The sequence below is a fragment of the Marmota flaviventris genome, chromosome 8 (genome assembly GCF_047511675.1).
Source record: "Marmota flaviventris isolate mMarFla1 chromosome 8, mMarFla1.hap1, whole genome shotgun sequence".
In the NCBI taxonomy this organism is placed as follows: Eukaryota; Metazoa; Chordata; class Mammalia; order Rodentia; family Sciuridae; genus Marmota; species Marmota flaviventris.
In genome coordinates this window covers 113,807,092-114,095,449 of record NC_092505.1, presented here as the reverse complement: position 1 = coordinate 114,095,449, position 288,358 = coordinate 113,807,092, and the positions used below count along the sequence as shown (strand labels likewise).

Genomic DNA, 288,358 nt, shown 5'->3' with positions numbered 1-288,358 from the left:
GCCCTGTCAAAAGCCTCTCCATGTGGTACAGAAACTTCCTGGTCCCTGTGTCTTCAGCTCAGTGAGGACCTTGATTGTTACATGTTGCTCCTGGAAGTCTCTCTGGCACTGATGGGTTCCTAGTGTCTGGCATCTGGTTGCAACTCCAAGATTTTGATGTGAAGATGAATGTTGACCCTCTCCTGGAGGCAAGTCCCTGTGGCAGGCAGTTTGGGGGATCCAAGGCACACAAAAATTGAACATGTCATCAAGGAGGGAACTTGGAGTCAGATGGGCTAACCTGGTGTGTGTGTGTGTGTGTGTGTGTGTGTGTGTGTGTGTATTATAATACAGAGCAGAAGGTAGGAATCACTGGATCACAGGTGGCATCCAGGGTGCAGTGTGCTGAGCAGGCTTCCCAGGCTTGTGAGGACCAGATTGATACTGGATGTGTGCAGCTCATTATCACTGCTGGTGTTTTAAGTAATTGGAAATATAAATGGACTTTGAAATACACTAATTTTTTTTTTTTTTTAGCAACATCATGATCTGTTAAAATTCTGAAGTCTCTACCTCCACTGCAGGTAGAGACTGGTTCTGCTTCAGATGTGAGCTGAGCAGAGAGAGGAATTTCAAGGAAACCATTTCTGGTCAGGTCCTGGTGTGTCTCTGCCTCCAGCTGAGTGCTTCCTGGGGCAGGCAGGCTTGGCAGCTGTCTCGGGGGCCTCTCCCCTTCCCTCCAGGCCATCTCTTGCTGTTCCCTCCTTCCTCCTCCATTGATTTCCCCCACGCACTAGAGTTTGAGCCCTAGACATAGATCTGAACAGTCACCCCTGTGTGAAGAGCTCAAGGCAGCTCCAACATGGGAACCCTGAGCTGCCCCTGTTATGTGATGCCTGGCACCCAGGCGTTCTCAGCCAGCATTCAGTGAGTCACTTTTATGAGACTTGGGGAGGTGTTTCTGAACTCAGAATGATGGTTGGTGACAATAAATTGAGAATGTCTTACCTCTTCATTGAATGTTGGAAAGATATAATTGGTGTCATAGGGGAGAAAGGAAGTTCGTGTAGTAAAATCCTTAACCATCTTTTCTACTTGAGAGCCCTGCCGTCAGCAGTCCCCCTGTCTGAATTCTTCATGAAAAACCAGACAGAGGCCAAGACCCTCATGGCACTCATAGCCCAGCTCCTGCTGTGATGATGGTGGCATCTGGAATGTGGCGATATTTGCTAGAAGCATGCATACCCAAGTTGGAAACAGCATCCCTGGGTGTCACCGTCATATTCCTGCCACTATGTGAGTGTGTGGATCTGTCTACGACTTCACCATCACTCGCCATGTGCTGCAAGATGGAGGAGAAAAAAAATAAAAGAACTAGTCCACATCGGCACGCTGGGGAGAGGACACGGTTGCTACTGTCTGGGGATCAGCCAAGAAGGGAGTGAGCCAAGTATATGTGGAGACATTCCACCAAGCTCCTGGATAGAGATGCGCCTTCCATTAGTGCTAACCAACTGGGGGAGCCACCTGCCTGGCCCTGAAACGTGACAATTCAGAAGGAGCCCCTGGCCTCCACCACTCCTTCAGGTCCCCGTGAAGTGTTGGGGCCATCTGCTCTGCAGGAAGGCGAGGTGGGGCAGCTGCTGGGCCTTCTGGGGCACAGGAAAGTTTGGAGAAGGAAGTGGCCATGCTCAGTGCAGCCCCTCCTGGCTCATCTGCTGTTTCCACACTGCTCCATAGAGCCTGCCAGGCCAGGTCCCCTGGGATGGAGCACTCGGTGGGTCAGATATGCCTGCACCTGGCAGTGGATCTGTCTAAGAAGCAAACGTTAGAGAGGCCACTGTGGCCTCGTGATTTCGGCTTGCACACCCACCAGGACCTCATCAGTCTTAGATGGCTTGGTCACTGTGTGGGCGCCTGCCCCAAGGGTGTGGGAATTAGGGAGAAAAAAGGAAGCACTTTGTGCCCTTCACCCACCTTTGTCAACACTACAGTTACCCAACTGGCCTGTTCACCTGAATAGTGTGGCAGATGCCCCTCACAGTGTCCCTTTCACGCACACATGTGCACATCTGATGCAAGGAGCACACGGAAGTCTGTACCTGTCTGCTCCCCATGCCAGCCCAGAAGTAACTGGAACCAACGGGTATGTCTTTGTTCCAAGAAAACTCGAGACCAGCTCCCAGCTCCTAGCTCACTAGATTTTTCTCCCCTTTATACTCACATGTTCATGTCATTATTAAATTTGTTTTACTAAATTTATATTTGGCTGGGCATGATCGCCTATTCCTGTAATCCTAACAACTGTGGAGGCTGAGGTAGGATCACAAGTTCAAAGCAAGTCTTAGTGAGGCCCTAAGCAACTAAAAGTAACTCTCTCTCAAAATAAAAAATAAAAAGAGATGTGGCTCCATGGTTGAGTGTCCCTGTGTTTGATCCCCAGTACCAAAAAAAAAAAAATGTTATCTTTCTAGAAACTGAAATTTTTCTTTATTAAGTCTGTTAGTGGAATTAATACAAAAGACAGTGCCCTGACCTAGAGGTCAGGATGACTACAGAAGTTTGAAAACAATAGGGTCAGTTACCAGAGACCCGAGAGGAGACTTGCCATGTGATTATGAACAGGGGACACTGCCCCAGGCCCTCAGTAGCAGAACGAGAAGCCCTGTGGCCCAAGTGCCAGCTTATGGGGAGTGTAGAACTGGTGGCCTATGTGAGAGGTGTCAGACGCTGCTCACTCCCCACACCAGGAGCTCTCCAAGCGAGTCCATGTGTCCAATAGGAGTAGCAGGCAGGTCCCATGCCACTCTAGTTATGTGGATCATTACACCATAGAGTTGCAGGGAAACAGGGAGGAACAGGAAATCAATTGAAAGGATAAAACTATTATGTGCATCCAAGAACACTTCAGGATGAACCCCACTGCTATGTATAACTAAAATGCACCAGCAAAAATATAAAAAAATGAAAGTCAATAAATTGTTGAATTGCTGTATATGAAATTGAGGAAATATCATAATTTGAGAAAAAGATATTGCTTTGTTTTAACACATGATTTACTAGTGGAAACTTCCAAGACCTGGCAGGAGTATATGGCCTTGGACAGACTGTGAAAATATCCCATGAATAATACATAAGTGAAAATTGTAGTCCTGAGCTGTGCTTCTAATGCTGTCAGTGTTTACCTGGTGATCCTGGCCGAGTGGTAATTACACAGTGTCCACTGTGTTCTTAAAAAATTATTGGTACACATTTTATTATACAGGATAGTAGGATTTATGGTGACACCTTTGAACACACACATGAAATAAATAATTCAATTTCACTCCCCAGCACCTCCCTTGCCCTCCTCTCCTCCCTCCCTGAGCTCTTTCCTCCACTCTGTCTCCCTTCTGTTTTCATGAGATTCCTGTTTCTTTGTTTGTTTTCCCCTCCAGCTTCCAAATATAAAAGAAAAAAAATACTTTTTTTTCAGTACTAAGAATTGAACTCAGGGCTTTGCACATGCTAGGAAAGTGCTCTACCACTGAGCTACCTCCCGAGCCTTTTTTCTTTTTTATTTAAGATAGAGTTTCATCAAGTTGCTGAGGCTGACCTCAAACTTGCCATCCTCCTGCCTCAGCCTCCATTGTGCTTTTTAACAGTAACAAAACATAAATATGCTTCTTGGGAAAATGTAAAAGGTTTGGGGATGATGGGAAGTGCAAAGAAAGTTAATCTGTCCTACGGGCTGGGGATGTGGCTCAAGCGCTAGTGCGTTCACCTGGTATGCGTGGGGCGCTGGGTTCGATCCTCAACAACACATAAAAATTAAATAAAGATATTGTGTCCACCTAAAAAATAAAAAAATATATTTTTTAAAAAAGAAACTTAGTCTGTCCTAAACAAGGAACCAACAGAATTTTCTTGGTTTCCAAACTTTAGTACCAGGCAACTTTCTGCCATCCTTTGTAACAGGTGAGAAAACACATGTTCCCAGTTGGGACCCGCAGGCTGGGAGGAGCCCACCGAGGCGCAAGAGCACAGCCAGAGTGGAGGCCTCAGCCCAGGAGGCTCTGGTTTCAAAGCTGAGCACACACAGCTTCCCTCCCAGGATGCCTCTAAGCCCTGGGCCCAGTGTGCTGAGCTGGACTGGGAAGGCTTCGATGGTGAACAATGATTCCTATGAAACCCCGAATGTTCTATGTGAGCTGTTTGTGTACCTCTCTGTCAAGATCAGCACTAACAACTTATCGATTAAAGCAAGCTATTAAGAAAACTATAGATGTAATTTGAGGTTGGAACTGGGATAGGCTGCACAGGTGACCAGCTGCTTTTAAATATGCAATTTGACACACAAAGACAACCTCATAAAATCATAAGAATAGAGCAGGAAAATCAAAACAACAGTTTGGTTTTAAGGTAAATATTCTAATACTGCAAAGGTGCCAAAAGATCACAGATATCAGAATCAATAGCATTGTGTGTGTGTGTGTGTGTGTGTGTTTTAAAGGACATGATAACATTCAACTTATTTTCAAGGAAACAAGGAAGTTCTAATACAGTAGCAAGGCTAATCACTTAAAAATTGTCAACAGCATTAGTTGAAAGATGTTTGAAACGCCCTGGCGGGTATCTGAGGTCCCTGAGTGTCCCATAAAAGAAATAAAAAGTATTTTCTCCAGGAATAAGATGAATCCCAAGAAGGGCATTTCACGAGTGTCTATTGTCACTCTTTTAAAACCAGATTCTGCAAATGAGAAGCTTCAAGTTTTCTTTTCTACATTTTTTCTTTTCTACTTCAGCCTCTTGCATTCGTTTTTTGAGTCTTGGAAGGCAGTGTGGGCATGTGGGAGATTGTCACTGTGTAACTGTCACCAAAGCTTCCCGGTGCTCCACAGATTCCAGCTTGCACCAAAGTCATGAGGCAGGGCATTGTCACCAGATTCCCAGGGCAGTTGGAGGCTGCTGTTCCAGTACCATGCCGAGGACGACCAGCCTCGTTTCAGGTGAGCTCACCAAGGCTCTGATGCAGATGGCGAGATTTCAACAGAGCACTGAAGTAACATCCAGATCCCACCGCAGGGAAATGGGTGCTGTCACTCATGATGGAAGACTCATTAAGCTTAACTTTGTTAAATGGCCAAATGAGATTCCAGTGCTGGTATTTCCATTTCCTACGAATCTTTTTTTCTTTTTTTCATTGCAATGTTTTTTAAAATTAAAGTCTGTGAAAGGTCCGTGTCAAAGGAGCACACAGGTCATGCAGTGGAGTCCTCAGTGGGGCGAGCAGGACAGCACTACACAAAGACTACGGTGCAAAGAGGGATGGGAAGTGTGTCCGTGCTCATTGACAATATATGAACTTGAACTTCATCAGTGTGGATTCCCAGTGATTTCCTAATGACTGGGGCTTCTAGAGAAGTCGTGATGTGCTGTCCTGTCCCAAGCAGTAGATTTAAAGGTGGCAGAAACTGTCTGGGTCTTGGAGTCGGCAGTGGAATCTTCAAGGCCAGGAGAACAGACGCTATTCATGCGTTGTGACGGTGTAGCTCAGGCACTAAACCCCTCTGTCAAAGCTTCCAGATTGCGTGGGAGGGAAGCTATGTAATGTGATGTGACTGATTCAGAAGAGGAGGAAGTAGTCCCAGTTTAACCCCAGAGGAAATGCAAACCAAACCCCAACCTTCTTGCATATGCTTAGAGTTTAATTGATCATCCAGCTGTGAGTGAGGCAGAGGGGGCTGGTGGAGAGACCAGCATGCTTCTGCTGAACTGCACAATGCTCAGGGTCCAAGCGCTCTGAGGAAACTGATTCTAGAAGAGTGAATAAGAAGACCCTAGCCTCAATTGGAAGGAATGTGTGTAATTAAATAGATAAACAGCAGTGTTGGGGAATGAAGACCATTTGGTGAGGACTTGGAAATGTACTAGGGATTTTCCCCAGAGAAATCTGTCAGGCAAGGTGGCATCTCCCAATGAACAGCATCTATACTTCCAAAGGATGTGCCAGACCTTTGCCTCATCATCTGTCAGTCCCCTGTCAGTGATACCCAGATGTTGTGATTATAAATAGGTCTGCTATGAACATCTTGATCTACACATCTTTCTGAAACTGATTATTTATTTAGGCGAAATGTGACTTAGTCTTGAGGAAAGAAGATTTTGAAGATATGCAGGGGGAAGCCCAGCATTGCCCTTTTCTCTCTATGTCAAAGGAAGGACACTCCTGAATTTCCTCATGAGGAATCTGCTCAGCTCTTTGGTTGATTGCTTTAGGAAGGAGAAAACAGACCAATTCCATTTCCTTTTCCTCTGACATTTATCCAAGTTAAATGATGAGATCATTTTAATCTCCCTAACCTTTTCTTTTCCTTTGCAACCTGATGCAATTTTCTCACAGTACGAGAAAATATTGGGGGTTCTTCTTTCACTTCTTTTTCATGTTCCTGGGCAGAATTGCTGCCCTTTGAACAAGACAATTATTCCCTAAAAGATAAAATGAGTTTACTTCCCCTGTGGTTCTGAAGTAATTTTATAAACAAAATTTTAGAATGCAAGGGAGGATAGAAAAAAGAAAGAGCTGTTGGCAGAGTTAATTGGTTGATCTTTTTATGTAGATCTAATTTGGGATGTCAATTGAATTTTTGGAAATCATTGCTTATTTCCCTTGAGAATTATTTATTGCTCTGTGTAATTTGAATATATAATCCGTGGTTTGTTCACTGCTGTATTATAGCTTGATTGAGAAAAACTATTTCTATCAAGGAAAGATTAAAAAATATTTGGAATCGGTTTTTCTATCCTTCCAGTATTGTTGTAGACAAAATACAGATGCAAAATGAGCACATAATGAATTGTTAGATTTATCATGGTTTCATTCTTTGCTGACATTGAAGAGGCAGCAGAGCCATAGTGGGAGTACTTAGGGAGGTGAGCTTGCTGTGGCTTTGGCAAGCTCAACTAGTCTCTCCAGTAATCTGTTTTAAATGCACACAATTATGTAATCAGTGGAAGTGACCTCCTTCCCTCCCTCCCTCTCTCCCTCTTGCTTCTTGTCCTTCACCTCCTCCCATTTCTTTTACTCGCCCTCCTCCTTCTGCTCCTCTTTCTCTTCCTCCTGCTCCTCCTCCTCTGCCCTTCCTCCTGTTCCTCCTCTTCCTTCTGCTTCTCCTCAGCCTCTGCTCTTCCTCCTCCTTTTCCTCCTCCTCCTCCTGCCTTTTAGGAGACAGTACCCTGGCTTCACAATGAGATAAATGTTATCTGACACCTTAATTCTGCCACGTGGTAATGCTGGCACTTTTCCTAAGCCTTCTGGCCCCCCATTTCCTCCTTGGTCATGTGGCAATGATCCTGACTTCCAAGGTGATTTTGAAGATGGAGCAGTGTTGGCAGAGCAGCTGGTGTGGCACAGGCACACATTAGGCCCTCAGGACATGGTAAGAGTAGTGATGGAACACAGGGGGGTAGCCTCACCCTGAGTGCAGACCATGAGCATTGCACATCTGTGATCTGTCCTGAGAGTGGCGGCTGGGGCCCAGGATGATGCCTAGACTTGAAGAGCGTTTGCTTCCACACCTCCATGAATGTTAGTAAGTTCATAAACTTGCTTTCTGACTGCTGCCAGGACTTGAAGAGCATTTCCACACCTCCATGAATGTTAATAAGTTTGTAAACTTGAAGTCCTGTGGGACTTCCTATTAAGAGTGGTTGTCTTAAAACAGACTTAAGCCGGAGCCTTACGTGTCAAGCTGGGAAGTATATTAGAGACAAGATCTGGACTCTGGCGGCCACCCAATGGGCCATTCTCCCTCTCTCCTTGATCTCCTTGCATAACTGGTTGCTTTGCCAGTTAGTTTTTGGTGGAAAGCTAAAGACGGATTCTTCCTATCTCACCTTAGGGCAGCCCAGCCATCCTCCTAGGGAGTGTGCTGTGCAAACCTTAGAACTCACGCCCTCACAAAGGCTCTGATCTGTATTTGCTTGCTATTGATGTCATATAAGAACTGGGTTATTAATGCTCTATACTGTTCACATTGGTTGTTGCTATTGTTCATTTTTCCCTATTCTGTGAGGTACTGAGAACCTCCAGGAACACTACAAATTCACAGGGTAGAGATTCTGCTGTAAACTCCGTAAAAAGGCAGTGCACCTTGCTCCACACACAAATTAATGATAATCTTCAGCTATGCTTTAATACAAAGAACAGGTAGACAAAACCCAAACTAACAACCAGGCTCCAAGTAGAAATAGCTTGAGGTGTACCCCCAGGTCCCACTTATGGACATCCACAGATATATCAAAAACAGAGAATTAACACAAAGTCTGTTGACACCACACTTATGAGGGAGTTTCAATCTTCACTTTGGGAAGTGAAGACTGAGCCCTAAAAGGGTCTACACATAAAAGCAGAAGAGAAATCCTTCCCAACAGATGAATACAATCCAACACAGAAACACAAGAAATGTGAAAAAAAAAAAAAACCAAGCTAACACAACACTTCTAAAGTTCATAATTCACCATCAACTGACTCCAAAGATATTGAAGTGAATGAAATATCAGATAAAGAATTCAAAAGAATTATCATAAAAATGATCAACGAATTCCAAGAGAACACAGAAAAACAACTGAATAAATTAAGGAAGTCAGTATAGGCTACGAATGAGAAATACAATGAGGAGGTGGAAATAATGAAAAAGAACCAAACAGAGATCTTGGAAATGATTGACACAATAAATCAAATAAAATGATCTGTCAAAAGTCTCTCTAATGTAGTCGAACGTGGTGAAGACAGAATGTCAGAACCGGAAGACAAAGTGTCCAGCCTTTAACATCCAGACAGCATTAAAGAAAAGAAAATAAGGAACCACAATCAGAATATACAAGAACTCTGGGACAACATTAAGAAAACAAATTTAAGAATCATCGTAATCAAGGAGGGTTTTGAGGTTCAGGCTAAGGGAATTGATAATCTCTTCAGAGAAATAACAATAGAAGACTTCCAAATCTTGAGAATAAGATGGATATCTAGATACAGGATGCATGCAGAACCCCAAATAGACAAGATCAAAAAGAACCGCTCCACCACACATTATGAATAAAATGCCTAACATACAGAATACAGTTAGAATTTTAAAAATCTTAAGAGAAAAATGTTGAGTCACATTTAGAGAGGTGCTTTGGTCAGCTTCTTTGCTGCTGTGACTAAAAGACTTATAAGAACAATTGTAAAGTTTATTTGAAGGCTCACGGTTTCAGAGGTCTCAGTCCATAGAAGGCTGGCTCCATTCTCTAGGGCTCCAGCTGAGGCAAGACATCATGGAAGAAGAGTGTGGCAGAGGGAAGCAGCTCACATGATGATGAGGAGGCAGATACAAATATGTACCCCAAATGCTCACCCCAATGGCCCTCCTCCTCCAGCCATGGTTACCACCTTCAGTTACCACTCAGTTAATCCCCTCAGGGATTAGTTCGCTGAATGGGTTAAGACTCTCATAACCCAATCATTTCTCCTCTAGACCTTCTTGCATTGTCTCACACGTGAGCTTTGGGAGACACCTCATCCAAACCATAACAAGAGGCAAGCCAATCAGAATCATTTCTTCTTTCTCAGCACAAACTAAAAACCAGAAAGTCTTGGAATAATGTGTTCCAAATCCTGAAAGAAAATAACTGCTAATCAATACTGTTATATCCACTAAAGCTATCCTTCACAATCGAATAAGAAACAAAAGTCTTCCAAGATAAACTAGAAGAATTAATAACAAGTAAACTAGCACTAAAGAACTTACTTAAAGAAATACTGCACACAGAAAAAATAAGAAACAAACACAAGAACTCACAAATGAAGAATTCTCATTTGAAGAGTAGTTAAGCAAATGAGAAACAGGACCAAAATAAACATTATAAATAAATCAAAATGACAGGAATTAATAAACATCTATGTAATAACATAGACTGTAAATGGTCTCAGCTCTCCAATTAAAAGACATAGGCTGGCAGAATTTATTATAAAACAAGACCCAACTATATGTTGTTTGCATGAGATGCACTTTACAGGCAAAGACTACCACAGGATGAAAGTGTAGGAGGAAAGTTGATATACCATGCAAATGTAACTTGAAAAAAATGCAAAAATAGCTACTGTCATATCTGACAAAGCAGACTCCAAACCAAAATTAATCAGAAGAAACAAAGGCCACATGGGGAACAATCCAACAGGAAGATAAGACCATAATAAATATTTATTCCCCAAACACAGGTGCACCTCATTTCATAAAAAAAGACATTCAAATTGAAACCTCAGATAGACCCTCATAAATAATACTGGTGATTTCAACACAACTCTCTCACCATTAGACAAACTTGAATTCAGAAAAGACCCTTTAGACCTGAAAAATATTATAAATCAAATGGACTTAACAAACATTTATACATTATTTCATCTAACAATAGCTGAATACACTTTCTTCTTAGTTGCTCAAAAATAGACCAGAATTTAGGCCACAAAACAACTCTTAGCAAATACAAAAAAAAGTTAATATAATTCCTTGCATCTTATCAGATGATAATGGAATGAACATGACCAAACACTATAGAACTTATATAAACACACTTATATAAACAATATAGTTCTGATAAATGGATGATGGAAGAAATCAAGGGAGAAACTAAAAAATTCTTAGACTCAAATGAGTGACACAACATATCAGAATCTCTAGGATACTATGAAGGCAGTTCTAAGAGAAATGTTTATAGCTGTAAATTGCCTACCTAAGAAAATGAGAAAGATCCCAAATAAACAACCTAATGTTCCATCTTAAGGCTCTTGAAAAAGAACAAACTGATCCAAAATATCAGATTACAAATTCAACATACAAAAATCGGTAGCTTTCCTATATACCAACAACAAATCTTTTGAGAAAGAAATCAGAAAAACAATTCCATTCACAATAGCCCCCCCCCAAAAAAAAAAAAATCCTAGGAATAACTCTAACCAAGAAGGTGAAAGACTTCTATAATAAAAACTGCAGAACATCGAAGAATGAAATTTAAGAAGACCTCAGAAAACAGAAAGCCCTCAATGTTCATGGTTAGGCAGAATTAATATTGCTAAAATGGCCATACTATCAAAAACAATACACAGATTCAAAGCAATTGCCATCAAAATACCAGTGCACACTTCACAGATCTGGAAAAAGACAGTCCTAAAATTTATTTGAAAGAAAAAAGACTCAGAATAGCCAATGCAACTCTAAGCCAAAAAAGGCAATGCTGGAGGCATCACAAAACCTGACTTCAAATTATACTACAGAGCTATAGGAACAAAAATTGCATGGTACTGGCATAAAACAGACATATTAACCAAGGGTACAGAATAGAAGACACAGAGACAAAATCACACATCTATAGTCATCTGATCCTAGAAAAGATGCCAAAAACTTCCATTGGAAAAAAGATAACTTTTTATGTAAATGGTGCTGAGGAAACTGGTTATACATATGTAAAAGAATGAGATTAGACCCTTATCTCTCACCCTGCACAGAAATAAATTCAAAATGGATCAAAAATCTTGGAAACTATGCAAGTCCTCAAAGAAAACGTAGGGTCAACATTCCAGCATATAGGAACAGATAATGACTTTCTCAAAAGGACACTTAAAGCTCAGAAAATAATGCCAAGAGTTAATAAATGGGACAGCATCATATTAAAGAACAAAGAAAACATTTAGCAATGTGAAAAGAGAATCTACAGAATGAGGCAAAAATCTTTGCTAGCTACTTTTAAGACAGAGAGTTAATATCTAGAATATAAAAAGAACTCAAAACACTTAACCTTAAAAAAACCCTAATAACCTAAGTAATAAATGGGCAAACAAATTAAACAGATATTTCTCGAAAGAAGAAATACAAATGACCAAAAAATACATGAAAAAAAATGTTCAGCATCATAAGCAATTAGGAAAATGCAAATCAAAACTACATTGAGATTTCATTTTACTCCAGTCAGAATGGCAGCCATCAAGAATACAAATAATAACAAATGTTGTAGAAAACATGGAGAAAAAGGAACACTGTTGGTGGGATTGTAAATTATTTCAACCACTATGGAAATCAATATGGAGATACCTCAAAAGACTAGACATGGAACCATGCTATGACCCAATTATACCACCCTCAGTATTTATCCTGAAGAATAAAATCATCATACTATGGTGATACATGCATACTCATATTTATAGCAGCTCAATCCACAATAGCCAAACTATGGAATCAGGCTAGGTGTCAATCAGTGAATGAATAGATAAAGTAAATGTGGCATATATACACAATGGAGTTTTATTCAGTCATAAAGAAAAATAAAATTATGTCCCTTGAAGGAAAATGGATGGAACTAGAGGCATTATATTAAGTGAAGTAAGTTAAACCCAAAAGGTCAAGGGCCGTATGTTTTCTCTCATATGTGGAAGATAGAGAAGAAAAAGGAAAAGAAATGTGGGGATGGATGTCTGGAAAGGAATCAGGGGGTGGGAGGTGGGAAGGAACCAGGAAGCTATACTGGCTAAGCTATATTATTACATTGTATGCATGCACAGATATGTAACAACAAATCCCATCAGTATGTACAACTATAATACACCAATAAAAAGATGCTGGGGGAGAATGAACTTCGTGTTCAAGGCCAGCCTCAGTAACAGCCTGTGTCAAAATGAAAATTAAAAAGGGATAGGGTGTTAGCTCAAGGGCAGAGCAGTTGCCTAGCATGTGAGGCCCTGGGTTCAATCCTAGTTCTTGGGGTTCGAGAACTAACAAATGCATAAATGTAGTCTCTTTGTAAAAGGTTGGATTTATATAATATCTCAGTAATATCCTCCAGACGCTTTTTATATTCAACCCCTCTGTTCTCCAGAAATAAAGAATTGAAATTTGGTGAGCATCTTTCCTATATCTTCCCTACAAAATTACCTACACAATTACCTACACATATAAACATATGCAGATGTGCAGGCTTTTAAAGCAAAATACACCTCTCTGTATTTATTCACTGTTCCTCGGAACTCCTTCTACTATCTCTATACACCTCGATCACCTTTTTAAATGGCATAGAATAATCCAAAGTATGGATCCCTTGTAGTTCACTTGATCACTGAGCTCTTGATAAGCACTTGTATTTTTCTCCGTGTTAGCCATATTGCAGTATTATGCATCAGTGTTTTTCATATGTGTGTTTCAGTAGGATATTCCCAGAGGATGGTGCTGGAAAGAGCATATGCTTCAACTGTTTCCCGAAGGTGTCCCTCGTTGTCTGTGGTATTTCCCGTGTTGCTCCAGGAAGCCCTGGGTAGGCTGTCTCACTCTAGGGAGGACAATGGGCTTCACCTCCCTCCCTAAGGGTGACCTGGTGCATGTAAGGAGTGAGGTGAGCTGCACAGAATGTCAGCTGTTTGCACCAGTCTGCCATTGAGAGTCACGTGTCTGACTCAAGTGGTCTCAGGTGGGAAGACAGGTTCATGATGTTGAAGGAACTGGACTAGCAGAGGGGAGGTCGTGAGGACATTTCACTGTTCCTCAGGACACACCAAGAGCCGCTGGTTCAAAAGAACATACTCTAAAAGTATTGCACGAGTAAACTAGAGAAAGGACAGGACTTCTGTATCACTCAATCAAGCAGCGACATGGGCTGGTGCTGTGCCTTCTGCCCCTGCACCCCAAACAGCAGCACCTGTTCCAAACATGCATCAGCTCCACTTGGGAACCCAACAATGCACGTGCTGAGAAAGGAACCGAGGGAAACTGGAGACACGGACCGCTTCTTCATCCAACCTGTGCTCCACTACCTCTGGAACGCCAGGATCAGGGGTTACGTTCTCACAGCGAGGCTAATTACTTTCATAAGGCTTGCTTTGTTTAAAAATAAATTCAAGGCAGATGTCAGAACTGAACCTGAACCCATACTTCCTCGTGAGCATTTCCCATGGCACTGCACAGTTGGTTTCCGGTCTGTGCGTTGGTGGGGCCCAGGGACAGCATAATTCTTGCCAACTGCCAGTTTTCTCCAGGCTTCTGTCCCCTCTGCACCCCTCTCCTTAGCTGCCAGTGCACCCATGCCCAGGAGAGCCACCTGCCTCTCCATCTCTGCCCTCCTCCTTCTGTGTCCCATTTTCTCTGTCACCTCCAGCCAGCACATGCTGATGCCACCCTGTGCTCCTTGTTACAGCCTTGAAGAAAGAAGAGCACAATTCTTCTTGCAGGAAGAAAGCACAATTCTTGCTCCTAGGAAACTTCAGCTTTGTGGAATTTTCTAGAGTTTATTTGAATTAAGTAAGTTAGACTTACTGTGGATCAAGTGTTGTGGAAAATAAAGGCTAATTAATTTGCCATGAATCCTATATGGTATCTGTAATTTAGCAGGGACTTTAAAGAATGAAGATGTCAGCCACAGGGTCCAGAGGTCAGTGCAGAATGACTCTTGTCCTGGAGGTGAAGGCACTTTGGTACCAGGAAGGCGACTGTACCCCGCCCTTAAGAGTCCCCTTCTAGGAAACAAAGATACTTTTCTTAGGTGGGCTCATATCACTGTCACACTGGCCTGCTTGGGACTGTAATGAACTCTTTTGTATTTACAATCTTGATTTCAAATTTATCGTCCCTTCACAGATGGGGAATTCATGACAGTACCTCTGCAAAGCAGGTCAAGCTCCTCAGAACAGGACACACATCTCAGTCAAGTATCCCCTCTTCACACCATAGGAAGAAAGCAGCACAGAAGGTGAACTGTGAGCTGTGGGGTCTCTGCCTGACATGCTCTGCCCTGCAGAATTTCTACACAGTACAGGAGAGAGCCCCAGAGGGGGACTGTGCATGACAGCTGTGTCCCTGGCCCACTCTTCAGAGTCCAGACTGTTGTGGCCTCAGTGCCAGCCACCAAGAATTGACTCCACGTCCCTCCGTCCTTGCCACTGGGATCTGTTTCACTGGGACATCAATATGTCCAGGGAAACCCTTCCTCCTCCAGACTTCTTTGCTGCTGGGATGACCATGTGGCCCAGATCTGGCCTGTGAGATGACAGTAGAAGCCACTGCCACCATCTTCCCCAGCTAGAATCTGCACAGAAGTTGTGAAGACAGCCAGGCTGAGGAACGGCGGCAGGTGGAGAGGCCCTTGTTGGGTCTGCTGAACAGTCATGGGCTGCCCACATCTTCTCCACAAACCCAGGTGTACAATCTGAGTTTCTGGTACTTGCTGCAAAAAGCAGGTCTCAGACATAACCACTTTCCAAGTAATGCCTTCTCTTGGTACCAGAAAGCATCATGTTTGAGAGTCCAAACTTCATGAGACCCCAAACCATGTAACTCCCAGAAGAAAGTACAGGGCAGAGTTCTTGCTGTTGGTCTTGGCAGTGATTTCTGGGTATGATCCCTAAAGCACAGGTATAAAGGGCAAAGACAAAAAAGGGGACTGCATCAAACTAAATGCTTCTATACATCAAGGAAACAACCCACAAAATAGAAGATCACCTGCAGGGGGAGAAGCAGGCGCTAACCAATGCGCATAGGCAACTCATGTCACTCATCCGCAGAAATCCAAATAACTGGATTCAAACTGGACAAAGGATTTGAGTAGACACATACGCAAAGAAGACATAGGAATGGCGTGAAATGGTACTCAGATCACCCATGACCAGGGGAAGGCAAAGGAATGACCAGCAGGTGTGCGGAAGGTTCTCAGACCGCCAATGACCAGGGAATTGAGTGTCAAGGCACAGGTGACAAATCACCTCTCATTCCTCAGGATGACCACTATCAAAACCCAGAAGGTCCATTTTGGTGAGAATGTGAAGAAGACACAGGTTTTGCATACTATTTGAGGGGATGTCATACAGCTGTTACAGAAGGCAGTTTGTAGTTTTTCACCAAAATGGAAAAAGGACTACCATGTGATCCCCCAATCCACTTCTGGATAGAAATCCAAAGACAGTGAAATCAGTACCTCAAAGAGACATCCATACCCCCAATTCATTGCGGCACTGCACACAATAGCCAAGATATGAAAGCCCTGAGTGTTGGCAGCAGTGGAGTGGACCAAGAACCCGTTAGTTATATACACCGTGGAACAGCCATTCCATCTTAACAGAAAAGGAGTCGTGCTGTTTGCAGCCACATGGTTGAACCTGAAGGATATTATGCTAAGTGGAATGCTAAGCCAGGCACAGAAAGACAGATGCTTTGTGATCTCACTTACATGTGGAAGCCAGAAAGCCAAATTCATGGAAATAGGAGAATGGGGATGCCAGGGACACAAGGCTTGGGAGATATGGGGAGTTGTTGATCAAAGGGCATGAGGTTTCCATGATTAGAATGGGTGAGATCTAGAGACCTAATGCAGATGAGGGGTTTGCAGCTAATAAACTAATAATTCTACATATATCCTTCAAACTTGTTGAGCAAGCATGTCTTAAGAATTCTTAGTGCACACATAAAAGTGTGGAGATATGGAAGGGTTAATCGGTAAGATCATTATGTACCTGTGTATCAAATGTCACATTGTATAGATAAATAAATATCTTTTTGATAAAATTAAAACAAATGACCAAAGTCAGGAAACCATTCATTTCCAGGTTTGTGAATGGCATCCCAGGAAGTAGTGACTGGCATGGTTTCTGCATGTTCCCTAAAGGGGTTGGGAGAGAGAGCTTATGGACCCATCTTCCAAAAGAGCACCCAAAATGTGAGGCAAAGCTGACAGCTGGTGTCCAGGGTAGCCAAGGTCCCATGGGCCTGCCCAAGTTGAGCCTCTGCCCCTGCCAAGCCCCACTGCCCACTAGGAAGTTTGCAGGTAAGGACTCCAAGTCCTGATGGGCACCACAATGCAGTTACTTGTGCTGTTTTTAGAAATGAGGAGACAGAAAAAAGCAACTTCCCAAGGTTCCAGAACTCAATGAAGAGCTGATATTCAAATAATGCACGCGAGGCCTAAGTTGCCGCACCTTCAACACCATTTCCCAGAAGTGTGTTGTTTTATTTCCACTTCATAGCAGGTCCCTGAGGGAATTATATTTGCCATTAGTCTAGGAGAAAGTGAGCACTCGGAGACATTTGCTTCGTGGCCCAGTATTTCCCAATCCATTTCTTCAGGTTCCAGTGCATGGCTCTTTCTGCCAATGCACAGGCCTTCAGAGCTTTCTGGAAGCCCCTGCCCCCATGCTTGCTAAGTGCATAAGTGCTTGCTGGGTGCCTGGTACTGTGTACTGTTCTTATTTCACAGACGAGGGAACTGAACTCAGAGGAGTAGCTGTTGCAAAGTCTCAGCCGGGTGAGCGAGTGCCCAAGATCTGACCAGCCAGCTGGCTCCTGACCCCTCTTGCTGCAGGCCTGGCAGGTGCCCTGAAGCCATCTGAGATAGTACAGGCAAAGGCTGACTACCTGGGAAGCATGGGGGAGCAGGGGAGAGAGGGTTCCCGCCAGTTCCTGGGAGTTAAAAGTTGATTTTGAGGACTCTGCTTCTTGGACCTCAGCTCAAGCACATAGGTAGTGAAGGCAGAGATGTGAAATCCCTCTGCCTGCTCCAGATATAAAGTGTCCATTTACTTTTTAAAACCAGGAGAGGAGAAGCCAACACATTGAAAGCTAAAGGTTATTGTCCTTAATAACCCAGCATGGGAATTAAGGCGCTGCAGGAACATAAGGGGTCATTTTGTCCTGATCTGGCAGAGGACGATGCAGCTCTCTCCAGTGTGCCGTGCAGCTCCATGGTGGTCCTTCCAGACAGCTAGTGGCTTTAATTCCTATGGGATCATGGCTTCAACCACTGGGCAACTCATAGAAGCTGTGATGTGGTGATATTGAAGTGGGGCTTCTCATATTTAAGAAAATAGAAACTTTTGGTGGTGGGGGGGAATGTCAATGGCATAGTGGAGTTCCCTGGAATCACACAGTGACACAGTGACATGCCCACTCAACTCTGGATTAGAAAACCTTTCTGGTGTCAACTGGTCACTGCCCTTTGTGCCACTGAGACTTTCTAGTACATTAGGAAACTCCACAAGCGTGAAAAATTCAGCTCCGCCATGATCACTCTCATGGTGGTTCCAATTACACCCACTTCCTGACATGCTGCTTTTCTTGTAGGTCAAACTCTTAACTTTTCGTCCAGTTTTACTGATGTCGTTTTGATATCCTAATTTGTTCCATTTAGGATATACTTTCAATAAAATCGTATAGATTTTGCATTGCTACTAAATGTTTGAGAAATGAAGCCAGGGTCCCCCACAAGATGAGTACATTCATGAGAAAAGAGAATCATGTACCTTCTGACCTTTGACACACAGGAGTCATAATCCTCAGCTGATTAATCAAAATGCAATATAAATATGATTATGCCTGCTCACAGGTGATGCGGCCAGCTCAGTCCTCCTAGCCTCATGTTTAAACTGAGGAGGGTGCTCTGCCTCTTTAGAACTGCCACAGTTTACATTAAGGTCTAGAAAGTTCACCTTATATGTCATTCTGTGGGCTTTCTGAGGATATTACAGATCTAATGAAAACATTGTTTTGCATTTTTAAATAATTTCACAGCAAAGTGAATCCTTATAAGGTTTCTTGATCTCTACTTTCCATACCATCATGGGGTCCCACTGTGCTCAGAAACTGGCCGAGCAGCTACCATGCGCCAGAACACCAGGAACAGAACCTCACACACATGGTACTTCAAGGTGGTCACTGATTCAGAGGTAAATACATAAATAGCAAAATGCTATCACTTCTATCATGGGTTTAATTTCTAATTAATTCTAATTCCAGGGAGCCTTGACTTGGCAAAGTGCAGGGTGTTCAAAAAGGATGTGGGCTTTCTCAGTTTTCTGGGGGATCCCAGAGGGCCTGCTGCCAGAGCTTTCCTTAGCAGGGGCACCCCGACCTCCTCACATGCTGTGGACAGGCCAGGGGATGTCTGCAGAGGTGGACACACTTTCTGGACCCTCAGATTGCTCTTACTGCTTTCTGCAGATTAAACTGAATTAGCTCTACACCTAGTTGAGAAAAGATAATCATTATGTTAGGCAATCCTTTGTCTCTGGGTTAGAAATCCCAAAAACAGCATCTTTGATGGGGGGAAAAAAAAACAGCAAAGCAATTTGAGTGTCCATGAAAGTGATTCCTAAGTTTGAATTAGTTTTGGGGAAAAAAAATCACCCCAAACAGCTGTGTGGTTAATGGCTGGAGAGAGACCAGAAGCTGTGTCAGCGATCCCCAAATTGCAGCTAAACTAATTGCTTGGGAAGCTGTTTGGAAGACAGATAAAACATTTTATGGGAGGTTGCAAGGGGTTTCAGGAGCCCAACCTGGCCCTCTGAACCAGAGCCAGGAGGTCCAGACCCAAGGCACAGAAGCTCTGGCTTCCTGGTTCTGTGCTCCCACTGCCCTGGTCCCATTGCCCTGGTCCCACTCCCTGGCCACTGCTCATTTGTTATTCAACAAAAATGTACTGTGCACCATCCGTCACTGCCAGGAATGTGATGGGGCTCCTCCCCTCATGCCTGCCCCGCCCTGTGGGTGGGCAGAGAGGACCACTGGGGCTGTGGGTACTCCCGAGTCTCTCTCCTGCCTTAAATTCTCCAGCAACTCAAAGGCAAGGGGCAGGCTGGGCATTTGGCAGTGCACATCTCTCTCTGTAATACTTAGAAGCCAGAGCGTACGTCTACCAGAAAAGCAAATTCAAAACATCGACCATTTCTATTTCTTAACAAGAAATATGTCTTTAGGTAAGCCAGTTCATATGAGGTGCATTTGCTGTCATCTTCACTGTGGATCCAGCAGGTCCTCCTGCATTATTACCTGCAGGTCAGGGTCCCCCATAAGATGAGTACATTCATGAAGCACTTTCTGCTGAGTCTCTTGGGACTTATGTTACATCTCATGGACTTGTGTTACATCTCATTTGAAGCCTTAGAATGCAGTTAGAAGGCACCTTGTCAAGGCAGCCTCAGAGTTAACCCTTGTGGGTTGGGACAGGTTTCCCCCTGCTCTGAAAGTATTCATGTGTCCTTGAAGAAGAGCTCTGGGCAGTCTGTCAGGTGGGCGCATTCTCCTATGTAGGCAGGAAAGACTCCTCCTCCACCGTGGGGCAGGTCTGAGGGAAGGGCACCCCCGCAGGTCTCCTCAGTGTCCAGCAGTGAGCAGTATGTTTTTCTTGAATAAGGAATGAGTACGTGCCAGGAAGAGGGAACAGGGCAGAGAGAAAACAGAGATGGGAAAGATGGGAGGGGGTCCACTGAGAAGGATGATCCTCACATGCATGCACCACTTCCTTGTCCCAGCACATACCTCAAGATCTGTGTTGCAAGCCAGGTGTGGTGGCCCACGACTGTAATCCCAGAAGCTCAGGAGGCTGAGGCAGGAGGATTGCAAGTTCAAAGCCAGCCTCAGCAACTTATCAAGGCTATAAGAAATCTAGTGAGACCCTGTCTCAAAATAAAATATATATTTTATAAAAGGGCTGGGGATGTGGCTTAGTGATTAAGCATCCCTGTGTTCAATCCCTAGTACTGAAAGAAGAAGATAAAGAAGATGAGAAAGAAGGAGGAGGAGGAGGAGGAGAGAGGGGAGGTGAAGGGGGAAGGAAGGAGGAGGACACTGTAGTAGCACCAAGAAGTACATCTAGTGCACAGGGGCATGTATGATCCCCACAACAGCAGCAATGGAGCAGGTGGCCCTATCTTGCACGGCTCCCCCCACCCCAGCATGCCCTGTGTATGCCTCTTCACCACACAAGCACACACCCCCTGACAAACTCCAGCTCGCTGGCTGCCACTCTGCTCTTTATGTATCCACCTCCCCATCTCCATCCTCCTTTGTTTTGCTCTGCCTGGTTTTCTGGAATTCTCTGGAGGCACTAATGAAAAGGACATATTGTGGTTTCCTGTCAAGGTTAAAAGGGAGGAAACGTTCTTTTTTTCTGATACAAAATAAACAAGTAATGTTAAGTATAGTAATTGCTGTTTTCCCAAATCACGGCATGTAGTAAAGTGCTTATAAAAGGCAAAGGCTTTGATTACGTGTGCTTTCTCCCCTCACCCTACTGTGAATGCAGAAGAGAGGCCCACTGGGTTCCACCTGTCTCCCTCAGAACTCACTGAGAGAAGGGCTGGCGGTAGGGTTGCCAGATTTAACAACTACAACAACAACAACAACAAAATACAATGAGTGCAGCTAAATTGGAATTTCTATCAGCAGCAGTTCTTGAGTATCTATAAAATACACTTATACCAACATTTTATTTGTTGTTTATTGGAAATTCCATTTGAACTTAGCATCTTAGATTTTATCTGCCAATCCTAATAAGTGAACACGCAAGAACTAGCCTGCCAGGTCACTCTGTCTCAGGCAACTCTAGAGCTTGGATCTACCCCACATCAAAGTTTTTTGTTTTTAAAGAAACAATTAGGAATGTTAAGAGACAACCTGCGGAATGAGAGAAAATCTTTGCTAACTACTCTTATGACAGAGGATTAATATCTAATATATATAAAAAACTCAAAAAAAACCCCTTCAAAAATCAAGTAACAAATGAATTAAACAGATCCTCTCAAAAGAAGAAATGCAAAGGGGCAACAAATACATGAAACAATGTTCAGCATCATTAGCAATTAGGAAAATGCAAATCAAAACTACACTGAGATTTCATCTCACACCAGTCATTAAGAAAATAAATAATGGGGCTGGGGTTGTGGCTCAGTGGTAGAGCATTCACCTAGCACATGCGAGGTGCTGGGTTCGATCCTCAGCACCACATAAAAATAAATAAATAAATAAATAAAATGTATATAAAAGAATATAAATAATAACAAATGCTGGAGAGGATGTGAAGAAAAAGGAACAATTTTACATGTTGGTGGGATTGTAAATTAGTACAACCACTATGGAAATAAATATGGAGTTTTCTCAAAAGATTAGGCATGGAAGCACCATAGGACCTGCTATCCCACTCCTCAGTATTTATCCTGAAGAACTAAAGGCATCATACTATAGTGGTGCATGCATACCTATGTTTATAGCAGCACAATCCGCAATGTCCATCAACAGATGAATGAATAAAGATAATGAGGTATATATACACCACATCCTGAATGCAAAACCATGCTGCATTGTCCCAATTGTATATGTCCCATCATGTGGAGTGACACCTGGGAAAATCAGCATGCTGAGACACACCTTTTAAATTTTGTGAACTTTATTTTATTAAACATTTTTTTCTTAATTAAAAAAGTAAGGCAAGGAAACTTGGAAAGTTTCAGAAATATATAAATGGGAACACAATGGTTATTAGTAATCTCACTGTCTAGAAATAATCACTGTTAAAACATTAACATAAAATGTTAGTCTTTATTCTCAATATTTTCTTGTTAATATCACAAGATATATAGAATTTGGCATTCTATTTTTCTACCTCAATATGATATTGTATGGGTTTCCATAAGCATTTTAAAACATTTGTAGACATCGAAACTGGGCAGGATAGTGTAACTTGTAATCCCAAGGACCCAGGAAGCTGAGGCAAGAGGATAGTGAGTTCAAAACCAGCCTCAGCAATTTAGTGAAGCTGTAGGTAACTTAGCAAGACTCTGTCTCAAAAAAATAAAATAAAATAAAATAAAAAGGATGGGGATGTTGTTCAGTGATTAAGCACCCAAATACCCAAACAAACAAAAAACACTTTTAGACATCATTTAAATATTGCAGTACCCTAGGAAAGAGAAAGAAATATTAAAAAAAAACAATAGGAAAGGAAGAAGTAAAATTGCCTATTTCCTGATGAGGTATCTTATATATAGAAAACTCTAATGACACTACTCCCCCCCCCCAAAAGTGCTAGAACTGATAAAAATTCAGTTAAGTTGCAAGATACAAAATCAACATGAAAATCAATAGTGCTTCTGCATACTAATGCCAAACTGCCCAGAAAGGAAATGAATAAAACAATCCCACCACAATAACAATGGCGAATGAAGTAAAACACCCCAGTGTGAATATAACCAAGGAGGCAAAAGGCTTGTTTACTGGAAACAATAAAACACCGATGAAAGAAATGGAAGAAGACACAAATAAATTGGAAATGCATCCCATGTTCATGGATGGGAGTAATTAACATTGTGGAAATGCCCTTACTGCCCAAAGTTATCTACAGATTTACTATCATTTCTATCAATTTCTGTCATTTTTTTACAGAAAGAGATAAAAAAATCTGAGTCTGCATGGAACTATTAAAGACCCTGAGTAGCCAAAATTATCTTGAGCACAAAGAACAAAGCTGGGAGCATCACAATCCCTGCTTTCAAAACATATTATAGAGTGATCAAAACAGCTGGCACTGGCCTGAAAACAGATATGTTGACCCATGGAAAAGGACAAAGCCCAGAAATAAATAAACCCACACATTCGTGCTGAACTCATCTTGGACAACAGTGCCAAGTACTCAAAATGGGGATGGACAGTCTTTTCAGCAATGCTGGGGAAACTGGAGATCCACATGCAGGAGAATGCTAGTGAATCTCTCACACACCATACACACAATAACTCCAAATGGACTGAAGACTAAAACAGGGGGGGAATTGCAAAACTACCAGACCTGTGCCTGAGAAATACTATGACGAATGTCAAAGAAGCTCTGTGATATTGGGCTTATTGTGGATGTGACCTGAAAGTAGGCAACAAGGACAAAACCGGACAAATGAGGTGGCATCAATAAAACATTTCTGCATACAAAGGAAGCAATCAGCAAGGTGGATCGAGTCCACAGGGTGGGAGGAAACGTTTGACGATCATGAAACAAAGAGGGATTCTAGCAAAAAGACATCTTGATTTAAAAACGGAGACCTAAGGAGACATTTCTCAGCAGAAGACATGCAAGTGGCCCACAACTCATGAAAACAAAGCCCGGCATCATTAGTCAATAGAGAACTGCCCATTAAGTTGACAAGGAAATATCACCTGGTACCTGCTAAAATGTCTTATGTCAGAAAGATGAGTGTTGGTAAGCGTGAAGAAACAGGAACTCTTCTGTGTAGTTGATGGGAATGTAATCTAGTACAGCCCTCAGGAAGAGTCATACAGAGATTCCCTTAAAGTAGGAGTAGAGATACCTTATGACCTGCAATCCTACCAGCAGGCATGTATCCACCAGCATTGCTATCAACGTGTTAAAGTGATATCTCTATACCTGTGTTCACTGAAGCCTTATTCACAACGACCAAGACATGGGATCTAAACCATATGCCAACAGAAGAATGGATAAAGGAAACAACATGGTATGCACATACAGTTGAAAACTACTCAGCCTTAGGAAGGAAAGTCTACCATTTGAGAAAATGTGCATGAACCTGGAAGACATCATGCTGAGTAAAATAAGCCAGGCATGGAAAGACAGGCACTGCGTGAGTGCGTTTATGTGTGGAGTCTAAAAAGTTGAACTCACAGAAACAGAGAGGTCATGGAATGACAGTGTTCAGAGGCTGGCTGGGGAGGGAGGAACAGGAGTGGCTGGTCAAAAGGCATAGAGTTTCAGAGATTCAGGAGAAATGCGTTTTGAGATCAGCTATTCCACAGGAAGATGATAGTCACTAAAAATATGTTGAATTCCATGATAGCGAGAGAGTAAATTTCAAATGCCTCACCATAAAAAAATGATAGCTAAGCTTGATTTAATCATCGGCATTGTATTTATCAAAGCATCAACTTATATACAATTATAGTTTGTCAATTAAAATGAATATTAGTAAAAATAAAACAAAAGATTGCTAATATCCAGCATAAAATGTATCATGATATGTATTTTTTTAAGCAGGTCTAGTTTTGTTGTCTTGTTTTGGTTTTGGGGACGTGGTCTATGCATAGTAATGCATATTGACAGCTTAAATAAAAAACCTTCAACCTGCTCCTGTAAAGCCTTGTGAGAACCACGAGTTCAAAACTTTCAATCAAAGGTAGCTGTTCCCTTCCCAACCACCAATGAAAATCCCTCTATACCAGAGACTGCAGTGTCCTGAAAACCCAGGGCTGGAGGTACAGATTAAAGGTGTCAGTGCTGAGGACAAGGAGCCGCCACGCCCCTTCTTCCAGGGGTCACTACAATGTGCAGCGTCATAGGCTAATCTAGGCAGCACAGTATGACCAGTGTTGATGGACCAGCCCCTGACTACCTTGAGATGTCTCAGAGTCTCCCTTGAGATCTCTTTCAGGAGCCTGAAAGTCACTTTGGCCCCAGATGAGCCGCCCACTGGATACGCAGCTTCTCTGTGGCCCCCATGCTGAGCTCACGCTTTCAGAGGCCTCTGCATCCACCCAAGCCCTGAATTGTGGCCACCAGGCAGAGCTCCTGCTCTCTGGGGTGCACAGCTTAGCATTTGCCTCCTGGGGACACAGCCATGCCCAGGTGCCTTCCCTCTGCACCCTCTCGTTCTCCCAACTCCTCACTGTATGACCAAGCCCAGACTCAACTCTTGGCTTACTTCCTGATTCTTTTAGCCATCCTGCTGGGTGTGGAGGGGCATCCCATTGTGGTCAAGGCTCGCTTCCTAAAGTAATGGTCACAGACATCCCTGGGTGGGCACAGGACACCCCCAGTTTGATGATGGGCATTGAAGGTCTCTGGTTCCTCCAGAGCCAGATGTGGTCAGCAGGACAGTCTTGTTTGGCCATGAATTCTCCAGCTCCTCAGGGGCCGTGGCACCCCACCCTTCCTGCTGTCCAGCCCCTGGCTGGACTCACCTCCATCTTTTCCCATCCTGCTCTCGTGGGCCTGAGTTTGTGACTCCTCCCTAAACCTTCTGTTCTGTATCTGAATATCTTTATTCCATGATTATTAAAAACAAAGACTCTAGACATAGCTTGGAAAGATTTTTGAAATGCTGAGTTTTGAGGATTAAGGCTTCTGTAATGCAAAACTTGAGTTAGCCAATTGCTGCTGGTTGAGATCTGGAACATGCCCCCACAGCTCTCTGGTTGGAAGCCAGTCTCTAGCACAACAAGGCTCAGAGTCAGGGGTTTTCAGCAGTGATTAGATCTTGAGGGCTCGGACCTTGTCATGGACTGATGCACTGATGGTGGGTGACCACTGGCAGGTGGCTCCTGTTCAGGTGCCTCTTGGCCTGCCGATGCTTCCTGGCTGCTGTGGGCCGAGCAGCTTCCCTTCCCAAGTTCTGCTCTTCAACGGTGATGTTCTACCACGCCTCAGGCCAAGAGGAATGCAGCCAGCAACCAGGGACCGAGACTGCTAAAACTCTGAGCCCACATCTTTGCTCCTCGAAGTTGTTCTTTTCGGGAATGCTGGTCACAGTGAGGAAAAGCTGTCCAACACACAGCGTCCAACTGCACTGAACGTTCTCTTGAATCAGGACCTCAACATTGCTTCTTCAATCATAGCAAATCCTGACATGTCAATCTAGGGTTGCCAAAGCAACATGTGAGCCCACAGGGATACCCTTTGTAACACATGCCATCTGCCCTAGATGCGTTGCTTTTAGAAAACTCGACATTTGCTTAAAGCCTCTGGGGTCTGACCGATTCTGTGAAATGCTCAGAAATAGGTAGAGGTGAGCTCACAGGACCAAACAACTCTGCTGGCTTTAGAAGTCCTTTACAGATGGGGGTGCTGGGCTTTGCATCTGTGGCAGCAGGACTCTGAGACACTAGACAGTGCAGAATGACAATGGCTGATAGTGCTTTCAAGGATCAATGCATACAACACAGAGAGGAGAAAGAGCCTGTTCTCAGAGTGGATCAGTGGTCCCTTAGGAGCCAGCTCTATTTAGAGGCTATTTCACCTACTGTGGAATGAGACTCCATCTATGTAAAGATTGAAAGACAATGGAAGAGGAGAGGAGGGGACCAGAGAGTCCACAAAGAAGAGGATCTTTCCAGAGTAGTTCAACAAACCACTTGGCACTTAAAACACTGGCCATTCCTGCTTCTTCTTGTTTCCACAATTTTCTTGTAGTAATTCAGTATATGCCTAAAATTAAACTATCTGCAAACCCATCGGTTTATGTAGATTCAGTGTGCCAGTGGCTTTGTGTGTTCATGTGTCTTTTTTGGGGTTTATTTATCATTCTTCCACTCTCTCTTCCCTCCTTCTGTCCTTCCTTCCTTTCATTTCTTTGTTTGTCTGCGTGTTTGGAATCCTCCAGTTGCCTTTTGTATAGAGCAGATGTTGAAGCATCGGAAACCCCTTTCTCAAATTCAATGAAAATAGGTCTCAGCACCAGACACTGCAAAGGCACATGGGGAAGCAAAATCTGCTTTTCGGAATTAATAGGATTTCCCAAAGGATGCATTTTTTCTGTTAGACCTAATCCTCATGATCAACAACTGTAGCTCCAAGTAATTCTTTCTATTCCGTTTATTCATGTTTTCTGAGCTTATTCATACATATCCTCCAGGTAACTTTTATTATAGGAATCGCTGGCTCTTCTGCCAAAAGAGAAGAAGGCTTTATATTGAGATGACAAGGTGCTTTTCTTCCCAGTGATATTTTTAAAATATGGGCAATTTCTGTAATTCTTATTTTTACTCAATGGCAGCCTAAAGCATTGACATCGTCTCTTCATTTTCAATAACTGGAGATAAATTGCAGGCATTAGTCTATACTGTTCCCATAGACTTGAATAAGCATCAGCCTATGGTTATGTAGCTATACATACAACTGCCATAGCTTTTCCTTTCCACGTGGGGTAATTTTTATTATTGAATTCATTGAAAAAAAAAGCAGAACAACATCCATTACTTATTTTTCTATAGGATGCAAAGTAATGGCTGTGTGCTGGGACTAGTAATTCGGGGTTCTTGTACCTCTGAGTTGATAGAGAGCAGCACAGGTGGATCAGAGACCAGATATTGGACTCGTGGGCATCACAGCCAGCTGAGACTGCACAGCAGGCCCTGGATCCTTCTCTGGCTCTCAGCTTCAGGGGAGGCCCAGGGAGAAGCAGAACAGCCCTCCCCTCCTGCAGCCTGAGGGCAACACACAGCCACCTCCTTTGGCATGAGCCAATGGCCCTGTTTTCTTCTTCCACACTCCCCTTCCCTCAGGCCAAGCCCTTAAATGCCTCCCACCCAGACATTTTAATATTTCATTAAGGATATTAGAGAAAGATGTGAAATATCAGCCAGGGGTAGTGTTGATACCGTCATCCTTGCTTCTCTGTTTTGGGGGTTTGCTGTGGTCATGCAGCACTGAATCCAGAGACTAGAGCCTTCCAGCACAAGGGTTGCACTGTGTGGCCCAGGGCCAGTAGCTGCTTCCACTCCTCAAATTCCTAACTGGTGAAATGAAGGTTGTGAGGTCAAGATGGCTCGGGAAGATAGCTCGCAAAAGGGTCCTGGAGCAGAGCCTGGCATGGAGTGTAAGCATTTTCTGTCAATCTTAAATAGGATGTTCTTCTTTCCTCTCTACATAGGTCTCTAAAAATGCAGTCAAGTAGGTAATTTGCACACAATTGTGTATCATGCTCGTTTCCTTTAAGATAGGAACAATTGCTTCCCATGCTGCTTTATGGTTTTTACATAAGTAAAATTGTAATGCCTGCGTACTATTCTGTGGAGTCCAAGTGTTATCATTTTGGTCCATCTCGCTTTCCCTCTGGTGCAAGTAATGATACAATCTTTATGCAAATATTATTTTCCTTTTATTTGAAATGACACAGGTAAAAAAAAATGATCAGAGATGAGGATAGTTTGATTCTTCAGAGGTGTCTTTCTGAATAAGATGCACACAATTGGACTACTAGCAAGAAGAAAAGAACTCATCGATGTATTAACAGGGTGGTATACTACAAAAGAGCTGTGTGCACTGTCCTTATTTCCATAATTTTTTTTGTTAGTGATGTGATTGCTTTGCCCAATTATCAATTGCAGAGATTTAATATTTTCTTATTAATTGTATTTCATTGTCGGGTAATGGATACATAGCTCTTTGGCTGCATTTGCTGCAAATCTTCATTGCTTTTCTTTCTCTTTCAATTTTATTTAGTGGGGAATATATTATTAGGCAGTGAACCAACTTTTATAATCTATTTATAACATTTCTAAATTTCTTAGAGACCTGGAAAATAATTTATTTTTTATGATTTTATGCTGATTATCTAATAAACATATGAAATTGATTTCATTATATGGCATTAGGAAAACCTAAATGGAAAAACTGTTCTTCACTGAGTATCTCAAGGCAGTTCCCTGAGGAAGCTTTCTTTCTGCTATTTTGAGAAGCCTCTGTGTCATGCCTTAACTACCAGGCGATTAGGTGTGGTATCCACATTTTCCATGCTGGAATTGGTCCCCCCCCCTCCTTTTGAAATACATTCCATTATTATCATGTTGGTCCAGAGCCAAGGATGCCTCTCCAGCAGAGTTCTAACCTTCCTGTTGCAGGGCCTATTGTCTGCTGTCTATTTGGATATAGTTCACACACAGCTCCCTGGTGAATCTGGGATCACGTCTAATGGTTGCTCACTTACCTCTTGGTGTTATTCATTGGTCCTGACCTCTTTCTTCTCCAGGGTATCAAACTGCTAGTTATGTCTCTTGTCCTTTATTTAACACTACTTTGGAAAATCTTGTTCATTGCAATCCCATGATCACCATGATCATTTTTCATTTGATTTTGGTGAAAATGATGCTATAGATCATAATTAAATATAATATTGACTGGTAGTTCATAATAATGCCATGTAAGTATTTTTATTACTCTTTTCCAATGATTTTTGAAATCATGGTATTAAATTTTATCCAATTAATTTTCGTGTCTCTCCATGCTTGAGTGGGTTTCTGTATTTAATGAGTTGGTGCAGTTTTATGTATAAATAGTTCATTATATTGAATTATCCTTGCATCACTAGAATAAAAGCTACCTGGTCATGTTAGGTTATTATTTGACTGCATGTTGAATTCTTTTGTCCAGTGTTTAATTTAATGTTTTAACATTTCTATTAATAAGTGGCCTCGACCCACACTGTGGTGGCTCGTCTTTGGGTGATCCAGTTACATTTGCCTCTCTGTTGGCACTGGGTAGCTTTTGTCATATGATCTGTTCCGGGATAGTGCAAGATCATGGATTCCATTCTCTCAATAAATGAAATTCATCAGGAGTTCATCCAGGGTGTTTTCTGGACTGAGTGAGGGAGAGCTCTTTGCTCCTGGTTCCTCGGGGTGCTATTTCCCCACACACTCCTTCCCCTCTGCTCAAAGCCCCCCACCCCCCATTACCCCTGATCCTGCACACTTCCATCCTGAGAAGGAAAATGGATCTCACCAAGTGAGTGTTATTGGTTGGTATTGACGACCTCTTGTTCTCACACTGCCCTGTCAGGAGGCTGTCATGGTTACTCCTACGAGACAGGGCTCTGAGAGGTTGGGAGGCTTCTTCCCCTGTGTCTGGGAATCCACTGGGCTCTGCACTAGGCCAGGCTCCAGGCCTGGCTTCAGCCATCAGCATTCATGCTGGGCTTCCCATCCCATGGCCCTTCCCACCACACCATACATAATACTTCATATTTTCACATTTTGGGTTAATTTCCAATGTCTATCCAGTAATATTGGTTCCCAGAGTTGTGAAGTTTCTAAACTGATCTTGCTCATGACGGGATAGAGCAGAGCTGTCGATAATTTTGCATTTTCTTATTATGAGTCTCAGGATCTCTGTAGTCCCTACACCTGCCTCTCTAGGCTGGAATATGGTGATGTTACTTGTTATTTCTGAGTATAAATACTACAATTGCAAGTATTCTCTTAGCCTCTCTATTACACTTCCAGGAATTTTTTTTTAAGAGAGAGAGAGAGAAGAGAGAGAATTTTTTTAAATATTTATTTTTCAGTTTTCGGTGGACACAACATCTTTGTTTTATTTTATGGTGCTGAGGATCGAACCCAGCGCCCCACGTATGCCAGGCGAGCATGTTACCACTTGAGCCACATCCCCAGTCCCACTTCCAGGAATTTTTAAGGGGATAATCAGAGGGCTAAAATGAATATACAAATGTGGTCACTATAGCACTTCGACACCTTTTTGGAGAAAGACTAGAAACAAGCAGTATGCACAATGAAGGGTTTATCGAGTTATGCTAATATCGGAAAGTAATGCACCCACTTAAACATAACGAAGCCATTCTTTGACCTGGAAAGATATTTATGTACATTGCATATTTTTTTGAGTGAATTAATGAGCTCAGATGACTGTGTGCACGTGCGTCTGTTGCAGGGCGAGACAGACAGGGAGGTGTGGAGGCACGGCCAGTGGAACACCAGTGGGAGGCTTCCTGTTAACTGGAAGGGGAGAGGCTGGGTTATCACTTTCACCATTTTATTTTTAATGTCGTTTATTTATTTAAGGTGATTTTTCATGGAGGGGGGTAAAGAAAACAGGCAAAAAAAAAAAAAAAAGAAGTTCTAACAAAGGAGACCCAGAATAAATGGTGGAACATGCTGTGAAAACTGGGCAGATTTTAGTGTGGCCACTGATGAAGGAGGAGGCCCTGAGAGCAGGGGCTGCAGGTCTCACATGCTCCGTGGCCCTGTGGGTGCTCATGGCCTCCTCCACAGCTGATGGAAGTCTACTCCCATATCCATCTTTAGTGCAAGCCCTTTCGTTTCTGGAAAGTTAAGGCAAAAGCAGTCTGCTTCACACCCAGCTCAGGGACTGTCCCTCCCAAGTCAGTGCCCCAGGGTTCACCTATCACTTAAACCATGTGTCAATCACAAAGCCACCACTGACAAAGCACTCTCAAGACAGCCCCTTTCTAGAGCATTCTAGACCTTCCATTCTTACAAAAACCCTGTGAATTCAATTTCACTGTCTGATATGAACAGATTAAGAATGTAAGTCTCAGAAAATCAGGTGAGAAATCAGTGACAGAGCTAGGACTCAACCTCATTGAGATCCCAACGCCCATATCTTCTTTCTTTTCAATTCCTGGGGATTGAATACAGGGGTGCTCTACCACTGAGATGCACCCCCAGCCCTTTTAATTTTTTTTTTTATTTTGAGACAAGGCCTCACTAAGTTGCCGAGGCTGACCTTGAATTTTCAACCCTTCTGCAGCACCCTCCGGGGTCGCTGGAGTTTCAGGTGTCTGCCACCAGCCCAGCCGGATACCATGTTCCTAACGACTGCCGTGCTTGCCTCTGATGTTATGCCCAAGCAGACTGCAATCTTCTCAAAGATTCACTTCTGTAGTGTTCCTGATCCCAAAGCAAATGACATGCAAATGTTTTACTTACTTTAGTTACTTTTCAAACAATTTTTATTTTTCTCTAAGACATGTGTTTATAAGTCACCTCTCAAGCATTGTCTAACACTGCACAGGACTTGGACATGCTTGAGGGAAGACAAGTAGCTCAATCACCAAGCAGGGCCATTTAAAACTTCTGCTAAAGTCAATTGCTCACTTTACTGAAGTCAGTAATGCCTCTTTTTTTGATGTATTTAATTTTCTGATCTTTTTATAAATGAATTATACTTACCTGCTTCTCAAAGATTCTGGCAGAGCAGGGCTTGTGCCAGCATCTACCTTTGCATCTCAATTGAACCAGCAGCGACTGTCTCCTTGCAAGTTAAGCAGGGAAGAAGCAGCCCCAGGATCAGCCTGATGATGCACTTCCTTTTTTTTTTTTTTTAGATGTTTAAAAATTTGTTCTAATTAGTTATACATGACAGCAGAATGCATTTTGATTTATTATACACAAATGGAGCACAATTTCTCACTTCTCTGATGATACACTTTCTTCTCTGGCTGTGGGTGGTGCTTGATCATGATCCATAGCCTTGATCTTACCTCCAGGCACAAAATTTCTATTCAACTCAAAGGAAGGACAGACCTTGGCTTTGTCCCATCAGCATTTTCCCCAGAGTTGGCAGATTTCATGTTTACCTGAGCAGAAGTGGAGAGATGTTTCCTGGAAGCCTGGGACACCCCAGTCCAGCTACCAACAGCCACATGCTATCCAGGGAACAATGCAGCTCCATCAAGATAGCTCACAGGGCTCACACCTCCTAAGCCCTAATTGTGTTGATGGACACACAGAAAGCATCAAGCCAGTGGTGCAGGGAGGAGCCTGGGAATGTGTGTCTCAAACACGGTTTTTCTCCTCACAACCAGTGACAAACTTTGTGGGATAAAACGTGACATTTGGTCAGTTGCATGCACTAAGAATTTGGGGGGTTGTTGTGTTTTTGTTGACATGTAATGACTCTGCCTGTTTATGGTACACTGTGATGATCTGATAAATGTGTATGGTGCATAAGCAAAGCCAAGCCATGAGAGAGAGAGTGCCATCTCTTCCAACGTTTGCCTCTGCTTTCAGCTGGGAAGTGCAGACTTCCTCGCTTCTGTGAGCCAGAGTCTTCCTACCAGGCTGTAGAGCACGACACCCTTTTCCTCCCACCTAGCAGTATCTTGGCACCTGCTCTTCAGCCTCCCCTATCCTCCCTCTATTCCCTTCCCTCTCCCCTTCCTAGCCTCCAGAGGCCATTACTCAGATCTCTACTTCTGTGAAATCAACTTTGTTAGCTACCATGTGCTACCAGGAAAGACGAATTTTTTTTAATAAATCAAATCTTTCATGTTTAATCTGTATTTCTCCCAAAATGATGGGCGAGTATCTGTAGTGGGGCAGAGATGCTGCCCCAGCAATGCATTCATGTACAGATACGTTTTCTGAGAGGATGAGAATAAAATTAAGTAGAATGTTTCCCCCCTTAAAAATGGGATTTTTATACACTTTCTTTTGTCCAGATTTCAATTTGATTTCTAACCAAAGAAACAGGTGTGTCCAGTTAGAATGACAGCCATCAAGAATACAAACAATAATAAATGCTGGAGGGATGTGGAGAAATAGAAACACTTATACATCATTGCAGGAATTGTACTTTCATACAACTATTATGGAAATCAGTATGGAGTTTCCTCAAAAGACTAGGCATAGAACCACCACATGACCCAGCTCTGTGACTGCTGAGTATGTTCCCAAAAGAATGAAGAGACAGCATACTATAGAGATACACACGAACCCATGTTTACAGCAGCACAGTTCACAATGGCCAAACTGTGGAACCAGGCTAGGTGTCCACTGATGGATGAATGGATAAGGAAAATGTGGTATATATACACACAATAGAGTTGAATTCAGCCATAAAAAAAGGGAAATTATGTTATTTGCAGGATGAAACTAGAGACTCATGTTGAGCAAAATAAGTCAAACTCAGAAGGTCAAGGGTCATATGCTTTCTCTCATATGTGGAAGGAAGAAAGGAAAAGGAAAAGAAAGGGATCTTATGGAAAGAGAAGGGGGCCAGTAGAGTGGACGGGAACCCCAGAAGGGATGGGAGATGTATGGGGAGACGAGGGGATGAAACAGACCATTATGAAAGGTGCATTATGAACACATCACAGTGCACCCTATATTATGTAAAACTGTCACACACCAATGAAATGTTTATGGAAGAAGCAGGCATGTGTTTGGAGAGCTTCTGGACAGCATGCTTTCCAGGTGGAGGAATCTGTCTGGAGGATGCTGCCCTACACCATGCCATTTGCCAGCGTCCTGGGGAGGAGGATGCCAGGCCTGGTCTGAGAGGCTGCAGGCTGTGTTTTAGGCAGTGTTGAGTATGACACAAGATCCGGGCCTCAGATCACCCATGAAGAGTGGCCTACAGTGAAAATGCTGCCACCTCTATGCCAGTGTTTAGCACGTGCCTGTTCTTGTGCCAAGCACTCAAGGGCAAGAGCAGCACCCGAGACATTCAGCTCTGCCATTCTCAAGTGTGAGCAGGATCAAAGCCAACAGACAAGTTGCATGATGAGCATCAATGCTCTTGGAAAGGCCTCTCTTGTGGCTGCAGCAGGCTTGGGTAAGAGGACTGCAGTGTGAACTGCTGCTCCTTCCCCTCCCCAGCACCTTAGTGGTCTCCCGGCTTCTGGCTTCGGGTCCCAGGAGCTTGGACTCCTGGTCCTGGGTGTCTGTGCCTCCAGCACAGTTCATAATAGAGGCACATACAATCATCTTCCATAAAATATCAAATCTATGTGTGATCTTAGGTACCAAAGTTTAGAACAACGATGAATAATACACTCCCAGAAGGAGCAGAAAGCTACGTGAGTATGCATTTTAAAAGGCTCTCATTTTGTGGGGTGCACGCTCAGGAAGCCTGCACTGCAGGGGAAAGCGCTACTCCTGGGATGTGTTTCCTCATACCCAAGCAGATTAAAAAAAAAAGTCAAGTTTTCTTTCTCAGCTTTTCAGCTCTTGGGTTAAAGACCAGTCCCCAGGCCTTTTCACTGTCTTTTATCCTGTTGAGGTGTGGCCCGCTGTTCTAAGTGTGGGAGTTCTGTGAGCAGGCATTTTCCAAGCTTTTTCAAGGGTGAGTCTGGCTTCAATCCAGGATACTGTTTCACTACCTATTACCAGGAGCTTTACTACCAGCCCATACCATTAACTTTTTAACAAAAAAGTTACAACACTGTACTGAATGTATGCTTTCTGGTGACACTGGAGCTGGGTCCAGAAGCCAGGGCACCTCACATCCTGAACACCTTCTGATGCTCAGCATGCCTGCTGGGACTGGCTCTGGGTTCAAGGCTTGACGTGGGAGAGATGTGGCTTCATGTGTTCTCCCAGGAAGGGCTTAGGGTTGGGGATCCTGGGGAAGGTGGGGGAGGTGGGGAAAGCATGTTTTTTCATAAGGATGAGGTAGCACAGGGTTGGCTTCCTGCTCCTGAGAAAGGACCACTGTTGAGGAGGACAGGAGGGCCATTACTGGGTCAGCACCAGGGAGTCACCCCAAGTGATAACCCATGAAGACTTCATGTTATCTTTTCTTTAAACTTTCTTTGGAATTATTTCTTTAGAACTCTGCATCACTTTGCAAATACATGCATGATCAGTGCTTTAAATTCCCTGCCTAGAAGATATCCTGGAAGGTTTTATTAATTGCTAAGCTGATTTTGAGGTTGGATATATTTTAAGCATTCCTGTAACAACACATATTTTCCTGTGATGTGTCCTATGTTCGTGCTGAGTCAACATCTAATACATAATGGTGATACCTGACATGTCAGATATCAATAAAGCAAAGGCTCCGCTTGGACTCTTGCCTTCCCATCATCAAGGGATCCTGCATCCAGACCTTCCATGCTCATCCTGTCCACACACAGCAGTTACTAAATATAGTCCAAAGCCATATCCGGGTTTGCACCCTTCTCCTCAGATGGAATGCATACAATAAGACCTGCCATCTTTGAGCCTCTCAGTCCCCACACTCAGAACCTCTCTGTCTTAGTATAAGAATAGATTGCATAAGAATATAATAAGGAAATAGTAGTGCCTACACACCACTTAATTTTGGGCAGATATTCTTATTTAAAACAATTCCAAATCATAATTACAGGGAGGGTTTTATTTTGCCACTCTAATTACATCAAATCAGGTCAGCACATGTGTACTGCGTGAAGACTATTATTTCCCTAAATAATCCTTCTGGGTATTCTGTTGTTAACATTCTGTTAATGTCTGCTTTCTTTGAGGTTCTCTGCTGGTTTCGGAACACACATACTTATTCAAGGATGCTGTGTGTGATTTGCTCATGCTTTGGTATGTCAGGGTCAGCCAAGATCACCAAGAGGTTTGGGATAGAAAAATGCCCTCGTGATCTTAAGGAATCATTTTATGAAGGGAAGGCCTTCCACGCGTTAAACTCCAGTCTCATTCTGAACACCTGCTAAAACTTCTCAGCCCTCTCCTGAGCTCGGTTGCCCCTCCCTCTCCAAATGACCTTGGCAACCTACTTGTTTCCCGCACAATCATGTTCATGCAGTGATGTGCGAGTGCGAGCATCATCACAGGGTCAGAAGTTGGGTTTATTTTGTTAGATTTTGTTTCCGCAGTGTGGGGAGGAAGGAAGGTGTAGATTCTTATAAGACCTCTTTCCTGTGGAGGAGGCCTTCCTGGGACACACAGCATTTATTTAGTGGGTTATGAAATTTGCTCATCTTTTCAAATCAAGGATTGAAGACTGCTAGCATCCATACAAATAAAAAGATCAATTTATCTGGTTTTCTTTAAAAAAAAAGTGCATCATTTCTGTTCCAGGTTCTCAACAGAGAGAAAAGACCTAGAAATATCTCTGTTCTTTTGCTGAACAACCTATGTACATCTCACCGCAGCAGAAACACCCGAGAGGCAGCGTCACTCAAGTCCTGTCACCAAGCCATCCAGCGGGCTCCTGCAGAGGGGGGCTGAGCAAGCTGCAGAGGGAGTGAGACCCCTCCTCCTGAACAGGGCCTGGAGCCATCTGACCAGACGGAAAAATTTCACAACGTTATTTTATTAGGCTGTCCCTGCACCTAGTGGCCATTCCAGAGAGATGATGCTGCCCAGCTGGGCTTATACCCTTAGAGTGGAATGAGCTGGGCATGCAGAGGGCCCAGGACTGCTTCTTTTAGAGTGACTCAGCCTCTACCCTGAGTCTGCCTCTCCCGCCTCCTCCATGTCTAACTCCTCACCAAACACTTGAAACATGGAGAAGACTAAGACTTCCAGCCCAAAGTGATTTCAAATTTACAGAGGTACAGAAATAAATAAAACCCCAAAGCTAACTTTTGGACCACACAAATTCTAATTTTGTCTGCCACAGGAAGCACCATGTCCACGGTGCTGGGGTCTCTCCCTTCTCCCCAGGGCCTGCTAAAGGAATAGGCTGTGGTCTCACCAAAACTGTTCCTGCTGCCTGAGACAGGGTGACCCAGTGGATCAGGCTGCCCTTTCGACCAGTCTCCCTGGGATTTGGCTTCTGGACAGATAACACGTTGCTGCTTAGGAATGGTGGTTTTTTATTGTAGATTCAGGCCAGAGCGTCCAGTGCAGGTGAGAGGAGGGTTGTCCTGTCCTCACCCCATCCCAGGTTACGACTTGGCTGGGAATAACCTTGGCTGCCTATTGGAATCACAAAGCAGCTTTGTAAAAAAACCCTGGTGCTCCAGCTCTATGCCAGACCCCAGTGGGGAAGCTGCACCCACACATGTTGTTTTATTCCAGTTTTAAATCTTTGGATAATACAGGGATTCCAACATGCAGCCAATGTTGACAATCACATCCCAACCAGAACCTTCCAAGAATGAAGTGAGGGAAGCCAGCTGGGAATTTTGAGTGTCTGAAAAACAGGAAGTTTTAGGTCCAGGCAAAGATACCTGGAATCGCCAAGTTCTGAAAATATCCTGAACAGGGGGCTCAGGGTCAGGGCAATGAAGTAGAGGGGCATGCTCCAGAAGTAATATTGGGTAGAACAGTGTTTTACTCAGCTTTTTCACTGCTGTGACTAAAAGACATGACAAGGACAATTTTAGAGGAGGAAAAGTTTATTTGGGGGCTCACGGTTTCAGAGGTCTCAGTCCATAGACAGCAGGCTCCACTCCTTGGGTAGGTGAGGCAGAACATCGTGGTGGAAGATGGTGGAAGGAAGCTGCTCACATGATGATCAGAAAGCAGCGAGGGCAGTTCCCTTCAGCCAGATACAAAATATGTACCCCAAAGGCATGCCTCCAGGGTCCACCTCCTCCAGCCACACCCTATCTGCTTTCAGTTACCACTCAGGTACTTTCCATCAGGGAGTTAATGTGCTGATTAGGTTAAGGCTCTCATAACCCAATCATTTCAACTCTAAGCCTTTCAGCACTGTCTCTCACATGAGCTTGTGGGGGACTCTCACGTCCAAACCATAACAAACTGGCACTGCAGGGTACAGTCTTTACCCTAATGTGCATCATGGCTGCCATCAGAGAGGAAAGTGAGACTTGGAGGACAAGCAGGACCCTTAGAGGCTTGAAGGTCTGAGCAGGTGACAGGCCACATCTGGTGGGTGGGTGGAAAAACAGGAGCCAGCTCTCTTTACTTGCTCTTTAGGGGTCTCTTCCGGGGGATCCCCTGCATGGGCTGATGGTACCAGGAAGAACCAGAGAGAGCTCCAGTACCCAAGAGGAGCCTGGGGGAGCCCCAAAATGGGTATATGGTACCTAGGAGGAGCCCCTGCATGGCACTATGGTATCTGTAAGGAACCTGGAGGAGACCCTGCATGGCACCAGGGTACCCAAGGGACCCTGGGGGAGCCCCTCTGGGGTCACCATGGTACCCATGGGGGCCCTGGGGGAACCTCTGCATAGGCACCATAAGACCAGGGAGAGGCTGGGGTCAGGGAGCCCCACGTGGGCATCGCGGCGTCTACAGATGCTTTACATTCATGATTTGCCCTTACATTCCTTCACCTGCTCGATCATCTTACTGAACCTCCAAGTTGGGTGTCCTGCACAATGACAGTGCCTCTTCTTGGATGAGAAACAAAGGCTCAACAGGACGACAGGACCACCTCAATCTAGCATTCTGCTCACCTCCTGTCTTGTGCTCTCATTCCCTCTTGCACTGACAGGAGAGCAAATCAGTTCTAAGAGATGCTTTGAGGTTTCCATTCCTGTATTCAGGCTTGGTTGTCATGGCTAAAGGAAGTGAGGGCGTTGGGGAAAGCTTGCTGCACACAGCTCAGGACACTTGGACCTGTGATTGACTCACTCTCTGGAACTCATCTCTGTGATCCTCTTCACTGCAAGGTTAGAGAAGCCGGATTCTTTTGTGTGTAGGGAAACATGGCAGGGTGTTTGGGTTAAAACTCGTCTCTTCAGTGTCAGCCGGGGTCCCATCTGGCCCTCAGGCTTCTGCCTCCCACTTCCATGTCTGGCCACATTCCCTGTGGGCCCTCTGAGCCCTCTCCTTAAGACTTTCTTCCTGTACATTCTGTGTGCCAGGGGGCTCGGCATGCATTACTTCGCCCTCTGGGGCAGCACCTGCCTCATGCAGCTTGGAATCATTGCCATGAACAGCAGGTGCTGCACACTTAGAAAGGAAGAGTTTGCTTTGGCTCTTGGTTCTGGAGGTTCAAGTCCAAGGTCAGGTAGCCCATGGGTTCGTGCCTCTGAGGAAAGGCAGCACACACAGGGAGCACAGCTCAGGAAACAGAACAAATGGGTTGGGGTCCCACAGCCCCTTCAGGGACACTCCCTGGGTGATTGCAGGGCCTCCCCAGCCCCACCTGCTCAGGGTCCACAGCACCTCCAACACCACCACTCAGGACACACCTTTATATGTGCACCTTGGGGGCCCCTGGTACAAACCAAGCAGTCCCCAGGACAGGCAGCCTCACTCCCCATGGCACTGGGCAGGCTGATCAGTCAAGAGGCTCAAGGTGACTAAGTGACCCAACAACTAGAAGTGAGTTCAGACGCCAGCCAGAAATTTGTAGACATGAATTTTAAGGGGAGTATTGATTGAATCTTTTCCCATGAATACAACTGGAGTGGTATAACCTAATTTTCACTGAAGGTGGGTTAGAGCAGTCAATGTTTTCCTAATTGGCTGTTTAGCAAAAGCCCACATGATAAAGAGCATCATTAGGCACTCGCGGTGGGAGCGTGCGCTCTTGAAGGGAATAGATAGAGGTTGGTGATTCCCATGTGGCCTATCCCCAGTATCCTCCTTTTATTTCAGTGGCTTTGTTGAATACTGTCCGGCACATGGATGCAATCAGACAAGAGTCCTCAGAACTGAGTGGAGTGTGCAAGGCTGAGTGAAAAAGGAATGGCCACCGTGAGAATCTATTTTTTTTTTTAATTTTTAGTTGTAGTTGGATACAACACCTTTATTTTATTTATTTATTTTCACATGGTGCTTAGGATTGAACCCAGGGCCTCACATGTGTGCTAGGCGAGCACTGTACCACTGAGCCACAACCCCAGCCCCACTGTGAGAATCTTAACATGTCCTCACGTGGAGAGTGACCTTCCTGCTGTAAACTAAGACAAAGCCCCTTATTACTGCAAGCCAAAGGTCAGTTTAAGACCTCACAACTGTTGAATGACACCGGTTGTGCAAAGTTCGGTGTCTGGTACATTTTCAAAGGAAATAATTTTATTCCAGTAAAGGCTCCAGAATTGCGATTCAGGAGGGGTTTTGCAAAAGCCTGATAGATGGGGAAAGGCTCGAGGCTTGAAGATGCACTTGTGTAGGAGGTCTGTGCCACTGTCCTGATCAAGTGTGTTTCATCATGGTGAAATCCAAAATCCACACCCGGTACAGATGTGTTACAGAGATGTCCTCCTCCACCTGGCTCCAGCCCCATACTCCCAGCTCTTTACCACACTGATGTTGGAAGAACTGGTGTGAGTGGTGCTGTGGCAGGTGGAACCTGTGCCCTTGGAGGCCTGCGGCTAGTCCTCTATCAACCTAAGCAGTGACTCTGGTTGTGCCCTGAGGGAGGGGCCCTTTTTGACATGTAGGAGCAGGCAATGGAACTCACTGATGAAATGTGTCCACTTCCGGTACCTCCTGGAGTCATTTACCTGTGGATAGTATGACTCCCTTGCTGTGATTTTACTGCCAACAAAACCCACAGCCATGGGGCACATTTTGAAGGAGGGCAGCACATTGACATGGGGTAAAGCACTTGTGTATTAAAAGCGAGTCTGCCCAGAGGCCTTAGTTCTTCCACATCCCCAGAGGCCTCTCTTCCTGCTCGTGCACTTCCCTGTCTCCTTCTTCCCCTCCCTTCCTTCCTTCCTGGCTGGAGCTCACTTCCTGGCCATCTCCATTCCACAGGCAATGATTTATTTCCCAGACCAGGAAACGGAAGCTCAACCAGTTTCTGTAAGATTAGGCCAAGAATTCCGTTTCTAGTTTTAAGCTGACGATCTGGGTGGCATTGGACAAATCATTTTGACACAGGGGAACTCTGACAGGTACCCATACCTTTAGGTTCTACACAGTTAATGAAGTATTTGACTTTAAGTTTCATTTAGTATCCCTTTGCTTATTTCTTACTTTATGATGTGGAAAGATTATGTGCATAGGGCCTTTTCTTCTTCACATAATGAAAATATCCTGTGAAGTATTATGATATACGACTGAGAAGAACTCCTACTCATGTTATTAAAAAATTTCTCTTCATTATTGTTAAGTCTTGGGGCCGGCTGAAATCCTGAGCATCATCTGCAGAGGCTCAATTAAATCAATACCAACCCCTTTTTCCATATTCCTAATGAAAGGGGGGAGGTAAGGCCATGCAGGGGCACTGCTCCTTGCTGAGGACTCCTCCCCTGCTCTGCGTCTGTTACTGTGTCTCCTCCTTGAGTTCACAGCCTGGCAAACAGGGTCTGACTCGGCTCCAGGGCTCGTATCCTAATGCAAGATGTGCTCACCATTTTAAAGATGGATCTGAGAGGCACATGAAATTAAATATTGACTTAACGGTAAATCCATCCTGCCAACACCTGGCAAAGCAGTAGGGCATGAGGCTGGCTGCAGGTGAGGACCCAAGTCCAGGCAGGGCCTGGCTGTGTGAGCCCAGGCCTCTAGCTCCAGCTAGAGATGGGTGGGAGTGGCAGGGCTGGATTCCTTCACTCTTCACACTCCCACAGGCCTTCAGGAATTTGACCTGGACAATATCTTTAAATGGGGATAGACAAGGAAGTTGGCGAGGTCCCATGGGGAGGGGAGCCCAGTCCCAATTGCTGGCTCTCCTGCGGACCAGGCAGGAACAGCTCCTTGGGGACAGCTGCCCCTCAGGACCACTTTGTGCTTAGGACACAGAGCTCAGGGGTGTGCAGGGGTGTGGGATACAGGCTGGGGAGGAGAGCTCAGCACTGGACAGCACACTCAACCTGCAAAACGGACTCTTGTGTCTTTGCTTCACTTTTGCCCCTTGACTTATTAAAGCCAAACATGGTTATGGGTAGCAGAAGTTCTACTGGTGTCCTGGACACCCTTTAAAACCCACACTATATGCAGATCTTACAATGATACAACCTAACCAGTGCACTGCTGACTCCTTTGATGCATGTCCATCCTACAACACCCCCACCCTGCACAATTCCTGTGCTCTTCCTTCCCTAGGACTGTAAGACCTTGACTTTCCAAAGGGGAGGGTGCCCTGATAGTCCCAAGACCAGAGTGTGAAGAGATATGTACTTGAAAATGAATGCAAGGGACAAGTTTGAATATGGGCAGTTGGAGATTTGAAGGCGGAACCAAGAAACTGCAGGTGTGATGCTAATCTTGGGCAAGCCTGGTCAGAGTGAATCTACTGTGGGTCAAGCTAAGCCTGGGAGCTGGGTGGGGCAGTCCACAGGAACTGATGCTCATGGATGATGTAGAGAAGGAGCTGCAGGCTCCATTCGGCCCTGCAGGTTCCATTCAGCCCTGCAGGAGCTGCTTTCTTCTGCTTGAGTGCAAGTGCCTGTCAATCTTGCTTTTCTGTGGAAGCTGGAATCCAGGGTCTGGTGGGCATTAGGCTTGGAGGCGGTTTAGTTTGGACAGCTCAGTGTTTCAGATATTCCTGAATTTGAAGATTTTATACTCCCCCCAGTCTCCACCACCCCAGTTCCTTGCTCTTAGATGCCTCATACTTCCACAGGCTCATGAAAGCATTTCAGTTGGTGATTCCAACCCACAGGCCAGGTTACTGGGTGTGGCGCTGAATCCTGCTGGGGCAGGATGAATGCCACCTTTACAGCCTTGTTTCCCATCAGCCCAGCACAGCTGCCCCGCATCCTCTATGAGTGTTCTTGACCCTTTCTGTGGAGGCTCATCACTCCCTCTTCTAAACAACCATGACACAGATAGTCCCTGACTTAGGGAGGTGCCACATAGGGTTTTCTACTTTAATATGATGCAAACACAGTGCACATTCAGTTGAAATCTTACATTGCATTTTTGTTTTGATCTTTCCCTGGGCTAGTGAGAGGCTGTAGGAAGCTCCACTGAGGCTCCCGGTGAGCCACGGATCCCAAGGTGGAGGGCCCACACTCAGTGTGTGCTGCTGAGCCAGGTGCTCAGGAATTATCCAATTCAGAGGGATCATTGTGCACACCCACAGTGGCAAGCAGCATCTCATTCACTAGCACAGTTAACCTCTGTGCTGCTCCATGCTATTTGAGAACATTCCTTTACTGGTATAATTTATACATCCCCCTCCTTCCTTCTTTCACCATCCCTTAGTGCTCCCAAATTCCCTCCTTGGGGTCTGAAGTTGGGAAACTCAAGTTAAGACAAATTCAACCCTCCCTACATCTTCTGGTGGTTTCCGAATGTTCTGGATTGGAACTGGGAAGCAGTGAAGGTAGGAGCAACTCCTACAGGGAGGACACACAGAGGTGGGATGAGGTTCTTGGGAGCCCGCAGAACGATGCGCCCGCAGGCTAAGTTCATCACAGGGGCTTTACCTAGAGATGGTAACTGTTTCAGCATTGAGAAAACTGATTGGCTATGCTGAATGACTTGAAAAAACACACCTGTTGATATTTGGGTAACAAAATAAAATAAATAAAATAGTTATCATATATTTAGGGGGTTTCAAAAACACTTGCTTGTAAGTCTGGGGATTACCAAGCTGGAAACTCAGCTGGAGATTCAATACCTGATCAGAAAGATTAATGTAATGCTCTTCGCAGTAATGACATTCTCACTGTTCAAAAAGAGCAATTTGCTTTTCCAACTTTTGTTCTTCCTATTCCAGATTGTCTGAGAAAATCACAGTCTCACACATGAAATATTTTTGAACTAAAGGGACCAGGTTTATGGGAAATTGCTCTGGAAATGTCTGGGCTCCAAACAGTCCTCCCACTCTGCTTGCTGAAGAGTGTGGCTTCCAAGCCTCAGCCCTGCTAGATTTCCCAAGTAATGGTTAATGCAAAAGCTGAGTCTTCCTGGAGAGTGTGCTGTTTTCCCACTTATAAAATCATAAGCCTTGGGGTAATCCCTCATTAGATCTATAATGTTCTCATGAAGGAGTGTGGCACTGTCCAAGTGGGGGAGGTCACCTCTGTGGCCATGAGTGCTGCTCCCACCACTGACTGAGTCCTCTCACCTCCAAGTTCACTCTAGAGGCAGCCCTTCCCACCTGGACCAGGGCAGCAGTCTCCAGCAGACCCCTGCCTTCCCCTGACCTCTCCACTACCCCTGTGCAGTCAGGGCATCCAGTGCAGAGAAAGGCCCATGGTCACCCTGCCCTGGATCCCCTGATGGCTTCTATCAGAGAATTTCCAATCCAGCTGCATCTGCTGCCCTCCCAGTGTAGCAAGTCCCCTCCTTTCTTACAACACCCTCCTGCAGCCTTTCCTCTCAGGTCTAGGGAGGGTAGAAGACCTCAGCCCAAATGGACTCTGGCTTTTTGGGTCATCAGTCACAGGGGCTGGTAAAAAGGTGGAACTTGACCCTGACAGGTGTTTCCTGGGGGACCTTTCCTGATATTCCTCTCTCCTGGCCCCTGGAGGTGCTGCTCCGAGCCCCCTGTGTACTCCCGGGAAGTTCCTTCAGCTCGACTCAGAATCTGTTTCTTCTAAGCAAGGAGCCCTGGCTGCTGCAGTTCTCCTTGGCCTTCAGGATGGGGGTCAGACTTGATTCTGCACCCTGCCCCAGGAATCCCTGTGCTGCATGGTGGACCAGAGGGCTCGTGTGGCTCCTCATGTCTGGGTCCAACCCCAGATCTCCCCTTGCTTCCCCGCTGGACAGAGGCTTGCCTTTCTGCTTCTCGCCTGAGAAGCTAAGATCACAGCATGAGGCCAAGCAGGGCCCAGAGACCTGCCCAGCTTGGGCTCAAGCAGTGCTTGTTGAAAGACAGCCACAGGCCTTGACTTCATCTAGCATCCCGATACCCAAGCAATCCACACGAGATGCACTCAGAGTCTTTAGGGACTCGGTACCTATTTCAAAGAACAAATGCGTGTGCACATGTGTGTCTGTGTTAAGGCCTCTCCTTTGGTCAAAGTTGAGGAAAACAGACCAAGGGGAGAAACTGGCTTTCTGTGACAGTCACCTGCTCTCACACAGGACCAGGAAGATGGAAGTGCCCGCCCTCACCACATGTGACCATGTTCTCCAGACTCAGTCACATAAAAGAGAAAATGACGCACACTCTCCAGTGTGTTGTGGTCAGAGAGTGGTGCTACAGGACACAGGCACATCTCTCCCACCACCTGCGCTTTCCTCCAGCTGCGTGGCTGTGCTCACCTGCTCTGAACAGCCTTCGGCCCTGTCAATCAAGTGAGTAGGGGGAGCTTACCGGTGAAGGTGAGGCTGGGCCAGTTCACAGTGCGTCTAAGGATTCAGTGAAGCAAAAATTCTGATTTAATTATAGTGTAGGCTGTCTAGCCCCAGCCTATTTGTGGACATTTTCAAATGATAGCATATTAGGAATAAAAAGTATTTTTCGTAATAAATTAAGGGTGGGAAATTCTTCAGATATTCAGCAAAAGAGTGAATTCCAGATCTAATTTTACTGAAAAGAGCAGGACAAGTCACATAGTGAAAATCACATCTGCACTAGTTGACCCCCTAGCATCAGACTCTGAGGCAGAGGTCCTAGAGTCTGTAGTCACACTGTCCCACTGGACAGAGGGTGAAGGGGTTCATCCTATCATAGAGCAAGAGTGTCAAGGGGCCACTCAGGACTGACTACACAGGGGAACATGAACCCAGTGCTGTTGAATCCATCCTGACCCTGAACCCCTGCTCAGGAAGGAGGTTCTGGAGGGAGACTGGTCTGGGGTTGAGATCAGCTGCCCGGGATCCTAGGGCATTCTTTGCTGCTTGGAGGGGACACTCACGAGGGCGGCCTTGGGCAATCTAGGCTGAGGCCCAGTCTTGGTCCTCTTTCTAGAAGGTGAGGGGCTTTCATTGTGATCAGACCTTCCCCGCCATCCTTCAAACTCTCAGGGTTCTCAGGAACTCCCTAGGAGTGATCAGGGAGGAGCTCTGGGCTTCACCCCCAGCCCCTAATCCCCAAAAGACAGCTCTGCATTTTTAAGTGTCATGCATGGACCTTTCTGGAAGGCCACAGCTAGATGTTTAGGAAGCTCTTAGTCCAAAGAGTGGTGACGAGAATGAGTACTTGTGCTTTTCTCACCACGCACAGCACAGGTCCTTTTCTAAGCACTTTTCATGTGTCCAATCCTTCGTCCCTGCAGCAACCCCTGAGGAGTATTATTGGTATCCCTCATTTCACAAGAAGAAAGTGGGCTGCTGAGCATCTCGCCTAGACTGATAGAGCCTGCAGGTGGAAAGCTGGGCCTCCAGCCATGGCCGCCTGGCCACATGGTGTTCTCAGCCTGGGCTCTGTTCTAACTTACCCATGTCTTTCCTTCCCAAAGACCTCATGGTCCCAACATTGGAAACAGTCTTATCTGAAACATAAACCTGCTGTCATAAAACCAACCTGGGCATCCACATTGGTCTCCCTGATAAGGCTTCCTCTGAGCAAGAGTTTAGGCTTATGGCCTTTCAGCCAAGGTGGGCAAGAGCAAGAGCGCAACTGGACTTCCTCAGCAGAAACCAGAGTTCCAAATGACAGAGGGGGATCAATATTCCTCCTCCATGCTTCCTCTCTTCCTTCCTCCCACCCATTCACTGACTGTCCTAGGCCAGGAACCAAATGGAGTACAGAAAAGGGTGGGCATCAGAGTCCCAAGACTCAAGCCCGCGGAGTACAGAGTGGAAGGCGTGTCTACACACACAGGACATATCCCCCGGTGGCCACAGGCAAGGGTGGCATGCTGACAAAGAAGAGCCAAAGGGCCTTGGTGGCAAGAGACAAGGATCCCAGAAGCAGAACAGGACAATTAGAGAAGAATGTCCCCAGATAGACAAGGCAGAGGGACCTTGGCACAGTACAGGTACAGGGAAAGTCAGCATAATGACTAAGCTGGAGAGGCCACTTTAGTGACAGGTGAGCATATTCAAAGGTCTATGGAGAGGGTTCAGCACAGGACTCTTATGTCATCAAGCAGCTGGTGTGGAGGGAAGCCAGGGAGTATGCGGCATCATGAAGATGGCTCAAGCGCAGAGCAAGCAGAGGCTTTGCACCCTGAGCACCCCTTAAGTTGAGGGAGAGTCTCGTGGATTACTATGTGGACCTAGCAAAGGACTGTAGGAGATAGTGTAATGGCAAAATCAGACCCGGTTGTAAAATGAAATTATAAAAATGTATGGTAAGAAACCAATGCCCAGGAAAAGGGTCAGTTTCCCTGTCAGCCTTTCTTCAGGAACCCTAATTAACCAAGGATCACTACCTTTTGGATTGAAGATAACTCCCCCAAGAGTCCGACAGGCTTTCAAGGCTAGAGATTTAACAGATGCTGTGAAAAGAGTCCTTCCTTCTTACCTGTTTCTGTGAGCATGCTTTGTGTTAGAGAACCTACACAAGGCCTTCAGACAAGTAGAATTGGAATTTTTTTAAGAGGAAAAAAGCCCCAATGATAGGATTTATCTAAGATGACACCAAATAACTTAAGAATGTGAGAAGCTGTGGATCAGGGCTCAGAATTTGGAGTTTGTTCTCCTCTGCGCCCTGTGGTAGAAAATAAAGTTTTGCATTCTCCCCCCTCACAGTGCTGCTTGCTGCTTCTCCAGTGACCTCTTTCCTGCACCAATAGAAGGGTTCATGAGTGGCATTCCAGTGACCACCAAGAGCTGCAATTGGGCACCTGTCTGTGGAGGCTGAGATGTGGGGCAGTGGGTCATCCTCCCTAGGACTTGGCATGACAGCTCCTCACACTGCCTCAAGGACAAAGGGGGCCCTCAGGGATGGACAGCTCCACCAGTGCTGATGCCTGGTACATGCCACACAGCAGGAAGCAAACACATCCAGGCAGGAAGCCTCACTCTCACCGAAGTTCACCTGCACCTGGCACGGAGGCACTGCTGCTCAGGTGGTGAACAGCCTCACCTCTCAGCAAGAATTCCCTTTGCAAATGCCAGGTGAGCTCAAATACCTCCATTCTGTATCCAGCTGACACTTACTAGCACAAGCTTGGATCCAGTCATTCTGTATTCAGATGCTACTTGCCAGGTGAGCTCCAGTTTGGCCATTCTGTATTTATTGTAATGTGGTCAGAATAGACTCGACCCCTCAAAATCAATGGAGAAACTGAGGTGCTCATCAACTTTGCTAACTATTAGTTACTATAGCCATTAGTATTTGGAAAAATAAAGCATGCCTGGCCAAGAAAACGTACCAAGCTCCCCTGGGCTGGGAGAGAAGGGACAGGAGGGGACTAGCATTAGCCACCTATCACAGAGACAGGGTTTGCTCCAGTCTCTCTGGGAGTTAGCATCCTTCCATCCTCAAAGCAACTGAGTGAAGCAGGCATTCTTCTCATTTTAGATGAACAAAACAAGGTGCAGACATGAATATCATGGAGCCAGTGCGTGCTGACAGATCCAAGACCAGCCCTGCTTCCCAGCAAAGCCTGTATTTCTATTCTCACACAGCTTGTTTTCAAAGTTATAAAAGGTTAAACTTTAACTGGCAGAGTGTGCATGGCTCTGTGGAAAACTCTGGTGTGATTATGAGATGCCAGTATTGATTAAAGCACTTCTCACATTGCAGGGCGTCCCTGGGGAGGGCTGTACCACAGAGCACTTTCATCAACTCATGGTTCTTCATCTTCCAGGTCCCATCAGGTATAACTCAGCTCTCAGGAGCTCCTTAGCACGCAAACAGGGCCAATCTGCTCCCCTCCTGTCTGGCCTGTCTGTCTCTCCTGCTGGGTGAAAGGATTCAATGCACTTGGCTCTCAGAGATGTTGAGCTGGATTTTAGCAAATTCTTGCACCCCCAAGGCTTCTCAAATGCCTCCAAGGATATGAGCCTGACAGGAGAGAAACTTGCACCTATTTGGTGTGAGGGGTCACGCTGGGTCTGGGGCATTTCCATTAGCCTAAGTAAACACAAACACACCTTCTCTCTAGACTGCTTCAAATGCTTACAAGATCGAAACTACCTTCCCATGCACAATATCTGGAAAAAGGTGCCTTCTTTGGGAATGCAGTTTGTAATGGCAGGATACCTGGAGCAGGCTCTTCACTGCCTTTCCCACTTCACACCTAGTCATTTTGAAGACACCTGAAGTCCAAGGGGACATGCCAAATCACTCACACTAACATCTGTCAGAAATAGCACTGCAGGGAACACACTTCTGCCATCCTGGGATCTGCAGAGCTGGTCCCCACAGGAGCAGCAGTACTGGGATTGTTTGGTATGTTAGGTGGCCTGGATTTGACTGTTCTGATAGAGTCCCATAAGAAGGTAACAGTAGTATCAGCTTCCCAAGAACATCCCCTTCAGCACTCTGTGAAACCGGGTAGTCTACAACTAAATGCAAAGCTCTATTTAGCCCCTAGTGAGGCTGCTCCTGAGCTGAGTGTGATCATCTCCACTCCAACGATGAGAACACTGAAGCTTGGAGAAGAAGTGTGACTTGTCAAAACCCAGGCCTCTGACTGCAGCCCCAACCTGCTGACCCCCATTCTCCCTTCTAGTGAGAGAAATGCATGCTCCATCCCCGCCCCCCAAGGGGTTACTCCAGGAAATGCAAGCTGGTAAGTTTAGGTCTTAACCACCTGCCATCTGTTTAACAGATTCTAGGAAGCCAAAGCCAAGTGAATCTTACGCTACCCCCTTCCTCCTCATCTCACAGGTGAGAACAGAGCACAAAGTCACAGGAGGTCATGAGAAGAGCAGGACATTCCAGAGTGGCACCTGCTGCTGTCTGACCCCAGAGGCCACTGCCACCACCACTCTCTGCCTGCTTCTTACCCATGCAGGTAGGGTGCTCTGTGACCCCCATCTTGCACAGTGACATATAAGGGAAGATCTAATCCAAGGAGGGGCACATGGAAGTTCCTCACACTTACTGCCCCTGGAAGAGATGATGTAGCTTTGTTAGCCCTTTGTCCACCTGAGAGGAAGCCATGGATATTCTAATACTCACCTATGACCCTGGAACCCATGAGCTGGTGAACAACCTTCAGAGCCATCTACTTCCAGACTTGTGCTACTCGGACAAATGCATCCTTAAGGTTTGAATGGCTGTGTTTTCTGATGATATCCAGACTGATTGGAGTGGACATCAGCAGCAGCATGCTTGCCTGCCTTCCATCTCTGCCAAGGTCCTGGGGGACCCAGGGTTCTGCAAACAGCTCTGCCAGATTGCTCCATGAGAGCAAGGACTGTGTCTGTCTTAGTCCTGGCTGTCTTCTTGCACCTAGTAGGTTCTTAACCCATGATTGCTGATTGATTTTTAATTAGGTAATTAATCCAACACTCTGTTCACACACACTGTGCACCCCAAGCATATACCAGGCACTGAGACAGTTGCTGCGGATATAGAGATAAACAAGGAACGCACCCCCCACGTGGTGTGTTTGCAACTGGGGGGTAAATCTCACAACTATGATGTAGTGTGAGAAGTGCTGTCATAGGGAGAACCGTGAGGTGGAGAGAGAGAGAGAGAGAGAGAGAGAGAGAGAGAGAGAGAGAGAGGTCACTAACACACAGCAGGCCCAGGTGGGATGGAAGAACACCCTCTAACAATGGACTGTGGTATGCTTTTCAGGCTTGGTGCTCAGTTCCAGTAACGTGTTTCTTCACCTACTCTGTCCACATTATTCTTGGTAATGATTAGTGATCAACATAAATAGCTAACTTGCCAGTGCTGGTGATGCATATCACAGTTCTGTGGCGTAGGTACATACGTTATGCACAACAGCTCTTGGAGGTAGGAGCTGTCATTGTCTCCACTCCACAGTTGGGAAAACTCTTTTTGCAGGTACTGGGGGTTGAACCCAGGGTCTCGCACATGCTACACTAGTGCTCGAACCCTGAACTACATCCCCAGCCTGGATCAGAAAACTGAGACAGAGAAATCTCATGCTAATTTGCTAAACTCACAGCTAGGAAGTGGCAGAGAGGGAGTAAGACCCAGATGATCTGGATGCAAAGGCCATATTGTAAACAGTCTGTGGATCCATGGTCACTGTTTTTCCCAGTCATTTGAGGAGAACAGAATCGATGCTCTCATCATGCCCTGGTTCCTGATTAGACCTGGACACAGACTTGAGCTCTATTCTTCAAGCAGTCATCCCTTTCTGTGGGGCATATGAAGAATCTCTAACATGACCATGCCGATTTCCACTTCATCTTAAATACAGTCAACCAAGGACCAAGCTCTGAGTTGGGGCAAAGAAGTCTTTTCTGCCTATGAAAAATGGATTACAGACACTTTCCACTAAATGTCATTTTTATTATATTATTTATTTATTTATTTTTTACAAAATGAGAGAAATGTGGTCTAATTACTTAGCTATGCCAGATATGCGTTTTCAGCTGCTGCTACGCTTAGCACAATCAGGCTGGGCCTACCCTACGTCAATTCCTCCTTCCTCCAAGATCACTGGAGGAAAATGATAACAGAGTGGGGAACAAATTTATTTGATTTTAGTGAACCTGTGCTAGAAGCTTCCCCTCAAATCTGGCTCTTTCCACTCTTCCAACAGCTGCCCTGCTCTGACCAGCTGAATGAGAGGGGCTTGGGACATACAGAAACTGTGAGACCAACAGCTGCTTCTCCTGGGAAATGCTCCACCAAAGAGCACTGAGATCTGCAAAGAAACAGGGACACATGAGCCATGAGCAGCCACTCTGCCTCTCCTGGGGCTTCAGCAGCACTGGCAGTCACCTAAACTACCTCGGGGTCCACTGCAGATACAGCCAGAGACGTCAGGCCCAGAATCACACCTGCTTCTAGGGTCATCTGTGCATATCAAACATCTCCAACGTCAGGCCCCAAACTTCCCATTGTTACAGCACTTTTAAAAGATGCTACAAGCTCCTTATGCTCCTCACTTGAAAAGGCAGAGGCCAGCTCCGTTGCTTCTCACAGTAGCTCTGCTCAGAGCCCTGCTTCTAACTGACACAATGCTGTGAAGGCGCCTGACTTCCAGGTCTGTACAGGTCAAGAAAGATCCCCTTTCGCACCCCTCTTCCTCTCTCTGCCTCCCTTCTCCTCCCACATCCCCCACCCAACTCTAGGGGAGCCCAACTCTAGGGGAGCAGCTGCCATGTTGGAGCACTGGGCTGCCCTTGGCAGAGTCCAGGTGGTATTCCTAAGTCCTCCTGCCACCAAGGGCGCTGACTTCTAGGTGTGTGATGGTGGGTGCAGGAGGTGGATCCCCAGCCCAGTGAAGCCGCAGCCTAGGCAACATCCTGGGAGACTCTGATCCAAAGCCACCTGGCCAGGCTGACCCTGGGCTCCTGGCCCAGCATCAGTGTGAGAGGATAAGTGCTTACTGTACTGAGCTGTGTTTCAGAATCATCTGTAAAGCAACAAGTGACAGCAGACTGCTGGGCAGAGGCAGATGACCTAAACGTTCATGACTGACACCTCATCAGCAGTGGCAATGAGGTGTCAAGGACACTGCTGAAATACCTGATGCGTTCTCCAGAGAGTCCTAGTCATGGCCGAGATGTGAGGTGTTCCCAAAAGCTCATGTGTGAGAGTTTACAGGTGAAGTGATTGGTTTCTGAGAGCCCTAACCTATCAGTGTTAACTCCCTTAGAGGGATTATCTGGGTGGTAACTGCGGACAGGTAGGTGTGGCTGGAGGAGGTGGGTCCCTGCATGTGTGCCCTTTAGGTTTATATTTTGTCCCTATTGAGTGGCACTCTCTCTCTGCTTCCTGGTTCCATGTCCTGAACTGCTTTCCTCCTCCATGCCCTTCTGCCATGATGTTCTATCTCACTTTGCTCCCCAAGAATGCATCCAGCTGTCTATAAACTGAGACCTCTGCAACTGTGAGCCTTGAAATAAACTTTTCCTCCTCTTAATTTGTTCTTGTCAGGTCTTTCAGTCAAAGTGGTGAAAAAGCTGATTGAAACGTCCTCTTGCACCTCTTGGTTTCCACTGTACCTGTTACTATCCTTTAAGACCTCTCCAGTTTCTGTGTGTGTGTGTATGTGTGTGTGTGTGTGCGCGCACACACACATGTACGCGCACATGCACCTCTTACCTTTACATTTGTAAAGATCCCTTTAATCCTCAGAGATCACCCATCAACAAATGGAACTCTCAACAAATGGAGACCTCCACAGTTTTCTTTCCCCCTCCCTTTCTCCTCCTCCTCCTCAGCTGTGCAAGACCCCAGCTGTGCATGACCTGCGGCATACCCATGCTCTCTAGCCTCTCCAGTGGCCTGGCCCCTGCCCTGCCCACCTATTGTGCTCATGGTCAGCCTTGTCTGTGCTGCCCACTCACCACTGCTGGCTCCCCTCCATCCTACTCTTCTGTCTGGTTTTGTTGCTCCTGAATTCAATGCTCTGCTTCTTGAATCTCCTAAAACCTGCTCTTTTCCGTAGGAGCCACTCCGGCCAGCTGCACACTGGGGCTGAAGTTGGACTCTAAGTGTGTGTGTGTGTGTGTGTGTGTGTGTGCATGCACGCACCTCTTACCTATACAAATGGGGCTGCAGCCCCATTTCCTGCACCAACCTGGCACTCCCTCTTGGCTCCAGGGTCTTAGTAAAACCCTTGCCTTGTAGCTAAAATTAAAGCAGACTCTATCTAAAAAACAAATCCATTTTGATAATTGTAAATATAAAATAATGGCCCTGCTCTGTGTTCCTGTGAAAGGTGCCACTGCTAGGGCCTGGCCGTGTACGTGGGGACAGGGACACAGCTGTGTCCGAGTGGCCCACTATGTCAGGAAGCTTCTTTTGGCCCATCTCTTGTGTAACCGCTTGGCTGTCTGACTCCCCCAGCAGCTGTCTATGAGTCCTGGAGGCACAGGGGCTGTGGCTTATCCTTCCATAGAGGCTTCTCTAAGGGGTTTTCCACCACAAACGGCCCAGGTGGATAGAAAGAAAGGCATCGTGACTTCTTTGTACAAACTTATCCAGCCCAACATCCACCTACGCCCTTCCTCTTGCTCTCATCAGGATCTCCTGGAGCCTCCAGTGCCCTCAATAACACAAAATCACTGGAAAAGGAGACTGCTGGGAACTCAGAACCAGAACAGAACATAGCCCCAGGAAGAACTCTCTTTCATCAGGTAAATCACCAGGTCTGATGACTTTCCTGGCTCTTGGCTTTACAAATGCAGGTTGTAGCTAAAATTAAAGCAGGTTCTATCTAAAAAACAAATCCATTTTGATAATTGTAAATATAAAATAATGGCAATTTTCCGCAGGCCTGGGCTTTCTCCCATTAAAAGTAATAGTTCAAACCAAACTAGTTTAGCAGTTACCAGCTGAGTATAGACACCCAGAACTTAGAAGAATGTCGTCATTTCCTACACCTGCAGGAGAAATTCATGACAAACGTTTCTGCTCATAGACACATGGGAGACGGGCACCTTTGCTGCCCCTGTGTCTTTACATCTGTGTGTCTTTCATCCATGCTTTCTCTTCTAAGCAAATTTTTAAAAATTCTCCTTGGATGGGAGCAGGGTACTCTGAGGAACCTCCTCGATAGCCTTTGCTCCACCCCCTGACCCTACTCCTGGAAGTGCAGTCATCTCTTCCGCCTGGCACCTACAGCGTTACCAACCTACCATGGGCTGGCTTGTCTCTGACACCCTGGAGCCCAGCCAGCCTTCCTGCCACTGTGACAGCAGCTCTCCCAATGTGTTTATACGTGGTAATTTTATTTCACAAAAGCCCCAGGTGCCATCTATTTGTTTTGCAGCCCTGGACCTCATTGAGGATGTTCTTGTGTCTATCTCTCTGCAAGCAGCTATGACATAATTTGGAGATGCCACCTGCTTCTAAGGTAGGAGGGCAGGAGGGAAGTGGAGGGTTAATTAGTTGGTATCTGTGAAGTGCTTTGCAGATGGAGCATAATATGCCAGGGTGTCTTCACTGTGGCTTTGCTCTCCATGATTCCTGCTGGAGGGGCGGGTCCAAATGACAGTGGCTTGTGATATAAGCAGGGTCCAGCTCCTCACTTAGCTGCTTTGATCCTGGAGAGTCAAGTTTGTCAGGATGATGGGGATATTTTTTTTTAAAGAGAGAGGGAGAGGGAGAGAGAGAGAGAGAGAGAGAGAGAGAGAGAGAGAGAGAGAGAGAGAGAGAATTTTTTAATATTTATTTATCTTTTTTTAGTTTTCGGCGGACACAACATCTTTGTTTGTATGTGGTGCTGAGGATCGAACCCGGGCCGCACGCATGCCAAGCGAGCGCGCTACCACTTGAGCCACATCCCCAGCCCCAATGATGGGGATATTACTCCTCATCCCATTCTCCTGTGAGAAAGATGAAGAATTAGGATTCTTGGTGGCATCAGAGGCAGGTTACACAGGGGAAGCTCTGTGGTCCCCTGGGGACCTGGGTTCTGCTGCACCCACATTCTCTGTCCCTCTGTGCATACGTGTGTTTTCCTTTCGGGAGAGCCGTGAGTTCACTCCACTCCTGGGTGTGCATCAACAGTTGCCCCAACATTCCCACCATACCTCCATGCTCTGGAACATTCTAGCAGTGTTGTTCACAATCAGAAGGTGTTCCGATGCCTGTCGAGAATTGAAAAGGAGGGTGTGGCAGTCACACAGCACTATGTGGGGGCGGGAATGGATCTACAACCAAGTCCATAGCAAAGGGCATGCCTCTCAGATAAAAACGGAAGGAGGGTGTGCACCGTGTGACCCAATCATACCAAGAACAAAAAGGCCTAGGGACTAATCTGTTATTCCAGGAGGGTGGCTGGGTCACAAGGCTGCAAGGTGGCTGAGTCACGGTCCAGGTTCTGGGTGGCTACACAGGTGTACTTGGGCTGTGGATCTTCACAGGTCATTTACAGCTTTTCAAATAGCAAATGCCAAAAAAAGATTTGAGAAAAACAGCAGCACTGATATTCCCCAGCACTGGCTTAGCTCAGTCCAAGTGCCACATGCCCCTTATTTCTGGTCTATAACTTAAAGCATAGTGAAGCACTTGCTAGATAGAGCCGCCAGAAATGATATCTGAATTGGGGCATTTTAGGTGAGATTCAGAGTCTTTCAAAGAACTTTGAGTCAGGATGAGGAGGTCACATGCCCCACATGTCCTTTGCTCCCTTGCAGCTTGGTGGTAAAACATGAGTCTTCAGGTTCCTGCAGGATGTGTTACCACACTCAGGCCCCACGGAGAGCCAAATGGACAAGACAAGGTCCTTTCTCTTGTGGAAGAAATGCCAAGTGGCCCTTAGAGACTGAATCTAGCAACTAAGTACCAAAATGTAACAGAACTCTCACTCAGATTGGGCATTCACTCTCAGAAGGTAACACTGGAAAATCTTGTCTGTCTTTCCCAGGCCTCTGTCTGAGTGTTCTGGTACTGAAAAAAATTGCACCATGATTTAGCAGTGCCCTTGAGGGCTTGGGAGAGAGGGTGGGCCCATGAGAGTGCAGGGACCAGGTGGGTGATAGGGATGCAGAACTCCTATGGAAGCTCAGTCAGTACCTGAACTGTGTATCCAACCTGCTGGAATTACAGCCCCAGTCCCAACTCCAGTGGTGAAGCACAATGGCCAAGTCATTATCTGGCAAATCAGAGACACAGAAATACTCTCGTTTGACTGCTGGTGTGACCTTCAGAGCAGAGTCACCAATCACCGCCAGCATAGAAACATTTCAGTAAAGCTTTTTGGGAACTGAACAAATCTACTTGCTTCCTGGGGTTATCAAATGGAACCAATTACATTTATGGAACATCTGCCAAAAATAATGCTCATTTGAAGGGGTCGGTAATTATGCCATCATTTCCAACGACAATCAGAGAGCGGGACAGACTGTCTTGGAGGCCTCTTCTAGTTCTGAGCAGCCCATCAAGCCATCCATGCAGAAAGCTCCCTCCTGTTCTCAGTGGCCTAGAGGACAATCATCCGTGAGCATCCAGTGCTCAGCTACAAATTATAAATAAAGAGGGACATGCGTGCCACTCAGAGGTCACACTGTGGCCTGCACCTGCCTCTTCTGCCCTGCTCACCACCTTTACCAGGTGGCCTGTGGTGCCAGTCTACAGAGGGTACTCATGGCTCTCAGTGCCTGCTAACTGCCTTCCTGTTGCCCCTTGTTGTGTGACCCCATCCCCAAAAGGTGGTCCTTTCTTCTAAGTCCGTCTCCCTCCAGAGCATCGCCCAGTTCTTACTCTCGTGTGCATGAGGTCCCCTCCCAGCTGCCACTCTTTCCTCTGCCTCCTGCTTTCCTGGAAGCAGCCACAGACAGCTCTGTACGACTGTCCTACTCCTCTGCCCCACTTCCTTGGGGCTGGGGCAAGGCCTGAGCTTTGCATTTCTGGGTCTCAGCCCAGACACTATCACCTCAGAGCTCAACTGACAATAAATAAATGGCCATCGAGGAAAGAGCCAGTTTCAGACAACGAGCTGGAGTCACTGCTGTAAGTGGCCCTCTGATGGTCTGAGCATGGAGACCTTGGGAGGCCCGCTGTCCCTCAAGCATAGGCTGTGACCTGGAGCTGTGGCTGCAGCCTGGCTAACGTGACTACAAGATGCACAATATCCCAGTGTAGGCCACCACCAGGCCTGGAGCCAGGTGCTTTCACATGTGACTGCAATCTCCTCCCACCTGTTTCTGAGAGGCAGAGCACAGGGGACCAACTGGCCCTATGCAAAGTCCTGGGCCAGCAGGAGGCTTGGAGCTCGATGTTCAGGGCTGGGGCCTCAGCCCTCTTCAGCACCTTTGGGCTGGGTGTGCCTTGCCTCTGGCTGCCTCTGATTTTTGTTTGTTCACAAATGGCGACAGCGTTGGGAAGTGAACTGTATTTCAGCAGGTGATGAATAGCAAGGCAATCACCGCTCCTACAGGTGGGAAACTGAGGCCCCTGGATGTAAGGAGCACACCCAGGTTCACACAGTATGCTAGGGCACAAGGCTGGTCACCTGACCTCCAGGAGCTCGAAAGCTTCCAGTGCTGGAGGCCATAGAGCTCCACCCACACCCCTGAGCTCAAATGAGCACTCGATCTAAAATTGAAACTGAGGTTCCTGGACCTTCCGGTTTGCCAGGAACCTGCTGAGCAAGTGTGATCCATAACTTCATGTTTTTAAAAACAAACAACAATAAATGCAAAGCCAACAAATACAGGGCTCTGTGTATCAAAGAATAAGCAATGATGGCTATGGTCAGTATTTTGTACAACTTGAAGGAAAAACCTAATATAGTGCATACAATTTAGAACTCAGTGACTATCAAGTTCCTGCACACTGTCTCAAGAAGGGCATAGTCCTAGGTCCTGGAAGAGCAAAAGGGCTTCTTGTCCTTGAAGTTATAGCCAGTACAAACTCCTTAGGACAGAGTTTCTGTGAAGTTACCAGCAGGTCTGAAATGCATGTGTCCCTCTGCCTGGCAACTCTGCCTCAGGAGTTTATGCTTTGTGTCAATGTGCCAAGTATGAACGCACAGTTCTCAGACCCCAGAAACTTTGGTGTTATTAGAAGTTTGACAACATTGCATAATCTCCAGCCTCACTCACTACTGGTTTGTGATCTGCATTTCAGAGACTCCAGGTGATTCTCAACTTTTGTGCCAGTTTAAGTTTGAGAATCAGTACCCCAAGGATCCGTTAATTGTGTTACTGTGATGTGGAAGTAGTGCTACTCGGGGCTCCTACAGGGTAATTATGGTGCCACAGAAAGAAAATAAAATGTGGCTTTAAGTGCTCAGCTGAACTCATTCTGTCATACATACTCCTTTCTTGAGCACCCTGTGCACCAAGCACAGTCTGGGCCCTTGGGATTCATCAGTGAACAAAGTCCCTTCCCCTGTTCCGTTCCTGCAGGGGGGAAGAGATGATGAAGACAAGGTACAATGAATAAATATGTGACATTGTATGACGCTAGAGGATAAGAATTACAGAATAAAGGGTGAATAGAGCAAGCAAAGAAAGATCAGTAAGCAATGTACTGAGGAGGGACTGGAATCACACTCTCAAATAGTGGGGTCTCCATGAAGCCACAGAAAGGACAGATTTGTGCAGAGCCTTGAAGTCATGATGGAGCTGTGAGAGAGGAGCCAGGGAGAAGAACATTCCAGGCAGAGAGGGGCCGCACGCTGCTTTGGGGCTACAGAAGGCTGGAGGGCACTGCTGGGGCCACCTATAGTGGCAAAGCCATGCAGCTGGAGTAGGTGGTGTCAGGTGGGCACTGGGCTAGGAGGCTGGGAGGGAACAGCTCTCTGGGCTTTTCTATGGCTTCCTTGTACTTTCCGCTCTTGTTTGAATAACCTCCGTGTGTCTGAGTTATAGGTGGTCCATCTGACCATCTGTGGGGCATTTCCACCTGGTGCCCTAAGGCACTCCACCTAAGGATGAGCACAAGCACAACATACTCCCCTCCAAACCTGCCCATTCCTTCTATCCTGATGCTACATCTACCTGGCCAACCAAGCCAGAAGCCTGGGAGTCGCCCAAGTCTCCTGATCTCATGCCTCTGCACCATGTCAATCATCAAGCCCAGGACAGTTGACTCCAAAGCCCCTCCCAAGCCCTGCCACTTTTCTGCATTTCCTGGGCCTCAGCTCCAGTGGCCTCCAGAGTCTCCAGCTCCACAGCCTCTGCCCACCCCCTCTTCACCTCCAGTCTTGCTTTCCTGCCACCACCCCACTGTCACAAAGACTCTTCCAGAATTATTTTCTGAAAGAGTCAATCAGATGATTTTTATTCCCAAGTGAATACTGCCTTTCCACCACCCCTCACCTGCCAGAGCCTTCCCTGTGGCTCTCAAGCCTTCACTCATGAGGACTCCTCAGGAAGAGCCTGCCAGGGTGGATCTGGAATCCCTGCATTGGCACCCTGCCCTGGGGCAGTGCCTCGGGCTTTGGGCTCAATGTGAAGCGAGGATGCTGAGTGGAAGGCTCATGTATGCCATGATGGGCAGCCAAGCAGGCATTGGAAGGGTCTGGAATGCTTCCAGGGTCACGGAGAGCTAAGAAGAAGAGCTCTTTGGAGACCTCTTCGTTCCCACTATGGGCAGAAGACAAGCCCTGGACAGGTGGCCTTTCCTGACTCAGGGAGACCCCCAAAGGCCTCCCAGCAAAGTAGCAACACTGAGTTTGCAACAGGAAGGCCTGACCCTGCCCTCTGCCTCACACTGTCACCTTGTAGCTGCCTCAGCACCACGGCCTCAGGTGCTCTGTCCCTGAAATGTAGCCATTGGCTTTGGTGGCTCTGAAGGTCCAAATGTTATTCCATACATGTATTTGGGGGTGATCAGGGAAAATAAAGGAACTTTTGAGGGAATGGAGAGGGAATAGACAGGGGGTGACATTTCTAATGCCACTCATTCAAGAGAAACTCACTGTGCTTCTGTCATGAGCCAGGTCTGTGGCTTTGACTTCAACTCAGGAACCTGACCTGAGCAAGAGGACACCACACTGCAGACGACACACGGCTTCACTGCCTTAGACTGAGCCCTGACGTCAGACGGTTCTCCGTCCAGAAGGCGTCCCACGTCTGTGCTATCCATGTCATCAGCATGGCTCATGAACGCCTGGCCGTGAAGCAAAAGTGGTCCTGGCTGCTGCCCTGAAGTCCCATCTCTGGAAGAAACCGTCTCAACTCACGAACGTATCGGAGTGCTTCCAACGTGACTGAGGCAGCAGGATGGTCCCAGGGCAGCCCCGAAGGATAATGCTCTGTTGGCAGCAGAAACACGTCCACCATAATGGGACAATCTAAATGCGTAACTGTTACAGCACTCTCCTTAAACCGTTCCCTGCATGTGCCAACATCCATCACATTGACTACCAAGCCATCTATTTTTCATAAAATGCTCTATATCTGAGAGGGAGGCATTTAAAGGGGAGAATAAAATGGAACTTGCTGTTTCAGCTGAGGTTATGATGATTCCAGGGTTTCCTGAGGGGCTGACCGATGGTGGGGAAGGGGGCCGTGTGCCTTGCCATCCCATGCAGGCGGAACCCACCCTGGCCATGTCCCCGTTATGTGCCTGGCCTCCCTCGAGGAGACAGCACTTCAGGGAAAGAAGCTGATGGTGGTTGACCGTCTACACTGCTGGGCCTGCTTCTGCCTCAGGGACTAACCCACGTGGCGGCCCGTCTGTGCTGAGGGACTTTAGCTGGCACAACGGTCTGAAGTGAAACGCCTGGGGCAGACCACTTCTTGGCCAATGGGACAGAGGTGAATAGTTCAGGGAATAGTTCTAATATGCTACATTGGAGCTGAAGGGGTTGTTTCATTTTTTAAACTTACTTCACTAATTTAATGGTGCCTCAGATTTTTGGTGTTGGTGATCCCTTCTCCAATAGTGCAGATGTCATCTTAAGTCTGTGTAGGAAGGCCTTTAGAGGGTGGCACCTCCATCCTACTTGTCCCCATGTGCCCCAGACATTATCTGTCCCCTAAGACAGCACAGTGAAACTCACTAAAGAAACTCGGGCCCTGGGCAGCCACAGTAAAGCTCATTTTGATTTTAATAAAACAAATGATTGAAGCTCTCAACCAGGCAATAAACACTTCTTGTGTCCTAAAAAGCCTCCACTTTAATCCTGTGCTGATGCATAATTTTCAAAACAGCACAATCCTGACTCTCGGACAAATATAAAATGACCATATCAAAGTGTTCTCAATTCATAAATTAATGAGGGAATCAGCAACACTTTAAGAACAAGTTGAAGTAGGACTAGAAAATAGACATTATAAATATAGACATTCAGGAACAGCACAACGGATTTGTTAAGATGAAAATTGGCTAATAATCTGTGGGGCACCAAATGTAATATCAGAGGTTCTTTTTTCTATTAGGTGGAAGTCAGTGGGACATAATTCATTTGCTTTCTTACAGACAAGAGTCATTTGCATTAATATTCATTTTCTACAACTTAACTTCTTCCCTTTCAGTGTTATGAAAGAGAAGAAATAGAAATCCAAAGGTGCATGTCACACACCTTAAGAAATAAGATGATCCAGACTCTGCAACATTGAAAGAGCCACTCAGTAATCTCTTGGCTGTTCGCAACTCTGGGGAAGATTTTCAGAACACTCTGAGATGGAGAGGCTTCATTTCCCTCTCATGCACTGGTAAGTAACCTTTAGACTGCTTCCCAGGAGGAGAAATGCACACTGAGCATCCCCTTGTATATATTCTCAGATGTCTGTGTGGTACACACAACAGTTTCCTGCAAGTGGGGTTGCTGTCAAAGGCATGGCCACTCCAAAGAGGGACCAGCCAGCCCAGCTACCTCCAAACATGCTGTGCTAGTTTTATCACCAGTAAAACACAGTGGGGGGGACCCTTTCCCCAGACCCAGTTGACACTCAAGTTATAAATATTTGACAATTTCATTGATCACATGGAGGAAAATGGTTGTCTTAACATGGCCTTTCCATGATTGTACTGGAAGAATATCAATATCTTTGTCTATATCATAAAATTATTATAAGGATTACATAAATAGAGCTCTTAAAAATAGTCCTTGTCATGTAAACTCAATATGTGTAGTTTTGTTCATTTTCCTTTAAAATCATTTTAAAATTTTAGTTAATTTGAGCAACACTTTCTATATTAGGGATAGTAAACCTTTGTCCAAAATATGTAGTGCCACATGTAACATGTATGTAAAATGCAGCACAGCACACACATACACACATATACACCTACACATACCCACACATACAGGTCAAAGAGCTCAATATTTTCCTTCTTAAGTCCAGGGTTTTATGGTATCTTATGCAAGGTTATTTCTTAACTGAAGCTTATGAGAATACTTTAATGCTCTTAGGGCACCTGGAATTTATTTCGGCATGATGTGAGAAAGATAACGAGCCACGTCTGTGTGGTTTGGGATGGATGAGCCAAATGACCGAGCGGTTGGTCTGCTCACACTAATCTGCAATGCCAGCTCGGCTGCCCTGGTGTGCCCGACCTTACCCTTGAAGGTCCTTTCTGCCTAGAATTGCACCACTGGCCCGGTGTCTTTCTTGCTCCCACAGAACACTGTTCAATTACCCTGGCTTTGTGGGAGTTCTGATATTTGGAGAGGCAAGTGCCCCCTAGTGTTCTTTTCCTCGTTGCCTTAATTCACCTTCCCATTGTACCCTCAGCTGACATTAACAGTGCTTGCCTGGTTCTTGCAAGCCCTGCAGGGACTTTGCTTGTGCTCGCAAGGAATCCGTAAACCTACTTGGGGAGGGTCGTACTTTAGGCTCGCAGAGCTTCACTAGAAGCTCGACTGCCCTTCATTGCTGGGATGTTACTTTCCTCCCTTTAGAAAAGCTGTGTGCCAGGCACTTCTCCAACCCTCCAGGTGATCAGTGAAGCGGGTGGCAGTTCAAATCTCATTCAGGCTGCATGCTAGCAGGAGAGGTCACCAGTGTGCGCAGTGTAGGAAGGGTGCAGGCCAATAGGGTAGGTTGCAATATTCATTGAGAAAGAGCATTCCTGAGAAGGTGATGTCCAGCCAAGGCTTTGGAGAGATGTGGTCATTGGTGAGGCCGGCTCGGAGAAGAGTCTTCCAGCAGAAGGAGCAACCAGTGCAAAGGTCCTGGGGTGCAGGTGAATGGGGCACTCAAAGAAAAGCAAGGGCTGGTGACTGAGACAGGAGAAGGTGGAGGAGAGAAGGTCAGAGAGGAGAGGGGGAGGGCTGTAGGTTTGCACTGGGAGGGCCGGGAGCCAGTGGATGTTCTGAGCAGGGGAGTGACTAGCTGACGGCTTGAAGGATCAATCTGGCTGCTGTGCTAAGGCTAGACCATGGAATGGAGGAGTGGGGAGATCAGTTCAGAGGCTGCCACAGGAACCCAGAGTGAACAAGGGAGGCAGAGAGTCCAGATTATAGCTGCAGAGGTGGGGAGAAGTGTCCAGAACCCCATGTGCCAGGGCCTCTGGGTGGGTCAGGTACAGGTACAGACAAGGGCCAGAAGTTCAAGGCCAACTCAACACTGACCACTGTCAACCTCATGCCAGCGCAGTTTGCTTGAAATTCCAATTTGTATTCTATTAATCTACTCCCTGTGTAACTCTGAAAATAAACCGCCCTGAGCGATCCCCTTCACACAAGAGCACTCATGAACAAACTAGTAAATTAAGCACCTCCTTGTAAATCTGGTTCACGAGGTCGTTAAAATCCACCCACGTGAAAGCTACATCATCTGGCATATTTATAGCATTAAGAGAGACTAAAGTAGCGAGCGCTCTTTAGGCTCCCTCACAGGCTGCTGCAGACTCTCTCTCCCCGGCTCAGCAGGCCTTCAGCGCAACCACTGCTCAGGAAAGGTGCAGGGAAAACTGCTTGGGTTTTGGATTCAGACCAGACTGCACTTGAGCCCGAGTCTTGCTAATTGGCACTGAAGAGTTGCTAAGCCTCTCTGAGCCTTGCTCACTGTCTGTGTCTATAACCTTGGGACAACAATCTCCATGCTGCTTGTCTGTGGTGAAGATTTAAGCAATGGGCATAAAGCCCGTCACTTGGCAGGTGCAAGCGAGTAGAGATACCTTGATAGCACATAGAATGCTCATGCTAATGACAGCTCCATGCATTCCTGCTGTCCTATTTCAACACTGGCATTGGCATATAAACGCATTCTACATGCTACTATGATCATAATGGTGACAATATGAAATGGCAAAGGCAGATCAGGGCAGAATTGATCATATTTATTAGAATAACTCTGACCAGCCATGCTAGTTCTGTAGTCTCTCCCCGGCTGCCGTCTTGGTACAAAGGAGGCACGAGCTGAAGGCACATCAGCCCTGAACATGTCAACAATGGGTGACTGCCCTGGCATGGGTGACACAGCAGGAGTCAGGACAGGAGGGTTCCTGTCCTGAGGCCACTTGAAGGAGGGATTCCCAGGGTGCCTGTATTTAGGGAAGCCACGCCATTTTCAGGAGAGAGCGTCACAAATATTCCCAGGAAATCCTGAGGCTGAGTGCTGTCCCTCGGCATTTCCAACCAGAAAGTGTTCCTTTCTGCCATGGCTTCTCTAAAGTCGACTGCCAGACTGGGATCTCAGTTGAAGTTATACCCACGTCCCAGGGCTCTGAAATGCAAAATTTTATCTGTGACTCCCCGCTGGAAGCCAAAGGAAGACTTTTGAGGTGAAAGGGCCCCGGTGCTCCTGGTCTTGTCTCACATTCTCTTGAGGAGATCAGGACAAGACTGCGCCTGCCAGGCTGCGGTATGCACAGAAGGGTCTGGACTCTCAGACCAGGAGCTGCACACAGCATTGTCCAGAGACCGTCCCATCCATCTAAACAAGGTGGTGTCACATTCCACAAATGGGGAAACGGAGGCAGGGCAGGATCAGCACAAGCCTGAGGCCACACGCGGGGCACACAGTGGAGCTGTGTGCTTCTACAGAAGCACACTGGGACCTTCAGGATCATGGGAAAGCCCTGCTGGGTGAATTAAAACTAGCCATTTCCAGTAATTACAAATTATATCACCCCATTTTATGCATGGACGGTTAAAAAGCCGCCACGGGCTATAAAATCACTGGCTAATGAAAGAACATCCCAAGGTTTGATTTATGGTCCTGCTATCAGAGGCGGCTGCAGCCACGCTGCCAACCTGTAAACAACCCCAGTGACGGCTTCATGTGCTCATCACAGGCCACCACCGTCTGCTGCCCTCGAGGTGGGGCTCTCTGCTCCTGGGCCTCGTGTAATTAAAATCCTTTCACTCCAAAGAGAAGCAGAGACAGTCATCAACTAATTTATGAAAGAGACAGAAGATTCTTGTACTACCAGTGAGTTGAGCTGGGAATTCTGAGGTGGGTATAGATGTGATTAATTGTCACCGTGACTTCAGAGGCAGCCTTCACAGAGGCAAAGCTTTTACCACAGCTGTGTCTGGTCGGGAGATGGCACCTGGGCGTGGACAGATCCAGCCAGCAGGGTGCCTCCGTGGATCCAGCAGCTTGGAGAGTGTGGTAGAGTCCCACAGGAACATGGGGCCATGAGCCATGACCTGGACCAACCTGGCAGGCACAGGACAGAGGGCTGCAGATTGCAACCTCTTTTTCCTCAAACAGTACCTGTCCCTGCAGGTCTGAGAGATGAGAGGTAACAGCTCCCAGGGGCTTTGAAAGTTTAAAATAAACTACACAAGAACTAGTAACATCCCAAGAATCAAGGATCCGTTTGATGTTTTACCTCCAGGAAAGATGCTTGAAAGTCAACAGCCCAAGAGCACATCGTTCCTTTTGCAGACAGCTGTGTGTGTGTGCTGCCTTGTTACGGCCAGAGCTGACGGCAAGGCTGCAAACCTGAGTCTCTGCACAGCGAGCTGCCATGCCTATGGACACCAGTCGACCGCAGCTCTGCCTGGGCCACCCCTCCTCTGAGAGGCAGGCAACAAGACCAGGTGGAGGGAGGCTCCAGGAGACAGCTTTCAGCTAAGAAAGTGCTTCTGCATTTGAAGGGTCTTCCTCATTAAGGACCGCTCCTGCTTTCAAGGGTGTCAGTGACGCTGGCTGCTCTGGATCCTTCCCAAGCCCTGTCCTTCTTGCAGGGTGTCCTGCAAGTCCATGGCCAGAGGCCATGCTGCCATCCTCCATCAGTCCCTCTTGTGCTCAGGTCCCACAGCCCTTCCCTTGGTCTTTAAACTCTAAACCAGTTTGGTTTCGCTTAGGAGGCAGGCTTGCTAATACCATGACATTTTTTTTTTAAAGTATTTAAATAGCACAGGAAGATGAAAGGCTAGCATACCAGATTAAGTTTGCATTGTTTAGTTATCAATGGAAGAGGAAAGTCACTCAACGTAGATTCATGATCCCCAGGAGAGCTACTTCTTCCCATTACCAAAACCAGTCACTTCCTGAGCCAGTCAGGAAGCAGCTCAAATGACTATCATCTAGAGATACTGCCTGGACAAGGCAGGGGGTTCACAGGTCTGAGATTCCACCAGGGCAATGTAGAAGGGAAGCCGACCCAGCCTTTGCCTGCAATGAGCGTGGGCAACCCACGCCACAGCAGGAAGAAGGCTGTGGAGAATAGACCCCTGGTAAGGCTTTGCTCTGTGACTGAGGAACAGGACTGGACACTAACTCTTTGGTGGCAGGATAATATTGTCCAGCATGTTCCCATGGAAACCAGACCAGTAACCAGTGTGCATAGATGGGCTGTCTATGTCTCACAGATGCTTGGCTTTCAGAATCATGCACGGTACTTTCACAGTCCAGCTCAGCAGTTAGTTAATGTACCTGCAACCTCCAGCAATCAAGGCCACATTCTAGTTCAAAAGAATTAAGGAATTGAAAATGACCAAAGTGGGACTTGAGGAGTTAGGCACTTGGAAGGTTCAGCTCCAGTGTCTAATGGTGGAGTTGTTAGCCTGTGAGGAGACCACCTGATGCCACTTCTACCTGATAGTGAGTGCCAATGGAGGGTAGGTGCCCCCAAGTCCAACAGGGTACTCTTCTCAGCACGCATCTTCAGCACAGAGTCTAAAATAGTTCTGGATGCAGGGTGGCAGGTAACCAAGTCCTTGGACTATGCCACAGGACCAGGGGTGGTACAAGTTCCAGAATCGGGACATGCTCACTGTAGGGCAGGCTGCAGAGGTGCGGCATGAAGGGCAGCCAGGAAGGTGGCCTGCAGCCTCAGATGGGTGGGGAGAATGGCAGGTGCCTTCAGAGACATGGGGTCAGGACAGGTTTTGTCAGGGCCTAGCTGCCAAACCCAGAGTCCATGGAAAGAACAAAAGTGAAGTGGTGTGTGGCATGCAGTCAATAGGAGAGTGTCCTTACTTGGGAGTCAGCTGGCCCAGGCGCAGGGTGAAGCTGAGGTTTGGCTGGAATTAGGTGCTGTGGGTGGCACCTGTATAGGCCAATTGCTGACCTCATTTCTCTGCAGAGTCATCTCCCTAGGGTCTTTTGTCTTCTCAGGAAGGGGGTAGAGCTTGCAGAGCTGTGCTGGGTACGGGAGCACCATGCCTATTCTGCAGAGAATCAGAACCTGGGGCCTCCACCCCAGAGGCTTTTGCCTCCTCTAGCCACGATGGCCATGTTAACTCCCAGGCCCTTTGGCTCTTCAGTGCCCTCCTAGGCAGGATTTGTCATCTACATGTTAGACAGCAATACCATTGACTGTCTCGTGGTCGACTCGCCCTGAGTTGCTATTCACGGAAGGATGCCGAGGGACAGCCAGGATGGTTTCTAGAACTCTCACTAGGCCAGGCCATCCTGGAGAAGTTTCACTCCAAAGTTTGTAGATGCTTCCTCTACACTATTGGAAGACTGTGTGTCTTCAGATGGGAGAACAAGCTTAACATCCGACCGAGTTTCAAAGCTCTTCATCATTGGTCCCTGTTTGCCGCTAGCTTATTTTCCCCTTTCACATAAACCCAAAAGTTTGCATAGACTGAACTGTGACTGACTGGAATACCACTGTCAAGCCACTGTGCATGTGACATCCTCTCCCTAGCACATGCTCTGCCTGAGGGAAGGTGGTCTCCTGCTTGTCCTCACAGACTCAGCCGGGGCATCTGCTCCCACCCAGCCTCCTCTGATCCCCCAGGCCCTCTGAGGGTCTTGCCTGGACACTACCAGAAGCAGCCCACGTTTGTGGCCGCTATCTGCCCTTGCTAGCGTACTTACAGGTCTGTCTGAAACCTGAGGTCCCCGAAGATACTTTTTCTCCCTTAGACTCCATTGCTGCCCAGTTGGAAATTCAATAGCAGTCATCATATGTATGTTTTGAATTTTTTCAGTGAAAAATTATGAAAGGCAAAAAGAAACTTTAATAACATTTATAAAACCCATTGTAGTATAATTAAAATATTATTTTTTGACATATAAACAATGCAAAAATCTTATAGTTTATAATTTTAAGAAATCTGCATTCTTTATTCTTTTCAAAGAAGTCTTGAAATCTAGTGTGTATTTTAAACTTAGAACACATGTCTGTTCAGACCAGCCACAGTTGAAGTGCTCGGCAGCCACAGGTGCCCTAGGGCCACCTGATTGGGCTATGCAGTGCTGTTCCCCAATCTGTAGTCCTGACTCACATGGAACCACATAGGTGTTCATTTAATGCTGCACCGAGTCTCAAGCATAAGCAGGATCTAGCAATTCAACTCTAATGCCATAGACTGAAAGTTCTTTGTGAGTTCATGATAGATAATTGTGAAATTAAACCTTGATTCTAGATTCCTAATAATTCTTGGGTGTGTGGATTGATTTGGTCATATCTCGCTAACGGGCAAGAGTATGACTGGTACTCCTACTGCGCTTGAACACGTGGAAGACAAAGCTTTTCCTAGAGCTCATCCACTTCTCAGGGCCTGTCCCCTGCCACAGGGCAGAGAGACACACATGCCTCTCTCACTCCAATCTCCCCATTTCTCTGCTTTTTAAATTTCTTCTGTTAAACGGTTGATGGTCCCTTAGTCTGCTCTCCCCTACCCCTACTCTTGCTGCTCTTTTCTGTGTGCTCTTTCACAACCCCCCCAATGTGGCAGAGCCCTGGGCATGAGTCAAAGGGAGCCCCTCCCACCGTGTGTCAAGATACTTGACTTGGTAAAAGAAGCCAGGTGCTGTGGTGCATGCCTGTAATTCTAGATGATCAAGAGGCTGAGGCAGGAGGCTCATAAGTTCAAGATCAGCCTCAGCAATTTAAAGACCCCTCAGGAATATAGTTAGACCCTGTCTCAAAAAATAAAAAGAGCTGTGGATGTGTCTCAGTGGTTAAGCACCCCTAGGTTCAATCCCTGGTACCAATATATACATACACATATACATAAATAAATAGTTATAAATCAAGTCACTGTTGAATAAAACATGCTTATTTCTCTCCCACTGACACAGACTCAAAGTTGTAAAAAAAAGCTTTTTAAAATGCTCAAAGCTATGATTTTAAATGTTCTGTTAATAGGTTAGTGATATGTAGAAGAATAATGAAATTTAAAAATATTTCGGTGGGCATGTATATTCGCATAGCCATTATGGAAATTATATATGGATTCCTTTAAACTAAAAATAGAATTACCACATGATCCCCCCAATCCCACCCAAAAGATGTGAAATTGACAAGTCAGAGACTGCTGCCCTCCCTGGATCCCAGCATTGCCAATCACAGTAGCCACAGTGTGAGGTCCCCACAGTGTCCTTGATGGACAAGGGCATGAAGACAATGTGTGATGCACATGGAGGACGTACTGGGTCTTCCAAAGGAAACTGCAATGTGGTGGAAGTCTCAGATGTCGTGCTGAATGAAGGAGCCAGTAGCAGGCGGGAGCTCATACTGTCAATCACAGGAGTCCAACAGTCACAGGAGCAGGGAGTAGAAGCGGAGAGGCGGGGCAGCAAGGTACAGGCTCCTGAGGGCCAAGGGCAGGAGCAGTGGACAGGAGCAAGCTCCTCCCAGTGAAATGCTCGGCCCAGGTGATAAATGACAACACACCACACTTGTCAAGATCCCCAGGAGGGACATTTCAAAGTCCTTGCAGCTGTACAGACACACATTTGAGGTGATGGATGTGTGAAATAGCTTGTTTAATTATTCCACATTATATTAATGAATCACAACATCACCTTGTGCCCTACAAATATATGCAATTACAACACGCCAACCTCAGTTTAAAACATTCAAAATTTAAAGAGACACAGAGAGGCTACTTAGAGAATTTCAGCCATTTTATCTTTAGTACAGAAGAACCCAAATATGTGCACAGCTTTAAATTTTCCTTTTATTTCAAAATAACATGCTTCTAAGCCTTGTATTTTTCTATTTCAAGGGTAAATAAACTGTACCAAGCTTTTTTTTCCCCAAAAAATATGTTTGGCATTTGTAAAAAATCAAATTATGTATATACTTGATAAATTATCATGTATTTATAATGCAAATAAGTTATTTTCTTTCAGATATGCTATGTTAGTGTGAGCTACATTTTTTTTTTTATAATTTGTGTCCAGTTGACAGTAATAATCTAAAGTGGAGGCCAGCAAACTCTTTCTGTTAAGAGACAAGCAGGTGGGGCTGCAGCTGGGGCTCCGTGGTAGAGCACTTGCCTAGCACACATGAGGCACTGGGTTCAATCCTCAGCACCACATAAAAATAAATCAATAAAATAAAGGTATTCTGTCCATCTATAACTAAAAAAGAAAGAAATAAATAAAAAACAAGAGACAGCAGTTAATATTCTCAGTCTTGTGGGCTATAAGATTTCTGTTGCTGCTACCCAGCCCTGCTGTTGTAACCTGAAAGAATTTTTAATGCATTATTAAAAAAAAATCAAAGTAAAATCAAAATGCAAAAATAATATTTTAAAAAATAATTTCATTCTAATAGTCAAAATTTCCTACCAAAATAAAAAGTGATTAAAATACCCATTTCAATCAATAAATATAAAGAAGTTAAAGTTATTTAAATATTTCAGAAATTCTCCACTTGCAGTTTAACCCCCATAATTCTGAGCTCCTCATTAATATGCTAATGCAAAACATGGTCCATTTTCACTTTTGATTTGAAACTGAAGGTCTTTATTTTAAGAACCCTTCTGTTCACTTCCCAATTCTAATTAACAATTTGTACACTTGAGAAATATAGCATGGCTTATTTTAAGACTAATTTTTTTCGGTGTCCTATTTAATTTGCACTCAGCCTGAGAAATTAAAGACAACAGCTTTTAATTACTGCAAAACAGGTTTAAGAGATGCTTAGGCATGCTAAATATTTCATAGAGTTATGACACATATATTCATTGACAAAAATGAATACATCAATTTTGATCATCTGTCCCAATAGAACTTAAATGCATTTTTGCCATAAAGTGGCGTTGTGGAATTTCTTTTTAGAAGAGGCCAGGAAGGAGTTGATACAGGTAAGGATGCTGCAGGTACTGCTTTACTTCATGAAGCAGCCATGTGCACTGTCTTGACTTTTGAAATTCCAAGGTGTAGAAAGTGCCCACTCACAACCTTTTCCTCTACATGGTGCCTCTGCCTCACACAACCAAGGAAGTTGACCACAGCTCAGCCCTGCATCCCCTCCTCTAAGCGAGTCCCCCCCTTGACCAACATACCTTGCAGCTGCCTGTCTTGTTAGTCTGATGCTGCTTTGGTGAGGCTGGCTGATCCCTGCAGACTGGCCTCCCCAGGATTCAGAACTGTGATTTTATACACCCCTGGACATTCAGCGGCGGTAGGCCACATGACAGGCCACATGGGCAAGAGATGTGTGGCCCACTCACTCACCCAGTGAACACTTGTACAGTGCCTTTCATGTTTCTGGTGTGGTTCTAGTGCTGGGATGAATAGTGACCAACCCAGATAAGAATCCATGCCCTGCAGAGCTCTCGTTCTGCCCAGAGGAGACAGCCAGTAATCAAAATAAGTCAGTAGGTCAGTGAGGGGAGCCACAGAAAGAGGACCACCAGAACACACAGAGGTGGGAAGGAGGAGACATGTTATGAGGTCTGACCCAGGTGGTTGTGAAAGTGGAGTAGGCCTATCACCTCCACCTGAAACTGGAGACCCAGGAACCGGGTGGTGTGTTTAGTCCACAGGACCCAGGACTGAGCAGCCAGTGATGAAACGGACACCTGGGGAGGTGGCAGAGCGGAGTGCTCTGGTTTAAGGCCCAAGAACCAGATGCTCCAAGGTCAGAAGCAGGAGGAGGTGGGAGTCCTGGCTCACGGATAAAGAGTTCACTACCCCTTGTTGTGTGCTCTACCTGGGCCCAGGTGGATTGGATACTGTGTGTCCACACTGGTGAGGGGACTCTGTCTACTGGTAAGAAGGCCTTCCTCCAGAAGCAGCCTCACAGATACCCAGAAATTGCATTTCACAGGTTCTCGGGGCATCCTTTAGGTCATGGGCTGACATGAAATCCTCCATCACAGCCAGCAGAAGGTGTGGCATGTTTGATGATAATGAGTGGCAGAGAGACACTGAGCAAGGGAGGCTAAGCGTGTAACCAGGGTTCACCTGATGCTTTGACTCTATCTTCCTTGTGGCTTTAAATCTTACATGTCTTTTTCTGTTTCCCAACCTTCTCCCTGAACTTCTCCTCCCTGATCTTCTTTTCCCTAACCTTCTCCTTCCTGAACTTCTCCTCCCTCATCTTCTTTTCTCTAAACTTCTCCCTGATCTTATCCTCTCTGATCTTCTTTTCCCTAACCTTCTCCTACCTGATCTTCTTCCCCTGCCCCCCATCTTCTCCTTGCTCTCCCCTCCTCGATCTCATTTTCTTTAAATCACCTCTTTAAAAATCCCTTGTTCCTACTGATGGGCAGAATCCCAGCCTTTGGGAGCTCCCAGTGTTTCTCCTTTGCCAGCAAAGCAATAAACTTTCCTTTTCCTTTTTCTCAAAACTGTGTCCTTGTTATTATATTGGCACTGGGGACAAGGACTGAGCTTTGGGCAACAAGAGCAGTGTTAGGTCAGGGGTGGTTCGTTGAGTATGTGGCAGGATGGAAGTGGGCCTCGCCTGCATTGCTAGGAGGGGGAATGTGCGGGCTGGATCGGAGACCAGTGTGGCGTCTGAAGATGAAGAAGCTGAGGCAGGAAGAGGAAGGTGCTCATGAAGTCATCCAGCATGCAGGTGGCAAAGTGCCACTTTCCCATGTAGGCTGGACCCTCTGACATCACTCACCCAGAAACAGGGCTCTCGAGACACATGTTTTGAAAAGAATGATTCAGTTTACTTATAAATTACTCATAGATTATATCGAAAGTCAGTTGATTCCTTCAAGAAAAATCCAAAGAAATTGATGGATCCTGATATTTTAACTGGGCAGCCCTAACATTGTCCATACATTGCACATTGAGAACACGCATGCCGATCACTGAGTGAAACTTAGTGGGGGGAGGCTACAATGTTCTCTGGCTGCTGTTGGAGTATTTATGGACCAAAATGTTTCTTCGACTTTATTTATATTTATAATTATCACTTGAGATAGTCACTCATGAATTTGAAAGCTTCCTTTCTTTCAGAATAAAATACCCCAACAAATCTTTGCATTTAAGTAAATAGCAAACAAACCTGCTTCATCTCCAGACTAGAACCCTTTAGCTACAGATGTCAACATGGTGTTGAAGTTAAATAGATACAACATCCATCACTTATCTCTGAAACATCATATTCTCTTTTAGAATTTGTTCTAATCAGTTATACATGACAGTAGAATGCATTTTGAGACATTGTATACAAATGGAACACAACTTCTCATTCCTCTGGCTGTACATGGTGCAGAGTCACACCGTCATACAATTATACACATACATAAGGTAATAATGTCCATCTCATTCACTGTCCTTCCCACCCCTACAGCCCCTCCTCTCACTCCCCTCTGCCCAATCCAAAATTCCTCCATTCTCCCCCCCACCCCCATTATGGATCAGTATCAGCTTATCAGAGAAAACATTTGTCCTTTGGTTTGTTGGGATTGGCTTATTTCACTTAGCATGATATTCTCCAACTCTATCCATTTACCTGCAAATGTCATAATTTCATTCTTCTTTAAGGCTGAATAATATTCCATTGTATATATATACCACATTGAAACATTATATTCTTGAATGAGAGTGAATGTCTACTGGAACAGCTGACAGTGCCCAGCACCCCAGGTTTCACCAGCAGGCAACATTGCCAAAAGGCCATTGTAGAATACAACTCTTGAGCAGCACAGGTGTATCCATTACCATTTCATTGACAAAAAGATATAAAGAAAAATGGTTAAACAAGTGATGTAAACAAATAAAAGTAAAGCCAGACCAGGGATCTGAACAGAGGCAGAGCTGTGGGTGTTCAGCAAGCCCCCTGAAGACCCTGGACCACAACAACTGAAAACTAGTGGTCCTTGACATCACAGAGCTTTTGAAACCAGAGTAAAGGCTTCAATTTCTTCAAGTGAAAGTACAAAACCCCAGGGAGACAAAGCCTTCAGTGGCCAGGGTTAGGTCATGACTTCTCCATCTGCAGACACCCTCTGGTCTGGCCATACTGGGTACCTGAAGGGAACGTCAGCAGGGTCATGAGCTGTGCACAGTGCTGTGCTGGCTGATGTGGGCAACCCACAGTCTGCAGAGTGCAGCTGCACACAGCGGCTCATTGTGGATGTCTGGGTTTGGTGACACTCCGGTGGCTTCCTGATGACCATGCTTTCCCGTGCTCTTCAGGCCGCCCCCATAGGTGCTCCTGGATTGAAAGTTCAGCCTCCTCTGGTGAAAGCCACATCACAGTCGCCCACCGGGCTCTGCCATTCTGGTGCCCAGCCAGGACTGGTGGGACGTGGGCTGGCACAGGGAGCAGCGCTTGCAGAGGCAGGTGCTGCTGGGCAGGGCTGCTCCACGGGCTCCAGCTTTAACTTCACCAAGTAACCGGCTTCCTTTAAGCACCCACCATTCTCTCTGTGGTCACCACTGGGTCCGTGGACTGTGCCAAGGTGGACCACGGGACTCTTCAGCACTTATCCCTGCCCTTCGGACATAGTGCTAAGAATCCAAGGTGAGCGCTCAAAAATCATGGGGCAGTTAACTAAGAGTGAGCATGATGAGGTAAGAGAAAGGAGGGAAGGAGGGTGGGACAGGTGGGGAGACAGGGAAAAGCTGAGAGATGAGGCCTGGTTGGCCAAGAAGTGTCAGCCAGGGGAAGAGGAAGGCCAACTGCAGAGGAAGCACAGAGCCGCAAGAAAGGGGCTCCCCGGGAGCCTGGAGCCTAAGAAGGAGGCACTAAGGAATTCGTGACCTTGGTGCATGAGAGAAGCACAGAGGTGTGGTTGGGGGCTCCAGAAGAAGAAAGGGCTCAGCACAGGAGCAAAGGGAGACGCTAGAGGTGGTTGGGGAATCTCCTGCTACGTCAGGAATAAGACAAGAATTGGAAGGCTGGGATAGAAACAGGGAGCAGGGTGAGAGACGAGTAGGAGTCACAGTGAACAAGGACCCAGGCCACCCTGGTGCTCCCTCTGGACCGCCGACGTCTACACCATCAATGCCATTAATTTGGCAATTAATCATACACTGTCCTCGACATTCTTTATATTGTTCTTTGAACAGTGACTCTCGCTTGCATTATTTAACTTTTTATCCCATTAGGCCTTATCCCAGTGGGAGTAAAGTTTTATGAGACCTCTGGTGTGTGGATGTTATCTGGAATTTCCAGGAGGGCCTGCGTGTCCCTGTTCTGTAGATTATATAAGCACAGTGTCTGATTCGCAGGCATCTGACTGGAGGTGAGGAGAGATGATGGCCTATTAGAACAAGTCACCAGCTACGACGTCTATGTCCTGTGATCTCACGTGGGCTGAAATTTCTGACAGTAGGACTGACCATGAGGACGACTGTTCACAGGAGCTGCAGACTCTGCCCTGCATGAGGCAGTGGAGGACAGTGGAGGGGGTTTCAAAGCCACCTGAGCATCAGTTCTGTGCTATTCGCACAGCCCTAATGAGGCGAGCCAAGCCCAGGCAGCGCAGCAGAGACAGGCGTGGTGGATCTGCTGCCGCAGCTGCTCAAAGACAGCTTCTTGGTGCTCTATCCTGAGCTGTTCGTTCTGCATTGGGAATGGAAACCTTTTCTAATTTGAGGGCGTTAAACTATGTTTAATGAAATCATGGTGATAGTAAAAACTACTATTTTAAAAATGTTAGTTTTTAAATAAAGTTAGCATCCCTGGGATGTAAACATCTCGCTGTTGGAACCGCTGCAGACTCCCTGGGCTGGTGGGCATGGGGAAGGGGTGTCAGGACAGACTGTGGCTCACTCTCACTTGGTGACTCCTTGGGGGAGGCCATCATGTCATGTGACCAGCATTTTCCTCTCATGATCAGCTGAAGCACTGTTGGTCACTTCCCATGATCTGGCCACTTTTAAGTAGCGGAAGATGGTAGCCCCGATCTGGAGGGTAGTAAAAATGCAACCAAATGTGTCTTCATGCATAGGTGTACCTTCCTACAACCCCATAGGTCGAGCTACACTCACCTGTTCCTTTGTGATATTACCCCTTTGCCCTGTTTGGGATAGAATGTTCCATGGAAATGCCCTTTATGTGTCCCCTTCTCTTGCCCTGCCTTTGGGTGTGGCCTTCCTAGCGGTCAGTCAACCTGCTGACAGCAGACATCAGGAAGCTAGACTCAGCCTCCTGAAACCTGACCTCTTGCCTCATTTGAATGGCTTCTCCTCAATATAAGGGGTTAGCACATGCTTGCTCTCTTTCTTTTCTCCTCCCTCCCCCTCTCTCTCTCTTTCTGCAGACCCTTAAGGTCAGAGGAGCTGTCACAGCACCCCCAAAGAAAAAGGTATTTCTGTCTCTTGTGTTATTATTTCACACAGACCAGTTCCCCTGGAGTGACCATGAGTTTTAGTCGCGTGGAACGTGGCAACTCCTAACTTTAAATCCAGTGGAGACTGACAGGCAGGTCTGGGGAGGTGGCCGGGTGGACCCTGGAGAGACGTGGCAAGACGAAGACCTGTTAGTCATGTTTTAATGAGCAATGTGTGGCATGAGCACAGGTTGAACTCAGGTTTGCTTGAAGTCAACCTTCCTGTTCTCACTGCGCCTTCTGGGCTGTCACTCACGTGGAAGCTCTGAGTGTAGAAAGCCTGCTGAGAGGACCAGGGTGGGAGGCCAGACTAACAGCCAAGAGAGGGGAGCCTTGGCCAAGACCAGGTGACAGCAAGATGTGCCATTATTTCCCCATCCAAGGTGAAAGGCAGCCGAGGCGCAGGAGCTGTTGCTTTTGGCCACGGCGAGGCTGTGGGAAGTGAGGGGGGCTGAGCTCTTCATGGAGTCGTTGGGCCAGAAGCAAGAGAGGGCTGCTGATGCAACCCTGGCCACAGGTGACCCCAGATCAGAGCAGCCAACCTACCAACTGGAAGTGGAGCACAGAGAAAGGCCTAGTGCTTACAGTGTTACACAGTCCAGACACCAGGGGGCGTCAGTGGGCTGACCAGCTTGGACCTCACAGTCCAGCGTGGGAAGGGATGACAAACCTTGTCCATGCACACATGGGTAAGATGGAAGATATGCGATGTCACATGACACAAAAAACAATAATGTGTTTCCGCTGTGTTATACAAGATGTAATATATAAAATGACATGTACTACGCTGGGCACTGTGGAGTTGGCTCCCGGCCCTCAGTTGCTCCTTACTCCCTTTCAACATGTCTCTGTTTTCTTGCTGGTGAAGCTCTTTCTTGACTCAGTTCTCCCAGGGACCTGCTCTGACCTTGCACAGATGTGTACTCAGGAGTGGATCTGAAGTCAGGGTACTTGCCTTTTAGCCCCGAATGGTCAGGTTTGGGGCAATTTCAGTCATGTTGTTCAATGGCTGGTGAGGCCTTTTAAGAAGGAAGCATTTTTGTCAACAATCTCTGGCCTCCCTAGAAAACTTGAAAAGTCTAAAGTGGTCCCCATTGGCTCAGGCTGGTCAGTGAAGGCTTCTTGGAGGAACTGAGTAGTCAAGGATGACAGTGAGCACCAGGAAGCTGGGTGGGGAGGGACAATGTGGCCAGTGGCCAGCTGCTGCTCCTTTCTCTGCTTCCTTGGCAGTGAAAGTCCCTGGGAGTAGTCAGTGCGCACATCTCTAGGCCCCCCTTCCATTCTCTCTCAACCCACCCCAGGGTGTGCTTGCCTCCATCCCTCCTGCAAAACTGCCTTTTCAAATCTCTTCAGTCTTCTTTCTCTATCTCACTTGATGAAAATCCCAGCATTTTAGTTCCTTGGGAAAAAAGTAAACAAAGTATTTTTGGGGGTGGAGGGTTGTAGACAGGGTCTCACTATGTTGCCTGGGCTGATCTCAGACCTATGGACTCAAGTGAACCTCCCACCTTGGCCTTTGGAGTAGCTGGGACCACAGACACATAGCACCAAGCTCAACTCCAAAGAAAGCTATTTTTGAATACTTTTTTCTGATCACAATCCACATCCAAACTCTTACAGAATCAGGTTATATCTACCTTAAAAAATACACCCAGAATCCAAGTCTCTTCCCCTCCCCAACGATCACCATGGTCTGTCCCACCAGTATCTCTGTCCTGGATTACTACAGGGAACACCTGCATCTCCACAGCCCCCAGAACCTTATCCAGACCCATGCTGGGAGCCTTCTGGAGTCTAGGGCAGGTCAAACAGTCTCTCTGTAACCTTGCAGCGCTCCCTTTGGCACACATCCCAGGTTCTTTACGTGGTCCCACATGACCTTAACCCCAGTTACGTGTCCAATCTTCACTACTTTTTGGCTTTTTGCTACAGCCACATTCTCCATGGCTCCCACCTCAGGATCTCAGCACTGGCAGGACCCCTGCCTAAAAGGCCCTCTCCCCAGAGGAGATTCATGCCTGCCTCCTCACTCCTGTTACTTTACTGAAATGACCCTTTCCCAGGATGCACCTGTCAATCACTCAGAACAGCAACCTTGTTCTTCATCACATCCACACTCAATGCTTGTTTAGCATGTCATCCTGCACTTGCTAACATACAGTGTATGTTAACATACACTTATTTATTACAGTTATGGTATACCATTTGTCTCCACCAACCAGACTGTTGATGCTGTGAAGATAGGGATTTGGGTTGCTTTGTTCCCTGGGTTACCACAGACATCAAGAATGGTGCCTGTAGCCAGGTCCAGTGGCTCTCACCTATAATCCCAACAACTTGGGAAACTAAGGCAGGAGGATCACAAGTTTGAGGCCAGCCTCAGCAACTTATCAAGTCCCTGAGCAGTTTAGTGAGACCCTGTCTCAAAAAATAAAAAGATCTGGGGATAATGGTGAAGTGCCCAAGTTCAACCCTGCTGCCAAAACAAAAGACAAAGAAAGAAAGAAAAGACAAAGAATGGCACCCAGCTTGTCATACATGCTCACATATTGAGTAAATAAGTAAATAAAGGTGAACACACTAGGTGTGTGAGGAGAGTTAAGAACTCCGTAGGTGCCACTGGCACTGTGAGTGGCTGATTAAGGTCTTGTCTCTCTCGAGAGAGAAGAGATAAGGGCCTTTTGCCTCCACATCACCAGCATTTGCACCACATCCTAACTCAGCTGCAGCCATCAGTAACTGACCAGGGAATAAAGCTTGGCTTCATCCATGATAGAAGCTGCTGGTGCTCTTGATAAGACAGGTCCTGGGCAAATGCTGGGAGGACAGGATCCTGCCAACTCGGGTGGCAGAGCCCTAAGGACACACGGAGCTCCCCAAGCTGGTGCTGTCCCACCTGAGCCCAGCCCAGGAGCACTTCTACTATGACTTACAGCTCAAAACCCAGACCACACACGACTCTGCATCCTGTCCTGATAGGGCTCCAAGACAGAGAGCAGGGTGTGAGGCAGGGGTCAGAGGTGAGAGAGTCCAAGGGCTGCGGGTCAGTCAGAGACTTCCTTGGGTGTTACAACTGCTCCTGTCCACAGTGGTGGCTGAAGAATCAGTGCATGCATTGGAACCCTCAGAGCTGTGCCAGAGAAAAGTGAACACCACCGTGGGCAGATTTGTTGAACCAACACCCCATTCACAAGGCTCTGTTGGTGCTCTGCTCAAATCTAAGCTCTAAGCCCTAAGCTCCTAAATTTGGAATCTGAATAGTCCCTGGGCCCCAAGCGATGTCTGTACCAAGCAGCTCTAGACTGCCGAGGGGACTCCTCTGGGTCCTGATATTTACACCTTGTCCAGTCACGCACTATTTGGCAGTGAAGTCCTGTGTGCATGTTGCTCTAGGTGTCATTTGTCAACCTGTCCTGCCCGTCACCTCTGTGTCTGTGCTGTCTGCTAACATGTTAGGGAGGTGCTCAGGAGTCCTACTAGGGATCTGGCCTTTCATAGGAGGCCTGCCATCAGCTCCGCCTTCCCTCAAGGCTTGCCTTCACCTGATGAATCCACTGTCCTCCCCCAGGAGGGTGCTTTCCTGAAGCAGTGCTCAGTTCCTTGGTGACTGGTCCTTTCCCAGGAGGGTGCTGTTCTAGAGTGGTGCTTGGTTCCTTAGTGACTGGTGCTTTCCCAGGAGGGTGCTGTCCTGTTGTGATGCTTGGTTCCTTGGTGACTGGTACTTTCCCAGGGGGGTGCTGTCCTGCAGTGGTGCTCAATTCCTTGGTGACTGGTCCTTTCCCAGGAGGGTGCTGTTCTTGAGTGGTGCTTGGTTCCTTAGTGACTGGTGCATTCCCAGGGGGGCGCTGTCCTGCGTAGCACTCAGTTCCTTGGTCACTGGTCTAAAGCACAGATTCCTTAGAAGTAGGCCATTTTGTCCTACTCTAATTCCTGGTTCATACAATGTATGACTCATTTTCAAATAAACTCCATCTAAGACATTTTAAAGTTATAATGTTAACTACTTTGATAGTTCCTAGTTTTTAATAATTATCTTACATTCTACCCACCTCTTTTATCTGTGTGGCATCTCTAATTCTCACAATAAACAATTAGGTTGACATGCAGGTAGTGTCATTTCCATTGACAAATAAAGACTCAGAGATCCAAAGTGGTTAAGTAATTTTCCCAAGGTCACATGATCCATCAGACAGGTAGGGCAAGGACTAGATCCTGTTGATGTAACAGATCCGATACCTTCACATTCTTCATGAGAAATGAACCCTCACGCCATTCCACCTGCTCTGAAACCCGTCAGCATAAAATCAGGCTCTTCTCTGCCTCGTGTTTTAAAAAACTGGAGAACACTGAGTGACACAGACACTGGGCTCAAATGCCACCTGAAATGCCTTGTGCACTCCAACTCAAAACGCACACTTGCTCTTTCATCCTCACTACCCAGGGCCTCCCCACAGCAGGCGGCGCTCACCTGTCTCGCCTCCTCCACAGGCTGCCTGCTGGGGCTTCTGTATGACATGAAGCTCCTTGACACATAGGCTGCAGGTCAGAACATGGATAGACACCTGGCTTGGCACATGCCTTGGACACTTTGCAGTCTTTGCTTAGGAAATGTAGAAGCTAACCAAGTTCTGCTTGAATGGGCTCAGTGATGATGGGGTGGCTCTTTGGGGGAAGTGCAGACACTGAGTAAGGGTCCCTGCTGTACAGAGAAAACAATCCACGTGGGAAGCGGGGCCTCCCACAGGAAAGGTGTGCACCTCATGCCTGCACCACCCTCAAGCCACTTCCCAACTGTATGCACAGTACAGCCTTTGCTTAGGCTGCTCCTCTGCCTGAAGGTCTGGCCCTGCCCTGGTCTTGAGGCCTTTGGTAAAAACTGCCCAGGTTCCAGGGATGTGAAGAGCAGCCAGCAACTGGAGTTCCTGACCTGACCTCCCCCTCCGACTTCCCATTTGCTCGGCCTCATGTGCCCACAACAATCCCAGCTGGCTCTCCTGGCTTTACAAAGGCTCAGGCCCCTCCTGACTGCCACATGGCTGCTGTGCATGTGCCCTCAGTTCCCAGGTGCAGAGCCTCATCCACAGAGTTTGAGTCAGCTGTCTCTTAACCCTGGCTCTGTGACCTTTGACCCCCCATCCATTCTGGCTGCTGGGATGTGGGACCTTGTAGCCTACTGGGCAATGGGACTCCCAGGGCAGTGTTGTTGAGCTGTTGGGTGCACCTGCTACCATCAGGATCTTACCTGCTACTCAAGAAATCCCCAAGGAATGCTTCTTGCTTCAAAAATAAATAAGTGCTATTTTCTCCTTTTATGAGATATTTATATATATTGTTGGTGGAGGAAACACTCCACTGAAGCAAATATGCTGAATCCCAAAACAGGATGAAGAAATTAATCTTGCTCTCCAGCACACATGGCCCCTGCAAGATAGAAAGGGGCCCCGGGGCATGTGTCTGCCATCACGAAGCCTCTGCTCTGCTCTGTCTGTCCACCTCCACGTGAATTGCTCCATCAGACAGAAAGTTAAAAACTGTAATAAGCCCAAATATTCCCCTGGCCTACACCAGTTCTAAGGAGCAAATTAGACATCTTTCCAAGCTTTACTCTTTCAGACCCTAAAACACAGTTTTAAAAGTTGCTCGTAATCAAGTTTTCAACTGTCAAAGTTGTCTAATTAGCTAATGAGGAACAGTTAATCTCAGGTTCTCCCTAGACTGTTTTGTCATTGTTAGTTTTTTCCTTACTAAAATGCCTAATTCAGATGCTAAAAATAAAGTCAAATTTTTGCCAGGGACTTGCTAAATAGCCTACTTCTACCCTCCAAAACAAAACCAAAGTTCTCACCAAAACCTGAACATGATCTACCCACTGAGGGCAAAATCCCCTTTCAGCACTGAGGGAAGAAAGCAACTGGACACCAGCAAGAGCTGCCTGGGGCTGCAGGAGCAAATTCCAGGTTGAGTATGGGGTTGAACCACACCACTCACCCTAAGACAACAGAATAGACCTTTGGGACACAGTTTTGAATTAAATCACTCCTCCCAAATTCTAATATAAAGTCATTAAAAAATAAAAAATAAAAAAAAGCCTTCCTGAAGCAGTAGTCAAAAGAGCATAATCCCCCAGAATAAATTCTAATTTAAATGTGCAGGTCAAATTCATCCACATCGGGGAAAACATATAAAGGTGGGATACACAGAGGTCTGTAACTATGGGACAAGGGACAGAAGGGTGGGTGGAGAGATGCAGAGAGGAGCGGATGGAGCAGGGAGGAGACAAAGGGAAGAAGCTCTCACACCAGGATCTGGAAGCAAGCTGAAACTCAGGGTGAATACTGAGCACCAGAAACAGTAGATGCTTATCAAGTTTCTATTCTATGCACCGAGGATATTGTCCTCAGATCTCTGGGTTCACAGCTATCTGATCTGCTACAGCATCACCTTCTTGTGCTCTAGTGACTAAGATAAATGTGCTCAGCCTGGCTGCTCTGATCCACCCTTGCCTCCTGTGTTTGTTCTGCCATGGTCACGGTGTTGGGACACTGTGTTCAGAAGGGCATTGCTGACGTGTATCCCTTGCTGGCTTCCAGGGGATTACTGTCTCCTCTTCATGCTCCTGAGGACTTGTCCTGTCTCCTCACCCTCTTCCCAGCATCTTGGGTGGTGGTGGGTGCACCTGTGAATGAGTGTGTGAGCATGTGTGTGAGCATACCTGCGGGTGAGAAGCATGGGGCTGTGTAGACTATCCAACTTGGGTAGCTGCTAGCACAAAAGGACTGGGTGGGACGCAAACCTCATGGACCTCAAGTTTTTATTCAGGAATGAAGTTTCACCCACTCGGATGACACCTCTGATGGACTCACTCTCCTAGTGGAAAAGGAGCCACTGATCATGTTGTAGGACAGACAAAGCTGGACACCAAGGAGTTACCAGGAAACAGGTTTATTGGCTACAGCCAGGTCCAGAGGGGGCTTTCACCTCTACCAATACATCCCTCAGAACCCTAAATTCAGAAAGTTCCAGAACTTTATGCCCAGTGTGTAGGGGAAGGGGCTCAGAGGCTCACAGTCTGCAGAAGTCCACATAACAGTGGGAGTTTTTCCTACTCTTCTGGGCACCCAATTCAGGCCGAGGACACATTCTGAAAATCAGCACCCAGGAAAGGGAGAATTCCCCTCCCCTTTCTTTTTAAAACTGGCTCCACAGATCCTGACTATTGTCTTTTGAAATGTAAACGCCTCTGTGAAGCCCAAGTTGGTCTTTCTTATCACACTCTGCTTCTGCAAGCATACCCCTAGGTGAAAATTCTTTTGCAGAAATTTTTGCTGAGAGGCTAAGAACAATTATGATGAGGGTTTCTGGAGAAGCTTAATTAAGATTTTCTGTGGAGGTGGGGATGCCACTATAGTCAAAGAAAGTGTTTGGGCTTATATAGGTTATACTGAGACATGATTTAGTGAGCGTGTCAGTTTGGGCACTCAGGAATTTGGAGTTTTGGGTTAAGGGCCTATGGCCAGCACCTAGAGAAGATTTGTCTTGGAAGAGATGAAAGTTTCTCAGAGACTATTATTCTAGGTTTGATGAAACACTTTCTCCCCACCTGTGGCCAGCTTCTGAAAAGGATTTATCTTGAAAGAGATTAAAACTATCAATGTATGGCTTTCTTTTTCACTCTCTTTTCCTGGGCCGCACTATCTCGGGGTTTTTCATTTTCCATATCTAACAGAAACACACCAGGGAACTGCTGCCCTGACTTGGCATCTCTCCTTCCTGCAATCTGGGCACAGGGCTGGCACATCTTCTAGCAGCCCTGGCAGATCCTCTGTCCATTACCACAGAGTTCACCCGCCCTTGGGAGGCAGTGGATTCACCTCGTCACTCCCAGAGCAAATCAGCAGGACAGGGTAGGCAAGAAATCCTTCCAGTAAGACCCATTTCTGTTTGAGTTTCCTTTCTTTTAACACTGCCATGAAAAGTTAAATTAGAATACTATTTGTATTTTCCCGCCTGACAGTGCCAGTTCTTGATGTGGAAACAAATGCTACAAGTTTGTTTCTTATGCATATCTGTTCTACTTATCACGCAAAGGTTTTTTTTTAGGAATGCTAACCCTGTAGTTCTCTGTATGTACTTCTCCTTCCATACGCTGGCCAGATTTAGAAGTAGGACTTACTCTGGTATCACCAGTCCCTCTTCATTGAGATAATTTTATTTATTAAATTAGATTATCTCTTTGTTGAGATAATTGCCAAGGGGCTATTTTTACTCCTATTCTTTCTTTTCTTTTCTTTTCTTTTTTTTTTTTTTACTGGGGATGGAACCCAGGGGCTCTCATCCACACTGAGCCACATCCCCAGCCCTTTTTATTCTTGATTTTGAAACAGAGTCTGGCTAAATTGCTTAGGGCTTTGATAGTTGCTGAGGCTCCTGAGGCTGCCTTTGTACTCACCATCCCCCTGCCTCCCCTAGGTCCCTTATCAGCTCTGAGTTGCTGGGATGACAGGCTGTGCCACCGCATCTGGCTTTGCTCTTAGTCTTTCAAAATTTCGAAAGACTATCAAATAAGAGTGGCTTATAAAATGTAGAACATGAAATGGAGATTTCTTCTGTCCCATAACAACAGTTGAGAAGCTCCAGCTACATCCTTCTGAAAGAATTTGCCGGGGCTGCCACCCTGCACGGGGGACTCCTGTGAGTTAACGCAGTGACCATCCCTGCGGCTACTGCCCTCTGCGTGGAGCAGCCTGGTACTTCCAACTGGGGCGCAGCCAGAGTCTCAGGCATAAGGGCTCCTTTACATTGGGATAAGAACAGCTGTGTTAAAGACGCCACCTGCAGCCCAGCCCCTCCCACTGGGCATTTTTGGTGACCACATCTACTTTTGAGAAGGAAATTAAATCATGGAGTGCATCAAGTGGAAAGGACAAATTTGTTTTCAGTGTTGCAAGTCAGCGTAACAAAAGTTTTCATTCTGTTTTGCTGTTTTCTGTTTAGGATTTCCTGGGACAAGTAGGAAAACACAAGTAGAAGTTTAAAACAACTCCTGTGAGGACAGTTCATTTTTGTAAAATGCAATTTACTTCTCCCTGGGAAAGAAAACTGTGACATCCAGGTTCACTGGCGAACCAGCCAAGGTCACCCTACACTAGATGAAGAAGCAGCCCCCACAGAGCTGCGGCATCTCAAAGGGACACAGGGCTGCAGAGGTGAAGTTCGGTGGCCATGCTACTGCCCTTCACCTGGATGGAGACTGCCCCTAGGTCCCTTATGGGGATCTCGGTTTGCCACTTAGAAAAAATGCATTTGCTATGGAACTCTTGTTACCAAAGGCTGCCCTAATGAGGACAATTGTAAAACACCTGTACTTAAGCTCTTTTTTTAAAAAGACATATTTCCTTTCTTCTGACCACATCTAGGAAAAGAATGAGTAGTAGTAGTACTTTAGCCTGAAGGGTTATTTTTTTTAGACCCAATTCTTCCTCTTTTTTTTTTAGACAGGAAGGTCTGCGTGAGTTTTGTAGACCTGTGCAAACTCCTCAGAAACAAGCAGTTTCTTTTCCTCCTTCCATGTGAGATAAGTTAAAATCTACTGAGGCATTATAATTTCTGTCTTATTTTCCTCTTTAATTTAATAATAGTAAAGGATGAATTCGAAGAGGAAAAGCAAAATTAATTCCAATGAGAACTTTAGAAGTTCAGGCTGTTTCACCAGCTAACTCTCCCCTCCAGCCGCTCAGCGGGGAACAGAAGAGCCCCTGTGCTCAGCCCAGGGTTGCTCAGAGGTGTGAGCAGAACAGACGATTGCGCCTCAAGAGCCAACTAGAAATTGGCTCAAGCTACCAGTCACCCGCATGGCAGCTTGGCATGTCCAAGACAGGCTAGGGTAGGAAGGGGCCATCGACTTGCCTCTCAAACGCATCGTCTTCCACGTTTACAATTTTGGTAAAACCTGTGCACCACACAAACTATAGTTTACTTTTATTTTTCTTTAAATTGACTCAAATAGCCAAGTTACCTTGATCATGGTCCTAAATAACTATTTTTTTTTTCTAGTATATGTTAAAGTCAAAACACAGTCATTCCTGGGCTGGGGATGTGACTCAAGCGGTAGCGCGCTTGCCTGACATGCGTGCGGCCCGGGTTCAATCCTCAGTACCACATACAGACAAAGATGTTGTGTCTGCTGAGAACTGAAAAATAAATATTAAAAAATTCTCTCTCTCTTTCTCTCTCTTTAACAACATAAAAAAATAAAAAATAAAAATAAAAACAAACACAGTTATTCCAAATGTTCATCAGGAACAGGAAATGGAGAGGCAGATCATGAGGCAGCCATGTGACAGAGCTGTCCTGCATCTCAGCTGTGGTGCTAACAGATTTGCATGTGGGAAAACTGCATCAACTACACACACACACACACACACACACACAGTGTATAAGTCTGGTGAAACTTCAGAAAGTGGGGACAGTAGGTCTTTGCTTTTCCTGGCTGAGATACCACTGTCCTTTATTTATAGACGATGTTTTCATTGCAGGTAACTAGGTAAAAAGCATGCAGGATTTCTGTATTATATTTTACAATTACTTGTGAACCTACAATTATGTCAAAATAAAAAGTATAAAAGGAAAGGGTTCCCAGAAAAATTTGAATTTAAGATAAGAAATGAGCAGCTTTTTAGTATAAGTATGTTCCATGCAATATTTGGAATATGCTTATTCCAAAGAGGTATCTGTTTACCTAGATTCAAGTTTGGCTGAACATCGAACATTATGGGACAATTGTACATTTAACCTAAGACCTCAATTAGGAGAAGAATCTAGCTATGTAAGAGCATTGCAGGCAGAGAAAATCACATGTGCGTGCATAGGACCTGGGGTAGGAGGAGCACTTGGTATATTGAGGACCTGGGTGCAGCCTTGCAAGCACATTGGAGAGCAGCAAGTAGGAGCGGTGGGTACTTGCGACTCCTTTGGCATGTCCAAGACAGGCTAGGGATCCAATCTCTAACATGTCTACTAGGGCTCCAGTCCTGGAACAGAGAGTCCCTCAATGACTCTCAAGGCAAGAGAGCTGCTTAGACTCAGATGAGGCACCACTTGGCCAACAACCCAAAACCACCTATGATTCTTCCATGTCTTTCCCAAAAGCAAGTATAAAAACAAATATCCCAGGAAATTTAAAAAATATTCTCATTGCAATAGCACCAAATTACCCAGGTTAGTAGTGGTCTGCATGCCCACACTGTTGGGGACAACCAGGATCCCTTGTTTCACTGTGTCCTAGGCATGTTGCATTTCCTGGGCCCTTCCCTTCATATCTGAGGTTGGTCGCCCTTTTGTAAAGCAAAGGATTCAATAGACTCTAAAGTTCTTTCCAACTCTGGTGGACTATGGCTTCTCTACCCACCCTACTCTGCACTCAATGTACAATTTGCCATAGACCGGAGCTAAGCCACTTGGAGGTATTAGAGCACAACAGTCCAATAAATTATCTTGCAATTCCACGTCCCAGTCACCACAGGAATGCAACAGCTCCTACAGCAGCAGCAGGCCCTGCAGTTACTCTGGTAACCAGAGCTCTCAAGCACACGCAATGATGGCCATTTCCCTCCCCGTCTCTGGAGATGCAAGACGTAAGTAATGTTGGGTCACAGCAAGAGTAGGAGGCATGTGTGGGGAAAGACTGGAATTGGATCCAAAAGATCTGGATCTGATTCTGGCCCCGTCAACTTACCGCCCCGAGAGTTCAGTGCTCACTGACTCCTTGTGACACTGCCTTCCTCGCCTGTAAAATGGGCGTGTTCACCCCTCAGCGCTGATTTGCTGAGAAGCCACAGCGCTGCTCGGGAAATCACATCAAACAGGACACTAGCCACCACACACCCAGCGTCCCCAGCTCTGTAGGACCAGAACAGGAGGCACGGCAACCACAAACCCAAGGTCCTCAGCTGAGGACCAGAACAGAAGGTGTGAACACCACACACCCAGTGCCCCCAGCTCTGCTCGACCAGACTAGGAGGAGGGGCCTCTGCATACACAATGTCCACAGCTCTGGGACCAGACCAGGAAGGCCTGAAGAGCTGTCCAGGGCAGAAACTGGCATTCCATTTCTTCTGGTGGCCTCTGAGGGTCCCTGTCAGGTCTCCAAGTAGCTGAAACATGGCTGCACTCACCTGGAGAACTAAGTTTGGAATAACCAACAAGTGTGTTTTTAAGTTGCTTATATCTTTTTTAAAAAATATTTTTTAGTTGTTAGTGGACCTTTTTATTTTATTTATTTACTTATATGGGGTGCTGAGGATCGAACCCTGGGCCTCAAGCACGCCAGGCAAGCGCTCTACCACTGAGCCACAACTCCAGCCCCAAGTTGCTTATATCTTTATATTAGGTAATTTTGCCTAATCACTATTAACAGCAATACAATTTATAAAGTTTATTTTTTAAAATATGAAAAGCAGCTTGAAAGTATTTGTCTATATTCCCCAAAACTCCAGATAAAAACTTGGGGAAATCTTATGATTACTCTTTAAAAATAAATATTAAACATACTATGTTTGGCCAGGTGCAGTGGCACACACCTGTAAACCCTCAGCTCGGGAGGCTGGGGCAGGAGGATCACAAGTTCAAGGCCAGCATCAGCAAGCCCTTAAGCAATTTAGCAAGACCCTGTCTCAAAATAAAAAATAAAAAGGACTGGGATGTGGCTCAGTTTGCCTGGGTTCAATCTTGGTGACAAAACAAAACAAAACAAACAACAACAAAATAAAACCCACTATGTTCATTGAAAACACTTATTTTCTCCAATTCCTATTTTAACCACTTCTAATTAAAAGTGAGAAAACAATCAAAATATTGTCTAATGATTTTCAGACTATCAAGTTTAATAGCTCTATTTTTCACATTTTAGGATAAATATTTACAAATAACCCCTTTTAACTGTATAATCATCTCTAATTTTTCACAAAAGAGTTCTACTTGTTGGTCATAAAATGGATTAATGGCATTTGCAGAGTTTTGAATATTGTTAAATAATAATAGCGTATAACCCACAGCTCCTCTGAGCTCTATGTACAGCGACAGCAACAGTAGGTGATCATTAAATGATAGCAGTGTACTTGCAGTGGGGTCAGATCTCCTTGACTCACAAAATGGTAAAACTGACCCAGCAAACTGCAAATAATCAGTGAGGAAGAGGGTAACATGGTCTCACCCATGTGCGTGTAGGCTACAGCCTGAGGTCCATCACCAGGGGATCTAAAACAATAAGGGTGGTAACAGGTGAATAAAAGCAGATCCAACTCTCTCCCTAGGACACAGGGAAGTGTCTTACAGGGGGATATGTGAGCTTTAGATGGCAGTGACCCTTCACAGCCGGTGCCCGTACAGGTTGGCTGAGCTCAGAAACGGCTCCTTGGTCCAGGCTGCCAGGGTCTGGGGCAGCAGCTGCTGTCAAGGAGAGTTGACACCATTCCATTTTTGATGCGAGAGCTTGTGTGTCTCTGCCCTCCAGAAAGCTAGCTTCTCTCAGCATCTGGGTGACACTAAAGTCCCTGCTTTCCAAGCACCTCTCCTGAGTGCTGAGTGCCATTTTCTGGGATCAGTCACACCTGACCAGGGGGCCAGGGGAAGTACCAGAGCTCCTCATGTCCAGAGGCTGTTGTCCTAACACTCAGTGGGAACAGGAAAGGTTGGGCTCACCTGGGAGGAGCTGGCTCCAGGGAGTTAGAACTAGATGGAGTGTCTTGCATCTCAGGCCTGGCCTTGCTTTAATTGTGAGGACGAGGTTCAGCCACATGAATCCCCACCCAGAGACCAGAGGCTGATGGATCTGGACAGAACCCAGGCCCTGACTCCAGGTGTCCCTTTCTCTATTAAATCACATGCAATGTTGTTCGGGAGAAGTTGGTTAGTGGAGTTTAGGTGGATGAGCCACAACAGGAGGGTTTAGTAGTCACATCCTATTTGCTGGACCTTTGCCCATGATGGCCCAGGGCGACACTTGATGTATATCATCTCCCTTAATTCACAGAAGAACCCGGTGACTGGTACTCTTGCTGCTACTCATAAGGTGAGCAAAAGGATAAAAAGCTTTTGAGGAATTGGCCCAAGGTCACAGAATTTATGAGACAGAGCCAAATGCAAAGCCCCTTCTGTCTGGCTTTGAGTGATGCATAGCCACCTGAACGTGTAGGACGCTTGCAGAGTATGAATGCTTCCTAAAGCAGTTCACGGAGTCCTCTCTCCTCTCCATCCTCACCCTCACCTGTAACTGCAAACCTCCATCCAGAGCTCGGAGAAAAAGTGCCTCCCTCCCTCCTTCATCCCTGGAAGCTTGGTGAGCACACCAGCCATCACCAACCTTGGAAACCCAGCTCTGAGGAGGAAGGCTGTCTTTGCACTAAAAAAGAGAGCATCCACTTAGTGAAACAGAAGGTTCTCGCTTCATACAATCGCCATCCGAGACAGTCTCTGTCATTGACTCATTCCTTCAGGCCAGGTAAAAAGCTGGGAAAGGCAGCCACCACCCTTGAGAATTCACCCTATAGAAAGCGGAGCTCATTGTTTCAACTGCTCATTCCCCAGGACAGCGAGCTGAGTGAAATACGTCTGGAGGACAAGCGATTTCCCCAGGACACTTGGAGACAGGAGAGAGCACTATAGTAATTTCCTTGCAATTGCACAGTTCCCTTGCTTATTAAATTTTGAAGAGGTTATCAATTTGGAATATAACCTAAAGAGTTTATGCTTCATAATTTTACTTTATTGCTGAAATATTTATGCAAATATTCAGTGTGGGAAGATGCTGCCAGATGGGAATGCAATAGTTGTGGAATCCTTCCTGGCATTTCCGACAGAATGTATAATATCAAATCGCTTTATGCTAATGTTTTGCAATGGAATACATATTTTACAGCTACTTTGAAATGCAAATTTGAAAGATCTGAACACTTTAGAAATCATGCCAATGCAAATAAACTAATATAAAAAGTAGGAGTCAGATAGATAAATTACTGCAGAGCCATATCACCATATCAACTGCATTTGAGCCAAGTCTTTATAACCTTTGTGTAAATACACTTTAATATTTAGAAGTAAAGCGGTGTTGGCAAGATTAACATTAACTAACCTCAAGATGGATATGACATCTGGCAAGTAGCTAACTCTCTTACTCTACTTCCTTAACCTAATTTTCAGCGTTGATAAATTCTTTGATATAAGGCGAGTGGTATTTTTGTTGCATCCAAATCTGAATGAAAAATCTGAGGTGTGTGTCACAAATGAGCTTGAGCTACGAGAGGATTAAAATTGTACTATTATAAAAGATCATCGGGTCTGAAATTCGCTTTTACATCTTATCAAGTCAACTTTATTTCCATGTGTTAAAATAACCTATGTATACCACACCCCAACCCTGTCATTCCTTAAACCTATGGTCAGAAGCTCAGCATTTGAACACTAAAACATTCTTTAATGACACTAGAAAGCACAACCTTTTCACAGAGCTCACTGAGCTATTTCCTCTTTCTAAATTGGGATATATTTCATCCCAGGGTTTTGAATGAAATGGCACTGTGCTTTGAAAGGCATGATTGCTCTTGACAGTGCTTTCCATTTATATTCACCTTTTTAGAGCTATTTTAATACCAATTATGACTCAGGGATCGAGTCTGGGCATGAGCAAGAAAACTATAGGTTTCTGGTGAATGGCTGGAAGTGTAACCCTGAAGCTTGAAATAACTATTTTGGTTTTTTAAAGGCTCTAAAAGGATCCGGAGCACCTTCCCCTTGCCACATTCCTCCCCAGGCTCAAAGAAGATGTTAAAGAGAAGCAGAAACAACAAACACCATCAAAGCCACTGGGTGTTTTGCAGACAATAGAAGATTGGAAAGCAGTAGAACTGATTGAAAACAGTATTGCTGAATTCTCTATTAACAAAATACATTGCCCACTAACAACAAGCATTGCATTTCAACCATTGCTCCAGCAGCTGCCACAGCAGGCAGGTGTTGTCCTCTCCTCCCTGGGGACAGACAATAGGTGCAGGGAGGCCAGGCCTTACCCCAGTCCACATCCAGGGGTGCTGGTTTCCCAGTGGTACTTAAGCCTGGACATTAAGGTCTGGCGTAGGTGCATGTCAGGGCTGTGACTAGAAGTCCCAGTCTCCGTGTCATCCTCTGGCCTCTCTTTCTCTGTGGTCCAGACACATAGGACCATACCCGAGAAGTGTGCATGACAGTGCCTCCTTCCATGGCCTGCAGCTATAGAGAGCTGAGGCAGAGCCACTGTGCAGGGCAGAGTTTGTGAAGAATTAAGGCTTGGTCATGAGGCCCATGGGGTGTGCAGCTGTGGCAAAAGCAAGGCAGGGCAACACAACACCTTGTCAGAGGCCCTGACCTCCACTATGAGTGGGTCCAGTCCAGCAGGCCCTGTCCACCCGGCCCCTCCAGCAGCTACCACCCAGCAGGCTTCACCTCATTGGCCCCCTTCAGCAGACCCCTCCAGCAGCACTCTCCAGCAGGATTCCCCAACCTCACCCTGCAGCAGGCCTCATCCAACAAGTCCCCTCCAACAGGTCCCTCTAGCAGCACCCCCAGCAGGCCCTGTCCAGATGCCCCCTCGAGCAGGCCCCTCCAGCAGTTCCCCTGCCTAGGTCCAGCCCTCAATGAAGTGCTGCACTGTGAACCTGAGCCAAGCCTCTGAGGTTGTATTTATTGACCCAGATGCACAAGCCCCTTTTCTCTAAGAGGTCTGCACTGGAGTCCTATATGAAGACCTCCTTCGGGCTTCAAGCATCACAGGAGAATATCCCTGAGTTTCACCCTCTCGTGCCGAGGACCCCCACCCCATTAGAGGGGTGCTGTGGGTGACAATTCCTCAAGATAAAGTCACCACTCTCTGCAATGCACAACCCCAGGCTCACCCAAAATGTATCCTGTGGCTCCCACACATTCGAGGCAAATTAGGAACCTCCATCTGGCAGCGCGCTTCTCTTCTTAAAATTGCTCTCTCCTTTTTTAATTAAAACGTGTTTTAATTAAAAATAGACATGTCAAGAAGCTCTGTAAATCAATTACATGACTGACAATATGCTTTCTTTTTTTTTTCTAAAGCATATGAACCAGAAATGGATGTCATGATTTCTTTCAAGAAAAACAGTGAAATATAGAGCAGAGAAGGGGAGGGTTGCTGCTCGGAGCCGTCTCAGCTTCGTCAAAACCCAACCAGATCTTTTCACTAATGTTTCAGGGCTTTAAAAAACTTGAAAGGCTGTTTACTCCTCATTTTTCAATGCAGCTAATGGGACTTTCATTCATACCCTTCTTTCAACAGTTAAGGAAATTTCTCCAATGTTCCCAGCCAGTTTCCTCCTAGGACTGAGGTCTCCAAGCCCTGCCCTCCATGCCAGGCCCTCCTGAGAACCCCTTCCTGTCCATGCTCCTGTCTCAGAAGCAACAGGGAGAACAGGGCAGGGTAAGGATGGGCAGAACCCACAACAGGAGGAAACAAGAAGCCAGAGTAAGGATGGGTGGCACCCCACTCAATGTGGTGACAGAGAGGGAGGGAAGAAGAGAGAAAGAGGAGAGATTGCTGTGGAGTCTCCCTTCTCTCAGGACTACATCTGAGCCTTCCAAGTACTGTCCCGTGCAGTCCCAGCCCAATTTCGCCAGGACCCCACCCAGTTCTGAACATGTAAAGGCCAAACAATGAACAGGATCAGACACATTTAGCAAGTCACAGAGTTTCTGATTTGGTTTTCTCAGCTGCCACAAACATTTAATATAAACATAATTTTCTTTCCTTAAAGCTTCTTTCCAGGCATGGTGGTGCACACCCACAGTCCTGGCTACTAGGGAGGGGTGGCATGGGCCCAGGAGGTCAGAGCCAGCCTGGGCAACATAAAGACCTAGTGTGAAAAAAATCCCTAGCATTTCCTTTTGTCTCTTAGTGTGTTGGAATCATGCCTCTTTGCATTATCTCACTGCAACAGAACATTTTCTGTTAAGTCTGGAAGTTATATTATCTATTGAGAATGTAGCACTAAGTTCTCATGGAGCCACAGACTCAGTATTACATGCTGTTAATGTCTCCCCTCCCTGTGACATGTTTGTCATAGTCAATCAACCAAAATGGATGTATGCTTCTTAGCTCTGTCTGCATTTACCCAGGCCTTCCTAGTCTGGGCTCTGTCCAGGACGCAGTTCAACACTTCCTTCTCAGCTCCTCTTGGCTGTGCCAGTTTTCTCAGGCTTCTCTTACTTTTGATGACCTTGAAAGTTCTGAGTGCTGGTTTGATGTATTGCCATGCTCCCTCAGGGGTGATGTGCCAAGGCTACAGTTTGGGGAGGACGTCATAGACATAAAGTGCCCCTTCCTCACATGGTGACATTGGTGGCTTGTCCCTGAGCTCAATCATGACTCCCAGAAAATGCTGAAGACACTTATATTCCCTTTCACATGTTAGAGAGTATCTAAATATTTCTAGCATAAATTTAAACAGTTCTGAAGGATATAATTCTTGGCATAGAGTATATATTAATTTTAACAATCAAGTTGAAGCATCATTTTTATGTAGAACCAATGAATATAAATACCAAATTATCTGATGTCCACAACCATTGATTTTAAAACAGATTTGAACAGGAGTTTTGGTCTGGGTATAGAGAGTCACAGAAAATGGAACAACCCTCACCTTTTTTTTTTTCAGTACCAGGGATTGAACCCAGGGGTGCCTAGTGAGCACATCCCCTGCCCTTTTTATATTTTATTTCCATACACGGTCTCACTGAGTTGCTCAGGGCCTCACTAAATTGCTGAGGATGGCTCTGAACTCGTGATCCTCCTGCTTCAGCCTCCTGAGCCACTGGGATTACAGGCATCTGCCACGGTGCCTGGCCACCACCATCCTCACTCTTAAAAGCAAAACTTCATTTGAATAAATAAGCAAGCTTCCAAAATAGAATCCAGGTAGAATGTAAAGATACTCAAATAAACTAAGCTCAGAAAGTGGCAAGCCCTTCACAGGAAAGAAGAGATCCATGGCTGGTCCCATGAAGGGATGCAAAGCCAGCATGGCCCTGGGCACACACTAACCAGCTGCATCAGTGCTCACAGGATGCATCCATCCTGAGGCTCTCCACCAACCTGTGATAGGCTTTCTCCTGGGCATGTCTACTCCCCAGTCTTGACTGAGTACAGAGGATAATTTTCCCAAAACAAGGGGCCAGAGAAGGAAAGCTGAGACATATTTCCATTTAAGTTGCACAGAGATTCTCCCAAGGGCAAAACTCCTTGGGAAGGTGGAGGGTGTTGGGGGAAACAGAAGGAAAGTTGGGAGAAATCCACCCAGAGCTTCTAGGTCTCCATAGCACAAGCTGGGAGCTACTTCCTATGGTTCCAGAATTTGGCAGCTGAACCTTAAAGCTCAGGAAGGTTTCTGGAATTTTTCCAGTGCCTTGGTATGAGGCCCAATGGAGAGGAATGTCTGGGTCATGCCCTTAAAGCATTTGAAGCCAATGATGAACAAAAATCCTACAGGTGCAAAAGGAACCCCAGGTCACACATGGTTCAGACTGTCTGGGTCCTACCTGGGAAGCTAGATGGAAACCAGGTGTTCTCCTCAGCATATATTACTTTCTCTAAGCTACTGATCTCTTAAAAACGGCCATCCTTTAAAAGGTTGCAGTGCATGAAAAAGAACAAGAAAATGTGACTCATGATCAAGAGAGCAAATAGTCAACAGAAATAGACTCCAGGACGCCCAGCTGATGGACTTTCCAAAAGAGGTAGAAATAACTGTGATGGAAATGCTGAGAGCTCTGGAGTGAAGGTGGGCACAGAGTGAAAGGATGAGGGATCTGACACCCAACCTCACCTGTAAAGCGCAATGTGAATTTTATGCAAATGCTGTGTTTGGAAGTCCTTTATTAATTCCTCAGTCACATTTCTCTGCATAAAATGTGTATATATTTTGAAAGTTTATTTCTTATGATCGTAAAACTTTTGGGATTTTAAACTTTTTCTCATTTTTGCCATTTTAATTATCAACATAATTATTGGTAGTATGTAACTGATTAAAACAACATAAATATACTACAAATTTTGATGGATGTTATTAAAGTTTAAATGACTTTATTGGAATTGCATCATTTAATGAGATAAATTGAGTCATTTCTTTCCCATTAGTTCATATATCCTTAAGTAAATGTTTCCTCTTAACAGAATGAGAGAGGGTTTTTCCATTGATTCTACTCCTGTTAGCTGTTATGGGCCAGGCTATATGGGCAATGACCAAACAAACTCCATTTTACCCTGAGACTGCATGTCTTATAAGAAATGCTTTTCCCATGGGAACACTGTATCTATCAATAGTTTCTTAGCATAGCATGTTTAGCAACACAAAATGGCAATTCTTATACAATGTAATATTGTTCTCTCTTTGGTTCCCATTTTTTCTTGAGCAATGTATCCTGTCAGAGATTGATTGTCTAGGGGTTAATAACCATTCTCTAACTCAACTGGGGTCATTTTGACCTGCTTCCCTTCTGCTTGCTTGCTGCTATGCCAACCTGGAAAGACACATGGGAAATACTAATGTACCCAATGCATTGTTTTGCTAACTGCTCAATTCAGCTTCTGTACCCCTGCTTGCTTGCAGCTATGTCAACTGTGGTTTTTGTGGTTTTTGCCTTTAAAGACCCTGAAATGCTCAGGCTGGAGGCTATTTCCTGCAGAGACAACTTGGTCCTGTAGGAAGCAGTCCTAGTCGGACAATAAAGACTCTTCAATTTGGACAAAACTGGGACTTGGTGTGTTTTCTGAGCAACCTGCCCCACAACATTTACCTTTTTAAATAAACCTGAGAAAACTTAACATATAAATACACATATGAGAGTGCATACGACTTTAGTTGCTTCTCAAGTCTCTAAACTCCAGTTATGCCCTTGAAATTACAGTGTCCATGATCAAGCATTGTTTTGACTGATCTTTTGGCTGACAGTTGGATTGGGTCCTCTTCAATTTCATTGAAAACAAAGAACCAGAAACTCTATGATGTGCAGAACTATACTGGTTGCTGAGAGATGAGAATCTGTTCCTTTCTCAAAATCAGCATCTGCATTTCATGTCTTGGAGGTTTTTTTCAGATTGGCAAATACAGCATACTAAGTTTGGGCAGATGAGGAAATGACACTATTTTTCTAAGTAAGAGGGTGGTTGTGAAAGAGGACGTGGAAAAGGAGAAACAGCAGGAAGTGTGTTTTCAAGCCCATGGAATTGGAATTCTGTGAACTTTTGTCCATAAATTCCATCCAGACCCTCAGACTCCATGGAAAGCCTTTGTGTGCCCCCAGTTTGAATGCCACAGGCTGGAAGCACCCACACAGGAGGCAGAACACGGAGGCATGCCTCTGGGCGTTTGTGGAATGCAAGGTTGCTAGACAGGAAGCGACCATACCTCTGCTTCCTCACCAGTGATAACGAAGGTAACACCCAAGGAAATGTGATGTCTACTGAGAGCTTTTGACAGTTTTCAATCTAAACACATCAGCCAGACACAATGGAAACCATGATCAGTGCCACATGGTAATAACAGGGTGTGCCCAACAGCTAGCCCTGAGTACTCAGCATGTCACGGAAGGGAGATGATGTGATTTTACAGGCTTCATGGTATTTGGACAGGTCTTGTGCCACCAGATGCTATTCTGCATTGAAACAAGGCTTATATTATAAATCAGAGGGTGGATCCCAAGAATTCTTCGCAGAATGATTTGTGCAGAAAGCTGAACTGGTGGCCTCCATTGGTACAAAGAACAGCAATGTGGTAATTTGAAGGTGGGACATCTTCCATTATGGCTAAAGTGAAATCGACTCACTGTACCAAGGTCAACAAGGATGTGGGAGGGCATGAAATAGTGTAACCTCTCTGTAAAATCACTGGGCAATTTCTTATACCACTTAGCACAGCAATCCCACTCGTATTATGTTAGAGTCTGTAAACAAGTCAAGATGGTGCCTGGCATTTTGCAGAGGGAGTGGTTTGTGAAGTAATGCCAGCGAGCCATTAAGTGTGGAGATTCCTTATTGGTTGACTGCTGTATCTAGTTTATGTTAATTAAGATAAGCTGTGTGGAATGTATAAATACCTCTGTTGTCCTACAATAAAGGGCCCCCACTCCTGCTGTATCAATGTACACAAGTTGTTCGTCACCCCCTGGTTATTTTGCTGCAGATGGACTGTGGCAGATGGTGGCCCATTACGGGGAGCCCCGGGACACTTGGGGGTAAGTGATGATAAAAAAAAAAGCTGCCCGTCCCTAGATAGGGCTAGAGGAAAAATGGCCATTTTGAGAAAATGGAGAGGATTGATGCAGTATGTTTGTGTCTTGTTTTGTCTCAGTGTATTGTATTGTCTTTGTGATGAAAATATGGAAGGGGCATTAAGTAAATTGATAAGGGAAAGAGGCACCCCAGTGGAACCAAGAATAGTTAGGGCATGTGTTGATGGAAGCCCAGGAACTCTAGTCAGAAAGAAAAAGAAAGTTCAGAAGAAGAAGGATTATCAGGAAAAAAGTTGTAGCAAAAGGCTATTACTGAATACTTTTCGTTACCGGAGAGTGCATGAATCAAAATCAGCATGGCGGCTGCCACATGCACGAGCCGGTCATGGCACAGCAAGGACTTTCCAAGAGGCGGCTGCCGGCTCTTCCCCGCCCCCCTCCCGGGGAGCGGGACACCACTGCGTGAGCCCAAATCTAGACCTGACCTGGAGGCACAGTCTCGCAGGTTCTTGCTCCCTGTGTCCAGAAGCAGTTTGAGTCCCGGACTCTCCCCAGGGCCATCTGGGGCTTCCCGGGAAGCTGCAGGTGGAAGACGGCCAGCGTCCCTGAAGCTTGATCATTTCCAAGGCCAGTAACTACAACCATTAAGGCCTGTTTCAAATGTAAAAAACCTTGAGATAATGTACTAAATTGTTCAGAAGGTTGTTTTCTTAGTGCCTGCTGGAATACTACAGGATTTTCTTTAGCCATCCAGAGTTCCTGCCTTTGTCCCAGTGCCAGTGAAGACGAAGGTGGAAGAATTTCCAGTGTTACTGAAAACTGGACAAGACTTCAGATCAAGCTAGCTGCCTGCAAAACTTACCTGGACTGTGATTTAAGCTAGCTGCCTGCAGAACTTACCTGGACTGTGAGTTAATCTATTGAGACACTGCTTTACCTGGACTGAGACAACAAACTGTAATCTACAACAAATTGTAACTCGGTATCTTTGCAAATGGTGTCATTGCTGGTATAATTTTCCCAAGGGCTTCTTGCATGGAGCCATCAATTAGCTTGGTATTGTGGCATTTTGTATCCTCCCATTCTGCTTGTAGCAGATTATTTATGGTGTTTGTGTAAAAACCACTATGGTTGTTATTTAAATTAAACAAAAGGGGGAAATGTTAGGGTCTGTAAACAAGTCAGGATGGCGCCTGGCATTTTGCCAGAGGGAGTGGTTTGTGAAGCCAGCGAGCCATTAAGTGTGGAGATTCCTTATTGGTTGACTGCTGTATCTAGTTTATGTTAATTAAGATAAGCTGTGTGGAATGTATAAATACCTCTGTTGTCCTACAATAAAGGGCTCCCACTCCTGCTGTATCAATGTACACAAGTTGTTCGTCACCCCCTGGTTATTTTGCTGCAGCCGGACTGCGGTAGAACGATTTGTGCAGAAAGCTGAACTGGTGGCCTCCATTGGTACAAAGAACAGCAACATGGTAATTTGAAGGTGGGACATCTTCCATAATGGCTAAAGTGAAATCAACTCACTGTACCAAGGTCAACAAGGATGTGGGAGGGCATGAAATAGTATAACCTCTCTGTAAAATCACTGGGCAATTTCTTATACCACTTAGCACAGCAATCCCACTCATATTATTTACCCAAGGGAAATGAAAACTTGCATTCATACAACAACCTGTACAGGGATGTTTAGAGCAGTGTTATACATAAATTGGAAACAACTCAAACATTCTTCCATAGGAGGATGGAAAAATGAACAGAGGCACAACCATGCCCTGATGCTACTCAGCCACGGAAAGTTGCTGATATTCACAACAAGGAGAATGACTCTGAAAAGCCCGCATAAGTGAAAGAAGCTGGGCTTGCACACTAAGTAAGTCTGTGTGTGTCCTAGCAGGAAGGCACTGGATGGAGAACAGATGAGCTATTGCCATGGCCTGGGGCTGGAGGATGATCTGACTATAAAGAATCACCCTGAGAAAACATGGGTGAGCCTGCAGGATTCTTTACATACTTATTGTGATGGCAGCTACCTGGATCTGTGCATATGCCAAGACTCATAGAAGTTTATAGAAAACAGAAAAACCTTTAACTTTAAAAACTCTTAGCATTAAAAGGAAGAAAGGGCAGGATTTGCTAGCATGGCTGGTGGGGAGAGCCTGAGGACTAGGATGTGCCAATCAAAGCAACGTACAGTTGCCCCTGCAGGTCCATATGCTAACCAGGCGTCCTTTCTTCTATCCCTCTCCCTGCACTGTGTGCAAAATCAACTGGTGAGAGAGAGTCTCACTCACAAGGTTTCATCATGTCCTATGGTCCAAAAGAACAGTTTAGGAAGAGCAACCACTACCAACCAGTATTTCCACACAATGAAGTTCATTCTTCAATGAAACCTCTCTAGGACCTTACAAGTTCAAGGGTATGTAACCTAGTTTTAGTTCCTCTCCTTAGAACAATATCCTTGTGATATATTTGACTAAGCTGTGTTTCAAAACTGGTATATGTATGTGTAATTCCTGCTTTCTTTTTCTATTATCTTTTTTTTTTCTCAACAGGGAAGAGATATTGTTCATTCCTAGAATTCAAAATTAAGTACTTGGACCATGGATTCATCCCCTCGGGACTAAAGACCAATTAAGCGGGGGACCCAACATGGCGGCCGGCGAGGAAGCAGCACTTTCAATACCTCCACAGTAACGGGATCAGAGAGACACCTACATGCTACCTGGTGAGAAACCTCTAGCAAAATTCCGCTGAAAGGAGACCTGCCGGGAATTAGTAAGTCTATTGGAAGTATCAGTTTGTCTCAGCCACGAGGTGCAGGGGCCCAGTCCCGCCAGTGGCCGCCTAAAGGCCACTGCCAGCCCGGCGGCTAACGTTCAAACAGCCACTGCCTGCCCGGGCCCCTGCCGGCCTGGCTCTGTAAACTGCCCCCGGCGGTTCAGCGCTGCAAATGACACTCCCTCCCCCTGCTCGGGTGAACAGCTCCCGACCTCCGGCTCTGCGAACAGCCCCACCCACCCCGCACTGTGAACAGCCCCGCAAACACCACGCGAACGGGATACCACCTTGGCAGACAGCTGACTTCACAGGCGGAGGAGATAACTTCATTGAAACCAGCGCGACAGGTGTGTAATCCCCTAGCCATCTCTCTCCACACAGCGGGGAACCTTAAGAGCCCCTCCCAGCTCTCCTGTGAGCTCCATAGCCAGACCCAGGGAATCAGGAGTGGCGCGGGACTCACGGTGCGGAACTCCCGGCTACGGCTCCCACCAGTGCTGACAACTGAGGCCTCTTGCACCAGCTACCGGGGGCGTGGCTACTGGAGGGCAAGCAAATTCGCTGGGGGTTCTCACCCCCAAGCTCTACAAACTTAGGGTCTGAGGGAGGCAAACAGGGAGAGTGTGCCCAGGCGTTCATGAAAACAGGGCTCCCAGGAGCAGCAGACCTGGCGTGTAACCAGTATTGTGGTAAGCATCACAGGTGAGCAGGGCCTGGCTTGAGGAAACACAAGAGAAGGCCCTAGGCACTCAGGATTGGAGACCCGCCCAGTCTGGGACGAAGAACTGCTGCACAGTGAATGGTTCCCAGCTATTGAGAGGAGAAGCTTGGCCCAGTGGGCACAGCTCCACCTACTGGAAGAGAAGTTAATCGAACTCTATGACTGCATTTATTATTATTATTATTTTTTCTTTTTCTTTCATTTTCATTTTTTTGTTGGTGTTGTTGTTCTTTAACTTTTTGAATGTTTTTAATTTTTTTTTATTTTTCTATTTTATTATTAGTAGTATTATTTCTTTAAATTTTAATTTTCATTTTTTTATTATCTTTATTATTTAAAAAAATTTTTTTTCTTTCTTTCTTTATTTTCTATTTTTTTCTTTTGTCTTTTCATTTCTTTTCAATTTTCTTATTCCCCCTTCCTTGAATTCTACCTGCCTACTCTCATTCTCTTTAGTGACTTCTTCCCTTCCCTTCTATTATACTTCCTCCCAAGCATCAAATAAATTTATAAGAATAAACAGTAACACAGCAGTCAAACAGAACAAGAAGTAACATGAGCAGCATAAAAAAGCAAGGAAGAAAAGGAGTACAAACAATGAAGGACAACCTAAATATTCAGGAGGATCTAGAGTCATTAGAAAAATGGTCATATAAAGATCTCAAGGAATACCTTAGACAGATGGAATGGAACCTTAAAGAGGATACGAGACACCAAATCCAAACAGTGAAAGAACACATTGAAAGTGAATTACATAAACAGATAAAAGAAGAAGTTAAGCATCTTTATCAAGAGATAGAGATTATAAAAAAAATCAAACAATAATTCTAGAAATGAAGGAAACGATAAACCAAATTAAAAACTCAATTGAGAGTATCTCTAGCAGAATGGAGCAACTAGAAGCCAGAACGGCAGATAATGAAGACAAAATATATCATCTTGAAAAGAGTCTAGCCAACTCAGAAAGGCTGGTAAAAAATCACGAGAAAAACATCCAAGAGATATGGGATAATATAAAAAAACCAAACTTACGAGTCATCAGGATAGAGGAAGGTACAGAGATTCAAACCAAGGGAATGAGTAGCCTGCTGAATGAAATAATTACAGAAAACTTTCCAGAAATAAAAAAGGAAACGGATATACAAATTTTAGATGCATACAGGACACTGAGCACACAAAATCACAGTATACCAACGCCAAGACACATTGTTATGAAGATATCCAATATACAGAACAAAGAGAAAATATTAAAAGCTACAAGAGAAAGGAGGCAGATTACATTCAGGGGTAAACCAATAAGGTTAACAACAGATTTTTCATCACAGACGCTGAAAGCGAGAAGATCCTGGAACAACGTATTTCAAACACTGAAAGACAATGGTTGCCAACCAAGAATTCTGTATCCAGCAAAATTAAGCTTCAGGTATGACAACAAAATAAAAATCTTTCATGATAAACAAAAGCTAAAAGAATTTGCAGCCAGAAAACCAGCATTGCAAAGCATCTTGAGCAAAACACTACACGAGGAAGAAATGAAAAACAATAACCAAAACCATCAGTGGGAAGTGCCTCTGTAAAGACAGAGGGCAGGGGGGAAAGCTAATCATGGAGAAACAAACTAATTTTTAAAAAAAGAAGAAGATAAATAATCAAACATGGCTGGAAGTACAAACCATATATCAATAGTAACTCTAAACGTGAATGGCTTAAACTCTCCAATAAAGCGACATAGGCTGGTAACATGGATTAAAAAAACAAATCCAACAATATGCTGCCTCCAGGAGACACATCTGATTGGAAAAGACATACACAGGCTGAAGGTGAAAGGTTGGGAAAAAATATACCACGCACATGGTCCTCGTAAGCAAGCAGGGGTGGCCATCCTCATATCGAATAAAATCGACTTCAAGACTAAGTTAATCAAAAGTGATAAGGAAGGACATTATATACTGTTAAAAGGAACCATTCACCAGCAAGACATAACAATTATCAATATTTATGCACCAAATAATGGTGCTGCGACATTCATAAAACAAATTCTCCTCAAGTTCAAGAATCAAATAGACCACAACACAATAATCATGGGTGACTTCAACACACCTCTCTCACCATTGGACAGATCCTCCAAACAAAAGTTGAATAAAGAAACTATAGAACTCAATAACACAATCAATAACCTTGACTTAACTGACATATATAGAATATATCAACCATCATCAAGTGGATATACTTTTTTCTCAGCAGTACATGGATCCTTCTCAAAAATAGACCATATATTATGCCATAGGGCAACTCTCAGTAAATATAAAGGGGTGGAGATAATACCATGCATTTTATCTGATCATAATGGAATGAAACTGGAAATCAATGATAAAAGAAGGAAGGAAAAATCCTACATCACATGGAAAATGAACAATATGTTACTGAATGATCAATGGGTTACAGAAGACATAAAGGAGGAAATCAAAAAATTCTTAGAGATAAATGAAAATACAGACACAACATATCGGAATCTATGGGACACAATGAAAGCAGTTTTAAGAGGGAAATTCATCGCCTGGAGGTCATTCCTCAAAAAAAGGAAAAACCAACAAATAAATAAGCTCACACTTCATCTCAAAGCCCTACAAAAGGAAGAGCAAAACAACAGCAAATGTAGCAGAAGGCAAGAAATGATTAAAATCAGAGCGGAAATCAACGAAATTGAAACAAAAGAAACTATTGAAAAAATTAACAAAACTAAAAGTTGGTTCTTTGAAAAAATAAATAAGATCGACAGAACCTTAGCCATGCTAACGAAGAGAAGAAGAGAGAGAACTCAAATTACTAACATACGGGATGAAAAAGGCAATATCACAACAGATGCTACAGAAATACAGAAGACAATTAGAAATTATTTTGAAAACCTATATTCCAATAAAATAGAAGATAGTGAAGACATCGATAAATTTCTTAAGTCATATGATTTGCCCAGACTGAGTCAGGAGGATACTCACAACTTAAATAGACCTATAACAATGGATGAAATAGAAGAAGCAATCAAAAGACTACCAACCAAGAAAAGCCCAGGACCAGATGGGTATACAGTGGAGTTTTACAAAACCTTTAAAGAAGAATTATTACCAATACTTTTCAAGTTATTTCAGGAAATAGAAAAAGAGGGAGCTCTGCCAAATTCATTCTATGAGGCCAACATCACCCTGATTCCGAAACCAGACAAAGACACCTCAAAGAAAGAAAACTACAGACCAATATCTCTGATGAACCTAGATGCAAAAATCCTCAATAAAATTCTGGTGAATCGGATACAAAGGCACATCAAAAAAATTGTGCACCATGATCAAGTAGGATTCATACCTGGGATGCAAGGATGGTTCAATATACGGAAATCAATAAATGTTATACACCACATCAATAGACTTAAAGATAAGAACCATATGATCATCTCGATAGACGCAGAAAAACCATTTGACAAAGTACAGCATCCCTTTATGTTCAAAACATTAGAAAAACTAGGGATAACAGGAACTTACCTCGACATAGTAAAAGCTATATATGCTAAGCCTCAGGCTAGCATCATTCTGAATGGAGAAAAATTGAAGGCATTCCCTCTAAAATCTGGAACAAGACAGGGATGCCCTCTATCACCACTTCTATTCAATATAGTTCTCGAAACACTGGCCAGAGCAATTAGACAGACGAAAGAAATTAAAGGCATAAAAATAGGAAAAGAAGAACTTAAATTATCACTATTTGCGGATGATATGATTCTATACCTAGAAGACCCAAAAGGGTCTACAAAAAAACTACTAGAACTAATAAATGAATTCAGCAAAGTGGCAGGATATAAAATCAACACGCATAAATCAAAGGCATTTCTGTATATCAGCGACAAAACTTCTGAAACAGAAATGAGGAAAAACACTCCATTCACAATATCCTCAAAAAAAATAAAATACTTGGGAATCAACCTAACAAAAGAGGTGAAAGATCTATACAATGAAAACTAAAGAACCCTAAAAAGAGAAGTAGAAGAAGATCTTAGAAGATGGAAAAATATACCCTGTTCATGGATAGGCAGAACTAACATCACCAAAATGGCGATATTACCAAAAGTTCTCTATAGGTTTAATGCAATGCCAATCAAAATCCCAACGGCATTTCTTGTAGAAATAGATAAAGCAATCATGAAATTCATATGGAAAAATAAAAGACCCAGAATAGCAAAAGCAATTCTAAGCAGGAAGTGTGAATCGGGCGGTATAGCGATACCTGATTTCAAACTATATTACAGAGCAATAGTAACAAAAAACAGCATGGTACTGGTACCAAAACAGGCGGGTGGACCAATGGTACAGAATAGAGGACACAGAGACTAATCCACAAAGCTACAACTATCTTATATTTGATAAAGGAGCTAAAAGCATGCAATGGAAGAAGGATAGCATCTTCAACAAATGGTGCTGGGAAAACTGGAAATTCATATGCAACAAAATGAAACTGAATCCCCTCCTCTCGCCATGCACAAAAGTTAACTCAAAGTGGATCAAGGAGCTAGATATCAAATCAGAGACTCTGCGTCTGATAGAAGAAAAAGTTGGCTCCGATCTACATATTGTGGGGTCGGGCTCCAAATTCCTTAATAGGACACCCATAGCACAAGAGTTAATAACAAGAATCAACAAATGGGACTTACTTAAACTGAAAAGTTTTTTCTCAGCAAGAGAAACAATAAGAGAGGTAAATAGGGAGCCTACATCATGGGAACAAATTTTTACTCCTCACACTTCAGATAGAGCCCTAATATCCAGAGTATACAAAGAACTCAAAAAATTAGACAATAAGACAACAAATAACCCAATCAACAAATGGGCCAAGGACCTGAACAGACACTTCTCAGAGGAGGACATACAATCAATCAACAAGTACATGAAAAAAATGCTCACCATCTCTAGCAGTCAGAGAAATGCAAATCAAAACCACCCTAAGATACCATCTCACTCCAGTAAGATTGGCAGCCATTATGAAGTCAAACAACAACAAGTGCTGGTGAGGATGTGGCGAAAAGGGTAGTCTTGTACATTGCTGGTGGGACTGCAATCTGGTGCGGCCAATTTGGAAAGCAGTATGGAGATTTCTGGGAAAGCTGGGAATGGAACCACCATTTGACCCAGCTATTGCCCTTCTCGGACTATTCCCTGAAGACCTTAAAAGAGCGCACTACAGGGATACTGCCACATCGATGTTCATAGCAGCACAATTCACAATTGCTAGACTGTGGAACCAACCCAGATGCCCTTCAATAGATGAATGGATAAAAAAAATGTGGCATTTATACACCATGGAGCATTATGCAGCACTAAAAAATGACAAAATCGTGGAATTAGCAGGGAAATGGATGGCACTAGAGCAGATTATGCTTAGTGAAGCTAGCCAATCCCTAAAAAACAAATACCAAATGTCTTCTTTGATATAATGAAAGCAACTAAGAACAGAGCAGGGAGGAAGAGCAGGAAGAAAAGATTAACATTAAACAGAGACATGAGGTGGGAGGCAAAGGGAGAGAAAAGGGAAATTGCATGGTAATGGAGGGAGACCCTCATTGTTATACAAAATTACATATAAGAGGTTGTGAGGGGAATGGGAAAATAAACAAGGAGAGAAATGAATTACAGTAGATGGGGTAGAGAGAGAAGATGGGAGGGGAGGGGAGGGGGGATAGTTGAGGATAGGAAAGGTAGCAGAATACAACAGTTACTAACAGGGCATTATGTAAAAATGTGGATGTGTAACCGATGTGATTCTGCAATCTGTATTTGGGGTAAAATTGGGAGTTCATAACCAACTTGAATCTAATGCATGAAATATGATATGTCAAGAGCTTTGTAATGTTTTGAACAACTAATAAAAAATAAATAAAATTAAAAAAATTTTTAAAAAAAGACCAATTAAGCACCCCCTAAATCCTGATGTTTACTTGGAAAAAAATCACATGAATATTATTATCTCCTACTTCAAGTTTAATATGAAATTTTTTCACAGAGTTGGAGGAAAAGGGATCCTATCATATTTTGATGATATCAGAACTCACATAAAGGTGACTTCAAACAAGCACCTTTGAAACAGGGATTGCAAGAAGGCCAATATAGGAAGTAATAGGCTTTTATATCTTCTCTTTGATGGAATTGTGAGCATCTGATAAATTTGGAGTTTTAACTTCATTCTCATAGTCAATGTGTATGTGGTGGGAGATTGCCAATAGCTGAATATAAATTAATTTCAACATGGAAGAAAAAATCTGATTCAGGAACACTATTTTCTTTTAAAATATTAATGACAATCATAGAAAACATTTCTTGACTGTTTATTATATTCCAGGTACTATTTTGATTTACATTCATTTTTCTCATCTATTCCTCTGCTAAATTCTTACCCAGTACTTGGATTTCCCACCCTACATTTTGCATCGGGGATTCAACTGTCCCACACCTTAAATGAGTGTTTAAAAAAAAAATGCTTTGCCACTTTGGATTTATAGGCAATTTATGAATCTTTGTACACAAGCAAACTGATATTTTCTTTAGGTTCCACTGCATAAAAAGTAAAAGTAAATGCAACTACTTTGAGGCTAATGTAATTTTATCTTGGGAAGTTGTCTCCTTATGGCTCCTGAGGGACGTGCTCTATCTCAGGAGTGGCACTTTTCAGGGCTCTATGTTCTGTCTTCAGCACAAGCTGAGTGGACAGGCACATCAAGCAAGGACTGCACCTGAGCGACTGGCAGAAGATGCTCACGTCCCTACGGTGGCCTCCCCTGATGGGTCCACAGTCGGGGGCGTGTGCAGGCATTTCTTCACCTCAGGGCTGCATATGAACCCTCTCGGACACTCTGGTGGCTGTTATTTAAACTCCAGGAGCTCAGTCTCATTGCATCCTTCTGTGGACAGTCTCCCCACACCAGTGAAGTCCCTCTGCATGGGCGGTCCCTGCACCAGCAAGCCTTGGCCATCCTCATAGGCACGACTCCTGCACTCTGCTCCACCTTCCAGGAGAAGCTACCTGTGAACAAGGGAACGTGCCTATCTAAAACAGCATGAAGATTGGGCCATTTTCTTTAATTCCAGAAAGAATGAACCCTTCAGTGTTTTACAAGATAAAAAAAAACCTCACAGACTGAAGGGGAAGAACATGGCTGTGGAGACAGACTGGAGGTCAGACCTTGACTGGATTGTTGATTAGCTTTGTGATCTTGAGCTTCCTTGACCTCAACATTTTTGACCATAAAGATAAGAATACTTACAGAACTGCTCTAAGGACAATAATGTATACCAAAAAAAGAGCAGCCTTTTAATGAGCAGCTGCTATGAGCAGGAACAGGCTAGGAGCTAGAGGTCCAGACAGAGTCTCTGACTTTGGACACTTACAGCTGAGTTGTGATGAACAAATAAGGAGGTGACTTCACTAGAATATGCTGAGTGGTGTGGACGGGGCAGCACAGCCAGGGCAGTGGCCGTCTTGGGAGGGGATAGCTTGAAGAGGTGGAGCCTGAGCAACAGTCCCACGGAGGACTGGGACCAGCAGAACATGTGCAAAGACCCTGGACCTATGCTACTGTGCAATAGACAGTGGCACAGGGCTCCATGTGCAAGCACTTTGTGGCTCTGGGTGATTTAAACAGAAAAGATCATGACCAGGTCTGTGCGCTGGAACACCCACTCTGCAGGAGGCAGGTGAGGAGGTGGATATGGGAAAGTGCGGGGACAATAGAGTTTGAGTGATGTGGTGCCCATGGTACCCATGGAGAGAGAAGAGCGGGTAGAGTCACTGAGCAGGCAAAAGGGGCAAGACTTGGTCTTGTGATGTGGGAGCTTCTGGATCAATGTGTCCACTGTAGCATTCTCCTGAGGATGTGGAGGGATAGCAAGCTAAGAAGCCAGGTTTGGACATGCAGACCTAGAAAAATCTATGTGATGTTGAGTGGATGCTGTGGATGCCTTCACCTGCTCTGTGCACACACCTGACTCACTGGCTCAGTGCATGCACCTGGGACTCACCCCCTGAAGGCATATCCCTGTGTATGCATATTCTGCTTAGCACATACACCTTGGACTCATCTGCTCAGTGCACACACCTGTGACTTTTAACCTGCTCAGTGTGCTCACCTGTGACTTGCCCCTTATTGCTTGAATGGTGCATACACCTGGGACTTTTCCACCTGCTCAGTGTGCACACTTAGACTTTTCTACCTGTGGACTTTTGCTCCTCTTCTCGAGGGACATCCAAATGAAAGTGAAGGTGCATTAACACCCTCAGAAGCACTTGGGCAGTAGTGGGTAGAGTTAAGGACAAATATTCCAGTTTTTGTCCTTCTGGTGGGCTCCTGAGAGGAAGGACATATCTAAAGTGTCTTCTTACTGTGCCCAGCAGAAGCGAGCCCCAGTGCCCACAGTGGGACTGTGCTTCACGACACAAGCCCGCTTCCTACGTGGCCTCCTGAGGGCCCTGCTGGAGCCTGCTGAGACACCTAAAGCAGCTCCTTCCACTGCAGCCCTTGCCTCGGAGTCTGCCTCGGGGACTCGCCCCTGGACACTCCCAGGAGGCTTTGCAGCACAGAGGCCTGGGTCTTGGAAGAGAGGTCTGAGGGGGAGAAGTCAGTGCAGAAACTCCTGGAACAAGAGGTAGTTGAGACAGAGGAGGGGAAAAAAAACCCCTGGAGAGGGGATGGGTGGGGAGCCCTTGGGATGAAGTTAAAAGAAAAATAACTCAAGCATAGTATGGATACCAGGTTCCAGATCCCTTTCACATGACAGTCTATGGCAGGAAAGTTACAAAAGTTGTCTAATTATCTTGTAGTTATATAATCAATTTAATTTATAGTTTTTCTGCAGTACCTTGAAAACGGAGTATTTACTGGTTCTTTATGAGCTGTAACACTTTATGGCCTGTCAGGGCGTTGATTGATAACAGTGCACTGAAAAATAATCATGTAAGATTACCTTAAAACACGTATCGGTATCTGTCATTTTGACAGTGGAATTGCAATACTATAAATCTACAAAGATTAAAAATTTTAAGTGGAATGTTCTAAGTCAAATATTTATTAAAATACCTCAGCTGCACCAAAGGAGGAAACAGAAACAAAATATTAATTCGGTTGAGGACATTTAGCACTGGGATTCTGGGACCATAGTAAGGCCTTACATTTTTCCAGACCTTGATCTGCCATTATCATGACAGATAATTCCCACACTAGTGTGCAGTCTTACAAGATGCCACCTCTCCAGTGACAGGGCCAGGCAACATATAGAAAAGGAGTCGCTGACAGGCACACTAGCAGCAGCCCACCATGTGCACCTGAGGTTGCCCCTGGCACCCGAGCGCTGGCTTTTCACTGCCACACACCACTGAGGCACTGGCTCTGTTGCCTCTTCCTCCTGTGTCTCCTGCACTCCCTTCTGTAGACCAGGGCTGTTGGAAGATTCTGAGCCTAGACCACACAGATTGATCATTAGTGTTCCAATGTTTCACCAACTGGAGATCGACAGATGCTACTCAGAGTCTGGATGAACACGACATAACCGGGCGGCCACTCCGGCTCCAAGACGGCTCTAGCCAGTTGAGTACTGAGGCCACACATACCTCTCTTTCATTTCTGTTTTCAGCAGGAAACTCTCCAACAGATTCAGTGAGCACTGGAGTTCTAAAACGCTACCGTCATGCTACCCGATGCACCGCTCCATCGTGAAAAGGAAACAGGTCGCGCTGGGAACTGGAAGCAGAGGAGAGCTCCTGGCCACGGGTGGGCGTGGCACGACTCTCAACACAGAGGCTTCTACAGGAGCACCCAGGAACCTAAGTCTGGGGCCAGGTCCTTCCCCTGCAGCAGAGCAGGAAGGCAGGAGGGAACAGCTAGGGCAGGGGATGTGCTGGCTGATTTCCCCATGGAATGCTATCTCTCCTGTCCCTACAAGGGCACACAATTTTATTTTACAGATGAGATCACACAAGTGAAAACTTTGGCCAAGGACATGCAGCCTCTGAAGCCACACACCCTGCCCCCAACAGCAAAGGCCAACTCCCAGTCCATGTAGACCCGATGAGGGACTCAGCCTCCTGCCTAATATCCTTCACTGATTCCCCCACTCCCGGAAGCAGAGCCTGGCCCCCATTGTGTGCCCAAGCCTTCTGATCGGGCCGCAGTTACCTGCCTGGGTCAGCTGGGGGCGCATTCTAGTCACAGGTGCCAGGGCACATTGGACAGGCCATGGCACTGCACCACCGGGGCTCCACTGCTCCTCCTTCTGTCTGAAGTTGGCCCCCTGGAAAAACCGCTCACATCTCAGATCATGTCCCCAGTGTCCGAGTAGCGTTTTCTGGAAAGCTGGCCTTCCTTATTCTTGTAACTGAGCACCTTCTCTCGGGAGCTGCCTTGCCCTGTCCCAATGCCCATGTCAGTGTGTTGACACCTTTCTTCACAGCCACAGTAACTAATTTACGCTTTTCATATTCCTCTGTCTTCCAAGACTTCAAATTCCTCAGGGATGAGAGTCCCATCCTGCACCCATATACCTCTCGGGCACCAATGTGTAGTAGCATGCACTGTAATGGAGGAAATGCTGCCCTTGCTGTCCAGTACATAACCACTAGCCATACATTTTTGTGGCTTGAGACATTGAGCTGTGATTTCATGCAACCGAGGAACTGGAGTTTTCAACTGCATTTAATTTTAAGTGATTTGGATCAGAACAGGGACAGGTGACTAGTGGCTGCATGTTGGCTGGTGGAGCTCCAGGGCCCGGGAAGGGTCTGGGGCACACTAGGTGCAGAGCTTGCTAAGTTTGGACTCCATCCCAGCACCCGAGGCTCCCCCTTACCAGCGAGTCTTTGCGGGGCCCTTCACTGCGCCAGCTGCCTCACTGCCAGACCCTCTGGTCATCTTTCCTTGTAGGCCCTCCAGGCTTGCTGGTGGAGCATCCCTCTCTGACTTGGAACCCTTCTGGCCACCAATTTGATTTTTTTCTGCTTCTCCTTTCTACAGAGGCTATAAAACAGGCTCATATTTCCACCAGAGTCTCATTCTACAACGTGTAACCGTAAAACATAGAAGCAGAGTTATTAAAGCCTCAAGGGAAAATGGATGAACAAAATATCAGCCTGATTCATTACGAACAGTTATTATAAACAGCAGGCTTGCCAGCAAATGACAGCAAAACACATTTGCATTTGCAATGAAATTATGCCACACACACCCACTGTGGCTCCCACTGCACTACCATACCACTAGGAATGTTTATAAGAAATCCCGCAGACACAGATTGTGGGGTTTGGGACTTGTGTTCAGGAGGGCTTGACTTGGAATCCTTGCTGGTAATCTCAGTCAGGCCCAGACTTTCTAGGTGGACAGGAAGTCCTCCAGACACCCAGAGGAGGAACTGAGACACAGCCTGGGCACTGACAACACTCAGATTCCAGGAGCACCCGAGATTTCCCAGTAGTTCTGATATTTCCATCTGCCCAAGGAGCAAGAGGAGACAGAGCAAAGCCACTGCTTCCCACAGGCAGGAGCTGCTGACCTGGGGATATGGCGCAGCTGCTCTCTCCAAAGCCACATCCTCCAGCTCTGCCCGAGGTCTCCAGCCACCAGCCTCACAGTCAGTTGACTCCAAAGCAGGTGGTTTTCTTTACTAGCAAAATTTTAAGTGCAGTCATTTTCCCTCCCTATAAAACCCTTGGTCACCATAAGTTTTGTTTCTAAAGCTGTCCTTTGGGTTCTTTGTGTGCACATTAAACAATCTTAATTCCTCTCACTTCTCTTCAAGCCTCTTGCTTTGTGGACTTCTCCAGAACCCCACACCACCTCAGGGATGGTGCTTCACGGGAGAATGTGATCAGGTCTGCTAGGTACACATGGCCACCCAACCTGCAGTTCTATTGCTGCCAAGCACTTGGGGGAGGAACCAGCCTCACACTCAGGCGCTCCCAGACTGCCATGCATACTGATGGATTATCAAGGTTTACTTCCAAAGTGCAAGTGTGCCATTGAATTATCAAACTTGGAAATGTTAAAACAAGTACTTTCTGGAAAGAACACTTCCAGAGTGATCAAAGCACAGTTTTGGGAGAAGGAATAGACCCTGCTGGAGAATATTGCTAACATATGATTCGACAATTAAGGTGACTGGGAAAGATGGTGGTTTCATTCCCCTATGAAGTCTGGCTCAGTGATCGGCATGTTCCACATCACATGGACACACTGAATCCACCGGTACCTGGCAACTCTCAAACCCAGAGAATCTTAATCAGGAAGCACCATTTGCTCCAAGTCTGCCCATGATCTTGTGAAGATAGAAGCTTTTCTAAACACACACGCATGTGATCAGGAGTAGCTGAGCTCAGAGGATGAGTTATAATTCCAACTTTAAACTCTGCCTCCATCACCGATCCCTTTCCCCTTGGCATCCGTTCTCTGTAGGAGGCTGGTGCAGTAGGAGAAATCTGGTAAAATACATAAATATTAAATGGCATTTTCTAGACCCGTGCTGTTAGGAGACATCTGAGGGAAGTTCTTTGGTTTCACTAATAATCATGCTCTCCAGTGTTTCAGACATGCCCCACCTGATTCTAGGTGGAGTTCTTAAGATAATTCAGAGACTTACTCCCTGGGGAGTATGTACACTGCCTGGGAGCACTTAAAAATGTACTAATATCCAGAGCTTGAGCAGACAAGCCACAAGAAGAAAGACGTGGTTTCACACACATACATCTCTCAACCACAAATGCAAACTAAAGTACACTGAGATGCTCTTTTCTTACCTTACGGATGGGCAAAGTAAAAATGTTTGGTAATATGCCCTGCTATATCCCACAGGCCACGGGGACCCTAAATTCATCAAAATTTGTGGAAAGAAATCTAGTAAAATACATAAATACTAAATGGCATATACCTTTGACTCAGCAATTCCTCTTTGAGAAATTTATCATACAAATATATTCACATATGTGTGTTGAGAGACTAGAAATATAAGTGAGCAGCGCTTGGAGCACATATAAAAACAGACCTACCCCATGGCCTGCAGCCACCAGTCTGGGAGGCCAACTCCTCCTTTCCATGTGACCAGTAAGCCAAGAACCAGGCTCACAGGAGCCGGATGGCTGCCTCAGGAAGTTGAGCAATGACTTCTGTCGCATCGTCCCCAAAGGGCCAGGTATGATAAACTGAAAGCTTCCCTAGTTTTTGTCCCCTTTCAACTTAGGACCAGAGAAAGCAAAATGTATTCTCCTGAGCACTCCCATGGGTGCCCCACTGCATATGTTTAGAAACCAAATCTAAAAGAGACACATAGTAGTGTGAAAAGCATGCAACCATATCTGCCCAAACATCTCTAAATCAACTCACAGAAAATTTTAAGAATGTTTTCCATGGGAGACAAACTGAAAGACTGAAGAGTAAAGGTGGGATGCAAAAGTACTATGCCCAATGGCCTTTTGTTTCTTTATAATTTTGTATTATGCATATAGTTATCTAGTAAAAAAAATCTGTGAAACTAATTTTTAAAATAAAATCTAACTTTTGCAATAGCTGAGATAATAGGAGAGCAGCCATTTTCCCCAGTAAGATATTCACTCAAGTCAGTATATAAGTTTTTGCCTTAAAAACATAGCAATGTTACAAAAATAATTTCAACACCAATCCTTTCAGCAGGGAAACCAAGCTAATCAAATCCAGCACATCTTCTAGCACTGAACCATCAGGAATGTGGCCCTTGTAACACAGTCCTAAGCTGGAGCCATGGGAAGCAAGGAAAGTGTTGCCCAAATTGTCTCTATGGTCACTGAATGAGTGCATGGATCACAGACAGAAACCTCAGGTATTCCCCAATCTTACATTCAGAACAGAGACCCTGGGCCTCACCTCTGCTCAGTAGCAATCACAGGATCATAAGAACTTGGTCACCCCCCAGCCTCTTCCCATCTCACAGCCAAACTCACAGTTGGGTGTCTGCACCCTGCATCACTGGGGCTGGGGAAGGATGCACAGGGCATTAGAAGCTCAGGTTCCTGCCCCTGAATCTGCATGAGTAACAATCCTTACACTCGTGGACAGGATCCCCATGTACACCCTGCAGCCTGAGTTACCTGTTCCGCTGTGTGGCCTGGAGCATGTGTTCCTGAGCACACTGGCTCAACCCGCCTTTGTGACTGTGGCAGCAGTGACATTCAGCACTCAGGATGATTCCCTGGGCTCGTACCAGAGCAGCACCCTGGACCAGTCTGCTGTTTCCAGTACGTTCTAAAAATCCAGAAACTGACATTATCAAGATGTCAAGGCCTGCTTCTACTGAATTCTGGTTTTATGCTCACGGTAAGTGTAAGTTACAGCCTCCGCTACAGAATGCAGGCTCTGCAGAAGAGGGTTCGGGTCCATTGTGTCGACTGGTATTGCTGAAACACTGAATAGTGTCTGCCACACTATGGGCGCTCAACAGCAGTTAGACAAGCCAGGAGCCAGCGCCTCACACTCCAGCTTAGGAAGTTGCATGTAGGTTGTAGTAACTAGTCGCCCAAATCTAGTCCTTTTATTTTGTCCTAAGTGCTGCCCAACTTTAGTGCATCCTGCCTGGGCAAAGTTGTATGGACTGCTGGTCAACAGGTAGCCCAGAAAAATCCTTTCTACATAGATAAAATTGATTTAAAGCAAAAGATGCTGATGTATTCTCTGACCACAATGCTGCTCAGGAAAAAAAAAAAAAACCTCAACAACTACACATCCCAACTGTCAGAGTTCCCGGATATAATGTTGACGTCACAGCTCTGTGAATCAAGAGGATTATTACAAGAAATTCCACAATCTCCATTATTTGATAACAATGTTTAGGATGCATGCCATTGTCTAGAAAACCTCAAAGATGTCCCTTTTATTTTATCTGAGTAGATGATGACTTAAATATTACTTGGCAGACACATAAAGAGCACCTGATGGTCACAGAAGAGGGAGAGGCTTTCGCCTTGGGCATACATGGAGACCGGAGCCCAACAGCAGATAAGTGTTTCCAGAAAAGAGAGCCACAGATATTCAAAGCAAATAGAAAAAGAAGGTTCATGTCACAGAAAATATTTGCTTATTCAACTAGACTTTAAATATTGACATAGCACCCAGAAAACATTGTGCCCGTTGACATTTGATAGGACTTTAACTTGCTCAGTGGTTCCAGCCAGAATCTGTGGTCTTAACAGCTGACCCTATATAAACCTGCAGATCACATGGAGGTTTGTAGTAGGCGTTGGTCACCTGCATGAGGAAATGCTCTGCTGGGAGCTCTTAGGCCCTACAGCTGCTCATCTCGTGGCTAGCGCTCTCTTCTCAAACCAAGAACTTGATCCTCCTGTGCCTCCACCTGCGACTGCTGGCCTCCTTCAGCACGATGGGACAGTAGCCTTTCCTCCAGAAAGATACCTGCCTCTCACACCACCTGGCCACATTCAGATGTTGACCACGTCCTGCCTCAGGGCACCTGTACTCCAGGGGTCATGGGCAAGGACTACAGGCTCAGAGCCTCCTTGACTCATCTCAGGGTGTCGTGGGTGTGACAGCAGCAGTTGCCTTGAAAGACCATGAGAAAATGTTGGGAATAACTAAAGAATCCCACTGAGTTCCCCGCTTCACAGAGAAGTCCAGAGAGCACGGGGCTCCTGAAGACCTCCCTTCTTTCCCCTGTTCCTTTCACGTCCATCCGGTTGGCAGCGTTTTGTGCCTCCTGTGTGGTGAGCTGGAGCAGTTTCTGCCTTCTGCTCTATCTTGCTGCTCTGCTTCCCAAAGCCATTGCTCTCCTTAAAAACCTGGTCCACAGCTTCCCCGTGGGAGAGCACACTTGGGCTCAGTATCCCTCCCTTCTCCCTATTGCTTTCAACTGCAGCATAAAGGTCTTCCATTTGCAGAAATATCCACTGTCCTCTGGTGGTTTTCCAACAGTTTCCATCTAGGCTGTGATTCTAAAATGATAGGAACACATAGAGATTGACCAAGAATGGCTGTGAACAGGAAGATGAGTATGTGTGCAAAGCCCCCGAGTCACAGTGTGGTCCACTCTGCACACACACACACACACACACACACACACATACCAGAGGCCTAAACAGAAAGCCTTGCGATGCCAAGTGTTGGCAAGGATGTGGAGCAACGTGACTCTCACACATTTCTGGTGAGAGTAGAAAGTGATAGAACCTCATTAGGAAAGTGATAGAACCTCATTTGGTCATGTCTATCAAAGCTGAATATGAACACAGCTTATAACTTAGCAATTTCACTCTTGGATTTACACACAAAAGAAGTGTGGGCATAATCCCCCAGACATATATTAGAATCTTCACAGCAACTCTGTTCCCCAAACCTAAACCTGGAAACAACTCAAATGCCATCAACAACAGGATGATAAACAGATGGTAATAGATCTGCACAAAAATCTCACTTCCTTTAAAGTGGGTATCATCCGTTATAAACCAGTGGATCCAAGTAATTGAAGCACCAGACTCAAACTGGTTTAAACCATAAAGAAATTTTGCTATTGCACATAACAGAAAGCTGCAGGCAGGCTCAGCTCCAGAGCTGGCCAAACTGCAGCTCAGCAGTGCTGCCAGCCATCAGGGTTTTTCCAGGTCTTCTGTCTCCTAGCATTTGGCTTCATCTCATGTTGGAGACTACAGTGGAAGTAGATCAGATGGTGTGTCCAAGTATGGCAAGGTCCCAAGAGAGAAGGAAGTACTCTGACTTACTTACTTTCCCTCATTAGGGGAAAAGAACTTTCTCTTGGGAGGATAACATCACACAATGTTCTATCTCATTGACCAAAAGTCAGTCACGCCCCCCCCCCATCCCCATTCCAAAGCCTATCACTGGTGGGGGAAGCAGGATGCTGGCATCCAACCAAAGAGCAACCTTCTGAATGGGGTGAGACTCCCTACAGCTAGCATGAGGAACACTTACTAAAACCCAAATACTGGATCTCTTGTTCCCATAGAGACGGGGGACAATGCTATTCCATATAATGAAATGACTAGTCAGATAGCAAGTTCACACATCTTCTCTTACTCATCAATATGCTGTGCTGGGAGCACGACCAACTCCCAGAACTTAGGGAAACCAGGTTCTTTCTGCTGGAAGCCAAGATGCCATCACTGACCCAAGAATATCTGCCCCAGACATCTCTGCATTACAAAGACCTCCACGCAGAGAAATGGCAGGTGCTGCCTTGGCCCCGTGAGGACAGGAAACACCAGAGGGCTGCTGGGTGCTCCTGTGGGAGGCAGGAGGGGAGACACCACCCCTCTGGTGATTCTTTCCAGAACTGCAAGCCCAGTCTCGCCCTGGGACATTCCAGGCACACCAGAACTGGGAGTGCTCCACTAAATGCTCAGCAGCATTCATGTGAGAAGTCACAATGTAGAAGATGAAGGAATGTCAGGAAGCAGTATGGATCAGAGCAGAGGGCAAGCATGACTACCAATGCAATGTGAGAGCCCGGCTCAGGAGCTGGGACCCAGAGAGGACGCCAGTGGAAAACATGACCAGAGCAGAAGCTGTGGTCCAGGATAATCAACAACACCGCTGATCGGCTTGGCCCATTGTTCCACACTGGGCGTGCCATTAGGAGATGCTGGGGACAGACATACAGGAGCTCTGAGGTTGTGACCAACCATGTCGAATCATTCTAGATTCAAGATTTTAACATGCAACTGCCAAGTATTGCAGGATTTGAAATCTCCAAGCTTTTATGTATTTTCCTGTTTTTCTACAGCAGTGGTCTTTGTGCCAATGAAATGAAGTGAAAGTCATTATGACTCCCAGACTCTAACTTTAAAACAGGCAAAGGCTGCCATCCATGAACTGTGGGTGAACTAAAACAATGCTGAAGCCATTAGGCAGAAAAGTCTGGTATCAGGAACTCCCAGCAACAACTCTGCTGGTTTGAGAATGCCTGGTTCATGTGGCTTTCTAACTAACTCCATCACCAGTTCAGCACAACATCAGAAATGGGGTGAACTGCTGGAGCCACACAGCCTTTCAGAGATGGGTGTGGCTTGCCAAGATGCCAATCAACCTGCTTACTGTGAGACCCCTGCCACAAGGAAAAGCAAGACTCCTCCCGATGAAACCTTATCCCTGCCTTTGACTTACTCCTCCTTAAATAAGGAATCAGGGCCATTTTTCAGTGGTTCAGTTCCAGCTTCTATCAGGACTGGAAGACCTATCAGGCGATCCACTTTATATTACTAATTTCTGGCTCTGGCTCTATTTCTTACTAATTATCTTAGACTTTTTATTTCCCGGGCAGCTCATACCTCCTGAGCAGGAACCCTGGAGGGGTGCTGGTTACCCTGCAATAAAATGCAAGGCTCCCAAGTTCAGGAAGCCAGAGGCAGGCGCCAATGGAAAATCAAATAACTATGCTCACATTGCTTCCCTCAGTCCTGTATGTCTCGCTTCAGAAATAATTTTCTCGACTCTGAGACTCATAAGTTGTCTTCCATAATCCTTATAATCACTGATAAAGAAGCTCCTTTTTTGTTAACTCCATTATGTGCTTTAAATAATAAGGGCTGTAGAGGATTTTACTAAGTGGCTTTAAGGTTGCTAATCTGAGCTACAAGACAGCAAACAGACTTAATAGGTTCTTAATATGATACAAATACTTTGGCAATTTCTCAAGAGAAATAACAGCCAAAAGGAGAGACGACATTTGTGATTGAAGGTAAAGTATAGTGCAAGTTTCTGCAAAAACCAAGGCAAGAAAAAAGCTTCCTAGTTCACTGCTGATCCTCTGTTTTTCCCTGCAGAAAATGTCACCCATAGTGTTCATCCCTGTTCAGCCACAGCATGCTGAACATGTGGAGGAGGTTGCAGGGTTGCTAATCCACCTCCTAGCTCAGCAGATCATGAGGAGCCACCTCTGGGCTGTGGTGGCTAGCACCTCCCAGAGGTCCTAGACTTTGAGGATCATGCAGGGACTCAGATTTCTTTATTTTATGAGTGGGAGTGAGAATGCAGCGAGCACTAGGTGACCACAATGGAGGCGAGTGACAGATGGCCATGTGTGCATCAAACCTCACTTCTACGTCCTCTTAAGTGGACGGCCAGTGCCCTGTCTGCCTCGGGTTAGGAGACACCATGGAGCTAACTTTTGGCCTTGGAATATGCAAGGAAGCAATGCGTTCACTTGCAGAGTTAGCACATGACCAACATTCTGCAGTCTCCCACAGCCTTTCTCCTCCGTCTCCCACCTGGGTGTTCCACTGCAGGCTGCCTTGCTTGTCCCAAGTTCAGGAGAAGGGTGCTTGGTCTGCCAAGGCATCCAAGTCACAGCCCATCAGTCAGCACTCCCTGACTACCCGGGATGAACGTGATGGGTGAGAAGCAAACACCTGTTGTTTCAGGCCACTGAGGATTAGGATTCACTGACACCGTGCTAGCTAACCCTCACTAGTACTGTGTCCTTATGGTATAGGACATAGCGAGAAAGGAGGTTCTCACCTCTCAATCTGTTGAGTGACTCTGTCACTCATGAGTGCTGCAACTAAATAGGTCAAAGCCAGAGACACGTGCCAGTATGCTTGTCTCCTACCCCTTCCTTCTTCGTCCTTCTGCCTCATATTGTTTAAGCTCTGGCTTCATTGCATTTGGGCTTTGGTAAGTGGAGTGACTGGATATTCCAGCCTTCCTGGGTCAGTGCTAGTTGCCCACATATGAGGATTAATACTACCTTTCACTCCCAAAAGTTTGGATATTAAATTATATGGTTACCCGAATAACAGGCCACTTATATCCTAGGGAGATATTTAAAAAGAATGACTAAAATAGATCTGCCACGAAGCAACACACCTTATGAGCATTTGATGTTGCCATTTTTCTCCCATTTTTTTAGACAGCCCCAAATGGTACTTCTTTCTAGAGTATTGTACACATATCATTTCTTCACAAGTATATCAATCACAATGATTAGAAAAAGATTAAATAGGACACCTGTTTAAAATATAATGTTGAAAGTCTTTCAATGATTTAGAACAAATTGTTTTGATCTATGTTATATGACATTCTTCCAATATACAGAGTTATAAACCTCTTTATTAAATGCTATAGTTAAAAAATGTGACCATAATAGTTTTGGGGAAAAGAAACTCTATATATAAACTTGGGATTCTCATGAGAAACATAACTAGAAAAGAGATACACATCACATATCACACCTGGGTAGCTGGAACTTAAATGTACATTAGAGATTATGCATAAAAATTAATTCCAAAAACACAGTTCTCGAAAACTGGCCAGAGCAATTAGACAGACGAAAGAACTTAAAGGCATAAAAATAGGAAAAGAAGAACTTAAATTATCACTATTTGCAGGTGACATGATTCTATACCTAGCAGACCCAAAAGGGTCTACAAAGAAACTATTAGAGCTAATAAATGAATTCAACAAAGTGGCAGGATATAAAATCAACACGCATAAATCAAAGGCATTCCTGTATATCAGTGACAAATCTTCTGAAACGGAAATGAGGACAACCACTCTATTGACAATATCCTCAAAAAAAAATAAAATACTTGGGAATCAACCTAACAAAAGAGGTGAAAGACTTATACAATGAAAACTACAGAACCCTAAAGAGAGAAATAGAAGAAGATCTTAGAAGATGGAAAAATATACCCTGTTCATGGATAGGCAGAACTAACATCATCAAAATGGCGATATTACCAAAAGTTCTCTATAGGTTTAATGCAATGCCAATCAAAATCCCAACTGCATTTCTTGTAGAAATAGAGAAAGCAATCATGAAATTCATATGGAAAAATAAAAGACCCAGAATAGCAAAAACAATTCTAAGCAGGAAGTGTGAATCAGGCGGTATAGCGATACCAGACTTCAAACTATACTACAGAGCAATAGTAACAAAAACAGAATGGTACTGGTACCAAAATAGGCGGGTGGACCAATGGTACAGAATAGAGGAGACAGAGACCAATCCACAAAATTACAACTATCTTATATTTGATAAAGGGGCTAAAAGCATGCAATGGAGGAAGGATAGCATCTTCAACAAATGGTGCTGGGAAAACTGGAAATCCATATGCAACAAAATGAAACTGAATCCCTTTCTCTCGCCATGCACAAAAGTTAACTCAAAATGGATCAAGGAGCTTGATATCAAATTAGAGACACTGCGTCTGATAGAAGAAAAAGTTGGCTCCAATCTACATATTGTGGGGTCGGGCTCCAAATTCCTTAATAGGACACCCATAGCACAAGAGTTAAAAACAAGAATCAACAAATGGGACTTACTCAAACTAAAAAGTTTTTTCTCAGCAAGAGAAACAATAAGAGAGGTAAATAGGGAGCCTACATCCTGGGAACAAATTTTTACTCCTCACACTTCAGATAGAGCCCTAATATCCAGAGTATACAAAGAACTCAAAAAAATTAAACAATAAGAAAACAAATAACCCAATCAACAAATGGGCCAAGGACCTGAACAGACACTTCTCAGAGGAGGACATACAATCAATCAACAAGTACATGAAAAAATGCTCACCATCTCTAGCAGTCAGAGAAATGCAAATCAAAACCACCCTAAGATACCATCTCACTCCAGTAAGATTGGCAGCCATTATGAAGGCAAACAACAAGTGCTGGCAAGGATGTGGGGAAAAGGGTACACTTGTACATTGCTGGTGGGACTGCAAATTGGTGTGGCCAATTTGGAAAGCAGTATGGAGATTCCTGGGAAAGCTGGGAATGGAACTACCATTTGACCCAGCTATTCCCCTTCTCGGTCTATTCCATAAAGACCTAAAAAGAGCATACTACAGGGACACTGCTACATCGATGTTCACAGCAGCACAATTCACAATAGCAAGACTGTGGAACCAACCTAGATGCCCTTCAATAGATGAATGGATAAAAAAAATGTGGCATTTATACACAATGGAGTATTACTCTGCATTAAAAAATGACAAAATCATGGAATTTGCAGGGAAATGGATGGCATTAGAGCAGATTATGCTAAGTGAAGCTAGCCAATCCCTAAAAAACAAATGCCAAATGTCTTCTTTGATATAAGGAGAGTAACTAAGAACAGAGTAGGGAGGAAGAGCATGAGAAGAAGATTAACATTAAACAGGGACGAGAGGTGGGAGGGAAAGGGAGAGAGAAAGGTAATTGCATGGAAATGGAAGGAGAACCTCATTGTTATACAAAATTACATACAAGAGGAAGTGAGGGGAAAGGGAAAAAAAACAAGGGGGAGAAATGAATGACAGTAGAGGGGGTAGAGAGAGAAGATGGGAGGGGAGGGGAGGGGGATAGTAGAGGATGGGAAAGGCAGCAGAATACAACAGACACTAGTATGGCAATACGTAAAACAGTGGATGTGTAACTGATGTGATTCTGCAATCTATATACGGGGTAAAAATGGGAGTTCATAACCCACTTGAATCAAATGTGTGAAATATGATATGTCAAGAACTATGTAATGTTTTGAACAACCAACAATAAAAATTTTAAAAAAATTAAAAAATAAAAAAAATTAATTCCAAAGTGAATCTGGTGAATTAAAAAGAATTTCAGATGATAAAAATATACATTATTGGCAAACTAAGGCATTCTTGATTTTCTGAATTATTAATTGCAAACAGACATTTCTTCACACTCCCTAGACAGTTTTAGGAAATCACTTTAGTTTAGATTATTTTTCCACCCACAACAGGATTAAAAAAAAAAAAAGAAACAAAAGAAAGGAAGCACTAATGATTATGGTGAACTGGACATTGTCCTTAAAACAACTTCTTTTAAATGATTACAGTGAAGAAATTCCCTCTTGGGAAGAGACCATGGAAATGGGGAAACAAGAGTCAGTGCCTGTGTATCTTAAAGTCACAGAGCCTCCTGAAGCACAGAGGGACCCTGCACATGTCCATGAGTGAGTCCTCTGCTGTCTGCCATGAGCTTCCATTCTGAAGACAGATCACAACTCTACTTTAGTTCTAGTATGCAATTCAGTTTACCCCCTCAATCTGCATTTGGGAATCTTCTTCACCTTAGGTCTAATTTATTGTAAAAGACATCATCAACCATTCACGAGAATCAATCTTAAAAAATGCTGAAATTCATGTCACAGTTTGTATCTGCAAACCTGTTTGAAAGGTGCCCTACACACATTGAGTTTCTGTCTGAAATAGCTGATTTAAGCCCTTGATAGAGTAGAGCCGGTCCCCATCCATTGTGTTATCATTTTATACACTCTGTCCATAAAAACCCAAGAGAAGAATGCACTGTCTGTCCATGAAAAATAACCCACCATCTGTGGCTTATGGAAACCACGGTAGAATATTAAATACCTTGAAAGCCAGACATAGTCATCTGCATGACTTTTGCCGGTGAGTCCCTGGTCAAATGGCAACACGCAAATACCATGAACAAAGGAAATGATTCAATATGCACTCTAATAGAGGAATGGAGACGTGAGGGTTGTGTCATTTTTCAAAACCAAAAGCTTCGAAAATTTAAAATAATGAAGCAGCATGGCTACTGGAAGTGAGGGATGCGTTAGAGACACAGCAGTAAACGTCAACTGTGATATACTACCACAATATTCGCCAGTGTGACTACGGCTCTTTTATTTCTCTTTTCCATGTATCTCTTGCTGTTAACTGTTCATCTCCCACCAATTTTATTCTCATCAGCAGTTGCCCTGGTCAGGCAGGACGACTATTTGGTTCATTAAATGCCCCACTAATGAGAGAACGCAAGTGGACAAGGCCTGCCCAGAGAGACCTGTCACATCCAAACAGGTGGTGACAGGCCTTGGGCTTCCACTGAACTCTGAGTTTTACATTTGCTTGAGCTAAAGACCCAGGAAACCATTCTTCTAAAAATTTCTCCAAGTCTTGAGAAGGAAAATAATTTACACCAAGATAATTATTATTGATTCTCACCACATGGAGCTGTATCGGACTGACTTCAGCTATATTAAGTACCCAGTGGTTTTGCTTTCAGTTAAATTTTGATCCCAAGATTGCACTGTGGATCTCACCAAATGTTCATCTGAATGACATTTATAAGAAGGAAGGGACCGTGACGTGGGTGCTTCTCACTCATCCTTAGCAATCTGTCTAATAAAGGGAAGCTGACCAAGGGGAAGATAGTCAGCAGTGTGTGGTTTGATGACCAGGAGAGTTAAAGGGTGCTTTCCACACATGAGCTGAGATCAAAGGACCAGGCAAGATCACTACCACCTGGCGCAGGCAGGACCCCAGGCACCTCATCCATAAAAACATGATGACAGGTCTAACTCTGCACCCTCTTTGGAGACAGGGGAGCCTGTGGGTGGTGGTGGAGTTCAAGGATCCTTGGGCCAAAGGAAGCAGAAGACTGGGACCATCCTCAGGAACCTTGGTGCCCTAATGGTGCCCTCCCTGCAGTGGGCTGGGGAAGGTGATTCAGCTCTAACCTAATCTGTTAGTGATTTTCTCCTCCCACTGTTTATTATTTACTTCAAGTGCACTGTATGAGACCTTTTTGAAAATTAACCCACAAATCCCTCTACTCAGAGGTGTCCATTATTTTGTCTTTTGCATGTTCCTGCCCAGCCTCACCCTGTGCATGCAACAGATTGATGTGGCAGTTTGGCCTTCTGATGGAGTCATTCCTAGCATGTAGTCCAATGCTATCCTGGTCCCTGCTGGTTTAATCCCCACCATGACTCTCAGAGTATCCTGCCGGGTTGAAGGGGAGACTGAGGTAGGAAAGTTAAGCAGCCTGCCTTAGGTTGCAAGACCAATCAAAAGATCCCAAATTGAGCTCTGATTGGTTCATACCCAAAGTCTTCTCTCCTGGTGGCTCTGTATCTCGGCCCCTGTCTTACACAGTCAAGTCATGCATGGATGTCTATGTCCTACTTTTACTTTTTCATCTTGCTAAACAAACTTCTTATCTTTCTTATTGGCTGCTCAAGATTAATTTGAAGGGATGTGTGTGATGTAACTGTTCCACTGCTTTGGGAGGTGTACTTACATCCCAAGTCTAGGCTTCATAGTTAACCCTAAATTGAGTGTATTCTTGCACGATCCTTTGGTCATTTGTCTTTAGAATTAGTTTCTAAGGATAAATTCCCAGAACTGGTGTTATTTTGTCAAGGAACATAAACATAAAATATTTAATGAATTTGAACACTTATGCAGATCTTACAGAGGTTCCAGGGACTTTTAATGAAGGGCTGAGAATTACTATATCACATTCTTTAAGTGTTCCTAAGAGCTCCTGCTATGAGCTGGGCACTGAGCTACACACTGAGTGTGCGAGCACACCAGAAGAGCAGATGTCTGCTTCCCTAGCACTCAGTTCCACTAAGGCAGGAGATTACTTATTTAAGTGTACATTTTCAGATCTGCCAAGCAATTTGTCTTTCAGTTATATTCCATTGATTCTGTCCCTGGATATTTGTACTAAAACCAAAAGTCAAAAATCATGTTATTTAACTGAAAATTGTTCTGATGTATGCTGTTAACAGGAATTGTGAACTGTGTACAATGGCACAGGCTGTGATCCCAGCTACTGGGGAGGCTGAGGCAGGAGGATGGCAAGTTTAAGGCCACTTAGTGCCTGGACAACTTAGCAAGATCTTGTCTCAAAATTAAAAAATAAAAACAGCTGGAAGTGTAGCTAAGTGGTAGAGCACCCCCTAGGATACCCCCCAAAATGGGGAAATTAAAAATCTTATTTCCAAATTGGTGATGCCACATAACTTCAGACAAATGTGAGTCCAGGGTATTGTGACACTCTCTATGGTCATACTTCACTATATGTTTGCTCCAACAGGCTTCGTGTCCAGGTTTGCACACCCAGATGACAGGAGGAGGGGTCGGGATCATGTGATTTACCTGAGCAGAGTGGAGACCCAGGAGAGACTGAGAGTGATTCCACATGGCCTGCAGATCCAGCCACCATGCTGCAAAACAGCCGGCAAGCTTTGGGGAGAATGGTTGCAACCATGTCCAAATAACCAGCAGCTGGTTGAGGGGTAGTGTCTACAAGACCCACATCCCCACATTTCCTGCGACTCATGGCTGTGATGATAGTTGTTTTTGTGACTATAGCAGTATTGGTCAACTTGCAAGTCATGACTCTCAGGGGCCAATTATTCAAACCAATTAGAGAATTTGACCCGCAAGGACAAAATGTTTAGTTGATCCACATTTTCTTCCTAAGCAATATGATGACAAAATTCAAGCCAGATTCTTCCCAATGACTAAAAATGGAAAGTGACGTGTGCATGTATTTCTCTAGAAGGAAGGTAGCATTTTCCGAGGCCTAGGGCAGTCCCAACTTCCATGTTTTGGGCACATCCTTGGGCAATTTACCTAACCATTGTCCCTGGTCTGTGAAATAGAGGAGCATGTGTTACAGGCCGAGATGACAATTTTTAGCACTCAGGAGGGCAACCAGCACCTGGCAAGGGCTCCATGACTGTTAGCTGATCCAATGGGGGAGCTGGAGGCAGCTCAGAAAGACTGTGACTTCCGAATTTCCAGGGACTCTTCAAAAGAGCCACTGGACTTTCTCACCCTGAGATTTTTCACACCACACAACCAGGCACATGGCTAATGGAGGATCTGGTTCAGATGTGGTTCACCAGCCTGCTCCCACCCATCATCTCTCCTGCATTATTCCCGCCAATCCCATGGAAGACGTCCCTGCAGAGCCCAGACCCAATGTCTGGTAGAGGTTGCGGAACAGGGGCCACTGGGTCCCCTGCATGGCTGGCAGCCTGCCTGGCAACCCAGTGTGCTCTGGTAGCACGGAGGCTGCTGCCTGCTTCACCACAATCCCCACACAGGCAGCTGCCAATTAGCCAGGCTGACACAGAATTTCAGCAATTTGTTACTTGATTAAGAAACATGACTGTGGAGGGGAAGAGAAGGGACTTGGAGGGGGCCTTGCAGTACAGACTAGGTTGTGCCACTAGACCAAGCCAGTCTCAGTCATGGCTCTGCTACATTCTAACTTAAGACTTTAGTCCACTGAGCTTCTCTTCATTTTGGGTTTCTTACCTGAAAATGATGGCATTATAACACCTGACTCCTAAGACAGTTATGAAGAGTAAATAAGATAAAGTGTTCTCAAGCCATCAACACCAAAAGGCACTCGATACATCCTGTTTTGCTTTCCCTCTTGAGATAAGAGAATCTAAGTTGTGTCATAAGTTGTGGAAAAATGAACAGGAAACTCATTAGTGATGGACGTGGTTCAGGGGTCTCTGGATGGGCCTGTGTCAGGGCAAAGTGGGAAGGTTAGCTTTGAATGTGAAGAAGAACAATGTCTCCTCTGAGGAAAGCAAGGAAGAAGTAAGGCATGATTGAAATAAACTTACAGATATGGAATGGGAAGTTCACGTTGGCACGTGACAGCCTCTGCTTCCCCATGATGCAATCACAGAGTTGTCTTGTAAGAATCAAGAGTCAGGGAGGAAGGTGGACATGGCATGTGGGAGACTGGGGCCCCTGGAGAGAAGGACTATGAGCAGTCCAGAGGACACAGCTAGCTGGGGGATGTTTAGAGGGGACTGTGGAGCTCCCACAGTAGAGACCACTTTTCATGAAGGTGTAGCCACCTTTGGACTGTGGAGCTCCCAAGGTAGTAACTACCCTGACCTTTGCCTTCTATAACGATTCAGTCACCTTTAGGGAGATATAAACTTTAAAAAAAAAAATCTGACCAAATCCTGAATTCTAAACTCACAGATACCATCATAAGTGCCAGATTTCCTTCCAACCTTTGAAAAGGCCTAGATTTTAATTATCTCTGTAGTATGAGTTATTTCTGAGCATTGAAAGCTGGTGCCTTCTGGTTGCTTGGAGCTGAGGATTCCTTCTCCTGGAAGAGCCCTAGCCCAGGGAACGTGAGGTTGAATTGGCTCCTCATCTCACACCAAGCATCCTCCCTGTTCCTAGCAACCCGCAGGAGGCCTAGCAACACAGCCGGTGCACCGAATGGCATTGTTTAAAATAAATACTTCCCAGTTGGCATTTGCAAGTGATCTTTTCATTTCCACCATTTAAAATAAAAGTGTGAACATATTTTAAGAAAATGCAAAACAAATGAAAATGAAAGCTACTTAGAAAGGTGTGTGAGGGAGTAGCAGCTGTGCGCAGAGCCGGCTTCCTGGGGCCCACACTATATCTTCACCAGCATAACTTCACTCTCCACAGACAGACATTTCCTCCCAGTGGTTGGGATCCTGTGATCCCTGGGACAAGGCCCCCCATACCTCCATCCTCAGTGCTTGGGGACACCTGCCCTGTGCTAGCATCCACAAGCATGCCACAGCAGGAGAAAACGGCACAAAAAAAAAAGGACATCGATAGCTAAAAAAATATGTGGTACCTAGAGAAGGCATATGTTATCTCCAGACATGGACATGTGCCAGAGGATTCCTTGCACATGTGTCTTGGCCACTGGTGGTGGTGTGAGTTAGCAAGCCCTTCTGACTTTTACGTTCTCCTCTGTGATATGGGGGTGACAGCAGCACCCCTTCCACAGGTGCTGTGAGGCCCAGTGACTAATTCACATGAAGAGCTTCAGACAGGGCCTTGCACGCAGCAAGGGCTACACATGTGTGTCCTGTTGTCAACTAAAGGAGTGTGACAGGAGACAGAGGCAAGTTAGAAGACATTCAATGGCTATTAGGGAAGAGGGCTCATTTCAGGAAGTCGGGGGAAAGCCCAGCAGGAGGTGAGGATGACAAGGACAGCTGGGGACAGAGTCCCAGGACAGAGGCACCCTCAGGACAGAGAGGAACCCTGTGGCCTGAAGAGAAGCCAGAGGGCCTGGAGCAGTGGAGGCCCTAGGACTTCGGGCAAAGGGCTCTCTCTGTGCCAGCAGGACTGGCCACTGCGGCCAGTGCAAAGCTCTGGAGTTGGACACAGCTCTGTGTGCCTGAGAAAACTGTAGGGCTGCAGCGTTGCCAGATGGTGTCTCTACTGGCTGAGTGGCATGGAGGTGAGGGAGAGCAGAGGAGGAAGCCGGGCTGGCTACCTGGAAGGTCTGCGCTCCACCCCAGGAACCTGGCTTTGCTGTAGGGGCCAGTACTGCGCCCAGTCCCTCACCATAGTGCACCACCTTCTCAGGTCTCTGCTTGGACCTTCCAAGGTGTGGTTTAAAATGTCCATTTCTTAGGTGGGCAGGATCTAGAGATTAAAGTGAGAGGATTACCCAAACAGGTGGCAAAGAGAGCACCTAGGAGCTGCCCTCTGCAGGCCCCGCTTCCACCTCCACCTCCCCTTCTCTGCACAGGACAAGGGGATGGCACAGCCAGGTCAGGCACCCTGCAGCTCCCTGCCCTCCTCTCCCCATGTGCAAGCTCACGCCCAGCAGGCAGTGAGGCTCAGGAAAGGAGTCAGCCTGTGGCCATCCACAAGCTTCAGTAACTCAGTGCAGAAGGCTCCGAGTGGCCTGCAGATGCACAGGACCCTTGTGAATCCCCCCACCCCTCATAGAGGGCCAGCCCCACAGCCATAAAGGAGCATGTTAGACAGGCCACGCTGCAATGTAAACAACTGGTGCCCCAGCAAAGACCTCAGCAGCCAGACGCAGGGGTACCAGCAGCACACATCTGGGCTCCAGCGACTGGTCCACAGAACCTCTCTTCATGGCACAGTGTGTGCCCACAAGGAGCCGCTACCATGCTCTCATGAGTATTCCTCAAGTCCTACTCTTTGTTTTGTTTAAGGCCATCTGGACCTTTCCCTTAATTTGATAGAATGGAGGCTGGGTCCCTTAAGAATTTCTTTACTCAAATCAGTACCTGCAGGGACTCCCTGTCCACAGGCAGGCCGGTAATGATGTAGACTGTGGGGCTAAGACATGGTCACACGACCGCAGCACTGGGCATTCCCGGCCAGGCTGGCCTGATGGTTAGTGACACTGTTTTGTTTGCCTGAATCTGATGGGACAGTTAAGGTGTCCTGGTGACTCGGATACATGAGATGGTCCCTGTGCTCGGTAGCAAAGGTTTGGGTTAATTTTTCTGTGGTGATTGACAGGCAATGGATGCTTATCAAGGCCCCATGTGGCACAGTTTGGAGACTTTAATTAAAATACTCTCTTGACAGGTTCTGGAGAGGAAAGCAAATCATAGAGCAAATTCTGTAACATGGAGGATAGATATTCTCAGTTCTATTGTTTGTGTTGATATGTGAAATAATTTTGGCTCAAATAGTTTCAAAGATTTTTTTACCTTAGGGAAAAGAAAAAGAAAAAAGCGCATCAAGAACATTGGCTGCCTCCAGGGTCTGGTTTCTCCTCCCTCCTGTCTCAGGAAAGGCATCAGCTATTGAAGCTGGATTTGGGCAACAAAAGGCAAACACCAGTGACCGCTAGGTTTCTGCCCATGGTACCTCTTCACGGGTAACTTCACTTAACTTTTCCTGGGATTGACACACAGACACATCATTATTACACATGAGGAAAGACTAAACATGAGTGAATTCCATTTGAAACATATGCAATACCCACCCCCAGTGTGTTTGGTTTTTGTGAGGTGAGTACAAGTGTCAACACCTCTGTGTTGAGATTACAGTCCTACAGGAGGCCAAAGCATGTGCAGTTCTGACCCAGGGCGCGGATGTGAACTCCATCTTTACAGGAGATGCCACCTGGAGGCCAGGCCGAAGGCTCTCTCAGATTCTGAGAGACGGAACTGGAAGGGGCCATGCTTTGAAGGGAGGCTTGTGAGTGGATATGTCAGCAGAGGTGAGAGGGTCCCTGCAGGAGGCAGAAACAAATCCAGAGCAGCCCGAGGAAGGATTTGAAGGAGGAGGGAGGAGCGAGGTTGCTGAGGAGGGTATCATGAGTTTCCGTTCCTCTGCTAAAGTCAAAGCCTTCCAGCTATTTTGAAATCAGAGACTGAATGGGAAGAGAAGAGTGGTTCTGGATGAGGTGGAGGTACCCTCGATGGACTCTGCACGTCGAGGAATTTGAGTTCGCCTTGATTGACTCCTTTAAGGTGACGAGCTATGGAGTACATGCCAATTCTCTCTGTGGCATCTCTGTCTTCATAACCTGAACTCAGATCAGCTGACAAAAGTCAAACTTTATAAACCAAGGACCCAGGAGAAAACTCTCTCCCTCTGCTAATGGTCTGGTTTCTGACCCATTCTAAGGGGCTCAGAAAGAGCATCCTGATTGCTATGGGCCAGACACAGGGCATGAAGAGCTCTGAATAAATATGTGTTGCCAGCCCAGCCTCCATGCAGCCTGAGACCCCAAGGTCTCCTTCCCATTTCTCTAGGGAAGAGGAAAACTCAGCCTCTTTCATTCACTTTCACCCTTCCCTGAAAAGTCGAGTCTTGATTCTGGCTGGAGACCTAACTGTTTTGAGGAAGGAATCTAAAAAACAACTGTAAACGCAGTTGGCAGGATTTGAATATTTTTTTCAACTTTCTGCAGCATGTGCAGACAGCCGCCACATAAAATCATAAATCCTGGTGTGACACTCGAGAGTTGCGTGGAAAAAAAAAATGTCACTCCACATCTCAGCCGGAAGGTGGGCTGTGAATGAGTGCCCGGGGAATTCTCAAGTGGCAGTTTCTGAAATGTTCTCAGCATAGAAAGGGGAACGTGTTTAAAGCACCTTGTTAGCAGCTCCAGCTGTGATCACTCACTGAAGACCCCCAATTAGCCCAGCGAGGTGAGTGTCACTTAGTGTCTATGCAGAGATGGAACCACACAGACACATACTAATACGAACACACGATACTAATGAGATGAAGGGTTTCCGTGTTTTCCTTCCTCTGCTAAAGCAAAGGTTTGAGTGTTTGGAAGCAAGCCACCTGCTGTCAGAGATCCTAAGGAGGAACTAATCCAAACTCCTCACAAATGGAAGTGGAATCGGAATCCTGAGGGGTTAGGGAGCTGTCCACACTTCAGCAGCAGGCGAGCCTCACAGCCCAGAAGACAGAGCGCTGGTGGAATGTCAGCTCAGGGGAGAGGCCGGGCCCACCTCTCCTGTAGTCTGAGGCCTGGTTGCTAAGCGTGCATCTGCTACCAATCACTGGATCTCTTGGTTCTTGGGAATCCCCAGTGCTACTTTCATTTTCCTCTAGAGAAAATACGTATCTGAAAAAGAATAATTATCTCGATTTCTTATATACTTTCCTCACTTCCTCCCTCTTAACTCCCTCAGAGAGAGAAAGAGGGAGAGAGAGATTAGCTAGTGTGAAGGGCATCCTGAGAATCATGGGCTTTCAAGCCCCAGCAGCTAATTTGATACCAGGACAATAAACAGAGGCACAGGGTAATGGGGAGTGTGGCTCCCACTTGCCTGAGGGGACTACAGCACTGACCACCTGTTCTTTGTCTCACTTGGGATCCTCCCAGAGAGACAGCTCCCTGACATTTCCATGAGAGCCCAGCAGAACCACAGCCCTGCTCCAGACCAGAACAGAGGAGGACAAAGGAACAAAGCTGTGGCTTCCCTGCCACCTTCTCGCTGCTCAAATGTTGCTCCTCAAGATGAAGGAACGGAGCAGGCCTGGCTGCCAGAGGAGCTCACCAAGGCCGTGGGGACTCCCATCAGCCTCTTGGGAGAACGACGCTCTGAGCCCTACCCCCACCCCCAGGAACATGGCTGGACAGTGACCCAAGGTCACTCTCTGCAATAAACTATGTGTAGCAAATGCTCAAACAAGGGACTTCAAAGGTGATGCTAGAGTCTGTTCCAGCCTATGGGGACATCCACAAAATAAACCAATTGATCAGAAGAAGTCATTATCATCACTGACCATCCTGTGGTCCTGGGAGAGGCTGCCTAGTCACCATGGTTTCGGCCTTCATCAAAGGGTCTGTGACCTACACTATCATCTCGTGGCGTTGAGATGACCATCGAATTGGCCGTCATCCCTAGAAAAAAATACAAGGGGGAAGCTCTGGATGAACCAAGAAGTCAGCACAACCTAGGAAGACCCTCACGCACCCATGATTCCCCAGACAAACTGGATTGGAACCCCGTGCCCATGCCCTATGCACGGTCCAGTGATATACACGCCACTGAACAAAATTAAGGATAAGCAAAATCATAAGTATGTGTACTACAGTAGAGTGGTTGGAGACACTGGAAAATGGTTTGGCCCTCCATCACTCACCCAGCCTTGCTCATGCCCAATGGGTGCTGTATGCCTAGTCCTGTACATGCCCTTAGGCATCCGGCTCAATGAAGGCTGAGCACTGCCCTCCGCCCCTCCCTGGACCTCAGCAAAGTAATTCTTCCCTTTCTGGGGTGCTATTTCACTCTCTTTTTAAAGCACCATAATCCTGATGTCTCTGTAGCAGGTGGCTGGAAAACACAAGGGGCCATCTATCACTTGTAATAAGGAATAAAATATCTGTATCGTTGATGAATCTGCTAGCCCAGTTGAGCTCACCAGGTTATAAACGCCACACTTTTACTTTTCTAAAAAAATGTCAGACACACAAAATCAGGGAGAATATCACAACAAGTCCCCATATATCCATTACCCTGATTTAAATACCATCTACATTTTCACACAGTTCACATCTCTTTTCTACCACCACCCCTTCTCTCATCCCTGCTTGTCTCCCTCTCTCCCTCCTCCCCCACCAGATTATTTTATGGTCAATCCCAGACATCAGGTCATTTCTTTCTTAAAACTTTAATATGCATAGAATTTTAATATGTATCTCTAAAATAATATGGAAATTTTTAACCAATAATTATGGCCTAACCATGATGTTATCATCACACTAAGAAAAGTACTAATAATATTTTAGTATTATCTAATACCTGTTTATAGGCAAATATTCCTGATTGCCTCAATCGGTTTATCTGGGTCTGCAGTCAAACGAGGCCCACAAGTGGTATTTGATTGTTCTGTTCTTTGAATCCCATTTAATGTAAAGTAGATCCTTCGTGTTTTAACTAATATCTTTTCTATGCATTAATTTAGACAAAGCTTGGTCTGTTGTCTCACTGAATGTCACACACTTGCAGTTTTTCTGTTGGTGACTCTATTGAGGTCATTTAACTCAGTCCTTCACCTACCCTATGAATTAGATCTGGACTTCACTCCTCCACAAGGACAAGCCGTGGGTCGCACTGTGTAGTCAGGTTGAACGAAATCGGTAGAGATTGACTGATCTGCCCCACAAGGTGGCCAGAGGTGATGTCTGGTGCCTCCTTGGATGGCTTCCTGTTGGCTTCTCACTGTGGCTTCACCCAAACGCCATCATATTAATTCATCATCTATTTCACTGAAGTTGCAAACTGTGGTTTTTCTAATTCTATCCTTCTTCCCACACGTTGCTCAGAATTTTGTAAAGAAATTTCCATTAATAGCTAGATGTATTTGATTGCCCCAAATGTGGCACATATTGGAAAAAAACAGACTACTTGCTTAATTCTTTCATATTAATTACCCAGTTTTAGAATACTAAATTGTTCCTCTACTTAGTGGTATCCCATGATTTTTTTTTCTTTCTACTGCTTTATTGTCAACTTAGAGGTCTATATATACTTGTTCTATTTCTATAATTTCATTCATTATCTTTTAATACCCAAATTTTCTCATGTTTGGCCAGAGAGAGTTTGTGTCTTCAACCTGAATCTGATGGTCTGGGCATCTTACTTGTGTATTTTGCATTTTTTCTGCCCAGACCTGGGCTGGCCACTCTCTCCTAAGTGACCTAATCTTCTGAGAGTGGCTTGGCGTCTGGAAACCACCATTTATTTATACTCCTTTGTACTAGGTTATTTATAATATGTATTTTCACTGACTAGGACTAGGAAATACACATTTTTAAATAAAAATAAATTTTTAAGTTATATTGGTACTTTCACTTACACTTAATGATGCAAGAGTTCATCTCACCCACTTGGCTTCATACTGAATCCATTTTACCATATCTGAAATTCCCAATTCCTTACACCAAGAGGATAATGGCCTGCAAACTATGAATAACTATGAATCAAGAGACTGTGACATGCCTCCAGTGTAATAATGACAGTATCACAGATGGTGAGCTCAGTCCTTCTCTGGATCTCTGTATGTCTTTAGATGTTCTTTTAAAGAAAGATAAATGTTAGATCCTAAAGTCACTTGAAATGATTATCTTCTCTTTGTGATTATGGCACATATATCTAGATTTTTTTCCATTAACTTTCCAGTTTGGGGGATTGTGTTATTTTCTCTTTTATTTGAATTTATTCTCTGAACATATTTACATTATTCCAAGTTCAAGTCTTTAGAACAGAGTGTGCTCGTGGAGGCTGATTTCATCACTGCCCACTCTGCTAACCTATGGAACCAGACTAGGTGTCCATCAACAGATGAATGGATAAAGAAAATTTGGTCTATATACACAATAGAGTTTTATTCAGCAATAAAAAATGAAATTATGGCATTTGCAAGAAAATGGATGAAACTAGAGACCATCATGTTAAGTGAAATTAGTCAAACTCAGAAGGTGAAGGGTTGTATGATTTCTCTCATATGGGTAAGTTAGAGAGGAAAATGAAACTGAATTAATAATTATTTGTTAATATAGTTATTATAATGAGTTCTTTAAAAAGACAAAGGTATTTTGGTTTATAATAAAATTCAGTCACATACTGATTATTTTTAATAAATATTTTTTAGTTGTAGATGGACACATTTTACTTATTTATTTTTATGTGGTGCTGAGGATACAACCCAGTGCCTCACATGTGCTAAGCAAGTGTCCAGCCCACACACTGATTATTCAGTGATCACTTAAAACGAACAATTCAAATGTTGTGAATAGATTTTATAACTTATAAAAATGCAAAAGTAAAGTAGGAGCAAATGTACGAAGCAATCACTAAATAGTAAATCTTTGTACTCTAAAAATAAAGGGTACACAACTTCGTTTTAAGTACTCATAGAATATTGACAGAAATAAAAAACATTTACGTATGATACCAAAAAATCACCCTGAGCGAATACCCCAAAGCAAAAACTAGATTTTATACTTTATGGCCTCAATTTAACAAAGAAATTGTTAACACGTTTAGAATTCTCACTACCTAAAATCATTCAGGGGTTAGAGGTGGAGAGTGTGTGTTTAGCACTCAAGGCATTGGGTTCAACCCCAGCATCAAAAGGCTATACTTCTAATAACAACAGTAACTTAATAATAATTGAATCCAGGAAAAATATATACCATTACAAAATCTTTAGAAGAAAATGAGGTTACTGCTTGGCATGCTGAGGATAAAGCAGAACTAGAAGCAGATTCCAGAGACTAATCTTATTGTTAATGAACTAGTTTATTAACATAAGCAAATTTAGCTATCTATTAAATTGAAGAAATAATAAGTGGAACAATAAAATACAGATGAACTTAACAACAGGCAAAGCAAATTTCAAATATAAATATTATGTTATTAGAGAATACAGCAGAATTGGTTAATATGGTAGATGTTATAAAAGAAAAAAGTTAAACAAAATTATAGAATTAAAAGCAATGAAGGAACATATGTAGAGGAAATTTTAGAATAAGAAATTTTAGAATAAAATACTGATATGTTTGTTAACCTCAATGTATTTCCTGATACATCTTAGAAAAAAGTACCAGAATTAACTTATGATAATGTACGAAACACAGTATCAAGTAATTCTGGAAGAAATGAAATCGTATTTTAAATACCTGTAAGACTTTGTGGTTGAACAGTTTTATTTAAAAGCATTTCAGGTTTTCAAGAAGCATGGAATTAGTGTGCCATGGACAAAGCTTGTGAAGCTGGCCTGATCCTGATGCAGAGCTTGAGAAAAATGGCACAAACTGAGACTCGTCTCAAGAGTCACTTGGTTTTACAAGCAGAGATGTGAAAACTCAAATACATAAAATACAAGTAGTAAAAAACATACTAAGAAACTTAAAGCCAGGGAGCAAGTTACCACCCTGCAAGAATGTTGAGTGGATGGGAGGTGACGCACCCAGGTGGGGACAGCAGGGCAGCCACACTGTCCAGGCTGGATGTCCCAGCAATGTAGCGGGACAGTTGGAAAGAGTAGGCACCAGTATTGCTATCCGCACTTGAAGAAATTTACGAGTCTAGAAACCCAAAGTCAACTAAAAAGCCTTAGGTGGTCTGAAGAGATTTGGTAAGGTGAAAAGGTACAAATCAACATGACACAGAGTCACTGCTTGCTGTATCCTAATGACAGGCAGAGGAAGAAGAGAGAAATGAAAAGATACACACATGCACACGCACACATGCACAAAATAAAGTTCAAAATATTTCCTGATGTCTATATCCACATCTATGCTTGTGACTGTATCTATCTGCCCATACCATGTCATAGATGGGAAGAAAAAATATTATAAAAATATCAATTCTGCTTCGTTTATGGATCTGGTACAATTCCAATTAAAGTCTCCAAAGTGTTTCTTTTAAGTTTATTGAAAATGAGTGAATAATCTACATGAAAATAAATGAAATGAGAGTTTCCCTACAAGATATTAAAATCTATCATAAAATGTGGACCTCAAGACTGTGAGATCCAGGGATTGACAAGCAGCACCAGAGTGTGGCTCAGAGGATGTTCTAGTGGACTTTTGACATGTGACGAGCACCACTCACAAACTAAAGACAACAGAGTACTGGGCGACAGCTGCCCAGGATGAAGTAAGACTGCTGCTTCTCTTCATGCCAGCCATCAAAATTCCAAACGCATTTGAGACAAATGTTAAAAAGAAAGCCATTCAAAAGCCCCAAAAAACACCATTTGACCCAGCTATCCCCTCTCCTCGGTCTATACTCAAAGGACTTAAAAACAACATACTACAGGGACTCAGCCACATCAATGTTTATAGCAGCACAATTAACAATAGCTAAACTGTAGAACCAACCTAGATGCCCGTCAGTAGATGAATGGATAAAAAAAATGTGGTATTTATACACAGTGGAATATTACTCAGCAATAAAAGAGAATAAAATCATGTCATTTGCAGGTAAATGGATGGTGTTGGAGAATATAATGCTAAGTGAAGTTAGCCAATCCCAAAAAAACAAATGGCGAATGTTTTCTGATATAAGGTGACTGACTCATAGTTGGGTAGGGAGAGGGAGCATGGGAGGAATAGACGAACTCTAGATAGGGCAGAGGAGTGGGAGGGGAAGAGGGGGCAGCGGATTAGCAATGATGGTAGAATGTAATGGTCATCATTATCCAAAATACATGTATGAAGATGTGAATTGGTGTGAACATACTTTATATACAAACAAAGATATGAAAAATTGTGTTCTATATGTGTAATAAGAATTGTAATGCATTCCACTGTAATGTATTTTTTTAAAAAAGCAATTAAAAAATAAATAAAAATAAATAAATAAAATAAAAAAGTAAAATTATAAATCAGTAAAAAAAAAAAAAGCCCACAAAAATAGAGGACATACTAAGGACATTTTAGAAATATGATGATATAAAATTCTATAGATCTGGGGCTGGGGTTGTGGCTTAGCAGTAGAGCACTTGCCTTGCACATGTGTTGCCCTGGGTTTGATCCTCAGCACCACATAAAAATAAATAAACAAAACAAAAGTATAAAAAAATTTAAAAAATAATAATAAAATAAAATTGTATAGATCGTTGAATTACTATAACGTACCTCATAGAGATATACAAATATTACATCTCAAAAAATAAAATAAAATTCTACAATTTGATATAGCAAAAATGTAAATAAACATACAATCTAGGAAAATAATACCCACAAATGTGAAGCAAAAGCTTAATATACATAATATTTAAAGAACTTATACGAATAATTGATAAAAACAACAAAACGGGAGACAATGTGGTCAAACAACTCACAAAATAAATTAAAATAGCCATAAAATTGATAAAATAGTTATATTTCAATAATTAAAAAAAGATTCATATTCAAAAATAGGCTTTCATTAATTTGACAAATTAATGGTACTGGTAGAATAATTCCAGAGATACAGCCACATGTACCAATATCCTTACAAAATTCATAAAAATATTAATCTATTTACAGTGGTCTCTTGTAAGGAAACAGAAATGTAAAAATACATAAAAACCCCATGATGTTGGCATTGATAACAGCAGTGGCGTAGTTCACTGGATTGTATCATAAGTATCTGTGCAATTCATATTATGCAACGTTCATATTAAACTATAGGACTGAGAATCTGAACAACAGAAATTTAAAAATTGAGTTTTATGTTTTATATTTTTTTACTCCTTTTTTAAATTAATTTTTAAACTGATACATCAAAACATAAAAATTATCCATATTAATGGGGTACCATGTAACATCTGGACACTTGCATACATTGTGTAATATTTAAACACTGAGGGTATGTGTGTGGGGGGGGGTACTGTGTGCTACAGCCCAGAGCCTCACACATGCCTGGGCTCCATCTCTGAGCCACATCCTCAGCTATTTTTCCCTTTTATTTTGAGAAAAGTTCTCCCTAAGCTGACCTTGAAATTGTGATCCTCCTGCCTCAGCCTCCTGAGTAGCTGGGATTATAGGAGTACACCAGTGCAATCCAGCCTTAAATACTAAGATTTTAAAAGCAATGTTAAAAATATTGAAAATATTTCTTAAGGGCCATGTGTGTGTACATACATACTTTTTCCTAATATTTGTGTGTTTCCAAAGAAATTCCCCAAAATATTAACTGTGGTTTCTGTTGGATTGAGGGTGAGATGATACTTTTAAACTTTGTCCGTATTTTCTAAAATGAATAAAGGTACATATTATAATTAGGAATAAATAAGCATTGTGTTTCAGTGACAGGAATTTAATAATCTAATTTTGAAATGATATTCGATGAAAGTTTTGCAAGTAGTTTTTATAAAGTAGAATCATGCCTCAGTTTTAAGGTTATGCACACTAAATTAATTTGTATAAACATAAGTTAATTTGTACAGACAGAAATTAATTTGTACAAACAGAACTCTATAGGAAATCCTGTGCCTTCCCCTGTGAGCACAATGTTGCTTGAGCAACAGTTAGCTATAAGAAACATCCAGATTAACCTCCATTAACATCTATATTTACTTTGTGTTTAAAAATTAACTGGTAGTTCTGAAGCACTGTAGAATAAGTAAAAATTGTTTTGTGGTTATAACTCTTTGTTGAACTGGAGTATTCTTACAGCATTCCTTGTCATCAGAAACATGGTTAAAGTTTAAAACTAGAAGTGGCAGAAAACGAGCTTGTACAATTTATCCAAGTAGCGTGTTTGGCTGTCTTGGGAAAATAAACATTAAAACTCAAAGCAAAAAAAAAAAAAATTGGCATTAGAAATGTGTTGACGGTGGCCTGCCATTACCCAGGGCTCTTAACTATGCAGAAGCCTCATTTCTCAGCGCTGGTAGATACATCTGTGATCACTGGACTTTGCTATAGGGTGTTAATGGCTCTTTCTCTGTTGACACAGTTCAGATTTGTGAGTCTTCAAGTTGGTGCAAAATGCACTGGTGTTGGAGCAAGTAGCTCAAGACTGCATTGGCTCCTGATGCTGAACAATGCTGACCAAGCCCTTGGCCCTGACAGCCAGCACAGCTACCATCTTCTAATTGTGTGAATGTGGGTGTTTTAGGGCAAGAATGAATGCCCACATTCCTGAAAATGAACCTCATCCAGGTGACATCAGGAGGAACAGGGAGACTGGGAGGATAGGGAGACTGGCCCTGGGTCACTTTCTGGGCAGTAGAGCACAAAGAGCACTGCAGACATTTGCTAAGAAACTTACAAAAAGGTCATTTTAAAGTCAGGACACACATGACTGGGGTCCATGCCTCTCCAAAGGAGGAAAAATGCCTGATTGATATTTTGATAGGACTGAAGGCTGCATGAACACCTCGTGGACCTGAATGCCTTCCCTAGGGTTGGGAGGGGGCTGATTTCCTTAAACCTCTAAATCTATATAAACCCCCAGACAACAGCCACCCTTCGGCATCCCTCTCTTGGGACCCTCCCTCTCTTGGGACCCTTCCCTCTTTGGGAGCTCTGACTTCTTTCTATGACTGTAGTAAATCCTTTTGCTTTGCTCTCACCTTTCTATCTGTGGATTTTATTCTTCAAATTCACAAGACAAAGAACCCAACCCCAAGCTCCATGCTACACAGGTGGAGGAAGCCATCAGGCCACTAGAAGAAGAAACACTCCCTGGTACCAGAACACCATGTTCCTCTCTCCTTCTTTCTAAATGGTCATGATGGAGTTTCCAAAGGGCGTGTGTCTCTTTCTTCTGCCTTCCAGTTAGCCCACTCTTCAGTTTTGTCAGAAAAGGTGACATTTGAACAATCTGAAAGGTCCTGTGACCACTGCTAGGGTCCATCTGCCCACTCAGAAGCCACCCATGCACCAACACCCGCGCGGCACTACCAGAGCCAGGAACATGGATCCCGGCTTCCCGTACACATCAGGGTGCCGCGGACTACATGGGGAGAGGCGAGCAGAGGCCCCAGAAGTCTCATTTGTCTGTGGGTGCCGTGGGTACTGGGAGACAGCTCGCATGGTGCAGCCCTCACAGGGGTTAATGCCATCTCCAGAGACAGGAGAACCAAGAGCCAGAGAAACAAGGCTTTTAGCTGCACAGTGGTGAAATTCTCAGGCAAAATTCCAAAAGCCCTCAACGGTGATGTCAAATTGACAAAGTGCCAAAGTCTCTCTGGCATTAAATTTCTACTCTTTATTTCCCCCTTTGGGTTAACAGCTGTGAAAATAATAATGTGCTAATGCCACCCCTTGCCCCTGGTATCTCCAACCTCCGTCCTGCAAGGCACGTGTCCTCTGAGACCAACACCAGCAGCCTGACACTCTCATTGCACAGAGGAGCAAACCCCAGGAGATGGGCCCAACGTCTGGGCCACGTCAAGTCAACCTGGCACCAAGGTCCCAGGTCTGAATCAGGTTTTCCAGCAAGGCAAGTGTGTAGGTAAGGGCCAGAGTGAGACTCCCAGGACGCAGGGTGGACTAGGATGAGAAGTAGTGAGAGTAGCCACACAGCTCAGGAGGGGAAGGCTCAGAGCAGCATGACAGCAAGACCAGGCTGGGCATGTGGCCCCTGGAGTCAGTGAGGGCCAGCACGGTACGTGTGGTGTGTGTGGTTGTGTGGTGTGTGTGGTTGTGTGGGGTGTGTGGTTGTATGTGGGATGTTGGGTGTGTGGGGGGGTGTTGGGTGTGTGGAGGGAATATGGGGGTGGGGGATGTTTTAGGGGTGTGTGTGTGTGCTCCTGAGCCTCTCCCCATGTCACCCAGCCCAGGCCTAAGGCAGTACCTAGGAGGAACAGGATTCTAGACACTGACCAGGAACAGCCTCCCCTCCCTGACCCTAGTAGTTCCACAAGCCGTCCAGTCAGTAGGATGGTGGAGCTCAGATCCTTTCTTCTGGAGGAAGTGTCTCAGAGAAGCAAGGGCCATTTCAGAATTGTGGCCACTGCATGCAATGTCCAGTGAGGCCAGTACAGTCCATCAATGTTGTCCCTTGCCTGGGGTTCAGGCTAACCAGTTTCTTAGTTCTTCCTTGATTTCTGAGTTTGATTCCTAGATTCTGTCCATTTACTATGCTACCTAGTATGTTGCTAATAAGTTATTTTTTATCTAGAATTAACTAGGGTCAGATTCTGCAGTTTGCAACCTAGAAGATTGAATCAAGCCATGGCAAAGGCTGCCAAGAAGCCAACATCAGGCAGAACCTAGCATTTATGCCAGGTTGGCTGAGATGAACCCCCTCCAGATGACCAGAGCCCAGGGCATGGCAGAAACCACTGGTGCTCTAGAATCCACGTCTCCAGTTTTCCTTGCAGTTAGAGCAAAAGAAAGCGAACTGAGTGGCGTGTGCCTCTCAGACCTGGCCCTGAGAGACACTGTTCCATGCCTCTCTCTCCTTTGGGTTTGCTGGAGGGGAGATGACACTCTTGTGGCTTTGGAAGCCATGTGTTGAAGACGGCATAACCCCACCACCTGAGTTCTCTGGACAGTTATATAAAGAAGGACCCCCCCACATACACTGAACTGCTCACCTGTCCAATACTGACACCTAAGGAAGAATGAACTTTTTCTGCTGGTTTCAGCTATACATTTTGGGTGTCTGTTGGAGCACAGCCACATGTGGTTAAATCTAGTTGATGAGCAAAGATTCAGAGCCCTTGAGGTGGTGGATGGTCCACCCCTCGGAATCCCTCCCATCGGGAAAGGAACAACTGGGAGGTTCACTAAGGTGTGCTGGTGAGCCGCAGCCACAGAGCTTGGAAGGATCAGGCCCAGAAACAAACAGGCTCACTGCAGAGTCACATCCCTGAGTAGCACCTTGGAACTTCTTAGGAATCAATAAATTCTGCCCTTGCACTTCCTTTCCATGCATCCCGTATCCTCATGCTACAGATAATGATGAGATAACTGGTCTGCTTTCCCCTTCAATCTGTCTTTCCTCCAAAACAGCTCCAACTGAAGCATCTCACTCACACTCCTGGGTTTTCCACCTCCTAGGGTGTAATCTACAACCTTTCTTTCTCTTTCTCAGGGGAGTGTTTTCCTGTGGGGCTCAGGAGGGACAGGGCAACCATGTCCCATGTTAGATACACATGGGGCTAGGGGCATGTGCACGGTAGAGTTCAGCAAACGAAGGTTTGTTTTCTCTTTCTAATGCACTGCACTGACGCCTCCTCTCCCTGTTCAAGTTGGAGGAGACCTCAGGAATGACTCTGTGGTGTATGCCAATGCACACACGCATATGCCCACACCCTAGGGCTCTCCCTCTGCAGGCCAACCCTTTGGGCTCTCATGCTCCTGGGTATGGGAAGCTCTGCTTTCTGAGGAAGACTATCTCATTGACAGGAAGTTCCAAGGGTTAAAAAGCTGTACTTAGGTTTTAAATTTCCATACATCTTGATGTTGGGGTCCCTTGGAGGTCACACCTCCCAGTAGAAACTCCCTTGCCTGGGAGTCAGTAAATGCTCCTAGCTCCATTTCAAGGTGACCTCTGCCCTAAAGGAAGTCACTTCTCTTCTGCAACTAGGATGTGAGAGGTCAGAGGAAGATTATATTTAATATTTGATAAAGGTGTCTATAATGAAGCCCTTGCACACCTTGAGAGACTTTGCTCCAAGCTAACTCAGATTCATTAGTTCACATTATCTTGCTGAGACTATCTAGCCATCCAAAAATGCATTCATTTGTATTATTATTGCATTCACAAAGGCATCAGGAGAAGCCATCATCATGCTGACGTGCAGATACAATGCCTACATTTGTATTCCTAGTGATCCCAACAGCAATCAAACATGGATACACTTGTATTACTTGTCAAGCGTGTGTGACATGATGAGTCAAGCTCAGAAGAGCAGACAAGAGGAACCCTGCAGAACTCCAAGTGAGGAGAGATTTCAAATGGCAACAGACCGTGTCCCCCACCCTGTGGCTGGCTGCCTGGGCACATGTCTGGGCATCCAGCCTCTGCTGTGAGTTTATTTATAGGAGGAAACCAGATTAACCTAGAGGCCCTAGGGTTGCAAAGATGAATGAAAATGCAAAGAATAGGGTATCCAGAATCGTTTCTCCTGGAGGCTGCTTCTGGTCTTTCAGCTGTGTGGATGCTGTCTATGCCAAGTCTCTAGGCTCTTCCAAGTTCCTTCTCCTAGACAGTCTAGACTTCTCTACTACTTCTAATAGCATTTAATACAAGCCCCAAATGGATCCAGTCATGTTTGCCCAGGTTCATCATGCACCATCTAGCAGGGACACCTCGAGAGCACAACTGAGACAGGGAGGGACAGCCAGCAGTAAAGATGTTAATCAAGGATGAAAAACTTGATACAGCTTGAGCATCCACAATTCAAAACTCCAAAGTCCAAAATGCCCCACATAGGAAACTTTTCCAGTGCTGATTCCATTCCACAAGTAGAAAACTGTATACCATGAAACTTTGTTTCAAGCACAAAATTGTTAAATATATTATAAAAAATTACCTTCAGGCTATGTGTATTTGTATATATGAAACAAATTTTGTGTTTCAAATTGGATCCCATCCCCAGGATATCTCATTACGTAGATGCAAATATTCCAAAATTCACAACAATGCTGGTCCCAAACATTTAAGGTAATTGATTCTCAACTTGTAAAAAGTGAGGTGGAATCATCAGTGCAGGGGTGATTCTCTGGGAAACTGGAATACTGTATTCTAAGCCCAATAAATCCTGTTGGACACATTCTGAAACAAGCCTTGAACCCATTTAGAACCAGTGGCGTCCTGTGTGCTGAAACAACACCATGAACCCATGTCCCTTGAAAAAGGCACCTTCTGGGAGCTTCTTGCAACCCCAGCTGCTCTCAGTCTCTCCCTGCAGCTGTCTCCAGGAGGACTATAGCTGGAGGAGCTGCCTCTGAAAAAAACTGTGATGGAGACCCATGCAACAGAGTCACCTGACAGCAGTGTGGACATAAAGGCCATGTCCAAGGTCAGCTTCTCTGGGTGCTGAAAAGGGCTCAGATCTGCAGCAGGAACCACACCTACCATCTCACTCTATGTTCACCCACTCTGCAATGCCTGCAAACTCGGTAGATCTCACCAAGCAAACACACCCTAAACCCTTTGTGCCAGTGGTGACAAAGCCATGCGAGGGAGGGTGACCACAAGATCTGTGAGCATATTTTTACACTGGCAAGGAAACCAAAATGTCAGTCAACTAAATTTAAGATTGTTCTCACACATCTGCCACCACCAGAATGTTGCAAAAGAAAAAAAGAAAGAAAAAGAAATGTGAGCAGCTCATATAGTCTAATTAGCTTGGGAGGTTTTCCTATTATTCAGGTGACTTGCACTCTGTCAATAATGATTGAAAGGCTATCAAAGCAGAAGCCAGCATGTTCATGGCTCATAATAGAGCAGCAGTTTCTGGTTAAATAAATACATAGACAACTATATTTCAATTACCAAGTGTATATGGTCATAAATATATCACTAAAACATTTGGAAAAAAACAACTATGAAATGCTACACTTCTGACACTATGGGGTGACTCACATCCTAAAGACAGAGACAAAGGCTGATAAAGAATAGCTTCCTGGTTCTTGAACAGTCTCCTCCACCCCTCTTACAGCACAGAGCAGATCCCATGTCCTGACCCATCTTGAGTCCTCTGTAACAGACTGAAGGATCCAGCCAGCTGGAATGGCTAGTCCAGGTTCACTGCCAGGGAGGACATGGCTCATAGTAAGGAACCATCTGAGTCTATACCACCAAGGCACACTCATAGGAGAAACTACTTACCCGGAAAACCCAAGCAGAATTATCAAATTCAGGGAAATGAAACTTAAAGAACTGGAATTATAAATCTACTTTCTCCTCTTTTCAAAAAGCTGAGTTATTTGAAATGTTGACAGCAACCAAGGAAATCATCAGAGGATCTAGGAAGCAAAGCTGATAGGATGCATAACAACATCTCTTTAATGTAAAACCAAATCACAGCTTTCAAATTGTGCACACTGTTGAATGTAACTTCTATTTATCCAAATATCAAATGCCAAGTGACAGAAGAGTTAAGAAGCAACAGGGATTCATGTGAAAATCACCCACAACAGAAAGAATTGGTTACATCTGAATTAGGGGTTTAGCTAAGTAAATTGCACTTACTACTAGTTTATAAATCTGAAAACTCTCAAAGGAAATAATTTTATACTTTAAAAGTATAAAAATATAGCTTTATTAGACCTTAAGATAAAAGTTTGAGCATAAAATAATGTCACAAACTACACTTAATCACTCTGAGAAAAGGAGTGTTATTTGTTAAATTACTTTTTTTATGGCCATCATGTTCTCTTAGACAAATTTGAAGAGTTAACGAGCATATCCATTAGGGTCATTCTTGGCTGGAATTCAAAGAATCATTTCTTCATGGGTTGTATAATATCACAATGTCATAGTATCACACTTGGATGGTTTTAAGATAGTTGAAAGTGCTTTTAAAAACACTTTTTTATTTTATTTGAACAGTTAAATTGGACTACTTTCAAAGTAATTAAGTAATTTTTAACCTGTCTAAAATACTACTTCAAGGGCTCAAATCTACTTGTTTTATAAAAAGATCTGCCCTTTTCATTTATATAATACATTTTCACCATATATATTTGATTCTTGTAAATTTAAAATTCTATATAAATTATCAAACATCCATGCATCTCAACATTAGGATGCCTAGATTTTTTTTTTTTTTTGCAATTGAAATTGTACTCTACAATCATAAGTTTAACTGTTCTTCCAAGCCAGTATAATCCAGAAAGAACTTCACACAGGACAACAAATTACATTTGGAACAATTTCTATGTGTGTATAACATGCTATTTCTAAAGCAACTGGTTTGACCAATTGCAACAAAATTAGTTTGCAGTGGATTTTTAAAAAGCAAAGATTCTCAAAATATAAAACACAGAACAAATACCAACTAATAAAACAATAAAGTTACTTTAAGTTGACACATTAACAATTTCTAAAATGACATTTAAACGGTTTATCCTTAATTTAAAATGCACCACTTTTTACAGTTTACATTTCAGTTTCCTCCCTCCATATGTCCAGACTAAGATGGATCTAAAATAGATGACAGGTGTTTGGAAAACTTACAGTGTCAGAATGCTTGTCCTGGTCACCATCCCACAGTGTGGCAGGCTGCTTGTAGCTGTCCATGGTTCTGAAGAGCGTCTCTTGCCCATTTGAAAGGAAACAGTCATTTATGCAAACTGGCTTGGAGAGAAATCCATGGAGGGCAGCCTGTGTCAGCAGGTGAAGGTACCTGGAGCACTTCTGCAGTGTGACTCCAGCAGGGGCTTCCCCCTCAGTGGCCAGTCATGCGCAAGCCACTCAGAACTTATTTGGGACCAGAAATCTTCAAGTACTGACCAAATAGGCAGAGCTCTCTGGGAGGAAAAGTTCACAGATTTTTGCCTGTGTTGTTCAAATTGAAAAGAAGTCTGCACAGACAAGGTATTCAGACAGCAGAGGAGAGGCTCTAGGGAAGTTCTTGATCTTCATGCAGAAAGCACACTCCCAAGTCCAAGGCGGCCAGCTCACTTCATCCCATCAGTGCATCTGTGCTTTTAGTAATAAAGCAAAGCTGAGAATCCTGCCAGGGGCTGCATACATTGAGGAAACCAATGTATGCAATGTATGCCTCCCTCCAGCCCCAGCCTCTGTCAGCTGAAGACCATCACAGCAGAAATCGCGCTGTGCCTTCCACAGAGTGTCTCTTCTGAGGCTGAGACGTGTGAAGAGCCACATGACACCAGATGATGTCATTTCAAGGCAGGTCACAGTCACTTCTCTGTGCAGATGAAGTCCTTCTTCCAAGCACTTAGCATGGTGATGCTCTTGAAAAATCCATCTGCATTAAACAGCATGGCCTAAGACCAATACGCTTAACCCTGGACGTGCAGCCAGGGAGGGCAGCTGCTGTGCAAGGTTGGGGTCGAAGTCTGCTGCTGCTTTAGGAAACCAACGCTTGTGATCAACTCTAGAGAATGTGTCCAGAAACAGTCTCCTCTGGAAGTCACTGCCAAAGGTAGGGGAATCTACCTCTGAAATCCTCAGAATTGTTAGCATATTTAAAAAGTGAGTGTTTAGAGGATCAGCCCATGGTGGATGCAAAATAAAAATCAAGGCACATGTCTTTAACTCCCCAAAATATTTATTTCATGGAATAAAAATATTTTGAAAATAAAAAGAAATATTACTAACACTGTCTCTGAAAGGATTTTAATGTTTTAAAATTTATTATTTTAGATTTATACTGCTCTGAATAAAGTAGCAATCAGGATTTCAGCTATAGCATAATGAATGCACATACCTAACTGGGAATGAACAGGCATCATTGTATAAAGCACATGGAGAGATGCCCACCGCCACTGCTCCAGGTTTCTCTCCTCTGTGTGTCCACGTGCCCTAGCTTAGGGTTTTCAGCCATAACTGACCTTCTTGCCAGCTAGTGGCTAAATTGTTTCTTCTCCTTCATGGAGACTAAGCAATTCTCATAGCTGAAGCCCAGAGTAGTCTGAAATTAATCTGTGCTTAGTGCAGTCCCTCTTTTAATAAAATCACAATAACTCAAACACCAGAAACTTCTCTTGAAGAGCAAGGCACTCTGTCGTACCTTGAGGAATAGCCATGAGACCAAGGGAACAGGGACCTGTAGGACGGGAGCCCCTGGGCAGAACTCGACTACACATGGGGACTGTGAGTATCAGCTCAGGAGTGACCAGCCCAGCACATTTCAGGGATGTCACACACATCAAAAAGCCAAAGAAAATCAAGAAAAAAAAAACAAGCACCTAGATGGTTTTGTCCTGCCCATTTCCTAAATAAAATTGATTTATTTTTTGATTTGTACAACTCAATATTTTCTATACTTTAACAATGATGAAGATTACTTGGGACATTTTTAAAATACAAAATCCCAAACCCTTTCTCTTAGATACTCTAACAGAATAGATCTACTGAGGTTCTGGAAACTCTATTTTTTAAAAAAAGTACTGATTAATTCTTATTTCAAAAAAGTGCAATAGTTAGAATACTTACAAGCATGCAATCATGTAAAAAACAACACAAGTAAAATCTTGATCTGAATCGGAAGCCCCATCCTTTACCTCCCCCAGGCTGCAGAACAAGGACACAGTCCACCTGGAGACAAAGGCCAAGCCCCAAGCCAGGTTAACCACAAAAAATGAGTTTTTCACAACGGTGTGTATCAAGGTGGGTACTTGACTCCGAGGCTCTGCTCTGATGTGTAGTTCTGCAAGTTTTGACCTTGCAAAACAGGGTTTGTTACATTACCAAGGGCGAGTGGGTTGGGGATCAAGGAATCGTCCACTTTGCTGTCAGGCAGCCAATGTTCAGTGTTAGCAGTCCGTGAAACATTTAATCCTCAACCCCAAACCACACGATCACTTTAAAACCTATCAAGAAAAAGCACCCTCAAAGCGTGAATGAAAAGATCATCTAAGGAAGGGACCCGTCAACCTATAGATCTAATCAACCAATACTCAAAGACATGAAGAGGAAGATGTGAGTGTATTATTTTCACACAAAAATACATGCTGCACACTGTTACCCATAAAATTTTTAAAATTTGGGAAAAGAAGACACATATTTTCTAAGGTTTGGGTTTGAAGAAAAGAGACATTGGCTGCTGTGTAAATATAGTCTTTTTCATATGTGATCACCATATTCTCTGATCTGAGTTTGGGGACATACAGACAGACAAAGAATTTGTTCCCTTGGGGGGCCTGGGGGGCCTGAGAGGAAGGTTGGAAGACAGTCTGGATGCGGAAACAGCAGAACTCGGGGGACCTAGATTGAGAACAGCTGGGCTAAGATGGCAACTTGCTCCTGACCTGGAAAATCTAGGCCATTCAATTATTAAGTAGCATGAGGCTTACAGATGCCATAATTCACAGCTTTCAGGCTCACATTGGAAAGGGCCTGGAAATCCCCTTTTAGGGCCCAGTTCCCCCCAAGTGGGTATGATGTGACAAGGCTTCCTCTCACCAGATCCCCTGCTGTATTTAAAGCCCTGAGACTGAAGATCTAAAAGGGCCATGCATCTTGAAAGCAAGGTGCACGCCTCTGGCTGCAGGGGCAGCACCAACTGAGCTGGAGCTCTTGATAAATGCCAGGACCACTCACTCATAGACCCCACCAGTCTAGGGGCTCCCAGTCTCTCTCCAGGACAAGTGAGGGCCCAGATCCCCAACCCTCCCAGACCCCTGCTCTTGAACTGCTCAGAACTGTAACTCCTCCTACTGCAGGGGGTGGGACCAGCTGGGTGGGGCTGGGCCTGTTTCCCAGGATGCAGGGGGTCCTCCCATTCCTCATTCCTGGGGTCTAGAAGGAAGTAGAATGAGTTAGCCTTGCTTTCACGACCCTGAGGCTGGGCCCTCTGAGGAGACCCCCCCCACTCATTCAGAAGCAAAGGACTTAACCCTGGTTTCATCTTCAGAACTTGAAAACTCATTTTTAATTAGAGCAACACTAAAGCAAATGATAGATGTCTTACTTTGCAGTGTATAGCTCCAGTCTCAGCTTAGGAATACAAATTCTGGGACACACATCAGTTCCCAGGGATTCACAGGGAGAACGGGCACTGTGCCCCACAATCCGTACCAAGTTAACATGTCCATCTCTCATCTCCACAGCATTTTGAGTTTACATTGGATAAGATCAAGAGCAGATTCAACTAACACCTGCTGAGAATTTTCTGGGTCCCAGGCTCTGTGAGGTTTTATACTTGTAAAGTAGAGTAGCCATGAGGAGGCCCAGATCCCAGACCCCACCCAAGCCAATGAGACAGAACCTCTGCAGGCCATCACAAAGATCTTTCTGGATCTATTTGCAAAGTCAGACAATACTGACTTGGAAAAGTTATCAGTCTCAGCTGGGGTTGTAGCTCAGTTCATAGAGAGTTTACCTTGAATGTACAAGGCCCTGGGTTCAATCCCCAGCACCACAAAAAAAAAAAAAAAAAAGGAAAAGAAAAAGAAAATTATAAGTCTCAGAGTTTATGATACATGTTTCATGGTTTCTTTTTGTTATATCCTGTTAGATAAATTACAGGTGTCTCAGAGCTGAGAACTGATTGTAAGCATCTTAGCATGTAAAATTGACTAATAAAAATTCAGGGAGCATTTTTCTATTGTCCTCTATGCAATGACTGATATTTTAAAATAAGAACTCTTTTCTTTGATGGGGGAGGCATGGGAAATTGAACTCAGGGGCACTCAACCACTGAGCCACATCCCCAGCCCTATTTTATTTAGAGATAGGGTCTCACTGAGTTGCTTAGCACCTTGCCATTGCTGAGGCTGGCTTTGAACTCGCCATCCTCCTGTCTCAGCCTCCTGAGCCACTGGGATTACAGGGGTGCACCATTGAGCCCAGAGATAAGAAGTCATCTCTTGCTTTTCCATTGTGACACCCACAATTTCCACTCCCCAGTAACGGTAGCCATGCAGAATTCCTATTTCTAAAACAACTTTTTTATTACCATATGATACATTGTGGGGTGAGAGCACTTACTGTTCAGATAGCTAACATAACTTAGTATCGTCTTTCCTTAACATTGGCTTCCCTCCTGTTGATCTTTAACTTAGTATTGAATAGTTGAGGTGTGAGATTTGAACCAAAGAGCATGGATCAAGGCAATTTATAAAATCACATGTAATTTTTCTAGTGTCTTACTCACTGTTTATAGCTGTCAAATTGTAAAACAGTCTTAGAAATGCAGCAGCTGATTGCTACCGCTACCGCTTGACCAGGCCTAAATCCAGCAAGAAGGACACTAGCCAGCTCCACCCAACATGCAGCCCAAGGCAGGTTAGCTATCTCTCCAAGTCTCATTTTCATCGTCTGTAAATTGGAGATAATAACAGAGCTACCCTCATATAGCCATTGAGAGGATTAAATAAGATAATCCACAAGAAGTGTCAGCAGAGAGCCCAGCACCCAACAAGGGCTCAGCTCTTGTTAAGATGAAGAATCTGAAGCTCAGACTTAGACGGTGCTGTCATTACATATTTTAGAGCAGAAATATCCTGAGAGCTGCCTTAACCACTATGTTTAGCTGCAAGGATCCGAGCAGAAGCACACAGAAGCAGCATTCTTAGTGCAGCACAGGGACTCAGTCAGATCAAGGAGTTGGTTTCCCATGTGGCCTGTGTCTGGGGCAGACAGGGGAGACAGGCAGTGGTTACAGTGACTGCAGACCTGGGGATGGTGGCACTGACCAGGCTCGGGGAGCAGGCAAAGAAGGCCTGCCTCTGGTGGAGGCTGTGTTGGAGGCTAGCTGAGGGAAGGCTGGAACTCTAGACAAAACAGCAGTTGATCAGATTTGAGAAGACTGACTGTGGTCTGGAGGCATCTGCAACAGCTGACCCAGAGAAAGGGGGCTGAGAGTCCATGAGCTAGCAGAGATCAAGCCAGAGTCAGGCCAGGGGGCTCCCCAGGGAGAGCTTCCCTGGCAGATGGCCTTCAACTTACACAGGGGACTTTAAATTTACAGATAACAAAGTGTGATTCCATCATGGCTTGGTCAGTGCGGGCCAGGGTGATTCTATTCCCTCCATAAATGAGGTCCATCCACTGGCGGGTGGAAAAAGTGCATCTTCCTGCCTGCAGCTCCTATGGGCTGGGCAGGATCACCTTCCCACCTCATCTCCAGGAAGGTTAGAAGCCCCAGAGGAGATAAGAGTGAGTCCCCCGCAGGGGCCCAGGGCAAGTGACAACCGTGGGAGAAAAGGGTTCAGAGATGTGTCCATCCACACAACTAGGTGTGCGGTTTTTAAAAATTACATCTTGGATATTTCACCTGCCTGACAAACAAGACTGGAAATATCCTGACATCTTAAGCTTTTATTTTACTTTGTATGTTGAGTGGCACCTCATGGCCATCGCTGACATCAAAGTCACCCTGATAATCAGCAGCCTCTATTAGAATTCCAGGCTGGGTCTCTGATTGCTCTCTGATAACTGGTTCCAATAATGAGTTTTGCTTTGTTTTGTTTTTAAATCCGCCCGACTCTTCATTTTTTTGTAGGCACTAGGGGTTGAGGCAAATTTCCACACACTGACACCATCATCATCCCTGTCCCATGACCTCAGAACTAAAGGAAGATGATACAGGGGTCAGCTGGATGTCACGCCCACCACCCACCGTCTGACACACATTATGCAAACCCAGGTGCTGGGGACATTTGAGAGAGAAAATCTCCTCTACCGAAAACAGCAGGGGCTGAGAAGCCAGGATGAATTAGAGAAGGTGTGGCTGCTGGCAATGGTGTGTGGAGGCTGGATCATGGTGGCCAGGTGGGGGAAGGGCATGCTGTTAGCCCCTGAGCTGCTGGCATGAGTGGGTTGCCCCTTGAGGAGGTCAGGTGTTCTCTTCCAGGGTCTCAATCCACCAAAGGATTAAGCGCCCAAGGTGCTCACACCAACTCCCCACCCCGGCCTAGCAACCATGGTCGTCAGTCACCCTGAAGTGTGGCCACGAGAAGTCACAAAAGCAGGAAATCTAAACCTCAGACCTGAGGGATCAACTTCTGACACTGCATCTCCATCGTGGAAGTTCAATCGTCTAAGACCCTGGATTTGCACTTCCTGTGGCATTTCAGCCACGGCCTGCAAAACACTCACTTTGCACCCTATTTTTTACTCACAAATCATGCACCGTCTGCAACCTTAGGCCTGGTATCTCCCACTGTGGTCTACCTGCACCCTCTAGTGACAGCGCGCTCAGATACAAGCCACCCCACAAGACACTCTCCCAAGAAATTCACCAAATATTCCATTGCTGCTCTCAGTTAAAAGTGGACCTTCTGTCCCATTTATTTCACAGCTATGAAAGCAACACATTCCCTCCCTTGAAAAGTCCATCTCTAGATAAAACCAGTTACCAAAGAATGTGCAAATCGGTCATCAGAACACCTCTCAGATAAAGTAACTTTGGCTTGATCCCAATGTGAATACACCATTCTGCATCTTGAGAAAACTTTTTCACAACTGAATGAACATTAGAGCAAAGTAGCAAAGGAATATTTTTTTTTACTCCATTTCTCTTTCTTACTTTTCAGCATTACAGTGGCTGAATCCATAACACCCTGGTTTCTAGGCACCCGACAGACACATATGTCATTCTCTTTAACACACAGACATCAACAGTTCCTTCATTCCTTAGCCTACTTCTGAGTTGTGTGCTGGTGGCCTGTAGCCCCACTATAGTCTCCAGCTTACCTTCCACGTCTTCTCCGTGGATTTCTGGCATCTCCTGAAGAAGGAGCCACATTTGACAATATCTGACCTGCATCCCTACATGGCAACACCTTTCCAGGTGGCTGCCCCTCAGGTGGGGTCTGTGGCCCCATCTGGCCATGGTGACTTGCACACACCAGCCAAGAGTGGCCTACCTGGGCTCTGAGCTTACCTACTATTTCCAGTTCCCTCTGGGAAAGTTCTCTTTCTTGTACTAACCTTCTGACACATTAGTATCACACAAGGCTTCTAGAGGCACGAACTGAGATGCACGTCCACAGAGAAAAGGGGATGAAGTGAGAGCCTCGGAGGCTGATTTCAAACACGACCCTTTCTCCAGACTCAGTAAAGCTAACTTCAAGTTGCGAATTGGTCTGTTCTGAAAGGACAAAGCCCCTACCCTAGCTTCCAGGTAGCACCTGAGCTACATGGCGCCTCACTGTCGCAAACCACCTGCTCACACCCCACAACTTCCATCCTAGAACCAGAGTCCAGGCGACGTATAAGCGGCGGTAAGTCAATCAGGAGAACGGAAGGTGCACTCACAGGTGTGCTGCTGTCGGAGAAGGTGTTCACGCTGCTGGAGTTGCTCAGCCTGCCGGAGGACACTGAAGGTGGCGACGGGCTCCTCTTCTCCAGGGGCTCCTGCCGCTGCAGATGCTCGCGCCACGCCCGCTGGATGCTGTGAGGAAAAAAATCACACTGTCACTACTAGGCTACCACCAGCAGGCCCAGAAAATCCCAGCCATTGGTTACAGGGACAGAGAAGTTTATCACATGGAACGTGCCCAAGGAACAAACCCTTGGGGTCCCAGGCCAATTTCTGATGCCATGAATCTTAAGCCTCAGGGTTTTTACCTGGACCCAGGTGCCTCTGCTGAGACCTATGGGCCTTGTCCATAGTTTGCATGGAATTGCACAGGTAAGATTCATAAGGGCCTAAGTCACATTGCTCATGTCCTGGGAAAGAAGATTCTGGCTCTGCTTGGAATTGCATGTGGGCTGTTTTATTATATAGTGCTTGATTATTGCTCTTTGACATAAAAATTTTAAACAGAATCTCAAATAAGACTTTGCAAGATTACCTGCCTGGGGATAGGACCCACACTGTTTTGCAGGACCTGTTTGTCAGAGAGTAGCACTACTTTGGCATCTGTGGGTGTCACCACATGCCTGAGGCTTTGGGGGTTCTCCAGGTTTTAGCTGAGGGGTCCTGCCCTTCAGGATACTCCAAGTTAGTGGACATTCCCACCAAGGGCACAAAGTAAGTAACATTCTAAATGTTGTAAAAATTAGAAAATTTTGGCTACCCATATAAAATACACAAGTTTATAATATTTCAAAATAGTCTGTAGTATCATTTTTTTTCTTTTCTTTTCTTTTCCTTTTTTTTTTTTTTAATGTCACTTTGATTGTTCTGAAAATAAGTACAATTGTAAGGGGCTATTTGAGTCAGTATTGCATTTTAGCAAGTTGAACACCAGGGGGCGGTGTGGTGCCTTGGAGAGCCCAAAGGTCCTGCAAACTGCAAGGACAGATTTACAAGGGTGAACTTGCTCAAGCAGCCCGTTTCCTGGCTAGCGTCCTGGAATCTGGAAAGTGACAATTTTCCTTAGTTCAGAAATAACAATCCTTAGCCAAGAAAATAACATTCATTTTCCCTAAGTGAATAGATAGCTTATTTTAGTGATAAGAGAAGAAAACATTTAATGCTTTTTAAAATAAAAGTGTATTAAAGCCAGGTGTGGTGGTGCATGCCTGTAATCCCAGTGGCTCTGGAGGCTGAGGCAAGAGGATCGAGAGTTCAAAGCCAGCTTCAGCAATGGTGAGGTGCTAAGCAACTCAGTGAGACCCTGTCTCTAAATAAAATACAAAATAGGGCTGGGGATGTGGCTAAATGGTTGAATGCCCCTGAGTTCAATCCCTGGTACCAAAAAACAAAACAAAACAAAAGTGTATTAAAAACATTTTATGCCCACTGACTTCCTTAATGCAAGAGTTCTTTGAGTTTTGGATATTTAATTTATGGTCATTGCCAACAGATTATGGAACAATTTAACTTAATTTAAAGCATGTTAAACTATCTCATTCCTTTTTAAACTTCATATGATAATATTTCCCTCTTACCTCTTGCCAGTCATAATTAGAGTTTCAAAGGCTGCAGGACAGGCTGGACAATGTCTTTAAACTACCAGCAGAAGCTAAAAGCGCCAGGCCATTCGCTTCCTGTTAAACTAGCACCCTAAATTGTTACATTGTTTTTTAATGGTTTCAGCCATGGTATTAAGTCTCTGTATCCTAGGAAAGTTGATATCACACATTGTGACTTCCCTTGGGTCACACCTCCAGCATGACTTTCAAATGACTTCCAGTGGTGACCAGGACTACCTGTGGTGAGTTGTCCCCACTGGGTCATGAGCCTGAGGAGCCACTTGCACTGCAAAACAGACAGCAATGTGTAGAGAAAGGGTGGAGTGGGCGATGCCATCTACTGTGAGAAATAGGAAGTCCAGTGGTCCTTTTCAGAATAGAGCATTTAGGCTGCAATGTAAAATTGGATTGTAGGAAAGGCAGCTAGAGGGGACCTAGAGCAGAATGGAAAGTTACAGGCAGTTAACTCACACAATAGCACCATAACCTATGGATATGGCAGATCCAAAGTCCAGGCACCTGAATAGCCCTTAACAAACAGGAGATGGGGGAAGAGCTCAGCCTGACCAACAGTGATATAGCCTCTTGGTTAAGAAAGAATAACTTAGGTAAAGAAGTAAGAGCTGCCTATGTGTCAGAATGTGTTCACCCCAAGAAGTCTTTCCCACCACAGAAGAACAAGAGGAATGGGGACAATTCAAGGTCATTTCTTTAAATAACCCAATAGGAGACAGGAAAACACAGGGGACATTCAGGAAGTCCTACTCAGCCAATGAGGAATCACGAAAGGGCCCTTGCACCCTAATGCATAAAATACTGACTGTACCATCTCTGGGTGTCTGACCACAAGACACCTGATCTTGCGAGACCATCATTTAGGTCTCTCTTCTGCGGAGCCTGAGGTCTCCCAGTTGATTCTTTGGGTTTGGGCAGGTGAGCGTGTTTCTCACAATACGAACTGGCCCAGCCACACAATTATTGAAAAGGATATTTGGCATCCATTTAGAAGTAAACCCTATGCTTCCTTGATAATTCAAAATGTAGGAATAAACAAAATATGTTCACTAACTTCAACTGGCCTTTGAAAAATGGTATCGATGGTGTTAATTTAATGGTAGTAATGTCAACACCACCTGTCATCGTAATAGTGAGCTCTCTCTGTGCTATTTTACTGTAAAAGAGAACCCCACCTCATGGAAATCACTTTCCAGCCTTCTCCTCCTGGCTCCACCTTGACTGCAGACTAAATCACTGGTGCTTTTAGCTTCTGCTGGTAGATCTCCTACTGGATCCCTCCTTGGCTGCAGACTAAACCACAAGTTGCTAGTTAGCTCTTTTGCTGTTGTGACTAAAGGGCGCTATCAGAACAACTGTAGAGGAAGAAAAGTCTATTTGAGGGCTCAAGGTTTCAGAGGTCTTAGTCCATAGAAGGCTGGCTCCATTCCTCAGGCTTGAGGTGAGGCTGAACATCATGGAGGAAGAGTGTGGCAGAGGGAAGCAGCTCATATGATGATCAGGAAGCAGAGAGAGACTCCATCTCCAGATACAAAATATATACCCCATAGCCACGCTCCCAATGAACCACTTCCTCCAGCTACACCCCGTCTGCCTCCAGTTACCACTCGGTTAGATTCACTGATTAGGTCAAGGCCATAACCCAGTTACTTCTCCTCCAAACCTTCTTGCATTTCACACCTGAGCTTTAGGGGCACACCACATCTAAACCGTAACAACTGCCTTGACACTGTTATTTTTAGATTAAGCAATGCTGAGGATGTCATCCTTTGAAGACTAGATGAAGTAAGGGAACACATTTTGTTGGTTCCTACATAAAGGAAGCCTAGGTTTCTAGACAGATGCTAAATATCTTTTTTCATAACTTTTTGACTAGGCCTGTTGCTCGTTCCCTTCTCTCATATTGGAGATGGCACTGTCACCTGCCCCTGCCCTTTCTCTACATGTCCCTGTTTTGCAGGGTGAGCGGCTCCTCAAGCTCATGACTACCTGGGGGCTCACCATATGTGGTCCTGGTCATCCCCAGGTGTCCTGACCCAGAGGACAGAAGAGAGGGCACCCTGAGAGCCAGGTGCTTGGAGAAAGCTCCAGAGAGTCTTAGTTCTTTAGTTGGGCCTGGCAGGGTGGAGGGAGGGAGAAAAAAAGCCTTGGGGCAAAGACATGGACCTGAGGGCACAGGCAGGAGGTGGGAGGTCTGCAGAAGACAGAAGGGGGACCTCAGGAGCTGCTCCAGGCCAGCAGGGCAGACTGGCCAGAGAGGGCACCCTGTCCCAGATTTCCCACTGCTCCTGAGTGGCCAGGAAGCTGGGTTTTCATATGAAAGTTACTAGTTCTTTTATGTTACTAAATAACTTTAAAATTTTCAAAATACATTATAATCCTGTATGATGAATTCTGAACCAGCCAAAAGAGGGTGCCACCCTAAGTGGCCTGCCGCGTACTGACTTAGGGCAGATGAGGAGAAACCCTGTTGTTCAAGTCTTTGTTGAGTTCTCCATGTGAAGCTGTGAGTTCTCCTAGCAGGTCTGGTGTCCACCCAATCCCTCATCCTGACATGCATGTGCCCAGTGATGTGAAGGGCCACGCAGGCCAGTGGAAGTCTTCCCATAGCCATCCGTGTCTCAGCCCATCTCCTCCCTGCCTGTCCCTGACTTCACTCCACCTAGGATTGGTGGGACTTCCAGCACATCCTGAGATCTTGCTCTTCCAGATCTTTCTTAAGGTTTCACCAATGCTAAGACCACCTTGATGGCAGCAACCCCGGCTCCCTCCCAGGTGAGCATTTGGGCATGGTCCTGCATCTGTGACACTCTGTGAAGATGACAAGACACTTGAGAAACAGGACACAGAGGGGTGACTGAGCATGAGAAAGAGAAGAGCGGCTGGGATGGTGTGGACCATTCAAAGACAAGAGCATCCATCAAGGCCAGCCGCCGAGAAGCCGTACAGCCTTGAGGCAGTGCCTAGCGGCCAGCAGTGCCCTCTGCAAGTCAGAGGACCTGGTCAGTAGCTGATGAACAAACCTATTCTTCATACGCTTGTCCAGAAAGTAGCTTGAGAGCACGTTTCTTCTCACAAGGAAGTGGCCAGGGAACTTCTCATTAGCCGTGGCCTGAGGCTGACACCAGCCACACTGGCTTGTGTGGTGCTCACCCACAGAAGCTCAGCCTCAACTTCCCCAAGGCATGCAGAAGTCAAAGGTCACTGTGTGCAAGTCCCTCAGGCCCAAAGTCCACATGTAGAGGTCCTGGATAGACTATGAAAAAGATATAAAAACAGACATGTCTAGTACTTCTGAATATTTTGAGGTAATGTGAAAAACACATACACTGGAACTCTGGATTCCTGAATGTCCCCACTGGCTGTATTTTGTTACCCAAGTTCACAGAAGTATGTTGGGAAGATACATTTGGATGGAAAAGACCTAAGAGGCTTAGTGATTTTCTGGGCTTTACTCACTGAAAGCTCATTATAATCCAGTTACTGTTCTCATTTTAAGTAGTGCAATCAAGGAGGCCCAGAGAGGTCAACCAGGCTGCTCAAGGTCACACAGTAGGTAAGGAGCAGAGCTGGGATTTGAACCTACATGGCTCGAATTGCAAAGTCTGCACTTTCTCAACTCTTCTCACATCTCTTAATTAAACTTTTGGCTAAAGCAGGTAGACATTGTACTCAATCAAATGCAATCTAACAAGGTTTTATTGAGAAAAATTTCAAAATTCTTTTCAGGATTATCTCTTTCACCCTTCATAGAAAATCTAAATGCTGTTTCATCACAAAACCAAATACACCAATAAAAAACAAGAGAGGAATTGAAATAGTTATGGAGTGGATGTTAAAAGCTGATTATATTCAATGCATCTGTGTGTTGCTTCATCACTACATAAATACGTTGCTAGAATCCAAGGGAAAGGGTGGCACTCAGTAACAAAGACGTCCAGTGACAGTTTGTATTGGAAGACCTGCTGAGATCTTGATGCTGCTAGCAGAGCGTGGCCGGGACCTGCGAGACCACTGTTGAGTCGGGGTGGAGTCGCCTTGCAGGCTACCTTCTGGCTCCTTGTTCCTGCCCTCCCTCCCGGCTGCTCCCTAGCTTCCCAGTGTACACACTTCTCTAGGCTTCATGGAGCCCTGGCTGGTGCTGTCTCTGTTCTTACTTTCTGACTTGTGAAGCTTTCCTTCACCTGTTCGCCAGAGACCCTGCCTTCCACCTCCCAGAGGGCCTTTCCCGACTGGCTATGTGCTCTCAATGGCTTTTACCCTTCCATGTGGCCTTTTGGTCCTGGGGGGTTTAATGCTCACAACTGCCTCTTATCACTCACGTCTACGAGGTGGGCAACATGCCCTTCTCGACCCTGCCTCTAGATCACAGCTCCTGCACACTCACACCCCCTCACAAAGCCACTTCCTGAGGCCTCTGGTTCTTTGCACCTCATACAAGTGTACAGTTTGGGTGCTCAGGATGGAAACCAGGGCCTCGAGCATGCTAGGCTGGCACTCTACCCAGTTGTTTTATTCTATTTTGCGACAGGGTCTTGCAAGGTTGCTGAGTCTAGTTCTAGGGGAAGCAGAACGTACAGTCCTCCTGCCCCAGCCTCCCGAGCTGCTGGGATGGCCCGTGTGTGCACTGGCCCAGTTCAGGGTAACTTACCAGATTCTTCCCTTTTCATGTTGTCCTGCTGATGAAGAGCCGACTGAAGCTCCCCTGTTACCTACCCCCATCCTCATTTCCACTCGTGCAGGTGTGTAGCAGAGGCTGTTTGCCCCTGATAGTTACCATCTTGCCTTTTCTACCAGGAGAATGCCTGCCCATGTGCCCACCATCCCCCACAGGCTGGCAGGGACTGGGCTGCATAGAAGTCCTGCTGGGACCCCACTGCTCTGGCCTGTCAGCGGTGGCCAGGGTGGTTTTCAGGAGAGCAGATTCCATGGTGCAGTGACCTCTTTTCTCTGCCCCTCCAGAGAAGGTAGGCACTCATCTTGTCCCACCAACAGAGGTCACAGGCCCAAGGAGAAAGCTGTGGTGTTGGAGAGGAACCTGAGACCAGGGTCAGCTTCACAACGAGGCTCTGTGGGTCTGGAGAGCTCCCCGGGGGAGCAGGGTTGGAGTACCCTCCCCTCTGAGGACTCCCAGGTTGGCCAAGGCTCTGCCAGTGGTCACAGGAGGCAGCCCAGCAGAGCAAGGAGTTCAAGCCCATGAGGGGTGCAGCCAACACCTCTGGGGGCTTGAGGGAGACCCAGGGACCCCTTCCTCCAGGCCTCGGCCATTTTAAGGTAATACGCCTGGAGGCCCAGGTGTGCAGCAGAGAAGGGAGGACAGAGGAGAGGCACAGGCAGGGGCAGGCCACACAGCTGCGGGCATGGGCTTGCTCCACCCGCTTCAGGAGTTCAGAATTTAATAACCAGATTAGACAAAAGTCACTGAACAGCAGTAAATTCTCCAATGGGACTCGAATTCCATTATTGGGCAAGATTAAGTTTTCTCTGCCTTGCCCCCTCCAGTGAGGGAAATGGGGTCCAGAGTTATTAGAGGAGATAAACCTATTCATCTGCACCTCAATGAGCTGAGACTCCGCCATCAAACCAGCAGACATAAATCACAGCATTCGGGCTCTGCGCTCGCTGGACCCCAGGCAACTTCTCTGCCTGCTTCTGCAGCTGGTGCCCACCCTTGGCTTCCACATGCTGGGGAAGGGGTGGGGCTAAGAGACCAGCAAGGGTCCCAACTTGATCCAGCACTCAAATTGGATGCTCTGGCTTTTCATGCTGCAACCTCCCCCCAGAGCCTTTTCACTGGGCAGGACCAAATGAATGAGGAAAGTCCTGCCACAGATAGCCAGTGCTTGCAGACCATGTCTCAAGTCACTTCTGTTCTAATTCCTCAATCCAGCCATGGTTTGTTCTTCCAGGTTGCACCCCAAGGGTAACTTCTACAAGGTTCCTCTTTTCTCCCCCAAATGATCAGAAGCTCTGGCCAAGCTCAAACGTGTGTAAATTGTCCTGTGTCTTCTTACGTGTAGAGCTGAGTGTGAGAGAAGCAGAGACAGCACACACCGCCCACTGCTGGCGATGCTTACAGGCACCTGAAAGAATCCCAGAAGGCAGCCCTGGTTGGCAATCACTGCCAAGGAGATCCCGATAGGCCCCTTCTCCATTTAGAAGTAGCTTTAAAATCTGATATATTGTTCTATAATCGATTCTATCTCAGTCTGGATCTTACTATTTCTTACTGTGTGTTAATATCGAGGCACTGTTAGTACTATCTTAATATAATAGTCGATTCTATAGAGTAGGGAAAATGGGCTCAATTTTGGCATTATTAAAATAGGATAGGAAGTGAGAAAGAGATAGAAGAGATGTGGTTTTTTTTTTCCAAAATATAATTGGAGGGGGCCAGAACAGAAATAGGAAGAAGGAAGAAGGTCTTAAATAAAAAGGTGTGTGTGGCCCCAGGTGGGGGTGAGATGAGTAGCGGGTAGTGCTGCTGAACTCTGGAGAACTGCGCTCCCCATGAAGGGGAAGGGGTGAGGGGAGCTGGCACCACTGCCCAGAGCAGGGAGGAGGCACAGGGCACCAGTGTAGGATGGTTCAGACGTCCCCCCAGCCAGCACTGCACACAGCCTGCCCAATGTGGACCATGTTGCAACGGACACTTCATCCTTGATTCCAAGGGCTGCAGATTTAGGGATATTTTTCAACATTATTCTGCACATCCATGGCCAGCCGACAGCTGGAAACAGAAACCACGCCTCCCTGCCGCCCAGGACATTAGCACTCAGCAACAGTGCAGCTCAGTCACCAGCTTCTGATAAGGCTGATGAGGATTCAAGGCCTTTCACTTGACTCTATTAACAGAGTCCTGAGGGAGGGCCGCAGAAAGTGACCACACCCCAGAAGACACGGCTCCACCTCCCGGGCTCAACCCTACACTCAAAGCCAAAGCAGAAAAGTGGAACATTGGACCATTCTGGGGGCAGATGGAATACAAAGAATGTCACAATGCGTGATCCTGCTGACCAGTGGCTGTAGGAGGCCCCATCCCCGCCCAGTGGTGTGCTGTCCCAGCTTCCTCCGCTCCCCACACTGTCTAAGCCTGGCAATGTGACTCACGAATGGTGGGCACTGCCTCAGGGTGCTGCAGGTCTCACTGAGGGCTCAGCCCCTGCAAAAGTGGCCCTGGGCTGGGTTTCACAGGACCTGAAGGAAGTCTGCAGTTGAGAGTGTCAGGTCGTGTGTGTAAGGAAGGCCTGCAATAGAGGAGCAGAGGCCAGAAAACACACAGGCTGGTTTTAGAAAACAAACAGGGATCTCCACAAGAGAAGGCACACGGGTGGATAGAAGGAAATGAGCCTGGTACACAGATGGTCATGGGTCACACGTGTGTACAGCCCCTGTCACAGATGTTGTGCATTTATGATCTTTAATTCTGTAAATTACACCCTGTATCAGCTGAGAACCCCAAAGCGGATGTAGCTCAGTTCGCCATTTGGGAGAAACACAGTAAAACTTGTGTCTTAAGAATCCGGCTTATGTGCTTCATCCCCCTAAGAGCCTAGTCCTCTCTTCCTCCCAGAGCACAGACCCTGGCAAGGGTGTGTGTGTCAGGCATCAGGAACGTCAGCTTCCACGTGCATGATGTGTGCTTTGACCCCTCTCTCTGGAGCTGTAAAAGGCCAGTGCTGACACCCAAATCCACCCAGTAGGCCCTCAGTGACTTTAAGGTCCAGCGCCATCACCCTGCCCCTGGGAAACAGGATCTGGAGCCAGGGAACAGGAGGAGTGGCTTGCAGCAGGAGGGAGCAGGGAGAGAGGAAGAAAGCTCATTAGAAGGCTGTAGGAGCTGTCAGCCATGAGAACAGGAGTGTGGTGGCATCAAAGAAAAGGATACAAAGCCTGCTGAATGTCCCGGTGCAGTGCCATAAGCCACAGTGCATCTCCTCCTCCTTAGGGAGGAGTGGCTAAGCACTGAGGGCACACATGGCGGCTCACAGGCACTCATGTGGCCACTAGGTGGTGCCGCAAGCCCAGGAGAGCAGAGCGTGGCGGAGCTCCTTCTGCCTGGCTGGGTGAGGAAGAGGCTGTGTTCTGTGGGTACCCAGGGCTCCTCTTAGTTCTCCTCATTCACCATCTACACACATGCTCCAATCATCGGGTGCTGGAACGGCATGGAGCGGGGGGGATACGACGCAAGGCTGCCAGGCAGGGCCCATGCTCAGGATTCCACCAGGCAGGAAACTGCTGGAAACCTGTAAGACGCTTGATGGGGGACAGAGGGACCCAGACCAGGGTGGTGGACAGTAAAGTCTCACCTCTGTAATCCTGCAGCTTGCAGGGACAGCAGCCTGTAGCAAGGACACTGCAGGGTCCACTGAGCATCCCATTAAGGACAGGTAGAGACACAAGAGAGCATGCAGGGAGACCTGTCGCCATGCAGCGACTGCAGCAAGGTGGCATCTTCATAAAGAGAACCTCTCCCAGCAATTTCACTAATCCAAGGGTAGAATTCATATTTCCTCAATGATCTGCGAATGCCTATTGGTTTAATTGGCCAGCATTTGTCTATGCCATCAATAGCCTCCATTGGTTAATCAAGTGACCGCATACTAACAAAACATGTGGCCTGCTATCACACGCCACCCACCAGAGATCCAGCCCATTCAACAGTTACAAAAATGGCAGTGAGCCTGCTGTCTTGTGCCAATGAACGATCGTTGCGAACAACAGCTATAAGCAGCCTCCAATTCATGAGTTGACAGAGCTCTTCTCTGATCCTGGGCCCTTGCCAAGCTCTGTGGGTCTGTGTGTGCATGTATGAGTGTGTGTGTGTGTGCCCATGTGTTGGTGTGCATGTGAGTATGCAAGTGTGTGCATATGTGTGAGTGTTCACGCACCCTGTGCTGCCCTCCACATGGTGAGCAAAGCTCTCCCTGTGCACTGATGGAGATTTAGAAAAAGGGGAATGTTCCAAGGGGCCACCAGTCCAGGCACTTAACTTCTGGTGGGCGTGCCTGGCTGGGTTGATTTGCACAGTGCCAGGACAGCTGCAGCTCACCCAAGTGCACCCATTTTTTAATCAAATCCGACAGCTTTCAAGGACACACAGTCTTGCCCCGAGCAGGTCAGGAAACTCCCCAGAAATCCACAGAATGGTTGCAGCTGTCGGGCAGATGGCCAGAGCTTGTTTTCTCAGTGTCCTGGACAAGCATGAAAGGGAGGGTCACCCCAGGGCCAGTGTGTTCTGAGGGGAGACAGTTCCCGAACTGGGGCTCCTCAGTCATGGCTGGAACAACACGTGTACAAAACCCCAAGAAGCTCGGGCTTGCCCAGGCCTGCGATAGCACAGGAAGAGTGGGTGCAGGAGGTGGAGCACATGCACCTCCCCCTGGGGCAGAGGGCGGAGCAATATGGTGGTGGTGGTGGTGGTGGTGGTGGTAGTGGTGGCCAGCAGCTCAGTATACACTTGCTGTCAATTAGCAAGGGAAAAAGAAACACTTCTGGGGTTCATTTCCTACATTAAAATCAGTCATGACATAGCCAGGTTCAGTAAATAAATGGGCTGAACATCACAGGGTGTCCTGAGACCTCGGAGGGTGATGCCACAGGAGGAGATGGATGAACTGGAAGAAGCTGAACAGTGCCTGTCCACTGTCTTCAGTCCCTTTCCTCCCCTGAATCACCAGGACGCTCTCAAGAAAATCAGGCGGCCCTAGGGGGATTCAGGTCCAGCCTACCTGGACTGAGCACAACCTCCCTGGAGACTCCAATGCAGCAGGATGAAAAGCCACCAGCCCTCTGTCATTACAGCAGGGTCACATGGGAGAAGCTTCTCTCTAAGGTCAGCTGGAGGCTCTGGTCATTGTTCACACATTGGTGACGGCAGCAAGAAGATGGGGGAGACAGAGATGTTCTCTTGTGTTTTAAGTTGAATTTATTTTTAACTCATATATAAAAACAAAAGTGGTGCATAACAAGGGGAAACACCATGTTTTGAAACTCATATGCACCGTGTAATGTTTAAACCAGGTTAAACTTTAATCTCCTCAAGCACTCATTGTTTCTTTATGGGGAAAACGTTCAATGTACTTTCTTCTAGCTTTTCAACATGGACCGTTCATTATTGTTATCTGCAGTCACCCTACTGTGCCAGACAGACCAGAGCTTCCTACTCCTGTGTGATGTAGTGCCCACAGATCAACCTGCCCCAGCCTCCCCTCTCTCCCTGCCTCCCCACTCTCCTGGCCTCCCTGACTCTCCCAGCTTCTGGAAACCACCACTCTGGTCTCCATTCCTGTGAGAGCAACTGCTTCATGTTCCACATGACTGCAGTGTGCGGTGCTTGTCTTTCTGTGCCTCTCTTATTTCACTTAACGTCCTCCACTTCCATCCACTTGCTGCAAACGACAAGACTTGGTTCTTTTTGTGGCCAAGTAACAAACATTCCATTGTGTGCACCACATTGTCCACACCCTTCACGAACACCTGGGCTGTCCCCGTGTCTTGGTTGCTGTGACTAGGACTGCAGTGAAACGGAGGCACTGGCTGGCTTCGTTTCCCTCAGGTGTGCACCCAGGGGTGGGACTGCTGGGTCATAAGGCAGCCCATTCACAGTCTTTTGAGGAATTTCCAGAGCTTGGTCCATAATGGCTAAACTGCTTTTTTCTAAGTCATTCACATTACCTGAAAACAGCCACAGTGAGGATAAATAAAATCCATGGCTAACCCAGGCAGCTCATTTGCTGGAAGGTCTGATGCTGCCCTTCTAAGGGCATCTGCCCAGCAGATCCACAGAGTACTGGCTGGACCATGCCTGGGCCACCTCCCATGGGGTCAGGTCCTCATCGATGCCTGTGAGGACTGACACTCTGTCCTTCCTCCTTGAAGCTGAGGGTCCTGGGCTCAGGTGGTGAGGCCATTTGCCTGACTCACAGAGCTGGGGAAAGGCAGAAAGAGGAACCAGACCCACCCCAAGCTTTTCCGTTTTCAGGAATGTTCTTAATGTTTTCATTTACACCCTTCCTGGGATGAGTCAGTTCACTTCTTGACAACATCCTTTCCGTTGTGGGCAGCCTGAAAACTGTAAAAGTCATGTTTTCTTGATCCCAAGGCTGCTTCTCCTCATCTCCTGTTGGTAGGTCTCGCACCACTCTCTGGAGACAAAGATGCAATTTGGCTCCCAGATGGTCCTCCTCTCCTCTCCTCCATGGGGCACCTCCTTGGTTCCCTGCAGTGGTGTCACAGGGTCCCCTGGCCTCGCAGCTTTCCCTGCTCTGTCCTCTGGGGATGTCAAGGTACTTTGTAAATGCATTGACCAAGCCAAGCAGGACCCACTGAGGCAGAGATCACTAAGACCCAGCCAGGCTGGAGCAACAGCTCCGTGGGCATCCAAACCTGGGTTGGCTCCCATCCTCACTGTTCTCTGGCAGAGCACGCAGAAGCCTCTCTGAGCTTCTTTCCTCTCTGTAAGATGGAAACCATAAGGCTCCTACAGAAAGGCCACAGCCAGGACTTGAGAGAAAGTTGGCGGGCATTCACAGTACAGAGCACAGCGCAGATCCTTCATAACCGGGAGTTATTTTTAATTCCCGTATCCTGACAATGACTGTCAATCAATTTGATATTATGCTAATATTTTTAGAAGTCTTATAAAATCACAAGCTACGTTAATGTAAAAAAAATAAAAAACCTCAAAGCTTTTACCCCTAACTTGAAATCAGGATACATATCTCACATGCCTAACTGGACAGTTTTTAAAAACTTAAGAGGTAGACACTATTTTTGTCTTTATTCATTGCTTTTCTATCTCCCCACCCCTGCCTTTCCTTTTGCTCAGTCTTATATAGTTTTGCAGTGTTATTTTGAATGTTCATGCTATTATTCTATTAATTTTGGGTTAGCCTTATACTTCTTGCACATTTAATGCCTTCTATGAATATCCCTGACTAAAGTTAAAGATGGAAGTATTAAGTCTCAATCCATGGAGTACACACCATGGACATCTGAGTACCATGTGATCCTAATTTTTATTTTGAGACAGGGTCTCAAAAAGTTGCTTAGAGTCTCACAAATTGCTGAGGTTGGCCTTGACCTTGTGATCCTCCTGCCTCAGCCTCCCAAGCTGCTGGGATTACAGATGTGCACCACCACATCCAACTGAGTTTTTTTTCATGAAAGCCTTTTAACCTAGACAATGATTTAGATCCCTTTTAAGTTTCTTTACTTACTTTTCAAGCAAATACTTCCCATCATTGACTTGTTCTAAAGGGTTCTGCAATCTTTTCAGCTCTTCCTGTAAAAAAGGAAAAAAAAAACGTGTATCACAAACTAGTGTCAGGAACTTATGGCAACAATACTCAGGGCAGTTATTAGTCAAATTGAGACAATACCCCATTCAAGTTCCAGACATTGTTATGAATGTGAACACACAAGGCAGTTTCATCCTTGACTTAACTGGATACAATACTGTCACTCAGACGGATTTTCCATCTCTGAAGATGCTGCTCCAGTTGCTTTCCAGGGTGGGGATACAACCCCACCTCCACTCTTCTATTTTTGGTACTGGGGATTGAACCCAGGGAAGCTTATCCACTGAGCAATATCCCCAGCCCTTTTTCTTTTTTATTTGAAGACAAGGGTTCACTAAGTTATTTAGGGCTCACTGAGTTGCTGAGGCTGGCTTTGAACTTGCAATCCCCTGCCTCAGCCTCGGGAATCACTGGTATCACTGTGCTGGGCTCCGACCTCCATTCTTTCCACCTGGCTCCGTCCACAGTGCTGGCTCCTGGCTGCTGGGAAGAGACTGCAGAAGCCTGGGGTCTCCAACTCTGGAGGCTGCTTCTCCCTCTTAGAAACCTCTTCCCTGAGCCAGGTGCTCAAACATGCATAGACCTCCCCTGCACTTCAGGCACCCATAGTGCTACAGGGTATGAAGGACACAGCTCCACTTCCTGGCGAAGCCCCTGTCCTCAGCCCTAGCAACACTGAGGATTTGAAGACCTCACAGATCTTCATTCCATTCCCTGAGACCACAACCCTTCCTGGACACCCTAGCAGCCTGCCCCAAGAGGCAGCCCCTGTGGGACGGCAGCCATCCCTTGCTCTCTGCAGGGCAGAGGTCACAAGGTCCACTGACCTTTGACATGGTGAGGCAGCCCTACAACCTACTCCGTATGTTTCAAGTCAACCCTGAGTCCTCACAATGAAGACTCTGGGCCAAGAGTGGTGACACTGTGCTGTTGAGGGAGAGGGACAAGAGGAAATTCATGCAGGCTCCATACTGACACGTTTTCCTGAATGATCTCCATCTGCAGGTATTTGATTGTGCAGACAGAGGGCTGACTGATCCCTGTTTCAGGGCCTCCACTGTGAATCACGTGCCACACATGCAGGTTGAGCTCCTCCCCAACTTTCCCCTTATTCAACAGGTTTTCCCAACCGAGAGGAGGGCAGGGCACTCACCCTGCTTCCTCAGTGGCCTGTGGTGATCCCAATGTTACTAGCCCCTCTCCACTGCCTGCTCTGCCAAGCTTGGAGCTCAGCATTGCCAACACCTCCACCTGATTGCCCATTCCCAGAAAGAAGCACTTGTGCATGCTGAAGGCGTGTCTGCCTCGGTAGCCTAGTGCTGAAACATCCTCTCGCCTCTCTCCTCTGTGCCCTGGAAACTCATAGCCTTGGGCTTCATTAACTAGGACACTTTGTTTGTGGCTTTAGCGGTGGGAGGCACTGGAGAGAGAGGGGGTGGGAAAGGAGCTGGAGTCCCAGGACTCTGTCCCTTGGCAGGGTGGCTCCACACAGGGTGGCCTTGCCCCTCCTTCCCTCCCTGCCTCCCCTACTTCCTTTGCTCTCTCTCCTCCTCCTCCTTCCCTGCCCTTGTCCCACAACCATTCAGGCCCAGATGCTTCCCAACCCTGCGGTTCCCCTGCACCCAGGCCCACCAGTGTGGAGTTGCTCTGTGAAAGTGTCCATGCCCTCACAAGTCACTGTCTTATCCCTGGATCTTGGCTCATGCACCCCAAGACCCTGAGTTGTCCTTGTTTTCTACTGTCAAAAGTTCAATTAACTATTGACTAATCATATTAATTGACTGAAGAACGGCACTATGACTGACCCATTGGAGGAGAAGCTGTCCTCAAGCCAATTTTCTGGCTCCATTTCACTGACCAAATAATAGGATGATTTCTACCATGCTCTAAATAGCTTCTGTCTTTTTTTTTTCTTTTTTTTGGTACCAGGGATTGAACTCAGGGGTATTAAACCACTGAGCCACATCTCCGGCCCTATTTTGTGTTTCACTGAGTTGCTTAGCACCTTGCTAAGTTGCTAAGGCTGGCTTTGGACTTGCAATCCTCCTGCCTCAGTTTCCAGAACTTCTGGGATTACAGGTGTGCACCACAGCATCCAGCTAGCTTCTGTCTTTAAGATGTAGGTTAAACCTCTCTGCTAGGTACAAGTTGAGTTATTCAGATACAACTTCAACACACTGAGTTCCAAATTCCCCTTGTGAAACCCAGGGGGAGCCTTGCTGAGTGGCAAGGCGTGAGCACTGGCTGCCATGCTAACGATTGGTTGACGACTGGTCCTGCTGCCCACTGGACTAAGGGGCCTTCTGAAGTAACCTGGGCGTGAACCATCATAGTGGACAGTAGCTCATGGCTCTTTCTTGGTGCCTGGCCTCCCTTCCTGCATCACTCCTGTAGGTGTCTTCCTGGTGCCAGCAGTGGACATGGCTGGGGGTGGATGTGCTCACCTCTGCAGCCACATGGTCAGCCCCTAGGCCTACCCAGTAAGGAAGCACTTTTCCTGCTTTTTGCTGGCCCTTCCATTTCCACAGTCTAAACAAGCAGGGTGTGTCTGGATAGGCTTAACATCAGAAATTTTCTCAGAATTGCTTTCTCTCTGAAGTGCACTCCTGTCCAGACGCAGCCTCTTAACTTTCCTGGCATGTCCACGGTGTCGAAGGCCACACAGCCTGTGAGCACTCTGCAGTATGCTCCACTGTGCAGCCACAGCTGACACACCCGTGACACTCACTAAGTCAGCTTTCTGTGCTGGAACAGCTCCATGTTAGCCTGAGGGTGACTATTTAAAAGAAGTGAAAAGCCAACATTACTTCTGATGCTTTCAAAGGTTCAATTGTTCAATTAAATATTACTAGAATTCCCCACCCCCACATGCCCCTTTTTTAAATGAAAGTGTGAAAAGGGCACTGGAAAGGGGTTACTGGTATTTGCATAATTTGGAAAAGTAGAAGACATAAAGTCTATACTAATTTTGGCTCTGCATGATTAAACATGAAATATTGATTATTGCTCTCCGTAACAGAATTTATGAAGCCAGCAGGCTGCAGTGTCTACACAAAGTGATTCTGATGCTTTGCCCTGGACCTCAGTGGCTGTAAATGACGCTGCTTGGTGACAGCTGGAGGAGGGCATTCTGATGCACAGCCTCAGAGCCACATTTCCCAGATTAGGCCAGCAATGACCCAGCTGCACAGCCCGACTTCAGGAAATTAAATTGGAGGGCGTCCAAACCTCTGTTGAAATAACCGTGTGCGTTACAATGCTTCTGTGGGCCTTGTTATAATGTAAATGTGCTTTACAATTTACTGCCATTTCCCTTCTCCCCTACTGTGAATTCAGGCATTAATAGTCATCTCATATATTTAAGGCAAAAAGGCGTCAAACTGAAAATGCAAGGTTCATGCTTTTTCCCTTTAGAAAGCAAGGACTGAATTCCATTCTTTCTTTTTGGCCGCCCCCCCTCTTTTTTTTTTTGCAAAAAGAGCATAGGTTTTGTTTATGTATTATGCATTAATGTTTTTTTTATGGCTGGCAGACCTGTAAATTTCACACAAGGAGGTTACCTAGCAGCTAAACACAAATTTCTTTGGGAGGAAAACAGGGGCTAATAGGACATCAACAGCGCGTTTAAAGGATCATTCTGGAAAGTTATAGGCACATGTGAGGCAGTATACTTGAGAGACTTGCCTGCTTCTAGCACCTCGAGGACATTCTGGATGTCTGATGCATGCAGAGGCTGTGACTGCTCTGGCAGTGACTACCACCACTGTATGAGGTGCCAGGTGAGCACTGGCCTTGCCATGCTGGGGCCTCACGGTCAGCCAACTTGCAAACTTAGGAACATAAGGTATGGCAACGGGAACTGCTGCAAGAGCAGGTTCTTTACTCCTGGGTGAACCAGGCTCTGTTCCAAGGTGGCAGGACACAAGGTCTCAACTCCACATGTGAGAGGGCAGAGCAGCCGAGCTCACCTGAGCAGATGCCAAGGAGGTAAGAGCCCAGTTCTGACTAAGTTATTGTCTGTGAGCCAGATGGTCTCAGACCTCAAATTCTCCTGGTGTAGATGACATAAGGGTGCTTCAGGAAAGAAGCACCTACAACCAGCCACCAGATGGCCCTTTGCCCTAATCTGCCTGAGCTCCTGCACACTACAATCCAAGCAGAGGATCCAGGACCACCTGACTGTGGCCAGCCCAAAGTAACGATGAGAAATACCCTTTGGGATTAAGGGTCCTCCTCTCCTTCCTTGAGGATAGAGCATTGTCTCAAGAACTCATCCCAAAGCTATGGCCACAGAGTGAATCCTTAGCTCATTTCAGTCTAACCCCTTCCGTAAAATCTAGGATACAAGAAATTATGACTATCAGTAATGATGTTAAGGGGATCGCTGTATTCAAAATTAGTCCACTTAACAGCAGGACAACCAGCTGAGATTGAAATGCTGGGCACAGGTATTTTTGCATCTTATATATTTCTGCATTCTGAAAAAGAAAGAAAAATCCCAAGACCATGCTTTGAACTGAGAACTCAAATACTAACAAGCACATGAACCTGCAAATGAACACTCTCAGAATGCAGACAGAACAGCAAACATGACAAGTAACTCCATCCAACTCCAGATTCTCTGGCCAAGGACAGCAATTGAGCGCAGGTAATCAGAACTCCATGCGACCCTCAGGGTGCTTGCACCTGACTGGAGTGTATTTCCTCCTGGTGTAGATCACCTGGATTCGATTTTTTGCTTAGTCCAGTTGGAACATGAATTTGCAATTCCTATGTATTCACCCAGCCGTGCTGAGGAAGCAGCCTAGGGGCATCCTGGGAAGGGCCTCCAGTGGGACCTGCAGCCTGGCTCTCCCTCCTCTCCCCTTCCCTGCCCTCTACTCTCCCTCAGGACTCTTACCTTCGGCTGCCTAATTGCCTTTCTTTAAGTACATTTCCAATAATTCAATTCTTCTGTATAAACCCTACTGCTAGCCTACATGAGAACGCTCTTCTGGATTAAGAATACTCCCGAGTGCCCACCCCTAGTTCTGCTCCTCTTGTCCTTCAGAACTCATCTCGGCCTGTGATCTGCTCTACTTCTGCATTTCCTCCTGCAGGTCATTTCTTTGAGCTACTGCCATCACTACTGACATCCATTGAATTTAGTAGGTGCCAGGCACGTTGCATAAATTACCTTCGAAAAAGTATGTTTCTAGCCCCATAAATGCAGCCAAAGATGCAGTTGATATTCCCACTTCATGGATGAGAAAACAGGCACCCAGAGTGAGGCAACTTGTCCACTGACTCACAGCAGGAACCGGGTGCGGACTGGAGTGGTCTCCACTTCTGCTCTCTGGGGCTGTGGGGGTCCCCCAACAGCTCCTGTGAGGCAGCCCTGTGGTGTCTGCAAAGTGCTCAGACTTGCCATTGACCTGGAAGTGTTACCTTGGCTGTGCGATCCTACACATCTGGTCAGCTCTCTCCAGGTCTGTTTTCTTGTTGGTAAGGTGATGATGTCAGAGCCCCATGCACTGCCATGAGGGGTAACCAGAATCATATTTTAAAGTGCCTAGGTGACCTTAGGTGCTGCCACCCTAGGGAAACTCCTTAGTGTCCTACTCAAGATAGCAGTGAGCTCTCTCCCTTGTCTTATCCCAGGGGTGCCTGGCTCTGCTCTCTCCTGGATGTGGGACCCTGGCAGTGGGGCCTCTCTGAGCCCCAGTTTCATCTTCTGTAAAACGTAGACACTAACTATACCAGACTCCAGGGTTGTAGTGAAATTAAAAATTCAGGCAATCAGTGCTGAGCCAGGCAGCAGGTGCTCACCAGTGCTATTTTCGTGGTTGTTTATGTTCATATTACATCTCTCCATCCTCTTCTACACCTGGCATGTACCTAGTCACCTGTGCCTGGCTCTCTCTGAAACCAGTGCTGAGGATCCTGTTTCCCAGCTGTCCCTGGAATGTGTCCTCTGCTTCCATGGTCCTTATAGGATTTGCTGCTACCAGAATGAGCAGCCCAACATGACAGCCTCATCAGAACATCACTGCATGGAACGCCCCCCTGACCTCACCTAGCAGAGCCCACTCCCCTGGGCCTGCGGGACCTCAGGAGAGGAGGTGAGACCTGCTCCATCTGTTCCTCCACCCCACTGCTCTTAACCCTCTTAGACATCAAAATCCCAAGCTAATAATGCCATGCTAGGAAAATGGAATAGACAGGCATGAGTTTAAATAAACAATGATAAAGAGAGTCTTTAAAAAGAACAATAAACATTGATGTGGCCATGTCCCTGTAGTATGCTGTTTTTAAGTCCTTTGGGTATAGACCGAGGAGAGGGATAGCTGGGTCAAATGGTGGTTCCATTCCCTGTTTTCCAAGTAATCTTCATATTGCTTTCCATATTGGCTGCACCAATTTGCAGTCCCACCATCAGTGTATGAGTGTGCCTTTTCCCCCACATCCTCACCAATACTTATTGTTGTTTGTATTCTTAATAGCTGCCATTCTGACTGAAGTGAGATGAAATCTTAGAGTAGTTTTGATTTGTATTTCTCTAATAGCTAGAGATGTTGAACATTTTTTCATAAATTTGTTATTGATTGTATATCACTTCTGAGAAGAGTCTGTTCAGTTCCTTGGCCCATTTATTGATTGGGTTATATGTTGTTTTTGTGTTAAGATTTTTGAGTTCTTTATATACCCTAGAGATTAGTGCTCTTTATAGCAGAACAATTCACAATAGCTAAACTGTGGAACCAACCTAGATTCCCATCAGTAGATGAATGGATAAAGAAAATGTGGTATTTATACACAATGGAATATTATTCAGCAATAAAAGAGAATGAAATCATGACATTTGCAGGTAAATGGATGGAGTTGGAGAAGATAATGCTAAGTGAAGTTAGCCAATTCCAAATAACCAAATGCTGAATGTTTTCTCTGATATAAGGAGGCTGATTTTTAGTGGGGTTGGGAAGGGAAGCATGTGAAGACTGGACAAACTCTAGATACAGTAAAGAGGAAGGAGAGGATGGGTGGGGGTGAGGGGTATAAAAAATATGGTGGAATGAGATGGACATCATTTCCCTGAGTACATGTATGAAGACATGAATATTATGAATATACTTTGCATATAATCAGAGATATGAAAAAATGTGCTCTACATGTGTAATATGTATTGTAATATATTCTGCTGCCATATAACAAATTAGAATAAAAAAAAATTTAAAAAAAGAGCAGAAGTAGTCACAGGGTGTAGCTTGTCATCCAGTAGCCTGGCAGCCCTCAGTTCCAGGGGCACTGGGAAAGCGCAGCTCCCCAGGGGCCCTCTCCATCCCCTGATGCCAAGACTCTCAACCAGTGCCAGTCTGGAGCCACCTTTAGAAAGAAGTTCTTAAGCAAGCTTAGCTTGATTTCCTAACTTGCAACAAACAAAAGACTTCCTACAAGTGAATTTATGGGGAAATAGGAGGTTGGGTGATCATAGACCAGATGTGGAGGATGAAACAGAGAAGCATCGAGTGCCGCAGGTGCTGCCACAAGCTGCACAGGGACCTCCTCCTGTGGCCCGAGTGTTGGAGCAGAATCTCATCCTCCCCTTCATCCTACGTGTTCAAACTCAAGCACCCTACCTCTGACGGACCAGGTGCGTCAGCCACCATAGCCCAAGCATGATTTTAAAATGGAGTGCAAAGTTTGTGTTAATTTTACAGCAAAAACAGAAGTCCCCAAATAAAGTTTAGGTTTATATATGTCTATCCCACTCCAGTGTAAATAAGCTCCCCAGAAAATACTGAAAAATATGCACACACACACCCCCACACATACCCAGCAATAACACACACACTCAGTATTTTTTGCCTTTGAGATTTCTGGAAGAAGAGTTTGATAAGCACTACCCTAGTTAGGCTGGAAAGTGAAAATCTATTTCAAAATTAAGATATGGTGAGCAGTGTGTGATAGTGCAATTTCTATCTACAGTGGACAAAGTTTAAAAATCGTTTGTGTAATGGTGACATTTTCTGTGAAGTGTCGCAGGCTGTTATTGCATTTCCTCGTGGTGCTCCCTGGGTGGTGCTCCCTTGTGGGAGGTGCATGTGCCCGAGGCCCTCGGTGTGCACGGTGTGAAGCAGGTGTCACTGTTGCACCCAGTTGCTCTCCAGGCCCAGCAGACCCTGAGCATTCCGAGCTCCGTGTATCACGGACACACCAAGAATTGTGAATTTTAATTTCCAGCATAATTATGGGCACGCAGTGACAACTCTGTTAAGAGGAATATTCAAGAACTATTACTTAAAAGAAGGAACAGCCACCTTGGTGGAATGGAGCCAGGACACAGAACTCAGGAAAGAATGAGAGAGGGAGCAGGAGTGCCTCGGGTTGCTCACTTTCCTCCAGCCACGCAATCAGAGCTCCACTCCTCACCTACCAAACACAGCATTCCGTGTTGACAGCTCCTAGGTGAGGTCCTCAGGGGGCAGCAGAGGCACACAGACACAGCCTCTCCTGTCCGGCTGCAGCCGGAAGAGCCCAACACAGCCAGAGGGCAAGAGCTCTGGGGAGTCCAGGACTATGGAAGGCTGCTGTTCACAGCTGGTGTAGACATTTTGAGGTTCCAGGTGGTGCAGATCCATCTGATAAGCCTGGCTCTTGTGTGCTGATGGGAGTGAAAGGTGTGGGTGGGGAAGGCCAGCCTGAGCTGGGGCAGCTGCTCCTTCCTGGTTGACCAGGGTGGTAGGTCAGCACGCAGAGAGCAAAGACGACCATGGAGCTGTCACCGAAGTTCAGCCATTGCATCGCAAGCTGTGGACTGGGGGCTTATTCAGTAAGATGACATCCATCAGAGCCAGAGACTGCAGGCAGACTTGAAGACAAAAGCAGCATACATCTGCTAACATCCACTGAGCCTCACACGGTGGGTGTCCAGAGACATCAAGGTAGATGGTGGAGAATAAGTCTTTCTTCCATAGCTCCATCCCTTCCAAACTGCATGCTAATCCTCTCGAGTAGACAGGCCACACAAGGGAAAGTGATACTGTGTTTATAGAGAGAGAACATTGCTTTTCAAAACCAACCAGAACTTCCCAGTGAGGTGACATGTGACACTCCCACTATCACACTATTATATTTGACCATGTTAGTGACTGCACCAAATTGCTCCATAACACAGAGACAAGCTACTTAGATAAGGGGTACTTTATTCTGAACCAAGATATGTTGGAATTGGTATTTCCCTTCAAACAGCTATAGCAAATGTGCAGAGAGAGTGTCCTGATCCCAAGGAGGACATGAAACCTCCGTTGAGATCTCTGCTGTCACAAGTCCCCCCACATCTTCTAGATATGTGATCTGCATATGCTCAAGATATTGACACAAGTGTCATCATAAAGCCAAGTGGGGATAGGCATGGGTGGGGTGAGAGATCTTCCAAAGCTGGAGATTGAGGAAGGAGAAAGGAATTGGGACAGGAAATTTTTAGAACAGAAGTTGGAAGGCAGCGCTGCCCATGTCCAGGAGCAGCACCACACCCAGTGCAGAGCCACCCTCTGACTCCCTCCCCAGCCTGGCGACCACCATTCTGTCTTCTCCCTGTTCATGTGGAATAGCTTTGCTGTTTCCGTTAGTGTGAAACCATCCTACTCGGTGGCTAAAAGTCAGCATCGCCTCCCAAGTCCTTGGACCCCTCACACCTGCTCCGAAGCACCCACATCTCACTTGTAAGGCTCTTCTGGAAAGGCGCTCCTTCTCTGGGGAAAAGCTCCCTCCACAGTCTCAGGGCAGAGCATTCTCCTTCGGAACATGGAAGACTGTCAAAGTCCTCTGAGGACAATTCCAGCCAGAATCACCAAGAACACATGCGCCCCAGGCTCCAGCCAGGTAGTCTGCTGTGGACCAGGACCTGGCCGTGGACAGCTTGGTGTCCATGATGTCACTCTTGGATCCAAGACATTGGGTCCAGCATTGTCTCAGGTGTAAAGTGAGCATTGCCTTAAGGAAGAGGGTCTTGGTGTTTTAACCCACCATCCTACAATGGAATAATAGAGATGTGTACTCTAGGTAAGAGGGTCTCAGAAATGTCAATATAAGTGGCTATAAACTTTAATAGACTTTAGAATTCAATTAGCTACCATCTCATGGTGGCTAAATAATTTATGGTAATTGCCAACTCATTAGACTATAATTCACCACAGCCAACCCCTGGATTTCCTGATACCTTTTTAAAACATGCATTCTCAAGATGATGACTGGCATTTTTCACGTTTATCGATACCAAAATTGTCTAATTGTAAGAATTTAGAATGCATCCCACTATCTGACCCAGTCTGGAGATTTTTCCTGCAAACCCTGAGCCACGCACGTGTCATCTCCTTAGGCCTCCAGCTCCTGCCTTGGAGGCAATCTACGGTGTGTGCCTAAATGCTCCCATTCACCCTGTTCCACAAACAAAAGCAAATGCAGCACACCTGCCCTGGACACGCACAGGGCACGCCTACGGCTCTCACCCAGGATCCCCAGGACATAAGGCAATTCCTCTAACCATTGGCGGGGGAGAACAGAGCTTGACCTACACACCAGAAGCCCCTTACGTGCTCCTGTCTGGTACAGTTCCTTCTTCCTCAGAACAGGCCAGCACAGGGTACAGAGTAAGGACTTCCTTACACTTCTCTGTGGAGCTTTCTCACCCAATTGTATGTCCTGAAATACTTGGCTTCATCTCCCCTGCTTCTAAAATTCATTATTTGGAAATAGTTATAAACACACAGAAAGTTCCAAGAACCACGGAGAATGGTCCCCACATGCTTCAAAAGCACAATTGCACACAGTAAGAACGCTCTTATTGTGAGCTCCTAATCTTTATGATTCCCTGAATTGTAGGGGTGAAGGAGCATCTTCTCCCATGCTGGCTCCTGATGCAAGGGCCTGGAAGACCCCTGGATTGTCCTTTTATATGTTCATAAGATGTCCTATGCCTGGGCTCCAACAGCTTCAGGATTGGGGCTGGTCCTTTGTTATTATTGCTGATGTTCCCCGCTGGTTAGTGGATAATCATGGAATATGTAATGGAATCTCCATAAAACCCTGAACAACAGGGTTGGGAGATCTGTGCAGGGAGAGCATTGTGCCTGGAGAGGGCACAGAAGTGGAAGTGTCCCCACACACACACCTTGTCCTGAGGTGCCTCCTACTTGGCTGCTCCTGTGTTGCGGCATTCATAATAAACCAACGGTAGAAAACGCAGTGTTTCCAGAGCTTTGTGGATGAATTTTCCCACACCAGGAGGGACTTTGGGGATCCTGATTCACAGCCAGTCGGGCAGGAGTGTAGGTGGCAGCCAGGACTCAGGATCCTGAAGAACTCTGCCAGACCCAGTGCTTAGCATGAGGAGCTTCAATGAAATATCTGGATGAAATCAATAATTACAGTATGGGGCATGCAGGACTCTTGACACCCCATGGCAGCTGGAGGTGGGGTCCAGAAGTGCCCCCAAGAGGGGTCATGTCTTCACTTGGTCCTAAGTGCCTGTTAGCGGTTGTATAGGAGCTTTCACTCCAGGTATTGAGCATTAACTCATGTCATCTTCACCACAGCCCCACAGGGCTAGATGACAAGACCCAGGCAGATCTGCCTAGGATCACAGGGGAGTAAGTGATGGGACGTGACCCAGGTACTCTGCTTCCCAAGTCCTTGCTTAAAGCCGCTATGCGACACTGACTCTTAACAGACATCCATGTGACCCGTGGATGAAGGGGGTGGTGCTGCTCGTCCAGAGAGAGCATGCAGAGGACCAGGAATCATCCAAGAATGTGGCACAGTGATGGGGGTATCTGCTGTCTAACTCATTGTGCTTTTTATTTTAAATTCGGGTGATGGGTTGTTCTTCCAGCAGCCGCTGTTCTGAATTCCAGTGACTTCTTCCCACAGTCCACAACTGTCCACCACTGTCCACTGCATGAACCTGCCTCCCTCACCCCTCCCTTGGTCTTCCTTTTCACTCCCCCTGGCTTGACACAGGCTTTGGTAGTTTTCAAATTCTACTCATAGCCTCTCTTCCGTCTAGACATGGATCGACACTGTCATTCCTTCCAAAACTGCCGAGCAAAGCAGCGGAAACTTGGCAGCCCACAAAGCGCTTGCCTTCTCAATGCTGGTCTGCAGGTCCAGCCGACGAAAGTGTGCCACTGGTGACCGTGAGCAGACACATGATCCCCTCACTGCAGCTGTTGCCCAAGGTCCACAACTCACAGAGGCAGGAGAAGTCAGCCACCATTCTTACCATGAAAGATCCTCAGTGTCCACGGAGTCAGAACTAAAAGTAAAGTTCCAGATTCTAAGTTTTGTTCTCTATAGATACAGCTTGCCCACCATCTAACTGCAACCAGTGGGAACACTTTTGAGAGTGAAAGAAAGTTCTATGGACCACAATGTGGGCATCCTAGGTAAACCAGGATGTGGTCCTCATTTGCTGTGAAAATTTTTCTCAAGATAATGTTCACATTGACCAGGATGATCTTAAGAGGCAGACTTAAATTTGGAGGTAGGTATGGACGACCTGCCTCTCCTCACTCCTATGTCCTGCTCCTCTCTATCTACAGAGGTGCGCCTCGCATTCTTAACCCCAGAGGGAACTGGTGCTAACTCCTCCCCCATGACAATAAGATGATTTTTAGAAATAAGTGTCTGATAATATTTTCTTGATTTGTTTTTCAACTTTCAAACAGTAACTTAAAAATAATTCCGTTAATTCTAAAGACATTCAAGTTCAAGTTCAGTAAAATATGTATGAAATGATATTTGCACAAAATGAAAACTAAAATAGCATACCTTGCAATCTACATTATATTCCATTAAATAAAATTAAATCTCAGTCACAAACAAAAACTCAAGGGGTTTATAGAGAGACAGAAGTGAAGCTACTTGTTGCTGTGTCTAGAAATCCCACACCTCATTACTTTGATAAGTCTGTTATTTGCACTCAGGAATATGAGCTCAATATAAGTAGGGGTCATGAGTACCACCCAAAGCAGCCTTCAACAGCTTTGGCCACAACACACGTCCTCTTGTGTTCTGGTCCGCTTTTTCACTGCTGTGACTGAAAAACCTGATGAGAGCAATTTTAGAGGAGAAAAAGGTTATCTGGGGCTCATGGTTTCAGAGGTTTCAGTCCATAGACAGCAAGCTCCATTCCTCGGGGCCTGAGATAAGGCAGAACATCATGGCAGAAGAGAGTGGCAGAAGAAAGTGGCTCAGGGCATTGCAGTCTCAAGAATCAGAGAGAGACTCCACACACCAGATACAAAGTATATATCCTAAAGGCACACCCCCAGTGCTCCCCTCCTCCAGCCACACCTTACCTGCCTACAGTTACCACTCAGTTAATCTCTGTCAGAAGATTAATTCACTAATGGGGTTAAGGGTCTCATAACCCAATTATTCCACCTCTAAACCTTGCATTGCCACACACATGAGCTTTGGGAGGTCACCTACTATTCAAAACCATAACATCTCAGAACAGGCACGTGTGGCTGAGGCTGTAGTGGGATGGCCCATGCTGGATCTCCATCAGCCTCTAGGAGAAAACAGAGCCTTAACGGTTAAGGAATAAAAGCCTGCTGATCTGTGATTTGCATATACAGTATCAACACTCAGCTATATTGCCGCAGAGGTTTAAAGCTTTCGTCAAGGAAGATCTTGCTGGGGAAAATATCACTTATCTGCTCAGGTCCATTCTTGTCTGGGCTCTGTTTAACCTAGGCCATGTGTCACCTCCAGCCACCAAACTGCTGCTTCCTCTTGACAGTGGCCTGGCTTTGCCTTAGCTTTCTCAGTCTACTTGGGATGCTTGTGTCTGTCCTTACAGTTAATTCATGCAATAACATGACATTTAAAATGCATTCAGGAAAGGCAGTGGAATGAATTGGACATAACTTTCCTGTGTTCATATTTGAATTCACAATCAGTGTAACTCCCCATCATGTACAACTACAACCACAACCTCTGTGGAAAGCAGTATGGAGATTTCTCAGAAAATTGAGAATGGAACTACCATTTGACTCAGCTATCCCACTCCGTGGTTTATACTCAAAAGATTTAAAATCGATGTACTATAGTGATGCAGCCATATCAATGTTTATAACAGTTCAATTCACAATAGCTAGACTATTCAACCAACTAGGTGTCCCTCAATAGATTAAAGGATAAAGAAAATGTGGTGTATATATACTCAATGGAATATTACTCCATTTTAAAGAAGAGTAAAATTATGGCATTTTCCAGTAAATGGATGGAGTTGGAGAATATCATATCCCATCTATGTAAAATAAGGCAATCCCACAAAACCAAAGGCTGAATGTTTTCTCTAATATGTGGATGCTAATTCACAATAAGATGGGGGCACTAGGGAAGAATAGCATTATCTTAGATTAGGTAGAGGGAAGTGGTGGGAGAGGAGAGGAGGGGATATGGGGATAGGAAAGATAGTAGAATGAAACATACATTATTATTGTATGTATATATGTGATTACATGACCAATATGATTCTGCAACATGTACACTCAGAAAAATGAGAAATTATATCCCATCTATGAATGATATATCAAAATAGATAAATGTATTCTACTGTCATGTATAGCTAAGTAAAACAAATTTAAATTTTTTAAAAAGAATGGAAAGTAATACTCCATGTATGTATAACATCTCAAAATATACTCTACTATCATGTATATCTAAAAAGAATGATAAATAAATAAATATAAAATGTATTCAGGACTGTCCACTGGAACACAACCTCCTCTCCAACTCAGAGTACATCAGCTGTCACATCCATGGGAGGGTCCTCCCTTGCCTTCCCCAGGGCTGCAGGGGCTCTTGGACCCAGTACCAGTCCTCCTCCCCTTCTATGGCCCCTCTGTCTCTCATTATAGGGAAACCTGTCATTAAATGCAGGGAACACCTAATCCAGAATGATCTCAAGAGACCTCCAGACCCTAATCATGGCTGCAAAGATTCTGCTTCTAAAGGAGGTCCAGGTCATGGGTCCCTGGGGTCAAGACACAGACACGCCATTCTAGCACCTTCAGCCCACTACAGATATGCCTCACACAAAGGGGGCTTTGGAGAACAGCTAATTCCTCTTTGCAAAATGAAGACTGTTAGGAGTGAATGGGTCCCAGGCCATGGTCTCAGAGTTGGCATGAGGATAAGTGCTCTGGAAGGATACTGAAAACCTCAGGATGCCAAGATGTGAGAAAGAGGGGCCCATATTGGCACCCCCCTCCCCTGGTGGGACAAGAGCACTGCAGGGCACACACCAGGGTGGAGGGTGCACAGGAAAGCTGTGGGCCCTGCAGTGCGTGCCCTGGTGGATGACAGCCGACCTTGTCCCACTCATGTTGGAGGAAGCCTAGCACAGTTCTGTTGAGGGTAGCTTTCCCTGAGGAAGGGCCTGGGCCTTCTCTCTCAGCTGTCAGGAGCCGCAGAAGCACTGACAAAGGGTGTCTTCACGCTGCAAGGCCTCGTGCCTGATGGCCCATGAAGGCTTGATGAGCTCATTCTCTTCCCCCTAAGTCGCTCCACTCCCACACCAGGAAACACACCTTCATTATCTTGTCAAAGCTGCTAAGGACAAATTTTAAAATAATGGTGCTCTGCACTACAGCCCTAATTGCCTACAAAAACTATGTGTATTTGCTTTCTTTGCATGGGTACAAAGAAAGACAGAAGATATGACCACATTTGTTTTTCAGCTTGCTGGGCTGTTGATGCTTCCTGAAAAAAAAACGCATGCAACTCCCAGGTGCCTGCAGGGTCCAAATGGAGTTAGTTTTCACCCTCCAACCGCAGAGCTGGAGTCCTCATGGCTACTGTGAGTTCCCCCCAAAAGATAGAGATCTTCAAAATCAGCTTCCTAGCCTTATTTTGTTCTATTCCCCAAGCACAAAAACTTATCAGCTTTTGATGAATGATCAGAAACCTTTTTTACAACTTCCATGAGTGAGAGGTCCACACACCCCCAGCACCAGGCAGCAAGGGCTTTATATCTTAGCTTTTTTCCCCTTGTTTTTCAAAATAGTATGATAGACATTTATTTTTCTCTTTGATCATTTTATGGTATCCTGTATTTCCCCATAGCTCTTCATTCGGAAATGCCATAGCTTTTAACTTTCATATTTTATTAATAAGAAAAAAATTGATGGAAAAATAAAACAATAAAGACTTTGTCTACAGTTTTTCTTGACTCCACACAGCTAGGATGCTGAAACCACAAGGGTTTTGAAGTAGAGTTCTGAAGCAAGGAAAGATGCACAGAATATTAACTATGGAGTTTGCCCATTTAGCTCTGCAGCATGAGAGAAATAAGAAGTTACAAAACAGGACTATAGATGGACACTCTGTAATGCCTTCTTCTCCTATCAGATGGATCCCTGGCTGCTGGGCTCCGAGGCGCTGTGCAGCAGGTCAGGACCTAGGGGAAGGCTAATGTGATACTGGTCTAATGTGAAATTAGAGGACAGCAAGACACAGAAACCAAACTGTTAGGGTTCAAAGACTGAGAGGTGGCAGATAATGGAGTCAGCAAAAACAGAGGCCTTAGAAATTTGGAAGTGATGAAACCAAGACACCTCTGAACATTCATAACTGTACTTAGATTAGCTAAATGAGAAAATTTGCTTATAAATATTAGGTTTTCCCCTCCACCATCTTTGTAAGATTATGGGAGAATCAAATAGAAGATGCTGTTGGTTGCTAGCAACAGAAGCTGGCTGGCTGAGACAGCAGAGTGCATGAAAAGCAGGTGGCAGCCCACAAAATCAAAGCCAAGCTAAAGAGCTGGGTCTCCAGAAAGACCTGGGCCCAGGAAGGTCAGAGGATGTGTGTGGCTGAACCCAATGGACACCCCTCCCCTGTTAGGATCACAGGGATGAGCAAAGCAGCCTCTCCCAATCCTGTGTTCCTCAGAAGGACCCTGTTCCAGGGGGAAGTGCTGACCCACCAGCCAGGGTCACACAGCAACCTCTCTGTGAATGCAGAGTGGCTGTCTTGTTGATGGGCTGGCAAAGTCATCAGCCCCAAGTGGGAAGATCATTATGCAAAATCTGTATTATGCTGTTTCCTACCTAAGAAATGAAAAAGGGGTACTAGGTGGACAAGGGTGCACCTGGCCCACATAGCTTTTGGAAACAACCAGCACCACAGGAGTATCAGCAGGCACCAGTACTCTTCTGTGAGTAGGGGGAGAGAGAAAGGAAGAGGAGGAGACGGGCTAGTGTGAGAAGGGAAGGTAGAGAAATGCAGAAAATGGCAGCTGGACGAGTTCAGTGGGTTTGAGTGTGTTCCACTGAAGGGAGAACAAAACTGGAAACAAACTGAAGGTGAGGAATAGAGAGGAAGTGTGGGAAGAACTTCAACATCAACACGCCCATCTCTGCGTCAGGAGGCAGAGGAGGGAGCTGATAAAGGAAAGAAGGAAAATCTGTGCCAGCAAGAAGCTGAGGCACTGCCCACCAGGCTCATTCTCTTAGTATCTCTGACAAACAAGAGGTGGTCCCAGGGTGGGGAGGGGGCTACAAATGACGTGGAGGAGTAGGAGAAGGAGAAGGGGGAACAGGAGCAGAAGGAGAAGAAGGAGGAAGAGGAGAAGAAGGAGGAGGTGGGGGAGGAATAGGAGGAGGAGGTGGGGGAGGAAGAGGAGGAGGAGGAGGAGGAGGAGGGGGAGGAGGAGGGGAGGAGGAGGAGGGGGAGGAGGGGGAGGAGGAGGGGGAGGAGGGGGAGGAGGAGGGGAGGAGGAGGAGAAGGAGGAGGGAGAGGAGGAGGAGAAAGAGGAGGGAGAGGAGGAGGAGAAAGAGGAGGGAGAGGAGGAGGAGAAAGAGGAGGGAGAGGAGGAGAAGGGGAGGAGGGGAAGGGGGACGAGGGGGAGGGGGAGGAACAGGTCCAATTTGTCACAATCTTATTGTCTTTTGGGGGGGGGGATCACACAGTGAGTTGGCCTGAAGACTGAGGAAATCACAGGATAACTAACCAATTGTGCCAACATTACAGAGTCCCAATAAGACTGAACCTTGAGGCTTAGTTTGCATGCACGTCCCTGTGTGTGCTGTCACACACGGATGCTGGATGCTGGGCGGCAGCAGCCCCCGACTCTGCCACAGGGAGTGGCCCATCCTGACCCTGCTCCATGCTCTTCCTCTTGGCTGATTTTGATCTGTGCCTTTTTCCTGTGATTAACCACAGCGCTGCATGTAGCAGTCACCAGTGAGTTCTGTGGTTCCTTCCCTAGTTTTGGGAAATCTCTGAGCTTGCGGTTGGTGGGAGGAGCTTAGGCGGTTGGGGAACTGTTCCTTCTGTCTCTGCAGAAAAAGACCATGTGGTGCAGAACATCTCACAGCTTCTCAATCGAGACACAAACATGAGGGATGAGTAGCCTGAACCCAGAGAGGAAGCCAAGGGAGGCCAGCCACTGATGGTGCTCAGCCCCAGACCCACAGCAGGACACCCCGGCCTGCTGCCCCTCCAGAGCACCCGCTGGCTGCTCAAAGACATGGGAGACACAGAACATGAGGACACTAAGACATGTTCACTCAGTGCTATTTAGAAACCCTCTGCTGTCAATCCTCACCCCTTATCTCACACATCCATAGGGGTCCTGGAGTCCACAGCACAGCTACAGGAGGGAGTAAGGGGGTCTCACCCTCATAGGCCCTGCCTCTCAAGGACCTGAGGACCAGCTCTGCATGTGCACACAGCCTCAGCGACGGTTAGGCAGAGTGAAGATGGCCAGATTCTCTGACCCTCCACCTGTTGAAAGATGGGCTCTATGAATGTTGCCCCAATCTGGGAAGGTTCTGTGGCTGTTTTAACAGTCACTGGTCCCAGGCCTGATGAAACTGACAGCTTCCACCTCTTGCTTCTCAGAGCACCAGCTCTGGGAGCAGCCACCTGCTTGGAAAGGTGACTGGTAGACTTCAGCTATGGCTACCATCCGAGTCCTGGCACCAGCATAGGCTGGAGCTTCCCAAACATCCCACCCTCTGCAGAAGCAACTCAATAAAAACCAAAGGTAGCAACAACAAGGCCAAGGTGCACCCTCCCCACATCTGAGCATCTAAACCCCTCAGCTGAGGCTGCAGAAGGGGCTGCCATCTGTCCCTCCCTGTCCTGCTGCACAGTGGAGGTGGCAGCAATCCAGTCTCAAGCCAGTGGGATGCAGCCTGGGCCACAAGGAACTGCTTTCACGTGCAATCACACCTTCCCTGGCTGTCCGGAGACTGGCCTGTGGGGATGCGTAGACCAACCCCCTGGCTCCAGGGCCATCATCCTCCAGAGTCATCCCTGGGCAGCTGAAACTATGCTTCAGCATTTCCATGGCTCTGCCCTCCTCTTCCCAGCCCTGTTGTGTGGCTCCCTCACAGACTACTCCTGAGAACGAGCCAAGTGCATTCTCTGCATGAGAATCCCCACCTCAGGATCATTCCAGGGAATCTGACCCCAAGACCACTGATGTAGACACAACCCAACCAAGGGGGCTCTTAAATGGGATGGTGCAGAGGGGTGTCTCAGGCTGCAAACAAAATGCTACTCGTGGACAGGGGAGAATGAACCATCTGGCAAATTTCATCAGCACATGATAGAGGGGAACACGCTGGCAGATGCACTTGACGGGTGTTCAAGGATTCTGGAAAAAGAATCAGTAGTTAGTAAGAACCATGGATTTTATAAGTAATGAATGCATTGGAGAGAGGGAGACTGGCCTCTAATCCAAGAAGTGTAAATTCAGAAGTTCTCCTTGGCAGGGGAAGGGAAGGAGGAAGGAAGTCAGAAAAAGCAGACCATCGGACTGGAGCTCCACAGAAGGTTGGACACACTACCCCTGCAAGTCTGCCATGAAAGACTAGGGCCCTGTTTGGGAAGGAAATGAGACCTGAGATTAGAGATAGGTACATCTACCTTGAAAATCTCAAAACCCCAAATTCCACTGAATCACTGGACCCACAGGAGAGGGCCTTTCTCCCTGTCAAAGGACTGATGATAACATTACAGAAAACTTTGTCAAGAGAGGTAACCTGCCTCCATCAGGGTGTTCTCCATGTCCTCTCTGGACCACCAGAATAAAAACCAGGGTCAAGCCACAAAGCAACCAGTTGATGGTCTTCCAGGAGAAGAGCACAAGACCTAGCAATGGCAACCATCAGGGTCAGGAGAGCATGGGTGCCTGGAACCTAGGGGCCAGGAGGGGCATGGGAACCTGGAACATAGGGGTCAAGAGAACACGGGGACCTGGAACATAGGGGTCAGGAGAGCATGGGGACCTGGAACCTAGGGGCCAGGGGAGCATGGGGACCTGGAACATAAGGACCAGGAGAGCATGGGGACCTGGATTCTAGGGGCCAGGAGAGCATGGGGACTTGGGTAAAGGGACATAAAATGAGATTAGCTAATGCAGAGTCTTCAGCCATACAGGATTTAGAGTCCTTTCAAGGAGGCAGTGCTAGCATACTGGTAGCATGAGTCCTGGAAGCTTGAGTGAATCGTAGTGCATCATCACGGCCATAATTTCCATGACAGAAAATGAAGAAAAATATCAGAGCTGAGAAAAGCAGAATACTAATGTGAGCATGCTATGGAAGTCAAGTGCTGCCTTCAGTGAAATCAGGAGACTCAGGGGACACTCAGAGTGACCAAAAGATAAGAATGTGCTGCCAGTAGGTGTGTGAGCAGTCACCAGGAAGCTCAACAGTGGTGAGCCTTGTCACCTAGGGCAGATGGCAGGAGACTCTTTGTAGGACTGGCTCCTTACAGCAAGGATCTGACAAGATGCCAACACAGCAGATACCACAAGGTGACACAGAACCATCAGAAACAAGGTGGGGACATTTATCACAGCAAATGTCAAAGCCAGAGTGGTCCTTGGGGCACTAGCATAGGAAGAGCTACAGAGGTGGTTATAGGACACATTTCCAGGAACAGGATTCATGGGCAGCCACCAGGGAACTGCTTATTCCACATATTAAATTAAGGATGGACTACTAGGAGACATAGGGTGATTCTTTATGAAAAATGAAAATGCCTTGCATAATTTTTATTTCTGAGAAAGGTCTTAGGCCTGGAGCCCCCAACTGAAGGAGAGGCTGAGCCCCTAGGATCCTGAAGCATCATGTGTGCAACAATTTCCTAGTCTTCCCCCAGCCTTCCCTCAGGCCCTGCACTGGATAGCCTCCAAGGAAAGGGAATGCCGGGCAGTTAGAGGCCCTTGGAGTCAATCTCCTTGATGAACAAACAGACGGATGCCTGGGCTCAGCCAGCCTGTTGGTGGCTGTTGCAGTTTCAGCAACAGCCGAGCAGCAAAGCAGCCCAGTGCAGAGGTGGCATGGACATGGGGCCACAGCTGGGCCCTGGCACCAAGGCTCATTGAGCTTGGTTCCAACAATGTCTGTCTACCAGTGAAAAGAGACCAATGGCCCTCACAGGGCACCTTCCCTCAAGCAGCCCAGAGTGGCCAGTTTATCACGTTGACCCCTTTCCAATTGAGAGAGAGCGGTTCATCATGATTGGAACTGACATGAATTCTGGGTAGGTTTGCTTTCTCCACAGTCATAGGTAAAGCTTACAGAACATTTGACTCCTTCCAACGTGGAAGCAAATGCAGCTTCACATTGAACAGGGGAACCCACTTCAGAACAAGATGGTGCAGCAGGGCCTGTGAGCAGGGAGCTGGGGGCGCCATGCTCCATCCTGGCCTTTCCCCCTTGTCTAGTACAGGCACAGGTGGTGCTTGTTCCCAGTGCTGCTCCAAGCCATCGCCCAGCCCAGAGTGGTGTCCCTCACTGCAGTGCCTGCAGGTGGGGCTGTGGGCCTCTTCTCACAGATGTGCTCTTCAGGGCGTGTGCCAAGGTTCAGGAGTTGTCTGCAAACACCCCCACCCCCGCTTCCACCTGCTGACCAAATGCCAAAATCTCCGGGGTTCCAGGGGATGATAAGTCACTTTCCTCTTCCCTATTCCTCTGTCGCCTTCTCCCTCCCCAGCTACAGCCTCTCCAGATTGTGCACTGTGTGACTAGCTACTGTCAGAAGACTGTCAAATCCCACAAGCTGTGGCCTGTGCTTGCAGGCAGTCCAGTCCTGCCCATTCAGGATCAGCCTTCTCCAGGTCCATGCCTTCCCTCACTGGCTATTTCAGTCAGCTTTTTCACTGCTGTGACTTAAAGACTGACCAGAACAACTGTAGAGGAGGAAATGTTTATTTAAAGGTTCAGGGTTTCAGAGGTCTCCGTCCATCTATAACCAGTTGCATTGCCCATGGGCTCGAGGTGAGGCTGAACGTCATGGCGCAAGAGTGTGACAAAGGGAAGCAGCTCACACCATCATGATCAGGAAGCAGAGAGGGATTCCACTCTCCAGATACAAAAGATATACCCCATAGCCACACCCTACCTGCCTCCAATTATCACTCAATCTCATTAGGGATTCATTCACTGATTAGGTTGAGGCTATGACCCAATTATTTTTCCTCCAAACCTTCTTGCATTGTCTCACACGTCAGCATTTGAGGGACACCTCACATCCAAACCATAACACTGTCTTTTCACTCCCAGAGAAGAACACGTTCCCTAGCATTCCCTACTGGACCTCTCAGATAAGACTGGAAGTCTGGGAGGACAGGTCCTTTGTCCGGCAAGGCTTCCCTTGTCACCTGCAGAGCAGGTGCTCAGGAGACATGTGCTGGATCAAGTGCGTGCACACACAATGTCTTCCTTAGTGTTTCCCTTTTCTTAGCCAGGAAACACAGGACCCACCCTGGATCAAGCCATGCACAGACCAGAGTCCTCACTGGGCCTCATAAGAGCTTTCCTCATTCAGAGCAGTTAAGCAGGTGCCAGTCCTAAATTCAGATCCATCCCTAATCACGCAGGGTGGAAACTGGGCAGTAGTGCAGACTCATTTCAGGAGCACTGGGGTGGAGGAGGCCCTAAGACTGCATCTGCCACTGGCCACAGTCCTCTGATGCTGAAGCCCTACATTCGGGCTGCCTCCTGGATGAGAGGCGAGCATCCTCTGGTGCTTGTGTCCCTTTGGAGTGTGATTTGGAGGGAGGGAACGAGCCTGAGGACTGGCATGAAGGCCTGTGCCTGGGGAGGGTGGTATCAGAGCTCAGATAAGACTGAACAGTTGCCAGAGCAGTTCTGGCCTCAGGTAGCATGGGGCCCGCAGCTGGAGCTGTTGGCCTGTGAAGGCCTCAGCCCTGGTGCACTCATCACAGGGAACGGCTGGCTTTCCCTCCTCAGAGGCTGTGAAGAAGAGAAACAGAAACGCTGCTCCTCAGGACCCACCCCAACCTCTCTCCACATCCACCTTCCCTCTGACAGGATACAGCGAGGTCCCTGAAACAGTACTATCCTCTGAAACCATCCCCTGTCCTGTTGGAGCTCTGCCCCAGGACAGGGGACCTTACGAGGGCCTGTCTCCCTGGCTGAATCCAGAAGACTCCTTCCTCTGCCCATACTATGGCCTCCCCAGCAGTCCCAGAAGTCTGAGCTTTCACTCAGGTTGCAGACTAAGGTGCAAAACCCCTGGAGGCACAGCCCACCACTAAATGAACTAGGATATGAGGTCAGTTTTTAAATCCAGCTATCCCACAAATAATGCCTCAATCCCCACTGCAACTGGATGCATTAATTTGCTGGAGGTGACCTTGACTTAAGTCAGGGGAGGCGGCCAAGGAGGGGAAGGAGCTGCTAGAGCCAGGAGACTGGAGACAGTACTGAAGGTATCGCATGCAGAGAGGGATTGGGACAGAAAGGACATCATAGATCAATTAGGTGATCCAAACAGAGCATGGGCCTTACTGAGGAGCAGGAGCTCAACATTGGTTCATTGGTGGTGACAAAGTTGTTACATGATGTAAGAGGGTAATAACAGGGAAAACCCAGCCCATGGCTCACAGGAACACCCTGAACTCCTTACCAAGTTTTCTGTGCATCCAAAACAGTTACAAACATGAAGCCTGTTTTCAAAAAAGAAAGAAAGGAGGCATGAAGTCTGGTTCAGCCCCTTTCCTAACAGCATCGAAGGCCCTCAGGTGATCTCCCTGCTTAGCCTCCATGGGCTCTGGCCGGGAGTTCTCGTGATGAAGCCTCGGCATCTGGCCCATGCTGGCCACAGCATTGGTTCACATCAGCACAGGGTCCAGCAGCTGCAGCTGAGGCTGGCACAGAGCACTTCTGCTCTGAACTGTGTGTGAAGGCCAGGATGCAGCTGCTGGCCTGCATTGTCACAGGTGAGCAGCATCAGAGGACACAGGGCTTGCCCAGAGAGGGAGAAAATCTGCCATCTGGGCACTGTCCCCACAGTGACTGCCCCAAGGGCAGGGTGGCTGCTGGTTCCTGAACTTGCAGCCAAGAAGGCTCTGACTGAACTGAGGGGTGCAGGCAGTTGCCAGACTGGCCAAAGTGGAGAGAGAGAAGCCACTAAGCCAGAGCCACAGGCAGGGGCAGAGCTGAGCTCTGTGATGGGGATGCAGGACACACAGCTCCCGTGAGCCTCCTCTTGATTGAGCGCAGAACAACAGGGGAGTGAAGCATGCTGAGCCCCAGTCCTCTGCTTCCCCTCCAGACAGTGCCTGCAAAGCACTTGTCAATGTCAAGGCCTTAGTGGACTCTACATTGAGTGTCCAGAGCTGGACATTAACTCCAGGAAGGCAGGAAACGTTTCTCTTGGTTCTCCTTGTATCCGGGACTTTGCACACAGCAAGTGTTTTATAAGAGCTCAGTAGGTACACGATGAAAAAAATTAATGCTACCTTTATCCATAGAATAAGTTACCTAAATTTTTTTTTTTTTAATTTCAGTTATAACAGCATGTCTAACTTAAGTCTAATTGCAAAACAGAAGCTGGGAAGCAAATCACCAGCCTGGATGCCTGCCTTTAGCATTTTAAAGGGGAGCTCAATGGATTCCTCAGAATCCACCTGTGTGACAAAACACTCTCACCCGTAGGTTGGCTTCTCACTCTTCAGAAACCTCCTTGTGCATGGAGAAACTCTGAGGCCTTCTCACCAGCAACATGTGCTGAGTGCTCCGCGAGTCCAGGTGGATGAGAGAGTTTGCTGCCTTCATTAAGGAAGCAGCTTTTCAAAAATAGCCAGTGATTCAGGCTATTGAAAAGAGGTGAGATGAAAGGGTGACAGCTCCGTCCCCCCTCTTGAACTTGCTGAGAAGAAGGGGTGACACATTCCCTACCCCTCTCCTCAATGACATCTGTGGCTCTGGCTGTTGCCCTTCTCTTGACCACAGCTTCCATTTGCTGATTGCAAACACTCATCTAAAAACGCTTAGGGCTCACCGGCACCTACCACGCTCAGGTTTGTGAGCTGCTTTGAAATACGTCATCTTGTTGTAACTCACAGACCCCAATGCAGCCAGACTGACCACATGGAACACTGTACTTGAGGGTTCCTTTAATGATGTTTTGGGATCCCAGACATTGGGATTGTTTTTCCAGAAATTCTCCCATCCTCCACTCCCCACTCCCGTTCAACTGGTCCTTCCTTCCTTGCACTCAGATGCACTCGGTATCCACATCATCTACCGCATGCCCCAGCACTTACATCACACAGCATCTACTGTGCTACTAGCACTTACATCACACAACCTCTACCAAGCATCCCAGCACTTGTGTCACACAGCATCTACTAGGAATCCTAGTACTTATATTATGGGCAGCCACCATGTGTCCCAGCACTTGCCTCACAGGTGCCTAGCTTGTGTCCCAGCAATATGCAGGTGCTGAGGAAGGGCCAGGCTCAGGCTGACCCAGATCCCTGGGATCTAACCTTAACCCAGGAGCTCAGCCCCCTGAGCCAGCCTCAACTAAGATGACCATGCAGGCCTTCTCCCTGTCTGTCAACCCATGGGTAAGGTGGCCATGGTGGTTTTAAAGCATGTGAACTGGTTCTGTGATATTCTTTCCTTCAAAATGCAGCATATATTTCTCTCCCCTTGAGAGCTGACTGGACCTGGTGCTCTCTCAAACAGTAAATCATGGCAGAAGGAACAGGGAACAGCTTCTGAGATGAGTGCTTGAATATCCATGGGCTCCCGGATTACCTCCCTGGGAACACCTGCTCAGGGGACTCCAATTGAGGAAAGCTGGGCAGCTCCATGCAGAGGCCTGCAGGCATGGGCAGGGCCCAGGGAGGTTAGCCTCCTGTGAGTGGCTAGGAGCACCATTTGGACATGATCCCTCCAGCCTCGGCCAAGCCTTTGGATCACAGCAGCCTCTACCAGCTCTTGACCACAGACTCCCCAGGGACACTGGGCACAAGCTGGCCTGGGAAGCTTCCTGCCTCAGCCACGGGGCCCTGATTTTGAAACCAGCAGCTAAAGCAGAAGCTTCTAGACTTCCTGTTTTAAGGAAAAGCAGTGATTCCTTTGGGGATGAGGTTCAAGAGTAGGACTTGGGAGATGTTCTTGAAAAAATCTTAAACAAAGGAAAGTTAAAGCTTAGCATAACACATACCCACCTAGCCTCCACTTAGACCACTATTTACTGGGTATTAATATGTTACCTATTCATCTCCTCTCTCCCCATCCTTTCCTCATTGTCTCCATTCATTGTCCATTGATCTGTCCATCTAAGAGCAGTTGTGTGTGGTGTCTGATACACACAGACTCACACTCTCTCTTTCTCTGCTGGATCACTGTTAAATGCTGACACCATTGTACTGTACCTTAAGTACTTCTAAGAACAGGATGCTCTGTGAGGGGTAACTTCAAAAACCATCACCATACTGTGTGTGTATGTGTGTGTGTGTGTGTGTGTGTGCGCGCAATATCTTCACCAGGGTGTGTGTGGGGGAGGGATGCTCTGTGCTTTGACCCTTGAGTAAATGATTTCAAACCGACTACCAGAGACAGAATTTGCATGTGCTGCTTTCTGCCATTAATGTGATATCTGTGTTTCTACATAAGCGTTTCTACAGGCTGCAAATGAACTGCTCTATCTAGCTCAATAACCCCCCTTTCCTTCGAGCCCACCTGATGCCACAGCTCCTGCCTCAGCCCCTTCCACCAGGGAGGTCTAGGCTGCATTTCCCACCTCCAAGCTCATCCACACAGCCTCCTCCAAGTGCCCACCACACCTGCCAAGAACTGCTATTCCTTCTCTTGCTTCATCTGTTCTCAGACTTCCTTGTACGTTGTATTCCACTTGAGAAAAGGGGCTATGCCTTGGTCATAATGTCACAAAGCAGATCTGTATTTGAATCAGCTCTTCCACTTTTTAGCAAAATATGTTATTTAACCTTTAAGCCTCAGTTTCTCAATAAAAATTTCCTCATGATATTTTTGGAAGTAAAAAAAAAGCAATGTTTTTAAGGTTTATTTTTACTAAGTGTTTCATAAATGGCAATTCTATTCATGGCTATTATGGTAGTGTCATTCACTGAAGTGCACTAAGTACTTACTTAGTCAATACCAGATGGCACCCAGGCCCACATTTGCCAGGACTCTGTTGGTGTGTGGTCACTGTTTCAGTATTAGAGGGCAATGCATGCCCAGGTGTGTCACAAATGCACTGTTGTTATGTTGTTCAGAATGAGTCAGGAGAGTACCTACAAAGCGTAGTCTATCCCAACAGGCCTCTCTCCCTGGGGCCAGGGTAGGCCCGGATGCCTCATCCATAGTTACCATCCTATGATCAGGCACTGCAGGCAGAATCACTGTGGACAGACCAGCCCAGGGTCTTATGTCATGCCCACTGCCACCAATGCCACCAAGCTGTGTCACAGGCTGCACCCATAGTCCACCAAGACCAGCACAGCACTGGGCTGGGATTGAGGTCCACACTGTCACGCACTGCCTATTGCTGAGGTGGCTCATTGCCCAAGAGCCCTGCAGCCAACTGCAGGTGATGCCGGCTGTGGTGGAAATGCCATAGCCTGAAACTGCCGTGTTGGATCTGCTCCAGAGGCTATGTCCTCAGGCAGGCCTGGGGATGGGGCCCTTAGGATATGTCCAGTGTCATGTTTCACCAGCACAATAAAAAGTCCCAAGGCACTTCCTGTGCTTACTACCCTGTTCTGCCACAGTGAATGGGGCCTTACGCCATGCTGTGCTTCCCAAGGTTGGGGCGGTGCTGGTGAAGGCAGACCCTTGGGTACCATGCTACGCTGGGCTGTCCCTGAGTCTCCTGGCCACAAGGACCTGCATGGTCTCAGGGGTGTACAGAGGCCCACCGTGCAGCAGAGGGTGAGGCAGGCCAAAATGGAATAGCCACTCTTATTCATGTTGCCCCCTCCCACTGAATTCTCTCTGAGAGGAAAGAGGAATAGAGAAATCATCAATCCTGCCACCACCTAGGGTCCTTCTTAACGACTCTTGCATGTGTTTTGACACACCAAATGTGTTCAGAATGGCTTTTGCTTATCTTGGCAGGAGAGTGAAGGTGCTCATCCTGTCCCTGCCTGAGCCCACAGAGAAACCTGCTCCTGAGGTCAGCAGCTGTGACTTAGTCACCACCTGCCCTGGACCAAGTGCAGTGTCTGACTCGTGGGAGGCGCCCAGCTGCATTTATGGAGCTGACTTAAATCAGGGTGATACCGAGTTCCAGGTCACTCACTCCCAGGAGTTGTGTAGGCTGGGGCTGCATTTGTCTTTGTACTTCCTCACCTACTTTGTTTTAGCATTTAACAGTTACCAGTGCATTTTTTGCTTTTGCAAAGTTGAATAACATCTCCATGTCCCCCTTTTAGTGTACAGACCTATGAGTCCTGGCAGATGCCCGTGACCAGATAACCACCAATGCTGCTAAAATCGTCCCCCTGTGTCCTCAGGGTCAGGCCCCTCCCTAGTCCATGGCAATTGCTCATCTGCCATTGATGGTGTCTATTCATCTCCACAACATCCTGGCGTGGGATCACTTTCTTCATTAGAAAGTGTCAAGCTTCTCCAGATTGGCTGTGCCATTTCTTCCCACCAGCCATGAGAGTGCCTGTTCCTGTCACCAGCACTTGGCATCTCTGTCTTGCCAGCCATGAGACAGGCATGCCAAGCCCCAGTGCACATTTTCATGTGGACTGCTGATTAGGGGAGGGAAGGAGGGCACACATACACCCTTCAGCTGCAATAGAACTTGATGACCATGACCCTAATGGAAGCCACTGGCAGGGCCAACAGCTTTGCTGAGCCCCCTACTGTTCTGCCCTAGGGGAGGGGACTCCCTGTGCACTTGCCACCTGAGCCTCCCCTCTGCCTTCTGGGCAGTGCTCCAGCAGCATCTCATGAGACCAGCCTCCACTTCCAAAGGTGTCAAGTGACAGAGCTTCAGTGAACAGCCCAGTAATGTTCCCAGGGAGCCTGAGAAGCTGCCATTGCTTTCTGACATGTCCAGGCCACAGTTAGACCTTGTGCACTTCATCATGGCTCTGTATGGTCCTGCGGTGTAGCCCTGGAACCTGCTCAGTGGGGGTCAGTTTACCTCCCCTGAGAGCCACTGGGTCACCTCCAGCCACACATGGCCTCTGAGCACCAGAATGCTGGAGAATGTTAAACTGAAGCAACATAGGAAAGAATGGGAAATAGCTCAAGGACTTTCATGAAGCCATGTTGAAATGATAGTTTTTTCTTGTGTATTGGGTTGGATATAACATTTGAAAACATAAAATAACTAAAACCGATTTCAGCTGTTTCCTTTTAATTTTTAAATGTAGCTACTAGGAAATTTAAGATTACATATGTAATTACATATGCAGCTTGTATTACATTTCTATTAGAAAACACTGCTATTATTGTAGAGTTAAATGGTAGTTACACTTTTAAGATCCATGGGCATTTCAAAATATAATGTTCCTCTTAAATAAATAAATAAATACACACACACACACACATCATTCCTAAGTGTAGTAGATAACTAAGATATTTTATAATGAATTATTGGATTTTTAAAAACCCACTCATTTTATATCAGTTTCTGAAATGGATACATCAATTGTTAAAGGAAAAGATGTTTTAAAAAATAATATTTATAATCAGAGCTAAAAATACAAATAATAAAAGTTAAACATAGAAAAATTAAAAACTAAGAACAACTTTAGCTCTTTCAAAGGCACTGTGAAGAAATGAAAAGACGAAACAGACGCTGGGGGAAAATATGTTACTCACTGAAGACTTTTATTCAGAAGATGTAAAGAGCTCCTATAACTCAGTATTAAGAAATATGCAATGTGGTTCAGAATTGGCAAAAGAGTTGAAGAGAAATTTCACCAAAGAACCTACATGTGTGAAAAATAAGATGTCCAACATCATCACTAGCTAGGGAAATTCATGCACCAGCTGAAATTGCCAAAACCAAGTTGGCTGACCATGTGGAGTGGCAGGAATTCCCACAGGGCCATGGGGGGACGGCAGTGGCCAAGCCCTGCAGCTGGGAGCCTGGAGTCTCTTGCACACTGAGCACATGCTTCCTCACCTGCCTCACTGTTTACCTGTCCAAACCAAGACTTGCCTGTGGGTAGAGCTGTATTCATGGTAGCTCAAAGCGGCAGCCCACCTGCACCTCCCTCAATGTGGGAAGATAAGTACATGCACAACATCTACATGGGCTCCTACTCAACCATGAGCAGCAGGCGCTACTGACATGCAAGCCCCTAGCCAGCCAAGAGCAGCACGCTGAGCAGAGTTCCAGGAAAGGGGCTCCGGCTGCTTGAGCAGACCAGAGCTTGCTGCAGCCTAGGAGTAGGATGGTGTTGAACAATGGGGCATGAGGTGGCTCTCGGGATGAACCAGTGTCCTCTCGCCTAGCTGTGGCAGTGGCTATCTGACGGCACACATCTGTTAAACCTTGTGGAATCATACACTGAAATTAGCAAGCTTCATCATAGGCAAATTATACCTCAATAAGGTCGATTTTTAAAAAGCAGAATAAGTAATGCAAATATTGATGACCTTGTGGAACAGGGGCTGTGATGCTCTTGGTAGGAGTGTGAACTGGAACCAACTCTTGGGTCACAACTCAGCAAGATCTAGTAGAGCCAAAAGTGTCCACAGTTGTGACTTCACCATTCTTCTCACAAGCGTAGCTCTGATCAGAAGAGATGCGGACAATATGCAGTCATCAAAAAGTCTCTGTGCATCTTGAGGATTATCAGAAGATAACAGATGATACCATGGGTACATTCCACGGTAATAAATGTGCACAAATAGGGAAAATTTTGGACAAGGAATGTAAGCTGCAACTTGAGGATATAGGTCAGTCCTTATAAGGAAGGAGAACAAAGGCAAGGATAAGGGAAACAGTGTATTTTAGGCCTGTCTACAACAATCCATTTCTCTCAAATGATTTGGCATGCATATGCATTATTTCTAGCAGGTTGTTAGTAGGCAAGTGTTTGTATTCATCTTTGTGCTGATGCATACATTGGACATATTTCTTTTTTAAATAAAGAATGATTTTTAAAGCTATATTTAGCCACAAAATATAAATATAGGTAAATTTATAATCAAAAGGAGATTTTACATTCAAGGGGAAAGCAGTATTTGAGTAATCAGAAAATTATTTTTTAATCTTTAAAGAAATCAAGAAGATAGTACTCATAAAACAAGAATAGAAGCTTACAAAAAAAAAAACAAGAGAATGTAAAATTGGAACTGGTAGATATTTTTTAAAAATAGTATAAGTCTTAAAACTAAAAAGATCACTGACATTTCAAAACAAATTCCCAGGAGATGAGTTGATTGAGAATAAATGCAATGAAAGAAATGATTTAAAATCTAAGATGACTGTCCAAAAATTAAGTCATTATGGAATCAAAGACCTGAAACTCTGAAAATTCTAGAGGGAAAAAAAAAAGAGGAAAAACTTTGAGACATTGGTGTAGCAATGATTTTCTCAATAGAACCTTAAAAGTACAAGAAACAAAAAAAGTGACACATTGGATTATATCAAACTAAAAATCTCTTGCACAAAAAAGGAAACAATCTACAGAGTGAAGAACAACCTACAGAAACTTACCAACTTTTCATTTGACAGAGGATTAATATTTAGAATGTACCAAGAACTCAATGAACTTAACAAAATATGTGTTCTAATTTAAAAATATGTAAATGATCTGAATTGGCAGTTCTCTAAAGAAGAAATACAAATGGCTAACTAATAGATAAAAAATATTCAGTCTCATTAGCCATTGGGGAAAATGCAAGTCAAAACTACAATAATATGCCATCTCACCCCAGTTAGAAGAGCTGTTATCAAAAAATGTGTGAAATAACAAATGATGGTAAGAATGTGAGAAAAAGGAATTTATACACTGTTGTTGAGAATGTAAACTAGTACAACCACTGTGAAAAATTGTATGGAAATTCCTCAAAAAACTAAAACTAGAACTGCCTTGTGATCCAGCTATCCCATACCTGGGTATGTATCTTAAGGAAATAAAAGAGATACCTGCATACTCATGTTTATTGCAACACTGTTTATAATAGCTAAAGTATGGATGAAATTAGCCTAGGTGCCCATCAATACATAAATGAATAAAAAAAAAACATATAGTATATACACAAAATGGAGTACTTTTCAGGCTTAAAGAATGAAATCCTGTCTTTTGCAAGAAAATGGATGGAACTGGAGGACATTATGTTAAGTGAAATAAGCCAGGCCCATAATTATTAGAACCAAATATTCTCTCATATGTAAAAACTTAAGAAATAAAGAATTAATCTGAAAGTAGAATAGTGATTATTAGGTATTGAAAAGAGTGCTGGGAGTGGGGAGGGTGGACAAAGGGGTAGTTGGATTTGATGGATGTACCTTCTATGCATGTAAGGAAATATCACACTGAACCCCATTAATATGCACGTGTTAATACATGGTAATAAAATATTTCCTGTATCCCATAAAAAATTACTACTCTACTAAGAGGCAGAACAGCCTGAGCCATAGGGAAAGTGGGCGAATCAGTGAATGTAAACAAAATCAGGATTGACAGAATGATAGCATTTGTGGCTAAGAATTTTAAAATAGCTATTAAATATGTTCAGGTGTTTAAATGAAAATGTGAAATATTGAAGAGAGAAAAAATTTATGTCTTTTATAAATTTATTTTATAATATATTTTAACTTTATTTCAAAATAAATTATTTAGGATTTAAAAAAAAGCCTAAGATGAAAAAAATATCCCAAATTACAGAGCAGATGCTATAATTTGGATCATAAATGTTCCCCGGAGTTTCGTGCTAAATGCCTGGCCCTAGCCCAAGGTGCTGCTGAGAGGTGCTGGGAGGTGGAGCCTACCTGGAGGAAGTAGGTGGTGGCTCTGAAAAGCTGATTAACAAGCAGAGAAATATAAAGGGTGAAAACTTTGGAAGAGAATGACGATACATGTAGGAATTATGGAGATGTTTCCAGTTGTGTCTAGAGCAAGATGAATAATGGCTTAGAATTTTCCAGAATTAGAGAAAAATGCAAGTCTTCAGATGGAATAAGCCATGACACAACAAGCAGAATGGATCAACTTTAATATGCTTTCATGCATTCTGTAGTAAAGTTGTTGAATATCAGGGAAAATGAATGACAGAAAGAAAAGAAATCTCACCCATAGGAGAGGCAAGTGGGCGAGGGTGAGCTCAGCAGCACCAGGAGACCTGAGGCAGTGGAGAGCATCTCCGAGGACAGAGGGAAGCAGCTGGAATGCTTCACCTGTCAGTCGGGAGGGCAGGAATAATGATGTATCTGGATGCATAAGAGAGAATTGTCACGCACGGATCTCTGAAAGAGCTACATCAAAACCAGAAATCCTCCTGGAAGATAAGAGTGACAAAAGAAATAGCAAAGAGATGGGTAATACTTGTTTATAAATCTAAATGATTTTTCTATAAGTAATAGTAGAAAAAAATGCCCTTCAAAAATACAGAGGACATTTTGGCTAAAGACACAAAAGCCACTCCGAGTTCCTAGGGCAACACATTTCTGAACACAATATTCATATCCACAGCTTAGAAAATAAGCTGTACAATGGCTGGCACAGTTGAAAAGAACCTGGCTTTCAGGATGCTTCATGGCCACCGCAGAAGCATGCACACCTTTGTCCTGAGGTGTCCAAGGGCTGCCCAGTTGCAATCTGAGCACATGTTACAGCAGGTAGTTCAGTTAAAGGGGGTCTGTGGAGCAAGCCCAGGTCACCTAAGTCTTGCATCTATTTTAATGACAATGAGCAAGATCCTGAAATGATATTCCCAGGTGCAGAATTTGGGCTGCTGTAAGTTGTCCTGCACAACAGTGACGTGGAAAAGTGACTCTCAGCTCCCCTGTGCACCAGCACAGGACAGAGTACAGTGGTTCCCTGTGAATCCCTTAGACATGGCCAGCATGGTGAGCGGAGATGAGCTCTCCTATTTCACACAAAGCGACATCAATAGGCCCTACCTTCCTGGGCTTGCTTCCTGCACAAATGTGGAATGTTAGAAATTTTACCCCAGACTAAAGGAAAGCCACATTATCATGAAGAAAAACAGTAACTTGTAATTTGATGCCACATACATATGTATATATGTATTTATATGTGCATCCATATATAGTGTAGATATATAGCTATGACTACAGTTATACAAGTGATAAATAGTCAAATTTGGAAAGAAAGAATAAACAACCTCATCATGGTACTATGATGCTTACTGTTTTGCTTTGCCTCCTCCTTTCTATGTAGACTTGCTTCTGGTTTCAATTGTAGCATTTGTGCCTCTTATTCAGATTTAAATCACACACCCCCGATACCCACCTCCATAGCCCTCATTTCCAGGGGCTATTCTGCTAAGGCTGTGCCATGATTTATTAAACCAATCACGTTCTCGTGACATTTTTAGCTATGGAGCGTTTTGACCATTATAAAAATCAGTTCCATGAACATCAGGCTTATAGCCTTTTTCCACACCTACGTTATTTTCTTCAGACAAATTTCCCTAAATGGAATTACTAAATCAACAGGCATGAAGGTGTTTATGGCTCCTAATATGTATATTGCTACAATATTTTCCCAAAATGTGGCAATTGGCAGTGACACTGTGGTGGTGCTATGATTCTGTCTGCCATCACACACATGAGGGTCTAAATTGTGATGCAGGATCTCAGGAAGAGCCACTCCTACACCAGAAGCCCCCCAGTCCCAGGGGTGGGCCAAGATTCCCTGCTGAGCAAGCTAAAGGTTCTGATGCACAGCCACTTCTGAGAGCCACTGGTCTAGCAGCAGTGGCTTGCCACCTCGGCTGTCACCTGTGGAGCTTCTCAAACCCCTGGAGAGAACGACAACAGGGGACACTCCATACATGCTCAGAACTTCAGCCACCTAGAGGCTCTGAAGTAATAGTCTGGGAGGAAGACCATGGGGTTTTTTTAAGGTCCCTTTAAAAGGTTCCTTAGAGGGTTTCAGTGTGCAGTTGGCGCGAGGAACTGCTGGTCTTGAGCAGGGCTGACGGCACCCATGCCTTGATCTGCAGTGTCAGTGGCACCAGGGAGCTCCTTAGAGACAGGAATGCTCAGGCCCCATCCCAGAATCCCTAGGGGCATCCAGAAACCTAGAACAAGCTGATAGATGCTAAGGCTTGAGAACCACACATCTAATTGCTGTTTGCACAAGGACAGTACCTCTGGTGCACAATGTCTGTATCACTGCAATCCGCTGTATCTATCTTTCCCTCCCTCCTTTCTTTCTTTCTTTCTTTCTTTCTTTCTTTCTTTCTTTCTTTCTTTCTTTCTTTCTTTCTTTCTTTCTTTCTTTTCTTCCTTCCTTCCTTTCTTTCTTTGTATATTCCTCCCTTGGTATCCACAAGGGACAGGTTCCAGGACTCCCAAGAAACCAAAATCCACAGATATTCAAGTCTCTTGTTCAAAATGGTATAATACTTGCAAATGACCTTCCTACATCTTCCTTTAGGTTTTCAATCATCTCTAAGTCACCTACAGCACCAAATACCATGTAACTGCCATGCAAATATTTGTTGTCATCTACATTTTAGGGAATAATGATAGGGGAAACTCCATACGTGCTCAGAACATGTGCAATTTTTTTCAAATACTTTTCAGCTGCATTTGGTTGAATGCAGATAGAGGCCCATTGGGGCAGGGGGTTGTGTATGTGTGTATGAGAGAAAGAGAGAGAGAGAGAGAGAGAGAGAGAGATCCAGGTATAGAAACAGAAGTGTGTGGATACAACTACAGACGGATTAAGACTTTTGTTTCTGGGTATGCTCCTCCAGGCCTGGCTTTCCAGAGGTCACTGTGTGTGAGCCCTCTCTGGAGCCCGTGTCCCATCATGTGCACATGCTAGGGAATCTGGAAGCTCAGCTCCCTCCATGTGCCACACTCTGCAAGAATGTGGGCTCATTTCTTGGGGGAGTGGTTAAGGGTACCTCATGGCTGGTTTCATTTTATTTCTTTAGTTTCTAGAGCAACTAAACATTGTCCACATTTGTTCACTTACTGATTTCCAAGAACCATGACTGTAAATAAAAAGTGTGGATGTTTTGACCTATAGAAATTTACTTTAAAGAGTTGGCTGATTACTAAATGACTAGCTCATAAAGAACACAGGAGGCTAGCCTTCCCACAAACATGAGGAGAGCAGAGAGCGATTTAAACACAGAGACTCTAGGAGGAGGTCAGCAGCACTAGCCAACCATCAGTGGAAGCTCTGTGTCTTAAGGGGCCTGGAGGGAGGAGCAGCTCAGTTCATATTGACTGACTACTGAGTTAACTCAAGAGCTCTGTCTGAAAACACCTTCTTTCATCTTCAAAACAGTCCTGATGCCTGAAATTCCCACTTACTGGCTTCTTCTAAATGTGCTATTGTATCCCAGGATTGGGGGCAGGTTACCTACAGAGGACAGCACTAGAACCTGGGAAGGCCCAAAGGGAACTTTCTTCAGTTTGTTTTAACATGCAGATGTTCTCTGGGTGACGATGGTTCAGCCTATAAACTTTTTACTTTATGGTGGTGCAAAAAATACTAGGATCCAGGGTAAACTGCACTTCTACTTGAACTTTGAGCTACTATCCGGCCCTGAGCTGGGCTGCTCCCAGTCAGCCACGCAGTGTTGAGAAGACAACCCACAATCCAGGCTGCGAGTGTGGCCATGGTGTTCAGTGTTGGGTGTCCTGGATGCTTGAAGTGACATATTGGGACAGAACCCCATCTTAAGCCAAGGAGCATTTGCCTCATTTAACCAATCACTTAGCAGGGCCCACGGGAAAGATGCAGAACAGAAACCATAGAGTGCAATACTGTGAGACAGCCTGACCTGAAAGTCAGAAGTCTGGGTCCCGACATCAGCCCCCCCGGTATGGGTGACCCCTCTTCCTTATGGAAAAACATGGACTGACTCTTCTGCCTCACCCTGGTGATGGGGCAGCCAAAGCTGTAAGGAAGGTGAAGCCACCTGGCACCAGGCTAGAGAAACATCTGTGTTCAGATGGCAAGAGACCCCGTGCCAGGGCTCCGGGTAACCAGAGTATCAGGAGACACCTGAGAAGGGGCAGCAGAAAAGCAAATAGGGGTCAGAGGCCAACTTCATGGAGTCCCAGTTTGACCATGACAGCCTTGAAGGTGCAGGACCATCAGGCAGACAAGGAAGTTCCTTGCAGAGTGTGGCACACAGGAGGGAGCTGAGGTTCTAGGTTCCCTAGCATGTGCACATGATGGGACACAGGCTCCAGAGAGGGCTCACACCCATGACCTCTGGGAAGCCAGGCCTGGAAGACCACACCTGGGATACAAAAGATTTCTCAGCCTTCCTGCTAGGAGAAATTCTGAGCCTCTTGGGGTCTTGGGGACAGCCACTGATCTGAGGGGTCGACTGTCCCTCTGTAATCCCAGGAACCCACTGCCCAGCTTTCCTACCTTGGCAGATCTGTTGTGTATTTCAATGCCCCATTATACACTGTTGCATGTGATGCTCTGAAGGCTAAGTTTCCAAATTCTTGAGCTGATTCTCTCACCTCAAGTCTCTTGACTATTTTAGGGAGTGAAGAACTTAAAGTTTCCTAACAGTCCAGTGCCCAAAAAGAACCCACTTTTCTCAAGCCTCCAAGACTTCTACCAACCAAAATGTAACTCCAAGGACATCACAAACAGATGCCAAGAGTCTTCATGATGGTGGATCTCAGGCCTACAAGCCCACGGTTGAGAGTGGAGAAGGGATGGCAGCTATACTCGCTATATCCTGCCATCACTTAACAAAGATGCACATCTGCACCTTGAAGATCCTGCCACTGTTGAAGTTTACAGCAGAGCAGGTGATGAAAAAGGACAATGTGGTCTTGTACACTGTGAGCTCGTCTAAGGCCAGATAAAGAGTTGGCTAACTTTTCAGATGCTGCTGAGACTTGGAAGGAAAGGTGGTTTGGTTTTCTTTTAGCACTGAAATGGTTGCTTAGCAACCCTTCTTGCGTCACAAGATTCTGTTACAGTTCCACCTGGTAGATAATAACATCAATAAAATTATTCCTTTGCAACTCAGAAAAGTAGGGAACTGAGCCAATGACTCAAATGGACCCATAATGCCCTTGAAAGATTCCAGACTTCCAGAAACAGATATGCATTTACTTTAAAAAAAATTAATATTTTACAAAAGTTACCTTAACAAAATTTGACAATAACCCAGACTTCCCAAAAAGAGGCTGCTTTCACAGTAATTTCTGTTGCACTGCCAATACACAAAACAGCTTTGTGCTGGAAAAAGAACATGCAGCTGCCTGCATGACATGACCTGAGATTAAAGTCCTACACTCCATGGCTCCTCTGAGACACACAGCCCAGGGTCCCCACTTCAAGCCATCTCCAAGCTGAGTGTGCTCAAAGGATGCTGCAAGAGTCAACTGCCATCTTTGGGACAAAAGCCAGCACACATGATATGTGCTGTCATCGTGTTCCTACTGGGTTTGCAGGTACAATGGTTCGATGCTTCTTGGCCTCCCCAGGGAGCAGAGCTTAGGTATGCCTCCAGTGGAGCCTCAGTCATAATTAGGGAGTCTGAGCAGTTTGTGCAGCTAAGGCTGCCAGTCCTAGGTCTGCATTCATTGTGCCCTTCCTCTCTAGCATTCCAGCCCAGATTTTTAGTTTGGTCCCAATTTTCAGTCTCCCTTGCTGGATGTGGTCATGTGCCTAATTTTGGCCAAAAAGATGTAGATACAAGTATTGTGTTGCAATGAGACTTCTTTGAAAACATTGCTGGACTCCACCCTTGGTTTTCTTCTTTCTTTCTCCACCCATACACTAGATATAAGGGTGCAATTGGGGAGCTGTGGCAGCCACATTAAATCCTAAGGTCAAGGACCAAATGTAAGGAGAGTGGAACTGAGATCTGAAAGTTGCCTAATTGTGACTTATCTTGCACAGCAGCTCTGGCACACCCAGAGAAAAATAAGTCTCTATGGTCCTTAATGCTCTGTTTTGAGTTTTCCTTCACATGCAGCTGAACCTAACCCTATTTTGTTTTAGTAGGCTCACAATGAAGCGAAGTTTGACTGCGAGGTTAGTGAACACATTTTTCTTCATACTCTTAAAAGCAGCAGTACAAGGTCTGGGCTGGGGCTTAGTGGCAGAGGCTAGCCTGGCACATGTGGGGTGCTGGGTTCGATCCTTAGCACTGCATAAAAATAAACAGATGAAATAAAGGCAGGCTGTCCATCTACAACTAAAAAACAATTTTTTTTAAAAAAGCAGTAATATAAAGTGACACATCAGAACTTCAGCAGTGTTATGGGTTGGATGCAACATGTCCCCCAAAGCTTGTTAGTGCAGGAAAGTGCAGAGGTGAAATCACTGACCTGTGAAAGCTGTAAGCTCCTCAGTCCTCCTGGTTTGAATGGACTGACTGGCTGGTAACTGCAGCCAGGTGGGTGTGGCTGGAGGAGGGGAGTCACTGGGGGCTACCCTGGAAGGGTGCCTCTGCCCTGCATCCCCTATCTGGGTCTGTCTCTGCTTCCTGGCTGCCATGAGCTGAGCAGCTGTCCTCCAGTGGGCCTTCCCCCATGATGTCTCTGCCTCACCCAGGGCCCAGAGCAATGCAATTGGCCATCTGTGGACTGAGACCCCTGAAACCATGAGCCCAAATAAACTTCCTCTTCCAAGTAGTTCTTGTTGGGCATTTTGGTCACCATGATGCAAAGCTGAGTAAAACACATGGCAAGGAAAACATGGCCATCTCTATTTTATGACCATCCAGCTCAAGTCCAGTGCTGTTAAGGCAGGCAAGTGGTAAGCAGGAACCCCTTCCTGAGACTAGGCTCCTTCTAATGTAGCAGAGTGACCTTGGCCCTGGCAGAGTGCCCAGGGACAGGCTCTGGATAGCACTGTTACCATTGGGATTTGTGGTCCAGAGCCTGTCCCTTGGTGCTCTGCCAGGGCCAAGGTCACCCTGAGTTCTTTGCTATAGTAAGAAGGTATCTCAGGAAGGGCTTCCTGCTCCCCACTCACCTGCCTTAACAGCACTGGACCTGCGGGAGCTGGACTGTCATAAAATAGAGGTGACCGTGTTCTGAAGCATAACCACGATGATGTGCTGTCTGTGCCTGTTCACCAGCACACTAAATGACTAACACACTAGTGACATTCTGGCGTATTGACTGTCCTGTCCTATTTTCTGTATTCTTGGTTCTCTGGCTTTTGCAGCATTCATCCTGGAGAGACTGGCCCTCCCAAGACTAGCGTATTCCTTAGACAGCAAATGGATCCCCAAAATAAGCCTTTGATGTACAAACCAGTTATTATGGTTTAGATGTGGTGTTCCCCAAAAGCTCACATGTGAGACAATGCCAGAAGGTTTGGAAGAAAAGTATTGAGTTATAACTTTTTAGCCAAGAAGACATAGATTGGGTACATCTCTCAGTGAACCACTCCCTGATGGGATTAACTGAGTGGTAACTGGAGGCAGGTGGGATGTGGCTGGAGGAGGTGGTTCACTGGGGACATGGCTAGGGAGTATGTATTTGTATCTGGAGAGTGAAGTGTCTCTGTGTTTTCTGATCATCATGTGAGCCTCTGCCACACTCTTCTGCCATGATGTTCTGCCTTACCTTGAGCCCCAAGGAATGGAGCCTATTGTCTGTGGATTGAGACCTCTGAAACTATGAGCCCCAAACTAAACTTTACCTCTTCTACAGTTCTGCTGGTTGGGTTAGTCACAGAGGTGGAAAAAACTGAGTAAAACACCAGTGGACCCAGGGCCATACCTGGCCCAACTCGTTTATCAAGTTCCCACCAAACCAACGTTCTGTCTCCCCTGAGGCACTCCCACCAGGCGCTGGACAACCAGGGACCTCCAGAAGTACCCAGACCACCCGGTCCCAGCTACTGGCACCTCACTCCACCTCTCCTGTTCCTTTCCACAAAAACCCCGCAGCGGCCCTGACTGTCCCTATCACTTCCTCGACTGCCTCTCAACCAGCCCTGTGCCTGGATAGTGCACCCCACCCACCCCCACCCCCACCCCATCTGCAGAGATGTCCCTCATGAGCACCATTTCCATGTCTGCAGCTCTCACTGTCCAATTACAGCAACCCACACACACACTCCAGAGCCCAGCCCTAGGACTCACAGTTGCTTTGCTTTGACATAATGAGAAACATAAATGATTGGAGCACTTGCAGCATCTACAGCCATGTTGGTGATCATAATTACCTGTTGGGGGTGGGGGGTTGTCTTCAGAGCAAAGGACGTGCGACAGACTCACAGCTTGAGCCTGCTTCCCTGACAACCCTTCTCCTTGCCCATACTGTGCTCAGGGAAGGCAAACTGATTTCAACATTCCACTAAGCAAAGCAGAGTCAGGAAGGTAAGTCGGCTGGAGGAGACCGAGCAGCAGCACACAGCCGACACACTAGCTGGAGCATCGGGGCCACAAGAAGACAGCAGGAGCGGCAGAGACCCGGAGCCCGGGAGGCTTCCTTGTGCCTTGTGCCGCACCTGATGGAAGCGAATCTTTGACATTGCTCATCCCTGATGGGCTCAGGAACCTTCAATGTCTTCTTCAAGACTCTGGCTCTGGTTTTCCTACTTTGATTTTAGCACTGGAACACTTCTTCAAGAAACAGTAAGCACGAATTGAAGAGCTATGTGCAGCAGAAGTGGGACCCCCAGAGCTCCACCCGCACAGCCTCCACCTGCGCCGCCTCCCCACCCAATGACCAAACCACCTCCAGAGAAGCCCCCGGATCCAAGAAGCTCTTAGGAAAACACTGGTCGAGTTCAAGATGCTCAGGCTGACACTGGAGACAGCAGAAGCAGGTCACCTCTCCTATCTCAGCCTCCACCCCTCTCCTCTCCAGGAACCCCTCAACTCCAGCAAAACTGGCCTGCCTATTACTCCTAAAAACCCTTCCTTCTGCTCTGCTGTCCTGCCCAGGAGCCTGCACAAGTCACTCTGGGCCTTCTAAACCCAGCAGGGCCCCTCTGGGCCCTCCTGCAGCAAGTCTTACTGCTGGACTCTTGCTTCTCCTCAGCCCCCACACTCAGCCTTCACAACACAATTAGAAACTCCTCCAAAACAGGACCCAGTTTTGCTAAGACTTGCCTGTTCCCCAAGATCTACCACATTGCAGGACTTATGAAATAGTTCATGAAAAGATGCAGGGAATTAGCTAACTTTGGCGGAGCCTACTAAAATGCGAGGTGCCCTGTGCCTGTGTAGAAGGTGTGATCACTCAATGTTCTCTTCAGGTACGTGCGCTAGAACTGCAAGTCCACTTTTAAAATAGGTTGGTTAATTTTAACACTAGCCAGAAAAGCCAAATTCCACTGTCCCAGAAATCTGGGGCAATCTGGTCTGTGACCATTGCATGCGTGTCCTCTGAGGCCATCTGGTGTGGGCACCGTGCTGGCCTGGGTGCATGGGGAGGTCATATATTTTTTAAAAAGTCACAAGTTCAGAACTGTTCCTTTTTTTTTTTTTTTTGTAAAATCTTAGCTATTTTTTAGCATTTTGAGTTATTTTTATATTTTTTTCAGCATTATGATATTCAGCTTCTACAATAATCTTTTTTTAAAGCCAATTAAAATTGCCATATTAAAACCATCCCGAGTGACTGGGTATTTGTTTTCTCATGTCGGAAGTTGAGGTGGAAATTATCTCATTTTAAAAATCCCTGCCACCAGATGTTCCTGTCTGGCACTTCAAAAGCATACAGGAAGGTGGCAGTGACATTTAGAAGCTGTGTGGGCACCTTCTGAGGCCTTTCCCGGGTTGCAGAAGTGACAGAGGTATCCGTGGGCCCAGTGCTTGGCAAGGATTCACCAAGAACAGGCAGAAGCAGCCCTCAGCCAAGAGCACAGAAGAATCTGGCCCCTGCGCACAAGGAAGGGGATTTCTACTTCATTCCTCACCAAAGCCTCAGCCATCCCCATGGGGGTGCTGCAAGAGGAGGGGTGGAGGCATGCAGGGCGGAGGTGGGGTACAGACAAAGGAGAGCAGAGAGGAAGGACAGAGGGAGAGGGCAGGGAATGACAGAACGGGGTCATGAATAGTGAATGGGCCTGGCAGAGAGCAGTGCTGACACTGGCCACTGGCCACACTGTAACACCAGGCAATTGGGGCTACAGTGCTGGAGGACACCCTGACCAGAGAGACCAGGATTCACAGTCTCTTCAGAGAGATCTGCAACCCGAGGCTTCTTCTGAGGCACCTCTGGGCTGAGGAAGTCCTGCTGCAAGAGGCAGGTGGATCCAGCCTCCAGAGCTGCCTGAGGCAGGAGCCCAGGGCAGGAAGGACTGCAAGCATGGGTGCCTCCCAGAACCTCCAAGGTCTCCCCACCCAGGAAAGGCTGGCCAATCAGAGGAAAGCTCCCAGGGTAGTGTGGTTCATGGGCCATTTACATTTTATCCTCAGTAAGGCATCAACTCTTGGGTCTGATTGGGGTCCCTCATTCCATGCGCCCTCCCACAAGGCCATGTGTTCCAGCTAATATAAGTTCCAGCTTAGATTTCTTTCTCTTTGTCCTCCTCCTCCTTCTTGTTTTTCCCCTCCTCTTGCTGCTCCTCCTCCCCCACCCTCCTTTTCCTTCTTTTTCTTTTTTTTTGTTGTTGTTGTTTTGTTTTTGTTTGTTTGTTTTCCAGTATTGGGGATTGAACCCAAGGGGCTCTACCTCTGAGCTACATCCCCAACCCCTTTTACTTTTACTTTGGGACAGGGTCTCCCTAAGTTGCCCAGGCTGGCCTTGGAATTCGCCATCCTCTTGTCTCAGCCTCCTGGGTGGCTGGGATTATAGGTTATGCATTCTTATGCCTGACCAGGGGCAGGATTCTGATTTTATTTTCCCTTAAATTTTATTTACAATTCAGCATGATTTTCATAACTCTATCCAATATAAAAAATATTTTGAATTTTTAAAAATGTGATCTTTTGAGATAGAAACTTTAATATATTCTATACTTCCCTGACTCTTAACATTGTTTAACCTTTTCATAATGACTTGAGATTGTCAACAGGACTATAATTATAGGATTCAGGACAACTTCATGTGTGAGGCGAGAGTACATTCGCCTCTGTGCGGTGGCCCTGGAGGCTCTTCAGAGGTGGGAGCCTTATAACACTTGGCCTGATCTCACTCATTTGCAATAGAGTCTTTCCTCCTTAGGAAGGAGAAGGAAATATATTTCATTGAAACTTGTCTAGGCTGGTTCCATGCAAAATATTAATTCTCTTAAATTGATTGTTACATTTGTCAGCCACATGGTAATGATTTGTTTCTGTCTTCCTTCCTGGAATATGAATCGGTGATGGAGCAAAGTGTGTCTAGTTTTCCTTTGTGCCCCATCTCCACAAACCTAACACAGTAATTGTTTCATAGTAAGTACTCAACAATTATTTATGGAGGGCTCCGTCTCCCTGCTCCAAGAGCCTCCTCCAAGACCCTTATTTGCTCCTGGAGGCTGAGAACACAGACTCATTGCCTGGTGTCAAATGGGGAATAAGAACAATAGGATCAGCAGAGTAAATCCTGAAAATCTAATGGGCTTATGTTCAGGTTGCAACAAATGGAAATATGTGTTCACTCTCGTCACCTAAATGATGCTTATGCCAGGAGCCCGCTGAGGTTTTTCCAAAGCTAAGTCAAAATAAACTCATTGTAAGTCTTCCTTCTCCTCCCTTTTACCAGAAGTCTTACTTAGCATTAACCCCCAAACAGCCTCTTAATGTTTAATGTTCTGCTAATGCAACCCCCCAAAACTACCCAAGAGCAATCTGGAACAGGAAAAAAAAAAAGTTCTATTTTTGAAACACCAGCACAAAAAGAGGCTGTCTGTGAAATGAAACAGCAGAGCTGCTCATATCCAGCATCTGAGAGAGCAACCACCGGCATGAATAATTCAGAACAGCTCCAGACAAATGATCCTGAGATGATATGGAAATAGAAAGAACCTCCGGAGTCTACGCTCCTCTTATTAGAGCCTGGTTCCCATGGAGCTATTTCTGGTACAGACAAGCAGTCAAGAAGGCAGAATGTGCCCACCACAGTGAGATTCCATGTGAGCGCCAGAAGAGGAGCCGTCTTGATCTTCTATTCATTTCTATCTTGTAAATTATTAACTATTGTAAAAATTAAAAGTTAGCAAATCAGTATTCATTTGTTTCTTTTACTTGTCTAGTGGGCTCACAAGCCTCATTACAACACACAGGAAGGTGACGCTCCCCTACACATGTGGACAGGCTGCCCAGGTGACATAATTATGAACAACTACAGGTGCAACTATAAGATAATAAGGGCCTGTGCTGTGGTTGGTACCAAGCTCTGCCTGACATTCATAGTGACGGCATCCCTGCCACACAGTCCAGACCACCCTGAGGAGTGGGTGCCCGGCAATGCAGATTTCCCTGGAAGCAGAGCTGGAGATAATAAGTGACATTATCCATCTTAAGAAACAGCACTTGTAAGAGAAGTTCATCCTTTACAGTCACATCTCGCAGTGTGTTAATAAAGACATTAGGGAGCAGTGATATCACTATGTCAGCAGGAGAGGCTTCGACAGCAAGGGAACCCCTGATGGGAAACCTCTCTGCCCTCCAGAAAGAAGATCACCTGTGAGAGGGGAGGGCTTTCTTTATCAGGTATCCAAGTCCGTTCAGCCTCTGTCCTGGAAGGCCACAGCAGAAGGGAGCTTCAAGACATAGTGACCTCACGTGGTTAAGCCCGGCTCTCACAGACTCTCTGGAGGGTCTCTCAAATGAAGTTTTCACTTTGTACATAAAATAAACAAATTGAGAATGACGCTGGAGAGTCCCAGAGACATCCATTTGTCACTCATGTTGGCTTAATACATCAGCCTTCAAAACAGTCACACGATGATGACATTGTGTGGGAGAAACTGGGACAAAGGGAAAATAAGACTGGGAAAGAAACAGAGACCCAGCAAGATGTCCAGAGAATCCTGTGCAAAAAAGAGACCAGGCAAGATGTCCGGAGAATCCTGGGCAGGCCTCAAATTTGACTGTGAGATTCTTAGCAGCCAAAAACAAAGAGAAAAGCATGATCAGTTGGAAAAAAAAAAAAAAAGGAACCGGAAATGAAAGTAAAAAGCAGCAATATGGCCATGGCCAGGTGGCCTCTGTCTCCACCCTCCTCCCCTTTGGTCTGTCCCTTCTCTGTCCTCCTCTTCAACTGCGCTCTTTTGTGCTCCTTTTCCTTCTTAGTTTTCTGTCTCTGTGGGTAGGGAGTCTCCATAGCAACAATCTGAAATAAATCAACTCAGCTCCTATTTTCTGGATGTTACAGCCTTGTTCTGGGGTCAGATTTCAAAGGAAGCAGAAGACTGACGCTCCTGACAGATAAAGGAGGCAGAGTGTCCTGCTCACCTGAGGAGCAGGATGAAAGGAAGCGGGAGGTGATCTCATCCTCCAAGCTCAGAGTGCAGTGGCAGGAAAAAAGTAGAAAAGAATATATGATCACTCAGACGCTGTCCTTCTAGGACAAGTTTAACCATCTGTGAGCAGAGCCGGAAGAAAGAGTGGAACCAGTATAAGCGAATTAAAAGAGAATGATATTTCCTTTATTTGAAATGAGGCTGTTTCCTCATAATTAATTCTTTAAAGAAATCTCCTTTAATAACAAGTCACTGAGCTATTTTCTCCTGGAAGTACTGAGGTTATCTTTTCTACCCAAAGAACAGACCAAGATCTTTGGACATCCTACCCACTTTACAGAGACAGAGAGAGGGAAATAGACAGATGGCAGAGACCAGATTAGCTGCAGTTCAGTCATTTACCCAGCAATGTGACAGGACACAGGTCCCTTAGTATCTCTGACCCTCACAATTTTCACCAGGGGAGTGGGCTAATCCTTACAGGGTTATTGTGAGAAACTTTGTTGTCAACCCTAATTCTGTCCTACCTGTGGTCACTAGCTGAGATCTTGTGTCTCCTCAATCATGTTTGAAACTGGCTGGCCATTCTCTGCTTGCGCACACCAAACCCAGTCTAGTGTGCCTGCCCCAGGCTGAAGACACTTCAGACAACAGAGGCAGAGAGGATGGTGGGCCCAGGGCCCAGAGGCTCAAGGCCAGCTTTGATCAGCTGGTGGACGATGGGCAAGTTCACATGCATCTTCTGTGTGACAGCATTGAGCACCCCTGATTTCTGTGAATGCCTTGATATGTCAATATCTGTGTATCCTCTGGTGTTCTTGTGGAAACCAGGGCCCCAGTGGACTGGGAATCAGAGGCAGACCCTGGAAGGTGACAAGGAGTGAATTAGCACCTTGTGAAAGGGCTCCAGGACCCACAGATGTCCTCTCACCTATCAGTCCCTTTCACCCTGTGACAACATAGAGTCCTCCCTTGCAGGACCCAGTGTTCATGGCACCATTTAGAACAGAGAGCAGCCCACATGAGAGCTCAGACACCTGAGAAGCCCTTGGTCTCCTCAGGTGGGAGAAATACTAATGAAGGGTTTAGTTAGGCCCTGATCTTGCACCAAGGCCTACTTTGGAGCTCCTGGGTCATGGCTTCATGAGCGCTGCAAACCCAAGTGTGAGTGACTGCCTCACCCAGTACCACATGACACTGAAATGGAGACTTCAGGGCTTAGTTCCAAAACCCTAAGTTCCCTTTCTCAAGAAAAGTTACATGAGCATGACGGTACAAGTCAGATGATTAACAGCCACAACAACAGCCAAAACAGGTGTCCAAACGCGATTGAATCCAGTGTGTGCACAGAAACAATTTTGTGTATGATGATAAACAAAGGTCCACCTGAACCATCAAGACCCACTGTGCACAAGGCACAAACATGCTCTCAAACATCCAGGACCCACTGTGTGCTATGTACAAGGCATTTCAAAGGCTCAATCCCTTGAACCTGCAAGACCCACTGTGTGCCAGGTATGAGAGCACACAGCAAAGGCTTAAATATACCAACTGTAGGATTCTCTCAGGTTCTGGCTCTCTGAAACTTAAAATTATAATTTTAACATCAAATGATTATGACCATAAAAAGACTCAGTAGGATGTGAGAAAGAAAAGAATACATATTTAGGGACAGTATTTGGCAATACATTCCAAATATGAAATAAAATAAAATAAAAGCCCTGTCTAGGCTTCTAGGTGGCAGCCACAGCTCCAGCAGTGGCCATCATCAGTACCTAGACCACACAGCTTCAACAATGGCCCCGTGGTCACCGGTCCCCAGCTCTCTAGGGACACACAACCCGCAGTGTTCACCTCCAATGAGCCCTGAGAGCATGGGGAGTAGATGGACCCAGGATCCATTCAACAGCAGGTCACTGGTTTTAATGGTGGCTGAGAACTGAGAAGGCGCGCTGCATTAGGTGCTCACCCTCCACTCAGGACCAGCTGTTCAAAGGGAGGAAACCAGCCTCAACAGACGCCACAGGAGGACGCCGCCCTGCTCCCTTCAGGGCAGAGGCAGGGCGATCACAGCGCAAAGGCCGAGTGGAAGTAGTCCAAAGCAAGGCCTGAGCGCTGCTCCTAGGGGTAGGTGAGCTCCAGACTCAAACAGACCCATGTGAGGGGCGTCTGCAAGTGGCTCTTGCAGGATCTCTCAGTGGCCCGCAGGCAAGCAGCGCTCCACTGACTTGGCAGGAAAGCGGCTCTGGTTAGCACTACAATCTCCGCTTGGAGCCACATGTAATCCCATGTAATCTCGCTCCTCCGCCAACCTTTCCTTCACACTGCATTTGCTCATAGGTGCCTGGGTGGAAGTAGCCTAATGATCTGGCAGAAACTTAAGCGTGGCAGCTCACACCTGGTGCTGCTGAAAGTCAGCAGATGGCAGAGGCTTGCCCCACGCCCAGAGTAGCCTCAAAACTGTGCCTGCATCTGCTGCTACTCCAGGGCTTCTTGACCTTCCTCTGTCTGTCCCAGCAGCCACAGGCACATGGGTGTTCCTAGACTTGGAATCAAAAGGCCCTTTTCACTGCAATCTTAAAGACCATGTCATGGTACATTTACATAAGCACATAGCCTGGGAAATACCAAGCCGAACCCTAATGCTACCAGGACTGTGGGTGCTGATGGTGTTCCCATGTAGGTTAGTGAGGGTAACAGAACACACAGTTGAGATGCAGGATATTGACCTGGGAGAGGGGAGCTACATGGGTGGGGAGCAAACTCAGAACTTTCTGCTCAATTTAACTGTGTCCCTAAAACAGCTCCAAAATATACTGTATTTAAATGAATTGCTTTTCATTTTCAATAACATAGGGGTGTTCAGTCAGAGGACCTGGGGTGGCCCTGGCCTGCCATCTAAAGCCCCTGCTTTAGGCCACATATTTCTGCTGTGGTGTCTTCCTTAGGAGAACAGTCCTAATGCTAGATGCCACGTGCTATACTTCAGTGCAGCCACAGGGAAGCCCAGAGCACTGGGCCCGGCAGAGACCCTAGACCCTCAGCAAACACTTTCCCCACTGCTGCAGGAAGGAAGAGGTGGGAACCTTGAGGCCCAAGGAGCACACAAGCATCGCTCAGAGCAACTAGCAAGTTCACGGGCCCATCCTGGGAGTCTTCTGCAGGAACCCAACAGCTGGCATGCTGTCCTCAGGCCTGGCTACAGAGCTGGTCACCCAGCCAACAGGACTTTGCAAGCAGACCATAGCCCAGGAAAAGTGCATGAGCCTGATGGCATCCAAGAGCACTGTTTGGCCACTAGACCTGGGGGCATACACAACACAAGCAAGACCATGTGACCCAGGGGAGGGAAGCTAGAACGCATACATTCAATTGGCCACAGCAAGAGGACTTAACGTTGTGCCAGCACATAAGATGTGTTCTCTTCAGGTAACCTGTTTTCAGATATAGTTCTGTAAAAAGGAAATCAACAAAGCATTCCATTTCTTTTGTTTGTTACTTCAGGCCCAGTATGTTTACAGAACTGATTTAGGATTCACTTTTCCTTCAATATGTTGGTGTGCTGAGGAAAATAAATACCAACATCCTTACCAAGCAGACCCCCAGGAAGAGTGCCCCCTGCAGTCTATATCCGTTCTCCCTAGGGAGACCTTGTAAGTGCATGAACCGAACTGTAGATATACTTAATGTCTGCTTTGGCTTCTTAAGGAAATGAAAGCATCTGTCTCAAGGCATCAGAGAAAAGATAATCACTACATTCTGGGCCAGCTGATCAACAGACGGCAGGTCCTGTCCGTGAGTCTTGTTGGAGGCAAGTAATTAGATTTCATATAAAAGTCAAATTGTGGCAAATTCCTCAAATTAATTCTCATCAAAGAGCACTGCCTATAAATGAGTGCACAAAATGCCATGTGACATATCAGGTCTAGATTCTCAGCCCCCTGTGCAAAAGGGAACAGTCCCCATTTGAAAGCATTGGGATAGTCCCACTAGGGATGAAGGGATACAGCAGACCACACTCATACTATGACCCAGCCACATGGGAACCACTTGCTCTACACTGGATCCCTGGCCCATCCCAGAACACATACACCTGAGACCCACTGTCTATCTCCACCTAGGCAAGTCCATGCACATAGAGTGTTTAGAACAAAAGTTTTATTTCATCTGGGGCACATGTCTGTAATACCAGTGCCCCAGGAGGCTGAAGATGGAGGAGCGCAAGTTCAAGGCCAGCCTGAGCAACTAAGTGAGCAAATCCATCTCAAAATAAAAAAAAATAAAAGGAGTTGGGTATATGGCTCGGTGGTTGAGCACCCCTGAGTTCAATCCTCAGTACCAAAAAATAAATAAATAAAGTATTATTTTGGAAGAAATATAGGAAAGGCACAGACATTTGATTGAGAGGAACACAGGCTTAAATTCCAATCTTACTAACCATGAAGGGTTTGGATAAATCTCATTTTCTCTACAAATGTCTTGTTTTTTCACCTACAGAAAGAAGAATAATTACAAGGACGCCAGGATTATTGTGAGATGGATTCTCTGGAGAAGCCATGTACCCAGCAGATTCTGGAGTCAGCCAGAGGCCCTCTCTTCATTCACAGACTTGGACTACCTCAGTGGAAATATTTGTGGGAACTTGGGTTGGCAGGAAGAGGCAGCAGCATTCAGCCCTGGACCCTCCTGAAGAGGGTGGGGCCTCACGCTGCCAGACACTGGCCAGGGGATGAGAACAGAGCACTGAGCACACTTAGGTGCAGCGGAGGTTGGAAATCACAGTGAGGAACATCTTTCATGACAACATGATTAGGAAATTCATCTCTACATCCTCAGTACTCCAAAAATGGGATTGCTAGCATATATAAAGACCAAAGGGAAGTATACAGAAACATAAAGAGTTATGCTAGGAAGATAAAATCCTATGCCCAATTGTTTGCTTTTAAATTTTTCTTTTAACAACTTTATAAGTTTACAAATACCTCATTCTTTTTTTAACACATTTATTATACTTTTCTATATTAAGAGCATTAGAGAAGAAAAAATAGATATCTTAAGGCAGAGTCATTTGTTACTGATCATTCATAAACCAGGAACCAACAAGCTCATGACTTAATCCAAAGAAACCAAGTTGATGCTCAGGGACTTAAACAAGAGGGTCAGCAAGCAAGCACAGAGAAGAGCCGACATTGTAAAATCGTTTGTAAAGGCAATTGAAGTGCTAATGCAGAGACATTTTTCCAATTTTTTTTGCTCCATGTTTTTGGTGATGTGTTTTACTGTGATGAGTCTGATTAAAAACCTGGAAGTTGAAGGTAAGAGTCTGAAGGACAGATCTTTGGGTGCTCTTCCTGGAGGGATGCAGGGAGCACAAAGACCAGAACATGTCCTCACTACCTCTTTCCTGATGCACAACTCTCCACGTTGTTCTGACGGGGAGGAAGCTGGCTGTGTGCGGGATTTCCTTGGGCTGACTACGTCTCCTCATCCAGAGGTCATGGGCCTCACCACGGCCAGTTCTTGCCGTGCCTGAGACCCCTTAAGCCTGTAGCTCACCACCCGACATCAATGCCAGTCTTGTATTCCCTTCTGGGATTAAATGAGTTGCTGTCATCTGAATGTTTGCACTTCCCAAGAATCTACCTATTAAAGCACCAGCCACCCAGGCTATGGTGTTGGAGGTAAGTATTCGGGGTGACCAGATCAAGAAGTTGGAGCTTCCTGGATGGGTTAGTACCCTTAGAAACAGGTCCAGAGGGCTCCTACCCTTCCTTCCACCTAGTGAGCACAGGAGGACACAGAGTCAAGGAAGCTGGCAAAAATCCCATTCCTACTGGAACTTTGAAGAACCGATTTCTGTTTTTATAAGCCCCCTGGTCTGTGGTACTTGGCATAACAGCCCAAATGGACTAAGGCACAAGTCTTCCTCCTCGGGGTTATTGAAACAAGTAACACTCATGGTCTCTATGGGACACAGCAACGAACTGATCCTGGCTGTGTGACTTGGGTGCTCAAAGTGTCTGCAGACAGCTCTACATTGTCTGTAAAATAGGAATGATGCCATCCTTCCTCAGGCGCTGTGCCAAGACATGTGATTTCCTGACCCATAGAAACACACTGTTCTGATGAGCCACAGTACCGAGGAAGCTGGAGGCAGCATTTGTGGGGGCCAAGCCTGGCCCTGGAGTAGGAATACTGGGTTCAAGTCTTCAATCCTGCTGTTTACTGGTGCTGTTGTCTTGAGCAATCCACTTGACCTCTCTGTGCTGGTCTTCCTGTCTGCAGAAAGGATAATAACAGTGCCTACTATATGCAGTTGTACAGGGATAACTGAGCTATTGTTTTTAAAGCACTTAGAGCAGCATCTGGAACACACCAAGTTCTATGTACCTATTTGACGAAGAAATTATCTGTGGTCATATGCCTTGTCCTCAGAGGTGCTGTTGTGAGGTTGCCTGCCAAGCATGTGAGCATAGCTTCATGGCCACCAAAACATCCTGTGTGCAAGAAATGCCAGCTAAGCCTCTTCCTCCTGGCAGAATAGACTACACTTCCCAGGCCCCCTTGCAGGTGGACTTGCCTGTGCCAGGAAGAAGTAATGGCATCACTTCCAACTGAGCTCATGAAACCTTCTACACAGTCTTCCATGACCTTTCTCTCCATGGCTTGACATAGATGACAGGGACATAAGAAGCCATGTGCTAAAGATGCCACTGTCGGAGGAGTCTGCACCTGAGCATCACCATCTGTGGGAGCTTACCAGGAAAGGTGGCACTGTCCCTTCTGGCCACCAGAGATAATAGCACCTGAGATTTCATGCTAGCATCCAGCCTGCTATCGCCTGCATGGGCTGCACACTGTGGTAAGTAACTACTGCCTGCAGGATGTAGAGGGTACAGCTGGGTCAAAACTGGGGTTAGGCTGCAGTTAGATGCCATGATATCCTGGCCTACATTTCTTCAACCAGAGAGGAAATCACAGCTGAGTAATACCAGCAAGCCTCACCAAAAGCAGCAAGGCTAAGGATAAGCACCATTGTCCTGGGAAAGTGCAAGTTGGAGGATGCCACAGTACCTGAACCAGCAGCAGCTCGGCAGCTCATTGCAGACTAGACAGCCCCCTCTCTCTTAGCCAGTTCCCTTCCCATCAGCACACACTCCTGATGGCTAGTTCCTAGGTCTACAACACCTTCCCAGATGGCCTGCCTTGGAGACTATAGTCTCTACGTGTTCTACAACCACAAGCTGGAGTGGTACACGATTCACACAGAAGCATAATCTGTGTTGGATAGCAAATGCATGCAAATCCTGAGTTTGTAATGCCTCTTAAGAGCACACCCCAGTTGCTTCTGAATACACAGAAAGGGAATGTTGTGTGCATGATTTTTGATGATGGAGAGGTACTAGTCTTCTGAATTTCATGACTTTGAGAATGGCATTTGGGTATGTTGCATTTTGGAGAAATGCTAGCCCCCTGAATTCTACCAAACCATCTACTTAGAGTTCCAGCAGGGCAGAAAGGCCACTAAAAGGAATACATTCGGGTTTGCTCCAGGACCCCCACAAGTAGTGCTGCAATGGATGCTTAGCCAAGAGAGCTGACCTGCTGTATGTAAGTGGGTGGGCCCCTAGGGTTCTCTGAGTGTTGTACGGACCTAAAGGTGGCTCACAGTGATCTCACTTCTCCATGTAACATCTCCCTCCAGTGTGGGAGAGACTGGCAACTTGCTTTGAACTCACAGGAAGTGGCATGGCAAAGGGAAACCACTCCTGAGCTTAGGCCTTGGTACAGACTAGAACCTTCAGACCTAGAACCTTCCTTGCTGGCTGGCTAAAAGAACGGCCATACAGGAACTCCAGCATGGCCAGGCACTGCAGGCCAGCTCCGAAAGCACCTACAAAGAAGTTAGTTCTGCAGACAACCTAGGGATCCCCTGAAGGGATTTCCCCCACCAGGGCCTCCAGATGAGACCACAGCCTGGCAGGCCTCACCAAGGACACTTCTTCACACAGCCGCTTGGCTCTTGACTCACATGAAGTATGGGGTGAGCCAATTGCTGTTTAAAGCTGCTAAGTGTGTGGTGATCTGCATAGCAATAGATAGCTATGCAGTCTGTTGACAAAATCTGTGATTCCTGCGTTCCATTCCTTTAAGATCACTCTTGTAAGGGACTCTTAAAATATTAGTGGGGTGCTGGTGCAGGACCCCATTGTCACAATCTGTGAACCACTTGCTCTGTTCACTACTTGCTCTGTTCTCCAGGGTGTGTGTGTGTGTGTGTGTGTGTGTGTGTGTGTGGTTTCCTATCTATTCATTTGTTTACTGGTGCTGGGGATTTAACCCAGGGCCTGCACATCCTCTATCACTGAGGTCCACACCAAGCCCAGCCCTGGACAGGTTGGAAGCCTCTCAAAGGCCCTATATATTTTTATCCTGGAGGCCTCAGCTCACATCACAAAAATAATCTCATTAGCACCCACATTGCACATTAAATATAATTTTCTCTGCAGGAAAATTAAAATGAAAAGTTTTTATTTACAACTTTGCCTTGAAAATTAGTTGACTTGAAAACTCATTTAACTTGGAATGTCAATGCTTTCTTGGTAATTATCATACATCCTTGAGAATTTGTGATATGAGAACATCTCACCTTGAAATGTTTTCCAAGATAATAAAATTTTCATGAATACTAAATTGAACAATTAATGAAGCTAACATAATGTGAGTTTAGGAAATATTTAATTAAATATTTATTAATTTCATTTTGAAGGGTTCTGTGAGAATTTTGGAGCCAATTATTTCTTCTTCAGGTCTCAATATGGTCGTTTTCTCCTGAGAACCTTGTATGTCCTGGGCTCTGTGCCAATACCTGGTGAATGAAAGGGCACAGCTTTGTTTTTGTTTTTTAAATACTTCTCATCTTTTTCTATTAAACGTGTAATTTTTCATGTAAGCAAATGTCACGTATAGGTCAAAGAGCATTATTAAGGAAAAAAAGAATTAAAACAAAGAATGCACATGTGTAAATGCAGGGAAAGACAAAGAAAGCTTCTCTGTTAGTTAAAAACAAGGCCAAATAAACCAAATACATAAGTACCCACACATGCATACACACACACACACACAAACACGCACGCACACGCGCCCGCACACGCACACACAGGCACACCCAGGCCCAAGCTTTTCTTCTTAATTTTAAACAGAGGATCATGTGACCATTACTCTTAAGCTTCTGTGCTTCTTTTATATATATATATATATATATATATATATATATATATATATATATATATATTAGTTGTAGTTGGACACAATACCTTTATTTCATTTATTTATTTATATGTGGTGCTGACGCTCGAACCCAGGGCCTCACACATGCTAGGCGAATGCTCTACCACTGAGCCACAACCCCAGCCCTTCTGTGCTTCTTTCTGAAAGAGTCAGTGAAGTAGTAACATTTCTCTGCTCAGTGCCCTGAGGTCAATAGCAAAACTTAGATTATGCTTTTGAATTAATTACCTCTAAAAACTAGAAATGATATACTTCCAAATGAGCTTATTTGTTCCCAACTCTGATCCTTGTGCAGTTGTCTTGCATGTGAGTAAGAGAGATTGATGATTAGGAAGCCTCTTTCCATCTCTAAAACCCCAAGAGCCCAAGGGTCTAAAGGCAGGAAATGGACTTGAATTAGACTCTGAAACTGAAAATTGCATCATTTTTTTCTGGTCATAGAACTCCATTATTTGCAATCTTGCAAATATAATATAATAATATTATTATATAATTTTAAAAATATATAATAAAAATCATTTGTGATTATCACAGAAGATGTCAAATTAATTGTACTTATTAGGAAGAAGAAAAATACTCTAACCAGGAAGGTCTTCTAATGGCAGCATCTTGATCTGGGCTGTTATCATGGCAAGGAGGTTGGATTTCCCTGCTTTTTTTTCTCCAAATAATATTGCTTAATTACCTAGAGTTTGAAAGAGCTAGATTATATATAGAAGGGAAGATGGAAGACATGATTCAAAGGTGATTTTCAATACTGAGCCTAAATCTTGAAAACAACAGAATTTTCCCAACTGTTAGACACGCTATAAAAATTCCAGGAAAGCTCTGCTAATTAGCATGCAGTGGTCTGCATTGTGTGTGTGTATGTGTGTGTGTGTGTGTGTGTGTGTGTGTGTGGTTTACAACAGAGGCGTCCCCCAGTGTTTCATGAGTTGAAGGCTTGTCCCCAATGCAGCAATGTTCCCAGGAGTGGGGCTCTTGGGAAGTAATTGGATCATGAAGGCTCTGACCTCATCAGTGGATTAATTCATCAAGGGGTACACAGCTGAATGGACCACTGGGTGGTGGTAGAAATTGTAGGAGGTGAAACCTAGCTGGAGTGAGTGGGTTCTTAGGGGTGGGCTTCTGGGGACCACAACCTGTACCTAGCCCCTTCTTTCCTCGCTGTGTGCTTCCCAGCTGCCATGGGCTGAGCAGCTTTCCTCCACTACACTCTTCTGCAATACTATTCTGCCTCACCTAAGACCGAAAGCCATGGAGCCAGCTGACCACTGCCTGAAGTCTCTGACACTGTGGGCCAAAGTAAATATTTCCTCCTCTAAGTTATTTATGTCAGACATTTTGGTCACAGTGACAAAAGGCTAACTAATACAAAAAAAAAAAACAAAAACAAAAAAACAACTGGTACACAGAATATGGAGAGGTTACTGTGACTATACCTGACAATGCAGTTCAGAGGTCTCTGGAACTCGTTTGCAGGAGGGTTTGGAGATGCAGGCTGGAGAAGCCTTAGAATGTTGTAAGTGGAGCCTTAATGGATGATTTTGGTGTGATCTCAGAAGACCAGGATGATGATAGGAATGTGGATAGTAAAGACTGTGCTCATGAGGTTTCAGTTGGGAATGGGGACTTAATTGGGAACTGGACTAGAGGCCATTCATGTTACATGCTAATGAAAAGCTTGTCTACATTTTGTCCATGTCCTGAGACTCTGTAAGGTTGAATTTAAAGCTGATGGACTAATTCACCTGATGGAGAAAATTTCAAGGCAGCACAGCATTCAGACAGTGATATGGGTATTGCTGGTGAATTTTAGACAGGTTTACTATGAGAATTTGGAGCAGAAAGAAGAACAGAAATATTTGAAAAATGTGTAGTTTATCTAGAAAAGCATGATTAAATTTGGGGCCAAGAAGGCTGTGATTGCTGAAGAGATTGCTAGCACTAAGAAGAAATTAAGTTGTTTTGCACAGAAACCACAGGAAAGATGTTTGGAGAGCATCTCAGGAATCAGAAAGACCACACCCATCTCAGACTCAAGCATATGAAAAGTGAAAACTCAGTTGAAAGACTGCTTTGAGAAAAGCACCCCAGGCTGCCCTGGTCACACAGAGACATCTAGAGAATGCTCTCTTCATGTTTCCTTTCACTATATTCAGCTATCCAGCCACTCAGAGGCCACTAAAGCTTGGTCCAACAGGGCCCAGCTACTGTTCTCACTGACAGCAGAGCTTGGCAGCATTCACGCAGTGCTGGCTTTTCAGGCATGAAGAATGCAAGTTACAGGGTCACAGAGACTTCCACCCAGATTTCAAAGGAAGGTCTGTGAGGCCAGGCCGTGTGTATCGGGGTCAGAATCCCTGCAGGAAGCTCCTGATAGGGCCATGTGTGATGACACGAGAGTCAAGCAGAAGCTGCCAAGGAGACCACAGGAAGTTAGAGATGCCAGGAACAGGGGATGCCTGCCAAGGAAAGCTACAGGCAGCAAGCAGATCCATCCCAAGAGAGGGGCCATGTGGACTGCCACCATCAAGGCCACAGGGGCAGGGCTGACCATGTCCTTTGGAGCTCACATCTCATCTCCACATGCCCCAGATGCTGGACATGGAGCTACAAGACTTAATGTTTGCCCTGCTGAATTTCATTCTTGCTTTGGTCTGATCCTTCCTTTTACCCTCTTTGTATTAGTTAGCTTTTTGTTACTGTGACCAAAATACCTGACAGAGACAACCTAAAGGAGGGAAGATCTATTGTGGCTCAGTTTCAGAGGTCTCAGTCCATGGTCTGCTGCTGCATTGCTCTAGGCCTGAGGGGAAGCAGAACTTCATGGCAGAAGAATGTGGTGGAGGAAAGCTGCTCAGCTCATGGCAGCTAAAAAGCAGACAAAGATGAAGGGACCAGGTACAAGATACAGTCCCCATGGGCCTGTCCCCAAAGACCCACTCCCTTCTACTAGTTCCCACCTTCTACATTTTCCACCACCTTCCAATGGTACATTCAAACTATAAATCCTTCAATGGATTAATCCACTGATGAAGTTATGAGCACAGTCTTTACTATCCACATTCCTATCATCATCCTGGTCTTTATGACAATCACTTCCCAGAAGCCCCACCTTTAAACACTGCTGCATTGAGGTCTGAGCCTTCAACACATGGGAATTTCAGGGCATTTCAGATCCAAACCTTTTCAGGGCAAGGGCCTGTATGTTAGCTGGGAGGGCTGGCAGAGGAGATTCCATGCAGTGTGACCTCTGTGTGGGTTTAGGTTTTCTTTATTTTGTGCATGTGCTTGGTATAAAAAGAGCAGATCTGATACAAGGCCTGAGAATGAAGGAAAGTTACTCTCTGCACACAAAAAAAGAAAAGAAACAAAGCCATGTAGACAAACCAGAGCCTGAGAATCCCTATTTATTACGATGTGGTAGGTCTGTGGCCAAATAATGTTCATTTATATTTGAATTTAATCCATTCCCCCCTGTACCAGTTGGGATCTCTGTAGGAATGATAATCATAGCTGGTTCAGAGGAACAGACTGTAATGAGGAGCGTGCAGAGGTGGAGATGGGGCTGAGGGAACTGATAAGGATGCGGAGGACACAAAGACTGGTGATACTAGGGAGCTATGAGCAACCCTAGGAAGACAGTGTCTCTGGAGCCAATGAGAAATGCTTCTATCGAGGGGAAGGGCTTTCCAGGAGGCTGAGTTCAAGGAGGGGCATGCTGACCACCAAGGCACAGGGAGGGCAAAGTGCCCAGCTTCCTTTTCCCCTCTTCCTTCTGATGTTCCAGTGCCTCCCACTGACCAGACAATCTTAACAGGGAGCCACCTGGGCAGGTACTGGGTCAGACACATCGGGATCCAACACTCAGAGCACAGAGACAGGCAGAAAGGGACTGGGCCAGCCAGAGAGGGGCAATGGAGAACACCCAGAGCAACCTTGGGAGAGGTGGGCAATGGATACTTAGTTTAAGTGGCCCTTCCAGGTCACAGAAGCAGCCTGACCTGAAATGTGAACCCAGAACTTAGACCCCAAGCATGTGCTCAGTTCTCCCTGAACACACACGGCACTGCACCCCCCATGGGCAAGTCCTTTGCTCTCTGCCAATCCTTTCACATACTCTACCTAGTCTGTTCCCTATAATAACTCCAAGGGGTAAGAAAGTTGGATTTTAGTTCTACTTTAGAAATGAAGGAGTTTAGGATCAAAAAAGCAATTAACACTTTTCTTCTAAGAGGTAGGTGATAATTAATGGCTTTGAACATATAGCAGAAAGGAACAGATGATAAAGTATAGAGCCTGCGGGTACACAAATTAGTAAAAATAGAAGAGATTAAGTAAGATTTGATGATATTTAAAATTTAAAATGAGAAAGGCACTAACAGGTATTTATTATGCTAATCCTTATTAAGTTTGAAAATATCTTTCATCATCCGTTTAAATTCTATTCTTTCATAAGAGTTTATAAACAAGACCAGAATTAGCAGCTAGCTAATTAGATGTTGCTGTTTGAATGCATAGCCTCTCAAGATCACCCACTACACCTGTAGATTGGACCCTAAAGGTGTGAGGCAAAACCAGCCCTCCTTCTCTAGCACTCTAAAAACATGGGCATGCAGGGTTTTCTGTTTGACAAAGTGGAAAGGATTGCTAAATTGGAACAAGGGTATAAATTTAATTTTAAGAGAAGAACTTAAAAGTATGATCCCTTTAGATCTAATTGGAAGAGAAGTAAATTAGGTGGGGTTTACTGCTCCTTACCCATATGTTATCTGCAATCACACCCCACTAGCTGGAAGATAATATTTCTTAGAGATTGATCTGTGCTTTCTCACCCTTTGTATCTGACCCTGGAACTCCCTGGCATATAGGAGATACTCTGTAAACATTTGTGAGTTAAATCTACACCTGAGGAACGACCATGTTGCGAACTCTTGTACCAGGCAAGGTTCACACTGTGTATTATTTCCTCCTTGCCTCAACCCTACAAGGTTTACGTCTTATTGTTCCCATTTCACAAATAAGAAAGCTGAACCTATAAAGCTATCAGGTGGTGTAGCCAGGACACACCCACATCTCCAGTTCCTCTGTGCCAAACCTCATCTAATGCAATGTCAATGTTTGCCCCTTGGAGATCTAGGTATTGTGGGCTCAAAGTTCCATCAGGCCCAAGGTCTTTGAAGGTCAGAGCTCTCCCTGAAACTCCTGTCAATTTCCAGGAGCCTGTATCCCATTACATTCTGCCTGCACAGGCAGCAGCAGGCATTGGAGACTGTCCTGAAGGTGACCTTGGGAGGAAGGGTAAATTACAAAGCTTCCTGCAGCCTATGTCCATCCCTGTTTGGCTTCTGTTTAGCATGCAATTCCATCTGCATAATATCTTGGAATAATAATTGCAGAGCTGGAGAACAGGTCAGTGTTCCTAGGGTCTCGAGGGGAAGCAGGGGCTGGCTGTGGAGGGACTGCCCTAGGGGCTCTGAGCTGCAGCCATCTGTACCCCCACTGTGGTATATCTTGCCAGCTACATGTGAGATGGTTGCACAGATCTGAGCACATGCTTGTGCATGCACACACACAGGGGGTGAGTGTAGATCTGGTGACCTCGAATGAGGTCAGTGGATTGAGCTGATGTCCATTTTCTGGTGTAATGTTGAGCTGCACTTAGCTAAGACACCATCCCTGCGGGAGAGTGGGTGGGAGGTAGATGGGGTCTCTGTACTGCTTCTTACAATTTCATGTGAATCTGCAGTCATCTCAAGGGTGGAAAAGACTTTTAGCTGTTTCTGCACGCCAAATCCCTGCTTCTCTCACACCATACCCTCTACACAGGGTACCTTGGGCTCACCTCCCCTCTCTTCTCCTCTCCTGTCCTCAGATTTTCTTCTGAGACTTCACATCCTGTGCTTGTGTCCTGCCTTTTCTACTCTCACCACCCAGGGAGCACAGCCAGCTTGTGATGGTGTCAAGCAAACATGAACTGCCCTAGGTGACCTGTGCCCAACCCCAGGAAGGCAGTGGCCCTGTAGCCTTGCAAGGCACTTCCAGGTGCAGCTGGGTTTGCAGGTGACTGGAAAAGGCCAGCTCTGCAGGACTTGCTCTGGACCTCTCAACCTTTGAGCAGAGGCAAGAGACAAACAGAAAAGGAATATGTCTTATCTCACAAACCAGCACAGTTTGGGTGTGCTTGCTGCTCCTTCCAAGACATGGGACCTCAGGCAGGCTCACCTCTTAGAAACCCTCTCCCTCAGCTAGAGTGGAAATGTCAATCATTACACCAGAGGCTCGTGATTTCTCTCCTTTTGCCCCGATGACTGGTAAAGACAGCACAGTGATTTTTTTTTTTTTTTTTTTTAGCTAAAGCCAAACACGTTGCTGAACGTGACGTGTTGGTCCCTGGGTGTTTTCAGCAATGGACAGGGTTTTAGCAGATGAAGACAGGCACAAGAAAGAGCAGGTGTCCAGGCTGCAGAAACTAGCTGATTAGAGTGCAGAGGCAGAGAGCAAAGGATGTGGGCGTTGAGGAAAAGGGACACCCCACCTGTTACGACCGACGTGCAGGAGTGTGCAGGAACGGAGCGAGATGAAGGCAGAAAAGAAATTGACACAGGCTGTGTCAGGAGGGAGAATACACTTGCTCCTAAAATGTCCTAGGAAGGAAAGGTGTTTCATGAGTGGAGAAGGAACTGACATGCTCAGAGCAGATCCCCCGAAAGGCTGGGCTGGCACCTGGCGGGACAGGGACATGTTAATGAGCTGGAAGATGAGAAAGGCTGCCCTGTAAGAGGCCTCCCCCAGCATCCAGGCAAGATGTGGCAGGGACTGGAAGGTAAGTCCCGAAACAAGGAGCTGTGTGTGACCACACTCTGATGAGTCTGCAGATGAGACTTGAGAAGGGACTTCCAGTAGACATTCCTGGAAAACATGTGTGAACCCTGCTGGTATATTCTCAAGTGAGAGAGAGAGAGGAGAAGTACCTTTCTCACTTTCATTCCATTACCAGGTAGGTGGGTGAGAATATTCTTGTCCCTACTAAGTGTAATGACAGCCAATCTTAAATCCAGGCTTGATTCTGGATTTCTATCCACTTCTCAGGCTCATAAACAGGCATATCCACACCAATCCTAACCTCAGTTACTGCTGATTCTCAGCCTTAATATATACCTCAAATTCACAACCTCTCAAATTTCTCCTATAAATGCATTCTGGTGATCTCACCCATTGTCCAAGATATTTTAACTTGTGCTGTTTCCTGATAATAAGACAGAATTATCTCTCTCTGGAATGTGTTTTTATTTAGCCAAAGTGAAATGAAAAAAAAATTCAGAGTTGAATCATAGGCTTATGAAAATGGGAAGCTGAGTGAAGATGTCAGATATTTCTCTCCGCAGCCTTTCCAACACGGTATGATAAAAGTGACCGAGGTCTCTTTTTAAATAGACAGCAGCAATAACTTATGAGAGATCAATGATGACTGTGAGGCTACAGAAGCCCAGATTAAATGAGAAGCATTTATTATGTGTCTGCATTGCAGCAAAGTCTTTGGTACACTTTGTGCAGAGAACCCAGAAGCACCCCCACTGGTCTTTAATTAAGTGTCATTCCCACTGAGTTAATAAGCATGCTATCAAAAACCTGACTTTCCTTTAAAGCTTTGGTAATGGTTCAAGCTACATCTTGTAATTACTGATAATAGATTTGATAAAATTTTCTAATTCCCACCCTCCTCTCAAGTAACATGACTTCAATGTACTGTGCCTCCTTGGGCCCGGGAACAATCCGTCTTTCCATTTCTAGAGCTTTAATGAGCACGAGTTGTGTGAAATTGATGTTCACCCTGAGAATACACAGCTGGGAAGTTCAATCTTGAAACACAAACAGATTGCTGTACGGCTAAAGGAATAAGCACTGCCAAGACTGGAAACCACCGGCTTCCTGAGCGCTTGTTCTGAACCAGGGACTGCACTGGGTGCCTTTAAGAGCGCTCTGAGAGTGCTCACTACAGACAAGATCTGCACAGCACGCAGAGGCAGAGGGAGGCTGGGAGCCTAGCCAGATGCCCACTGCCGGCCTGTGGAGTCAGATGCCCAAGCCTGTACCCTTCCACAGCCTGCCTGCTTCCATCTGGCAGAAACATGCCGATGCTATGGGTAAAGGAAGGAAGTGGAAGAACTCCGAGCAAGCTCTGGCCAGGTGACACCACTCCCTTGGCTGTGATGATGCTCTGCCCACAACACATTTGGTGCATGCTTGTCCTCAGTGGGCTCTCCTTGGTAGATAGAGCGCCCCACTGCCTCGCTCTGCGCCCTGGACTCTGCCACAGGAGCCAGCAGCACAGCACTAGTCCCCACCTAGCATACCACCAACAAGGGCATGCTAACCACTGGCCAGCCCTGTGTCCATCATCACCAGGGTTCAGGTTGCCCCATTTCTTACCCTCCAGCAGGGTCCACGCAGGCTGCAGACAGGTGCATTGCAGCCGTGTGACAGGGACGTGCTCTTGCTGTTAGTCTGGAAGCATCGCACAATCAGAGTCCTGGGAAGATCACTCCACCTAGGTCCACAGAAAGCCCATCCATGCCTCTCTAATCCCCTAACAAGGATCATTTAAGAGCCACCAGCCTTTCAGATCACTTTAACTGATTCAGGTAACTGGTGATTTATTCAGAACCTACTGTGTTATTTCAGGCACTGGAGACACAAAGATGAATTGAACATGGTCTGCCCCCGAGGCATGTGTGGTCCTGTGGGGACACAGCCCTGTGTAGCACTAACAGAGAGGCAAAGCCAGCTTTCTAAGGGCACCAGCAGTGCATTGCAACTCCATCAGGGAAGGAAGGAGGCGGGCAGAGCTCACTCGTCAGCACATGCTGACCCAAGCTGCCCTGTGCACCTGCCTTGTTCCTCTTCACATCAACGCCAGCAGGTCTAGATGTGATTAGGCTCTGGGTCTTATGTTTGCCATCCCCAGCTCTGTGATGGGCTTTTTCCTTTTAAAATAAACTCCAGCTTGTGAATAGTTTTAGGTAGAGTTCCCAGCACCCCACTCCAGATCCTCTTGTCAGCAACTGGTGCCATGATGGTCCCTCTGCTGTGATTAATAAGCCATCAAAGTCTGTCCTTCTCAGATTTCCCATCTTTACCTGACGTCCTTTCTCTCCCAGGACCCCACCCAGGGCACCCAGCTCAGGCTCCTCTTAGCTGTGATTTCTCAGACCGACTCCTTTGGGATGGGCTTGGTCATTTTGAGGAGTACTGGCCAGAGGTCTGCAGGATGCCCCTCAGCTGATCTGCCTAGTATTTCCTCAATATTGGACTCGAGTTTAGGGAAGCCAAGTGCCCTCTCAGCACCTCTCATCAAGGGTCCCACCATCAGCACCACTCACTATGGATGCTGACGTTGACCGCCTGGCTGAGGTCATGTTTGTCAGTGTTACCTATGTAAAGCCCCCCTTTCTCCCTTCATCCTGGAAAACTTTGGAAGATGTCATTAAGTGCAGCCCACAGTAATAGAGAAGGTGCCTGGCCTTTGTGGGCCTTAGTGTCCTCATTTGCAAAGTTGGAGCTGATTAAAATGAACTTTGTGGATAGGTTGTGCTTAACAAGCTAATTAAAGCAAAGCATCAGCACAGCACCTGTCACAGAGAGAACAATGTCAATGGCTCCTGCCGCCATTCCCACTGCACGCCATCTCCTCTGTACGGAGGCACACTGAGGCGGCCATTCATACACCACCTCCGACATCCATTCCTCTAGTGTGTCCAAGCACCTACTCTGTGGGGCCAAGTGCTAGCTCCTGGGTTGTGACAGGGAGCAAGGCTGACTGCCCTGGCCTGTGGAACATGTACAGTCCAACAGGAAAGAGGGTGGGGCATCCACACGGGGACATGTGCTCTCAACAAGGGAAGGGACACTGCATGGTGCCGTGAGGGCATCTCAGAAGAGCCTCTTCCTTCTCTGAAGCAGTGACAGTTGAGATGGTGAGACAGGACAAAGGACAGGTGGCTAATTATCAAAGAAAAGGAAATGGGTAGGTATCACTTTCCCATGGAACCAGTTGCTAACAGCCTCTGGGGGAGGGGAAGGATCACACTTTCCAACACTGAGCCAAAGACAGGGAGCACCCCACTCATCACCCCCACCAGCGATGCCAGGGGATTAAAATGTAGAATCCTAGGACTTGATGGAGTTTGGTAATTAAAGGTGTGGGGAAAGCCAGCTCCAAGGGCTAGTCCCCAGACCCTGGCTACTGGCCCTTCTCTCCCCACCCTGGACCCTACACCAGGAGGGGCCCCAATGGAATACATGGACCCCCCAACCCACCAACCAAGCTTCAAATCACCCCTGCCACCACCCAGGAAAAGCAGCTACCCCTCCCCACCCCACCCAGGTCCTAGAGGCCAAGTAGGCTGGCACGTCTGGGTGTGCATCTTCACAGTGAGGTCAGCAAGGGGGACCTGCCTTCCCAGGACAATGTGCAGCCGTCCCCATGGGAGGACCACAGAGGACCAAGCAGGCTCTCCAGAACAGGGGCCCAGGAAGACCCCCTTCCTGGGTCTGAGGGCCAGATTGACACTTGATGACTGTTCTGAATAGAGATGCGGATCAACAGGGATATCAATTCAAATATTCAGCGACTGATCAGAAGAAAACCTTCACAGAATACAGAAGTGCCCTGCCCAGCGTTAGTTTTACTCCACCCCACAACACCATTATCGTGTTCCTTTAGCATAACTTACCTGCTAACTATCACATTTAAAATTTGCTTTTTTTAAAAAAGAAGGGGCAGAGCTAGGGCCCCCATCTTTCCAAATGCCTGACTGAGATAAACATTGCTTCCCTCCAAAAGTTCAAATAAAAGAAGAACTATGTAAATAATAAATATCATCGCCATTTATCCTGGTTAATTAGCCGTCCGCGCCAACCCCTCTAGAGGTTAAACTCTAGTTAAAATGCAGAGAGAGGAGCAGATTGGAAAATGAAGCTAATTTACTTACTTCCAAAGTGAAGGTGCCATTCTGTCACCCAGAGCCCTTAAGACAAACCTCACAGCCTGAACTTCCCCCTTCCAAAAAAAAAAAAAAAGATACCAGAAACATTTTGGAGGAAAAAAATGAATTAATTTTATCAAGCATCTGAAACAAGAGAAATAAGATGTTGTTCTGAGCACTAAGCTGGATCTGAGTTTCCTAGCAGCTAAGGTAAGAAAGAAAGAAAAAAAAAGGGGGGGGGGGGGTCATTCAACCTGAAATCTTGCTGAGGGGCATGTCCCTTAAGAGGCACTTTGCCTTGTCAGACTATGTCAAAGGGAAGTTCTGAGTAGCAAAATTCAGAGTTACAAAAACTGTCTCATTATCAGTTCTGCACATAACCTGTTAACCAAATGTTCTTCCCCTCCCAATTTTCAGGCTGCTCCCTAATCCCCAGTATAAAGGCACTAGGAAGTGGGGCTTCAGGGACAATAGGGTCATGAGGGTGGAGCCCTCAGAAGCCAGATTATGCCTTTGGAAAGGGACTCTACTAAGCCTGCTGTCCCTCTTTTCACCAAAGTGAGGACGGGTCACAAAGTTGGAAGTCTGCTTTCCACCAGAATCTGACCCTGTGGACCTCACCCTGAACTTCCAGCCTCCAAAACTGGGAAAAGCTGATTTCTGTTGTTTACAAGCCACTAGATCTCTGTCACTTGTCATAGCAGCCTGAACCCACCACAAAATAATCTCACCCTAAGGAGAAGACTTTTTGTGGAGAATAACCAATGCTGAGAACAATCCTTCTATGGAGCCAGGCTGCTGCAGGGCTCGGTACCAGGAATCCAGCAACAGAGAGCCCCTGTGTCCCTTCTGCTCTGCCCCATGCCAGTTCCCCAGGAGCATGGTGACCAGCACCAAAATGGACTTTAAATGCCAGCTCTCTTCTTAACTCAGAAAATGGGTTCCGGAAGGCTTCTTGTCATGGTTAGTTAAGAGAAAATGCACATGCAAGTCATTTCAGTCTCTAAGAACCATGGCTGAAGTTACAAGGCCAGTTTTAAGAGAGCCCAGCAGCCACCCTGAGCCCAGACTCAACATGGGACAAGATGCAGCTCAACCTTCCTCACCAGGATCCTGCAGATGAGTTTTGTGAATCAGCAAATGGCTGCAGACAGTCATCTTCTCCCCATTTCTTAGTAACAGAACCTCTCTTTTGTTCAGGCTGGCAATAGGTCCACCTTAAAGCCACCAGGTTCCCAGACCCTTGTGACAGTTCTGGGGCCTTGCTCTTGGGACACACTGGCTGAGGAGGCAGGAGCCGGTCCACCAGCAGCAGCTTGAAGTACTCATCAGGTGGAACAGACTTAGCTTCATCTCTGCTTTGTGCTTCACCCCGGTCTCCCAAGAAGAAGATTGGGTGTTTGAAAGAGCAGTCTGAGGACAATGAGTTAGGAGCCAGGGACAGAACTTGAGAAGGGAGCTCGGAGGAGCCTGAGCCTGATGCCTCAGGCAGCTCCACCAGCCCAAGCCAACTACCTGCCCACCTGTGACCCAGAAAACGCCCTTTTGCCATGGTCGGTCAGGGAACATATCCCTAATGGAAACAGTCATATCCCCATGAGTGCAGCAGGGCGGGGTGGCGGGGGAGCCTCTCCTGTGTGGCTGTGCAGAAATGGTGCTGTGTGCCTTTTCTCCAACCTGGGCGCACAACTCACCATGCCTGTCAGCTGTGACTTTCTCGGATGTGACTCTGTGACAGAGTACTAGGTAGCAAAGCATAGAAAGAAATGATGCCTGCAATGTGTAGGTTTGGTGGGGCACCCAGAGGCCCCACCCAGAGGCCCTACCCAGACAGAGGCCTGGCCCAGAGGCCCCAAGCTGGCTTTCCCCCACCTTCTGGCTGAATGTGAAGGAGAAGCTCTGGGGAAGAGCCCCAGCCAGAAAAAGGAAAGGTCCTATGTCCATGCAGTGTGAAGCTGCCTCAGCACCTGCTGGAACCAGAGGAAACATGCAAGGAAAATGCTTCATTGTGTTAAGTCACCAGGATTGGGGCAAGCTGGCACAGTAGGCAGCCTTCCGTGAACAGAATTCTAGGAACAGTCTCCAAAGTGAAGGGCAAGCACCCTAGGGTTTACAAGATGATCCAATAGGATACAGGGGGGAATAGTAACCGCTTCTATTTAGTCACATTTTAAATCAATTTAGCTGGCTTTTGACCATTTTATAGTGCACACATTATGTTAATGCAGGGACACATGTATATAATAATGGAATATTCTTGTGTTGAAAGAATGCACATTTTTTACCAGTTGGAAGCACAGTTTTAAGAAACCATGGGTGCCATTGTTCCAGAGCTGTGGTTTTTTAAGCCATAAAACTGATTCTTCCAGTGAAAACTTCCATATGAGGCCAACACAGACAGCAGGTGCAGCCACGGTCCCTGGTTAGTAAGGGTGGGTACCTAAGGATCAGAGTTACCTGGGCAAGAGATGAGGTTCGATATTAAACCTTTGCATAAGATTTGATTTAAAAGGGATCCATAGCACTTAATTTTTAAACACCACGTGCTGCAGAATCCACAGGGCAGAGCAACATGGATGACATGCTGAAGACCCCAACAGCTATGTGTCATTTCTTGGCTTTGGTTTTTCCAAATTTCTCTTTCCACGTACTTTCACTTTTTCATGGAATGTGCCTTCTATGGTAAACTTTTCCAAATCTTGTTGGAAAAGATAAGAAGTTTTATAGTTTTTAAAATTATCCTAAAGAAGGCATGGACATAATATCATGTTCACTCTCCACAGACCATTAAACCAAGATTTATTCGGCATCTTTGATTTTACGCTTCAGTGGTCTGACCTGTGTTCAGAGACCAGAGAAATTGGTTGGTTTTTGCCATCACCAACATGAGTTTGAGCAGGTGATTTCTTACAGAATCTCTAAATGCAGCTGATAGTAGGAGACAAGTGTGGGTTACAGGGAAGAGGGATTCAGGAAGACCTAGAGAAGACAAAGACATTGCTGTGTTGACCAGCAAGGGATAGCACAGTGTTTTCAGGACCAAGTCAGATGCTCCTAATGCCCCTGGTGAAGATTTAACCCTTTCCTGGCAGAAAGATGCTGCATGTCCACTATGACTTGCCCCTTGCTGGGTGCATAGCAAGATGGCAACTCTCGGGGCAGATAGGAGAGATGCCAAGACAGGTGTTCTCCGTGGAATTGGCCACAATTGATATGTCCCACTCCCAGGACCTGCCTCTAAACCCACCCACACAGTCCTCCACACTCCGTCTTTACCATCCCTGTGTAACCAGAAGGATAAGACCCAGGAGAGCCACATGAGAAGAAAGCCTTGTCCTGGACACACATGGGAAGAAAACTTCACCCTAACCAGCCCCAAAGTGCACAGTAGGCCCAAAGTGGATTATTACCTGAAACCACTGAGACTCAGAGGCTAGTGAACCAGCAGCTCACCTGCTCTAACCGACCCATAGTGGCAGGAAGATGACTGGAAAGCACCTTTTATCCAGGAGTAGGGTACACCACAGGATGTGCTTTCTAGCAAAGGCAGGGGCTGTGGGAAATCTCAAAGGCACCACGTCAAGCTGGGATCCTAGGCTGGGTCTGCAGTTTTAAAGCATGGATTATACCCAGCCTCCCTTCAGGACGTGGCCAGAAGATCTGACCTCTTACCTCTGCTTGATTTCATTGCCAAATCTTTATCTAAGCCTGGGGAACAGATCTGGAGGAGAGGAAGGGAAGGGATGAAGGAGCAGTTTCTTGAGCAGGTTAGAGACCAGAACAACTTTGAAGCCTCTGGCTTCTGCTCATGGCACATGAAGAGCTCCTACCAGAGCCTGCAGCTTCCACTAGCCTCCAGCTCCTGTCACTAGGATGGGACACAAAGGAGCTCAGAACATAGCCAAAGACACACCTAAAACCATTTAGAAACAAGAAGTCTTGCGTGAAATTAAACCCATGTTGCTGATAAGTGTGAATACAAAAGAATTATTCATACAGCAAAGAACCTCAGAAAATACAGCACCCTGCTTCTAGGGAATGACGGCAAGAGACCTGAGCCACTTCCAACACTCCCAACTCAGAAAAATGAGCTCAGCCAATTAGCAAGTGTCAGCTTTACACAGGCCTCTGACTAATTTCTTGTGTTTTTTTTTATTGTTGTTGTTATTATTGTTTGTTTGTTTGTTTGTTTCTGGGGTGGAGAGAGGGAGAAGAAAATAATAACAGAATCAATTTGGTGGCCCAAAGCAGAGCTGTGAAACCAGGCTTAGATAAAGATTTGGCAATGAAATCAAGCAGAGCTAAGAGGTCAGACTTCCTGGCCACATCCTGGAGGGAGTCGATTCCACTGGAACTGTGGCTTGACTTGGTGACTTCCTGCAGGCTGTGCTGCCAGCATTTGTATTTGGTCTTAAAACGATCACTGCCTCTGGATCTTTCCACGTATGAGGAGCATGTCGGTGCCGTCTCCCGACAGCTCCGCCATCAGTCTTACTCAGTGCTCAGGCCCCACACAGTCAGCACAGTCCACATGGTCAGCGGTCCCAGGTAAGCCTAGTTAATGGACCTGCAGTGTGCCTCACTCAGTGCTTCCAGCCTGCCCCTGACAGATGCAATGATGTCATTGCTTTCAGCCACTTACTCCAGGTGCCAGAAATGCGGCTTCCTACTGTGACTGCTGCTGGGGCAGAGCCACCTTTGAACTCAGCATTGCTTATTAAATGAGCATAAAGCCACTCAAAGGACATTAAAGTCGATTCTTTAAATGGAATGTCCCTGCAAGAATGTCCATTTGCCTCTCTGTGACAGAGGCCTCAAAGGCTGTCGTGTAACTTCTCTTTCTTTCCCTCCCCTGGATACGGTTGCTGTCCTGATGATAAATCTACAGTCTATGCAGCACACAAGACAAACAGCCCGGGCTGCTCCGTATGCCAAGGCTGAAGTCACATCTGTCGTCCTTTCGTCTCCATGTTCCTTGTAATTATTTCACTTCAGTCAGAAACTCGACTTCAGATCACAAGACTGAGGAGAAACTGGATTTTAATTTACAGAAGCACAGCTAAGTATTTTTGTTCTGAGACTATATTTCATAATGAAGACGGAGCCTTGGGCCTCCTTCGATGGGATGGCAAGCATGAACATTTTTCTTCGTGGCGTGGTTCTCTGCTTCAAATCAAACCTGAGTTCACCTACAGCCCATCAACCACGAAGTTATTACAAGATTACAACTCCCTTTTCCCATCGGCCACCTGGCACTCTGGCAACCTGGATTAATCACACATTGGAGGGTTTTCTCAAGCTCCCATGTCTTTGGGACCTTGTGGATTTGGCTTAGGCCTCTCACTGGGGCCGTCTGACCATTTCAGAGGCCACAATCTCCTCTCCACTACAAAGTTCGTCCTCCTTATTTTCCTTCCAGTTCTGCAGAGAAACTAGAAGCTGATGACCTGGGGCCAGGTGAGGTGGCTCAAACACTGCCCACTCACTGGGCAGGAGGCTGAGAGCCAGGCCTGTGCCAACTGCTGCACTGCCCGCCCATGCCCAGGCCTGGTCCCTCACACCACCTGAGAGACAGGGAGGCCAGCAGCACTCCTCAGCCTCTGTCAGGGCCTTTGCAGAGATGTGGAAGTTCTCTCCAGAGGCATCCGTTAGTCCCACAGACCCACAGCTTCACGGTAAGTGCTTTCCTTCTAGTTCTTCTCTTTCAAGGGAGAAAGAAAGGATGTTACAACTTCCAACAGAGTGTGGTAGGACAGGACAGGCCCCTGCTCACCCCAGGGCACTAAGTGCTGACCTTGCACCTACAATACAGTGTCAAGGGCTCTCGAGTCACTGACAGACTCTTCCAGAAAAAGCAGCATCTGGAGTTGGACCGTTACAGCATTTCTCACAATGAACTCATTACATTTCAGATAATTGGAACAGGAAAAAAAATACAATGTACATTATATTAAAGAGTTAAATGTTATTTAAATGTACATGCATATAAAACAAATACCCTTATTGTTCTCTGTAGCAACTACCAAACCAAAACAAATTTTCAAATTAAATGCAAATAAGACTACAAAACCGATAAAATACGATTAATAGTGTTACTTCAATGTGACAAATTTAGGGGCTTTTGTTGAAACTGAATGGCTTCTGGGAAAGTGAATGTGGTGCTGGCGGCTGAGGCATGATTTCTTCGGGGTTGAACAGGCCCATTCTACTGCATGAGGGTGGGGGATGCAACCAGTGTCTGGTCTGGCTCCGCAGACTAGGAAGATGGGTCACTTGGCACCAACAGGAGCCCAGTGCAAGCCCCATGCTGAGAGGATGGTCCAGAAGGGCTCAAACTCGTCTTCAAACTATCAAAACAAAATCCCTAAGTTTTAAGATGCTCAGTGAATACACATGGAGCCCCAAGAATATACCTCAAGACAAGCTTGAAAGATACTGGTCCATGTAGTACTTAAAGTTTTCAAGATTGTTTTCTACTAAATGTCATAAAACCAAAAACCAGAATTCAGGTCCAAACAAAAATGTGTTCAACATGATCTGGTGAAGACAAGAGGAAAATGGGAGGAATTGTTGAATTCTAGATAGGGCAGAGGGGTGGGAGTGATTAGCAAAGATGGTGAAATGTGATAGACATCATCATCCAAAGTACATGTATGAAGACACGAATTGGTGTCAACATACTTTATATACAACCAGAGATATGAAAAATTGTTCTGTATACATGTAATAAGAATTGTAATGCATTCTGCTGTCATTTATTTTTTTAAAAATCAATTAAAAAAGAGAGAGAGAGAGAGACAGTCTCCTTTCAAATTAGAGCATTATCACAGTACCAAACTCCATTCCCCTCCACAAATGCCAGTCTGTTTACTGGCAGGAGATCAGAGAACAGGCCCTCTGTGCCTATAAAGGCTTTGTTCTAGAGCAGCAAGTATTGAAATCATAAATGGTAAATGTAAATCCAAACAGCAGGGGTTCACATAAGATTCCCAGCAGGGGACCTGGATTTGGAGGTAGGGAATCAGCATCAGGGGGCTGCAGGGAGAGCCCCACAGCCTATCCATCTGGGATGGCTCACTGTCAGCTTCTTGAAGGACACATTCATTTTCTTATGTAGTTCATCTTCTGTTAAGCTCCATTGTGTAGGAGTTCCCCCCAAAATTCCTTTAATCGACATTTTGGATTTTTAATTTTTTTTTCTAATTTCTGGAGGGTACACACCAGATCTCAACTTGATGCTGATGGTGGAGAGAAGGGAGTGGGGCTGCTGAAGTCCCAGGCCTCAGATTCACAGTCCTGGGCCTTTCACACCAGGTGCAGCTCAGCCCTGGTGTCCACAGCACTCCTCTGCCAGGCACCGTGTCGGGGCTGGGGAAACCTTGATGGAAGGAAAGGACAGCTCCAAACTGAGAGTCTGCCTGAGAAGACCTGCCCGGCAACCCTGCCCTTGAGGGGGGGGGCCTGAAGAGTGCCCCAAAGAGCAGGGGGAATACACAGTGTGGGTTGGGAGAGGGAGGCTTCCTGCAGGAAGCGACACTGAAAACATGGAAAGGCGTTTTCCAGAAAGAAGTCTGCATGGGAGAAGATGCAGAGGAAACAGATGCCAAGGCACCTCGTGCCCAGAGCATGGTGGGGCGACTTTGCGTGCCAGGAACCAGGCTAAGCACCCGGGCGCATGGTTGGATCTAATCTTCGCGGCAGATTCACTGATGAAAACTGTGAGCTTAGGGGAGGAACCTGCCCAAGACCATCCAGCCCAGAAACGGCTCAGCTCAGGTCAAACCAGAGCCAGACCTCTGAGGACTCGTTCCCACCTCTCCACTCTGTTCAGGGGGCCATGAGCAGCCCACTGCTGCTGAGGCAGGAAGCCTCTTCAACAGCAAAAGCCACTCAGATGTCTCAGCGGCCACATGTCCTGGATCACAGAGCTAAGTCTCCCACCCCATGAGCTTTCTTAGCCTGTGACAGATCTTATTGCTGTCTTTGAACTTTGGCTATTTGAGTCAAGTCAGTGGTCTCCCATGTGGAGAGAATGTCACTATTGCCTTAGTGAGGAAGAGTGTCTTGTGGGCTGTGTGAACTTTGATTATACATTCTCAAGGGAGGGACAGAAAGGGTGGACCCATGTGTCCAAATCACCCCTGCTGGAGAAAGGTCTGACAAGGACTAATCCCTTTTTGCCCCAAAAGGAAAAGCTGTAACAAAAACAGCAGCAGTGTTTACACGGGCACCAGCAGGTGTAGGTGCAAGATTCACTGGCACCAATGGTCCTCTCCACCCAAAGCTGGGTGATCCTGGAGACCCTGTGTCTAAGCTTCCTATAGGGCAGATGCTCGGAACCATCGATCACCATCGATCACCAGTTCCCAGAGCATCCCAGACAGATGGAAGGCAGACGATCCCAGAGGATCAGGCCCTGCGCTCACTAGGCTGATTTGCCAACCTTCTGCTGATTTGCCAACCTTCCCCATACCCGCCTCAAACAAACGGGCGGGGGCTTCCTGGCCAGCAGCTGGCCCCACGCTCTCCTTCCTTCACTTCCACCCTTGGTGCCTGTTGCTCCTGGCTGGCTTCTGAGCATCCAGCCCTCCCCTCCTCCTTATCTCCCTTTGCTCCAGGGATGATCTCCAGGGCAGCCAGCTCCTGTGCACAAAGGCTCTCCATTTATACCCCAGGGTCCATAATAGCCCTGAGCTATTACCCAGGTGAGGCAGCCCCTGGGTGTCTAACACCTATCAGCTGGGCCTTGAGCCAAGCACACTGAGACACAGCTCCCGGCCTGCCATGGGAATCTGCTCCATCCCCATCTTCCCGTCTCAGTCAATGGCTGGCAGTCCCCATGGTCAATGCTCAGGTCTCACCTCTGGGTCCTACCACCCTGCATCCTCCACAGGCCACTCAAGGACTCAGCAGGTCTCCTTTGCTCCACTGGGGAACTATCTAGATCTGACCATGGCACACCACCCCTGTGGCTACAGCCTGGGGCTCGGCCACACTCTCCTGACTGGTCACTGTCCTAATAGCTACCATTTTATCTCCTTTAATTAACCAAATGGCACAAATCAAGTCAACTCACACAAATTCCTGGCTTAAAACCTCCCAGGATTTCCTGCCATGTTCACAATGATGTCCAAGGTCCTCATACCCCAAAAGGCTATGTGAGCGGTCACCCACCTACCCATCTATGGTATCTCCACTGCTTCTCCACCAAGCTGCCACCCTAGGGTCATCTTGGTTGTCCCTGAGCTGCAGCCTTGTTCCCCCACTCCACCCCAGCCTTTGGCCTGGACACTCCTGCCTTGACCCGTCTCTGACCAGCTCCTTCTGGGTCATGACTTTATTCGAATATCTTCCCTTGACAACCAACTTAAACTCTCCAGTACCACTACAGGTCACTTGCCAGCCCCTCACTACCACCTGAAATCACACCTTGACTGGTTCATCATGCCTCCCACGAGAATGTCAGCTCCATTAGGACAGAGATTTTGCCTGCTGCCTCCAACACTGTGTTCTGAGACCTACGACCAGTGTCCCTAAGTACCAGGTGCTCAATGCAGAAGTCCCAATGAGTTATTGTCACCCTCCCCTTTAGCCTGTGGCTCCTGAAACAGGCCAAGGATGACAAGTGTCAGCAGCCAAGCAAGTGCTGACAAAGTCATCAGAGAGAAGACACACCCGAGTCCCAGAGTTCAAGGACCACATATTCACATCTCGGGCACATAACTCCCCTGTGTGTGGCGTTCACTGCTTGGTTTATCTTTCTGAGCTTCAGCTTTCACCCCAGGAAGACAGGGTGCTATCCCTGCCTGGCTGTGTCATTGGGTATGTAAGGACCTGGACACGCAGTCAGTCTTGACTTCATCCACACCTGGGTTCCTCCAGCCAGCAACACCTCTTTGTTGAACACCTACCACGTTGCAGACCTCAGAAAAATTACAGGGCAGCCAGCCCTTCAGAGTGAGCACAGCAGACATGAGCAGGCCTTGAAAGCTCTATGGCTGGAAGAGTGTGATAGTTAAGCTTGGTCTCAGCTCAACAGGGAGTGAGGGGTCCAATGCACACAGAACAGGGGGCCAAGCCTACCTTGGAGGAAGATGAGGAAAGGCACCACAACTTTGATTATATTAAGGAGAACTCTGAAGGAGGTGTCAAAGGGTGCTGTTTAGGGGGTGAGCATGGGGCCAAAGGCAGGTGCCGAGACCTCTGCTATGCTAGAGGAACGTGAAGATGTCAGTGTGGCTGGGCTCTGGAGATGGAGAACTGCGCCCAGGTGGCCACGGAGGGGGGCGGGGGAGCAGGTGGAGTTGCAGACAGCCCTGCAGCAGCAGAAGCGTGAAGCAGCTCACACGTGGGTATTTTAAAAGGTAAAAAGAAAAACTAGAACGCATTGGAACATGTTCCCTGCCTGCTTGCTTTATGAAGAACCAAACATCAGCACAATGACAGCACCCGTGACGGCATGGGAGGGGAAGTGCACAAGAGGAAAGCAACTCATAAAGCAACCAAGAGGGGGATAGAGGGACTTTACATGAACTACTGACCAGTCTCCAGGGAGCGGTAGCAGGTGGGCTCACTCCTGGGTGCAACACACCTGAGCAGGGTGGGAGGGCCAGACCAGGGACAGGCTAAAGGACAGGGTTCTGCAGAAAGAATAGCTGAGCTGGATACAGTGGCATATGCCTGTAAACCCAGAAGCTCAAGAGGTTGAGGCAGGAGGATTATGAGTTCAAGGCCAGCCTCAGCAACTTAGCAAGACCCTATCTCAAAATTTTTAAAAAAATGTTTTGTAAACAAAAGGGTTGGGGATATGGCTCAGTTGTTAAGTGCCCCTTAAGAAAAGAACACTTAAGGCACACTCAGGGAGGAGAAAGCTGGCAGGAGCCACACACTTCCCATGTGAACAAGTGTGATTTTATAGTTTAAACTAAATCAATGCAGGATTTCTGTTTGGAAAAGCATTAGTCCTCAAAAAGAAAAAACTACCCAGCATTAGTTCTCAAAAAGAATACCTACTCCAGACTTGAGGCCTGGCAGCCACTAGTGATTTAACATGCTCCTCCTAATACAAAGAGAAGCCAGCGCTGAATCCATCCAGAAAAACAACAGCTCAGATGTCAAATGCCAAGAGAGGTGGGTAGGTAAAAGTTAGCACTGGCTTCCAGACAAATCTCTATGAGAAACAGTGGCACTATGCAATTTTAGATGTAGCCCATTAAAAACAAAATGCAAAACTTCTTTCATAAATATTTTAGATTTTTTTTTTTTGGTCTTAAATTGCCCTATGTGACACGTTCATTCTTTAGTCAAGGAGAACATAGGTCTTAAAAACCCTTAAATTAAGCCAAAAGCTATTTCAACTCCATTTTGTGTTTAATTTGGTTGTCAAATGCCTCAAGAGTGGCATTCCAGGAAGCTTTATAAGTGTCTATCAAATCCTAGGACAATGCCTGCAAGTGTGTCGACTTTCCCACACAAGAACAATTCTCCAGGTATGAAAACAAACTGGCAGAGCACTGATTGTGATGCGTTTTGCAATGGAGAAGACATTTAACCATTTCAAACATTATTAAGTCTATGCTAATTGGCAAGTAACTTTCAGAATATTCTGAGTCAAAGTAGATACTTTCTCAATGGTGTGAACCACAGGTGTGCCTGGAATAAAGCACTGATTCGCAATAGTCTGACCTCAGGTATAAAAATGAAGAGCTTAGGGCCCCAGGCTGCTGCAATATATAGAGAGGCTTGGAAATATACTTCACCCATGCAGGAGAAAGCCTGGGGAAAGGGAGAACCATTTTGTTCAGCTAGATCAATATGGAATGATCATGTCTGAAACAGGGAACTAAACTTCATTTCTGTTGATTCTGGGGGGTCCCTTCACTCAAGACAAAGACAGCAGAAGTCATCAGCAATTGTAATTGCTCCTATGCAAAATGAAGAGAAGAAGCACCGTGTCTGTACCAACCGCAAGAGGAACAGCTGATGATCCCAGAGGAGTCGGTTCCCTCAGGTGGCTCTGCTTTCACATCCCCTCTGTCGAAGCCAGTCGTTGGGTTATTTTTTAGTAGCGCAACTTCCATTTCAAAGCCATTTGTGCTAACCAAGGATGATGCACTAGAAAGGCCGCAGGTGAGCTGGCCTGGTTCCCTGACATGGATGTTACTTGCTCTTCACCCTTGAGCGTTCACCCTTCCTGCTCCATTTCTGCAACCATTCTTTCCTGAAATTTTAAGTGGGATTTTCTTCTATCACTCTTCTCCCGGGTACCGAAAAGGATAAATACTATTGGCAAGGTATGCCAAGAAAGTGAGTACACCCTGATGGGATTACCTTATGGAGTCCACGGGAGGCTTCCGTTCTAAGATTGTAGACTTCAAAGTGAAAAGTGGGCTATCTCCTTAGCTTGGCAACCAAGAGTCAACACCCAGAGTCAGGTTCCTGATGGGGACAGGGTGGCACGTGTTTGACTGGATACTGGCAGGGATCTCTGAACAGCATGATAGCCAGAGGAAATTTAAGACACACCCTGCACATCTCACCCCAGCTGGGATTACTTGTCTCTGAGTGAAATACAAAAAATCCCCTCAGTAGCCAAGTGCATGCAGCCGCCTTGTGTTAGTGCATAAATGAGATTTACACAGAAGCAAGCTGTCATGGAGAGGTGGACAGAAACATTCTCACTTCTACCGTAGATCACTCCACCAACTTTAGCCTTTTCTGTGCTCTGGGAAAACTGTCTAATTGGACACAAGATGCAGACAAGGGGTCTTGGAGTTAAGAAAAGGTTGGTTCTGGAAAGATTTGGGCTGTACCTGGTAAAACCTAAAGACACAGGAGATCAGAGTTTAGAAGACAGTTAAGGGGCTTGGGTCCAGGGTCAAGAGGGAGCCCCAGAGGGATGGCCAAGGCCAGCCTCAAGAGCTCACTGCATAGAGCCCTGTTGGCAAAAATGAAGTCCAGAGAAGAAGCAGAGACCAGAGAAGCTTCCCTAAGAGCAAAGCACGCAAGAGCCTAGCCAGAGCCCACTCCTCCGTGAAAAGCACCCTCACCCCCAGCTGGACAGACCATTGAAGCACACAGAGCCCTCAGGAGGCCAGCCCCCACTGCCCTCCAGACCCTCAAGCTTTCCCTCGAAGAACGTCCTCTATGCTACAAAAGGAAGCACTTCTTTTAGCAAGCTTCAGGAAGAATGCTAACTTCACACCCACTTCTACTACTTTATTTTTTTATTTTATGTAATATAATTTTATTTATATAAAATGTACACAATTTTAAATTTTAAAATTGCATAATGAAAAGTCTTTTTATTTTTTCTCTTATCTTTCCTTTTTTCATTATTTTAATTTTAATTTGTTATATATGACAGTAGAATGCATTATAATTCACATTACACATACAGAGAACAAATTTTTTCATATCTGTGGTTGTACCCAAAGTACAGTCACACCATTCATGTCTTTATACATGTACTTAGAATAATGATGTCCATCGCATTCCACCATCTTTTCTACCCCCTATCCCTTCCCTTCCCCTCCCTCCCCTTTGCCCTATCCAGAGTTCATCTATTCCTCCCATGCCTCCCTACCACATTATGAATCAGACTCCTTAAGTCAGAGAAAACATTTGGCATTTGTTTTTTTGGGATTGGCTAATTTCTCTTAGCATTATATCCTCCAACTTCATTCATTTACCTGCAAATGCCATGATTTTATTCTCTTTATTGCTGAATAATATCCCACTGTGTATCTATACCACAATTTCTTTACCCATTCACTACTTTAAATTTTAAAAATCAGGATTGTGGGTTTTCACTGGATATCTGGTTTTGGAATGTAGCTCAAACATCAGTTTGCCAAGGTCTAAGGTATTGACTAGCAAGAAAGCAGAAACTCTAACAAAACGGGGGAGTTCACAAACTCGAAATTTGTAAGTTTCCTCACTTGTGACTGCTGGACTTGGGGAGTGGCCCTGGGTGGCAGTTCTAGAGCTGGGAGGTAGCAGGGAGGCTCTCCTGGGGCAGGGCAAGGGGGCAGCCTCAATCCTACGCTATGGGTACAAGTGCATATGAGGCCAGCATCAATTTGCCTCTGATGACAATCCATAGCGGATAGCAGATGCCTTCAAATGTCCTTCATGATTCTGTCTATCCAAGGACTGATTCTGCTTCCCAAAGTGAACTCCATGAGGTTAAGATCTGGCAGAGATCAAGGTCTTTAGCAGCTCTGATCTCCTCTTCCTGCTGTCTGGGCTTAAAGGATTCACAGGGTCCCGTCCCTCTCGGGTCCTCAGAGGGCCCAATCAGGGCTGACACAGGGGACCTTTCCAAGATGGAGACATGCAAAGACAGAGCAGAGCAAAGGAGGGCAGTAAGTCTGAGCTACCCCTGGACTCCTCTCCAGGCCTGTGCCTGACCAGAATGAAATCAGCAGGGCTGCATGTTTACTAAGATTCTCAAGGGCAAACAGAAACATGTCTTAGCAAAGAGACTGCCTCTGGAAACCTCTAGAGAAATAAGAACAGGACCCTGAAGATGGCAGAGGGGCCTCGGAGCAACTCCCCAGGCTCCTTTCCCACATCTTGTCATAGAGATCTGCCCCAGTCTCTAATTCCAAAACACCTGTCAAGTCGGATGCCTCATTCTCTTGCTGTAGGATAAGCACCAGTGTTTGCCATAGGATAAGCACCAGAGGCCAGTGTTTGTCCCCTGGAAAAGTCACAGCATTTTCTCAGTGGAGGACTGTTCTGCAGTGCCACTGCCAAGAGTAGAGTCTCAACACTGGCAGGAGGAAAGGTGTGAAGCAGAAAGCCCACCAGGAGGCTCACCCTGCTCCTGCCACTCACCCCTAATCACTTGCCACTCGTGCTCCTCCACCCACCTCTCTTCAGGGTGAGCAGGGGAGTGGCCACTGTCCCGCCAGCCTCCCAGCCTGTGGTGAAGGTCAGATTGGAGGACAGAACACAATACAGCTGACTCTGGCCACCACTCAGAGGTGAGGCATCTTATGGAAAATGGATCCATAAGATGGATCTGAATGTCAATGAAGAGATGGAGAATCTTCACATACTCCATTGATTATCAAAGGTGTTGGAAGTGGTAACAAAAGCCCTGACTTCCCTCCTCTCTGAGTGATATCTCTAAGAAACTAATAAGCTAGATTTGTTTTCAGAGTGAAGCTAGCCAGAAACAGGAAAAAAAGCTAAACACCCTTGCAAAGTTGTCCTGAGAGTTGAATGAAATGGTGAGGATCCCAGGAGCGGACCCCAGCTCACACCAGCAGCCGGGACACAAGCAGGGGGTGCTGAAGGATACGGGAGGCATTGAAGGACACAAATCTGGGCTTTTCTGCATCATTGCTGAAAAGGTGCAAAGGAATCAGACACAAATAAAAACAGGAGACAAAGTTTGACTGCTGCAGAGAGTCCAAGTGAAGTACTGAATCCTTGAGAAATAAAGAAGTCCATGTAAATAAGGTCAAAATCAACTGTATCAGATCATAAGCCCACTGAAAATTAAGGTATCTGAAGATAATTTGTGGAGGTCACGATATATAACCCCTAAGTCCTGGGGCATGTGTCTCCTAAGAATAAGGGATTCTCAGTTTATTCCACATCACCTTTCCCTAGCACATTCACTGTGCATACTCAATGTCCCATGTGCACCTAAATGTGCTCTTGTCTCTGAAGTGTCTCCTGCTCTCTGCCTCAGTGTGAAGAGAAAGGAACCCACCCACAGGGCTGGGTCTGATGGACACTGCATTCCTCCTCAGCTTCTTGGCAGCTGGAACAGTGGCTGCCTCCCATCTCCTTGTTCTTCATGCCATTGACTGTCATAAAGAAAGCAGCCACTTGTCTCATTAATGCTGACGTTCTGGATTCTTCTCCTTGCTGACTCAGGAGGTCCTTATGACTTACGATTTGTGGAGAGCACTAGCAGGTGGCTCTGTGCTATGCACCCTGGTACACACCAGGAGCAGGGGGGCCAGGTGTCCCTGCTAGTGGTACTAGCTAGTGGTACTAGCTCCCCAGACCTTTCGCTCAGAGCTAGTGCCTCATGCTTTGAGAGCATGCAGTGTTCTGAGTCTCTCATGTGATTTTAGCCTCCATTGATAATCTTTGTGTATTTTAATGGAAACTTCAAAATGGTGATTGTCTGGGTCAATCATTCTCCCTGTATTAGCTGACGTTCTATAAAGAATAGCTTTCTGCAACTCTTTTTCTTCTTACTTCTTAGTAATACTATGGACTTTGAAATTCTTTATTTAATGAGTTATCATCTTCCAGTATTGTGTTTGATGTTCAAATTGTCCCAAATTCAATGTGTGTGTGTGTGTGTGTGTACGCACGTGTACACATGCATACGTGCATGTGTGTGCTTGATGACCCTTTCAGGGTTGAGAGCTGCTTGGTCTTCAGCATTGCACACTCCCTGCTGTGGTCTGAACATCAGTGCCCCACCTCCCCACACTCAAGCACTGGGATCCCAACCCCTAATATGATGGTATTAGGAGGCAGGGCTTTGGCAGGAAGTCACAGGATGGACCCGCACTAATGGGATTAGTGTCCTTCTAAAAGGACCCCAAAGAGCTGCCTCATAGCTCTGCCACAAGAGGGGACAGGGAAATTCAGCAATCCCCCACCTGGGAGAGGCCCTTGCCGAGCCTGGCCATGCTGGCCCTGGTCTCAGGCTTCCCAGCCCCCGGGAGCTTTGCTGGCAAGCCACCCAGTGTGATATTTTGTGATGGAGCCCAGTCACACTAAGTCAGTCAGCCTGGTATCTCCCCATCAGCTGTAATCACCACCTACTCCAGGGGCACTTGCACTAATCAGAGTCATTACAAAGAAACCAATGAACACAGGGATTGTGGAGACAGCCTTGCTTGGCTGCTCACTGCTCAGAGGACACACAAAGGCCCGGGCCTGTATCTCTGTGGGTCAGCACCAATTATTAGTACAGTCTTTAAAAAAAAAAATTTAGTTGTTGATGGACACAATACCTTTATTTTATTTGTCTGCGGTGCTGAGGATTGAACTCAGGGCCTCATAAATGCTAGGCAACTTCTGAGCTACAACCCAAGCCCCATTAGTCTTGAAGGTCCTCAGTTGGTGCTTTCCACAGCACTTCAGATGAACTGGGGAAATCAGAGCACTAAAGAAAGAAAAAGCTCTGTGAACAACACATCCCACCTTTTATTCCTTGCTCCTGGGCTGGGTGAGGCATTTTGCTATATGCACATGAACCCAGACAACTGTTCGGGTTGATTAATTGTTTACAGTTCATCAATGCAGCAGAAAGGAAAGGTGAGAATTCCAGGACAATCAATGGCGGGCAGCGGAGTCCAGCTCTACCCCTCCAGGGTGGCCCTGGCTGGCCCGGCCCCTCAGAGCTAACTCCACTCCATCCATCCCCTGCTCCTCCACATGACACCTCCATCTCACGTCTCAGTTAACAAGCCAGCTAACAATGGGATAGTAAGCAAGTCCCCCTCGAATGGACAAAGTGTACAAGTAATTATTCTGGCAACTGATAGAGCTCCTTAAATTTTTGTTTCACTGGAAATAATACAAACCTGAAGGTTAAATGACTTGCTGAAATAACAAATAATGATTATCTGAATGTAATGCATTCCACTATTGTCATGTATGTAAGAAATAAATAAATTTTTTAAAAAGAGATAATGATTATCTATTTGTGATGGAAAAGTGGGCTTCTGCTTAATGTTTCCCAATAAAACAATACCTTTTTTTTAAAGAGCAAAAAAAATGTGCTAGCTGTGGTCAACAGCACCACTGGGTCGACCCTCACATTCCACAGCCTTGCTTTCCTAAAAGAAGTCATGTCAAGAAGGACAAGGGAAGAGGCGGTTGAAGATTCTGTTAAAAAAATAAAGATGAAGAATGCTATCCAAGAAAGGTGAGACAAATGGGAACAATTTGACTGAGCACACTGAAAAAAAAATGGCAAGCTCATTTGTGGATGGTGGCTGCATAAAAATAGAACCTTCTAGAATAGCAACAGTGTGCTTTGACACCCTGAAAATTAACCACAAGAAGGAAAGAACTGGGGAGAGGTTGGCCAGTGCTACAAAGTTACAGGTCAGCTGCAGAAATAAGCTCAGGTGCTCTCTGCACAGCAAGGTGGCCCTAATTAACAATAATGTTATTTTCATGCCTTTCAAAGGAGCTGGAAGAGAGGACCTGAATGTTTTACCATAAAGAAATAAATGGTCATGGTGATGGATATGCTGATTACCTGGTTGGATCATTGCACAAGGTATACAAGTATCGAAACCTCACATAATTACAAAAAAACTCATACATTTGTATGATTATTATGTCAATTAAAAGTAAAATAGAACATAAAAAAAAAAACTCTCAAAAGCTTTGCTAGAGTGTTTCTGGATGTTTCTTCCTTGTTTCTTCAAGCCTACCCTGGTTTCAGGGCTCACCCTCACAGCCCACGGCACATTCTGGGTTTGGGCAAAAAGGCCTAAGAGGGAAGTTTGTCTTGGTCCTGAAGAAAGTGGACCTGGGAGAAAAAGCCGTTCCTTGCCCTGTCTCTGGATGCTGTGTTATGAAGACGGGATTCTGAGCTGTAGTAACCACAGCACAACAACCAGAGACACTGCAGGCCAGGACAGAAGAACCGGGCCTTACAACACCACACAGCCTCTGGAGGAAACAGGAGCCCCCGCTCAGGACGGGGTGTTACATGAAATGAAACATCTTCCTTTCTGGAAAGAGTGGTGGGTTTTCAGTTTCTGGTCTACTGACCAAAAATAAAAGTATCAACTGACACAGTTTTGGAGTGGAGTCTCTAAGTGTGCCTGACAGATTGAGTTTTAAGAGGACTGGTAGTTTGGTTGGCTAAAAGTGTGGGCACCTGCCAATGAATATTCTAGAAGGGAAACATCCAGGCTTGCCCTACACCCAGGGAAGGAGATGGAAAGTGCACAGACTCCAGATGTGGGAACCAGGTTCAAACCCACCTGGCAGCTCAGTGGCTGTGAGCCCAGCCAAGCTCATGGCTTCATTGTGAGGCCAGGTAGTACCCACCCCACCCGCCGGTAGGGAGGGGAAAATGCAATCGGGAAATAATAAAAGGCCTGCCAAACAGGAAAGGGAATAAGTGCTAGCTTCTTTCCACTAATTAATCCTTTCCAAGATGAAATACTCAGTTTATTAGAGCGTTAATTCAGAAGCTCCCAAGCAGCAGGAGTTTCTTCAACAGCGACAGCAGGGCTGGTGCCATCAAGAGTAATTCCACTGAGTTACTGAAGGTTTGAGCCCCAAGGGTTCTGCTGCAAGGTCACCCATAGTGCAGAAGGACTCAGGGGCCTGGTGAGCGCCACAGTGGAAAGGCTCACCGCCCTGCGCTGTTCATCCCATACCTCGTAGGTGGAGCTGGTGGGGCCCAGGGCTATGTGTACAGCCATCTTCCCCACAGATTGTCTCGATATTTCCTGTGACACTCCACCAAAAGCTAGTCATGCTCTAATGATGAATGTTCCAACCTCCTGAATACAACCAACTCAGCCTTTCAGGACAGTTTGTGCTAGGAGCTTCAAAACAGAAGTAGGAATGAGCGTTAGCAAGAAATACTCTTAACTCTCTGCACAGCAATCTACAGCCTGTTGGAAAGGACTTCAACTCCTACAATAAGAAAAGTCATATTTACTTAAATCGTCACTGATCTAATGGCCCACTTGCATTAATAACAAGGGAAAAATTTAACTGGAAGACAATTTACATCAAAAGCCCTAAAAGTGCTTTTACACTTTAACCTAGAACCTCCACCCTGTAATTTATTTTAGAGAAAAAAACTAAGGATTGGGACAATGATTTTTCAAGACTTTTTTTTTTGCAAGAATAAAATGATCTAACCATTCAAGATTAGAAGATTTAATTAAGTTTTGGACTATCTATCCCATGAAGTACTACTATACAACCCCCGAAAATGAAGTTATAGGAAAGTATTTATTGACATGGAAAGATGAACATGGCGTACATTGTTAGGTTTAAGAAGTCCTGAACTGAAAAAATACTGCTTATAGTTTTTATTGAAATAACTATGTTTATCTATAAAAGTTGCCATAACTAGAGACCAAAACGAAACCATGAATGCTGCTTCTTTCTAAGGATTTAAATTTTCTTCTGTTCTGATTCTGTGTATCTTATATAGTAGGAATTAACTGTGTGGTACAGAAAAATAATTTTTGAAAACTTGAAAGAAGAGAAGGTACTTTGAAGCTAAATAGCAGATGGACCCTTCATTGTTCATCATATGGATTCTGAGCTCCGGCTTCTCAGAGTCTCCCCACCATCTGATTTAAGAGGTAGAGATTTAGGAGACAGAGGCAAATTGTGAGGAGAGGGATGTGCTCTTGGGGAAGGAGGCCCTGGTGATGCAGCCCTGGGTGATCTGGCCCTTCCTGTCCAGCTCTTCTTACTGTTGAGTATAAACTGGAAAAGTGCTGGGAAGCTGGAGACACCTTCAGCAGGGACACCCAGGCCCAGCACCAGGCTTAGGAGTTTTCAATGACTTCTGCCTGCCCTGGTGCTCTGTGGCTTCAGGGGAGTCCCCTCCACAAGAAAGAGGCTAACTGGTTCTCCCTCTATGATGCAGATCCTGCCTGTCCCTGCAGGTGAGAAGCCTGGCCCTGTCAGGACCATCTGCTCTGCTGACCTGACTCTAGCTTATTACACGATTAGACATCTCACTGTCACTGTTGCTGGCTTTAATTGACCCCCTGCTGTGTACCACACACTCCGCCAAGCACTCTTCATGCATTATTTCATGTCAATTCGTAACAGCCCTGGAAGACAAGATTGAAGATGGAAGCTATTTTATAGGGGAGGGGGAAATGCTCCCAAGATTACCTAGGCAGTAAGAGGCGGAGCCAAATGGGAAACTAGTTCCACCTGGATTTGATGAGGGACATGGTAACCATTTAAGTTCACTCTGAGGGGAAAGTCCATTGGCCATTGTTGGGATCCCTAGACCAGAGTCCAGGTGGATTCCAAAAGATGCTAAACAACTTCACCCCACAGGAGGGGCCGCACACGCAGCTGTGCCCTTGGCTCAGAGGGCAGGTCAGCAAGACAGGCCAAGGGCCCCGTGCTCTCAGCTCCACACAGCCCCACCTGCCGCCCAATCTTTGCCAGCCCCAGGGCCCAGCATATAGAAAAGGAGTTTACAACCTTGTCCTCACAGCTCAGCTGTGAGCATCAGCCAGGACAATCTAGGAGTAAGCACTCTCAGAGGAACAAAGAAAGGCAGGGAACCTGACTGTCCCTGCGAGCAAGTCTTTCTGCCCTCAAAACCCAAATGCAGGACTGGGGCTATGGCTCAGCGGTAGAGCCCTCACCTAGCCCTGGGTTCGATCCTCAGCACCACATATAAATAAATAAAATAAAGGTATTGTGGTCCAACTACAACTAAAAAATAAGTATTTTTTTAAAAATTTGCAGTATGATCTAATTTGCCACATCAGACTGAGTGAGGGGTTTTAGAAAGAGCCAGAAACATTCCCTCCAAAGAAGTCCCATGTGTGACCCCACCCCAGGCTTAGGAAGGATGAGCCCTAAGGAAAAGCTATGGACCCAGTGCTGCCTGCTCCCATCCACACCTTTGACTCAATGCTTCTCTCCAAGTACACAACGTTCCCACACCAGGAATGTTGGCCACAGGACTTCTCTCCTGTGTCGCGACGTTAGAACATCTCCTTAGTCATTTTGGCCTCTGCACCCGGGAGTAAGCTGGAGGTTGGGTCAAGTCAACACACGTTCTGTAACTGAAGGGGGCTGTTGGCTGGACTATTCCAGCCACACCAAGGCTCAGGATCACAGTGGCACAAAGATGAATCTTGAAAAATCCAACATCTTGGGGTTGAGGGAAGAAAGGGATTTTCTTGCCCATTTTTTAAAATTGGCTCTTTGGTGTTGTGAAAGCAACACAGGCCCCTGAGTAAACATTCAAACGGTTCCAAGAAGCAACGGGCAGAATGCTCACCAGGCACGTGTCTCCCCTTCCCAATGGCAAACACGGCCAAAGGCTTCTCACAGATATTTTGAAATTTTCCTAGGATGGTACAAGCAGATGAATGTAAATACACACCTGTTTAGCACAAGCAATATTGCTCATAAAGACTACTTTGAAAATGCTTTTTTTTCTCCTGTAAGTACATTTGCACCATTCTTTGTAGTCATGTGCACAGTTCCAGCAGCTTTACACTCCCCTCTGCCATATTCCCTTGCATGGATATGCCAAAGTTATTTAAGAATTTGTCTGTGGGTGGATATTTAGCTGTTTGCAGATTTTTAATATCACAAAAAAGGCTGCAGCAACTTTACCACATGTCTGGTTGAGTTCTGGGAGCACACCTGTTATAAAATTCTTAGAAGTAAAATGATAGGTTAAAGGGTTTGATTCTCAACACTGCATATAAATAAATGAATAAAATAAAAGCCTATCAACGTCCAAAAACATTTTTTTATAAAATAGAAATGTGCATTTAAAATGTTGATAGAGAGGGATCCAAGATGGCAGACTAGAGAGAGGCTGCATTCTGTGACTCTCTAGGACACAGAGCAACAAGTAGTGGGAATATTGTTTCTCTACGAGTGATTAGAGGACCCCCGAGATCTGCTCCTGTGCAGGAAATACGGCCACTGTGCTGAGGACTCCAGGTCTCGGGGTCAGCACAGGAATCCCAGCCACTCGTCCACACAGGTCCTCTGGGTAACCCAGTAGGACCACAGGCATTAGCACCCAAGCAGGACTCCTGGCCTCCCACTCACACAGGAATCCCAGCCACTGCTCCCATGCAGGACAGCCGGCCACTGCCCATGTGCAGGAACTCTGGCCACCACTCCCAGGTGGACCCCCATCTACCAACATGGGGCTCCCCCGGTCATCTCCATCTTGGGGCACTGCAACTACTGCTGCAGTCCCCTACACATAGTAGACTGCACCTGGGGACACTGCACAGGATCTGGAGACGGCCACCAGCCACAATACTGCATGCCACAGAGCAGCATCTCTGAACACACCACCCAATGCCACCGCCCAGCTTCACCCGACCCCTGACACCCCTTTGCTGAAAGCAGCTACCTCCTATCTTGGGACTCCTTCATCACCACCTTGAGTTGGGGCAACTTCCATCTTGGAACACTGCTGGGGCTTAGAAGCAATATCAAGGCACCGAAAGTCCCCAACTCCCCTCTCCCTGGCAGCCACTAACCCAGCACGGTGCCTGTGGCTATACAGCAGGTCCACAGCTTGCAAAACCAGGTCACAAAACTGTGCCTGAACTGCCCAATATAAAACAGCTCTCTGCAACAGGTGCATAGCCCCCAGAATGCATCCCACAAGACCGACGGAGAGAAAGGTTCCTGATTGGGAAGTAGAGAGGGAGGGATGAGTGAGATACAGTTTAGAGACTAAATTATAGACCAGGAATTGCGAGGTCTACAGACAATGTAAGGACATAAGACCAGGCACCCACATTACATTAGGGGGCCCCAAAGGGGATCCTTGGAGCAACCCTCACACCCTAATAACCTCCAGCATCCTGAGGGCGGAGATACCAGCAAACAACAGAAGACCCCACATACTGGATGAAAAGGTAAGCTGGAAAGATACTGATACTGAACAAAAACAATCCTTGTATTTTCCTTCGAGATTTTTCTTCTTCTCTCTCTCCCTTCTCCTACCATCATATCCCTAACATTTGTGAAACCAAGAACTTTTCATGAATTGGACTATTAAGGACTGGGATGTCTGAATAGTACATTACAGTGGTGTTGTATATTATTTTATCTCCCGTTTTTACTTTTCTTAATATATATGTTAGTTTGTTTTCTGTATCTACTGTCTTCCCACTTACTTGTCTCCCCAAAATCACTTTCTCTCTCTTCTCCTGCTACTAACCAACGTTTTTAGATTCCTCTTTCACCCTTTTAAAATCTAATAACTCTCTATCCGCACCTCCTATCTCCTCAATATCTCATCCTATACCTCACCCCTGATTTTTTGTCCACCATCAGAAACTGTAGTCACTTTTGCAAACCTACTCTTTATATTGTTGATAATAATTGAACTCACCATTTCTCTACATTGTGACAAAACTGTAAAGGTCTTCACAGCAGCTATTTGGTTTAAGATTGTATATTGTTTGTTCACATTGTTCTCCTCCTTAAAGGAGAGGTATTAGAAACCTGCAGGGACACTATAAGACTATAGGGTAAAAACTATAAAGCCTCAGATTTGCAGGGCTAGAAGGGAAGATACACAAACAACATGAAAAAACAAAAGAAGAAAGTACCCCCAACAAATCAAGATATTACATTATTAGAATCCATGGCCAGTACAACAGAAGAAATGACAGAGAAGGATGTATGTAATTAAAATGTTCTGTGAATTAATGAATGATATAAGAGAGCAAAAATAGGCAGCAAAAGATCATTTTGATAAAGAGCTACATAAACAAATTCAGGAAGCAAAAGATTACTTCAATAGGGATATAGAAGTTCTGAAAACAAAACAACAAAAAAAAGTAATCCTTGAAATGAAAGAAACAATAAACCAAAATAAAAGCTCAATAGAAAGTGTCACCAACAGATTAGATCACTTGAAGACAGGACCTCAGACAATGAAGATTAAATATATAATCTTGAAAAGAATGTTGACCATATAGTGAAGATGGTAAGAAACCGTGAGCAGAGCATTCAAGAATGGATAACATCAAAAGAGCAAATTTAAGAATTATTGGGATAGAGGAAGGCATAGGGTTACAACCAAAGGAATGAACAATCTATTCAATGAAATAATATCAGAAAGTTTTCCAAACATGAAGAATAAATTGGAAAATCAAATACAAGAGGCTCACAGGACACCAAAGGTACAAACCCACAACAGATCCACACCAAGGCACATTATAATGAAAAGGCACAGCATACATAATAAGGAGTCAATATTAAAAACCATAAGAGAAAGGAATCAGATTACATATAGGCAGAAACCAATTAGGATATCTGCAGAGTTTTCAACCCAGACCCCGAAAGCTAGAAGATCCTGGAACAACATATACCAAGCTCTGAAAGAAAATGGATACCAACCAAGAATCTTATATCCAGCAAAATTAAGCTTTAGGTTTGATGATGAAATAAAAACCTTCCATGATAAACAAAAGTTAAAAGAATTTACAAATAGAAAGTCTGCTCTACAGAACATCCCCGGCAAAATATTTCATGAGGAGAAAACAAAAAACAACAATGAAAACCAGCAAAGAGAGTATTACACTAAAGGAAATGCTAATCAAAGGAGAAAGTCAAGTTAAATAGCAAAAATAAACAAATATGACTGGGAATACAAATCATGTCTCAATAATAACCCTGAATGTCAATGGCCTAAGCTCACCAATCAAAAGACATAGACTGGCAGATTGGATTTAAGATAAAGACCCAACAATATGTTGCCTTCAAGAGATTCATTTCATAGGAAAAGACATTCACAGACTGAAGGTGAAATATTGGGAAAAAACATATTATTCACATGGACTATGGAAACAAGCAGGGGTTTCCATCCTTATATCAAATAAAGTAGACTTCAAGCCAAAGTTAATCAAAAGAGATAAAGAAGGACATTTCATACTGCCTAAGGGAAACATACATCAACAAGGCATAACAATAATAAATATATATGCCACAAACAATGGAGCATCTACATTCATCAAACTGTTCTCAAGTTCAAGAATCAAATCGATCACAATACAATAATTCTGAGTGATTTTAACACTCTTCTCTCTCTCCCCTCTCCTACCATCATATCCCTAACATTTGTGAAACCAAGAACTTTTCATGAATACTCTTTCACCATTGGATAGATCTTCAAACAAAAGCTAAACAAAGAAACTACATTTTTATGAAGAATGTCATTGGGATTTTAACAGGAATTATATTAAACATGTATAATGCTTTTGGTGGTATGATCATTTTGACAATATTAATTCTGCCTATCCAGGAGCATGGGAGATCTTTCCATATTCTGAGGTTTTCTTCAATTTCTTTCTTTAATGTTCTGTAGTTTTCATTATAGAGGTCTTTCACCCATTGTTAGATTGACTCCTGGGTATTTTTTTTTGAGGCTATTGTGAATAGGGTAGTTTTCCTAATTTCTCTTTTAGTGGACTCATTGAATAAGAATGCATTTAATTTATGGGTGTTGATTTTATATCCTGCTACTTTACTGAATTCTTTTATTAGTTCTAGAAAAATTATTGGAAAAATAAGAGACCCAGAACACCTAAATCAATCCTTAGCAAGAAAAGTGAAGCAGGAGGCATCACAATACCAGATCTTAAACTATACTATAGAGTTATAGTAACAAAAATGGCATGGTATTGACATCTACATAGACTTGTAGACCAATGGCACAGCATAGAAAACACAGAGACAAACCCACATAAATACAGTTATCTTATACTAGACAAAGGTGCCAAAAAAATTCACTGGAGAAAAGATAGCCTATTCAACAAATGGTGCTGGCAAGACTGAAATCTGTATGTAGCAAAATGAAGATAAACCTTTATCTCTCACCCTACACAAAAATCAACTCAAAGTGGATCAAAGTCTTAGGCACTAGAACAGAGACCCTGTGTCTAATAAAAGAAAAAATAGGCCAAATATTCACCAAATGGGCCTAGGATCTGAATTCCTTAACAAGACTCCTAAAGTGCAAGAAGTAAAATCAAGAATCAATAAATGGGATGGATTCAAATTTAAAAACTTCTCAGCAAAGGAAACAATACTGTAAGGACAGCACCTACAGATTGGGAGAAAATCTTTACCACATGAATCTCCAATAAAGCATTAATCTCTAGGGTATATAAGGAACTCAAAAAACTTAACACCCCCCCCCAAAAAAAAACCCAAATAAGCCAATCAATAAATGGGCTAAGGAACTGAACAGACACTTCACAGAAGAAGAGATACAATTGATCAACAAATATATGAAAAAGTATTCGACATCTCTAGCAATTAGAGAAATGCAAATCAAAACTAAGATTTCATCTCACTCCTGTCAGAATGGCAATGACCAAGAGTATGGGAAACAATAAATATTGGCAAGGATATGGGGGGAAAAGTTACACTCATACATTTCTGGCGGGACTGCAAATTGGTACAACCATATGGAAAGCAGTATAAAGATTCCTCAGAAAACTGGGAATGAAACCATCATTTGACCCAGCTATCCCACTCCTCAGTTCATACTCAAAGGACTTAAAATCAGTATATTACAGTTATACAGCCACATCAATGTTTATAGCCTAATTCACAGTAGCTAAACTATGGAATGAACCTAGATGTTCCTCAATAGATGAATGGATTTATATATATAGTGGTATGTATACTCAATGGAATATTACTCAGCTTCAAAGAAGAGTAAAATTATGGCATTTTTCAGTTATGGATGGAGTTGGAGAATATCATGCTAAGTGAAATAAACCAATCCCACAAAACCAAAGGCCAAATGCTTTCTCTAATATGCAGATGCTAATTCACAAAAAGGCAGGAGGCACTAGAGAAGAATAGTGTTACCTTTGATTAGGTAGAGGGAAGTGATGGGAGGGGAGAGGTGGGGATGTGAGGATAGGAAAGATAGTAGAATGAAACAGACATTAATACTGTATGTAAAAATGTGACCATATGACCAATATGATTCTGCAACATATACACTCAGAAAAATGAGAAATTATATCTCATCTATGTATGATATATCAAATTTCATAAATGCATTCTACTGTCATGTATAACTAATTAAAACAAATTAATTAAAAATACTATAGAACTCAGTATTACAATCAATGACTTAGACTTAATAGACATATAAAGAATATTTCATCCATCAATGAGTGAATTCACTTTCTTAGCAGCACATGGATCCTTCTCTAAAATAGAGCATATTTTATGCCACAAAGCAACTCTCAGCAAATACAAAAAAAGTTGAGATTCTACCCTGCATTCTATTATATCTTAATGGAATGGAATTAGAAGTCAATGATAAAATGAAAAATAGAAGCTACTCTAACACCTGGAGACTAAATAATATGCTACTGAATGAACAATAGGTTGCAAGAAATATCAAAGAGGAGATTTAAAAATTCCTGGAGGTAAATGAGAACACTGATAAAACATATGGAAATCTCTGGGACACTATGAAGGCAGTACTAAGAGAAAAGTTCATTGCATGGAGTTCATTCTTTAAAAGAATTAAACAGTCAACAAATAAATGACTTAACATTACATCTATTTTATTGCTGAGTAATATTCCATTGTGTACATATGCCACATTTTTTAATAAAAGAAAATAAAATCATGGCATTTGCAGGTAAATGAATAAAGTTAGAGAAGATAATGCTAAGTAATAATAGTCAATCCCCAAAAACCAAATTCTGAATTTTTCTTTGATATAAGGAATCTGATTCATAGTGGGATAGGGAGAAGGAGCATGAGAGGAATAGATGAACTCTAGATAGGGCAGAGGGGTTGGAGGGAAGGGAGGGGGCATGGGGTTATTAATGATGGTGGAATGTGAGGATCATTGTTATTCAAAGTACAGGTATGAAGACATGAATTGGTATGAATATACTGTGTATACAACCAGAGATATGAAAAATTGTGCTCTATATGTGGAATAAGAATTATAATGCATTTGCTGTCATATAAATTTTAAAAATTTTAAAAAAGAAATATTTCAACAGCTAATTGACATATGTGAGCACATTTGATCTTGCAAAGTTGAACACACTTCAGAACTGGTAATTATAATAAAGTAAAATGAATAAAAAAATTACATCTCAAAGCCCTAGAAAAAGAAGAATAAATCAACACCAAAAGCCGTAGAAGATAAGAAATAATTAAATCAGAGCTGAAATCAATGAAATTGAAACAAAATAAACAATTGAAAAATTGACAAAACAAAAAGTTGGTTCTTTGAAAAAAAATAATGAAGAGAAGGAGAGAGAAAACTCAAATCACTAACATTCATGATGAAAAAAGAAACATCACAACAGACACTACAGAAAAACAGAAGACAATTAGAAATGATTTTAACAATCTGCACTCCAACAAAATAGAAAATATCAAAGACAACAACAAATTTCTGAGTCATATGATTTGCCCAAACCAAATCAGGATGATATACACAAGTTAAATAGATTAATTTCAAGCAAGGATATGGAAGACGCCATCAGAAGCCTACCAACCAAGAAAAACCCAGGACCAGAGGGATACACAGCTGAGTTCTACAAGACCTTCAAAGAAGAACTAATACCAATACTCCTCAAATTATTTCATGAAATAGAAAAAGAGGGAACACTTCAAAACACATTCTATGAAGCCAATATCACCCTGATTCCAAAACCAGACAAAGAGAAATCAAAGAAAGAAAACTTCAGACCAATATCTCTAGTGAACATAGATGCAAAAATTCTGGTAAATCAAATACAAAGACATATCAAAAAGATAGTGCTCCATGATCAAGTGGGTTCATCCCAGGGATGCAAGTTTGGTTCAATATACGTAAATCAATAAAGGTAATTCATCATACCAATAGACTAAAAGATAAGAGTCATATGATCATCTCAACAGATGCAGAAAAAACATTCGACAAAATACAGCACCCCTTCATATTCAAAAGACTAGAAAAACTAGGGATAACAGGAACATATCTCAACATTATAAAAGCTATCTATGCTAAGCCCCAGGCCAACATCATTCTAAATGGAGAAATATTGAAAGCTTTCCCTCTAAAAACTGGAACAAGACAGATATACCCTCTTTCACCACTTCTATTTCACATAGTTCTTGAAACTCTATCCAGAGCAATTAGACAGTCAAAAGAAAATAAAGAGGTATGGTTAGGAAAAGAACTCAAGTTATCACTATTTGCTGACAATATGATTCTATACATAGAAGACCCAAAAAAATTCCACTAGAAAACTTCTACAATTAATAAATGAATTCAGCAAAGTAGTAGGATATAAAAGCAACACCCATACATCAAAGGCATTTCTGTACATAAGTGAAAAATCATCTGAAAGAGAAACTAGGAAAACTATGCCATTTACAATAGCCTCAAAAAAAAAAATACTTGGGAATCAACTTAATGAAAGAGATGAAAGACTTCTACAATGAAAATTACAGAATGCTAAACAAAGAAATTAAAGAAGATCTTAGGAAGATGGAAAGATCTCCCTTGTACTTGGATAGGCAAAATTAATATTGTCAAAATGACCATACTACCAGAAGCACTATACAGATTTAATGCAATTCTAATCAAAATCCCAATGACATTCTTCATAGAAATAGAAGAAGCAATCCTTAGCAATAAGAGTGAAGCAGATGGCATCACTATACCAGACCTTAAACTATACTACAGAGCAATAGTAACAAAAACAGCATGGTATTGGCACCAAAATAGACTTGTAGACTAATGGTACAGAATAGAGGACAGAGAGACAAACCCACACAAATACAGTTATCTCATATTAGACAAAGGCACCAAAAACATATTGGAGAAAGGATAGCCTTTTCAACAAATTGTGCTGGGAAAACTGGAAATCCATATGCAACAAAATGAAATTAAGCTCCTATCTCTTACCATGCACAAAACTCAACTCAAAGTGGATCAAGGACCTAAGAATTAAACCAGAGACCCTGTGCCTAATAGAAAAAGTAGGCCCAAATCTTCATCATGTCAGATTAGGCCCTGACTTCCTTAATAAGACTCCTATAGCATAAGAAATAAAATCAAGAATCAATAAATGGGATGGATTCAAACTAAAAAGCTTCCTCTCAGCAAAATAATAATAATAATAATCAGTGAGGTGAATAGAGAGCCTACAGAATGGGAGCAAATTTTTACCACACATCCATCAGATAGAGCACTAATCTCCAGAATAAATAAAGAATTCAAATATATTAACACTAAAAAAACAAATAACCCAATTAATAAATGGGCCAAGGAACTGAACAGACACTCCTCAAGAGAAGATACAATTAATCAACAAATATATGAAAAAAAATGCTCAACATCTGTAGCATTTAAGAAATGCAGATCAAAACTACTCTAAGATTTCATCTCACTCCAGTCAGAATGGCAGCTATTAAGAATACAAACAATGATAAGTGTTGACAAGGATGTAGGGAGAAAGAAACACTCATACACTGCTGGTGGGACTGCAAATTGGTGCAACTAATATGGAAAGCAGTATGGAGATTCCTTGGAAAACTTGGAATGGAACCACCATTTGACCCAGTTATCCCACTCCTATGTTTATACCCAAAGGACTTAAAAATCAGCATACTACAGGGACAGAGCCACATCAATGTTAATAGCAGCACAATTCACAATAGCTAAATTGTGGAACCAAACTAGATGTCCTTCAGTAGATGAATGGGTTAAAAAAAACTGTGGCATATATACACAATGGAATATTACTCAGCATTAAGAGAGAATAAAATCATGGCATTTGCAGATAAATGAATGGAGTTGGAGAATCTTATGCTAAGTGAAGTTAGCCAATCCCCGAAAACCTAATGCTGAATGTTTTCTCTGATATGAGGATGTTGATCCATAATGGGGATGGGGGAGGGAGCATGGGAGGAATGGAGGGAATTTAGATAGGGCAAAGGGGAGGGAGTGGGAGAGAGAGGAATGAGATGGACATCATTACCCCAAGTACATGTATGAAGACACGAATGGTGTGACTCTACTTTGTGTACAACCAGAGACATAAAAAATCGTGCTTTATATGTGTAATATGAATTGAAATGCTTTCTGCTATCATACTTAACAAATTAGAATTAATTAATTAATAATAAATAAAATGTTGCTAGATACTGCAAACTGCCATCTAGAGGTGGCTGTGTTAATCTCCCCTCCTCCTTGGCATGTGAGAGCCCCACCTTGGCCAGCAGCTGGTGTACACCACACAAGAAGCTACCACTGTGAGGTGTGAATACCAGTGATTCAGTGAACACTGGATAAGATAAATAGGCCTCGGAAAACAAGACGTTGCAAAGGCCTGTGTGGAGGTGTCCTGTGAATCGAATCCTTATACCCTCCAATGCAAGAAGCAGCAAAATTGAAGAGAACTAAATTCCACGAGAGAGGGTTTGCAGCCATGGAGTCTTCCTGTGTACAAGGCACTGTTGTGAAGGCACTTCAGACATCTACCGGCTTTCTTCCAGCATCCCTATAGGGAAGGTGTTTTTAAACCCCATTGTACTTGTGAGTAAACCAAGGCACGGAAAATGTAAGTCAACCTCCCAAGGTCACCCACTAAAAGGGATAAAGCTCAGATTTGAACCTAGTAAGTTTGGGTCCAGAGTCAGGAGCCCCGGCCTACTTGTGCCTTCTGTCTCTGTGCTCCTAATGATGAGCTTATCACAGGCTTAAATAACCACTCCACGCCAAGATGGGCAGAGGGAGGATTGGCACACAGGCATGCCTGGTTCAAAGCTTACATTCACACCATATTATGCTCCTCTGTAGGCGCTGTGTCACTGTGCCCATTTCACAGACAAGAAGGACTGTAGAATGGGGCACCTGAGGGGCTAAGCAGGAGTCCTCCCTGCTGGCTGGCAGCTCCCCAAGAGGCTGTGTAACACCATACCCATCCTTCCTCAGCGTGCTGCTCAGCTGGAATGTTCATGACACTTAGTCACAGGCATGTCACTGTGGAGCACACAGTGCCAGTTTGCCTTCTCCCATCTGCATGAGCTCAAGTCGTCCAGTGTGGACAAAGTGGAAGGCAGGATCAAGTTCTCCCAGTTCAAATGCCAGCAAAGCCCATTTAAAAAGAGTAACACAGTCAGGTGCACACCTGTAATCCCAGCAGCTTAGGAGGCTGAGGCAGGAGGATTGCGAGTTCAAAGCCAGCCTCAGCAACTTAGCGAGGCCCTAAGAAACTCAGCAAGACCCTGTCCCTAAATAAAAATATAAAAAGGCTGGGGATGTGGCTCAGTGGTTAAGTGCCCCTGAGTTAAATTACCAGTACCAAAAGAAAAAAGAAAAAAAAAAGAGTAACAGGCTATGAGGACAAGCAGGGGGCTGGCCTCTGCAGAGACTCGCACCCCTAGAACTTGGCAGCAAGCCATCTTTATCTCAGTGAGCAAGTCTCTAAAAAGAGGTTCAGGGCTGAGTCTCCACTCGGCAGCAGCAGCAAAGTCTGTTACTGTCACTTTGGCAATAAACCTGCTGCTTCAGAGAAGAGCCTTCAGGGAGCCGCCAGCTGCGCCTCTCTGCCCACAGCCCTGCCTGGCTCTAAGGTGAGGTGCACTCCTGGATCAGCCTGTATGGCCATGAAAAACCCCACTACCTCTCTAGCCACAGCTTCCTCACCTGAAAGATGGGACCACCAGGAGCACTGCCTCACTGGACCATCACAGGAGTGAGGGATGAAGAAGGGAGCAGGCAAGAGGACGGGGAGAAGGGCAGGCAGGACCAGAACGAAGGAGCATGGAGGGGGTCTTCTGATGAGGGCGACTTCCTGGTTGACAAAAATGCTCGTGGATATAAGTGGGGGACCCAATCAGGGGACCCCATGAGACAGACGCTTCCGAACTTGTGCTCCTAAGCAGGGGATCCAATAGAAAAACTAAAACAGATGAGTGGACACAGCGTGGGGGCACCAGTGAACATCAGTGAGGAGGGCGTGGCCAGGGAGAGGTGAGGAAAGGAGCAAGTTCCAGAGACCGAGAAAAGAACAGACCCAAACTCCGGACCAGACTCAGACTCCTGAGAAGTCTGTTACTATCACTTTTGCAATAAACCCGCTGCTTGCTTGCCATGGCTGCTGGGAGTCAACCCAGTTCCAAAGACTAACTTCCCCATCCCCCAAGAAGAGCCATCCAAGGGTGAGCCCTGCTGGCTCACATGATCCTTACCCACCAATCAGAGCCCTGCTGGCTCACATGATCCTTACCCACCAATCAGAGCCCTGCTGGCTCACCTGATCCTACCCACCAATCAGACTAGCCCTGCTGGCTCACTTGATCCTTACCCTCCAATCAAAAAGCACCCATGCCAACTGTCAAACCACCCCTGGCTCCATAAATACGCAGAGCTGTTCCTCAATAAATGGGCATTTGCTCCAACGACAAGCCTTGTTTGTTCTTTCAATCTCTGTGTCCTCCTCTTCCTTTTTGCAGAGAGGATGAACCCAGAACCCCTAGATGGTAACAGGAGTGCCCCGTAGTGCCCACCTTACTAGACCATCATGGGAGTGCCCAGTGGCACCCGCCTCACCCTACTACCATGAAGACCAAGCATGTTCTGAGTACCTCTGCCTGAAGTCCAAGGACGAAGCACTGATCACTATAATCCACATAAACAGATCCTTCCTTTTCATGCTCCAGGGTGCTTTGGTTTGGATATGAGGTGTCTCTGGAAAGCTCCTGTGGCAATTCAGGAATGTTCAGAGGTGAAATGTTTAGATTATGAGCTCTGTGACGTTGCTTTTTATGGTTTAGATATGAGGTGTCCAGCAAAAACTCTCGTATGAGACAATGCAAGAAGGGTTAGAGGTGAAATGGTTGGGTTGTGAGCCTTAACCTGGTGAGTGCATTAATCCCCTGATAGGACTAACTAGGTGGTGACTGTAGGCAGGTGGGGTGTGGCTGGAGGAGGTGGGTCACTACCTTCCTTTGGGGTGTATTTTTCCTCTGGTGAGGAGTGCTCTCTCTGCTTGCTCACTGAGCTGTTTTCCTACACCATGCCCTTCTGCCTTGATGTTCTGCCTCACCCAGGGCTCAGAGCAATGGCGTCAGCCAACCATGGACTGAACCTCTGAAGCCATGAGTCAGAACCAGCCTTTCCCTGCCCTCCGCTTGGCTCTGGTTGGGTATTCTGCCATAGTGATGAAAGGCCAACTATCACAGTGCCTCCTTCCTTTGGTTTTGATGAATCAGGGGAAACATAGCATCCCTCTCTGGATCTGGAGCTGAGAATTCTCACTCCCAGCCTGTGCCTCTGCATACTCTGGAGGGCAGAGTGTGTGCAGACCCTGTGCTTCTGAGCCTGGCAGCCCTGGTTACTATGTATCACATCTGCCATGACCACCAAAAACCACCCCAAAACAACTCACCACCAGACCACGACTTCCCACTGTCAGCCTGAGGCACAAGGCAGTGTGCACCGTGGGTCAGTGGGCTTGGGGGTATTGATTTGATTCAGCTCTTAAACATTGGAGGTTTTCACTTTTGTTTTGTCTTTCTGCAGTTCTGGGGCTGGAACCTGGGTCTTGTGCATGCTAGGCAAATGCCCTATGACTGAGCTACTGTCTCTGGTGCTGAGAGTTCTCTTCGTACGCCATGGATGCCAGTGAAATGTTCCTTTAAGTGTTTCTCTGCACTATACAGTAAAATATGACAGCCTGGAAGAATATGCAAATTTGACCATTATGCTGTTCAGTTTTAAGGGCAATTAAATATTAGCTGTAAGCTCCGCACATTGCATTGCAGATCTTTATAAAACGTACTACTCTTTGCTATGGCTAAAGCTTATTTAGCATCAGGGCTTTGCTGTAATTCCCTTTTATTAAAAACTGGGTTTCAATTACACATTACAATCCTACATGGTACAAAGCTTCATTGGAAAAGGCTTCAGTCTTTGTTTCTGTTCCTGTTAAATCTGTTAGCATTGTCCCTGCTTAGGGGGCAGCAGACAGTGCCTCACACTCTCTCCAGGAGAAGGTGTTTGTAGTTCAGGATGACAGTGTTGCCTCAGAGACAGGTCTCCAATTAGATGGCCAGACCCCTCAGCCTCAGCTGATCAGGATCGGGTCTGCATGAGCCATGACAACGCCTTGGAAAATACAGTATAATAATAGTAATTCACTCAAACTGTCTGCTGGAAATTACATGGATCCAAGAAAGGTGCTTTTGCAGCTGAATTTAGGAAATTTTGTGCCTAAATTTTGTCTGAATTGTTGGTGTCTGTGAACATTAGTTTTGTTTTCTATGCCTTCATCTTTGGTTGAAAAGCTTAAGGACAAAATCTGTAAATAATGGTAAACTTAAAACCAGACAATCTGGGCATGGTGGCGCACACCTGTAATCCTAGTGGCTCAGGAGGTTGAGGCAGGAGGATCACAAGTTTGAAGCCAGCCTCAGCAACTTAGTGAGACCCTGAAGCAGGGCTGGAAGTGAGGAGACAGTGGGAGATTCACATGGCACTCTTTGGGTCATCTGTGGCCACCTCTTGCTCCCTTGTCACCGTCTCTCAATCAGAGCCTCTGTCCATTCCTGTTCCCACATGCCAGGCACTATTGCCCAACTCAAACCTCCAAGTCCTTTTGAGCACTATCCCCTCACCCTTCCCGCAATCCAACTTAAAGTCCTACTCACCCCTACTTCCTATTCTTCCTACCCTTCCTATCCTTCACATAGCAGCCCAAGATGCCTCTCTTCTCACCTGTCATCACAAAATGGCCCCAAGTGGTCTCTACCCTTCTAACTGCCTCCGTTTCTTCATTCGCTGTGGCCTCAACTCTGTGGCCACCTTCACCTTCAGACTGACCTTTCAATCATGTCCCTCTCTGCTCAGATCCTTTGGGAAAAGTTAAACCCCATGGCTGTAGTTCTTTTATGAGCTGCAATTTACTTTTCTGGGAATACATTCCATTAATTTTCTGTCTATTCTCCAAATTTCAGCCAAACCACTCCTTCCCTCTAATCACACCCAAATCACCCGATTCTGCTTCCTCCTCCTAGCAAATCTTCTCCACTCCACAGATTCCTCTCAATCCTTCAATCCCAGGATTTAAAATGGCCTTTTCTAAATACAAAGGTAAACACTTCTGATACCCCTAACTGCTGCCCTGACTGTGCCGCCACCTGGGGCTCAGACTGGCCATACAATCAGGTATTGCATGGCCCCCAGGTACTGCAGAACAGAGCTTGGAACCCTTCTCTAGGCTCTAGGAAACCAAAGAAGAGGTTAAGTATTGGAATTATAACCCAGGACTGCATTTAACACAGATCCGGTGGCAGGGAGGAGCTAGAGAGAGGAGGACCCACCAAGAAGCTGTTGAGTCCACCTGAGAGAGAAGAGATGGGTGGTTCTGGGAACTGGGGGATGCAGCAGGGCACCTGGCTGGAGGGTGCCCAGTCTGCTTCCATATGACCCCAAGAGCAAGCACAGCTCTGCACCACAGGAGCTAAGCCTGCCTCAACCTGCATCCCCAGAGAGCAGGAGTAGAGATGCTACCTTGACAGCCAAGAAGGTGCATGGCACAGGCCTCCCCTCAAAAAAGAACCAGCCATCCTGCTGGAGGAGGAGCACTAAGCTGACAGCCCCGCTGCAGGCCTTGCAGGATGCACTCACTGGTGGAGCAGCGCCTCCGCCTCCTGGGAACCCAGGCAGTGCCCAGTAGGCAGAGCCCTGGCACTTCTGCTGCTGTAACAGGCAGTGTCCCTGCAAAGTCATCGCAGGATTTGACGGGACCTTGCAGTCCAGGGCTTTCAGACCCACCTTGCAGTCCAGGGCTTTCCCTGTCTGGGTTTAATTCCCACCTTTCATCCTTAGTCTCCTAGAAACTTTACTAATTCTGTCTTAGTGTCTTTTCCCAGAGAACCAAGATAACAGCCCAGTTAGCAGCCACCTGGGTCTGGACCTGGGGCTAGCGATACAGTGACTGGCGGCTCAGTGAGGCCCAGGTTCCAGGGCACAGGTGGCCCCAGCTCCTGGCAGCACCACAATAGGCAGGCCCCTGGTTCCCAGCCACTCAGCTTCTTCCTCAGTAGTATGCGAGTGAGAATGTAAGTAAGTGAGGACCAGGGGATTGCCATGAGGTACTCAGAACAGGGCCCTCCCAGAGCTGCCCACAGAAAATGCTCTAGAAATATTCACTAAAATGATGGCACAGAAGTGCTGTTTCAGAAGTCATTTCAGTTATAAAATAGAAGAAATGCTCACTTGCTCAAAGAATTTTCCACAGTATTTAATAAGGCTGATGAAGATTAATCGGGGGGCCTTTAAAACTCACCCTGCAATTTGTTTCTCCATCTCTCGACCTGGTCCCCTTGTGGCACCTCTTCCCCATGCAAGTCATCCCTCCTGTCTCCTGCTGGGTTTGTTTCTTCCCATCTGACTTTTCTACCCACCACCGTGCCCATTCCTCTCCCCGCCATCAGTCCTGCTAGAGATCTCCTTCATGACGGGGTTAGGTCCATCTTCTCCAGCAGTGCTCCTGACCAGCCTGCCCTCCTCACACAACTGTAAACCCCAGAGATGGTGTCACTTTGAAACAAGGCAGAACAGAAAAGGAAATAATGTAAGTTTCAAACCAAGCCGAAGGCAACTGAGCCTCTGCAAGCCATCATTAATGGTGAAATAGCAGGGACAGTGCTCCCTTTTGTCCCAAGGCTGAGACAGGTCCAAAATGTAAGGCATAGTAAATGCCCATTTAAATGACTGTTTTCAGCTCTGGATGCATGGTCAGCCCTCAAATTATGTCTTTATATCCTCGATCTATCTGTGAACCACAAAGACTAGAATGTTTGCTAAGACAACCTAAGTCACCTAACAGGGAAACATATGTGGGAAAGTGTTTGACAATTATTTTAGGTATGAGAGTGACGTAAGTCCATTTTATATAATAAAGTCCTGGTCTATACTGCATCTAAAAACCAGTGGGAAATCATAATTAGAGACAGATGGTAAATGTGACATTCTTTCTTTTCACTATTTAGTGCATATAATATTTCTTATAAAATAGTGCTGAATGATTTCCTGCCACCCCACAGTACTAGGTAAGCTCAGAAAAATAAAACCTCTTTTTATGCCTATTAAACCAACTTCAAACAAAATAGCCAACTTCAGAAGGAAGGCAAAGTGTTTTGTAATGTACTTGAACACAAGGAATGCTTTTATGTATCTTAATGCATATGCATATCTATATGCATTAATGCACTTGTAACATGTACAAAAAAAGGGTTACTAAATCTTCAGTCATCTACCCACTCAATTTGAAACCATGATCAAGACATTTACACTCAAAGGCAAGATTCCGACATTGCATAAGAAACACTATGAGGTGTGCTTATGATATTGGAAATGAATAGTACCTAAAGCAGAAATCAGTTATGCCCAGAACAAGATACATGTGTAATATGAATGGCTGCACAGGTTCTCCAGGGCTCCAAACACAGCAGCTTCTCCAGGAGCCACCCTACAGCTGGACACGCACCTTCAGTGAACCTCTTAGTGATTGTGAATTGAATGTGCTTGAGAAAAATCAGCATTAAGAGTCATGCGGTTTTTCAAAATACACAGTCCTCTACAAACACACAGCTCTGGACGTGGTACAACATGAGCTCTTGCACAATAAAAAGGAAAAGGAGTTTGCACACTGACTTTTAAAAATACTCAGTTTTATTGCCACAACTCAGTGAACTCTCCCACTGAAGTTTGCAATCCTCCTCAATTCAAAGCAAATCAAAATCAATAGTTTGTTTTATAATCAATACCATGAAGCAAAAGTAATGATTAGCCAATATAAAATAATTAGCCTATTTACTGCCTCACTTTAAATATATCAAAGGAGTGCTAGACAACATTCATATTAACCTAATCTGCTCCACTTAGAAATTAGTATTTACGATGCTTGCATTTTCAAATATCAACACCCCTATACATTTAGAAAAATCACTTGTGAAAATCTATTTCATTTAATTTCTTAGAAAACTTCTCATTCAACCTACTTTGTGGACTCTGTCTCACCACATTGTTTTCTCATCTTTGCAACAATTAATAATCATTGATCTCAAAAGGCAAGAGCACAATGCAAGGCAAGATCATTGCTGCATCTCAGAACAAGAAGGCGAGTTTCTGTCACACAGGTGAGCAGCACTTGAGCCTAGTCACTTCTCCGGAGCACACAGCACATTGCAGTCACAACAGGCACACATGGCACTTAGAAACACACATGCACATTCTTCCAAAGAAGTCTTTTAAATAAAGCAGTGCAAGCATCTTTGCACATTAAGCATTTGAAATAGCAATTAAGTCTGAATCTTCCATCAGTCATCTCTAGCTAGAAGCACAAGTCTCAAGGATTGTAAATCTCCCCAAGACCAGGGAGGCTGAGTGCGCTATTAATTGCTAAGTAATTTCTTAATTCTAGAATCTAGCACCCAACACTGGCAAGTAAGTCCTGTGATTTATGAGCCTGCACTCTCAAGCTGCTCTGTGGGACTTCAGTAAACACATGTGCATCCTGACACAGTGTGGATGTGGTTTCCACAAGCCGGGCGACACAGCTGGATTCGGCTTCGGCAGATCTGCCCCATCTACCTATGTTCAATCATCTAGAATACCTACATTACAGCTTGTGTCCCTTGGGGTGACTCTGAAGCAGAGCCACGTCTCTTCCCCTGGGTGATCACTGAGTTTTAAGAAGACAGGTGTTATGGGGCAGAGATTCTCTGGCAGCAGGAAGGCAACTCTTTTCTCCAAATTCACAAAATCAGCCACCACCACTCCCCCTCCCATTGCCTCCAAATCATCATCATTTTTTTTAAGAAAGAAAGATTTTTTAAAATAGGTATCTAAGACATAGCATTTGCATGAATTTAAAATAATGTGGTTTTCCTGTACTTGCTGCTGACATGTAAGACATTTACAGATCAGATTAGAAAACCTGGTGTACAGTAAAAGTATTGCTTTCAATGAGATTTCTTTAATGAATCTGCCTGGGCACATGTATGTGTACATAAATAATACATATTTACACACATGCCGACATGATCAAGGACGCATGCCACACGCACCTGACCAGTAATCACCCCCGCTGCCCTGTAATCTCGCCTTGACATTTTTTTTCTTATTTGCAGGCACGCTATTCAAAAGACTGATTTTTAAAAAATAATCATCAGCTGCATAAAATGCATACTGAGGTGGCACGTTTAGAGAAGCAAATACGTTACCAGACGCATTTTGAAGTTTCTGGAACACCTGCAGGTAACAGGAGACGAGAATCAAAAGCTGCCACACGTCGTCCTCTGAATCACCGAGCTGGATGTGACTGTGGGGGAATGCCAGGCGAGGGAGAGGCTGGGAACCTCTGAGTCGAGCTCACTCCAGGAATCAGAAAGCCTCGAAGACGGGAGAGGAAAAGACAGCCACCGACAGCGGGATGAGAAACTTCTGGCACCTGTCCAGCTCAGGAATGGATTCTCTGTAATTTGGAGACGCACAGTGATGGAAATGAGGGGAGGCTGGGATTTACCAGTGAATTTGCTCAGCCATGCAGAAATGGGCAGGTAGCAGTCTGGAGCTCGCTTCCAAACAGGCATTCAGGAGCAGGACTGCATCAAAAATTAACAGAAATCCTTGTTTGAAAAAAATGGAAAGGCTCCTCCAGCCAGCTTCCCAGATGCCTTTCCAAACTTCAAATGGATCATTCTGTCAGCTATTTGTTGCCCATTTTATTAATCCCACTGCAGAGGTAAACTGGAAAATCTAATTCCTTTTATGTAGAACTCTAAATTTATTGCTCCTTTTTATAATGCACCTTAGACATATAAATACATGGATTTACTTACAGAGCTCTCGTTCTCATGTAAAACCACCACTGTTTGGTCCAGATAAATGTGAAAAGGCTTGCACACGGCTCTTCAAGGAAGCAGAGGGAAAAAAAATGTCTTAATACTCAAAGCTGAACTGAGTATTGATATTTAAGTGTAGAGTTTGAAGCAAGGAGAGTAAAAAGGGAGAGCCGTGAGTCATCAGGTGGCACTAAGAGAAGTGGTGTCATACAAGCGCTGAGCAGGCAGAAGGGGGCTCGGTCATTAAGTATATACATAATTAAGGATAGGAAGAAAGAGCTCTAGCAAATTAAGCTCCCCAGACAATAGCTCTGTTGAGACTTGCAAATAGGCTCATGATATCTATGTGAGCTTCACCTTTCCTAAAGAACTTCAAACCATAGAGAGTGGGAGGGCGGGCATCACGCCTGCAGTCTATGTTCAATGTAATGAGAAGGACAGTGTCACCATGAGGAACACTGGACTGTCACGTGTGTGGCTTCACCACCACACGGCCTTGCAAATGCCCTCTGGCCTGAACCCAGCAGCAAGTGTGCAGTCTTTGGCAGGCAGGAGGGGAGCCCTCTCATCTGCTTCGCCACAGATCACCTGTGGGAGGCTGAGGCTAAAATGCTTGGGCGGAACCTGGGAGCGATTCTCTCCAAGGCCACGTTTACCTACAGTAAATCAGAAGTGGAATTAATGAGGACCAATTAAGCTGTTTATTAGTTTAACTCCTGAGGTCAAGGGCAGCACAGTGTCTGTGTTTATTGACAGGGAGTTGATGGCCAGACTGCTGGAGAAAGCCAGGTCACCTCCAGGCCCCATCGATATGCATATCGCCTATCGCCTATCACCCGAGGCCCCACCAGGCTTCGTGTTCCAGCACCTGGGCCTCCTAGTCCAGGCTCCTCTCGCCTCCCCCTGTGTTTGCTTCTCCCCTTCACTCAGCAGGTATCTACTGAGTTAGACACTGGTGCTGTGGAGGGCACAGTGCCAGGGTCTGGTAGTGCCACAGTGGGCTCCCGGAGCAGAAGCAGAACCTTTCGGGAATGCCCACACCCGCTGCCAGCCCACCCTGCGTGCTTGGAAGCCATGTGGTGCTTGGAAGCCACATGTGCACTGGAAAAGTTCCTAGTGACTGACCAACTCCTCTTCCCGACCCTGCAGGGGCAGCTGCAAAGCAAGACACTGACACCAAGCCCTGAGGCCATCAAGGGAGGAGCACAGCCCCTGCCGCTGCCTTCAAGGTTCAGCCACTCAGAAGCTCAGGCTGGCCACACTTCCAGTCTAGCGCAGGAAAGGCCGTGCTTCACCGGTTTGACCCAGAACCTTGGTCTGTGAGGTGCTGAGTGGGTTTGGAAGCCAATGCTGAAGGCAGAGGAAAGCCAGGCCCCTGGGCTTGTTCTCTGAAGCTCTTTGGGCCTCGGTTTTCTGTGGGGTGGGAAGGCAGGGCAGGTCGAAGTCTATGATTACTCTGCCAAACACACGGGAGCACCTTCTCCAGCAAAGTCAAGTACTTGGAAGCCATGTGGTGCCTGGGCAAAAAGAGTTTGCACATGTGCATAACCACGGTGATCAAAACAGCCAACAAGAACAACTAAGAGGAAAAGCTTATGTGGGACTCATGGTTTCAGAGGGTCAGTCCATGGTCTGCCCATTCTTTTGTCTGGGCTCATGTGAGGCAGCACATCATGGGGAAGGTGTGGTGGAGGACAGCGGCTCAGCTCATAGGAATCAGGAAGCAGATAGGTGGGGTCCATAGGAAGATGCACCCTTCCAGGGCAGCCCCCAGTGGCCCCCTCCTCCAGCCACACCCCACCTTCCTACAGTTAGCACCCAGTCAATCCACTCAAACACCTCACATCCAAGCCACAAGGTACATGACCCCTGTGCAAGGGCAAGCCTGAATGCAGAATCCCTAACCTCTGACCTCTTATTACTTAGAGTCACCTATCTGCCAATCAAACCTGGTGGAGATGAGCCTCCCACCTGGGGCGCCAATCCCAGTGCACACAGGCCTGAGCTTCCATGCTGTTCCATGGGAGGCCCACTGAGGAGTCCCCAGAATGAGGAAAACATTAACTGCCAACTCTCAATGTCCAGGGCTTAAACAACTGCCTCAGCCCCAGACCCCACTGGGGCCTCAGATGGGGACCTCAAGAGATGTCAAGTGGGCATGGATTGTGGTGGTCACAAGAACACTCTCCAGGCCCTACTCCTCAGTCTCTGGTGGTGAAGAGACACCCCAGGTCACTCCTCAGGGAAGGCGAGAGAGGGTGTGGCCAGGCAGTCCTGGGGTGGCCAGTGCACCTCCACTCCACCTTAGCACAGGCCAGTCTGTGTCCTGCAAGCTCACCCACCTTCACCCTTGCAGAAAGAACCCACTCTTGATGGTGAGTTGAAGACAGAGCTCAGGCAACCAAGTGTTATAATGATCCTACTTAAAAACAAACGTTTTCTCCTTCCTTTCATTAAGAGCACCAGAAAACTTGACCTTGAAGGACAAAGTCATAAGGAAGAGCAGAAATATTCAGATGTTCCATGCATAGATACTGGAGACAGAGCGTAGTTGGAAGGTAGGATTCCCTGTTTATTTAATTATTTCCTCAAAATTTCCTCATACTGTTTCCTCTTCTATAGAAAAACAAACAAACAAACAAAAACCTACTTTATCAGGTTATTTTGAGAGAGAAAACCTGGAAAATGCCTGGCACATTGCAAGTCCTCAAGACAGTGACTCATGATGAGAGTCCACTGGCCTTGAAGGCCCTCACTTGCCCACACACCCCTTGCTGACAGGGACGGGTCACATTTGTATCCCTTGTACCCAGCATGTCACAGGCCTCCACAGATGCTCCCGAGTTCTTACTGAGCAGCTGCTCCTATCACATTCTGGGCTAGGTGGCAAGGACTCAGCAGGAACTAAACAAGGGTGACTCCTGTCCCCACGAGGGTCACACTCCAGTGCCTTAGTAACTAAACAAGGCAGATGAGCTCTCTCGTTAGCAACGAATCTCGTTAGATTTGTGTTCATAACAATCCTGACGAGGTCAAGGACACTGTGAGAAAGCCTGGGCCTGCTCTGGGTAATCACCTGCAGATGCAGGGATGGGCTGAGGACCTGCCTCACTGAGTAGCAGGCCACTCCCCAGGGGGCATTCCCAGAGACCAACAGGCTGCTCAGGCAGACCTGGCCCTGTCCACATAGTCCCTGCCACCTGCCAGCAAATGCTCTGGCTTCTGGCCTTCTTTTCCACGTTCAAGCTGTCTGAAATGCAATAACGCTTTTTAAAGAGCAATTGGGATTTTAATTAAAGTTCCAGGGACCCAGCCAAGAATATTTTTCTAAAAGAGAAGCAATATCTGTTTTTGGAGACAGAACATTTCATAACAGAGATCTCATGTACTGTGACAAGTGACAACCAGTGGCACAAGCTGTGCCCTCCCAGAGTATGTGTGCGCAAGTGAATGTGCAAGTGCATGTGCACATTCGTGGACGTGTGTGTGCATGTGGGGGTGCACATGTGTACATGTGCCAGTAAGTGTGCATGTGTGTATATTAATATATGTGCCTTTGAGCACCAATGAGCCCATGTGTGCATGTGGTGAGCACGTATGTGCATATGTGTACATGTGCAAGTATATATGCATGTGTGTGCACATCTGTGTGTACATACTCCTGTATGTGTTTAATGCTCTTCCCGCACAGTGAGAACAGAGACAGGACAAAAACGGACTCCGCTCCCTTAAACCATCAGGTACCGGAGGCAGACAGCTAATGGAACAGCGCAGTCTCTTCAGGTAGGAGATTGCCTTTGTTCTCCCCATCCAGCCCTTTGATTTAAAAGGCTTTCACCATGAGACTCCCAGCGAGCAGCCTTGATCAGAGTCCAACGTGAGCGAGTTGCTGGTCGGCAGATCCACACTCACCATCTGGGACCCTGCAGCTCCACGCCACACATGCTCAAGGTAAGTGGGCTTAAAGTCAAATGCAGCCCTAGTCTCACAGCTGGCAGTTTGGCAAGATCAGTCTACCTGCGAGTTCTGTTTTTTGTAAATTCATGCTAGCTGCTTGGCCGATCCCTGATAAGTCGAGGGCAATTGAAAGTGAGCTCCTGAGTCAGCAGGTCCATCCATGAATCCAGGGGACACACCTGCGTCAGCCATGTGCACACCCCACAGATGGATAGGGCATATCAACATCCACACTGGCCCATCTACACCTTCAGGGGTATAGACAGGACATGCCTATAGCCAGGTCAGCCCATCTGGGAGCCCTTGATGCTGGAAGGTGGAGGCATCAGAGAGAGACCTGTTCAGAGCTGACAGTATACCTCAGGCAGAAGGGCTGAAGCTGGAGCCCTATGCCTGTCCATTGCAGAGATTGTGGGCTACTGTGGGGCCAGCAATCACAGCTGATTCCCCAGCACTGCTGGTAAGGGCAGAGGTTGCCAATGTACCCTGAAGCCTCAACCAGGGTATTTTGGCCACTACCAAGTCAAAGCCTGGGAACCAAGAGCAGGCAGTGGTGTTCAGTCCCATCCCAGTTCTCTGACATCATGATGTCATTTCTCTGGACCCAAAGGGCAAAGGATAAGGAAGTAATCCTATGAGAAGGTGTAGACGTCTCACTCTAAACCCTTATTCATATTCGGGAAAATGGATCTAATACACCCTCCCACCACAAACCATCAACAACCGACCAAATTATTGCCAGCCTGGCTTTTTATGCCAATTCTAGCTGGTGATGGTGGATATTAAAATCACAAGATAACATGATGCACAACACGTGTGTGAGGTAGATGAGAACAATGTGCTAACACCACCCACAGGACCACCCAGCATGGAGGGTGAGCCTCCAGGAGCCAGCCAATCACCAATTCAGTTGAAAAGGAACGTCTATGGGACTTGCTGATTCTCAGCTGGTACAGAGGGAGGGGGCTTCCGCAGCAGGGCTCCTGTGCCCTCTGTGTTGGGACGAGCACCAAATTGGGGTGCCATTTGTCACCCAACACCACAACCTTAGCCTTAGATCTCCCATAAGCGTAGACAGGCCCAGAATGGGGAGAAGCGGTGTTCTCTCTGCTGCATGGAGCTGCTGTAGAAAACCACTGTGTACCAACTTCAATGTCAAGTGGAAATGGCAGCCAAGGTGTTGCGGCCACCCTTCCCAAGCTCAGCCCCAACAAACACTGTGGCTTCACCAACACGCCATTTTAGCAAAAGGGGAAATGGTCTGGAAGACTCCAAGAGGAGTCTGCGTGGAAGAGAGAAGAAAACACCATCCATGCCTGGAAGCCAGCCAGATGGGGTGCTGTCCTTCCATTACTCTCTGGGCTCTGGAAGAGCTGTGCAGGTAGACTCTCAGAGTCCTTGCTCAACTAAGCCAAAACCTCTAGAGCAGTCACACTGGCTCAACGGGAATTCCTCCAATCGGCAGTGGTCCAAGTCCATTAACCTGTCTGAGCACAGAAATCAATTGGGGAGGTTGAGGTATGAACTAGCAAACAAACAATGCCAGCCAAGAGCTGGCATGACCTTGAGCGTGACCATCACTCAGGGGTTATTTTTAGTACACAAAGAACAGCCCTTGTGAAAAACCATCTTTTCTACAGGTGGTAGGTAGCTCATTAAGAGCAGGACTAAGTCTAATCTGTAGGTTCCATGTAGCACTCTGATCAATCCCACATCATTAACACTGTGTTGGTGCCATCAGAAAGTTCCAAGATGAAATAAACACACTGTGTTCAGAGGCATGTCATTCAAATTGCTTAACCAAAGATCTGAGCAAAATTAACTAAGTTCACAAGCTATGAAAACATTGTTTCTCTTCAGGGAAAAGATGATTCACAGAACCAGAACTGACAGACAGCTTGGCTAAGGACAGAGGTGGCCCATGAGCCCACCCTGCCTCTTGCCTAGACCCCAACTCTTCACATCACCACTGCCGTCAAGAAATATCTGGGTTCACAGAAATATATATTTGTTTCTTTGTTTGGTTTGTTTTCTTTATTTGTCCACACCCCAGAAAACAAGTCCTAGCTCCATTCAGGCCACCATGCCCAGCTCACAAACATCCCCGCTGCAACCCCTGGCTATGTGCACACCAGCTGCACAGTTGCACACCCAAGATTGGTGGGAGAACTCTACAGACTTCAGAAACAACCCCTGGGTGCTTCTTCAGGGAGTTCTGGAGTCTGGGTTATGGGACCAGGCACTTAAGAAGCCAGACCCCAAACAGACCTGTCCCCTTGGTTCCTCGGACCCTTCACTCCATGGGGAAAAGCATGAGTATAGATTGTCCTCTAAGACAGGGGCCAGTGCAGGGCGGGCGCCAGTGGCCCAGGCTCAGCAGGTACTACTGGATCACTTCCAGCTAAATTCTCTTCTATGATTCTTTTGATGGTAGAACTGAGTCACCGATGACCCCTGCCCTTGGTCCCACTTGTCCACCACCTTGTGTGTTAAGGCCTTTATGTTTGCAACTTTTCACATC

General features: G+C 45.7%; 1 protein-coding gene across 1 annotated transcript; it reads right to left on the bottom strand.

The window, feature by feature from the left end:
- Window positions 1-158,252: 158,252 nt before the first annotated feature.
- On the bottom strand, window positions 158,253-281,916 carry Iqcj (IQ motif containing J). Its single transcript, XM_071615565.1, has 4 exons — window positions 281,878-281,916; window positions 281,260-281,640; window positions 173,092-173,156; window positions 158,253-159,386 (listed from the first exon to the last, which is right to left on the bottom strand). The coding sequence occupies exons 2-4, from the start codon at window positions 281,266-281,268 to the stop codon at window positions 159,101-159,103; spliced, it is 360 nt and encodes a 119-aa protein (XP_071471666.1). The 5' UTR covers window positions 281,269-281,640; window positions 281,878-281,916; the 3' UTR covers window positions 158,253-159,100.
- Window positions 281,917-288,358: the final 6,442 nt, after the last annotated feature.

Bases quoted from the DNA above. Each gene is read 5' to 3' on its own strand.
- Iqcj (XM_071615565.1), bottom strand. The intron at 159,387-173,091 runs GTAAGTAAAGAA...TTTTCCTCACAG, and splicing joins GGGAAGTATTTGCTTGAAAA to CATCCAGCGGGCGTGGCGCG.